This window comes from Lissotriton helveticus, chromosome 6, assembly GCF_964261635.1.
Source record: "Lissotriton helveticus chromosome 6, aLisHel1.1, whole genome shotgun sequence".
NCBI classification, from domain to species: Eukaryota; Metazoa; Chordata; class Amphibia; order Caudata; family Salamandridae; genus Lissotriton; species Lissotriton helveticus.
The window spans coordinates 755,494,501-755,782,858 of record NC_136067.1 but is presented as its reverse complement, the minus strand read 5'-3'; positions in this window follow the sequence as shown (position 1 = coordinate 755,782,858).

Here is a 288,358-nt window from a genome sequence, read left to right as displayed (position 1 = left end):
CGTTGTAGTGGTGTGCGTTGTAGTGTCATGCGTTGTAATGGTTGCGTTGTAAAAACATGCATTTTAATGGATGTTGCGTTGTAAAAGTTTCGTTGTAATGGTAGTGCGTTGTAAAAGTTGCGTTGTAAAGGTTGTTCCCCTCCATTTATTTGCCATATTTTTGCCTATGCTTGTGAGAGCCTATCATGTGTGATCCTAAAAACCTATACCTGTCTCCTCTCAGTTCTCTAACTAGTATCACTGAATCAAGTATTTTGCAACAACCTGTGAATGTTGAAAATGATTAGTGTAAATTGGAACAAAAGGACTGTAAAACAGCAAACATGGTCACTTATACATTCATAATTTTGGCATCTTGTACCACACAGACAATTGTTAACCATATACACTGTATCTCCTCCCTATATTTTGCCAATTTAATTATTTTTCAGTATATAATGTATTCATTTGTTTTTCTGAGAGTATACTTTCGACATTTTTCATAGTGGAGACGGATTGGAGAAGAATTTGCTAATGCCGACAGTCGAAGTTTGTGAGTATGCACAAAATCAGAGAGCAGTCCAGCCCTGTAACACCCACTTGTTGCTACTTGTAGTAGAAATTCTTATTGCAAGTAATTCATTTTCAAATAAATCAGCTTCTGTGGATCCCAAAAGTGGATTTTCTGTTGAGTGTAAAATGGCTATTTAAGCGTGTAACAAATGATGGGGCACATTTTTCATAGGTTTTTCGTCTCCCTGACCAACACTAGGCAATTCAGGGGGGAGCAAAACCTACTGTGAGATTTATCAAGCTATGTAAGGCCACCCTGCGTGGCTTGGTAAATCAAATGTAACGCAAGGCAGTGCAAGTCACTGTTTTGCGTTACACTGCATAGCGAGGGCATTACATGGGTGGAGCCTGGGTGTTCCCATGTAGCCATCCATGTATTCTGACAAATTTCCAGATTTATCAAGAGTGGTAGACCTGGGAATGCATCAGAATTGTATGCCTACCCACCAGAAGAGCAACAAGGAGAAATATCTTAAGTTCTCCTTGTTGTTTCCTCTTTCTAACTGTACTGCATTCTGCATCACACATAGAAATAGGAACATGCCCCTCAGGTTTCTTTTTGTGCAGAAATGAGCCTCTTCCTATACAAAAATAATCCTGCCTACTGCACAGGCATCCTTGCACTTCGATGCCTGTGTTGGTACTAAGTGATTTGATCAGATTTGATTTATAATTTTATAGAGCGCGCGAATGCCCGTGGGCGTCTTGGCGCTGGGTCAGAATCAGGAGACTCGGGATCCAACCGGAATAGAACTAGCTGGCCGTAAACAACCAAGTCTTCACTTCCTTCCTGAAAGAAAGCAGAGAAGGACTGTTTTTGATGGAGATTGGGAGAAGGTTCCAGGCCTTGGCTGTTTGCAGTATGAAGCTTCTTCCTCCCCATCTTGCCAATCTGTGTTTAGGCACCTGAAGTAGTTTTGCTTGCCTGGATCTAAGCGTCCTGGTGGGCTCGTAAACTTCGTAAAGTAACACATTGTGCAACACCACCGGGATATGACAGGAATTAGCCTTACAATGTTAAGTACAGCGCATTCCTGTCCTTTCCCTATCACACAGCACAGCAAGGTGACTTGCTGTACTGCGTGATTTGTTAATAAATAACTCCCTGTATGTGTCAAATAAATAACTCCCTGTATGTGTCAAATAAATAACTCCCTGTATGTGTCAAATGGCTTTGTAAATCAAGGCATCCTATGTATTGTTTCTTGACATTAGTTCATGAATAATAATCATAATACATTTTATTCTTTCAAAACACATTCATAGCTGTATAATTCACCCAATGAGCCTGCCGAAGCATATACTGTGGATCACTGTACTTGCTAAATTATACATTAGACACTTTCTGTTTGAAATTACCTACCAAAAAATCTAATAGGATACGGATTGTCCTTCCTTCTTTCTAAACATTGGAGGTAATCCACTTCTTTAGCAAAGTCTAACTATGTCAGAATCCCCCTTCAAGCAGAGCTGGGAGTTTCAGTGTGGTTGCACTTAAATTGCATAAAGATTCTGTCACTCAGGTGCAAGCATGGGATAACTAAAATGTAACTCTATCCCAGATACCAATTATAGAATCGTTGCCATGCCAACTGGTTGCCAGGGGGTGGGTCTCATTGTGTGCGCTAGAGCAGTACCAGTCCATGTCACCCATTTTAGGTATCAAAGCTACCAACTTAAAAAAATGAACTTTTGTTCCATTCATAATAATTCAATTGCATGTTAGGCAAAAGGCTCTCTCAGTAATCAACAAAAGCGTATATAATATTTGCTCTGTAAAGACACAACCTTAAGCTTTAAAATATGAGGGACAAATACAATGACAATGTTCAATGCAGTGCAAGCAATATACATACAAATGAACACATTGTCGTCGAAGCCATTTACATAAAAATACAGCAATTTATTCGTTCTCTAACGTAATACATCCACATGTAACCTCAGAGAAATAATTTTAACTTTTACGACTTGTATTGTTTGGATATTGTGGGACGTCAAGTCTCTGTCTCACATTGCTGAAAGTTTTATATACCAGTGCATAGAAACAAATTGAGAGTTGATGAAGGGGAGGTGGATACAGAGAGAAAGGATGAAGAGGACAGGGAAAAAACTTGATGGGTAAGGAACATGAATGGCTACACCAGGGGGAGTGAGGATGGAGGGATCTAAAGGAATGAGAAGTGAATGAGAGAGCTGGAGAAAGATAGAGAGAATGAGAGAGAGAGACAGAGTCAGAGAGGAAGAGAGAAAGTGGAAGGAAGTGAGATTCCCTAAGGAAAGATTATGGAAATTATGTTGTGTTAAGCTAGATATCAATAGATCCTCCAGTCCAGAAATTTCCTATACGTTCTAGTTTTCTTATTGAGGAGGAGAATAAAATGAAGAACAAAGAGGGATCAAGGCACTAGCTAGTTGGGGGCAAGGAATGAAGAAAAGAAGAAAAACGAGAGGTAAAATTAAGGAGAGTAAAAGTGGAAGGGTCAGGTTCAGTGAGGAACTGGAGAGGGACAGATGGAGAGAAATAGTGAGAAAGACAAATGGCAAAGCAGGAAAGTGGCGGAGAGATAAATATGGAGGGGTGGAAATATAGGCTAAAGCAATAGTATGTGTGAGAGAGGTGGGAATAATGGAGTGTTATTCCATGTTTTCCTAGAGAAGGAAGCAACTTAGATTTTAATGCTGTATCCATATAGCATAGAGGGACAGGACAGTAAAGGCACAGTCAGGTAGACAGACAGTAAGATTCCACATCTGGCCAAATATCCTTATGCTTCTGTTCACTGAGCTAATTTTGAAAAGACATTGATAAAGTGAATTAAACCATCAGCAACATGACATCCTTAAAAACCAGCTTCTCTCGCGCTCACTGCTGATCCCCTTACGCATCAGGGATCTCATTACCAACCCAGTATGCTGCGAGTGGGTCAATGGATTCGTGGGTGGATTAGGAATCGTCAGCAGCTCCATAATGCCAACTCTCCCTTGTTAGGAACTGCAAATACTCCGGCATCCTCACACATGTCCTACCCCTGCTCATATGCGATTCTACAGCAGCATAAAGGTCAGCTTTTGCACACATTATTCAGTAGCATTGTACTTGATGAGATGTCAATGTGGTATTTGGGAACAAGGTGAGTATATTTATTAATAAAAATGGCCAGATGCATATTTTTTTGAGGTGCAAGACTAACAGGTTGATATACTAAAAAGGAAAAGCTGGCAAGTACAGATCACGCTACAGAATTTTCAGAAAATGTTATGCTTATGTCAGTAAGAAAAATATTCTATTTACTAACAAATGTGTAGTTAGTATTATAGGACAAAATTGTATTCATGTTTTTTGTGGAAAATTACAATCAGCTGTTTGGTGAAAAATCGGCTAATTTACCGAAACGAATAAAGTGATGTTAGAAGGAAAAAATACATTTATTTTTAGAAAATAACAAACCAATGTTTAACATACCAATGCATGTATCCCCTAAAAACAGTAGGTTTTTCTGAGGTAAAGATGGCATATTTCAGAAAAGAAAAAGGCAGAGGTTTGAAAACAAAAAAAACAATCTGGGGAATTACTTCTTGTCGCACAGCATAATTATTTTGGTACCAGGCAATATTTGTTTCCATAGAAGCTATTTCATGAATTGTGAAGTCATTTTATGATCAATTTATGACATCATTATCACTATATTTCTGTAGTCTGAGGGCAGTTCCCATAAGGGCAGGGTTGCCTAACTGATCTGTATGCTATATGTATTTTAAGGTCTATGCAATTGGAGCTGTCAGACAGCTCTGCACGCCTTTAAGGTCTGATGGGCCTTATGGATATTAAGAATTGAAGGAAGATGTATTATGTATTTTGAAAAAGTATATGAGGCTTTGCCACACTGAATATGCAGATAATTGGAACAGATTTGAAGTACAATCCTTCATTTGTCCTATTTCTTTCAAAGCTTTACGTGGAATATCTCCATAAACTCCCCAGCAGAGGAGTGGGTTTACTAGGCAGATTATGAAGCTGCACAACACATAGATTTTTAGCCAATGTATTTTAAAATTATGCCTCAAGCTGCAGTATTTGACTCATTTTTTAAAACCTATTCTTAGTGAACGTTCTCCTCAAACTGGCTTATGGGATAGTGTAGACTTGCTATGATCATTAACATTACTTAGGGAAACGATGTATGCACCTCTTATTTAGGATTAATTTGGTTAATTTGTTTTTAATACACAAACACCTGCCTACATCTCTAGGCGGGCAGGGAAGACTCGAAAAGAGGATCATGGATAAGCGTGATAACCATATCACATTGTTCACGACAGCCATGCATTATGAGATAGAATTGATTAAGACAAAGCATCACTGTAAGACATTGGGTTGTTGGTTGACTGGGGTGTGAGCCCTGGTCAAGCAACAGCCACAATCCTTTGCAGGGTGAACCACAAAAAGTCACTAAATTAACCTGTGCTTAACCCCGAGTAGCTTGGCACAAAACGCTGTCAGGATTAACTTAGAGGCAATGTGTAAAGCATTTGTGCAGTACTCAAACAGTAATAACGTGAAAATGCAACACAAGAAAAATCCTAAACCAATTTAGAAAAATAGAGTACATTTAATATTTGGGACCAATCTGACCACAATTGAATTAGTGGAACCGGAGTTATGAATTTTTAAAGTTTTAGGTTCAAAATAGCGCCTAAAAGAACAGTCCGGGAAAAAGTCAAAAGTTATGGTCAACCGCGATAGAGTGTGGTTTGGATACAAGAAGAATATTGGGCCAGGTCAACGCTTACCTTCGACCTCGGAAAAATTTCAGAAGAAAAATGTCTGAGAAGGTATAGTTCAGTGGGACAAGGCTGCAGGAAGAGTTTGATGATGGATCGTCCTCGTTGGATGGCCTTGGGTCGAGGCCGCAGTGAAGATTTCTACTGTTGGACTTCATCACCAAAATGGAAGTTGAAAAACCTCATCAGGAAGAGGCAGAGGGCTGTAGCCAAAGATAATTCTACGAGGTCGGATACCTTTTTGGCGAAGGACACTGACATTGATTTGCTGGTGCAGAGAAGGATGAAGCGGAGAAGTTGCAAAGTCAATCTGACTGGTGATGCACTTCGGGCAGATAGATGAGCAAGTTAGTCCTGATCTCCCCCTGGTTCTCAGAACACTTTTTGGCCAAATTCTGTCTAAGTCCTCAGTTTTGGAAATTGGCCATCTGGGCACATTTACCACCACAAATAAGGGTCCAAAACTGGTGAAACACCCCTTGGCTCAACAGCTAGGTTGGCCTCTGAGGGTTCAAGACACGGTCCAGGCAGCAAAGCAGTCCTTTCTTGTACAGCAGCAGTCTGGGAGAGTTAACATCAGGACACCGCAGCAGGCAGTCCTCTGAGAATCCTTCCACAGGTCCAGTAGTGAACATAAGAGTGGGTCTGAAGATCCTATTTTTATACTCTGGTAACCTTATTCTGGAAGGCGGGAGAAGCTTCTGGATATGTTCTTTGAAGTGCACGGGCTTCACTGCCTCCCCTGTCCTGACTTGGAGCTGGATGCAGTGATAAGACAGGGCCTATGGGCCCTTTCTGTGAATGCAAAGCACATGCGATTAAGCTGTCAATGGGGCTATGCTGAGCAAACCTAATCCCTCTGTCTATTGTGTCTGTCAGGGAGAAATTCACAATGTCTAGCTGTCAGCTACACCCAGTCATGTGACCCAAGACAGGTTGCAGGCACAAAGAGCTAAGGGCAGGAAAATGGCAATTTTCTAAAAGTGACATTTTTAAAATTGTAATGAAAAATCTAACTTTGCTACTGAAGAGAGTTTATCGTTACAATTTCATAGGTATCAAACATGAAATATCTACCTCCTCTCAACTTGGAATTATAGCTTATTAAATGTAATACCAATTGTTGTCCTAAAGGAGGGGTAGGCTTCACAGTAGTGAAAACTGAATTTGAGAGTTTTTGACTACCAGGTTATGTAAAACTTGAAAGTACATGTCCAACCTTATAATTACATAGCACCCTACTTTATGGGCTACTTAGGGCCTACCTTAGGGGTGGTATATGTAATAAAAGGGCAGTGTAGGGCTTGGCAAGGGAGTTTAAATACAGAGCCGACATGGCAGTGGGGCATTGTATTCAGGTTGCTATGGCAGGTCTAGGACATGTTTTGGAGGGCTACTTAAGTGGGTGGGACAATACGTGCTGCAGACCCACTACTAGCATTTAATCTACGGGCCCAGGGTATATGGTATACCATTCTACAAGGGACCTATAAGTAAATTAAATATGCCAATTAGGTATATGCCATTCAAACCATGTTGAGGGGAGTGAACACATGTACCTTAGCACTGTGTGGTATCCTTATACTCAAGTTAGTTGTAATATTTAATGCAGAAGGTTTATATGTAAGTATTCTGAGAATGTAAAATGGAGATGTGGAATGAAAAGGAATGGGTTGTTGGAAGCTGGCTGGTGTGGTGGCTGGGGCAGTTCATGTTTCCAACTGAAATACAATAAAAGCACTTGCGCCACATCAGTTTTGTCTGCAGTTTCACTTCATCATATTGGTGACAAGGACGGGATGAGGAAAATTAGTTCAACTAAGTCATCAGGGACAACCTGGAATGTCAAAAACTAAAGAAAGATTTAGGCTACAATTCTGGTGGCCTTGAAATTCATACTCAAGTGCAGAGAGTAATTAGGGACTGTCTTGAGTGCAGGTCCAGTGATAAAGTCTGTAAAACAAGAATATAACCCATAGGAGTGAGGGGTACACCAGATAGAGTATGGCAAGAGGTAGCTTTGGATCTTTTGGGATCTGTTACTGGCAGGACAGGATGATTTTATGTGATCGTTCTGTTGGACATGTTCTTACATTGGCCAGAGATACACATCACACAGAATATAGAGACAGGCAATGTAACTGCAATCCTCAAATACATTTTTGGCAGAGAGAGATTTCCTGATTGTATAGGTACAGACAATGGGGTACAATTAGTCTCCAAGTAAATGGAGGAATTTTTGTCCCGGTGAGGAATCAAACACAATGAATGTTCTCTTTACCATCCTGAAACCAACGGCATGGTGGAGAGATAATAATAAATACAGATGGCTAAAACCCAAAGTAAAGATTAGAAAAAAGAGGTCCTGGAGAATGTAGAAATCTATCACCTGACACCTCATTCCATCATGGGTAAAGTGCCCTTTGATGTATTTAGAGCAGAAAACCTAATGCATTGATGTGCCCATCATGGATGCATTTGTAAGAATGTGAGTAATTCATTGTAAGAGGATAGGTGGAGGAACAAACAGCAAGAAAATATTTTGAGAAGGAAATAAAGTTTTGACAAAAGGCATTCAACTTGTTACACTAAAGTAAATGTAGGTGATATGGTGAGAGTAAAGTATTCTCAAACACATGGTGAGATATTGAAATTCTCCTCACCATTCAGAGTTGTTAAATTGCTTCACAACTTTGTAAAACTGGATGACAACCGTATAATGGAATTTGAATAGAGTTGTGGTAGCGGGGCATAATTCGGTTGGTTGTGAAAGTTACAGATACGCAAACTTGGGTGATAAAGAGGAGCCCAGAAGGAGGAGGAGGGCTGTGATTCCACGGAAGTTCATGAAAGACTGTGGAATTTGTTGAATAACATTATAGTAAGGTTATATATGTTATATATGTAAAACATATGTTATATATGTCATAGGTCTACTGTAGAACACATTTTTTGTAACTTATCAATTTGCTTCACATGTATGTGTATAGACTTATTCCATGGGGGATAAAAAGGGAAATATGTGTGGTATCCTTATTTTCAAGCTAGTTGTAATTTAGAATGCAGAATGTTTATATGTAAAGATTCTGAGAATGTACAATGGAGTTGTGGAATGAACAGGAATGGGAGGTTGAAAGCTGGCTGTTGTGGTGGCTGGGATGTTTCATGTTTTCTACTGAACTACAATAAAAATACTTGTGCTTCATTAGTTTTGTGTGTGGCTTAACTTCAGGCTCGTGGGCAGTGGTAAAGTGCACAGAATCCTAAACCCAACAAAAGCAAAACTCCAGCATAAAATGGAGATAAGTAGGCAAAATGTTTGGTGAAAGCCCTCCCTAAGGCTGATAGGTCTCAAAATCACAAGAACTGTAAAACAACTCCACTCATTCCCAACTAGCACGGCAAAGGACCCTGTCTACTAAACTGAACACACAGATTCAGGCACCAATGAACCAAGCACCCTAATACATTTATATCAATTTAATGTACATACATTCCCAATTATTTATTGAGCTTGGGCACACATTAGATATGTGTTTCAACCCATGATGTTATCTCTGTTCGAAATTTTCATTTTATCAAGACAATCACAAATATTTTTGGGGGCTCTTGAACCAAAGAAGTTAACTGTAAAATGTGTTCTGTTATAAGAAACACTGAACTGGAAGAACAGAAAAATCCTCTATTTTGGAAAGTTCCGCAACTCTACTTAAACATGTTTTTTCCAAATGTTTCAAATTTTACTGAATACATTTCACTACTATTCTTCCCCATCTTTCAAAACACCTATATTTCTGATATAATTTGTCATTATTACCTCTAGAATATTTTTTAGGTGAAGTTGAATTCCTTCACTGCTCTTTCTGCTAAAACATATAACATTGCTCTGATTTCCCACACACCTTTCTTCTAGCGCCTCGGTTTGGCTAATAAATCTAGTAGAGATACAGTATATGTTTTTTTAGATATTAGCATAAGGCTCTGAAAGCAGCATATTGCATGACATTTTTAAGATCAAATAGATATTAATGCAATATTGTCCTGCGCCAAATATAGGCTTCTGTCAACAGCAAAGAAGAGCTAATATTGCTTCTTATCACATTCATAAAGAAGTGCGAACCTTCTCAGATAATATATAGCCGTGCTTTCAAAGAAAAACGTGAAATGAGCAATACAAATATTACAGAAAAAAATCACCATAGGTGACTTTATTGAGCACAGTGGCACACTCTTTTCGCATACGAAAGAAAACAAAATGCTGACATGATATTTTGACCCCATGGAAAAAACACAGAGGCATTATGAAAGAACTGTGATAGACTGAATACCTGTATGGTGTAAACATTACACAAAACCCCAGATATTGTGCTTTACCATTATTCGTGTTTAAAAAACAGAAAGTGGAACCTGCAACTCTGCCCTTCCTCTTTGCCTACAACTTTGCAAGCTTATTGTTGTGTGCTCTAGCCATTTTAGGTCTGCTTGATAAGAAGCTATGACAGAATGGCAGAAGTTACAAAAAACACATTTATGGACTTCTTGTGAATCTCTTGAATGTGGCATTGTTGAACTAAAATGTAATACATTTCTTGGTTTTGTAAACATTAAATAATGCTTTCGAACTTTGACTGAAATTTTGATAACTTGTCAGAGTTTTCCTAAACAAAGCATTTGCCTGGTTTGTCAAATTATAGGTCACCTTTAACACAAAGAAAGTTGGAAATGATGGAGTGGAAATTATATTTCAATTGTAGGGGGGAATCATAGTCATGTGTAGAACGCATCCTCATATAATCTTGCACATTATGTTAACATGAGGTTTTAGAATTGTGAAACGTATTAATGCAATTACATGACATGTCTTAGGGTATGGACAAGGGCCATGGAGAATTAATGTAGGAAATAAATGTAACTAGTAGAAACGTTAACATGTAAAACTCATACTGTGAAGTTGACATTATCCATATACTAAATGTGTTTAACAATGATATTTTTATTAGTAGGTAGATGTATTAGTTGAAATGCTATAATGATTATGCGAATTGTATTGCTGAAAGTGACACATTCTTATGTTAGCTAAAGTCAGCCTGAAATGCAAGTCTCTGAAATCTCTTGCTTTAGTATTAATAGTCAAATTTTATATGCACTGTAGAATCTGTTCTTTCTCATGTTTGCATTGCAGATGGAGAAGCAGTCTCTTAGGAAAAGTAATCTATTTGTTTTAGTAGCTAGGCAAGGAGAGAAGAAGTTACAGTTACACCATGTTTGGAGGTGATAAAGACGGAGACAGATTCACACGGGAGAAGGCATGGGAACCAAGGACGAATTGTTATGAGAGATGTACATGGAGAACATTGTGGAAAGGTACTCGCATAACGGTGCTCACTGTGAACTGTGTGCATGCTATGCATTATGGGAAAGCCTACCTGTGGATAACTGATTGTTGGAATTCGGGAAACTGCCCCACTTCTTTCTTGCCTCCAGATAGAGAGCATCCCAGTACAAGCTCTTTCTTTTCTTTGATCTACTATCTAATTTGGCCGATGCATTTTTTACTTAATCTGAAATAATTTTTTGCCTCATATTTAGGCTTTTATCTTTCCTTATATTGAAAGGTACTGACTATTTAGTATGTACCTACTAGTTAAATAAAATTGTCTGGTATCCTTTGCAATAAATATATGTTGCTATCCTATGACATATAAGAGCAGAGTACTCTACTAGGAGATATGGTCTAGTTTTAAATATTGCATGTCACTATATATATGAAGAATTGAGTGGTATCCCCTTAACAGACAGAATAGATAGTTGTCCATAGATTATTAACTGTATAATATTTTGTCTATTTTGTAGCTATTAACATTGTATAGTCTACTACAAACTTGTAACAATAATTTTCTATTGTAGGTTATGTTGTAGTAATTTCCTGAAGAAGGCGTCCACTACGCCGAAACGCGCGTCGAATGATTACTACTTGATTGATTTTTGATTGTATAAATTGTATTGTTTTTTCGATTAGACTATTATTGTCCGATTTAGTATTGAGTGTATAATTTTATTTTTTACTGACTGTATTTTTTACCTGATTTTATGAACTAAGATTTTGAGTCATAATTAGAATGTATTATGATTATTGTTTTTAACTAGTGTTGCATTAAAAAAAGGTACTTACATTCATGGACATTGTTATTTGTCATTGGTTTTTTGTAATACCCTCCGCCTATATATCTGTATCTACTATGATTGCCTAGGAATTGTTTTTTCACATATGTTTTATTCCCTGTCCTAGGAATCGCACGATCAAAGTTCAGGGGGCCTTTGTTTATTCCCTTTACACCTTTAAGCCAGCGCATTGTGTTAAGGCTCCAGCGGAAGAGACTAACCAAAGCTCTCAAGTTACCACAATTGAAGCCCATATTTCCTTACATTAGGTGACTTGCAGTTTTTATTGTCATTACAATTACAAGACTAGGGGGCAGATGTAGGTAAATATCATTTCCCGATTCTAAAATACCGAATTTTAATGATTCGGTATTTTAGAATCGGTAAATGCTATGTAGCAAAAAATTTGGTAAGTATTACTGAATCGGTATTTACGGATTCGGTAATTCCCATTCATTCCTATGGGCAAGGAGGCCCATAGGAATGAATGTGAATTACCGAATCGGTAAATACCGATTCGGTAAAATAGGGAAACATTCAAGGGTGGCAGGGTGTCACATTGACACCTTGTTGCACCCCTGAATAGTGCTTGTGTGCACATGTGGCACACATACATGCCCTAAAGGCATGTATGTCTGCCACATGGCACTGTTGAAAATGCACAGATTTGCATTTTCAAAGGTATTCGGTATTTACCACCAACTGATAGTTCGTGGTAAATAACGAATCCTTACAGCACATAAGCACTCTTAAAAGTGCTTCCTACATGCCATTTACCGATTCAGTAAATACCGAATCGGTAAATAATGATTCGGTAAATACCGAATCGGTAAATACCAATTCGGTATTTACCAAATCATACCGAATCTGTAAATAATGATTCGGTAAATACTGAATCGGTAAATACGACTCTGTATTTACCGAATCATCCCCTACATCAGAAATGGCTCAATACCGGTCGGTAAGCCTGAAATTTACCAAATTTCAGGTTTACCGACTGGTAATATGCCACCTACATCGGGCCCTGAGTGTCAGAATGCGATGAGAAATAACATTGCTGGGTGACAAGGGACATAAAGAAAGCTCTGGTATAATTTGAAGTCATGTGTTCAATTCCCTGTACATAGCAGAGGAGTGCAAGTAAGGAATCATTTGCCAAATCCAGGTACCAACCATTGTAAAGTAGCTGGTGGGTTAACGCACCAGTTGCACATACTCGTGTGAAATTAAGAGGTCAAAGGTGTCAGTCTCATTACAATACATCAGTGATGTTAATGGAGTATTTGACTACTGAATAGTGATGTAAGCAGCTGTTAGAAGTGTAAAGAGACTCTTTGGGCTGTCCTCCAAAACCTCAAAACTGTTACCTTTAGATTAAAACAAGCCCCCCTCCCCCCCCCACCACACTCCCCGGGGGCTTGTCACAGTGGCCATAAGAAGAAATATTTAATTTTGACTTCTGAAAATAAAGAGCTAGATTCCTTACATCTAGTTCAATTTCTTTCCACGTGCAACGGTTTATTTATAAACCATAAGACACTGGTGCTGGTTGCTATCGATAGCTCTAGGTATGTTTCTTTCACTAAAACTTTCAGACCTGTTCACCTGCCATAAACTTCACAACCAGGCCTTGATAAACTTTCTTCAAACTTCAATGGCGTGCAGTTCACTAGCACTGAGAATGTGGCACTGTATAGATGCTAAATAATGCAACATAATCTTCCTCTTTGGCATTGCACCATTTTTTGAAAGGATCGTATTACATACATCAGTGAGTAAGAGGCGGCAAGCAGACCTGACTTCTTCTGCTTCAAATCTAATTCGGATGCCAGAGTGTAACGAAATGAATTGGTAACTTACCGGTGATCTACATTAGTCCGAGTCATAAGCTTCCTCGCCGCAGTTCTTTCTAAATGAGTTACTCCGTGGCTCGCGCACAGTATTCACCCCCCCCCCCCCCCAAAAAAGTGCACATATACCTCCACCAAGATGGCTGCACAGGAAGTGGATATGACTATATAGACAGGGCATTAACCATTATACTTCCTGTTTTTCATCTTTGTCTCTAACTGATCCACTCATATTAAGATAGGTGTTCTCTTCATTACCATTATATATTTATTTAATGATTTTTTTGGTGCTATTTTCCATGGTATGTTGTGAGGCAGAGCTATTAAAGCCACATTCTCCACTAGATTTTCCATCCATCGCTGGATGTGGTATTACCGCATAAGTGATGTGAAATAGTAGAATCTCATCAACAAGCAACGTATACAGCACTTCATCTTTGAAAAGTGACTCCTTCCAAACGATGACTAAGAGTGCTTCCTCGGAGAATATAGATCCATGCCTCCTAAAGAGAGGAGCCTGCATACAGTTCCCTTTTTAAATCCACAAAAGCTGTTTCAAAAAGCAAACTGTACCTTTGCAACGCAGGTAGTCTGTCAGCGCCACTTAAGGTAATGTCCATCGACGGACTCCCTCCGCACTCACCAGTATGTGGAAGTCAGAGCTCAAGCCGATGACATCAGCTGCCAATCAATACTGATGCTGCGGGGGAGCGCAGAGGTGAGCCCCCCGACTGAGCTTGTCCAGATTAGCTCAATAAACATTTAGGAATGTAAGCGAGGAACTCAATAAGAAGCAGCTGTGGCTTTACACATGGTCAGTGAGAAATCTAGTCCTGGTATTGTGCCTAATGTCAATAACAAAAGCTGCTGTGAGACACATTAGTACATTTAGGTAAGATCGGGGCATATTATCAGGGGCCTTATCTCTGCTTTTTTGGCTTTAAAAGCCAAAAAAGCGGAGATAATGTTTTCGCCCTATTAACAAGGCAGTGCTAACATGCATTAGCACATGTTTTCAGCCTTGTTACCGACGCTTCGTGTTATATCTCTATGAGATGCAAAGTGGGCGCCACTGGGCAGTGCAACCTTGCAAATATCGCTGATGTGCACATCGCGATATTTACAAGGCTGCCTCAGCATTTAAGCAGACGTTAGTTTTTGGTGAAAAACGCTGCTTTTGCCAAAAACTAACGCCTGCTAAAATGCAGACTTACCTATCCCTAACATTGGGGTGTATTATCGCTATTTTGCAGGGAACACCGCTGGAAAACGAGCGTTGTTCCCTGCAAAACAGCGATTTTCCCTCTATCGCTGGAATTTGTATTGCCCTGGAGAAATGCATTGTTAATAACGTGCTACCAGGGCGATTAATACCAGCAATGGACAGCGATAAATAAAATAGCGCCAATCGCGCTTTGCGTTATTTATCGCCGTTCCTCGATAATATGCCCCAAAGTTCTTTAAGCTATGAAGAACCAGGCAGTGCTTGTCTCATGTATGGTCATCAAAGTGCCTTCTACATTGTAAGAGATGGACACAGGCACAAATCAAGAAAACATGCTTTATTCAGTAATTGCTCCTATTCAGTATGATTTTGTTAATGCACATTTACATTGTATTTTGTCATCCCTGTGCTTACACGTGGATGGCACTGCTTCGAACGTTCACTAGATGTGCCACAAGATCCAGGACAGGCCCGTGGAAATTACATTTTTGATACCAGTAAATTCGGAAAATTCCACACGATTTGCATGTGGTAAAATTCGCATTATTTAGGGAAACTGGTTTTAGAAGAAAATGTCAAAAGGCATTTTCTCCTAAAACCAATCTCATGTCCTATGTCGTGTTTCTAATTAACAAAAATTCTGCTCTTTTGTTCAATTTTCATACAAGTTTGTGATTTAGCCTCTCCCGCATAAGGTGGTCTTTTCCACACACAACAGTTAGTTGGTAGATGTGATCGGTGCCAGAAGATAATATGCTGTCTGTTTTTAAGCGCGAAATACAGTTATTTAATTACAATTTATTGGTTGTTTTTCAGTTTTATTCATCGGTGGCGAAGAGTCTCATTTTAACATTTGCATAATTACCTAAACTCTAATAGGAAGTGTGCATCTCAAATGTTTCAAAGTGAAGCAAAGTCAGGCCTAGTGGTTTTGGAAATCAACTGAATATAGGGGCATATTGATGGGAAAGGTGGGCAGCGCAGCAAGTCACCTTACTGCTCAACCCTGCATCACATGGAAAGGGCAGGAATACACCGCATTTATCCAATGCGATGCATTCCTGTCCTTTCCCGCTCACTGGCGCTGTTTTGGCAACCTAGCATCAACGTAGGCCCTTTGCACCTTGATGCAAGGGTGCCTGGGTCCATAGAGGCGTTTTCCTCTTTCTATCTGTGCTGTTGCACTCATAACTAGAAAGAGGAAAAAACAAGGAGTAGTAAACATGTTTCTCCCCGTGTAAGATTTTTATGCATTTTCAGGTGTAAATCTGGGGATGCATAAAAAACCATGGGATTTACGTGGGAACACCCACCGCAATGCCCATGGAACGCCTCCCTAGCGGAGAGTAAGGAATCCTTTTAAAGCCACGCAATGTGGCTTTACGTGGTGTTAGACATGGCTATTTCAGCAGGTTCACCCCCAGACTTTTTGCTTTTGGCCGCACCTTTTTTGTTAGTTTTAGAATTCTGCGCACTTTACAACTGCTATTCTGCTATTCTGTGCTAAAGTGCATATGATCTACATGTAAACTGTGTTTATTGATTGGTGTTTCCATAATTGGCTTATTTGATTTACTACTAAGTCCATAGTATAATGCACTGTTCGTGGCCAGGGCCTGTAAATCAAATGCTGCTAGTGGGTCTGCAGAACTGATTGTGCCACCCACACAGGCAGCCTTTCAAAGGTGTTTCAGACATGCCACTGCACACAGTGATTACTACCATGTCGACCTGGCAAGTGTGTAGTGTAGTTCCTATTATCCCAATAGGCTCTGCGCATTGGAATAATACCTTCAATAGTATAGGCCTAGACCAGACGTTAACTAGGTCTTCTACTGTCGATATTAGACTTAAAGTTTTGGGTTTGCCAGCTAGCTCAGAGTTCACTAGAAACTTTCTCGAATAGGCAAGGAGGAGTTGAACCTCCCTGGATAGACAAGAAGGGATTTAGTTTCTGACAACCATAGAACATGACAACTTTGCTCTCCCCTAATCAAGAGTGTATCTCTAGAGTCGTGTGAAAACAAAAGACAACTTATTTTACTCAGTCAGTACGTGCATTCTTAGTTTCACCAGATTGTAGAGAAAAGGAAGAGACGGGCGTGTTCAATAAAAGATGTTATTTATTGATCAGTCTCTTTTCTCATACAAGAGAAATGGATCGATATTATTGCAATACTTATGGTTAAGTAAAGTGCATACAATAAAAGCAGAAGTATAAAATAATACTGTAAAAACATTTATATGGTTTCTAAGCCATAAGGTGGTTTAAAATGGATAAAATAGATACATACACATATACATTTGACTAATCGTACTCAACTGGTGTTTCTAACTACGCCTACCCCGGTGTACCTGACCTAAGCCTAATACGTGGGCGGGAATAGAAAGTAGCAGTTTAAGTTAAGTTTGTTTTGCCAAGTGACTGACTCAAGAATTCTCTGCAAGGGGTTATTCAGTTCTGTACCTGGAATCTAGGATGAATGAGGGATGGTATCTCTCGTCTCTGGTCTCGATATTCCAGGCTGCCTGCGAGGGCTACCCGGAAGCTGGATTTCTCGGCAGGAGAAAGCAGCGTCTCGTTCTCAGCGCGTCAGGAAGGCGGGGCTGCGCCAGCGGGGTCTGCTCTGCTCTGGGCTTCGGCAAGTCTGGCTGCTCCAATCTCGTCACCACCGCGTGTGTTTGCTTAAGGCAATACCGGTAATATTTATACCTGTAAGGTGCCGAGATTGACGTAAGGATGGACATAGATACGTCAATAAGGATGTCATACGACTTGGTCGTTAGCACATTCTTTTGCTGAAGTTCTCGATGAAATCAAAAAAATGGCCGCAGGGTTTTTCCCAGGTTGTCATAGGTTTGATTTGCTTTGAGAACTCCGTATGCCTTATCAGGGGCTGGAGAAATATCGCTTGTCTAATTAGATGGCAAGCGTTATGACCTAATCAGATAACACGTTCCTGTGCTGTAGTGTGGCTTAATCAGATAACGGTTTCTGCATCATGGGATGGCTGCTAGTTAACTTGTTAACCAGAATAGGGTCAGGAATAGGGGGATCGATACAGAACCTATAGGAATACATCACAAGTGCACCCACTGGCCAGGTCCTAACCTTCCCTTTTCTTTCTTGTGAGTCACCCCTAAGTTAGGCCCAAGGTACCCCCATAGGCAGGGTGCAGTGTATGTGAAAGGTAGGACATGTACTGGGTGGTGACATGTCCTGATAGTGAAATATTGTGTATTTCACTTTTCACTATTGAGAGGCTATCTCTACCATAAGATAGCACAGGAGATACTTTGTAACATCTTACAAGTATAACTTCCCATGGTGACAATATTGAAAGATGGAGTTTAGATTATCTGAAGGGCAGACAGCCACTGGTTGGGTTGAGGTGTGTCCTGCCTTTCATGGCTGACTCAGAGCTGGGCTGAATAGACCTGGGTTGCATTTAGAGTAGTGGGAGGAGTTTTCTTTGCACCTGAATAGGCCCTGTCTCTTGTGCACAATGCTGCCTCCACCCCAGTCAAGAAGCTGGACCAGAGAGGACAAAACTGGTTTGGACTGAGCTGAGAGATTTTCTATCACAAGAGAACAAAGGAAAATGTGGTATAAATATTGGGGCCCAGACCCAGAACTTTAGAATACTTGTGGACTCAAGAGGGACCTCTGCAAATGAGAAGAGCTGGAGAAGCTGGAAGGAGGAGTACTGCTCCATTGCTGTGTGAATGCTTTGCTGAGTTGGCCTGTAGTGGCTGCTTCTGCCAAGGAGAGGACAAATACTGTACTGTGCTGTGTATCCTGCTTAATAAGGATCACCAAGTGGTTGGTTTAGAGCTTGCCTCCTGTTCTGAAGTCTCAGGGACACAAAGACTTAACTTAATGTGTACTCCTGCACCTGGAACTGCTGTTTCAGCTGCCACAGAGGGAAAAACCCTGACGCCAGCACGCAAAGCCCCGACCTGCTATGAAGCCAAGGGCTCCATTCGTGAAGTGCGCCACGCACCGCCCCGACTTGGATTGCAGCCCAACACCTTCCGACACTGCATCGTATCGACTCTGACTACATCACCGACGCCGCTGCTTGCACTGCACTGCTCGTGACACTCAAGACTCACCTCCCCGACTCGAACTGCAGCCCCGACCTCATTGACCCTGGTGCCTCATCATCATGGAGCCGATACCTAACCTCGGTGACCTCCCGAATCCAAAGACCCGACCCGTCGGAAGGAGCCAACACCTCGCCGGCAACGCAATGTCTCCTCCCCGGCAACAGTAAGGAACCGATGCCTCACCTTCCCAGCAACAGTAAGGAACCAACGCCTCACCTCCTCTGCCTCGGAATAAAGAAGTGACGCCTCTCCTACCCTGTGTTCATAAGGAACTGATGCCTCACCTCGCCTATGGTCGCAAGGCCAATGCTGCCTGGCGCCAATGACACATCACCTCCCAGAGACTGTGCATCATCTTTGTTTTTATTGTTTGGCAAGGTACTGTTCTTTGGGGTCCGTCCGACTCCATGACTGGCCTGTGCACCACACGGTCAGTGCTGTAATAGCCCCAGGTGGAGATATTTGTTGCTACAAGCTTTATTTTTGTGAAGAACCTATTTTTTATATTTTTTTGTAGAGTTTAGTGTAGCGCGAACTAGACCTGAAGATATCGTGTATCAGAGGGCTTTATATGAGCACCAGTTTCGTTACACAAGGACATATTCATTTTTGTTAGGAATACGGAGATTAAGTAATTTGCCCAGAATCACAGGATGTTGAGTGTTGTTGCTGAGACACAAACTCGGTTCCCCAGCTTCGAGGTAGACCGCTCTAGCTGTAAGGCTATTGTAAAGATGCAGATGAGACAAGTTGAAAAGACAACTTCTTTATTCAAGATTCACAGAAGGGACCTCCAGCTCCATCCTCCATTAGCTTCACAGCTCAGTTTGCAATCTTTCAACAATAACATTCCAGCCTACCTAGCAACATGTGAACATTCCAATTAAGAAAACTCTACACATCTCCCTCTTTATACACTTCTTATCCTAAAATATTAAATACGAAATACAGAAAATCATATGACATTAAACTCATGCAATGTGCAATAAATATAGATAATAATATCATAGTATACAGTTTCACGGTAATCAATCACTCAACAATGGTTGAGGAGCACAACATTTAGAAATATTACCATAACTCCAAATTGATCCATCACACAAAGTAACAACACTTTTCCTCACACTCTTCACCTGAATAGGTTTGGAAAACTTACTGTCACCTTTTGCAACAACGCCACCGCGTCTTACTACTACTCAGTCACCAGACTTAATACTGGTAAGTTTGACACTTTTCACTAGATTGTAACGACTAGCAAAAACGGATTGCTGATTGGTGACTTCTCTTCCAATTCTCTCACGATCTACCCACACACAGTCTTTGTCCCTCAACCACCCAGGTACCTCTTTCAATCCTGGTTCTCTACCTTTAAGGGACACAAAAGGTGATATACCAGTCACAGATGTGGTGTCACTCTGTAGGACTACATTAACTTCTTAAGTTCATCAGACCACGACAACCCATTACATAATGAAAGTTGTATGTTATCCATAATTAAGCGGTTAATCCTTTCCACCAGACCATTGGCTTAAGGCCTGAACATGGCAACACTTTCATGTTTCACACATTTACCACACAGAAATTCTTGTATTCTTCTTGAAACTAGTTGTGGTCCATTATCTGATACAAGTTTCTTTGGAATTCCTTCATTCATAAAAACTTTTTCTAGGAATTTGATTACTTTCTCTGTCACATTGCTGTCAGCCGTTTCCACAACAAACCATTTAGAGTGGTAATCAACCAAGACCATTAAAAATGTACAATTCAAACCTAGTTTAGAGATTGGACCAGAAAAATCTATTGCTACTCTTTCCCAAGGGCGCACTGGAAACTTTACACAAGCAAGAGGAGGTCGACGCACAATCTTGGTCTTATCACTACACGCACAAGCATAAAAATCTTTGACAGCTTCCTCAACATCCTTATCTAATCCCGTCCACCAGAATGACTGACGTACTCGACGTTTGGTCATATTCCTCCCTAAATGACCCTCGTGAGCAATACTAACGATCTTAGCTCTAAGTGCCTCTGGTGGTACTAATTTATCTCTCCTCCATAACTTCTCTTCTCTTACACTTAGTTCTGTTTCAATATTATTATATCCTTTGAAGCGCATGTCATGAATTAAGTCACCACTCCAACCATCAGCAACACAGCATCACCGAACATCGCAGTGTCCCATTCCTCCTTGAGAAAAGCTTGTTGTTCACTGTACTTGATTGCATCAACTTCAATTTCAGACTCTTCCTCACTCACCACAATAGGCATTCTGGACAATCAATCTACCAATATGTTTTTGAGTCCCCTCATATACTCAACTTCAAAGTTATACTCAAGCACAGATAAAATCCACCGCGAAATTCTCGGAGTTACACTTCCTTCCAGACCCTTGCCTCCCTTAAATAAATGCACAAGAGGTTTCTGATTGGGACGAAGTTTGAATGGTAAACCCCAAACAAAATACTTAAAATGCCTAATCCCCCAGCAACATGCTAGGGCCTCTTTCTCTATCACAGAATATGATGTCTCAGCACTATGTAATCTCCTGGAGGCAAACCCAATGACTTTCTCATCTTCACCACTCACTTGTATCAAAACAGCACCTATTCGAACAGCACTGGCGTCTGTCGTAATGAAAATCTTAGCTTTAGCATCAAAATGTCCAAGACTAGGTGTGGATAAGATGCCTTTCTTAACTTTTTCAAATGCTTTCTCGCAGCTATCACACCATACAAAGCTTACCCCAGTTTTCATCAACACTCGCAAAGGCTCCACAATGTCAGTAAACCCTTTCACAAATTTGGAGCAATACTCTGCCAATCCCAAGAAACTTTTAAGCTGATCTTTATTCCAAGGAATAGGAGCATCCCTGATCGCAGATACAATGCTTTTCTTAGGCTTGAGTCCCTCTCTAGAGATTTCATGCCCTAGATAGTTCACAATATTTTTTCTCAATTGACTTTTCTCTCTCTTAATAGTCAATCCATGCTCCCTCATTCGACATAAAATATCCTCCATCAGTTTATAATGATGATTATGATCTCTCCCTACAAGCAGCACATCATCCTGAAAACAAAGAACATCCTTTATTCCTTGTAGAACTTTTTCCATAACTCTTTGAAACACCGCTGAGGCAGATGCCAACCCAAACGGCATTCTACGGTAACGGAATGCCCCCAAACGACGTTAGATGTCTTGATTCCTCATTAAGATCAATCTGATGGTAGGCTGAAGACATGTCAATTACGCTGAACACACTACCACCACCCATAGCAGTCAACATCTCTGAAATATTAGGTAGAGGTTGGCGATCAACCCATATATTCCTATTCAAATCTCGCAAGTCGATGCACAAACAAATCTTCTTTCCACCATCCTTAGGTGCAACGACAATGGGCACCAACCACTCAGAAGCCTCAATCGGTTCAATTATCCCCAATTTCAACAATTTATCAAGTTCCTCTTGTAGAGGACCTCTCATTAAATGGGGTACAGACCTCACCTTATGCACAAGAGGCATTGCATTCTTTTTCAGTATAATTTTGTGGGAAAAATCCTTGAGTTTTCCTAACTCATCACAAAAAACATCAGAGTATTTTCCATTATCATAGAATCATAATTATCAATATTGTACACATCTATGGACATCACTGGTTCACTGGCATTTGGATTGAGCATAATACCCAAATCTTTCTGATGCCGCCATCCAAATAAATTCGATCCTTGTTTGGTTAAATACACACAACCGTGAACTTTCTTGTTCTCAAACTCAATCACCATCCACTTCAAACCCAATATGTCAAATGTTTTTTCCGCCATACCCTACAGCCTTAATGTCAGGAGCCTCCCAATTTTCTTCATTAGCCAAGGTACCCCAAGTTTTGAAATACATTTCCCTAGACAGCAACTGAAACAAACTCCCTGAATCAATCAACATTCTTACTCCTTTGGAATCTAGATTGATTACGTAATGCTGCTATTCTAGTTTATCAGTGCTTTCTACAAAAATGTTGCAAACACCTGTTATCATTTGACAAAACATTGCAAGAAACCTCTTGGGAAGCTATAACATCATCCACACAAGAAATGAATTCATGAAGATCCTCACAGGAATCATCAATTTCATGAACGAAAGGTATTTTTGTTCTGCAAGCTTTAGCAAGATGACCCTTCTTACCACACGTTCTACAGATTGCATTCCTCCCCATACATTTAATGCTGGAAGCAATATGACCTGGTGCACCACATCGATAGCATTTGATAGGACGTGTCCCAAAACTAGCAAAAGTTTTGCTAGTCTGAGAAAACTCACCACCCTTGTCAGGATTCTTAACAAAAGGTTTCGGTTGCAGCTTGGCAACTGGTTTAATTACTTTTGTTTCATCAATACTAGCATGTATTTTCTGAATCTTTAGACAATGTAGTTTTAGATCCAGAGTCCTTAGTAATAATTGAGTTTGTACACTTATCCATTTCTTTAATCCAAATATCAGTGTGTTCTAATCCTTTAGATATCTGTATAGCTTCCTCTAAAGTGGAATCTCATAAGTAATTTCTCAACTACTCTTTTGTTATTCATGCATCTTACTATCTAATCACGTATGAGGCAATCTGCTAACTTTTCAAATTGTCAGGTTAGAGATAAACCTCTTAAAGCAGCAACATAAGACGCAATGTCTTCATCTATTTTCTGTACTCAACAGAAAAATTTGTGCCTCTCAAGAACCACATTCACTTTAGTAGTGAATCTCGAATCTAGCATCTGCATACTCATGTCATACACATGTGTAGGTTGACCATCACCTATCCCAAGTGAAACGTCTGGAAGATTTTCATATAGTCGTAGCTCCTCCACACCTAAGTTGTGTAATAATATAGCTTGCTTTCACACTGGGCCATATTTATCTGCACCCGTGGCTAGAACATTTGTTAAAAATAACTTCTTCGACTCCTTCCATGGAATGGCTGGTTCACCAGGAGTTTGAAGGAAAGAAGGAGGTGCAGAAAAGCCTTGATCAGCCATTGAAAGTGATTACAATACGACCACAAATTCTAACAATTCTACTCAATAATGCACAGTGTAACCAAACACATACTAGCATAAGCACATTCTCATACTGTGTGTTGTACAAGTTCACCTGTTAAATAAATGTTAGTTCTAAAAAATAAACTAATATAACAAGCTAAAATAAAAACCTTTGTAGGAAATGCAGCTCCAGATCGTGGGCACCGTCGAGTCCTTCGTGTTCAACGTGGGCACCGTCGAGTCCTTCGTGTTCAAAAATGCTTATTTAATTCTCTCAAATAGCTACAAAGATGCCGAAGACGCTTCTCTCAAACAGCAACGGAAACACTTGTTAAGTTCCTCACGTAATAAATGTTATGAATCGAAGACCTTCACAAACTAACAAAATGGCTGCCACGTTGCGTTGTTTACACAGGATTTTCAAGGAAAGTAGAGCACAGTGCGATGCGATGATGTATAATAGACGTGTTGTCTGAGGAACAGGAACGTTGAAATGGAATATCAAGGAGAATGCATTATCCAAACACCAGTAAGCTCAATGTTTATTTTCAATATAGCCGTTTGCTGGTAGTAAGTTAACGATCTGAATGAATTAGTTGCAAACGATGATAGATACGATGTTTTAGATGGTCAAGTATATAATTACAGTGTGAATTTCAACTCCGTGGTTTAACGTTAACAACTTAAATGACTCTTTCACTTCTACGCACTCGCATCCTCTTCAAATTGAAGCAATACTGAAGTGACAATCTCACACATTGTTAACCGCATTACTAATTCAAGTCAATACAGCAACACTTCAAATTCACCAGAAGTAAAAGCTTCATCCGTTAATTCTCATTTACTTGCTTACACAGCACACTACTCGTTGAGGTTCATTATAGCGCCAACATGTAAAGGTGAATTCTGTAATGCAATCGACAGTATCTGAATATTCACGCTGACATAACTTCCAAGTCATTTAATACAAATTGAACTTTGAATATAATTTTCCTTCAATCAGAGTTGCACTGCATCAAAGTCTTTCTCAATATATAATACATTAATCGAATTTAATCTCTTCTCTCCTGAAGTAAAAAAAACGTATTTTCAATCAGTGTGAATAATCCACTGCTCCAAAAACGTATTTTCAATCAGTGTGAATAATCCACTGCTTCAGATATATCTAAAAAAATTAACCGAATTGAATTGTTTACTCACGATGTGGAGGACAGGATAATTTTTTTTTTTAAATAGTCCAAGGGTGGAGGCACCAGGATCTGCCCCTGGCGCAGAAAATGTTGGGTTTCCCTCGTCGCCAATGTAAAGATGCAGAAGAGACAAGTTGAAAAGATAACTTCTTTATTCAAGATTCACAGAAGGGACCTCCAGCTCCATCCTCCACCAGCTTCACATCTCAGTTTGCAATCTTTCAATAATAACATTCCAGCCTACCTAGCAACATGTGAACATTCCAATTAAGAAAACTCTACAGCTTTATCCTCTCCCCTTGACATTTGTATGGTAACATCTTGTCATTTTGATCCTGTTTGGTTTAGATAATTATGTCCTATTTTTCTAAACTTGTGTGGTTTACATTTGTAGTGTTTCCACTGTGTTACTGTATGTGTGCACAAATGCTTCACACACTGCCTCTGAGATAGGCCTGACTGCTTGTGCCAGGCTACCAAAGTAGTGAGCAGGGGTTGTCTAAGGTTGTAACTCCCTTACCCTGACTAGAAGCAAGGGTCGCTACTTGGATAACGGTGTGAACCATTGCCAGCTAGAGACCCCCATTTCTAACACTTGGATTAATAAATGTGGTTTAGAGGATTGCTTCACCCATATACCACTTTCTGTCCCTCTGTGCCAAACTGAAGGTCCTCATGCCTCATTTTGGGTTGGGGAAGCGTCATTATGTCGATGGCAGAGACTACTCTCTCTCCTTTGCGACATAAAGCTCTGGCGACCTGATGGAGTAAGGGCTGTCCGAGGCCCAGTTTTTACTGTCTGTCACTGCCAGGTGAAACCTGGTGGCAAGGGACAGTGAAAACTTCAAAATGACCCCCCCGCCTTGAGAGAAAACTCCGATGGCTAGGGAGGTTTTTTTTTTTTAAACTAATTACCACTTTGGTTTAACATTGTAAGTTTGCCCTGGGGCTCTGTCATGTTGACAAATCCTTCAGTCAAACTTACAATGCATTGTTTGGAATCGCTGTGATGGCAGTTCCTGCTAATTCTCGAGATGTCCACTGGGCTGGTGGATATGTCATAATTTGGCAGGTGGGACTACGTCGCCCTGATGGAGTAAAACCACATCCGGCAAACTCTAAATTGACTCAAAGTCAGATCATAAAATCTTTGACTGGGAAGAACCCACTTGGTGTATCTGCCCCACACTCTACGCTGAAATTACACTGAGGTCCTTCATTAGTGCTTACTACTTTTCGGGTCTGTTTTCACTTAAATCATTCAATCATCATTTTGTTCATTGAAATGTACTCTATTTTTCTCATTTGTTTTGAGAATTTTATTGTTTTTAGTCTGGACTTTATTACTGTTTTTGTACTGCATAAATAGCTTACACACTGCCCTAAGTTAAAACTGTTTTCTCTATCCTATAACTATTAGGGTGTTGAGTTCATGTTAATTTAGTTACATTAGGGTTCAACCTCACATGTTATTGTTATTATTCCTTGAGGTGGCTGACTTTTCACTGGATTGGACCTGCTTTTAGTGACCTGCTCGGAGCCCTGAAAATCTCATGTGCACACAGAACAAAGAAGTGAACTCTAAGGGTTAGTTGGCTGACCTTTTGTGTGGCTTCAGGGACACAACAAGCTGCAAGAGGCCTTAATATTGAAGTGACCAGTTGAACAGTACCAGCTGGACATAGACAGGAGCTTGCTGATGGCCTAGGCTGAGGTGAGTCCTGGCCCCTGAGTACTGCCCCTGAGTTCTCTGAGCCTTACAAGTGACCCAGAGGAGCTGCTCCCGAAATCCTAAATGGGGATGTAGAACAATTTTGGACTTACAAGACCGTTGAAACTGTCACTTGGACCTTTCCTGCAAATGTGTCAGATTTCAATGTGCCTTCTTTGGATGCAGCTTCGGGTTTGCCTAGCAGGATGATTTTGAGCATCATAAAAAGACTGAGGGCCTATCTAGAGTTTGGTGGATGGTTTTTCCAGGGATTTAAGTGGTATGAAAAAACTGGAGGGTCTCTCAAAGGGGCATGGTCAATATAATAAAGGGCATGGCTTAAAAACATGTAAGCTAAAAATCTGTGCTTAGCATAATGTACCGCCCGACTTGAATTTTGCTGTTTCTGTCATTGCATTCAGATATATGATTCAACAAGTAACATCATACCTACAAGTAAGGACTATTAGTTGCTGTCACTGCAGTCCGGAAAAAAATGGACTGCCTGTGCCAGGGCACAAAACAGAGCCTGATAGAGACCCATTTTGAGGCCCCCTTTAATAAACTGCAGGTGCTCAGCACCATTGAGACCCGGCCTACTTAAAGCCCTGGCTTTATCCCATCACAAATGTGGCTTCCATCTTATTGCAACTACCATAGGATATAGTGCACTTGTAATAAGGCCTTCTTGGGGCATCCAACCCACGCTCCATTACCATCAGCCTGAAATGGCACACCTGTCCCATTCTGCTACTTTTATAGACTATCATTGGTGCTTAGTTCACTTTGGTGCTGTTTTTACTTACACATTCAAAAAATTCATATCTCTGGCTCTTCTTACTGGATTTTTGATATTTTGGTGTCATGTTGTTTAACAAAATGTACTCTTTTTTCTAATTCAGTTTGTGGAAACTTCTATATTCCTTCTAGATCATAGCGGATGTCTTCAGCTAATGCTAAAACGGTCATCTGTGGAAACTAGCTGAAATGGATGTTAGCATCAGCTGAAGCCATTTTGTTTTTGGCAGCCATTTTAGTTAAGTAAAAAAAGGGTTTTCCTTTTGGGAATGGTTATGTCACACTCAGCTCATTTACTCATCACTCACAATAACCAACCCTTTACAGGGTTCAAACTCTCACCATTATCGCGTGAAACACCTACAAGAACAAACTTTATGAAAAAACAGATTATTTATTTGCATCATGAATTAAAAAACACCAAAGGTATTGTCATAATGTACTCAGTACACAATCTTCATTACAATTGAATATACAAAGTTAAAAAACAATATCTACAATTAAAACAATATATGGCACAGGAAAGAGAACAGTGGGGGAAGACAGTAAACTTTGTCTTATGGTTGTTAATTTGAACCCAATCTTGGCAACACACAGTAGGGCTTATCTTCCCTATAACCAAACGTTAGTTGACCATTCCAAATTTAACAAAAGTAAAGTGCGTCGACGCGTTTCGGAAGCTTTCGCTGGTTTTTAGCCTCCTTCTTCAGGACCGATTTTTTTTATGTTTCTCCACTTCCAGTGAGCCACCTAGTGCAGAGATAAAGCATTTCTTTTACCATCAAGTAAAATAATCTCTGCTTTCTAATCCTGTCTGTTTTACTAAATAGGTTAAAAATATACTTCATGATTTTTCTATGCAAAAAGGCCACCTGTCATTCTAACAACAATACTAACCGAAAATCATTTACATTCTTTAAACAAAAAGTCTGTTTTACACTTTCTTTTAATATTTTGAACATTGTAAGTGTTTCACTATCATTCACGCTTCCAACCTATCATAGATGAGGTTCCTCATTCAAACCATGCACTTCCATTAGACACAATCATGCCAATGGGCACCTTTTGTATAAATCATAAAGGGGACTCACCTGTGCAATCTATTTTTAGGAGTTGAAAAATAATTACTAACCCCTAAAATGGGATTGGTACTTGGCCAAACTCTTTTTTGTAGTCGTAAACCCTGAATCAGAGTTTTTGTGAATGGAATTCATATAGCTGATCCTAAGTAACGTGCATCATGTGCATTCATGTACGATTATCAAGCTTCAAGTGGAGTTACATTCAAAGCCAACTGGTTTTGAAACAGGATGTCAGTTTTTTTGGTAGAAAACTTCAAGTGGAAAGCATAACGGTGCAATCCTGTTTTTGGAAGATCAAATTCTCAGGTTTCAAAACTGTGGAGCACTAGGCAAATAATTTTATCTGGAGTAATCTGAATCTCAGCTCCTTATTCGTTATTGGGTGGGCCTGGGGTAAAGCTTTGTTGTTTATGACCCCTCCCATACACCCATATTCCCTCCCTCAAAACCTTTATACACAGTGCTTTACATTTGGAGAAGGGCTGTCAGAAGGGTGGGGCAGATGGGCTATTATACCAAATGCCCTGCACTTTTTTTATTGATGATTAAGCGAACAGGGCTAATTCATTTAGATTGTATCTGATGATGCAGCTTCACAGCCTTCTCTTTCTGTGCAGGACATGTATTTGTAAACATGGAAACAGGTGGTCATACTATTGGGGGCGCCCTTGAAGATATTGACCTGGGCCTCGTAAAAACACCTGACATGCTTGTATTGGCTACTTAACAGAGATAGACAATTGCCATACTTCCTTGAAAAAATGTGGTGGTATGACTATTTGCTTGAAAGCTATAATGCCCTGAAAGAAATTAGAAAATCTCTAAATTCCTGTTGCGTGTTGAAAATTTGAGAACAAATATCAAAAATTGGTGTCACATACATTAATGCAAGAAACAGGTTCCCCGGAGAAGAAAGCCAACATTTCAAAGTGGAAAGTAATACTATAGTGGCATTCCTGATCTCTGAATTCCTGATAAAGTGGAGATTTTTACTTCTGGAGTGTGAGAATACAACAGTAGTCTGTCTTGTGCCTAAATGGCCCCCAAATAAAGGGGAAAGAAGAAGGGAATTAGACTTCATGCACCAAATTCCAGTACAAATTTTCTAATGCTCTCTTGTTTGCCACCTAGAAATGTCACCATCTTTTAACTGTTCATAGGCAAATGATCCCAGGAATGTGGCATTCCCACATTCCTTGTTCCCAACTGAAATGGGATTTACCCACAACTTAGAATAATGGCCTACATGTGGAGATACCTCTGCACCATCAATGAGTGAAGTATAAACCAATATGGGTCCTTTAGAGTCTGCTCTCAGAAGGATAAGCAGCATTTGTCATCCATCTGTCTAGAAACGTAATCAGAGAAATGTGATTCATCCAGTGAGAAGGACACCTTTGGTTGCTTTCGGCCAGACCTGTAAATCCTAAATGTAACTTATTACTTTAGCATTTTAATCTAAAAGTCACAGTTATTTCAATTTTTATTGCATACCTTTTAGAGTTGATGCAGTGGAAATCAGATCTGGAAGCACAAAATCAGAGACAGAGGACTTATCAATATGCTGTGAAGGACATCCAGTGAGGAGGACATCTGTGGTTGCTTTCAACTTTATCTATAAATGCTTCTTTCAAAATTTCAATTAAAATGTTGTCATTGTGGAACACTTGTACTACATACCTTTCAGAGGTTTTAAATCACCAAAAATATTTGATTTACAGACTTGATGGTAACTTCAGATACTCCGTTTAAAGCATTTGTAAAACAGACATTGTGCATTTTGAAGGTTTCTACATTTTCTAGTTTTGTTTTGTTAATTGTAATTTTCTTTTTATTAGATTTTAATCGTACTTTTTAAGTTAATTGTGGAGCTGTGTCCATTGTTTCTTTATTGTGTTCAACTTGTGAACTTACCTATTGTTTCCATAAGCTTCACAATTATGCCCTTTGAACTTGACCTATTACCAAATTGATAACAATAGGTTTTACGGGTCAACATATTTACTTGTTTGTGCATGTCTTTTTGTTACAAATTTGTCTGGCCTAGTGCATGTTGAACCTAAATAATATATTTAACTAGAACCTTACATATCTTTATCTTATAATAGAAGGATCTCTTTAGGAACACCATTAACTATTACATTGTCTTCCCACTTTTGGTTGGGGAGAGGCAGTGAGGAAAGCTCACCCATGCAAGTTAGGATAGAGGCCTCCATGGCACCTTTCCTATGAAACCTGTACTTTCATACCGTGGTCATGGGCTTGTATGTCCTTGTATGAAATTGGGTTATTGGTTGAGGGGGTGGAAGTCCCCCTCAGACAGCAACCACAATCCTCGTCAGGGTGAATCACAAAAGTCATTAAATTAACTTGTTCTTAACCTCTGGTAGCTTGGCAAAAGCAGTCAGGCTTAACTTAGAGACAATGTGTAAAGCAGTTATGCAGAACACAAACAGTAATACAATAAAAAACAACACAGGAAAAATCCCAAACCAATTTAGAAATAGTTAGTACATTTTAATTAATAAAATGATACCAAACAATAATAATCCAATCAGTAGAACAAGAGATATTCAATGTTAAAGTTTTTAGGTAAAGTATCACCTAAAAACACAAAGCTCTATCAAGGTCATCTGGTTGTGCATGAAGAGTTCCTTTGGCATTGGAAGAGGCTGCGAGGAGCATGTTAGGCATCGTGGATGGTTGAGCATCACAGAAAGTGATCATTGTAGCACAAAGAGCTGGTCAGACATCACGGAGAGTTGTTGCTGAAGCTTCACATTGGCAGTCATTGTGTGCTGTCATTGCTGTAGCATGAAGTGCAGCTCTCGTGTTGCATGCCATTGCTGGCGGTAACTGTTGACATGGAATGCAGGTCTCACTGGAGCTTCACATTGGTGGTCGTCACATATAGCAGAGTATTGATGCCAACTGCCTTGTTCATGGTCACAAGGAGACCAAACATTAGGATTTTACCTTTTTCTTCTCAGAGGAAGTCTCACTGATGCCAACCAAGGGTCCAGCACCTGGGGAGGCATCTCTTGGGGATCCAGACTCACCACAGCAGTGGCCAGTAACAGGACTCAGGCTGGGCCAGGTTGATCCAGATGCAACAGGTCAGCTGGGCTGTTGTTGCAGGGACATCTCTAAACGCTTGTTGTATCCCTTTAGTTCACACAGAAGGTCAGCAAACTGATCCCTGGAGTCTCTCTGGTTAGCCTGGGATGCAGGAAAGCAGGTCCAGTCTTCCTTCTCAGATGCCAGGACAGTCTTTGAAGCAGCAGCCATTCCTCTAGCAGCAGAGCATCCCTTCTGTAACTTCTACAGAAACAGGAGTGTTCTGATGAGTTGTCCTGGAGGTTCAGTATTTATACCTGGTGCCAGCCTTTATGAGGGAGGATTGCCTGTCCTAGCACCACAACTGGTCTGGAAAGTTCTTCCCTTTCTGCTGCCTGCCAAGGCTCCAAACTATCTGTCTGGGCAGGCTTGGTGTCAGGTTCCTTTGTGTGTGCAGGGGTAAGCCCTTTGAAGTGTAAGTGGTACTGGGTCAGCCCCTCCCCAGTCATACTATCTGGAAGGCCCATCCTGTCCATACCTCTGCCCCCTTTGTGTTACTGTCTGGCAGCAAAACACACACTCAAACAGCAGAGTAATATATGGTCATGTGACCTAGAGCACTGGCAGAAAGTCACATTTGGCAGAGACAAGAAAATGCCACATTTCTGAAAGAGGCATTTTCAGAAGTGGCACTTAAAATCTGAATTTACCATTAAAGAGGATTCTCCCCTTCAGCCGCCTGCAGGTTCGATCCCTAAGCTACAGATAGAGCTATTGAAATTCATATGGCAACGATGGAGAGCCCATAGGAAGAAAGCTATTAGCTTTCTTCCCCCCAGTGAAGCTGGTCTCGGGAACCCCGACCTCCAACTATAGTTCCGGGCAGCGCAACTGCGCTACTTGGTGGAATGGAACCGTGCTGAATCGGAGAAACATTGGTTATTCCAGGATAGAGCAGTGGCTGGAACATCCCTATCAAAGATCCCCTTCCTGAAGCGACTGCACAGACCACTGAATCTTTACCTATCTCTTATTACACGGGCAACAATGGTGGTATGGGACCAGACTAGCACCAGGTATGGCCTAACCACATTCCACTCCCCCTGACTCTGTTACTGGACAACCCGAATTTCGCCCGCGGATGTGGGAGACATGAGGTTTGCAAAGTGGCGGGCCTCAGAGTGCTACTCAACTGACCACTTGTTTAATGAAGAGGGGATCCTCTTATCCCACTGTACACTACATCCACAAAATAAGCCCAACACACAGCGACACCTCACTCAACATGAAAAATGGCTTCTCAGCAAAACCTTGGACAATTAACTGATTTCGAAAATATACTCACTTTTGAACACACAGAACAAACGCACACACAATGACGCCGGGACAGGTGGGAGAAAGATCTAGTAAGGGTACTGGGTAGCAAAGGTTGGTAGGGAATATATCACAGAGCCAGGCACACTGCCAGTAACGTACACTTACCAAAACACTCACGAAACTTGCCACGTACTGGTATTAAACCCCAGACTGGAAACACAAAGCTTTCCCAAAACAGAGTGCAGACTGCTGGCAGGCTTGCGGATCTCTGGGAACATTAGTACATATTTTATGGGACTGCCTGCGGCTACAGCAATACTGGTTGCAAATGCTCGTTGAAAGAGACACCAACTTAGACACCCGGATACCTCGACTCCCTGCATACATAATCTTTTGCCTAACATACCCCCTGAAATCAAGAAGAGGACGACAAATTGGGTTAGCATTAGAAGCTGCCATGCAGAATATTTTCACACATTGGGGCACTCCACAGACGCCTTCCCACACTGGCTGGCTCCATAGGCTATAGCACATACTAGGCATGGAAAAGATAATGCTATCTTTGGTGGGTCAGGGATCGGCCTTCAGAGACTTATAGGTGCCTTTCTTGTCCCTACTCTCACAGGAGTTCTGTGAACTTACTTGCCCTAGATATCTCCGCCTTCTATTCTTGCCCGAGACAGCCTCACAGCTCTCTTCTGAGTAGCACTAATCCTCTGTGCAGTCACCGCAGACTTTACTCTCTAACTTTGAAGTGAGTGGAAGGGGTATGGGGGAGGAAAGGGATTGAGTTTGTTTGCCATATCGACACCCACATTGCTGTGTTTACATTTCTAGGGGCTTGCAGAACCCAAGAAAGCGCAAGGTTTGATGTTGGCACAGTTTTCTTGATATTTTGAAAAATTCTAATAAAAAGAACCGAACCATAAAATTATTCCTTGAAACAGTTTTCTAGCTCCTTCCAAACGGAATTTAGCACTACTTAAATAAGTGTTAACCAAATGGAGGGCCAGCCTTGCCACAGTGAGAAACGATTCTGGGAGATTTTCCCTGCCATTACATGTATAACATTAAATATAAATGTCCTGCTTTTAAAAACAGTACATCCTATCGTATGGGCTTTTAAGACCTACCGTAGATATTTTGCCAGGTTGAACCTGCTGTTTAAAATAGCAGACCCAGGCTGCAGTGGCAAGCCTGTAGATATGTTTTGCAGTGCTACTGTAGTGGATGGCACAATGAATGCTGCAGTGCAAAGGTAGCATTTAATTTACAGGCCCTGGGTGCGTGTGGTACCATATACTAGTGACATATAAGTAAATTAAATGTCCAAATCAGGTTTATACCAGTTGTACCTTGTTTGTAAAGGAGAGCACAAACACTTTACCCCTAGTTAGCAATGGTAAAGTGCACAGAGTTAAACAGCCAACAAAAATAGCATTCATTAAAAAGGCAAAGAAATGTATGATGGCCCTGCAGGAAGGGAAAATGTACAACAGTGGGTCTTCTCCTACTGAATTTACTCAACCAATGTAATGCATTACCTCAATGTTTTCCTATTTATGTGGCCACAGCATCTGACAAGTCGATTGTTCCTCTATAGGGCTTAATGTGCTTTGCTTTGGCAACAGATATTCCTCTAGTGCAAAAAAAAGCTACCACTTCCATCCCCTTTTAGGAACCTGAACATGACGCTCTGTCTTTAGTAGGTTGCCAGATGAAATAAATCTAGATGTTCCTACTTTAAATTTCAGTTTGTTTACATGTAGGAAAAAAGTCACACTGCATCATTCACGAGTTTTGCTGGGGCAGCTGAATTTCTTTGATACACATCATACCAACAAGCCATTTCCTAAATCTGCACCATGTCCATGGCAGGTCTAAAACAAAAGCATCGTCACACTACACTCAGTGCAGAGGTCAATAAGAACTTGATAATTTGACACAAAATCTTCCTCCAATTTAAGAGTTTTGTGGTGTGTCTGGTGCCTCCTGACTTTAATGGAGAAATTGGTATATTCCAATTTCTTCACATTTGCTTCAATGAATGTTGCCATCGGGGTAATATAGGGCCCCTTGTGGTGCAGGAGACTGTGGCCTAATGAATGGTATGAATCCAGATTGGTGACGAATTTGGTCTTCATTGAAACGTTTCACACTGTTTTTACCGTTTCCATTTAAGCAATTCCAAAATAAAAGTGTGGCCTTTTTATATGATAAGATGGTGGAAGTAGTAGAATAAACAGGCTAGGAGCATCCTGCAAATATGTTCGAAGGTAACTGAAGTGACTGGTCCTAATGGTTCTCAGCCATGATGTCATGTTTTGGCCAAGGAATGTGACTGGCATTATGAATAATGCTGCCAATGCTATTCCTCATTTTAATATGCAGGCCATTAGAAGATATCACCCATAAGTTCACAATTGCATGACTGAATTCCAAAAAGAAGTATGGAAGCATGGTACCCCACTTAGCTAGAGTTGATTACTGCTTCATTGGTCCATAAATGCACAGCACATATGAAACGGCTTTCTTTGCTTGCAAGGTCTTCTTTCAAGAGAGTTGGAATGATGATATCTCCTCTTTGAATCAGTAATTCTGTTAATCAAATACCAAAGGGACAGGTGAATAACTGCACTATTCTCATATAGCAGCTATAGCTTTAATTTTTTGACAACTCTTCCCATTTCATCAAAAAGAGAGCCTTAGCTGAGCTGACAAGGCTGATGGGAAAGAAGAATGATTCCAGATGTCTATTAGATAGCCACAAGTTCCATAGCATACTTGCACAATTACCCAATATCTGCTGCTCGCGTTATGAGGAGAAAAAGTTTGAGGCAGAATGTATGCTTTCCTCTAAGGGACCTTCCACATGGGCGAACTGGTTGGGAGGTCTATCCTTGATCAAAAAGGAGGTTTCCAGTTTTGTAAAAGTATGTATATACAGTTTGCAGATTATCGTCAAACGTACTCTTTCCAAAACAGGCCGGTTGGGTGAGCGGGCAATCATCCACCTCCTTGAGGTTCCCAGTGCAGTGGGCTGCCCGTTGGCATGCCTAAAACAGTATTTGGATATGTGTCTACCACATCTGTGTACTGCTGCACTGATTTACAAGCAATGGACGGGTGTTAACACATTATGATTTGTCAGCTGTGTTTGTGTCAGGTTTAGCAATGACAAGGATTTTACTGGATAATTTCTCTCCTACCCATTGTAGCAGATGCAGGTTTTGGCCCGGGCCAGCTAATGGAGCTGTGGCATTGGTCTTTGAACTGTTACAGATACTAAGTACTCTCCAAATTGTTTTAATTGACTAGTAGTGTTTCACTCACATCTTCTTATTTCAATTCTAGTAGGGCACCACAATGTCCAAAAGTGTACAGGTAGTTGGCCGCTTATTCATTTGTCCAAAAGGTTGCTTCCAGTTTACAGCAAAGTAAGAAAGAATATTCAAAGAAGCTATCTGTGGTGTGCTTTTTTGCCAGGAGTATGGATCTAACACAGCTATAGAAGACAGTGTTGAAAGCAGGGTGGTATGGGGAGCTCACAGCTATAGTAGACAGTGATGAATGCAGGATGGTATGGGGAGCTCACAGCTATAGTAGACAGTGTTGAATGCAGGATGGTATGGGGAGCTCACAGCTATAGTAGACAGTGTTGAATGCAGGATGGTATGGGGAGCTCACAGCTATAGTAGACAGTGTTGCATGCAGGATGGTATGTGGAGCTCACAGCTATAGTAGACAGTGTTGAAAGCAAGATGGTATGGGGAGCTCGCAGCTATAGTAGACAGTGTTGAAAGCAGGATGGTAGGGGGAGCTCACAGCTATAGTTGACAGTGTTTAAAGCAGGATGGTGTGGGGAGCTCACAGTTACAGTCGACAGTGTTGAAAGCAGGATGGTATGGGCAGCTCTAGCCTCTGGACCTCTTCTTCCTTCACCTGGGCGGTAATTACCTGGTGGCATCAGGCCAAAAGTAATTTTCCTGCATCAGAAAGCTATTCCCCAGAGCCATAAATGCATGGCTTCATATGCTTAAAAGAAATTAGGAAGCAGACATACAATCAAGTGCCATAAAAGTTTTGTTTAGGCATCTTAATACAGAGTTGGTGAATGCAGGTCGAGGCACTTGGGACAAATCCTGCACTAATCAATCAGGAATCTAAAAATGTTCCATCTGATGAAATTCAATGGTTAGAGCCAAACTCGGACATTTTAAAAAGTACATTGTGGGTCTTTGTAGTATTTTTTCTGGGGATGGTGAAGAACCTGATTGGCATGGCTGCTCATGTGGCAGAGAAAGAACACTATACAATATAATTGTCCCAAAAAAACTTGTGAAAATTAGTGATAACCATCACTTGATAAAACGGAGGACTTTATCCTGCATTTTTAGTCTCTGTGATTTTCACCAGGGGTGCAGTCGAAGGGTCCCGGGAGTGTAGGGGTATAGGCTTTAGCTTCTAGGCCCACTGGAGGATTTAGGCACCTGAAATATTACTAGAGAGTCGGGGCGGAGGGAGACTCCTGTCCAGTGGGAGGTCACCCATGATCACTAGCCAGTAGTTGACATGTTAGTTATTTCAGCTCTGTGTGGATGGTTAGAATGGAAATGCAGTATTAAAGACTAAGTGCTGTGAAATATATCTTCGTGATCTGATCTACTGTGATTATACATTTGTTGTATTTTAAGTTTTGAAATAAGTGTGCTCAATTTATTTTAACACTATATGGGAGTACTGTATCATTGTCTTGTTTGAGTGGTAGGGTGAAAAACCTAACTGCATACACCGCAGACTACAGGTCCACTACACAGACATTCCCTAACTCCTGAAGGAGTATGCTCGTAATTCAGTGAGTTTAAAATGTTCCTGAAGATGCACCTACCTAAAGCAATCTGAAAAGAATTGCAAATCCCATTTATGTACTGATATTATCTAGACGTAATCTGTAATTTTGTCTACACTGTTATTATATTTTGCTGTCTCTTGACCGCTGTATAGCTCCTTCAAACAATATGGCTATGATACATTCTGGTTTATGAGACTGGTCATATATAAATCACATGCTACGTACCGCTGTGGCAGTCATACAGCATTCCCTTTAGAAGTACTTACCTCGTTGAAACAAATAAATCCAATTTATTTATTCAAGAGTTGATCAAACATATTCTAATTGGAACACCAGAATTCTCTGCATATCATGTTACAAAAGGTAAATCTACTTAAACTTGTTAAATGGTGATAGATATTGAATTGCAGTATCCAAACTCCAAAATGTTGGTACCCAGGTCTCATCAGGTCTCGTCTTGTGTTCTTTTTCTGGCTTTTGTTGCTGGTTAGATATTATTAACTTTTATTCCCATGATCTTCGTGGTACACACTAACCAAGCTGCCCTTTATTTACTATACAAAAGATTGGCAGTAGGGAACAATGCGCTAAATAGTGTAAGCCAATACTTTCTTTCCATATATGTATAGCTAGCATATGCTCTAAGGTGGAGATACAACCCCTGCCCAAGGTTATAACAACAGGTAGATAGAAATCTACCATCGATCATCAACACAATTTCCCAACCTGAGCAACTCTAGAGATTATAAATGTCCATATCAATAAAAGCCTTTTCAAACTGATATGATATTCTGTGTCTTCTTTTATTTGTTCCAAAGTAAATTCTTTATTTCAGTCCAATCACTGGGTATAGGTCATCAAATGGTTCTTCAATAATACGGATAGCCAACAGATCTTTCCAACACGTGTTTCGTCTAGGCTTTCCAGCCAAAAGACTTCGTCAGGGCTAAAGACAAGCAAAATGTTGTACTTAGTTAATATATATGAACCAAATAAATAGTATAGCTCGAACAAAAATATCCTCAAAAGATGTGGAGAAAGGGGGAGGGAAAAGAAGAAAGGAACCTACAAAGAAGAATATATAGTGACCCAACGGTCGTGCTCTGAAGGGTATTTGGTCCCAGATTGTGAACATGATAGAAATATACCATCCATAAAAAAGAATATAAATAGGATGTATATAAAGGATAAGAGGGGAATTATAGATAAGTACCTACACCTATTGTGTCTATAGTTTCAAAATCGTGATTAAAATAGAGAAAGGGAAATAAGGAAACGTGTAGCTCCTACACCAAATAGTGAAAGTGCCATCTGGTCTGTACTTGATATAAATACTACAAAAACTGTATAAAGCTTACCACTAGTATATATATAATTTCAGATTCAAAAATTGAGCGAAGTTGAGATCCAAATAAAACCAGAAGGAATTATATAATTATTATTATACCTGTCTACAGTAAATTTAGCCTCCACAGAGCAATCAGAGATTGCCTATGGCTAAAAGACATACAGGTATAGTCAGATGCAAACCATACTTTGACAATTATATTGATTTAAAATACTCGAAAACGAGAATTAATATGTTTCAAGAATTAGATACCATAAGTATCATCTTATCATATTGGCCGCATCCAGTGTAATTTTTATCGAGTATTAGTGACCGGTATTGCATTATTAAATTACCCATGAAGATAAATACTTAGCTCCAAGATCTCAGCATGACAGAATCTTCCTTTCACTATTATCTGTCGTTCGACAGCTAAGAGGCTCTATTTATGACATAGATTACAAAGGGGACCGAGGTTTACCGATTAGTGAAAATCAGCGAGAATCTTGTCTGCAAGACTTCAATTCTGGTAGTTAATCTCGAACATATTGACCAGAATCTAAATTTAATATTGGAACGAAAATTCAGTTAAAAAAGAGACAACATATCGCATGAATCCTATCCCGAAATTATATTGTGGACATTACCTCAGCTAGAAGGAAATTCTCCTCTAGTTGATAAATATATGTTCCTCTTGATCCTCTTGGTCTCGTTATTTAAAACCTAAAAGGAGACCATAGTATCACATTTAAATATTAATCCTGTTTAGTTGGCCCCATTTAAATGCTACCTCTAGTACTAAGACTCCCCGTATCGAAACACGATGTCTATCTTACCAATAATGAAGTAACCTGGTATCTTCGATTTGCATTCTTCGATTGGCGTCTAGCATTAGCGCCATCTTGGATTGGGCGTTATATACCCTTATCGTATTAAGATATCGAAAGCGGACTTACATGTACTCGATACTGGTAACTCTACAGAATTAATAATGATTCTTCCAAAGTTGCAATCATCCCTCTCTTACGAGGAATATATCTTAAAATTCATATATAAATAACAGGACTAATACAAATATGTATTATTATTCAGTTTTCTCACTCACAATTAAACATCTAAATATAAAATCTAAACTGATGAATCCAATAATATTATTCAGAGAATTCATTAAATTCAACTAGATTGTGGTAAGATAACCTATTAACTCCGTCCCGAAGATTTAACCAACTATTCTAAACTTCCGGCTTTAGACGGAAAACAGACAATTATTTCCACATGCCGCGCCATCTTAAGATGGTAAACCGGCTTAATATAGAAGGACCGGTTCTTCTTGGATTTTATATATATGGGATTGCAAGTATGTAGTAATAGGCGAGTTAGGAATAATGTTAATCCATATCCCTAGTATAACCAAAGAAGCATAGACTCACATAAATTAAATTGCAATATGGTCTCAAGGTCTAAGATAGGAGATCCTCAGTTAAAAGTACTTGCCCTCTCCATGGCTAATACTACATGTGAAAAAGGTAAAGGTTCAGGAGTTCAAAGGAAGGGAATAAGTAGGAGAGTATACGTGAAGAAAGTACAGAAAATACCCTAATCTGATTATAATTATTTCAATAATCATCAACTAGGTTATTTTAATATACAATGAATATAATATTTAATCCACAATATAGCTTCTAAATGAAATACATTTCATATGTCCTATACCGTATTATCCTATGTGTCAATTTCTAAATCAATAATAGATTTTCTATATCACAATTATGTTATACAATCTTATCTCAATCTCTAAATCAACAATATATTCTCTTTATCATAACTATATTATACAGTATCTCTATTTCACAAACACATTTCTATCCATTATGTATTTGATCTTCATTACATTTATGATATCAACTTATAAACTTGCGGTAATCTCCTTATAGGGTGTATAGCTGCAGATGGAAACATATTACTACACCCTAAAGAGTAACCTCCAACATCTATTTACATTATATTCATTCTATTGACCCAAAAAAATATTGCATTTCACTGTCAATATTAATGCCCATCTCAACCGCATGAAGTCTAATTATCCAACGGACCTCTGCTTGCCTAAGCATGAGTTCCCTATTGCCACCTCTCAAATTAATCGGGATACTCTCTAGTCCATGAAAGGAGAAGGCAAGCTGTTTAGTTTTATAAGGGCAAACTGCGGCATGTACACCTATAGGGTATCTAGGGTCCATATTCTTAAATGCTCGGAAGTGTTCAGATATGCGATCTTTCATACTTCTGATTGTACTTCCCACATAGATTTTTGAACAGTTACATACAATAATATAAACTACATATTTAGTTGTACAATCTATATGTTGTCTAATTATGCATGTCTTTGATCCATTGTATTGAAAATCCCTCTTTTCTTTAATTGCAAATCAACACATGTTGCAATTCGTACATTTAAAAGAGCCCAGATTATGTCTGTGTAACCATGTGGGATTTAATCCATCATGTTTAGAATAGCTAGGACTAATCATCCCACCGATTGTTTGACCTTTTCTATATGTTACACTGGGGTATTTTGAAACGTATTTTTGTAATTGTACATCCGCAGTTAATAGATGCCAATGGCATTTCAGGATACCAAATATCTTGTGTGACCAAGGATGAAAATTGGTCACTAATCTAACTGGTGATGTTTTGGCTTCTTTCAGTTCTCGTGGCTTGAGGGTATTTATCCTGTTTAATGCATATGCCCGTTTTTTTGCCTTTAGTACAACTTTTTTTATCATATCCCCTGGCAAGGAATCTTCTTTCCATATCTGAGGTAACATTTTTAAAATCTTCATCTTCTGAACAATTCCTGCGGGCCCTATAGAATTCTCCGTAAGGGATGGAGTTTATCTGGGTTTTTGGATGGGCACTATCTGCATGAATCAGCGAATTACACGATGTCTCTTTCCTGTGCATCCTACTTTTAATTTTCCCATTTTCCACAAATAATTCAACATCAAGGAAAACAATGGATTCTGCACTATAGTTCATGGTAAACTTCATATTAAAACTGTTGTCATTGAGAAATTCAAAAAATTCTTGTAGTTTGAGTACACCTCCTGTCCAAATTAATAGACAGTCGTCTATGTATCTCCCAAAATACATTACATAATCTTTATTTAGCATGTACTTTGTTTGTGCACACTTACCAGGCCCTTCTAACCCAACGCTTTAGTAGAAGCCATCCTATTTTCCTAATTACCCTCCCAGGACAAAGATTCAATACTAGGGGTAGATACTTAATCCATTTTATAGGGGTTTCATAGTGAGGGTATATGGCTATTTTCTAAGCAGTAAAAACATAGTAGAGGGATTAGGTTACTACACTGAGTGTCACAGTCAAGTTCCTGCACTCTGTACTGCATGAAGCACTGGATGCATGATAGTTAACCGTGTCATCATCCAAAAGCTGTGCTCCACTTTCTTACAAAAGTGAACCTTTTTTTGCATTGTTTACTTTGCATTTTATTTCATAGCTTTAAAGATAATGGTTTTGCACACTTAGGATCTAGTTTAGACATATTAGAATGGTATTTGAACTTGCAAATGAGGAACCCCACACTTTCCCCCAAAGAAGATAGAATGTTGTGAACAATACCATTTTCAGGTTAATTGAAATTTTGACGACTTGATCCAAATCATGTAGTAAGTCGAAAGCTTTATTTTTTCCCACCCAGCATTATGTGGGAAAGCAATATACAATAGTTTTCACTTCAAAGGTACTTACATTTTAATAATTCGCAGTGGCTGGCAACCTTATAAAATGGTGAGGCACAATGCCCAAAACTCTCACCATATATGCGAGCCGCAGTTCTCCATCCTGGTGCTCTCCTGCTGGTGCTCTCCTTCACTGCTCTGCCTCAGGCATAAAGGGAGGGATTACTGACCTTGTACAACCCGAAACCAACCAATCCTTGGTTGGAGCAGGTTCACACAGCACTCATTTTGAGGCTAAGGGGCATGTGGCTGCAATCCCTTGGCTGTTTTTCAGCTTTTGGGTTGCAGGCTTTGAAGTACGCATGTGAGATTGGCCAGCTGTTGACAGCCGTCCAATCTCACATGTGCACTGGCAGGAGGCTGCATTAATAGTGCAATTGCACTAATCAGCCCTGCCCCCTACCTTCGCGCTGTAACAGCACGAGCCTGTGACTCACTAATAACATGGTACTTATCATTTTATTAATGTGTGTGTCTGCTGTGCTCACAGCAAGCAGGTGGTGCTCCTCCGTCATAATGAAGGAGCCACCACTGTTACTATTTAGCCAGAGGTTCCTGATTTGCGCACTGAGTGAGGGACCGTAGCTCAAGTTAGTCATATAAAGAATACCCTCAGACAATGCACTGTTGATACCAGTTGGTAAGAGGACCTTCAGTGTCTCAAAGTTAAGAGATCAGTTATCCCCTTCTTAGCTGTGCAGGAGTGCATGGATTTCTTGCGGTATATCTACACGTAATTCCGGATAAGCCTTTACAGAACTAAATTCTGCAGTTGAGGATGGGAATTGACCCAGGTTGTGGAATATCGGGGTTAAAAACCAAAGTAGGTGAGTGTCATAGCCAACGTCTCTGTAAACGGGGTATGAAATATTCAGTGCACCACCTTTTGATGGATTGTGTACTCTTCTTTGAGGAAAAGAAAAAGATTATCTGACCTGTATTCAAAAAGTATGGGATACAATTGAGAGAAATGGGCTTACAATTGCTATGTAACCTGAGATACCAAGATGTAGCCATAGACACCAGTCAATACCTATGAAAAATCATAACATCTCAGGTTAGGCTTTCTGCCTCTTAGTGTTTTGAGATAAAGGTCGGCTTGCCCTTAAGCTGGCAGAGTGGTGCTTTGACTGGGTAAGTAATGTGCCTCAAGCTGCTGGTTATATTCTACTATCTTTCTTTTAAAATGTTTTTAATATGTGCGGGACTGTTTTGAAGACCTAACTTAGGGGCACATTACAATCGCGGACGGGCTTCCGTCCGTCCGCGAGCCGTGAGTAGGAGGGAACGTCCGCATGTGCTGCGGCTTTCCCTCCTGTGCAATTAGGATGTGACCACCACCCTGGCGATCACATCCTCTATTTTTAACATTGCGGCAGGTGCGGCTTCAAGCTGCACCCGCGGCAATGTTAAAAACGCATGCATTGCATTTATATGCACAAAGCGGCAGGCACCGCGTGGTGCCTGCCGCTTTCTGCATGTAAATGCAGGTGTGCACCCCCACCTCCCTTCACCCAGGGGGCCCGCAACGGGCCCCCGACGTTAAGATCCGTATGCTTTTGCACGGCGGAGAACCCGCCGCGGAAAAGCATGTCTGGGAAGCCATCCTAATATGTCTGGCGGTGTCTGAGAGACACCGCCACCATATTAGAGCTTTTCCGCCGCGGTTGTAAGCCGACCGTGGCGGAAAAGCGGCGGACTGAAACCAAGACCCACCAGCCATCCTAATTTGGCGGTGGGTCTTTGGTGGGTCCGCAGCGTATTTTCTGTATCCTCCGGGCCGGCGGTGCTTTCCGCCGGCCCGGAGGATGCGGAAAATCCACGATCCTAATCGACCCCTATGTCCTGTTGGTATCAAGAGGATGATCTGTCAAGGCCTAGCGTAAGAAGGGGAATTCGACCTGTTAACAAGATTGTTTAAGAGAATCTATATGATTGTGATAAGCTACAATGCACACTGCACTTTACAATGTTGTGCCTGAGCAAAACGAGCTGCAAGTTAATTGTTAATTTGGCACCTTTTGTCTTTTTAATGGGTTCTTAATATGGGACTTTGGGTTGTCGACCATGTGCTGTCTTTTGGCTTTGGACATTTCAAGTTTTTATAGGGGTTAGCCAAAGTCATGTGTTGGTGCCATTGATTTAATGTGAGCTACACAAAATCATGTTTATGACATTTGGTATCGTTTATATATTTATTGGATAATGGCAATATTCCTGTAAGAATGTATTTCTTGGAAATAAAGTATTTTTGATTTGATTTATTAATTGTTTTGTTTAAATAGAAGTAGCAAAATAGCTCACTTAATTTGAACCTTTTTGAATGTTACTAAATATATACATTGTTTTCTTTCAAAAAGAAATTACCTTGAGGAAAGTCCCACATTGTTCAGAAAGTTTAGGTTGGTTTAGTGACAACTTAACAACAAATCCTGTAACAAAGGAGGTCAACCTTCATCAGTTTCTGGCGGCTGGATTCAGGGCACTAGGTGCGGTTTTCCTTCTCGGGTGCAGTGCTCTTGAGCAAAAGCGGGTATCTCAGACCTGCCCAAATCCAGAAGACTTTACGATATTACACATCTTGAAGGCTTGATCAATCTTTGAGCCAATCCACAAGAAGGATCCCTGAGCAAATACATCATTAGAAATTATTCCAAATAGATCATGTAGTGTTGGGCATGTAACCAAATCTAAAGACTATGGGGCCGATTAGGATGGCGGACGGACTTGCGTCCGTCCGCCACCCCTGAGTAGGAGGGACCGTCCGCATGGGCAGCGGCGGTCCCTCCATGGCAATTAGGATGTGACCGCCAGGGTGGCGGTCACATCCTCTATTATTAACATTGCGGCGGGTGCAGCTTCAAGCTGCACCCGCCGCAATGTTAAAAATGCATGTGTTGCATTTACATGCACAAAGCGGCAGGCACCGCACGGTGCCTGCTGCTTTGTGTACGCAAATGCTGGGGGGTACCATAGGTACCCCCCATGTGCACCCCCCACCCCCCATTCACCCAGGGGGCCCGCAACGGGCCCCCAAAGTGAATGTCCGTATGCTTTTCCATGGCGGGAAAGCCGCCGTGGAAAAGCATATTTACACAAACATCATAATATGGCGGACGGTGTCTCATAGACACCGCCTGCCATGTTATAGCTTTTCCGCCGCGGTCGGAAGCCGACCGCGGCGGAAAAGCGGCGGACGGAATTCCAGACCCACCAGCCATCCTAATTTGGCGGTGGGTCTTTGGAGTCTCCGCCGCGGTTTTTCCGCATCCTCCAGGCCGGCGGACACTTCCGCCGGCCCGGAGGATGCGGAAAAACCGCCATCCTAATCGGCCCCTAAATTTAGATCTCCTTGCAAGCAATGCATTGTTACAAAGGGGGGCAGTGTTTCTTCAGGGTTTGGCCTTTAGCTGACAATACCTTCCAGGGGAGCATTTCAAGAACATTATACCTTGAAGGATACAGTTGTTGCTTGGTCTAGAGTGATGTTTAGGATGCGTTTTGTTGTCTACAAATGATACCAGAATCAGATAAGTGAAACCTGCATGTAAGAAATGTTCGTGTTTAATTATAGGGTGGGGAGGTCACAGTTCTGTTGTGAGAAGTCACTGAGCTCCCACAAAGCCTGAAAGCCAGATCTAAAGGTAAAATGATGTATTTGTGGAATCCTTGGTGTGCCTCAAACAACAATATTTTTCTTGTAGAAACACGTGTTTTTTTAGCAACAGCTAACCAAAACAAAGCCACATTCAAGTAAATAAAAGGATAAAAAAGATTAAAATCAAAGTTATTAAAAAACATATTAATTTAGTAAGTATACACTACAAAAAATAAGGAAATCTGGAGAGTTGAGCTTGTCGGGCTTCCAGTTTGATTCTCGAGGAGCACTCACAGCTCCAACTGTGAGCTTGGTTCAGTGTGAGTAAGTAGAGGAGGACTCTCCACATGCCCCTGGGGTAGACAGAGCTGGAGTAATCAGTTAGGTACTGAATAGAATGGGTCTGAATGTTTGGAAAATTGAGGGCAGCGCAGCATCATTGCACACTTCAAGATTGCACATCTGGTCAGCATGAATGGCTGAAAAGGAACCTCTACGCTGTAGAACTGGGGAATACAGAGCTTCACCAAGCAGACTAGAGAGAGAGCATGATCAGGCCTCCACCCTAAACAGAAGAGATCCTGTTGAACCAGCTCTTGGGTCAGCAGTCATGGATTGAGGGGCTCAGGGTGGCATCATGAAGAGACCAAAGAGCGACGGGACGAGGTGGAGCTGTGATGAGTGCAGGCCAGGATATCTAGGATGCACTGCCCTCGTGCATTAAAGCTACCAATATGGCTAGGGTCTCAAGTGGGGTGGCCCCTCTGGGTGTCCAGCAGTATTCATAAATCGACTTTGAAACGGGTCCCTAACAGGCTCTGTAATTATGTTCTTAACTTTACCGGTAAAAACACTTATAGATTTAAGAACAATGACTTTAAAAACTGTTAAAATAATCTATTTCAGAAAAGTAGTTCCTGTTTACATTTCACATGTTTTACTTAAACTTACATTCAATAAGAGTATTTGCTTTTTCCACAATGGTGTGTTTCTGCAGTTATTATGGTGCAGCAATGAAAGAAAATGCAGTGCTTACAGATGAATTGGTGTGTTATTGTAAAGGGGGCCCGTGAAGTGAAGGAGAGGCGATGCAAGGAAGTACGTGCAGCAGAGAGTGAAATGAAGGTGCTGAAGAGGAAAGGGATAAGGTGTGAAATATGCAGAGGAAGTATTCAGGAAATATATGGGGAGGAAAAGGGCATCAGTGGCAAACAGACAGCACAGAGGAAAGTGATGTAAAGGGAAGAATAGGAGTGCTCGAGACACTCCAACGACTACTACCCCAGCCACAGACCATATGGTTAATTCATGCTCTTATTTTCAAAACTGAAACATTTTTCAATTCTAATTATTCACACCAAAATCACTGTTGGTACACATTTAGCTGATTCTGTATCAAGCACTGGCAATGCCAATAGGTTTGGCTTACTTTAGGTATTTGTCAGTTACTGTGTGATATGTCTTGACGAAAGTTCACAGAGGCACCAAAATACTTGTCTGGGGTTACACTATGGGAATCACAGGATTTTAGTTAACATGTTCTAAGCCACTCCCTTAATTATAGAGGCCATACATCTTGGAAAGAATTCCTATTTACTATTCTTGGACCATGCCTCATTTTTAAACCCTCCACTTTTTTCAAGCTCTGAGCATGTTGCTTGGGAACGTGTGGATGGATAAGTGGGAGCACTGACAGACAAGCCCCTTCAGCAGCCTTGTGGTGCAGGAGGATGATGGAAACAAAGAAGATTCCACAGCATGCCACCCAAGGTACATAAAGATTAGCCTATTATGCAACCGAAAGACTTTTTTTTAACCCAACAGGTGGCCAGTTCTTCTTATGAGGTAAAAATGCAGGACACACGAGTTGTCAACCTAACACAAGATTAGGCTACAATACATGATTTGCTTATGATATGAGAGAGACGTTTGGCAATACTGATCACAAAGGCACTGCTACTGAAGGGGACCTCAAAGTAAGACTGAGGCATCAGGAAGGAAGGATTGGAGGCCTGGAGCCATACATATTGAAGGTGGAAGAGCAGGTATGCAAAGACGCAGAGGCATTGAATGGTTACGAGGACTTTAAGATTTGCACGATCACAACCATGGTTCAATTTGAACAAGTAATAAAAGTGCTTGACAACGCAGTGAGGAGGACAAGGTTGAGGAACCAGGGTTTCTCCCAAATTGACAAATCAGCAGACTTAAATTAAGTGTTTAGAAGCGCCTTTGAAATGAAATTTCAGGAAAGAAGCAATGACTGAGAAATCGGATGCCTGCCAATTCCAGGTCCCACTGGAAAGAATTCAGAGGCTGGAACTGTACTGGTTGAGTTGGAACCCCCACAACAATGAGAAGTAATTTCTCACATAACCTCCAAAACTTGAGGGTTGAGCTACAGAAAAACAAACTACTGGTGTTTCCCAATGTTAGTAGGACAGCGCAAAATATGAGGATTACATTTCAGTCAGTGAAGAAGGAGCGGCTGGTGGCAGGTTTGAGTTCTCTGGTTTCCAGCAAAACTCTGAGCATAAAGTCAGAGAAAGACATACATCTTTACTGACTCTAATCAGCAAGAAACTTTCTGGAGAACTGAAAGATGAGTCCCTAAACTGGTGAAGTCAAAGAGAATTTGGGAGTGACTTGACCAGGGTGGCTGTAAAGGGCTTGGAAAATTCAACTCTATACCCAAGGGTGGAAAAACGTTTGAGAACATTTTCAGTGAGAACCTTGCTTTTTTCCAGTTCTCCTCCCCTTCTTTCCCCCCATCTACCTGCTTATACCTTTGAGTATAGTTTTCTTTTTTCTGCAAAAGTGTGGGATCTCTTTTGTATATGCATGCTCGGAGAGACTGGGGTATGACATACACTCTTATCAAGCTTCAGACTAGTAAGTGGGTAATATTTGTGTGTAATAGCCCATTGAAAAAATGGTGTAGTGCGAATCTGATTTAGGAATCAAATGTAATAGCAACATCAATTCGGATACAATTTGATCTTGTCAGCTTTAGTGACCATTTGTTCGATCATGGCAAAACAATTACCATTCTGGTGAATAATAGACAAAAATCCAGTGTTCTCAAACTAGTAAACCATTATTCTGTCGGTTTTAGAGATGTTTTACAATACAAGTTCACGGTTTTCCAGGAAGTTACATTTTTAAAGTTGAATCTAACCGAGAAGTTCAGGTAGGGGGTGAGCTAAGTAGGAGACACACATGCATAGTAATGGCGAACAAGGCTTTGAATTAATAGCATTTAACTCAACCGTCCCAAAAAGGTTAGAGAGTAGCCAAACAGGTGTGAATAGGGCAGAGGTGTGACCTAAAACGACATTCTATAATATAGGAATGGTTGGGTTAAAATGTCTGTCATAAATGTTATCCTACAAGTGCCGGACGATCAAAGTAGTGCAAAAATAATTAAATGATTAGGGTGGTAGGTAGCAGATAAACAGGATAACCAGGATCCTACATATAACCAAGACTATCTACCTGTATTGTCCTTTTATAACTCGTTATTTCGCTGGAGCCTTTTTATTCAATGCTGTCAAATCCTGAAATAGTAATCTAAGAATATCATACGTTTTATTCAAGGAAGGGCTGACTTTCCAATTCATCCTTCTGAGGTTGAAAAGGATTGAGTTGAATGGGTAATGAATGATAAAACATATTGGATAATACCCGTGCCTTTAAAAATGTTACAGAAGACCAAAGATGCAGAAATGTAAGAAAATGTTTACTGCCCAGTCACATGCGCTTAAACCTAAATTTTTCTTTTTTCTGACTGATGTTTCCTTTCTTGACAGTGTTCTCCCTAGCTTTCAGGACCCTGACACACCCAGCCACCAGGGTTGTAAACTATACCATATGGGTTATTTTATCTTGAATGCACAAAGTGATTGTTTGCGTAGTTATTCCACTGGTTCACAATCCCAAAACTTCAAGTATCCAATTTCCTGCTTCTAATAATAAAAACCCTCTATTAGCCCTAGCTAATCATCGACTTGAATGTTTCTGTCGCCATAAATAAACATAGAAACAATGTTTTTTACCTAAGCACCTGCAGACTAATCATGGGTTAATTACCTAATTAGTGTGATTGTTATTAGACAAAAATAAATAGCAAAACTAAATTGGTGCAATGGCTGCTTGAGGCAGGGCCCGATCAAACAGGCCTAATTATGACCTCCCTGTCATGGCACTGCCTGTCAGACATTCAATTATCGCTGACAGGACACTGCTCCCACCAGCCCGTCAGACGACAAAACACCAGCAACAAACAGCAAGGAAGTCAGAGTTTGAGTCGCTAATCCCTGCTGGATTGTGCGCGAGCCCCCGCGCGCCTACTGTTCTGCATCTATTTCTACGCCTCTGCGAAGCCGAGGCATGGCGTCTGCTTATCAGCAGCTTTAGATAATGAAAGGTTTTCGGCGTGTCACCTCACAGTGCGGGCTGTTATCAGAGGAAGGAGAAGTTGGGGGGAATCTGATCCACTGAGCTGCTAATCCCCCGGAGATTACTTCATCTCCAAACACCTTCTCTGCTTGATGTTCTCGTGTTTATTTACGTGCTGCTCCGGGAAACCCCCGCCTTGAGTGATGGCTACGGAAGGCAATTGTCTGGCTCCTGGAAAAATCGATTAATTGTAGGAGGCTGATTAAATTTAATCGATTGCAGCAGCCAGATGTTTTCTCGCTCCCACGCCCCTTTAAGTGCATTTTTTTCTATCAATAGGAGCTCTTGTGGTGTGCACAGTTTACAAAAGGCGCCAAATACTTTCAAATGTTGGGCAAATCCAGTGTTTTTTCTCCCCGAAACCTCGGTCACTCATTCATAGCACAATAAGATTTCTTAACAGAGATTTTGCGTTTCCCAGTTTCAAGGGGAGGGGGTGGGGTGGGGGGGGGGGGGGAGGGTGGATTCTAGTCGACGTTTTTTTTCTTTAAAATCTGCTACTTGTGGCAGATTACAGGTACCTCAGTGAAAATACAAATACAGACATGGACTGTAACACTCCCTCATAGATGGCATTGAGAAACTAGAGCATTCTCTAATTGAATTATATTACAGCATGTAATCGGGGTAAAAATATTCCATGTAAACTTCCTTCTCCAAATCATTGTGATCTGATTACTTAATTGGCCCAATTGAGGTGAACCAGCACTACAATTCCTAGATTACAATGGGTTGAAAAATGAATTGTTTGTTCTGGAACATGGGGCATGTTTACAAAGAAATGTCGTAGCGCGGAGCTGCGCCAAAATTAGCAGCTCCGACATTTCCAAAACACAGGGATGTGGCATATTTACAACAATACGGCGCACCCCTGTATTTTTCCTAGTGCTGGCGCTAAAATTAGCTGCCACAGTACAAGGGGAACTTCGTTGCAGGGAATGATTGTTTATATGCGGGAAGGTCTTCCTTCCTGCACATAAACAATCTATAATGGCGACTTGTTACTTCACAGTCATTCATGGTGTTTTGCTGTTTCTATGTGTGCAGCAGAATGTAGCACACATAGAAAAAGCAAAAACGAGGAGAAATAAAAGTATTTCTCCTAGTTTCGCCATTCTAACATCTTGCTCTTGCATGGCGTTAGTTTTTGGCGCTGCCTCAGATTAACAGATCCTTGTAAATCTGGGGCAATGTCAAAAAACAATGGGGCAGATTTATAAGGACTGGCGCATCCCTGCATATTAGCAGGGATGCACCAGTACCGATGCGACATGCATTTCTACCCTTGCGCCACCAGGGATGTGCCGCATTTACAATGCGGCGCACCGTGGCGCAGGGATAGACAGATGCTTGTTGCATCTGAGGGCGTATGGGTGGCGCATTGATGGAGTCATGTCGCAAGCGCAACGCAACTCCAGCAATGTTCAGGGACCGCCCATACCTAACCTGCTGCGCCACTCCTTACGCCTACTTCATGCAGGCGTAAGGTTTCGTCGCAGCGGCCTCTGAAAAGTGACTCAGTGAAATCTTTTAGATTTCACTGTTTCATTTTTACGAGGCCTTTTCCGACAGAAGGCCCACCTTGCATACATTAAACAAAGGTTAAATGTGGCGCAGGGCTTTACAACGTGACGCATCTCCCTAGATGCGTCACGTTGTAAATACGTCGCAATGTGGCACATGGTTTACGCCGCTGCGGCGTCACAGAAGTGGCGCAGCGGCAGCGTAAATGTGTCGCAAGGGGCTTGTAAATCTGCCTCAATGGGTGTTGCGGTGGAACGCACGCAGCAAAACACCCATCACACAACCCTTTCACGCAGTTGCATGCCCCTTTCACTCAGATACCTGCATGAAAGAGTACCATATTTACAAAGCGGCTTTAAGCCAAAAAAAGAAGCTTAACACCACTTGTCAATATGTGCCGTGGTCACTCTCTGAACATGAGGTAAATTAATATGGTAACCTTATATGTTAGATGTGTCTGGCGATTAACGATGTACATGTGAGAACGTAGGGCCATATTATCAAGAAAGGGTGATACATTATCGCTGCTTTTATCAGCAGGAAACTGCCGCTAAGGCGGCGATAATGGGCTTGATAATATGCCCTTGTGAATTCCCATAGAAGCCCAGGTTCTGGTGTTAACCTGGGCTTCCATGGGAATTCACAAGGGCATATTATCAAGCCCATTATCGACCCTTTAGCTGCAGTTTCCTGCCGATAAAAGCGGAGATAATGTATCGCCCTTGCTTGATAATATGGCCCCCAGTGCAGGTACTTGAGACAACTGGACTGTGAAACATAGCTGGAACGGCACCACATGTCGCTGTAAGTATTTCAAAGTCACCCATAAACTCATATTAATCGATATTGATGTACTTTAAATATTAATGTATTAAGGAGCAACTGTCTTCAAATTATGGAAACGGATGTATGAAAATGGCTTTATTATGTTTTAATGGAAATCATTTTAATCAATGTTCAATACATTTGACTTTGACAATGTAAACCACTTTGATCCTGAACCTTTAAATGGGAACACTTTCTTACTTTACCTTTTGATAACTTCTTACGTTTCTTCATGGCTTCATAGCCTTAACGGAGTGTACAATATAAAAGCAAACGCTTTCGCCAAATGCAGCTTTTTGAGGTTTCCTCATAATGGCGGCCGAGGTCACGCGCTGACATGATTGATCACCAATTAGCCAGGGCGTCTCGTGGAGGGCCCCGCCATGGAGATACCATCAGCGATAAGGAAAGTCCAGGAATTAACTCGACCTTGAGGTTTCATTACGCTTAATGTTGCCTAACATCTGCAGATGGCTTAAAAGCTTGTTAGAGGCGCCCTCTGAAACCCAACTTTAATTGGCTGGAATGGCGGAGAAGAGCCAATTGACTTGTAGCCTCAGCTCTGTGGTCGTCTGTTAGAGAGCCCATTCGGTTGTGCGGTGCTGTTGACAATCTGCCCGCTCATATTGCCATGCCGAGCGAGGGAACGTTAGCTGTTTATTTTAGTAAGTGTATGGAATAATCCATACCCAGAACGTGTTCAGTTCACGTTTCGTGGGGCCATTTTATTGCTTTATTTTATTTAGCACGAAACATTTAATATAGCATTGCTTACCTGTGGTTGAGCAATAAAACCGGAGACCCCCATTGCAGAGGGAACAGGTGTGAAAATATAGCCTCCCTACCCCATTCGCATTGTGTGGTCTTGCAACTGCTTCTCAGCTTTACTTCATTACAATCCCCTTTCTGCAATATATTTACATTCCTGTATTTCGTGGTTTTTCACAATCCAAAACAGACTGCTTCCCTTAGGGCTCTAAAGTCATGTAGTCAGGCAGCTAACCTGTGCAATATGTTACCAAGGTCTATTTGATCATGTAAGGTCGTTAATGTGTCTTTTTGAAAATTAAATTGCATGCATTGTTGATTTATACACTGTTGTGTTTTTTTCAGTTATTAAATAGGATAAGCAATATTTCCCAGCAGAAAAATGCAGGTCTTTCAGATGTGTGATTGGGCCCGCTGCATCGGCTAGGAGGCAAACAAACACATAAGGCTGATTTAAAAAAAAAAAAAAAGATAATTGGAAACAATTCATTTATAAAGACTGATTGAAATTATTGCATAGCTTTGATGTTTTTGAGAATGATGGGAGACGAGCAACACAAAGTCAGCACACCTGATTTGTTATATCAATCCACCGCCAAGTGACAATATTAGGGTTTGTTTATTGTTAGGATAGATGACAACAGCTTCGGTATCACCTTAATTCTGTAACATCTCAACAAGTTTGGAAACGGTAAGCCTTGTTATGTGAGTTACTTCTGTCAGGTTTGAGAGAATAGTTTTGGGCTACAGACTGCCCTTATTCTTAAAACACACCCCCTAAGTCGGCATGTCTTTGCAATGTCAACCTTTGACATATGTTACTAGTGGTGCAGGAGCCGCCTTTTGTTGATGTGTGTCTGACTTATTTCACATTCACTGTTTCAATCAACCAATCAGGGGTTTGTATAGCGCACTACTCACCAGTGAGGGTCTCAAGGCGCACGGGTGCTCCGGATCAGTCGAAGCGCCAGGTTTTGAGGTCCTTCCTGAATATGTGCAGGGTTGGGGAGAGTCTGATGTTCACGGGGAGCTCGTTCCAGGTCTTGGCTGCGATGTGGGAGAAGGCTCTCCTGCCTGTTCTGTTTCTGTGGATGCGGGGGACCTCTGTCGGGGCGAGGTCGGCGGAGCAGAGGTTCTTCTTGTTTCGGCACACCAGTCAAAATCAAAGGGCATGATTCATGCTAAAACCTTAAAAGTAAGGAGTGTGGGGGTGATTCATTCCTTTTCCCATCCTGGAAGGAGAGTTAATCAGCAGGAGTAACTTATCTGGCTATTTCCACAGTGTGATGGGGTGAAATTGAAGTTAGTGATTGTTCGTGTTCATGTACAAAGAAGATAAGGCAAATAATGTATTGTAACTCCTACTTTCCCACCCTTGCATTGAATTTACTACTATAGATTTTACGGATGCTGCCCCCTCCAGATGGGAGCAATATTTTGATTGTTTTCCCTGCCCTCATCAGTGCGAGCAGGAAAACAGATCAAAAATCTATTCCTAGCTGATAGTAGCATTTTCAAAGCGCTCGCGAGCTGAGAGCAGATTTTGTGTTTGCTTCCACTTGATAGGAGATTAAAAAATGCTCCAGCCCATGCTGGTGCAGACAGGGAAAAAGCTATGTCCAGGAGTGGGCTCCCCGGGACATAGCTAGTGAGACAGCCTGGGGTACCCTGGGTTATTAATAGCTCAGCCAGGGGGGCTGCAATGCCCCCTTCCCTTTTAATTGATTGCTTTAGCGGTCTGGGGAATGGGGTCCCCATGGCTTTTAGACGCTCAAGGAGGAGGGCCACGCTGCCCACCCCCCCATTTGTAGTTATTTCAGCTCAGTGGGTGTGCTCCCTGGGGCCTTTAGAGGCTGAGGGAGGGGGGCCTCCCCATTTTGAAAAATATGGAGGACCTCCTGGAGGTGGGCTCCCTTGGGCCTGTCATGGCTCGGCGAGGGGGCCCAGCAGCCCCTCCTTTATTATTGAAATCAACCTCAGGTGATAGGGTCCCAGGGGCCTCTGGAATGCGCCCAGCTGCCATTTTTCTTTTTTTTATCCTGTGAGATTGCAGCTATTTCTGCAGACCCAACAATCTAGATATACAATTATTTTATCAACCTTAAATTCTCAAAAACTACTGAAATGGTTTACACCCAATCACAAAAGCACAATCTGTAAACCAATATCTAGCTTCCTGCCAAATTTGATGCAATTCCTTTCAGGAGTTATTGCGCTAGCCGTTCCTAAAAAAGACTACAGAACATGCATGGAGATTTTGCACTTTAGCCCCCCCCCCTTTTTATCTCGGCTCCCGCTTGATGGATGGCCCCAAAACTTTCCATGCACAAATTATACAAACAAGAGTAGTCTTTTGGAAATTTAAATGAAGATTTGGAATATGGTGCCAAAGTAATTAACATCACAAAAAATGTCTTTCCTGTGGAAACTCTGACATAACTATAACTACACAGCGGTTACTGCCCCTGGCTGATATTATATATTTTTGTTCATTTATTTGTTCCTCCAGTAGGTATAAAAAACATATTTAGATACATGCCAACATTTTAATATATAGTTAGACACCTTAACACTGATACTTTATGTACTATTGAATCAATCAATCAATCACTGCATTTATAAAGCACGCCACATACCAGTGAGGGTCTCAAGGCGCTGGGGGAGAGGGGGGCCGCTACTGATCAAAGAGCCAGGTCTTGAGAAGTCTTCTGAAGGCCAGCAGGTCCTGAGTCTGTCGTAGGCTGGTAGGGAGAGCGTTCCAGGTCTTGGTGGCGAGGTAGGAGAAGGATCTGCCGCCGGCGGTGGTTTTCCAGATACGAGGAACTGTGGCGAGGGCGAGATTGGCTGAGCGGAGGTTTCGGGAGGGGGTGTGGAAGTTGAGTCGGTTGTTGAGGTATGTAGGTCTGGTGTTGTGTAGGGCTTTGTGTGCGTGGATGAGGAGTTTGAAGGTGATCCTCTTGTTGATGGGGAGCCAGTGCAGGCCTCCCAGATGTGGTGTGATGTGGCTTTGTGGGGGGACGTTGAGGATCAGTCGTGCCGAGGCGTTCTGGATTCTTTGTAGTCGTCTCAGGAACTTGGTTGTTGTTCCTGAGTAGTGGGCGTTCCCGTAGTCAAGTCTACTGGTGATGAGGGCCTGGGTGACGGGTTTTCTTGTGTCGGGAGGGATCCATTTGAAGATCCTGCGGAGCATGCGGAGGGTGTTGAAGCAGGACGCAGAGATGGCGTTGACTTGTCTGGTCATGGAGAGGGTGGAGTCGAGGATGACCCCCAGGTTGCGTGCGTGGTCTGTGGGCTCCGGGCTGCGCCTTGCGATGTGGGCCACCAAGAGTCGTCCCAGGCTGATGGGGTGGGTCCGAGAATGAGGACCTCCGTCTTGTCTGAGTTCAGCTTCAGTCTGCTGTCCTTCATCTAGTCGGCTAGGGCCTTCATTCCTCTGTGGAGGTTGGCTTTGGCGGTGTGGGGGTCTTCGGTGAGGGATATGTTCAGCTGGGTGTCGTCGGCATAGGAGATGATGTCGAGGTTATGTTGTCGTCGACGTGGGCGAGCAGTGCCATGTAGATATTGAACAGCGTTGGGCTGTGGGACGCCGCAGATGATCTCGGTGGATTTCGAGCGGAAGGGTGGGAGGCGGACGCTCTGGGTTCTGCCGGAGAGAAAGGATGTGGTCCAAGCCAGGGCCTTCTCTTGAATTCCGGCGTCATGGAGGCGTGTTGTTAGGGTGCGGTGGCAGACTGTGTCAAAGGCTGCTGATAGGTCCAGGAGGATGAGGGCGGCTGTTTCTCCTTTGTCCATCAGAATCCTGATGTTGTCAGTGGCGGCGATGAGGGCGGTCTCAGTGCTGTGGTTGCTGCGAAAACTGGATTGGGAGGGGTCCAGGATGTTGTTTTCTTCGAGGTAGCGGGTTAGCTGTTTGTTGATAATCTTCTCTGTCACTTTAGCTGGGAACGGGAGCAGGGAGATGGGTCGGAAGTTTTTGAGGTCCTTGGGGTCCGCCTTGGGCTTCTTTAGCAGGGCGTTGATCTCGGCGTGCTTCCAGCTTTCCGGGAAGGTTGCTGTCTCGAAGGAACTGTTGATTGTTTTTCGGCGGTAGGGCGCGATGGTTGTGCTGGCTTTGTTGAAGACGTGGTGAGGGCAGGGGTTGGATGGGGATCCGGAGTGGATGGAGTTCATGGTTTTGATGGTGTCTTCGTCGCTGACGTTGGATCAGGTGGTCAGGCGGCTGGTGCGGGTGGTGGTCGCAGGGGTGGTGGACTCGGTGGTGGGTGCTGGGGTGTCGGAGTTGAAGCTGTCGTGGATGTCGGTGATCTTGCGGTGAAAGAAGGTGGCCAGGGAGTCGCACAGGTCTTGTGATGGTGGGATGTCGTTGGTGTTGGAGCTGGGGTTGGAGAGTTCTTTCACGATGCTGAAGAGCTCTTTGGTGTTGTGTGCGTTGTTGTCTAAGCAGTCCTTGAAAGCGGTTCTAAGCGGTCCTTGAAGGCGGTATACATTAGTTATACCGCCTTCATAGTTATACATTATGAATACCCATATGTACATGCATGTATTGTTATTTACCAGCTGAGGCAGTCATATTTTAGATGAATTTAAAAAAAAAGTTTACATGTAGATAAATAGTTAAGAACTTACATATGTTCTTTATAGAATGTATTGTCATTTGAAAAATAATCTGTAAGCATAAACTCATCTACGTTTAAGTTATGTATATATTGACCTGCATGTATATGATAAAGAAAATATTTAATTACAGTGATATATGTGTATATATATATATATATATATATATATATTTATATACATATTCGCTCTCTGCTCCAAAGGCGCGGCACTGCTAGTGGGCGGGTGCGGTCCAAGCGCGTCGGAGCCTCGCGCTTTACAAATCAAAGCTCAATCTCTCCCCGATCCCGGGAAGAAATAAGGACTGCACACTCGGGATCAATTTTCCAGATAGCAACTTTACTTAGCACAGACGCGTTTCGGAAGCTGCGCTTCCTTCTTCAATGTAGTTACAACGTCCCGCGCTTGCAAGCGCCATTTTATTACCCATGAGTACACAATTGAGATTAAGGGTCACAAAGAAAGGACTAACGTGCGAACGCCATATTGGTAGTACCAGTGAATATTTACAAAGAGTACTGTTATATTAAGCACGATTAAAAACCCAAATGGCAAGTCTTATAATAGACCATGCGATTTAAGAAAACAGAGAAAATAATCAATCTCAAATTACGCCGTGAATCGGCACATTGTCCTTCCACAATTTGAATGATGGGTCAGAAACGAAACATATTGCCGTGGATCGGCTTATGGCAACCTTGTTGGGTTGCCAAATATTAAAGTTTCCGTGCCCATTATGCAAAAAATATATATATACATCCCCCTCACAAGTACTCAATATTTCATCATTGGGATTCTCTACAGTGTTACCAAAAACTTTCTGTTATCTTAATAAAAATCCTTCCATCTACGTACATTTCAGATATATGTCCAATTCATAGCAAGAAAAAATCACAGAAAACATAAGCGTAAATCGTTCATTATACATTACTACAGTGTTTAAGAGTCATAGACCAATTTGCTGATTTACTCAAATTCATGTGGATTAACTACCCAGATGCACCGCCAATTCCTCCCCACAATTTAATCCATCCGGATATTTTGTTTGATTGTCAATTATGTGTCGGGACTCCAGTCTTCGTAGCTTTTGTAATTTATCACCCCCCCTGATGTTCTCGGGTATGGCATCTATGCAAAAATACTGTAGGAGATTCCGATCACCATTGTGTTTGATGGAGAAATGTCTGGCAACTGGATATGAGAAGTCCCTGTTGACTATGGCCCTCATATGTTCCAGAATGCGCAGCTTTACTGGGTTAATAGTGCTCCCTATGTATTTTAGCCCACAGGGGCATTTTAAACAGTAAACCGCGAATGGCGTGCTACATGTTAGAAACTTGTTAATCTTCTTTTGTTTATGCTTTGTGATGGTATACGAATAGACCCTTTTACTATTGGCACATGCTTTGCACCGTCCACACGGAAAGAAGCCTTTAGCATCTTTCAGCTGACCGGATTTTGGTGGAACTGGTGAAAGATGGCTATGTACCAACGTATCTCTTAGAGAGCGCGCCCTTTTAAAGGTAATGAGTGGATTCTCAGGTATGTCCCCTCCTATGATATTATCTAATCTTAGGATATGCCAATGTTTCTTCAGAATTATTCTGAGTTTATGACTATCCTGCGAGTAGGGAGTGATCATCCTGAATTTTTCTTTGTCGCTCTTGGGTTTATTTCTTTTACAAAACAGCGTATTCCTTGGAGGTATCCTAACCCTATCCAGGGTTTTATTAAGGAGTGTTTTGTTATACCCCCTTGCCTGGAATCTCTCAATGCTCTCAGCAGCGGCTAGCTCGAAATCTTCATTTGTGGAGCAATTACGTTTCAACCGCAAGAGCTCACCATAGGGTATTGACTGAATGAGTTTGCGGGGATGGTTACTGGACGCGTGAAGCGTACTGTTTCCCGCTGTCGGCTTCCTATATAGGGAAGTTTTGACTTGGTTATTTGTTACTTCAATTCTCAGATCAAGATATATCGCTGCACTAGTGCTGACCTGGCCCGTGAAGATCAAGTTGTGAGTATTGTCATTCAGTATCCCTATATACTGCTGTGCTGATTCCACTGAACCATTCCATATAATACACAAATCGTCTATATAACGATACCATGTGACGATATTTTGGGACCATTCTGAATTTTTAAGTGACCACGCCTCCTGCTCCTCCCACCAGCCCACGAATAAATTCGCGTAGCTGGGGGCGAAGCAGGAGCCCATGGCTGTCCCCGAGAGCTGTCTGAATAGTGCATCCTGAAACAAAAAGATGTTATTATTTAAACAAAATGCAATTAGCTCCATCAACATGTCGTTATGTAGGGCATATTTCAAGGATTTTTTGCCCAAAAAATAGGCAATTGCCTTCAGTCCTTGCACATGTTCAATGCTCGTATAGAGACTTGTGATGTCAAGTGTTATTATGCAATAGCTCAGATGCCAGTCAATGGATTCAATCTTCTCAATAAAATCTGTGGTGTCACGTATATATGATTTCAGATCTAACACCATTTCAAAGAGAAAGTGATCCAGGAATTTTGAAAGATTTTCCGTAAGGCTGCCCATGGATGAAATAATAGGGCGGCCCGGTGGCTTCTCCATCCTCTTATGTACTTTGGGCAAGTAATAAAAGGTGGGTATGATTGGATGTAATGTTTTTAAAAAGAAATATTCATCAGTTTCCAACATTTGTTTATCATGCCATTTCTTTAACAGGTCATATAGCTCATTAACACTGGATTGATATCTTTGTCTGGTGGTTGGTTCGTAGCAGGTTTTTTCTGTCAGTTGGCGCATGGCTTCTTCCACATAATCCTTGCGATCCAGTATTACAACATTCCCACCCTTATCCGAAGGTTTCAGGATAATGGCGGAATCTGCAGCTAAAGTTTGTAATGCCGCGTGTTGTTCTACACTTAGGTTTCTGTGCCTTATATTGCTGTTGTTTTTCATGCGCAGTTGCCTCAGATCCTTGATCACTAACTCCGAGAATGTGTCGATCGTGTCCGTTTGTGTTGGCGGCACGAATTTGGATTTTAATTTCAAACCACTATTCGGAGCCTCTTGTTCCACGTCTACCACCCTGAGTCTTTGCGATAAGGTTTCCATTGGGACTGGTATTGAGATGGCTGCCCCCTCATGTCTTAACTCCTCCAAAAGTTCCAAAGATGTTAAGTCATTGACTTTCAGGAGGTCCGTGTCTTTGAAGCGTGATCGGATTAGTTTTGCCTCCTCCGAGGTAGGTTTGATTTTAAAGTATTTATGTAGACGAAGTCTACGAACAAACTGAAACAGGTCGATCCTGGTTTGGGTGTATTCTAAGCCGTTGTCCGGGCAAAAAGTCAATCCTAATTTTAGGACAGATTCTTCCTCAGGCGTAAGATGTCTGGCAGATAAGTTGATAATAGTAAGGGAATCAGAGATTTCAGCTGACTCTACCATTTCGCTCCTCTTCTGCCCCTTGTCTTGCGAGCCGGGGCATCTGCTGTAGCCATTTTGCCCCTTCCTCTTCCTCGTCCGACCACCCCTCCTTGGTTTCCGACGTCTTCTGGGGGCTTGTTCTTCCCCCCGCGTAACCAATTCATTCTGATTACTTGGAATTCCTGTTGAAAAGGGTTATCATTGGTCTTCTTAGGGTTCTCTCTTGCGTCCTCATCAGATTGTTCATCCCCAGTTACTTCTGACTCAGAAGTTTCAACCTGTACTGGTGCAGCGGCACCAACCACTTTGTTCTTACTGATCAAATCCTTCCGTGTTTGGTCATATTTTTTCGAGAACGTCAGGACACGCCCCATGGCGTAGTCCCTTTCGTCCCTATCAAATTTTTCTTGCTTTCTAGTACGTATTTTAACCTCATATTTCTCCAAGCGTTTTTTCATCTGAGCCCTTAGTTGGTCCTGTTGTTCTTTATCCTCATTGGTAGCTAATTCGGTTTCCATCATCTCAATTTCCTTGAGCACCTTGTCCCTGTCGCTCCAAGCAAATTGGACCAGAATTTCTAGCATACCCTCACAGGATTTGGCAATGTGAGCAGCCCATGTATCCAGTAATAGAGGATCCGGATTCTCATAGGCAGGAATAGTGAATATCCGCAATCCTCTTGGTACTCGGTTGACCTCTATGTACCCTTGGAGTGATGTACCTTCCCACCATTTCCGTAGCTCACGTTCATATAATTTCTCTAATTTGCCATATTGTGTGGCTAAGGGACTCGAGACAGCTGCAGCCGCAGGTTTCTTTACCGCTGGAGTGGTGACATCAGGATTTTTATTTTTAAACATCCCCGTTGCCAAGTCACGACGTTGTGAAATGTTAAACATAACTTCGTTTTAAGTTTGGTGGACCCCCCGCTTATGAGATGTCCTTCAAAGCTGCTATTTTAACAGGAACAATTTTCTTTTCCCTCGTCCAAACCAACCGCCCGTGTAGGTGGGAGCCCAATTGCAGGTTCAGTCCGTGTAGGTATGTAACGGATTAGTAGCGACTTACCCGGCTTTGATCAGGGGCGCCACACGTTTCTTCCGTCCAAAACCGATTACTGGAACCTCAGGCTATGCATGTCTCCCCGAACTTTTTCACACGGGTGGCGGCGGTGCTCAGCGGCAATTTGAATATTCGCTCTCTGCTCCAAAGGCGCGGCACTGCTAGTGGGCGGGTGCGGTCCAAGCGCGTCGGAGCCTCGCGCTTTACAAATCAAAGCTCAATCTCTCCCCGATCCCGGGAAGAAATAAGGACTGCACACTCGGGATCAATTTTCCAGATAGCAACTTTACTTAGCACAGACGCGTTTCGGAAGCTGCGCTTCCTTCTTCAATGTAGTTACAACGTCCCGCGCTTGCAAGCGCCATTTTATTACCCATGAGTACACAATTGAGATTAAGGGTCACAAAGAAAGGACTAACGTGCGAACGCCATATTGGTAGTACCAGTGAATATTTACAAAGAGTACTGTTATATTAAGCACGATTAAAAACCCAAATGGCAAGTCTTATAATAGACCATGCGATTTAAGAAAACAGAGAAAATAATCAATCAATGTTTCGTTTCTGACCCATCATTCAAATTGTGGAAGGACAATGTGCCGATTCACGGCGTAATTTGAGATTGATTATTTTCTCTGTTTTCTTAAATCGCATGGTCTATTATAAGACTTGCCATTTGGGTTTTTAATCGTGCTTAATATAACAGTACTCTTTGTAAATATTCACTGGTACTACCAATATGGCGTTCGCACGTTAGTCCTTTCTTTGTGACCCTTAATCTCAATTGTGTACTCATGGGTAATAAAATGGCGCTTGCAAGCGCGGGACGTTGTAACTACATTGAAGAAGGAAGCGCAGCTTCCGAAACGCGTCTGTGCTAAGTAAAGTTGCTATCTGGAAAATTGATCCCGAGTGTGCAGTCCTTATTTCTTCCCGGGATCGGGGAGAGATTGAGCTTTGATTTGTAAAGCGCGAGGCTCCGACGCGCTTGGACCGCACCCGCCCACTAGCAGTGCCGCGCCTTTGGAGCAGAGAGCGAATATTCAAATTGCCGCTGAGCACCGCCGCCACCCGTGTGAAAAAGTTCGGGGAGACATGCATAGCCTGAGGTTCCAGTAATCGGTTTTGGACGGAAGAAACGTGTGGCGCCCCTGATCAAAGCCGGGTAAGTCGCTACTAATCCGTTACATACCTACACGGACTGAACCTGCAATTGGGCTCCCACCTACACGGGCGGTTGGTTTGGACGAGGGAAAAGAAAATTGTTCCTGTTAAAATAGCAGCTTTGAAGGACATCTCATAAGCGGGGGGTCCACCAAACTTAAAACGAAGTTATGTTTAACATTTCACAACGTCGTGACTTGGCAACGGGGATGTTTAAAAATAAAAATCCTGATGTCACCACTCCAGCGGTAAAGAAACCTGCGGCTGCAGCTGTCTCGAGTCCCTTAGCCACACAATATGGCAAATTAGAGAAATTATATGAACGTGAGCTACGGAAATGGTGGGAAGGTACATCACTCCAAGGGTACATAGAGGTCAACCGAGTACCAAGAGGATTGCGGATATTCACTATTCCTGCCTATGAGAATCCGGATCCTCTATTACTGGATACATGGGCTGCTCACATTGCCAAATCCTGTGAGGGTATGCTAGAAATTCTGGTCCAATTTGCTTGGAGCGACAGGGACAAGGTGCTCAAGGAAATTGAGATGATGGAAACCGAATTAGCTACCAATGAGGATAAAGAACAACAGGACCAACTAAGGGCTCAGATGAAAAAACGCTTGGAGAAATATGAGGTTAAAATACGTACTAGAAAGCAAGAAAAATTTGATAGGGACGAAAGGGACTACGCCATGGGGCGTGTCCTGACGTTCTCGAAAAAATATGACCAAACACGGAAGGATTTGATCAGTAAGAACAAAGTGGTTGGTGCCGCTGCACCAGTACAGGTTGAAACTTCTGAGTCAGAAGTAACTGGGGATGAACAATCTGATGAGGACGCAAGAGAGAACCCTAAGAAGACCAATGATAACCCTTTTCAACAGGAATTCCAAGTAATCAGAATGAATTGGTTACGCGGGGGGAAGAACAAGCCCCCAGAAGACGTCGGAAACCAAGGAGGGGTGGTCGGACGAGGAAGAGGAAGGGGCAAAATGGCTACAGCAGATGCCCCGGCTCGCAAGACAAGGGGCAGAAGAGGAGCGAAATGGTAGAGTCAGCTGAAATCTCTGATTCCCTTACTATTATCAACTTATCTGCCAGACATCTTACGCCTGAGGAAGAATCTGTCCTAAAATTAGGATTGACTTTTTGCCCGGACAACGGCTTAGAATACACCCAAACCAGGATCGACCTGTTTCAGTTTGTTCGTAGACTTCGTCTACATAAATACTTTAAAATCAAACCTACCTCGGAGGAGGCAAAACTAATCCGATCACGCTTCAAAGACACGGACCTCCTGAAAGTCAATGACTTAACATCTTTGGAACTTTTGGAGGAGTTAAGACATGAGGGGGCAGCCATCTCAATACCAGTCCCAATGGAAACCTTATCGCAAAGACTCAGGGTGGTAGACGTGGAACAAGAGGCTCCGAATAGTGGTTTGAAATTAAAATCCAAATTCGTGCCGCCAACACAAACGGACACGATCGACACATTCTCGGAGTTAGTGATCAAGGATCTGAGGCAACTGCGCATGAAAAACAACAGCAATATAAGGCACAGAAACCTAAGTGTAGAACAACACGCGGCATTACAAACTTTAGCTGCAGATTCCGCCATTATCCTGAAACCTTCGGATAAGGGTGGGAATGTTGTAATACTGGATCGCAAGGATTATGTGGAAGAAGCCATGCGCCAACTGACAGAAAAAACCTGCTACGAACCAACCACCAGACAAAGATATCAATCCAGTGTTAATGAGCTATATGACCTGTTAAAGAAATGGCATGATAAACAAATGTTGGAAACTGATGAATATTTCTTTTTAAAAACATTACATCCAATCATACCCACCTTTTATTACTTGCCCAAAGTACATAAGAGGATGGAGAAGCCACCGGGCCGCCCTATTATTTCATCCATGGGCAGCCTTACGGAAAATCTTTCAAAATTCCTGGATCACTTTCTCTTTGAAATGGTGTTAGATCTGAAATCATATATACGTGACACCACAGATTTTATTGAGAAGATTGAATCCATTGACTGGCATCTGAGCTATTGCATAATAACACTTGACATCACAAGTCTCTATACGAGCATTGAACATGTGCAAGGACTGAAGGCAATTGCCTATTTTTTGGGCAAAAAATCCTTGAAATATGCCCTACATAACGACATGTTGATGGAGCTAATTGCATTTTGTTTAAATAATAACATCTTTTTGTTTCAGGATGCACTATTCAGACAGCTCTCGGGGACAGCCATGGGCTCCTGCTTCGCCCCCAGCTACGCGAATTTATTCGTGGGCTGGTGGGAGGAGCAGGAGGCGTGGTCACTTAAAAATTCAGAATGGTCCCAAAATATCGTCACATGGTATCGTTATATAGACGATTTGTGTATTATATGGAATGGTTCAGTGGAATCAGCACAGCAGTATATAGGGATACTGAATGACAATACTCACAACTTGATCTTCACGGGCCAGGTCAGCACTAGTGCAGCGATATATCTTGATCTGAGAATTGAAGTAACAAATAACCAAGTCAAAACTTCCCTATATAGGAAGCCGACAGCGGGAAACAGTACGCTTCACGCGTCCAGTAACCATCCCCGCAAACTCATTCAGTCAATACCCTATGGTGAGCTCTTGCGGTTGAAACGTAATTGCTCCACAAATGAAGATTTCGAGCTAGCCGCTGCTGAGAGCATTGAGAGATTCCAGGCAAGGGGGTATAACAAAACACTCCTTAATAAAACCCTGGATAGGGTTAGGATACCTCCAAGGAATACGCTGTTTTGTAAAAGAAATAAACCCAAGAGCGACAAAGAAAAATTCAGGATGATCACTCCCTACTCGCAGGATAGTCATAAACTCAGAATAATTCTGAAGAAACATTGGCATATCCTAAGATTAGATAATATCATAGGAGGGGACATACCTGAGAATCCACTCATTACCTTTAAAAGGGCGCGCTCTCTAAGAGATACGTTGGTACATAGCCATCTTTCACCAGTTCCACCAAAATCCGGTCAGCTGAAAGATGCTAAAGGCTTCTTTCCGTGTGGACGGTGCAAAGCATGTGCCAATAGTAAAAGGGTCTATTCGTATACCATCACAAAGCATAAACAAAAGAAGATTAACAAGTTTCTAACATGTAGCACGCCATTCGCGGTTTACTGTTTAAAATGCCCCTGTGGGCTAAAATACATAGGGAGCACTATTAACCCAGTAAAGCTGCGCATTCTGGAACATATGAGGGCCATAGTCAACAGGGACTTCTCATATCCAGTTGCCAGACATTTCTCCATCAAACACAATGGTGATCGGAATCTCCTACAGTATTTTTGCATAGATGCCATACCCGAGAACATCAGGGGGGGTGATAAATTACAAAAGCTACGAAGACTGGAGTCCCGACACATAATTGACAATCAAACAAAATATCCGGATGGATTAAATTGTGGGGAGGAATTGGCGGTGCATCTGGGTAGTTAATCCACATGAATTTGAGTAAATCAGCAAATTGGTCTATGACTCTTAAACACTGTAGTAATGTATAATGAACGATTTACGCTTATGTTTTCTGTGATTTTTTCTTGCTATGAATTGGACATATATCTGAAATGTACGTAGATGGAAGGATTTTTATTAAGATAACAGAAAGTTTTTGGTAACACTGTAGAGAATCCCAATGATGAAATATTGAGTACTTGTGAGGGGGATGTATATATATATTTTTTGCATAATGGGCACGGAAACTTTAATATTTGGCAACCCAACAAGGTTGCCATAAGCCGATCCACGGCAATATGTTTCGTTTCTGACCCATCATTCAAATTGTGGAAGGACAATGTGCCGATTCACGGCGTAATTTGAGATTGATTATTTTCTCTGTTTTCTTAAATCGCATGGTCTATTATAAGACTTGCCATTTGGGTTTTTAATCGTGCTTAATATAACAGTACTCTTTGTAAATATTCACTGGTACTACCAATATGGCGTTCGCACGTTAGTCCTTTCTTTGTGACCCTTAATCTCAATTGTGTACTCATGGGTAATAAAATGGCGCTTGCAAGCGCGGGACGTTGTAACTACATTGAAGAAGGAAGCGCAGCTTCCGAAACGCGTCTGTGCTAAGTAAAGTTGCTATCTGGAAAATTGATCCCGAGTGTGCAGTCCTTATTTCTTCCCGGGATCGGGGAGAGATTGAGCTTTGATATTTATATACATATACACATATAAATACTAATGCATGCATATTTATATACACAATTATGCACATAAACATACACACACTCATGCCCACACACATAAATAAAAACATTATTATTCTTTTTTATGTATACATTTATTAATTCGTGTTATTTATTTTTATTATTTATATGATTTATTTAGCTAGGATATTTTTTAATTAATAGGTATAGTGAATATTTTTAAACCTGGAGCGAAAAGCACCCCAAATCCGGACACACAGCTTATTCACACTGCATAACAAAGATGCCAAATGTATCCACGTTTCACAAAAGTTTTTATTCCATGTTTTCCATTCCTTCTGATTATTAATTTCTTTTTATCTTGTCACATGCGAGACGTTTACATGTTCACTGTATTCTAAATGCAGCAGAAATGCCAATCCAGGCCTTATTCTGAAGCACGAAGTGTACATGTTTCAGGCCTTTCCTGGCCCTTCATCAGGGGTTCTCTACAAGTTCAAAACATTAAGTTAGACTTTGTCTTTAAACCGTTTGTACATGTTAACATTGCATGTAAGGTAAAAAATCCAAGCCTTATATTCCAACTCTGCCCATAATCCATGCTTTCCCGCAAAATACTACCACTGTAAGAATACCAAGACCAACTTCTCTCAAATACTTTAGCCTTCCCTGATTTTAGTTTTAGAGCCCTTCGTGATCTCCTCCCATAAACTATTGATGAAAACCTCTACCAATCTAATTCTTACCCATCACCAGGACATCAGTACTAAACCGTACATTCAATAACTGTTGGTGTGATCGCCGACTCGACATGTTCTCAACCGTCCAGGTATTCCACTCTCTTATCACTTTTCCTTTTAAAATCCTGTGCAAATCACTGATTATTGCCAGTAATTACTTCATGTCGATGTTGAAAAGCATAGATGTGATGATAGAGCCTTGAGGGACTCCAGTTTTTATGATGTAGGAATCAGATGAGAAATGAGGTGTATGGATGGCATTTGTTCTATTTTGTAGGTAGGATGGGATCCAATCAAGATTATAGTGTCATGATCAACAGTGCATAAGCTAGCTGAAAGGTCCAAGAGAAACAGTGGGGCAAACCCATTGTAGTCTACTTTGTTTTTAAGATCATCCAAGATAGCAATTAGGGTTGATTTAGTGCCTCTTCCTCCTGGACAGAATCCTATTTGGCAGTTGGAAAGTATGGAAATATGGAGTTCTCTCCAATGAACTGTGGCTCTGTGTGAAGGCTGCTATTTCTATCAGTTAGCCCAGGAATGGTCTATTTGCAATAGGTCTGTAGTTGTTAGGGTTTTGAGGTCCCACATTTCTTTTCTTTAATAATGGGTGTATGTATGCATTTGTTTTGTCTTCTCGAAAAACCCATGTTGTTAAGGAGTTATTGATGAGTGTTCAGACTGGGGTGGCAGCAGAGGTTGTTAAAAGAATGTTCTTGAATATTTGTGATGGACAGGGGTCAGTGGGGCAGCCGCCTGGCCTGCTTATTTTGACACAATATATAAATTCAGTTTCTGATATTTGTTTGAAGGAATGCAGAGGTTGTGTTAACCTACACTTGGAGGGAATTGTTGGAAATGGTTTGGTTCTGGTGGTTTTATTTTTGGTGAAATAGGAATATAACATGTCTATGAATTTTTTTTCCAGTTTGTCATAAAATTCTTGAAAATGGGATGGGCTCCTGTGTATTTTAGGTTTACTAAATTTGGTAAGAATTTTATAAAAATTTTCTATTTGCACATTTTGAATTGTGAATTATGTTTGACTAGTAGTTTTTGTTTGCATTTTTGATAGATGACTTGTACATTATGTAATGTGTGTGTAGGGAAAGTTTGTCTTGAGTGTTTTGAGCAAGGTGCGCTGAAGTTATGCAGTTTGTTGTTTTAGCTTGTTTTAGTTCTGCATTCATCCTAGGGGCTTGTGTTCTTTTGTCATGTTTTGTTGATTTTAGTGGTATTAGGATAACAAAAGCTTCCTGGAGTCTACCCATAGAGTTTCTGAGATGAATTTATTATGTCTGAATCTGTTTTCGATGTTAGTTGTATTTCTAGGTTCCCAAAATCCAGTTTCTTTCAAGGTCAATATGTAGTTGCTGGTAGGGTGGGCTTAGGTGTGGTGAGTTGTGGTGTCTTGTGTTGGAAAACTACTAGGTGTTGGTCTGACCGCATCACTGGGGTAAGCCTTTGGAAGGTAACTAGTTCTGGATTTGCAAAAATGACCTCTAGGATTTGTCTAGCGAAATGTGTGGGTTTGGAGACGATCTGTTGTAGGTTCAGTGTGTCTAGGCCAGTCATGATAGCTTTGGGATGTTGCATATTAGGTTTATCAAACCATATGTTTAGGTCACCAAAGATGCATAGGCTTAATATAGTGTAAGAAGATTTGCAACTGTGTCTAGGAATGTGTCTGGAAATGGTCCTTTGCTAGGTGGTGGTCTGTAAAGAAGGAGGAATTTACAGGAGATAGTTGGTGTAGTGTTGCAAATGGCACTGAGGCATTCACACACATTTATGGAAACATCCTCATCTTTGGTGAGATGTGTTGCTTCCTTAAATATAACAGCTAGTCACTCCTATGTTGCTTTGTGTTTTTCTGTGACAGTTTGATATCCTAGAGAAACAGCTTCAAGCAAAGCTAAAGCAATGCTATTGCCCAACCATGATTCAGTTATAAAGAGTATGTTGGTTTGTGTGTCTGTGAGTAGGTTGAAGATGTGGTATTTTTTTTAGAGAGGAATTAATCATTTATTAGTAGGCTTTGTTAGAAATGGGGACTCTAATTGGCAGTGGTTTGCACCCTGTCCAAGTAGGGGCCCTCACTCTAGTCATGGTAAGGAGTCACACAGCTCAGATAACCCCTGCTCAGCCCCTTGGTAGCTTGGCACAGAGCAGTCAGGCTTATTTCAGAGGCAATTTGTAAAGTATTTGTACACACACACACACTCTCAGTAACACAGTGAAAACACTACAATTAGAGTCCACACCATTTGGAAACATAGCCAATATTTATTTGAATCAAACAAGACGAAAACAACATAGATCCAACATACACAAGTCAAAATATCACTTTTAAAAGGTTCAGCAAGTTTGGTTCATAGAAATCTGGTTTAGAACAAAGTACATTAGATGCGTCAAAAATCAAAGATGATGAGAGGCGCAGGGGAGGTGAAGTGTTGAAAAAGCAAGTGATGCGTCAGTTCTGTACTGCTATTGGGGAGGTGATGCATCGGTTGCTTACTGCTAGGGAGGAGAGGTGTTGTGTCGGTTCCTTACAGTTGCTTGGGAGGTGATGCATTGTTTGCGGGAACAATGCATCAGTTCCTTACTGCTGTGTGATGTCGATGAAGAAATCGGCGCCTAGGGCCGATGCATTGATGGTGCGTCAAAATTGAAGTGGTACTGCATTGATTACACAGCGTTGAAGCAGGCACTGTATTGGAGTTGAGGGGATGTGTCATGGGCTTCAGTGGTGTGGTGCTTGAGGCTCACGGAGCACAAGTACTTCGGAGGTGCTGCGACACAAATCAAAGGCCTGCATTGTAAGACACTGTTGTTGTGTTCTGCAGGACCCATCGTCTAGTGCAGGCAGCAGCGATAAGTAAAGTTTACACAGTGCTGCCCTGATTCCGAACAACGCTTGGAGTCAATTCATGGATCTTCTCCTTGAAATCACCAGAATTCACTTACACGGGCCCAGGAGCTGGATTTAGCACCACTTTGCAAGGCAGGACTCTTAGCAGATGAGCCCAGGTACTAGCAGGTGAAGTTTTTGATGGCCCTGAGACTTCTTAACAGAAGGGGAAGAACTGTAATCTTCATTCTCAGGGAATACTTACTAATAAAAAAGAACTTGGCACAGAAGCTGAAAATATGAAAAGACATCTTTATTAAATTTTATAAGTGAGGCCACGTCACACAGAAGCCGTAGCAACTGAATGAGGTAGTCTGAAGAGTACAGAGAACAGAGGCCTTTTATATGCTCTCAGGGTTACAAACTTCAGCATACAAGTAAGGGGCAGTCCTAGCTTTTGCAAGCATGCAAAATTCCTAACATTCCTTCTTACACAAGCCGGACAAACCCATAATAAAAGGACCACAACCCATATCATAAACAGACCATAAAAGAAGGAACAGAAACAGATAATAAACAGGCTAAGGGGTGTGTGTGTGCATACCAAACTCTACAATGTCCTGTGCTTTGATCCTCAATCTTGATCAGCTAAAGGGCAGGAACTGGTTTAACAAGGTCAGCTTCAGGCAACAGGGTCAGTTCACTCAGGTCAAACAGGAGTCAGCATGAACTCAAGCTATGGTCTACATGTCCTTAAAAGACTAGTTTCAGCCACAATCATGGCCTATATGAGGGCAACCACAAAATGGCTGCCATACACAAAATAGAACCCATGGGTTCAGAATTCACAGAACCTCAGAGGCAAGATTAACTCAAGCCCTTGGAGAACGTTTGAAGCAGGATACAGTTATTTCACTCCCAAGACACTAGCAGGAAGCAGCAGGCTAACACATCAAAGCAAACAGCACAGTGGCAGTCCCTCCTGACAGCTTAGCCAGCTCTTCTTCCAGGCCTCCATTCCTCAGTCCAGAAGTGTTCTAAAGATATCAGGTCACAGGTCCAGTACTTATACCCATTTTAGTCTTTAATGTAAGCAAACTTCAAAGAACAGTCTTTGTAGTAAACACAACCCTGCCTTTCCCTGCCCTGTCTCAAGAAACACTACAGGGAGATGGAAACAGCTTTGTGTGAGGACAGGCGCAGCCCTATTCAGGTGTCAGTGTCAACTTCTCCCACTACTCCAACTCAGGAAGACCCATCAGCCTAGCGATGGACCACCAGGATATGCAGGGCATACCTCAGCTCCCTTTGCATGACTGTCTAGAGTGAATGCAAAAAAGCCCAGCAATCATCCTAGCTCAGAAATATATTCAGGAGACAGGCAGAGGCACAACACGGTTAAAATAAGAAAATGGCAACTTTCAAATGGTGGTATTTTCAGACCTGCAATTTAAAAACCAACTTTACAGAGACCCCAAATACCACATTTCTATCAGCTCCCACCTGGAAGATACATTTGTAAGGTGTTACAAGCAACTCCAATGCTTACCTATGGGAGAGATAGGCCTTGCTGTAGTGAAAAACAGAATTGGCAGTATTTCACTACCAGGATATGTAAAAACACAGCAGTACATGTCCTACCTTTTAAATACACGGCACCCTGCCCGTGGGGCTACCTTGGGCCTACCTTAGGGGAGCCTTACATGTACTAAAAGGGAAGGGCTGGGCTTGGCATGTGGGAGCACTTGCCAGATCAAAATGGCAGTTTAAAACTGCACACACAGACACTGCAGTGTCAGGCCTGAGACATGTTTATAAGACTTCTCTTGTGGGTGGCACAAACAGTGCTGCAGGCTCACTAGTAGCATTTGATTTACATGCCCTGGGCACCCACAGTGAACAGTATTAGGGACTTACTAGTAAATCGTATTTGCCAACAATGGAGAATCCAATTATCCTTACATTTTACACAGGGAGTTCTTGCACTTTCGCAGTGGTCAGCAGTGGTAAAGTGCCCAGAGTCCTAAAATTAGCAAAAATGATATCCAGCACACAGTCAAAAACAGGAGGTCAGAAGCAAAAACGACAGGGCAAATCACGTCAAAAGATGCCACATCTAACAGCAGTTTAAAGATTGCGTTTTAGAGATGGTAAACATTTGTTTTCTGGAAAAATGAGTAGTGTCCTTTGAACTTGTAGTAGCTGTACTATTGGTGATGGTCTTTACAGTAACAGGTGAATGTGGAGGTTAGAGAACTAGCCTCAAGACTTGGCGCCAAATTTGCAACGAAAAACAACGTTTTCTTATTGGTTTACTTCAGTTTATTTGATTGATTTATGTTCATTTTGAAACGAATTTTCTGGTGAAATAATCCATGATGTTTATAACAGACATAATAACCTTCTTATGTCATGCATACAATCAATGTATAATCCATTTTTCAATACACCCAATGCATTTCGGGTCAAACCAACAAACGTGACCCTTCGTCAGGGGTCTGTGAAGGAAAATCAGACAGGACCAGATTAGTCACTCTCTATCATGTAAAACAACACAATATTCTCTGTTAGTCAACATCACATTGCTATGCCTCATATCGACTTTAAACGTGATCTGTGGATTGTGTTACAATCTGCTCGATAACTCATGGTAATCAGGACTGAATAAGCATGTAAACAGGATAGTCAATCGCATTGAACTCCTAAACTCAATCTTCATGGCATATTTCATCGTTACATTGAGTTCGAGGACTTACGTGAAATGGGACGCGGAGCGCGTCTCGGAAGGATTCTGAATGAAATGTTTTACATGGATCCAATAAAACAACGACTGAGAGCTGAATACTATTGGATAAAAAGCTTTGTTTCCGTGATCCGCTTTGTTTTGAAGCCAGTCTACTCATTTCACGTGTCCCGCTGGCCGCATCACGATTGGATGCGACCGCGGGCACGTGACCGAGCTTTCTGCCTATCAGGACTGTTGATCCTTCGCGGTCAATTTCATTCAGAATCCTTCCGAGACGCGCTCCGCGTCCCATTTCACGTAAGTCCTCGAACTCAATGTAACGATGAAATATGCCATGAAGATTGAGTTTAGGAGTTCAATGCGATTGACTATCCTGTTTACATGCTTATTCAGTCCTGATTACCATGAGTTATCGAGCAGATTGTAACACAATCCACAGATCACGTTTAAAGTCGATATGAGGCATAGCAATGTGATGTTGACTAACAGAGAATATTGTGTTGTTTTACATGATAGAGAGTGACTAATCTGGTCCTGTCTGATTTTCCTTCACAGACCCCTGACGAAGGGTCACGTTTGTTGGTTTGACCCGAAATGCATTGGGTGTATTGAAAAATGGATTATACATTGATTGTATGCATGACATAAGAAGGTTATTATGTCTGTTATAAACATCATGGATTATTTCACCAGAAAATTCGTTTCAAAATGAACATAAATCAATCAAATAAACTGAAGTAAACCAATAAGAAAACGTTGTTTTTCGTTGCAAATTTGGCGCCAAGTCTTGAGGCTAGTTCTCTAACCTCCACATTCACTTGTTATACTAGGCACGTTCTTTGACTACGTGCGACGACTGAGGCACCAACCTCCAGAATCATAAAAACGAATAAACTCCACAGAAAACAGAGTGCTTAGGATAACAGTCCTTCTTTACAGTAACAGGACATCAATGGTGTTGTTTGCTATATTATTATCCTCGTCCAAAAGGATTATGACAAATTTTTTGAGGTCTGTGTGTGCAGGCGATAAAGATACCACTTGAGAGAGCAGTTCTTTTCGTAGTATAGTCTTGTTGAGTAAAAGACAAGGAGATGCGGAGTTATGAAGAGTGCTGTGTTGTTTTTGTCCTTTGCGTATGGTGAGGGTTGAAGGTGTATGGGTTAGGATGATGCTGGAGCATGTGGGCCATGTTTTAAGGCTCTAAGTTGGGCAATGGATGAAATGTAGATGACTGTGTGTTGTTGTGTATTAGTATATTAGTGACTGTATGTTGTCTGTGGTTGGTGTTTGTATTGAGTGAGAAATGTGGGGTAAAGTTGGTTTTGAATGTGTATTATGTATGTAGGCAAGATGTTCAGAATGTTTTTTTTTGTATATTTTGTGACTGAATGTAGTAGTGAATTATGTGTGAGTTAGATTTTGATGTGCTTGTTTTAAAGTAGTGCAAAGTGATTTTGGTATAGTGAGTTTGTGTGTAAGATTCAAATGTAAAGTACAGGTGGGGTTTGGATGTTGAAGGGGAAGAGGGTGGCGATGTGTGTTGCAGGAGAGTGTATGTGGCATGTGAGAGGATACCCCCAGGTGTTATTAGTATATGTAGCCGTTTTGGTAGGAGGAAGAGGTAGCCTTTGTGGTGAAAGGGAGTGTAGGGAGTGTTTAGTGGTGTATTTAGGGTACAAGAAGGGAGATTTGTGGTAAGATGATATAAAAGAGGGTTGAGTAACAGGATGATGGAGCTGGAATGGGCTATGTTAGGAGTAAGTAGAGGGTAGAACTGTGTTTGCATGAAACATGAGGGTGTATTTGAGGGTGTTAACGTTATGTGCAATGTGGGTTTGTGGTGTACTGGGGATGTGTGAGTTTAATAGTAGTTTAGAGCAGAGTAGTGGTTTGTGTGGTAGTGTAGGTGTTAGTGTTTGGAAGTAGAAGGGCATGTCTTTGTATTTTGGATTTGTGTAGTGTTTGGTGAGTGAAAGAAGTGAGTATTGAGTTTGTTAGTTGTAAATGATTAGTGTGCGTTTGTTGGAAGAGTGTGTATGTTTGTGGCTTCAATGGGATATAGTGGTGGTTAATTTGAAAAAAGGGCAACATTTCTGTCCGTAGGATTGACCTGAACGGACCAAAACAGTCAATTGCCTTGGTCCTCTATACCCTTACCCTCAACTCCTGGGTAGAGACACCCTGGAGAAAGCTTGTAAAGACTGGTGGTGAAGTCAGCTGACTCTTTCTCTCTCTCACAGTCTCTTTGGCTCCCCAGCAGGCCCAACTAAGTGGTCGCCCAGCAACAGGCAAATGAGTGTACCTGGAGGAGCCGTTTGTTCAAGTTTATAATCCACAAACTATTTCTGGTGAGCAGGTAAGAATAGGGCTGACTGTCAGACTGATGGAGTTAGCTGAGCCCAATGAGTGGAGAGTCAAAGGGACTAGAGAGAGTAAATGGGAAAACAGAGGAAGACAGAAGCTGCATAGAGGAAAAGCAGATTAAACAAAGGGGAACAGAACTCATAAAATGGACGGGTGGGGGGCAGAGCGGTATCAAAAAGGAAAAATGGATGTGGAGGATAAAAAGAGGAAGAGAGTGGCTGCAAAGTGGGAAGGGAGAACAAAAAATGTAAGCAGAACCCCTAAAATGGAGGCGGTGAGAGTGTAATCAGAGAGGAAAAAGGGGTGCAGAGTGGAGGATAAAGAGAGGAAGACAGGGCCTCTAAAGAGTGAAAGAAATGGGATTTTGCAGACGTAACATACAAAACCTTTTTTCATTATAAGACAATGCAAAGCTAACAGGTTCAGAGTTCAAATGGACCACTAAGTGTTCTACAAATCACAGCATAACAGGTATTATGCTATGTTATATTTGCAAACAGTTAGATCTGGGATAAAGTCAGATTAAGAGAAGAATTAAAGTTGCTCCTCTTATCTGCAGGTGTGTCTGTCTCTTATCCTCTCCTGTTTGTAAGGACAATATCCAACAATTCTTAAAAAGTGGTCTTTTGCCAAGCTGTCTGAGTTACAAGTGCAGAGAATCCTTTCTAATCTAGATCATAAGGATCAAGCGAACACGGTAATGGATTTGGCCCCAGGGAAATGTGCAGGATCCAGCATCCTTCCCGCAGAATTATATAAGGTACTGTCCCAAGTTATTGCTCCATTATTTTAGAAAGGTCTAAGATAAATATTGGCCACATGAATTCTACCACTAAATGGAGAACAGCCACAATTTCGACTTTCCTTAAAAATGATAAAGAATTACATAACTGTCAACCAAATCGACCAATTCTGTTGTTGAAGGCAGATCGGAAAAGGTATTCCAAAATATTTGTAACTTGTCTAACTAAGGAAATCACCACCCTTGTTTCATCTTTTCAATATGGCGATAACCCAGTCAGAGACAATGCCTCTCACATGAATCAAGCCATGCATTGATCGAGAGGTCAAATGTGCTAAAGGAACAAGAGTGCTTGGTGTGTCCTCTAACAGGGACTGCTGCTTATTAACCAATCATTAATAATACCTTTCTGCTCAATGAAATGCCAGTTGTATTATTAAATGGTCATGCACAAGCACTTTGTCGGTAATTAGTTAATGGAAAAATATCCTTAAATCAGGACTTGTTCCACACTATGCCAGAATGCACTCCCTACCCAGCAAATTCTCTTGTTGCAAGAAATGGACTTGCCAAAGCTCCCTGATGGTGACTGCAACAGGACTCCTTTGCCAGTTCATCCGAAAATACATGCACTTGTCAATTTTTTAATTCTATTATGGTTCAATTTTTTTAGTCCTTGCACGGACATTCAACCAGAAATGCGATTTGTAAATCACATTTTGTAATATATATATATATATATATATATATATATATATATATATATATATATATATATATATATATATATATATGTCATTGTAATGGTTTTAATCAGCCGAACAATAAAGATATATTAATCCTAAAGGAACCAATGGCTGTAATTCTGCTTGACACGGAAAGGCACCAATTGCAAAGATGCGCATTACTGCCCCTTTATCGTAACAGTTGACATTTAACAACGAATAGTATAGGGTGTCCTTTTTTCATCCCTGTTGTATACTTAAATATCTGAAGCCATTTATTAGAAGGGTTAATACTTTCATAGCTCTAATTATAGGGGACTATTGTGGAGTTAACATAATTGCCCATGCAGAGGATGCTGTAGTATATACCACAGAAGGCTACGCCTCGGAATTTGGTCAGGCTAAGTCACATATATTAGTGCCAAGAGACCTGAAATCTATTGACTCAAGGGTGGTTCAATGGGCAATATGTTTGGGATGGCATTAGTGAGTAATTTCAAAGAGGAAGTTAAATCAAATTACTAAAAGTTTTTTCAGTAGTTTGTATCAATTATTCATAAGTGGAACACTTACTGATAACCTTGCAGGAAGAATGAATATTCTTCTTTCTATATATAGGGACCTCCCTATTTATGTCCCATTGCCGTTTATGACGGCTGCTTTAATTTCTAGTTTCATTTGGCAGAATAAAAAACCTAGAAGGGCTTTAAGATTACTTCCTCTTCTGCACATAAAGGAGGGGGTGTCCCTCTGGGACTGGTGGCCGTATTATTGGGGGGCCATGAGTAAAAGATTGTGTCAACTCGCTCAGAATTACAGCTCTTCCCACAAATCTTTTGACAACTACCTCCAGGCAGACCTTGAGCGGAGTTTACATTTGGAAACCCGTGCTTCTCTAAACATGTACGATTTAAGTAACTTCGGATCTTATATCTAATCTGGACAGGGATGAAAAGGTTTGGAAAAATACCCACATCACAAAATACTAGTTCTTTTTTTGGGAGAATTCGGAGACACGGGTGCTTTTTAATGTGCCCTTCAATAATAAATGGCACGACTCAGCCATCGCTACAGTTTAAGATCTTTTTAACGGAGGTATATTCAAAGCGTTTGACAAACTAAAAGCCACATTTCTGTTGTGCAGCAACGCTTTTTATAAATAGTTGCAGATTAGAGACTACTGGAGTAAGTTAACAGTGAATTATGAGCAGGCTATGATGATGGAATGTGAGATACTCAATTGTTTTTCTCGCCGTTACCATTAAATATACCTACATTCTATGATTAGTTATGCAGTATAATAGACCTCTTCCATAAATGTTCTGAGAAATGGACTATTTGGACTGGAATGTGCCTAGTTGTGGGAATCATATATGGAGAACTAAGGGGCTGATTAGGATCCGCCCGCCATCCTAAGGGAAACGGGACTGGCCACCAGACATGAGGGGGTCCCACAGCCCTGGCGGTCGCATTCCGCAATTAATATTGCGGCGGTTGCTGATCACAGCAGCACCCGCCGCAATATTCAAAAGACATGACCTTCATTCCCATGCACAACGTGGCAGGCACCGCGGTGCCTGTCCCCTTGTGCGTGGCAATGAAGGGGGGTACCATAGGGACCCCCCAAATACAGCCCCCCCAAGCCCACCGGGGGCCTGCAATGGGCCCCCAAAGCAATTTCCGCCAGCCTTTCCATGGCAGCATCACCGCCATGGAAAGGCCTTAACAGTAATACATCCTAATATGGATGGCGGTGCCAATTCCAACCGTCCGGCAATCGGAGCGATTCCTGACCGGCGGAAAAGCTGGGATGCTCTGTAGTGTAGCTCCTATTTTCCCAATAGGCTCTGCGCATTGGAATAGTACCTACAGCAGTAAAGGCCTAGGCCAGACGTTAACTAGGTCTACTACTGTCGATACTAGACTTAAGTTTTGGGTTTGCCAGCGTAGCTCAGAGTTCGCTAGAAACTTTCTCGAATGTTCAAGGAGGAATTAACTTCCCTGATTAGACAAGAAGGGATTTAGTTTCTGACAACCATAGAACATGACAACTTTGCTCTCCCCTAATCAAGAGTCAATCTCAAGAGTCGTGTGAGCACAAGGCAATTATTTTGCTCAGTCAGTACGTGCATTCTTAGTCTCATCAGATTGTAGAGAAAAGGAAGAGACGGGCGTGTTCAATAAAAAGGTGTTATTTATTGATCAGTCTCTTTTCTCGTACAAGAGAGATGGATCGATATTATTGCAATACTTATAGTTAAGTAAAGTGCATACATTAAAAGCAATAGTATAAAATAATACTGTAAAAACATTGATATGGTTTCTGAGCCATATGATGTTTAAAATGATTAAAATATATTTACATACACATATACATTTGACTAAACGTACTCAACTGGTGTTTCTAAATACGCCTACCCCGTGTACCTGACCTAAGTCTAATGCGTGGGCGGGAATAGAAAGTTTACAGTTTAAGTTAAGTTTGTTTTTGCCAAGTGAATAACTAAAGAATTCTCTGTGAGGGGTTATTCAGTTCTGTACCTGGAATTTAGGATGAATGAGGAATAGTATCTCTTTCTCTGCTCTCGATATTCCAGGCTGCCTGCGAGGGCTGCCCAGAAGCGCCGGTGCTGGGTCTCTCGGCTTGAGATAGCAGCGCGTCTCTCAGCGCGTCAGGAAGGCGGGGCTGCTGCCAGCGGGGTCTGCTTCTGCTCTCGGGCTTCGGCAATTATGGCTGCTCCGTCTTGTCACCACGCGTGTGTTTGCATAGGGCAAGATCGGCAATATTTATACCTTAAAGGTGCCGAGATTGACGTAAGGATGGACATAGATACGTCAATAAAGATGTCATACGACTTGCTCGTTAGCACATTCTTTTACTGAAGTTCTCTGTGAAATCAAAACAATGGCCGCACGGATTTTCCAGGTTGTCATAGGTTTGATTTGTTATGAGAACATCGTATGCCTTATCAGGGGCTGGAGGAATGTCGCTTGTCTAATTAGATCTCAAGCGTTATGACCTAATCAGATAACACGTTCCTGTGCCGTAGTGTGACTGCGTCAGATAACGGTATCTGCATCATGGGGGCTTTTCTTGCCTCATGGGCTGACTGTTAGTTAACTTGATAGTTAGTTTAACCAGAATAGGGTCAGGAATAGGGGGATCGATTCAGAACCTATAGGAATACATGACACCCACTCCACGCTAACTATGGTCATATTTACTAATCTATGCATAGTATAACATAGTACAACATACTATAGAGTATAGTGTATACCTCACCACCCCAAAATACATAAATGCATTTTGAAATTTTCAAATATACTGAAAAATTGCAGTCATATATATTGTATGCACTTAAGCTATGAATTAAACGCTAAAGTAAACACGCATTTGTAGACATTATTGCTTATTTGGTATATGAGAAATACACATGAAATGGCTCTTAATATGGCTATACAGAAAGAAAGTTCGAGACCATCTCATCACATAATAAAATATTTGTGAACATACCAGCGGGCAACTAAAGTTTATAAAGTATCTAAAAATAGAAATCTTAGTTCTCTAGGAATAGTTTCTTACTTTAAGCACAAGATAAGTGTCCCGAAAATTTTGTGAAAAATAATTTGGGGCTGCTAAAAAATTGTTGTCCGTGAACTGGTGGGAAGAATTGTTCATGTGACTTTATTTTTAAAGTTGAAGGCCGAATTCAGGGAACGCCGTGTGCGAGCTTGCTCCAAAGTCTCTATTTCTGTTCTGGAGAGAACATCATATCATTAAGGCTTTCGAAAAAACTGTCAACAGCTTCATGGGAAAGTTCCACTAAGTCGGAAATAGGCGTAACCATGCATTCGTGCGCATGATTGTCTGCATTGACATTCTGATTCGCATTGCTGACAGAAGGTCGTACCTGTTCAATGCTGCTTTCATCTTGAACTTCACTACTCTTCAATCGTAGTGGTGAAGATTCCAGGAATGCCGTCATCAGGATTGGTAGCCTTTGAGGGCAGCACAAAGCGTGAACCTTGGTAGGAACCAACAATGTATCTGCATCCACTGGCGCATCCGATTGTAGCGTCAGACAGGTGTCTAACACGCATTCTTCTCCGCATAGCAGACATCTCAATACAGGTAAAACACATCTTTGCCACATTGGTCGAAATGATAGAAACCAAGTCATGTTCAGGTCTCTAAGCCGGGATAGTCCCAGGATGTTTGATATCCGGTCCCGGTATCCAATGGCTAGGATTGTATCTTCCATTGTCGCGAGAGTTTGATCTGTGACATGGGTTGCCATAACGAAAAATAAGGACTAAGAATAGGATTCCTGCAATTAGTCCCAGGATCAGGGGAAGTCCGCCAAAAATCGAATGGACGAAATCTGGAAAAATACCCAGTATGGCTTTGAATGGTGTTAATGCCATCGAAAATACTGTCTTAAATACCTTTGAGACCCCAGTGGTATCAGAAATATTTAAGATTTCGCTCAGGATTTCCGCGAAATGTACGGGGGAATTAGTTGATAATAATGTATGTATCTCTGCAGTCGTCCTTGCGACTTGTAGATCATAAGTTTCTTTTGATGACGTGAGCCTTGTAGGCGTCTGAAGAAGCACTGTTGTCATTCTGCTTAAAGTATCTATTCGAATAGAAGTAATTTTCAAATTGGGCCATGCCCTTGCCTCCCTGTCTGGAAAGGAGCTGGGGAATAAAGAACGTCCACAGCACTTGACCTTCGCCGTCGTAGTGACTAGATAAGGAGTCCCTGGCATAAGACTACAACATCTGCGGTCTACAATAAGAATGTAACTCCCATTATAGAGTCTTTGAAAGAATGGTTCTATTTCAGTTGCAGGTGCGCCTTGCTGGTGACATGAAAGGTTGTATGAATTCCCTTCACAGGCTCCATGCAAACTAATTCCGTTACACAAAAGCGTGCCGCTTAGTGACATAGCACAATTGTTGCCACTAAGAAACACTTTCTGTCCTTTATTACTGACACATGCATGCGAATAGGGCAGGTTCCAAGTTGTTTTAAGGTACCCCTTTCCCAATTTCTCGTACATGCCAGCCTGTATATATTTTTGGCAGTATTGAAACCTGAAGGTTGAGATTGGAATATTTATGATTCCGTGGATTATCCATTCACTGACAGGTCGTTCTGACATTGTCATTGGTAATCTTTCTAGTTTTTCAATGCTCAAGATTGTATAATCAGCACCCTTTTGCGCCATACCGATTTGTCTATCAGTAAGGTTAAAGATTTGGAATAGTGACGTTGTGTTGATTAAACGCCAAGGCACATAGCCTGAACGCAGATTTTGTAACGTCCAGCCAAGCTGTACAATAGAACGCAATTGTGACTGACCATGTTGTAATAACAGTAAGTCTTGCGATAATATATCGATTGCTGAAGACACAATGCTGTCCAATGAAAAAATTCTGGAGGACAGAGTCATTAACCCATTGTCCACTACAGAAAGTGATTTTTCCAAATTAATACGGTCAATTTCCCGTATTCTCTCTGCTGTTTCAATTTGAGTAACCTTCCAGGCCTCATTGTATGCTGCATATACAGAGGCTGCTATGAAACGCTTTTGACGCTGTTTGCGTGGTCCCATTATGAAATCACGCAAGTCAGCACCATCAGTAAGTAAAGTTAGGTGTTGCTTAATTTCAGGCAGTGTAGAAGTTTGTAGCCATTGAAGGCATAATTTGCCCACACTGTAGGTTGTGATTATCCCTGGGTGATGTCTTTGGGGATATCTAGGGTCTGGCCTGGTCATTTTGAAACCCTGTGTTTTATTCAGGAATCTATCTTGACAGTTATTTGTATCTGTGGGCCAGATCAACCATTGTTTCCAATCAGGATGTGTTCTGTTTTGGTTTAATATATGGTTTACGTCTATCTCTTCATCTGTATCAGAGTTATTGCTAAACATTATTGGCTTTGGAATAGACGGTTTATTAAAATCTTTGATTTTGGCTAAGCCAAGACAGGTGGTTTGTTGAACAGTGTCATTTTAAAATATCATTTGTTCTGGGATCATGCAGGCTCTAAACAAAGCTTCTAAACCCTGTACTTGCCAATCTTTTGTACCCCAAACACTTTTCAAATCAACAATTTTGTCCCAATAATCCAATCCAAATGTATTCATTTTTTCGAAGAATGAATCTGAATATATCAATTTTGTGTTGGTTATCATGGTTTTCATCCCTGTCTTGTTTGACATTTTAAAATAAAATGTTTCAGCATTACTTGTGTTAAAACCTGAAAAATATGAATATTTGTCATAAACGGTTCTTGAGCTCCCTTTTGGAGGTGTTGCACAATGTTCCCATTGATTATAATTTAAAACATTTCTAGGTTGTGCAGATTTATGCAAAAAATGATTACCATAGTGGTTATAGCAATACATACTATCATAATTTGTAGAACCTTGCAAATAATCATGTTTTGTAAATTTAGCAGACATTACTAGATCAGACATCATGTTGCTAATGCTTTTGAAGTCCCAATCATCAGCAAATGAGTTTGGTTTTGCAAAGTCACTCAAGGAGATCTTGATTTGGTGTGGATATTTCAGGATCTCGACCGGACCATAAATTTCATAGTCAGTGTTGTCCCAGGCTACCCCACCAGGTATCGGATTGGCTGTGAAATTGGCTGAAGAAAGTTCTCTTTTCTCGACGTGTGAAGATGTGTGTGGTTTGAGGATCAAGTTGATGTTCTGACTTGCTGTGTCCATTTTAGCATATTTTCCCTCAATGAAGCGTCCCAAAGTAAATACCATGATGAGCCAAAGTATGAGGATAAATGCACCAAAACCCACCCAAAATTCAATCCATGGAGAAATCAGATATGTTTCTTTCAGTTGTTTCAAAAGTTCCTTAGCTTTGTCTTTAAAGGATTTTGATGATGGCTGTGTCTTTGATTCACTGAAGCCTTCAGGGGAATCATCGAAGTTGATGAAGTACCCGGATGCAGTTCTGTCAATTGTTCCAATTGCTTCAGGATTTTTGTTTCTTGCATTGTCACTTGGTACTTCATTGTAGATTGGTGTGTCTCTGCTAAATGTTTTTATTTGGGTTTTCAGAGGTCTGAGTTCTATTGCCTTGTTGCATAGTCCTTGTTGTTCTTCTGTAGGCGTTTCGCATGTGATGAGCCTCTTTGTTAGGACCTCTGTACTGGTAGCAAACCTTGGTGTTCTGCTACTTATTGGGAGTCCACTTGGCCTACTGTTTGTTATCGGCCACATGTTGTGGTTTTACCAGGTCGATGGATACAACTCGGTTCTCCTTTTTACCAGCAAGTGGCGGTAGTACTACTGATCTTGTCCCGTTGACAGACAAGACAGGAACTGCTTTTCTGTAAGAAGGCCCAAATTCCTTCTTTACCGCGATCTTCTCCCTGACTAGATCCCCGACTTTTGGAATCCAGACAGGTCTTGCTGGGACAGGTGGTGATTCTTCAGTGGTTGTTGGCTGTTGTTTCAACTGTATGTTGCTCAGGTCTTTTCTTGTTTTGTTTAAGTCCTGCAAAATAGCCAAACGGTCTTTGACATCAAAGCTTTTTTCTTTAACCACTGAAGTCTGACTATCAAGGTCAGAGATTATCATTCTAGTTCCAAATAATAATTCGTACGGACTGAATCCCTTCAGAGAATTTCTTGGCAAGTTATTTAGACTACGTTGGACACTTATTAGATGTTTGACCCACCCAGCTCCCGAACCTAATATCTTTTCCATTATAGATTGCTTTCTGCCTTGGTTTTTTCTTTACACCATCCAGTACCCTCAGGAAGGAAGTGAGAAGATTCCCGCTGGGCTGTGCTCATTAGGCCATGTTTCCCCCCCGGCCGGAGGGCTTGAGTGAAAACAATGGTCGAACGTAGCATGCTCTTAGCGTATATGCCATTTAGACTCGCAAATCTTTGTATAACAGTCCGGACGTCAGCCGAGTGCTGGTGATCTACATTATAAGTGGAAACTAGCCTGTATATGTTAATCACAAGCCCTGCTTTTTACTGGTGATATTATCTGCCTTGATATGACGAGGTATTAAACTGTTTCTCTCCCCACTGCGATCTCTGTTGCAGTTTGGGCAGTTTTTTACAAACATGGTGTAATGCAGGCTCATGCCTGGCCACCAGTACCGTGATTGTAATTCTTCCAGAGAATCTTTCAGTTTGAGGTGTCTGAGACCCTCGCCCATGTGTGCGTCTGCGATTAACAAGTTTCTCCTGTCCATGTTTGGAATCACTCTATCCCCCACTCCAGGGATTCGAGCAAAAGGGACGGAGTTTGCATCGATTATGTATGTATAATTGAGTGGATAGTTGATCGGTAACGCTGAGCAGTCGCCTTTTGATGATGTTTTCACCGCCAGCATTGTTTCACCGTCAATGTATTTTAATGTACGCTTTTTTCGATCTACGGGAGCCGGTTTAGTGGCTGCCGCTGCGGCTGCTTCAGCCAATGAATTCCCTACAACGTGAACGCCATCACGCTGATGACTCAGTGAGTGTGTCACGTGAGTCTTTGGTAGTTCTTTTTGTAAAAGAGCTATTTGTTCCCAGAGCAATTTCTGCTTTATTGGTGCATCTGTGTCATCTTTGTAACCGTTCTGAATCCATGTCTGCAAATCCTTGTTATATGCTTTGACGCAGTAATATGAATCTGACACTATAAGTGTCGGGAATTCGCGATCCGCATTATCTAGCGCCATTTTCAAAGCTATTATTTCAGTTTGTAGTTCTGAATTAGTTTCTACTGAGTGTGATTTTGTTAATAGAGGTCTTAGTTTACCTCCCCGCCACACTTCTTTTGTAATCTCACATGTGGGGTTGTATGCATGTTCTCCCCAAACGGAGGGTTGAGCATGTCCGTCTGTATAGATTACACAGGCGTAATGTCGTAGAGGCAGAATGTCGATTGGCAGAGGATACGTCTTTTCGTATTTTAGATTTTTTAATTCTTCTAGTTCTGGATCAAAGTAGTAGTATACTTTGTCCGTTGTGATTGAATTCACCCATTGTATCCATTCCGGATTCAATGTTGTTGTTGGTAAATTACAAGGTGTTGTTAGTGCCTAAAAGGCTGATTCTGCTGTTCTGACTGTGATATGTCTACCGTCAGCTATGTCTTTTTCTCTAGCTATTGCGGTTTGAACTGCACAAATGATTTTTTCTGTATTACTGAATTTCTGTTCAGCTTCTGTATACAAGTGTGATTTGAATGCAATTGGTACCTTTTCTCCCTCATTAGAGGTCAGGTATGTGAATCCGCATCTCCCTGGGATGACTCGAATCACAAGATTGCGTGTGTTATCACGTGTTTCTAATTTTGTTTTAATTAGCATGTCTGTTTGTAAGGATCTCAAAATTTCTGTGTGTGTTTGAGTCCAATTGGATTTTTTAAAGTCTGGTTTAATTAGATCATAAAGGGGTTTGACCCTTTCTGCGTAATTTGCAATGTATGTTCTTCCGAAATTTAGGAAGCCTAGAATTGACTGTAGGTTTTTTAGTGTTTTAGGAGCTTGGATTACGGCACATTTCTCTAGGAAATTGTCTGCCAGGCTTTTACCTTCACTTGATAACTCATATCCTAAGAACAGGACTGTCAGATGGGCAATTCTGGATTTTTTAAAGTTGAATTTGTAACCCTCTGCAGCGAACCCAAGTATTATTGTGTTCACTCTTTTCAAGTGAGTCTCCAAGTCATCATCTGTTAAGTAAATGTCATCGACATAAGATAATGCTTCATCATCATATAGTTGTAGTAATTCTGTTACTCTCGCTGAGAATACTCCCGGGCTATTCTTGTACCCCTGGGCTAATCGACAGAATTGCTTTTGAGTGCCATTTATTGAGAATGCAGTTAAATATCTGCTCTCTGGTGCTATGTTTTGACAAAAGAATCCATTGGAGATGTCCAAGGTTGTTTTGTATTTTTTGCGCACTATGTTATTCATTAGTGCAGCACTGTGTGAGTTTTGCACTGCAAAGGTTTTGCAACATGTGTTAAGGTGTCGGTAATCCAAAACTAGACGATATGAATTGTCTGGTTTGGAGACCGGAAACAAAGGATTGTTCATTTGTGAGGTGCAAGTTTCAATCACCCCCTGGTATTCTAGCTGATATAGTATTTCATTTACCTGTTTTTTAGCTTCTTGCTTAATTGGGTACTGCCTTTGTGCAGTAGGTTGCGATTTTAACTGGATTTTGTGAGGAGGGGAGTCCTCATCCCATCCTACATGATTTTTATATAAAGCAGGTGCTAAGGCCACTGCCCACTTTCTAGCAAGTGTATATTTTTTATGAATCGGGATTTGATTCGAGAAGGCAGGCATAATTACTTCTTCGCCATGAGGGCACTCCCTGACAAACTCTGGTGGCCAGTCTTTTTCAGCTAGAAGGATGTCATAACCCTTGGAGAGGTTATCCCAAAATAGTCCCCTTATTTTCCTAGTCTTATCTCCCTCTATACGTAATGTTATCTCGTATATCTTGTGGGGCTTGCTAACTCTGGTGTCTGCAGTTTCCACTTGAAGGTATTCATTCGTGTCCACTGTCTCCAGATGATTCATAAGGACTTTGCGAGCTATGCTCACTTCTGCTGCGCTGTCTAGCATTGTCTGAGCCCACTCTCCGTTTTTCAGTTGTGTCCTCAGTATTCTCGGCATTGTTAACTACCTTGATACTGGCTACCTTCTTTTTTGGAAATTGTAATTTCTTTTTTAGCTGAGCAGGTTCCTTGTCTTTGGACTTGGCGTGCTCTTCTCTTTGTTCTGATCGTCCTCTTCTTTCCGATTTCTGCGAGGAAGTCTGAAAAGATTGAGAGGGACGTGTATCAATGTCTTGATATCTATCAGGTTTTTTAATATTATCCCTATTTCTAAGGTTATATCTTTTCCCAGAGGGGTCACTCTGGGGTGACCTGTGTCTCTGGTTCGGAGATTTCTCCCTTCGCCTAGGAGACCTTCCTCGGGACTGGAATTTCTTTTCTTTTGGATTGGATTGTTTGTTTCCATCCCAGTTCTTTTTTGGTGAATTATTATTAAAAAATATTTTTTCTGGACTCTCAGTCAGTTGTGGTTTTACTGGTATTCCACCTAAACTGTCTCTACCTAGTTCTTCATAGGATTTTTCTATGATTCTGGCAATTTCAGCTGGTTGGTCTGCTATATCTGTCTCTTTTAACCTCTGGCGGATCGCCACGTTTGCTGCTTCACCTTTTATATTGGCTAATAATATAGCCGAGACCTGCTTGAAGTCTTTCAGTAATTGCATACCAAGAGTTAAAGCTGGTTCTGGACCGTATTCATCTTGAATTTGTTTTAGCACATCTGGTATCACCGAAATGGAAGGAACACCGTGCGTTTTTGTGTAGATTGAAGCAAAGACTGTACCCCAAGTGTCACAGTCCTCTATGTGTGGTGCGATTCCCATTGGGAGACATATAGTCAGAATCCTGTGTTTTTCTATCGGGGTGGTGTCAGGAAACACCGCCTCTATTTGGGTGATTTTTTGTGCCAACCAGAATGGTATCTGTTCCCGTTTAGCCGGAACTTTACCTAGGCAGGATTGGATGTTCTGTGGTGTGATTTTATTTGTGTTCCCCTGGTGAGGGGTCAGCTGTGGTAGTTTAATCGCTGGCTGAATTGTTGAAGTCCGCATTACATACTGAACTAATTGTCTATGAATTTTTAGTAATTGTTTTAGCTGTATTAACAGCTCTCCTGTAGACATTCCTTCGATGTCTGGGTGTGGTGTGTATCCGGCTAAGACCGGCCACGTTGCTCCTGGTCTACCTAAAGGACCGAGCCTGGTGATGTGATTATTATGTATTAGGGCGCCATCAAATAAGAGCAAATGCTCTTGGAATTTGAGTGGTACTTCCACCTCCTCGAAAGGAGTGTAAATGTCGGGTGGAACCTCTATTTTGTAATAGTGGAAGTACTTTGTTACAGCATTTGCTGCTGGAAAATGTATCCATGAATAGTATACCTCTGTCTGCCGATATTCGTGTGCCTCAATTACGAATATGACTGTGCCACCTCTAGGTGTCAGTCCATTTTCTATAAGTTTTAAGGTTATAGATTTCCTTTTGCTGACCGGAATGAGTATTATATCCGCGTCTGCATCCTTTAGTGCAGTATCTGCTGCTGCTATTTCAGCTGCTAATCTAACTGCCTCTCTTTCTTCATCACTTTCTGACATTTTACTGTCAGGATGGTTATTTTGTTTATTTGCAGATCAGGTTTCTTATGGAACAAAGATTAGATGCACAATATTTTGGAACAGTGTATCCTTCAACGTTGACTATACCAAGAACCATACATAGGAGTTCCCTCCTGTGCGGTTTTGGAGGATATTACCTTTCACCCACTCCAGACGTCTTTGGAGTATTTGGGAAAAGGGGTCTGAGTGAGAAACCACGACTGAGTTACTCTAAATGTCTTACGTTAGTTTTATCGCCCTTTCCAAACGCGTTGGGCGCCATGTAGTGTAGCTCCTATTTTCCCAATAGGCTCTGCGCATTGGAATAGTACCTACAGCAGTAAAGGCCTAGGCCAGACGTTAACTAGGTCTACTACTGTCGATACTAGACTTAAGTTTTGGGTTTGCCAGCGTAGCTCAGAGTTCGCTAGAAACTTTCTCGAATGTTCAAGGAGGAATTAACTTCCCTGATTAGACAAGAAGGGATTTAGTTTCTGACAACCATAGAACATGACAACTTTGCTCTCCCCTAATCAAGAGTCAATCTCAAGAGTCGTGTGAGCACAAGGCAATTATTTTACTCAGTCAGTACGTGCATTCTTAGTCTCATCAGATTGTAGAGAAAAGGAAGAGACGGGCGTGTTCAATAAAAAGGTGTTATTTATTGATCAGTCTCTTTTCTCGTACAAGAGAGATGGATCGATATTATTGCAATACTTATAGTTAAGTAAAGTGCATACATTAAAAGCAATAGTATAAAATAATACTGTAAAAACATTGATATGGTTTCTGAGCCATATGATGTTTAAAATGATTAAAATATATTTACATACACATATACATTTGACTAAACGTACTCAACTGGTGTTTCTAAATACGCCTACCCCGTGTACCTGACCTAAGTCTAATGCGTGGGCGGGAATAGAAAGTTTACAGTTTAAGTTAAGTTTGTTTTTGCCAAGTGAATAACTAAAGAATTCTCTGTGAGGGGTTATTCAGTTCTGTACCTGGAATTTAGGATGAATGAGGAATAGTATCTCTTTCTCTGCTCTCGATATTCCAGGCTGCCTGCGAGGGCTGCCCAGAAGCGCCGGTGCTGGGTCTCTCGGCTTGAGATAGCAGCGCGTCTCTCAGCGCGTCAGGAAGGCGGGGCTGCTGCCAGCGGGGTCTGCTTCTGCTCTCGGGCTTCGGCAAGTATGGCTGCTCCGTCTTGTCACCACGCGTGTGTTTGCATAGGGCAAGATCGGCAATATTTATACCTTAAAGGTGCCGAGATTGACGTAAGGATGGACATAGATACGTCAATAAAGATGTCATACGACTTGCTCGTTAGCACATTCTTTTACTGAAGTTCTCTGTGAAATCAAAACAATGGCCGCACGGATTTTCCAGGTTGTCATAGGTTTGATTTGTTATGAGAACGTTGTATGCCTTATCAGGGGCTGGAGGAATGTCGCTTGTCTAATTAGATCTAAAGCGTTATGACCTAATCAGATAACACATTCCTGTGCCGTAGTGTGACTGCGTCAGATAACGGTATCTGCATCATGGGAGCTTTTCTTGCCTCATGGGCTGACTGTTAGTTAACTTGATAGTTAGTTTAACCAGAATAGGGTCAGGAATAGGGGGATCGATTCAGAACCTATAGGAATACATGACAGCACTTTGCGTACACCACAAAAACCCCCACCGTTTTAATATGGCAAGGGGTTTCACTCGTTACGATGTTGTGACGGTCGCCACTACCGGCTCGCCGGTGGCCAAAGTCACAACATCATAATGAGGCCATTAGTTAGGCAAAACAGCTACATATACTCCAATACAGAAATTCTTTTTTCCGGCACCAGCATTCACCCAGACTCTCACAACTATTGTCCATCGGAACTGGGACCCCTCCTCTACCCTCTTCATGGGTAAGAAACCTTGGCTTCAAATTTGATTCTAATCTGTCCTTTGAACCACTGGTTAAGGCTGGTTCGGGCGGTTGCTTTTTTACTCGGTAATCTCTTAGGAAAATGCTTCATATAGTCCTGGAAACTAATGAGAAGACCAAAGCTCATGCCTTGATGACATCCAAACTGGATTATGTGAACTGCCTATACCTAGGCTTGCCTTCTTAACTGCTGCATTGCGTACAGATCATTCAAAATGATGCTGCACATCTAATTCTGAAGGTGCCAGCGCATTCCTTCGCCAATTGCAATGGCTGCCTATCAGTTGCATCAAATTTAAAGCACTAATTTATGCATGTAGAGCCTTTCACTTGAAAAACCTATGTATCTGAGGAGAACACTGAAAGTGCACTCTCAGAGTAGAAACTTGTGTTCCAATGCTGTTGTTCTATTACAAGTTCCAAGGCGAGAAGGGGAGGAAAATCTTTTGGTTTTTTTTACTTCTAAGCTCTAGAACACTCCTCCTACTGCACTCCAGGCAGTTCCCTCTGGATTATTCTTTCGTAAACTGCTAAAGACGTTCCTCTTTGCAGCTCGGCTGTAGGATTGTGATCTTCGAGAGGTTGGATTTCTCTGGTTTTCTGCTGCTTGCGCCGGGACGCTTCCTTGGAAGCAGCTTCACGCTTTAAACATGTATTGAATTGTATTGTAATACGGCTACCAGTTTTGTAGTACATATCCACCTTTGTTTTTATTATGTGACTCCTAATATATTAGCAGGGTGGAAAATCGGGGACCGAGGCTTAATCCTAGATGTGCAGAGTCAAGGGCTGATAGACCACTTTTTATGAGAAATGATTGGTGCTTCAGAAATTTTGGTGTGCTATATTTCAAGCAATTAACTCCATGTCAAGAAAATAATTCTACCCTGAAGCTGCCTTATTAATTTCCTGAGATTAGGAAACACTCCTGGCTCTTTACACAATTGGCAAGAATTTATTTGTAAATGGCTGTAAGGAAAAGGAATTGCCTTCCTTTGCGGAATGGTGAAAGGAAGTGAGGGAAGCTCAGGCTTTTGATTATTAGGTATCAGTAGCAGTAGCAACAGGTTGCAGTAGGAGATATAAATGGGTGTGGGGAGCACTTACTCTCAATATTGTAGAAATCATTGATTAAAATATGTTTTAATGATGGCAATATACTTTCTTTTTGTTTTTTAGGCCCCACGTGCAACTGTACATGCAATAGTGCATGCACGTTTTTCTGTAAGGGGCTTGGTGCCCGCCCAATGCTTACCATTCGTGGACTCCATTGTCAATCTCATTTGCTGCCTCCTGATTGGGCAGCATGTCCTGACTTTACTTCCTCTTCTTTTGTGTGGAGCATGGACCAAGTGCTGCTGCTGCTGTGATTGATGTGCTAATTTTCTTTCTCAATTGCGCAGTCATCCTTGTTGCTTCTTCCTTTCCCTCCCACACCTCTTGCCCATGTTTCTTTTTACTTCTCACCCTTTGTCTGTGTTGCTTCGTCCCTTCCACCCCACCCTCCCATCATCGGTGTTTCTTATTTCCTTCCAACTCTCACCTTTCCATTGTCTGTGTTGCCTTTTCCCTCAAGCCTTCCACCATCCCGTTGTCTGAGCTGTCCTCTATCGCCAACCGCCACTAGAAGAAAAGAGCTTTGACGTGGCCTGCACTGACTGTATCATAGCATTTGTTGTGGGTTTTGCTGCTTGACTCCCAATAGGGTTTCAGGCAGTATACATTACTGAGTCTGCCTCTGCTTAAGGGGTTGGAGTTTATACAGGAAAATCTGTAACATAACTCATCTGTTATGGTGATTTTACTTGAGTTGTCCTCAGCGTTCAATAATGATTCCCATTCCACTTTGCTTGACGGATTCAAAGGGATTGATATCACAGATCAGGCTTTGCTATGGCAAAAATCTTTCCTTGAAGACCATTCTCAAGCGATTTCTCTTCCTACGTTCACCTCCTCTTCCAAACCACTTGCAGGTGGCGTACTTCAGGGGTTGGTGCTCAGTCCCACCCTCTATAATATCTATCTGGAGCCACTAGAGAAATTGGTTGAGGCATGGGGTGTGTGGGTGGCTTTTCAAGAAAACATACCAGTAACTATTTTGCTTGAAGGCAGTGGTTGAATGGATAGCTGTTTAAAGCTTAATTCAGAAAAAGCTTTTTGGGAATTAAGACCTCTCCTGATTCCAGAAACTGGCAGCCAACAGAATAGTGTGGTCCCCCTCTTCCGTCACCTATAGTGATAAACCTAGTTGTGAAATCTGCTTTTAAACTGTCATTCAAGCCCCAAATTAATGCCATCTCTGCCATTTGTTTTGCCACACTCAGGTCACAAAAAAGAATGCTCCACTTTATCCTGGAAGACTTTCGCAAGATGATTGTCCATGCCATGGTTACCTCCAAATTGGACTATGCCAATAGCTTGTATTTGTGTTTGCCAGCATACCTAATTCAATGCTTACAAACGATTCAGAGCTCTGCTGCTTGTGTATTCTTGAAGATACCTCCATTAGTTCTGCTCTCATGCCACCTACGCCATCTTCACTGGCTCCCAGTTATCAAGAGGATCCATTTAAAGGATCTAATTTTTGCCTTTCAGTCCTTTTTGCAAAAAGGTCCCCTCTATCTACGGAGGAGATTTAAGCCCTATTAACAAGTCAGATATCTGAGATGTAATAGCCTCAAACTTCTTCAACTGCCTCACATTCGTATGGCCAGAAGAGGCAGAAGATCTTTTACCGTTCTCGCTTCCAAACTGTGGAAAACTCTTCTTCTCAGTTTGCGGTGCAGCCCCTCTGAATTTGTCTTCAGAAAGGATCTTAAAACTCTGCTTTTTGACTCCAGTCTAGAGGGCATCTAAGCCCAGTGCTATCAGTCTTTCTCTTTTCTGACCTCTAATGCTAGCGCTGGTACACCTCTTTGGAGGCTGCTGTGTGCTCTATATGTCGCTTGTACTTTATTGTACTTTAGCTTCCTATTCCTTTGTCGGATCCATGGATGCAGGTAGCAGTTGGTAAGTTTCCTAAATACTTTGGATCCTTGGTTGCATGCAGCTGGGTCTTTCTATAAACATTTGGGATCCATGGTTACACACACTAGTCGGTGTATTTAAATAAACACCTGGAATGCATGGCTTTATGCAGGTCTGTGCTATCATAATTGCCTGAACCACCATCTGCAGGCAGAATCTTTTTTGTTACAAATCTAGGACAAAGGATTGCAAATATGTTTTTTCTATCCTCATATGGTACATGGAGCATGCAACATTAGGCATTATTCTATACATGCCAGAGCTCTCTGGTTGCATGAAGAATCATTTAATTTGCATAAGTACCTGGGGCCATATTGCGCATTTTCATCGTTTGCGCTGGGTGCACCTTTTGAAAGCTGCACCGGGCGCAAACACTGAAAATGCATCCTATTACGATGGGGCATCACCTGAAAACACTGCAAGCAGCCACTCTGTGTTTTTACTGTGCAGGCGGCAACCCGCCTGCACTTTTGAAGGAGATTAGAGATCCCTTTGCAGGCGGGTGAACTTAGTGACTGCACCACCTGCAAGGGGATGTCTGGGGATCAATAGGACCCTCTTTCCTACCTCCAGAGAGCTGCTCTCAGGGGTGCACTCCCAGTGCACTGTGAGTACGCGCCCTGAGAGCTTCTTTGCCTCTGCGCCCACGTCTGTAATATAGCGGTACAAAAGGGGGTGGTGATGGACGGAGCATCTGAACCAATCAAACACTCACACCCAATCAACAGATCTGGGTTTAATCCATCACCATTCTTTAGCCCACTCTGCCACCCCAGTTCAGACAGACAGTGCCAGAAACCGGTCCTAGGAAGATTGTTTCCGGTCCAGGTAAGGCATGGCTTGGCAGTTCGGACTGGACTGTTCCCATGAGGAACAGGGTCAGACTGATTTGCATATGGCCATGTCTGAACTGGGGTGGCAGAGTGGGCTAAAGAACGGTGATGGATTAAACCCAGATCTGTTGACTGGGTGTGAGTGTTTGATTGGTTCAGATGCTCCGTCCATCACCACCCCCTTTTGTACCGCTTTGTTCACGATAAGTTGGCAGGGTATGCTCAGACGTGAGTCCCTTGCTCACTTTGCCACTGGATTCTAGCAAGCCTAGTTGAAGACGGCTGAAATGCCAGAAACCGGTCCTAGCAAGCTTGTTTTCGGTCCAGGGAAGGCATGGCTTGGCAGTTCGGGCTGGTCTGTTCCCATGTGGCACAGGGTCAGACTGATTTGCCTATGGCCATGTCTGAACTGGGGTGGCAGAGTGGGCTAAAGAACGGTGATGGATTAAACCCAGATCAGTTGACTGGGTGTGAGTGTGTGATTGGTTCAGATGCTCCGTCCATCACCACCCACTTTTGTACCTCTTTGTTCGCCATAAGTTGGCAGGGTATGCTCAGACGTGAGTCCCTTGCTCACTTAGCCACTGGATTCAAGCAAGCCTGGCTGAAGACGGCTGAAATGCCAGAAACCGGTACTAGGAAGCTTGTTTCCGGTCCAGGGAAGGCATGGCTTGGCAGTTCGGGCTGGACTGTTCCCATGAGGCACAGGGTCAGACTGATTTGCATATGGCCATGTCTGAACTGGGGTGGCAGAGTGGACTAAAGAACAGTGATGGATAAAGCCCAGATCTGTTGACTGGGTGTGAGTGTTTGATTGGTTCAGATGCTCCGTCCATCACCACCCCCTTTTGTACCGCTTTGTTCACGATAAGTTGGCAGGGTATGCTCAGACGTGAGTCCCTTGCTCAATTTGCCACTGGATTCAAGCAAGCCTGGTTGAAGACGGCTGAAATGCCAGAAACCGGTCCTAGCAAGCTTGTTTTCGGTCCAGGGAAGGCATGGCTTGGCAGTTCGGGCTGGTCTGTTCCCATGTGGCACAGGGTCAGACTGATTTGCCTATGGCCATGTCTGAACTGGGGTGGCAGAGTGGGCTAAAGAACGGTGATGGATTAAACCCAGATCAGTTGACTGGGTGTGAGTGTGTGATTGGTTCAGATGCTCCGTCCATCACCACCCACTTTTGTACCTCTTTGTTCGCCATAAGTTGGCAGGGTATGCTCAGACGTGAGTCCCTTGCTCACTTAGCCACTGGATTCAAGCAAGCCTGGCTGAAGACGGCTGAAATGCCAGAAACCGGTACTAGGAAGCTTGTTTCCGGTCCAGGGAAGGCATGGCTTGGCAGTTCGGGCTGGACTGTTCCCATGAGGCACAGGGTCAGACTAATTTGCATATGGCCATGTCTGAACTGGGGTGGCAGAGTGGGCTAAAGAACAGTGATGGATAAAGCCCAGATCTGTTGACTGGGTGTGAGTGTTTGATTGGTTCAGATGCTCCGTCCATCACCACTCCCTTTTGTACAGATTTGTTCACCATAAGTTGGCAGGGTATGCTCAGACGTGAGTCCCTTGCTCACTCTGCCACTGGATTCAAGTAAGCCTGGCTGAAGATGGCTGAAATGCCAAAAACCGCTTCTAGGAAGCTTGTTTCCGGTCCAGGGAAGCCATGGCTTGGCAGTTCGGGCTGGACTGTTCCCATGAGGCACAGGGTCAGACTGATTTGCATATGGCCATGCCTGAACTGGGGTGGCAGAGTGGGCTAAAGAACGGTGATGGATTAAACCCAAATCTGTTGACTGGGTGTGAGTGTTTGATTGGTTCAGATGCTCCGTCCATCACCACCCCCTTTTGTACCACGTCTGTAATATGGCGCAGACGCAGAGGCAAAGGAATTTCCTCATTTGCATAGGGCTCAAGGCAAATGAGGGAACTCCCCCTGAAGGAAGCACTGGTGCTTTATGTGCGCCAGCGCTATTGGCATTACTGAAGGCGATGCACAAGTATCTGCACCCCCTTCTGTAATACCAAAGTTGGCCGGGGGCAAAGCAGGTGCAAATGCCCTTTGTATACCCGGGGCACTTACTGTAATACAGCCCCTGGAATCTGTAGTAGCTTGCTGCATTTGACATGGTGTATATAGATGCAAGCCCCTGTCATGTCTTACCATAAACACATAGAATTTATGGTTGAACGCAAGTATTTCCATAAACATGTGGGTTACAATTCTGTGCGCAGGGGTGGGAGTGTTTCAATGAACCCCAAGAATAATATATAGTACGCTACTGTATGTTAACTAATCACACACATACATTCATGTATGCAGTGGTGGATGTGTTTAAATAAACACTATGAATTCATGGTTGCATGCATGTTTCAGGAAACATGGGATCTACAACTGCATGAATAGGGTGAGTTTAGTTCATACACACCTGTGAAGCTTGTCTGCATGTAGCAGTGGTTATGGTACCATAAAAACCGGGGAAACATACTTCTAGGAGCGATGTGTTTCCATAAGCTCTTGGGGCCTCATTTATGAGAAATGACGCATCGCTGCATGAAAGCAGCGATGCGTAACTTCTCAGTGCGCACTCCTTGCAACATACCTGATGCGTCATATTTACTGTATGACGCATGATGTCGCAAGGAGTTACAGATACGTCAGTATTTCTGACGTATCTGTATGGCACAAAAGTAACGCATTGCTGGAGTGTGTCACAAAAGTGACGCAACCCCAGCAATCTGTCCTTTCACATGGGGCAAGCCCCATGTGAAAGGGCTTGCGTCAGTCTTACACCTGCTGTGAGGCAGGCGTAAGATTTTGACGCATTTGAGTCCTAGAAGTGGCGCAGTGAAATCTGGTAGATTTCACTGCGTCACTTCTATGACCCTTTCTTGCGTGGGAACACCCTCCCTGCATACATTATACCTGGTGCAGGTATAATGTAGCGCAGGGGTTTACAAAGTGACGCATCTACCTAGATGCGTCACTTTGTAAATGCGGCGCAACAAGGCGCATTTTTTACACTGCTGGTGCGTCACAAAAAGTGACGCATTGGTGGTGCAAAAGTGACGCAAGGGCTCATAAATGAGCCCCTTGGGATTTGTGGCTGCATACTGTGCCATATTCCTATAAACACCTTGGACCTACGATTTCAGGGAGTGATACTCCGTGGACTTACCCCACACTCCTGCTGTCCGTGTTCATGTTGCCTCTTCTCGCCCACCCTCACCCTTCTGTTGTCTATGTTTCTCCCCCAACCGCCACAAGAAAAAAAAAGCATTATGACACGGCCAGCGCTAACCTTTTCATCGCATTTTCTTTTTAGCTTTCCGTTAGTGCACCATAACGGGTTTTGTTTTGCTTGCCATTCCCATGTCATAATGTTTTTTTTATAGCTTTAAACTATACTGCATAGCAGCCATGCTTTTCTACAACGTAGCTAAAAGACAATAGCAAAGCCAAAAGCTCCCACATAGGCGAGACCTAGTGGCTTTGCCAATGCATGTTTGATTATGTCAGTATATAATAACACTACTAAGTGTTATAAAGTGAAAAGTCATGTCAATGTAAAAACAGTTTAGAATCCAAACATGATGCATATATTCAATGTATAATAAAAACTTTAATAAGTTGACATTTTCAATAAACCTTTTCAAATGTCTGAAAAAAATGGATGCTCTGAAACCGGCTTATCCAAGACAGAAATACTATTCATTGTCTCAGGTATTACACGCTGATTCCATTTTCAGTCACATTCTATTACGGGTCCTTCACCATCCTCTTTCAAAACTAGTTATTTAAGATGCTAACATGTAATTAATCCTTCCTGTAAACAACGTATCGAATATGTATTCTGCAAGGAATGTATTGGCTGAACAATACTCATTTTTTTACTTCTGACCCTACTAACAGTGATCTCTAAAATAAACTACTCTAACTAGATATATCCAGTGCTCCCTATCTGAACCTACGCCCAACCTTTGGAGAGTCCTGACTCAGCCTGTGTTGATGGAAAGTAACACTCCAATTTATAAAGTCTGCTCTGCACTTTAAGGAACAAGGGCTCCATTGGTCTCAAAGGAGGGGCGGGGGGCAATCCTGTAGTCACACATTTGTCAAGGCAGAATTCCTTCAGATCACCTGTTGTAATCCTCTGTGGACTGTGCGGCCTATCAAGGAAGAGAATTTTATAAATTGGACTAATAAGGTAAGACAAATTCTTACCTTCAAATCAGATTGCACCAGGACTATGACACAGCAGAGATCCTGTTAACCCTGACAAAGGCCCAGGAGTAGACCATGTTGGGCTGTAAAATTGGCCAATACATGTTGGTTCGAAGGACGAGGGAGACAGAATACCCCATCTCATCCCCCAATTGTTTTTAATCCTGCCTGGTGTACCCAATAATAAAGAGATAACTTTAGGGTTTCCACAATGTTAGATTTATTATCCAATCTCTAGCCTTCACTTATCCAGAACAAAAAATTCTGTAAGATCTCTCTCTTCTGAAGGTTGAGACCACTTTGGCAGAACTATCCAACCAAGGGAGGGTAGAATTCTCTATGATGATGCATGCCACCAGAAGTTGGGTGAGGCTTTTCAGTCCATTTCTGTGAAGCTCTCGCTAGGACACTGTGAAACTGATTGCACTGATGTTGTGCACAGGTTCACCACCATGCCTTTTTTGTGCAAAGATCACCTCATTGGCCTAATGATTCTTTAAGGTCAAGCCTATGTTGCCAATGTTTAGGTTTGGTCGCAGTTGACCATTCAATTATGATAATAATAATAATAAAAAGTAAATTTCCATCTGATCAATCATCATATTATCATCTTGATGAATTACTACTTCCTAGGTGTTGTCTAACCACAAACATCGAAGGGGGTGCCAAACAATTTCTAAAATGTGCATGCATTTATGGGGACTGTCACCCTATGTTGAGGAAAAGCCCAACAATTTCTTAAGTCAATCCATTTTCTGTAATGCATATTTTTACACAACAGGGAAAAATGTTTTTTTTAACTTGTGCAATTCTGTTATAATATTTTTTTTGTCTGGAATGTGTTTTTATGTGGAAGTGAGAGAAGCAGCCGTTTCTGACTCATTGATAACTCTCATTAATTGCAAACAAAAGAATACCTATCTGTCCGCCGAAGATGATAGGCACCTAAAACGTTGGTGGGTGAAGCTCTAGTCCAAAACTAAATGAATATGATTAACGTATCGAGATGTAGGAAACACAAAAAATACCGAATGGCGGCTTTCTACAGAATGACAAGGCGGCTACGGATACAGGCAGCAGGAGAGAGGGTCTGGCTAAGGGAGGAGCAGGTGTATAGGCAGAGGATCACCCTCTTCCAAATGACTGAAGCTGAGATCCTGCAAAGATACAGACTACACCCCAGAACCATCCTGGACTTGATCAGGGACCTCCACCCATATCTCGAACACCCAACCCCAAGAGCACACGCCATCTCACCCCATGTGCAGGTGCTGTGCTGCCTACACCTTCTTGCTTCTGGGAGCTACCAGAATGTGATAGCTGTGGTAGGTGGGGTGTCCCAGAGCTGCCTTTCACATTTTTTCCGTAAATTCCTGGACGTCATGATGCAGAGGATGGGACACTACATTGAGTTCCCTGACACACCTGCTAAACTAGCAAAGACCAAAACCGATTTCTACCAACTCGCACACTTCCCGCACATCATAGGCTGTATCGATGGTACGCACATCCCACTATGCCCACCTGCAGCAACAGAACACATATATAGAAACTGGAAGTCTACGCATTCAATCAATGTGCAGGTGATCTGCAACGCTGCCAACATAATTACGGACATTGTTGCCAAATTTCCAGGGAGTACCCATGACTCCTACATCTTCCAGAATAGTGGGATATACAGACGCCTTGTTGCTGGTGATTTTGGGGATGGATACCTGCTAGGTAAATAACTGTGAGACACCCTGATAGTCAATGCAGAAGGTACAATCATGAGTATGTGACTAATCATTATTTCATTTTCCACCCAGGTGACAGTGCATATGCCCTGCGTTCATTTGTCCTCACCCCCTACCTGAATCCATCCACCAGGAGTGAAAGGCGTTACAACGTGGCACACAGAAGAACACGTAGCTCGGTGGAACGCCCTTTTTGGACTGCTTAAAAGCAGATTTAGGGAGCCTCTATAAGAGTGGAGGTGCACGGCAGTACACGCCAATTACCAGTTGCAAGATAATTGCGACCTGCACCATGCTGCACAATCGTGCCACCAAGGAGGGCACAGAGGTAGAAATCACATATCATGAGGACATAGATGATGGGACAGAACAAGCCAATCACAATGCAGCAGGAGCAGCGCCAGCAACAGATGGGAGACTGAGACGCGCAGAAATCTCCACCAGATATTTATAATAGAGTGAAGAGACACAGGCATCTTTAGTTCTTGAAGCACTCAGTTTAATTAGCACTAATGGACTTCACATATACTAGAACACATGAACCAAATAAAATCCACTTTTCACACTGGGTGGCCAGAGTTGACATCACTGCGACCTATCCTGTGTTCAGGATTCTTTGTTAATGTTTGCGCTTACGCAATGTGTTGTGGGAGCTACGGGGCAGGGGGTCAACTTGCGCAGTGGTGCCAGGGTCATCTGCATGGAGCCTGCTGCTCCGACGAATGTCCTGTACAGGCGTGCTGGATCCACTCCTGCTTGTGGACTCCTCTGTGTTCCCGACACACGTGTTACCAGAAGTGGCTGTCTGCTGTGTCAGCAGTACCTCCATAGCAGAGGTCACTCTCCCCATGCCCCTGGACAAGTCACTGCAGCAGTGCACAATGTCAGTCTCCATGGTGATGCTCTGCTGGGCTCAGTGCGCCTGTTCCTCTGTCTCCCCTCCAGCTCTCTCAACAGTTCTGATGCTCTGCACCTGCATGGGTGTGGCCACCTCCAGGTACTGGGGTGTGGTACTTGCCTCTGATTGGTTGATTCCACAGTTGCTTTGTTGTGGGGTGTGGTGGGTGTCCCTGATTGGTTCACTGGCTCACATGTCATCTATTCGAATTTTCGAGATCGGATTTTACCGATTCGGTAAATAACGAATCGGTCAATACCAATTCGTAATCTCCGAGTCGGTATCGCCCATTCATTCCTATGGGCCTGGAAGCCCATAGGTTTGAATGGGTGATACCGAATCGGAGATTACTGAATTGGTATTTACCGATTCGGTATTTACCGAGTGTGGATTCCGAATGTTACCGAATCAGTATTTTTTACCGATTTTTTTTCCTACATTTGGTTTTCCGATTCATAAATACCGATTCGGTACGAATCGGTATTTAAGAACCGGTAAAAATAAATTACCTACATCGGGCACTAAGTGATTTGCCCAAACTCACATAATGTTGAGCGTCATTGCCGAGACTCGAAATGGTTCCCCAGATTTGAGATTGACTGCCCTAGCACGTTCACTGACCGGCAGCATAGCAGGGTGGTTGCAGTTGCCAGACGGTTGATGAACTTATACAGCTGCATGAGTTTGTGCCTATTCCTGTGCCTTTCTGTCTTGTCACGCTTCAGCATGTCACATAGGGAACCCATGCGCACACCCATTTGCCTCACCCCCTCTGCCATGGACTCCATTCCTTTTCCCATGGACTTCATTCCTAGGGACATGGAGCATATCCCCGATCAATGTTTGACATCCTGCTGTTCAGGATGCGCACCTGTCTGTGCACAGCCATGATCCCTTTGGCCTGCATGCGCTGAATCTTCACCATGGTGGTTTCCAAACCAGCAAAAAAAACCTGCATATTCTGCCCCTCGTTGCGCTCACGTGCCCTACAACCACGGACACTTGCACGCACAGATCCTGATGACCCCTGTTGCCCTGCGTTGCCAGCCAGTGGTGGAGTGCTAGGTGTGTCACCCACCACCTCTTCTTCATCAGAGCTTGCAAGGATCCTGAGTGGTGGAACTTCCTGCCTCCTTGGCCTCACATGCACAGGGGACCCTGAGGTTGGTGTTTCCGGAGGCTGTGTCCCAAACAGGAGGGGTGACAGTGGCTGTGCTGTGGTGTTTTCCTCCAATGCTGTGGGTGCCTGCGCTGGGGAAGTGTCCTCAGGGACAGTGCTGGGTCCTGACGTGTCAGTAGGCCTCTCCCTCGCAGCCGTTGCTGGTGCACTCACCTCCCCTCCCTGCGCTGCACTGCGCGATGACTCTCCTGTGGGCAGACATGGACAAGGGTCACCTGTGTGTCTTCATTACACTCATTCCTATCACTCTATTTGCTAAGCCTCAACTGCTTGTGTATGGGGAGTGTGGCATGGCATGCTGAATTCTGTGTTGGCTGCTTTGATGTATGTTCCTATGACTACGACTACCATGATGCATTGCAGGTGAGTACTAACATGTGTACTGGATTGTGATTCAGTCACCCACATTGGGGAAGAGGCTAGGGAATGGGTAGGGATTCATGTCCATGCATCTTACCTTTCTTTCTTGCAGCTCTGGCTGAGCTGTCAGCATCCCCAATCCCGTGTATTCATTCCGGCTCCATGGTGGATTCCACCAGCTGCTCCAGTTCAGTGAGGCTTGGTGCACGGCTCTTCCCTCCACCTGTGACTGAGGATTCTTTCCTCTGGGCTGAAATCTTCTTTTTGGTGATGATCCTCAGATCATACCACCTTTTTTTGATGTCTTCAATTTCACGATGTGTGACCCCTAGGGCATTTACTTTGCTCTGGATTGCCAGCCAGGTGTTTCTCTTGACAGACTCTGCTACTTGCAGGAACTGTCTCCCAAAAAGCTGGCTGTAATGCTGCACTACCTCCTCCACCAGCACCTGGAGCTCAGTTGTGCTGAATTTCAGCTTCCTTTTTCTGTCACCTCCATCCTTCTGGCCTTCCTGGGACTCCATGGTGATGCTCTGCTGGGCTCAGTGCAGCCTGCTCCTCTGTCTTCCCTCCAGCTCTCTCAACAGTTCTGATGCTCTGCACCTGCATGGGTGTGGCCACCTCCAGGTACTGGGGTGTGGTACTTGCATCGGATTGGTTGATTCCTCAGTTGCTTTGTTGTGAGGTGTGGTGGGTGTCCCTGATTGGTTCACTGGCTCACATGTCATCTATTCGAATTTTCGAGATCGGATTTTACCGATTCGGTAAATACCGAATCGGTAAATACCGATTCGGTAATCTCCGAGTCGGTGTCTCCCATTCATTCCTATGGGCCTGGAAGCCCATAGGGTTGAATGGGTGATACCGAATCGGAGATTACTGAATCGGTATTTACCGATTCGGTATTTACCGAGTGTGGATTCCGAATGTTTCCGAATCGGTATTTTTTACCGATTTTTTTTCCTACATTTGGTTTTCCGATTCATAAATACCGATTCGGTATGAATCGGTATTTAAGAACCGGTAAAAATAAATTACCTACATCGGGCACTAAGTGATTTGCCCAAACTCACATAATGTTGAGCGTCATTGCCGAGACTCGAAACTGGTTCCCCAGATTTGAGATTGACTGCCCTAGCACGTTAGGCTACATCCTCTCCCCATCCTGCTATAATGGCTCAGACCTATTAGAATGTTTGATTCTTCCTATTTTAAACAATTTGAATGATTGCAACTAGTATTGCCTTGTATATTGATTTTTTTCTTTCTCCATGGTCATTTTTAGGTCTCGCCTGTCGATGCGCATGCGCATCGAGCAAGCGAGAGTATTGCGACTTATCCACTCTTTATCCACACTGCAAGGAATCGTGGCGATTCCTTGCAGTGCCCGTGACTTTTAAGGTCAATGCGCATGCGCATTGAGCTTATGCGCATGCGCATTGACCTTAAAAGCGCATGCACGTCCGTCTTTGTTTACCCGCTCCGCCCCCTCCCCTTCCCGCCGTGTCGCATTTCTCCTCCCCCTCCCCTCTCTTCCCTCCGTCTTGTTTTAGCACTTGTGCCCTGGGTGTAATTTCAAGACTTTATGTTATAAATACATAAATTCCCACTGTCTAAACATTAAACTCGGTCACCACTGACGCGAGAACAGAATGGCTGTGGCTACCACACGCATGTAAGTTTCTTTTTCTTTTTTCGAGTGTTGCGCAGTGTGTGTGTTCTTGCGAAAGGGCTGACCGTGTGCAGAAAAGAACGTAAACTTCTGCAAACCCTTTTAAAGTTGCATCTGACGCATTGGCTGTGTTTTGCTGCTCCTCGTGCAGTGTTTGGTGGCGGGTCCACTCTGAACGACTTCTTCTCATCCCTGGTATGCCTGTGTTTAGCGACCATTTGTTCTGCCACTTACCCGTATTGACACGGTTACATTTCCTTTAATCACAGAGTGTAACTTTGCCCTGTTTTCACGAAGAATGTCGTTGTTTTGTGTTGTTACCCGTTCATGTGCCTGTCATCAACGGGTATTTTGCCATAGCCAAATATAGTGAGCGGACAACAGACTGATATAGATTGTAGCATGCTCAATAGTCATTTTGTTGTTCTGAAATATCAGTGGGTGTTTTTTTTCGGTCAGTCTTTTGCTTAAACCTCAGACTAGTAAATTTGGCAAATGTTGAGCAGCCCGTTCTAAAGATAGAAGCTGTTTGCAAACAGTTTCAATGTGCGGCTGAAAAGAAAATTGCCGTGAATTGTGTAGACAGGATAATGGGCAGTCGGCAGGGTTTTTCTTGTAACCCAGTTCCCACCTCCTAGGCTCCCTGCCGCCAGCAAGCAGAAGCACACCAATTAGAGGGCACGCTTCATAAACTGCCTTTGTGTTCTTCTGTATAATCAAAACCGTGCAGCTCAGCCACATAGATTTTCATCGAGTAGACGTTTTTTCAAAAATATGAAATACTTTCAGAAGAAATATCCGAACTTAATATACATGAATATGTAAAGATTGCTTACTTAAAACTTCTCAAAATTATAATGAACAAGGAAGAGATTAAGGACCCAACCATACGGTGAGCATCTCAGCCATTGTATCATTAGCCCTGAGAGCACAAGAAAAATGTGACAATGCTCTAGGAGACCTCCATTGAATAACAAGGAGTGACGTACCACGCCACGCAGTATAACATAACATAACACAACCTTCTCAAACTAACCTATCATTCTCTGTTTCGACGATCCAGTAGAATGCTCGAGTAGAAGCTAACACTATTTTACTCACCGCCCACTCTCTCTAAATGGAGAACTAATCCCGTTAATTTAGATTGCACCGTTTTGTCAGTATTTGGTTGTAGCTTTTTTCATCCTTCTATTGTCATTTAATATTAAAAGTGCATATACATTGTGCAGCTCTACAAGTCCACGTAAAACTGCCCACACATAGTAAAATACACATTTTAACATTCACCATGTAAGGAGTTACATCAAGACCATGCTGTCAGAGCTTACATAAGACTCTGCGACCTATGGGCATACTGTGTCTTTTAGTGTATATTCAGGACTAAGGCAGGAGTGGGTAACCCTCTTACTTGCAGAAACATCTTTGTGAATCAAGCTTTAAATAGCACCTTGTGCAGAATAAAGATGAAGAAGTGGATGTCTTGGCAGTAATATCTTTGATGCCACCAATGTCAACATCGCCGATGTCCTATACAGGCGGTACCGCCACAGAAGGATTCACTGAATTTGTCTCTTTTGATAAAGCTTAACCAATTGTAATCTCTGGTTTCTTGGTTAATCTGCCTGTAATGCTGTAAAAACTTTGACAAAGAGAGATAGATCCTAAAAATCTGGATATCTCAGGGACGCAGCATGCAGGCATACTTTGGCAGAATCCAGACCATTTAATTTACTAACAAGTTGTTTTTGCATAATTGTGAAAGTACTCCTAGGTATCAACCCCGAGTGCCCATAGCAGCGTTTTAAGTGTACCCTCACCCTCACCCACCCTCACTCACCCTCACTCTCACTCACCCTCAACCCCTCACCCTCACTCACCCTCAACCCCTCACCCTCACCCACCCTCAACCCCTCACCCACCCTCAACCCCTCACCCTAACTCACACTCACCCTCACTCACCCTCACTCTCACTCACTCACCCTCACTCTCACTCACCCTCACTCACCCTCACTCTCACTCACCCTCACCCTCACCCACCCTCCCTCACCCTCACTCTCACTCACCCTCACTCTCACTCACCCTCTCTCACCCTCAACCCCTCACCCTCACACAGTGCAATAGGTCTCGGAGCATTTGAGTTAGAGCTTTTAGAATTGTTTATGGCTTTTTTTATTTGTAATTCTTTAGCATTGGCTACAGGAAACAAAAATGCTAAAGATTTACAAAAAAAACCCATAAACAATTCTAAAAGCACTAACTCTAATGCTGCGAGACCTATTGCATTTCCAATGCTTGTTATTCTTTCTATTCTGTGTCTGTTTGCAGAATTTATTTTAACCGTAATCTATAGCAAAAGCTTAGGTGTTAGTGTTAGAGGAATCCACCAAATAAATCCACTGCTTCAGATTTGGTAATGCCTTGTGCACAAAGGTGGCGTCTTCACAACTCATTTAAAATAAATGTTCTCGCAAATAACCCTAGGTCCTGGTTATTCTAGGGGGTTCATTGACAATCTTTGAGATGTCTTGCAAATGGGCAGAGTTAACATTTATTACGGATTTTGAAAACTGTCATCATTGAAGGCTAAAGGAATCAAGTTTACCGAAAAAGAGATTCACAGTATACTGCTTTGGATCTGCAAGGGGACATAACACTATATCTATTGAGACCAGCATCATCCCCAGAACTGGACTGACTCGAATCAAATTGATTTCCATGATAGGTTTCCACATCGTACCTCAGTATTCCCTGGAGGAATTTTAGTCTTTGCTAACTGACATCATCTGATGCAAGGCACTGATGTTGAGTCGAAATAAATTACAAAAACACCAGACGAATACATTGAGTATCACTTGGAGAGATCAAGAGCACATGGGTTCATAATAGCACTCTGGGCGCACAATGGTACAGGGCACTGCAAACTCCAGTGATCCTGTTTTGGGCCCAAATCCCAAAACCTTCACTACTGTTGCACAGGGAGTCATGCTGGTAGCCACTAGCTCTTAATTCTCATGCAGAAGCTACCCTGGGATATTTATTCTTTTCCCAGCATGTGCTCTTAGTCCTCGATATCATGCAATAGCATCACCCCTTTCAAAATACAACTAATATCTTCTGATTGTAAATTTGCAGAAAGGTTACCCACACTAAGGTGTACATCTACAAAATTGATACTCTGTGAAGCACAGCAAGCCACCTTGCGGCAATGCATTACAAGGAAAGGGCAGTAATGTACCATATTTAGAAGCATTACTGCCTTTGTCCCAGTGCTGGCACCTTTTGGCAGCCTAGCGCCGACACGAGCACCCTTGCAACATGGTGAAAGGGTGCCTCCATTGCATGCAGGATTGTTTTTTGTGCGGGAAACAAACTGAGAGGCACATTCCTCTATCTTTGTGTGCTGCTGAATGCAGCACATATAGAAAGAGGAAGTAACAAAGAGAAATAAAGATATTTCTCCTTGTTAACCCTCTCTTGGAAAGGTCTATCTTTTTGGTGCAGTCCCAGGTTTACCAATTCTGGTAAATCTGGGAAGGCATTAAAATCCTTAGGAGTTGCATGTGAACAGCTACGCAATGCCCAAATAATGCCTTCCTAGGGCAGAGTAAGGTAAAGCAGAGATTTGTGCTGCATTGCTTTACTCCAGCTATATGGAGTCACTCAGGGCCACGCAAAGCAGCCTTGCGTGGCTTCACAAATCTCACTTAAGGTTTGCATCGTGCATGTACCACGTTGAGTTGTGCAAACATGATGCAAACCAGGTCATAACTATGGCCCTCAGTCTTCAGCAGCTAAGCCCAAGTTTCTTAAATACAGCTCCTTAGAAAATGCTAAGGGCATCGGCATTCAGTAATCCACATTTGTAGGTGTAATGCATGAATCTTCTTGTTTATGCATGAATTCCAGCATCTGTTCGAATAATCTATTTGTAGACGTCCCGCAGGAGGAACTTTCCCCATCAGTCACAAAATAGGGGCTACTGCTTTCTTGCTTATCTGTCCAAAAGATCGATAAACATTACTTACTTTCTGGGAGTTGCATTACATTTTGGTCATAATGTGCCCATTTACAGTTATTCAGGGTAGGAATAGACAAAAGCAGTTCTACCAGCCAGAGATCTTTGTCTCGATGCTGAAGCCCTATATATAAATCAAGGGGCGACATTATCAAGAAAGGGCGATACATTATCGCCGCTTTTATCGGCAGGAAACTGCCGCTAAAGCGACGATAATGGGCTTGATAATATGCCCTTGTGAATTCCCATAGAAGCTCAGTTTCTGGCGATCTCGGCGGTCAGAGGGGTAGGACACAAGCCTACCGCGCGGATTTACATAGCCTCCTATGACAGAGGCATTTTCACGCGCTGTACAACCCGCCGAGTTTTGATGAGGCGGTTAATTCTTGACCTTTAGGCAAGGACAAATCACCAGCGAGGTAATACTTCTACCCATACGCTGATTAATAAGTAAACACTATTGATTTAGGTAATTCCTATGGTAGACAACAAATAATAGGTCCTGATGAATCGCAGTCACTGTACATAGCGAGAAACATGTCGACCAACCTCTCCAACCTCTAGCCTAGTCTAGAATAAAGAAACATCATTTTTCTAGCTATTCTAGTCTAGATCCACGTTTTTAACTGTAACGAGGGACCACCCGAATAAAATAGTCTCAGGTACCCTACGCTACATTTTAACCACACATTTCTGTCTACTAAACCTACTGGCCCCATACCCACACTTCACCAATAGGCAGTTGGACCCAAAAGATCTCCGATAAAGAGCCCCTCTATGAGGTGAGCCCGTTGGGAATTGCACCGCCTACCCGACGAGGAGCAACCGCCGATGATGAAGCATGACACCTGCAAGGGTGTGTGAGGCCAACATGTCCAACATAATGGATACCCAGTGGGAGGTCAATACCTTTTTACCACCACTGTTTCCTTGACCAGGACACCTGTACGACCCACCCCATCCCCCACTTCCTTGCCCCCTTGAGGCACAGCCTCGTCAACTTTGTTTGCATAACTTTGAACGAGGGCCTTGACTCAGGCTGGACCTTCTACTCCATGTGAGTGGTAATCACGCCCTCCTTGATCGATTTGGATCACCTCCTCCCTTCGTTTGTAAACATATTATCAAGCCCATTATCGCCGCTTTAGCGGCAGTTTCCTGCCGATAAAAGCGGCGATAATGTATCACCCTTTCTTGACAATATGGCCCAAAGTTTTTAGTAGTTTGTATATGCACAGTCACAATTATAGTAGACGGATGCCTTAAATCATTGGTTGGTACAATTAATAGGTTTTGTTCTAAATGGTTGTAGAGCATACACTGCCTTCTTGGGGAAAAACATAGCATAGACAGTCAAAATATATATACTTGTCAATTTGCACAGTGAAGAATGCCTCTGGGTATCACTTTAGAGTGATTGGTCTAGGTATGTAAAGTTACAATTTTATAACACTGGCCTTCCACAGTGAGCTAAAACACACTTGAGATGCATTAACACATTTTCTGTCTCTGAACGAAAAGGTTACATTTTAAATGACAAAAATATGTCTTTTGACACTACTTTGAACCTCTGCTTGCAACCTTTAAATCTAATCTCTCTCAGCGAACTTTTGTGCATCTTGTCTTTCTTTTTGAGACTTTATTCTCTTAAAGGGAAATGCAAACCCATGACTAGTGGCTAGATGACCCTAGGGGATTTTGCGTATTTAAGGCGCATTAAAATTGATTTTTTAGGTTTTTCTTGTCAACATAAAATCTAGTAATTGGTTTTCACATCACTTTGAGCTGATTACTCTAGACGAAGCATTGGCAAACCCAATAGCTCTGATGTATAATTGAAAATGCAAGTCAGACCCACTGGCTTTGCCAAAACTGATTAAAGTTATTTCAGCCAAGTACTCTAGCAAGTTCTGTGAACCATGACTGTACAATTCAAGTATTGTCATGGCACTAGCTGCCATACCTACCCACAATTGGACCATGTCGTGTTTTAAAGCTGCAGCATACTTAAAGTTGCAGTAGTCAATAAGTGAATTTCACATCAATGGGCTCCAGGATTCTCAAACACCTTGCAGATAGATGGCGTGCATTCACTGTCTCAAACCGAGACATGCTGTATCTACTGTTGTGTTCTTCAGCCCTCCCATAGGCTTGCCATTTGTTGGGTCCCAGATTGCTTCATTATTCCTTCACCCCATTGGTCAATGTCATGCATGCTTCATGCCTCTTTTCCGTGTTTAGCCCTCCCGAGAGCAGGGACCAATTACCCCAAACATACTCAGGAGCCATTTTAGCCCATTGTTTCGGGACTACTTTATCTTTTTCTTTCAGAGTGCTACTTGCACCGTTCTCAGTGGCAACAGTTACCTTATGTTTTCCGTTTGCAACGTATTGTAAGCTGTGCTCTGCCTGCCACGTCTGGATGGTAAACTGCGGGTGAATGAATGTCTGAGGGGATTGCTTACCCAACCAAAACACAGTAGAGCGGTTTGCACAGCTCATTGTTTTTCGGTAACAGGAGTGAGACTTGCAGGAGCTTGGCATCCTTGAAAGGCAAGACTCACCTTTGCAGCTACATTTCTGCCACAAATGGCAACAGGAACAACAAAACGTGTGTTAACAGCTGCAGGGAAAGGGTTCCCCGTCCTGGGGGACCATTCCTTTCAGTGCAGCTTCCTGTATCTCAGACCCATGGAGACAGATACTAAAGCATAATATAACATAATACATGTATTTGTAAGGCACACTTATCACCCGTGGGGCTCAATGCGCTGAATAACAGATCTTTATTGTTACCCAACTCAATGGTACTCATTTTATCAACCTCAAGTGGATTAAAGGCTGAGTGGACCCTCCAGGATTTGAACCTGTGTCCATGAGGTCGAACACAGGTTCCTGCAGTGAATGCATTAGTCCACTGAGCCATCAGACCCGGCGCAGAATGGGCAAAACTAAAATCACGCGGCTACTGCTGCCATCTTGACAATGTAGATATCTAGAAGCATCGGGGATAGTTTAAGGGCGTACTTTAGATTTATTGGTATAGCGCACTACAATCACATTCACTCAGTTGGCATAAATGGTATTCATGACGTTTGCGCTGTGACCAAAAAGTCCCCGCTCGCAAGCACTGCAACTCTGTCATATCCATTAACCTCTTTTGAGGCAGAACCCTTCTAATAAAACAAACACCAGCTCGTGCCCGGCAGCACATAAGTAAAGAAGCCACGTCAGGATTCCTGCCACAGCCCACCTCTCTTGACCACCACAATATACAGGCATGACTCATATCATTCCTCCCAACACTTATGAATGAACAAACATGGTGTACTCTGAAGATTGACTATAATTACATTTTGTTGCTAATGGTTAGCTGCAGCTGGTGTTCCCCGGTTTGTTGGAAAAGGTTTAATAACTTTTATAAATGATTTACCATGCATGTGCAAGGTCAGGTTTCAAGCACATGGAAACATCAAGAAAATTCATGAGAATAAGCATCAAGCAAACATCATAGGTGACCTCAATGTGAACTTTCCGGAAGACAACCCACATCACATTAATCCCCTGCATCTGTTCCGTGCCATAAGCAATTAGAATGCGACATTTGTGAACATTCTAAAACACCTTCTAGAAGACAGCCTCATCAAATGAATCCCCTGCACCTGCTCCTTGCTATAAGCAATTAGAAAGCCACCATTGTGAACATTCTAAAACATCTTCTAGCAGACAGCCTAAACAAATTTATCATCTGCACCTGTTCCTTACTTTAAGCAATTGTAACGCCTCCTTATTGAACATTCTAAAGCTCCTTCTAGAAGGCAGCGCCATCATTTTGAATATCTGAACCTGTTCCTTGTTATAAACAATTAGAATGTGACCTTTATGAACGTTCTAAAGCATTCTTATTTAAAGACCGTCCATACTCCTCCCCTTCGCTTAGCCTCTTAGCCTGCCAATTACCTGTTTCCCAGCTTCTAAGACTCTGTCTTGCCAGCTCCCTTATTTCTTCCACTTCGGATTCACCACGGAGGACCTCCCACATCAGTCTCGCACTTGGATGGAAAAAAAAGAAGAAAACAAGAGATGCATTAAGAGACTTGATTTCGCTATACGCTGAGCTCAGTCGCAAAATTGTGTTTGCAGGCAAGGTAGCCAGTGTTTTTGTTCAACTTGTTCTTTCTATTGGCAGGGTTCTGCGAGAAAGGACTTGGGTGAAGCTAACCCAGTCCAAATTAGCTTGAGGGTTTGATGCTGGAATCATACTACAGTTTCAAAACTTTGATGAAGGAACCTATATGGACTATCTAAAAACATCTGACAACAAATCTAAAGGTTGGTTGAGATATAAAAAGTGTTAGTGAGGTGATACCTCAAAAGATATATCTAATACTAAACTAAAACCTTATTATTTGTTTGTTGATAGATAACATATCTGCCGGTACCCTTCATCAGACTGGTGTGAATGCCTACAGCAGTGTTGTGGTTGAGTAGACGATTCACAGCATCTTTTGACTCCACACACTCTCTCAATCCCAACCCCCCTCCCCCTGGAATTGCCACCAGAGCAGTGCCTCCTTCTGTACACCGAAGGCAAGTCTCAAGGGGATTCGGGAACTAGCTTCGCCACCCCACTGAAATCAGCTGGGATCCATGTAGGTGGCTTGACAAGCCATGTTTGAAGTGTTAGGTTTTCTGCCCATATTCAAGAGTAAATTAATCTGTTTTAGAAATGACAGCATTAAGAGTATATATTTTAACTGCTATGGGGAATTCCTGTCAATAAATCCTTAGTATAAATAACTTTACATTTTGTTTAACAATATTAAAACATATGCAGGCAGTGAACTGAGGCTGGGAAGAGCAGGTTGGTGGTTCAGTGCTGAGAACAAGTGGTGTTATCAGTGAGCTCCTGTTTATTCTAGCCTGAGGTAACGCCCTTATTTGGTCTATTTCTCACTTTGACAATACACTGTTACGAAATTCATGCTATTTCTTATTGTGACATTTATATTTCTCTCACAAGTGCCATTCTGATCAAGCTTATTTTTTTATTGCGAACTCAGGGCTGCTTGTGTGCAGTGAGCAGTGAGAGTACAAGTGCCAGGACTCTAAGATGGACTCTCTCTCCTGGATAAACACTCCAGCCTTGTTATCGGTGTTGCTGGGCAGAGCCGTTCGCCTGCTGGTGCTACAGCTCTGGAGGCTATGGTATCCCTAACACCAACGACCCCAGAGCCTGTCCTGCTGTTGTTCCCGGGAAACAGATCAGGCCGTGGTGATCCGTTGAAGGTCTTTGCTGAGGCAAGTGATCACAAATGCACTTTAAGTGAATCAGGTAGACCAGTGGGTTAGTGTGCCAGCTGCAGAAATCTTTGCACAACCTGCAGGACATATGTTGTAAGGGAAACAACCTTTACAACGCAGTCATTACATCGCACTACCTTTACATAGCAGTCATTACAGCGCAACATCCTTTACATCGCATGTCATTACAACCCAGCCATTACATCGCAAGTCATTACAACCCATAACATTACAAGTCATAGTACCCTCATACTATCCGACACTTACCCTACTGTTGCACTCACTGGAGTGAGAATAGTAATTTGTACCCCTACACTATCCAACACTTACCCTACTGTTGCAGTCACTGGAGTTAGAATGGTAATTTTTACCCCTACACTATCTAACACTTACCCTACTGTTGCACTCACTGGAGTTAGAATAGTAATTATTATCCCTATACTATCCAACACTTACCTTAAATGTGATGTAATGGTATGGATTGTAATGGTATGTGTTGTAAAGGTATAATGCAATGTAATGGAATGTGTTGCAAAGGTAGTTTCTGAAAATGCGATGTAATGGCAGGCAATGTAAAAGAATGCGTTGTAAAGGATGTTGCAATGTAAAACTGCGTTGTAAAGGCATGCATTGTAAATGTATGCGCTGTGACATCATACATTCATGCTGTAATCCTGGTGGGGCCAACTCAGCATGTCATTGTCAAATATTACTAAAATTTGTATTATTGGGTAAAAGTAATGCTAGTTATTTAGAGCGCTGCAAAGCACTATCGTTATTGCGAGCCTACCTGAGAATGCAAATGTCATTTTGGACTTACAAAGAACATAGACGGGCTTGCCCATTGCTTATTATTGATTGTTTTTATTGTCACTCTCTTTTGCCGTCTTCTTACTCAATGGCTAGCCTTGTCCATCTTGTGTCTGTCGCTTCCATGGAGCATGGCAAATTTGCTTGTGTCCTTTCACTGCTCAAATTCAGGGAACTACTTTTTTATGTCTCGATTAGACAGCGCATGAGCTGTCTCAGAGAGACATGTTGTTTTTAATTCAGTGAGCTTCAGCCCGCCAATAGACTTACCATTTGTTCGCTCCATCATCGCTCATGTATCATTCATTCCCATTAGTCCATAGCATGAATGAGTCATGCCTCTTCCTGTGTTTGGCTCTCTCCAAGAGCATGGAACAAGTGTCCTTCTACTGCTCTCATTTTAGGATCTATTTTTTATTTGTCTTTCAGCACTCCACACAAGCACTCATGTTTTCACTTGCTCTGTCTCCTCCCACCTGCCCCAACCCCTTTATTTCTTTTCCTTCGCCAATCAATTTTAATATTTATCTCCTCACCTGCCCTTGCGCCATTTCTATTCCGTTTTGTAACTTGCTTATGGTCTTGTAATTAGTAAAAAAAAACGCTGAAATAGAAATGGACATACCGAAATGTAGCTAGGCTATTAAAATGATGTTTCACGAGGCATGTTGTTTCTCAAGTCATGGCCTCTTTTTTTATTTAACTTTCATTTAATTTACACTTTCCCAGTTCACCCACCGCGCCCCTCTTATTTAAACATGATTGTCAGTTTCTGGAAAATGAGTCGCAATGGAGCAAACTACAGCTCAAGCAGACAAAAATAGGTCTGTTGTTGAGAAATGAGCACGCAACCGGGAAATGGCCAGGCCAAGGAGCAGCTGTGGGAGCTGGCCTCAGGCAGTTTCTTCTCAGGCACTTTGTATCAGTTTCTTTAAGAGCTGTCCCTTGTCATCCTACCCAAATATTTTAGTTCACCATACCTTTTTCTTCATTATCACGAATGAAAACGCTTTCAAATATGTGAGTTCATAATACAGTGCAGTGTGCTCATGCCCAAATATTTTATTTCACCAAAAACTTTTTATACATTAGCGAGCACAAAACAAATTTCAAATATGTGAGTTCAGAATGCAGCGCAGGCTGGGTCATAGTTCTTTTATAAAAGACTTTCAACCAGGCGGAACTGAAGTCGTGCAGCTATTCAACATGGCCAAAAGACATTGACTGTGACAATAGCCCTCGGATTGCTGAGACACTATTGGCTTTTCCCATGCTTGTTTTCACATATTTCCACTCCAGATCCTGTGAGGCATCTTGGGGGGCCTGTTGACAGGTCACACTGACATACAGCTCTGCTAGCTTACAACCATTCTCCAGAGGAATTTAGCAGTATTTCATGAAGTTGCTCATGCAAATACAAATTATCGTCAGTAGTACATTCTGGATCAGGTAATTCACTTAACTGATCAGTGGGGAGTGGGGGATGAATTGCAAATAACACACACTCACTAGAAGGATATTTTATTCATTATTTCTCTTGCATTGTTTAATTCCTCTTGGAATAAGTGCTATCTGTTTCCCTAACCTTAGAGGGACTCATTGCTTCCCAGTCTTATATACTTGAAAGTAGTCGTTTCTTAAGGGGGTAGATAGGCAGTTCTTTGCATCCACTCCTGAGGGTACATCTGTGCCCGGCCTTCAGAACTGAACACACTGACAGACAACTTACCTGGGCTCAGAAAACCAACAGAAGTTTTCCTAGAGCTTATGGGCTCTCATCCAAAGCAGGCCAAACTGCATGTAAAAAACCCTTAAACAAGCGTATCTCCACAATACAGCAGTGAAAGGTTAAACAAGCATTGGAAATGCAATAGGTCTCGCAGCATTAGAGTTAGTGCTTTTAGAATTGTTTATGGGTTTTTTTGTAAATCTTTAGCATTTTTGTTTCCTGTAGCCAATGCTAAAGAATTAAAAAAAAAAAACCATAAACATTTCTAAAAGCTCTAACTCAAATGCTCCGAGACCTATTCCACTGTGTGAGGGTGAGGGGTTGAGGGTGAGTGAGGGTGAGTGAGGGTGGGTGAGGGTGAGTGAGGGTGAGGGGTTGAGGGTGAGTGAGAGTGAGGGTGAGGGTGAGTGAGGGTGAGTAAGGGTGAGGGTGAGGGTGAGTGAGGGTGAGTGTGAGTGAGGGTGAGTGAGGGTGAGTGAGGGTGAGGGTGAGTGAGGGTGAGGGGTTGATGTTGAGTGTGAGGGGTTGAGGGTGAGTGAGGGTGAGTGAGGGGTTGAGGGTGAGTGAGGGTGAGGGTGAGTGAGGGTGAGGGGTTGAGGGTGAGTGAGGGGTTGAGGGTGAGTGAGGGTGAGGGGTTGAGGGTGAGTGAGGGTGAGGGGTTGAGGGTGCATTCTCCATCTAAATAGTACAGGCCATAAACACATCACCATACCCTCCCGCAGCATGTTCATTTGGCTAAGTACATCATTACTCCCTTCTTCAGGATGGTATTGGGGGTTAAAAACATGACGTAAACGGCAGGATTGTACAGGGGTAAAGAAGATCACTGTGCCCCCTGTGAATTTTGCAAGGGGTTACATTAGTTCAATACATTTTGAAACGTTCCACAGAACAGTGCTATGGTGCAAGTTAAGCACATCACCTTCATCTGCAGGAATGTACACAGATGGCCATGCGGCTGCAGCGCAGAGTATACTGCCACTTATGTAGCCTACATATCCTGTGCATGGGCTGAAGAGAAGCTGGTGCAAGATCACAGGGCCACCGTGAGGTGTGGGGGGGGGTCTGCACTGAAACATGAGTTTTATCTAAGCACATACTGAAGTGCTTTTCGTGTGCTATACATGTGACATACCATGATAATAATTGTGAGCCAATTAAATGTTACTAATGACATCTGCTAATAACTATATGTACAAGGGTAGTAGTGCAATTGTGAATTGAATGGTGTGAGCACGACACATTCTAACTAACCATCTTGTAAGAGGCCCATGTAATGAGATATTTCATTTCACTCATGCGATTTAACCTCGTGCTTAGAATCACCCTGGCAGGAACCCGACGTGCACTTCCGCAAAGAAGAATACGCTATTTAAACGGCTTTGAGGGACAGACATGGCATCCCCGGAAACTCCCCGTGTCCCTCGCTGCACTCAGTAACGATAATAAACAGCACTGCGCACTCTGGGCATCTGCATACATCACATGCGTGTATATTAGTGAGTATGTAGTGTTTGTGTACACACAGATTTCTTTTAAATAAATACAGTGGTGGCAGACTAGCAAATAGTTGCCAGAATCAAGGCTGAGCACACAGTATTTGTAAGGATGACGGTAAATACGGTTGATAAAGTCTCTGGGGCGCCCACCTCAAGCAGAGGAAGCTACAGCGACGTGACTTAGTTCAGGGTTTCTTATGTGCAGATATGCGCGGGGGCCTCCCGGACTCCCTGCTCGCCGCGGCCCTCAGGTATGTGCCCCCCTCTTCCCGGGAGAGGAGGCGTGGGGGTAGTGAGAGTAGGGGACAGTCAAGAGTTTCACTCGCACCACTCGACCGAGGCAGTAACCTCTTCCCCATGTATATAGAGATAACCGTCTATTGAGTGAGTAACCACGCCTTACCTTAAGGATCTAAAGATGAAAACAAGACGGAGGGAAGAGAGGGGAGGGGGGAGGAGAAATGCGACACGGCGGGAAGGGGAGGGGGCGGAGCGGGTACAATAAACAAGACGGAGGGAAGAGAGGGGAGGGGGGAGGAGAAGTGCGACAGGGGAAATGCGAGACGGCGGGAAGGGGAGGGGGCGGAGCGGGTACAATAAACAAGACGGAGGGAAGAGAGGGGAGTGGGGAGGAGAAGTGCGACAGGGGAAATGCGAGACGGCGGGGAGGGGGCGGAGCGGGTAAACAAAGACGGACGTGCACGCGCTTTTAAGCTCAATGCGCATGCGCATTGAGCTTAAAAGTCACGGGCACTGCAAGGAATCGCCACGATTCCTTGCAGTGTGGATAAAGAGCGGATAAGTCCCAATACTCTCGCCTTGCTCGATGCGCATGCGCATCGACAGGCGAGACCTAAAAGGTAAGCTTTTAAAACAAAGCAAACGCAAGGAGCTGATGGACGGAGCGCTGAAACTTTTCAGACACTCACCCCCAGTCACAGATCTGGGCTGAATCCATCAGACAAAAGCTATATGCAAATCAGTCTTGACCTGTTGCCTCATGGGAACAGTCCAGCCCGAACTGCCAAGCTATGTCTTCCCTGGACCGGAAACAAGCATCCTGGGACCGGTTTCGGGCTAACAGCCTTCATCAGTCAGGCTAGCGTGATACCAGTGGCAAAGTGAGCAAGGGACCCACGGCTGGGCATACCCTACCAACTTAGGGCAAACAAAGCAAACACAAGGAGATCATGGACGGAGCACTAAAATGTTTCAGACAGTCACCCCTAGTCACAGATCTGGGTTGAATCCATCATCGTTCTTTAGCTCACTTTGCCACCCCAGTTCAGACACAGCAATATGCAAGTCTTGATCCTGTGCCTCATGGGAACAGTCCAGCCCGAACTGCCAAGCCATTTCTTCCCTGGACCAGAAACAAGCATCCAGGGACTGGTTTCAGGCTATCAGCCCTCATCAGCCAGGCTAGGTTTAATCCAGTGGTAAAGTGAGCAAGGGAGGGGTACTGGTGGTTACTGACTCTGACTAACCAGCACCGGAGCCAGTGCTATGCTAAAAGACACTTAGAATACAGTGAAAACACCTACATACACTAGGGAACACTATGCATAGGGGTACCCCTGTGATTAGCATGACCTCCTCTGTATTTGCCATGAGTTAGTGCCTGGGTCATTGCATGAGTACATGGGTACTGAGTGGATGATTAGAGTATTGCAAGGAGAGTGCATGGTGAATTTATAGGTGCTTGGGTTTTGGCGGACTGATTGCATAAGTACTCACATGTCACATCAGGCCCGCCCCCTCCCTTCACCACTGTGCAAACTGAACGGATTTACACCATTTAAAAAAAAGGTCGCATTCTGAGCCAAGCTCTACCTTTCTGCCAAATTTGGGGTAATTCCGTTCAGCAGTTCGGGCTGTAGCTCGTCGCAAAATTTCCTACGGAAATTAACATTGGGAAAACGTGTTTTGGAACACCCTTTTTTTCTCAGCCCCTGCTTGATAAATCACCCCCAAACTTGCAAGATAGGAGATGATCTACAAAGTGCAACCTTTTGGAAAATTTCATAACGATTCATTAAACAACACCAAAGTTATAAGCAAATCAAAAAATGCTTTTCCTATGGAAACTAGGTTGTAACTATACCTACCTACTGGCAACCGCCAGTAGGTATTATATGTGAGAAGTTGGCCTGGTATATGATGTTCACTATTCTATGAGCACCTTGCACCAGTCCAAACAACCCTTATGGTGATGGTTGTAAAGTCAACCTTATAGACCAGCTATCCTAGTGGTAGCATGGACAAAAGCAGTCTTAGGCTAAACTCAAGAGGGTATGTGAAGCCAGCTGTTTTACCATATGCAATCCCTTTAATACCAAATGAAAGGACACCACACAGGTTATATATTCAAAATATATATGTATTTATTTCTACAACAATCCTCTAAACTCTTTATGAGGGCAGAGGCACAAGCGCATAACAAGTAACTTAATATAACATACAATAAGTTGCACAAATATGGATAGGCCATGGTGGCCTGCTAAACCATATACTAAAATAGTGGTATAAGAACCACGTCACGAACAATGGTAAGGCCTAGGGCCTTGGGAATCGCTGGGGCTACACTGGACTAACAGTAGTTAGGAAGCAGGAGGCCCACGGGATGCGGGTGCAGAGTCTAAATGCACACACGTGTACACATAGAAGTCAATGGGTGCGTAAAGTTAGAAAGTTAAAGGTTTAGGAGTCTTCTGACTGGTCTAGAAGCTAACCACTTGAAACTAGGACACTAGGAGAGTTATTCTTCACAGGAGCACCGCAGTACTTGCATTACCTCACCCACAGGAAGCGGGTGCATAGGTCCCAAAGTGTGTCGGGTTTCGTCGTGGAGTTCTATGGAGCCTTGGAGAAAAGATGCTGCAGGCGACCAAGAGAGAAGAGTCCGGTTGGATCCAAGGGCGGATCGAGGATGAAGAGTACCTGAAAGCAGAGGGGACAGAGTCTGGGTCACTAGCCAGTGACCAGGAAGGAACCAGGAAGGAACCAGGCGATGTCGGGAAGCAATCAGGTGCTGTCGTGAAGCTTGTCTCCGCTGCCACGTGGACCAGGAGGTGTCGATGACAACCAAGAGCTGGGCACGGACTGTCTGACAAAGGCTCTCGCTGTTGGAGTTGTAGGTTCTCGATTCGGAATCAACAGTCCTTGGCAAATGCAACCCACGCAGGAATCAAAGATGGCTTCTGGGTCAGACCAGCAAGGTCTGATGGGCTGCTCCTTTTCTGAGGAGCAAGGGCCAGTCTGGAGCAACCAGACCAGGATTGGAAATTCAAGGTTTCGTCGTCACAGAGGCCACTAGCCAATGGGCAAGTGACCAGACAGACACGTTGTGAGAAGTTGGCCTGATATATAGTGTTCACTATTCTAGTGATCACTTTGTATCATACCAAACAACCCTTATTGATGATTGGTTGTAAGTCAACCTTTCAGACCAGATATCCTAGTAGCATGGACACGAGCAGTCTTCAGGCTAAACTCTAGAGGGCGTGTTAAGCCAGCTGTTTTACCATCACATATACCCCTTGAACACCAAGTGAAAGGACACCACACAAGTTGTTATAAAAATATAGGATATTTATTAATAACAGTTCTACCCTGAACTCTTTATGAGTCAGGGAGCTAAGCACAATACAAAACTCTTACGAAAATACTTTAAGTTGCACAATTTACACAAATGCCCGAGGGGCACGAAAAACCATATACTACAAAAGTGGAATGCGAAATACTAGCAGGTAAGTAACAAGATCCAGATGCTTCAGGATCGCTAGGACTACACTACTGAACCCTAAGGTTAGGAGCAGGAGGCCTAGGGAGATCGGGTGCAGAGTGTGCACTCTCACGCGGGATGCGGGACAAAGTCTATGGATGCTAGATTTCGTAAAGTTAGTGTTATCGGACGAATCCGACTAGTTAGGCTGAAAACGAAAAAGGATCTGGACACTTAGATAGTGCACCTACGTTGGAGCACCGAAATGCTCGAGTTACCTAGCCCAGGGGCTGCAGCTGCATAGGGTTCAAAAGACGTCGGGAATCCTCGTTACAGTCTATGGAGCCTGAAAGAAGAAGTTGCTGGCAGGCGACCAGTGATGAAGTTCGATGGGATCCAAGCCTGGATCGGAGTTGAAGATGACCTGAAAGCAGAGGGGACTCAGTTCTTGATCACTAGCCAGTGATCAGATGGGCACCAAGATGGCACCGGACGAAGTCACCTCGACCAGGTGAGTGGGCGATGCTGGGCTCTGCAGTCTCTCGGACCAGGAGGCGTTGTCGGCGACCAGGATGGAGGGGCGAGCTGTCCCACGAAGGTGTCTGCTGTCGGCGCTGCTGAAACCAGGATTGGAGCAACAAGCCGTGGCAAAGGCAAGCCCACGCGGTGGACTCAAGATGGCGTCTGGAGTGGACCAGGAGGGTCCGGGGTGTTCCTCTGTTGGAGGGGAGCTAGGGCCAGTCTGGAACAACCAGACCAGCGGTGAAATCGTCGTGGTACGTAGTCAAGAGGGTCACAAGCCAACGGGCAAGTGACCGGACAACGTGGCAAGCAGCAAAGAAGCAGAAGGGCCCCACGCAGGTCTCGTGGATGCTGGGAGGCTGGACTTCGGTGCTGGAGCTGCTTAGGGTTAGGGCTTCTCAAACCCCAGTGCACTTACTCGAGGGTCTCTCGGGGGTCGTGCTGGTGAAGCGTCGTGCAGGTCTTGAAGATGGCCGGTCCCACGGGTCTCGTCACACCCACGAATCTCAGCTGGGCTGGATGATGTAGGTAGAGGTCAGAGATGGCAGGGAATCCGGGTCTCGTCGAGCTGGGCAGTCTTGATCCGGAGGATGGACTTACAGCAAACCGCAAGAGCTTCGATGGTGCCTGCTGGTGCAGGGTGGCTACTCCTTAGCCACAAGGGAGAGTCTTCAGAAGAGTCAAGAGTTCCTTTCGTGGAAAGTAGTTTCAAGATCCAAGATTATCTAATTTTGGAAGGGGGCCTGCTCCTACCTTTATCCTAAGAAAAGGGGCTGGCACGCGACTAAGTCCTGCCCTATGGGTGGGACTAGGAGGGGGGTGGTTACACCCCTCTCCTTTGTCCGGTCTCTCCCCAGCTCAGGGGCTGGTGTGCCCCAGGAACTGGTTTGAGCCGGCATATGCACAGTGAGCACCGGGGTGCCACTTGCAGTCACCTTCCTTTCAGCCCTGCCTACCTGGAATACACAAAATCCTGTCTGGGATGGTGCTGGCACCGCCCCTGACAGGAAACCCTTTGTCCATGCCTCCGTTGCTGGAAGGACTCCCAGCAGCAGGAGGGCAGACTTGTGTCTCGGTGGCAGCATCCATTTTGTGGAGCTGAGGCTATGTCTGACTTTAACCGGGGTTCACAGTTACATACATGTCGTGTCCCTCTAGAAGGGTGGAATGCTAACCCCGTCGCCAGAATTGGCGAGGGGTTAGTATTCCAATTCGTATGACACCGTACTCGACATGTTTTGATAATGCTACACCAAAGTTAGCATTTAACCGCGAGGATTATAATGCACTTAAGAGTATATGGTATAGCGTTATCATGGAACAGCTATTTGGACTTGGTTCCGCAAGCTGCAAACGGGCTCAGCTCATGCCAGAGCACCATCTCACATAATTCCAAGCACTCTGCCTTCAGGATTGATAAGGCCTGCCATAGGAGTGACTGATAGGAATATATGTGTCCATTTTAGGGTTAGATATAGGACTACTATATCTAAAGCAAAGGGTGTTTACACCACCTTGCCCCAGCTGTCGTGCAGCCAGTTGTGTCTGTTTGGGTGGCCAGCCAGGGGTGGCATAATACATGCTTCAGCCCCTGGTAGGCCCTGGGTACACCTATGCCCTGGATACCTAAGGTATGCTGTACAGGGACAGATAAGGTGGCCCAGTACCAATTGGTAAAATGCACCTAAGATACATGGTTGTAATTTAGAGAGAGAACAGCTAGGCTGTGGGTCTGATTAGCAGGCCCACAGGCAGGGAAAGTCGTAAATCAGTGAAGCAAAAAGCAAAAATCTGGGGTGGCCATGGGATTGCAGACCCCACTCTCCTACACACGTCAAGCAGGAAAATGCAAAATGGCCCCATGCAGCACTCGGTGAGTGTGGATGGGTGATCTTCGGTGCAGTTGGTGCTCGGCGCTGGGGCTTCTCAATCTCTAATGCACAACTTCGAGGGTGCCTCAAAAGTTGCACGGAAAGCAATTCGCTGGCTTTCCAAGATGGCCGGTCCCATGTCTCTCGTCGCCTCCACGGGTCTCAGCTTTGCTGTGGCTGTGGATCGGGCTGTCGGATGTCTGAAAGTCTGGGTCTTGTCAGGCTCTGTGTTCGAGCTCCGGCGGGAGCAATGACAAAGTAAACCGTTGAGCACTTGATGGTGCTTGCTTGCACATGGTGGTCACTCCTTGACCACAAGGAAGATTCTTCAGTCTTCTATGTCGAGTAGGATGTCGGAGGTCCAGAGTTTCAGTTAGGATATATCGAAAGTCTTGGGACTGAGCTACTACCTATATACCAAATCTAGGGGCTGGATTACCTGCTAGGGTCCTCCTATGGGTGGGACCCAGGAAGGGGGTGGTTACACCCCTTTCCCGTTGTCCAGTTTCACGCCAGAACTGGGGCTGGAGTGCCCCAGCACCAGTTTGAACTGGACTATGCATGGGACACCTTGTGTGCCCCAGGCAGTGTCTCATTTCATTCAGCCCTCCCTGCCCCAATACACTATAGCCTGTCTGGGGTGGTGCTAGCACCTCCCTGTGACAGGAAACCTATTGTCCAAGCCTTCCTCGCTGGAAGGACTCACAGCAGCAGGAGGTCAGACTTGTGTCTGTGGCAGCAGCATCCATTTTGTGATGCTGAGGCTCTGGTTAACTTTAACTGGAATTAATGGAAGTAACATGTCTTCTCCCTCTAGAAGGGTGGAATGCTACCCCGTCGCCAGAACTGGCGAGGGGGTAGTATTCCAAAGCGTATGACACCTTACACGACATGTTTTGATAAAGCAAAACCAGAGTTAGCATTTAACCGCGAGGTTCATAATGCACTTAAGAGTATATGGTATGGCAGTATCCTAGAACAGCTATAAGGCCATGGTCCTGAAAGCTGCAGACAGGCTCAGCTCATGCTAGAGCACCATCTCACATAAAACCAAGCACTCTGCCTCCAGGATTGTTAAGGCCTGCTACAGGAGTGACTTAGAGGTGTATATGTGTCTAGATATAAGGTTAGATATATGAATACTATACCCAAGCAAGGGGTGATTACATGACCTTGCCCCAGCTGAGTGATCAGCCAGTTGTGTCACTTTGGATGGCCAGCCAGGGGTGGCAAACGATATGCTGCAGCCCCTGGTAGGCCTTGGGTGCACCTATGCCCTGGGTACCTATGGTACACTGTACAGGGACTCATAAGAGTGACCCAATATCCAATTACGTATGTACCTAAGGTACATGGAGTCCATTTTATAGAGAGAGCCGACAGCCTGGGGCCCTGATTAGCAGGATCCCAGGCCAACTAAGTCGAAAACCAGATAAACACCAGGCAAACCAATCTGGGGTAACCATAGTCAGGTATCCACCTTCCTACAATATATTACCTACTGGCGGTCGCCAGTAGGTATATATAGTTAGGATTTTTTCTCTATGGGTTTTTTGAAAATTCTATGTCTAATAACTTTGGCGTTTGTGGACGGAATTGGCTGAAATTTTCAGGAAAATGGCACATTTTGTTTCTGAGCAGCCCTTGAAAATTTGGGGGGGTTCGTCCAGTGGGGGCCGAGAAAAAAGGGGGGTCCCAAAACGTGTTTTTAACATTGAGTTTTCCATAGGGCGGTTGGCCTCACTTTTAGCCCGAACGGCTGAATGGATTTGCACGAAACTTGGCAAAATTGTAGGGACTGGTAGCCCGATGTGCCTTTTGTAGGTCTCAATATATGTGCTCCAGTGGATTTTGAGAAATTAACGTTTAAAAAAAGATATATATCTGTAACAGCGGACCGGGCAGCGGCCCAGGACGCGTACTTTTCGCGCAACGGAGCTTTGTGAAGCGAAGCTGATTGGTTCTCTGGCGTCTGTCAACATTCCAAACAGTCCGTAGCGGCCGCCATCTTGTCTCTCGGTAGGATCGAGAGACAAGAGGAGGCCAAAGCGAAGGGGCAAATGACCATAAGGGGGAATAGTAGATCCTCGCTGACCCCCTAGGTTTGATGTGGAGGTTTTAAAAGGGCCCCGCGGGGCAAAAAAAAAAAATAATAATAATAATCGAACGGCTGAATGGATTTGCACGAAACTTGGCAAAATTGTAGGGACTGGTAGCCCGATGTGCCTTTGCTAGGTCTCAATATATGTGCTCCAGTGGATTTTGAGAAATTAACGTTCAAAAAAAGATATATATCTGTAACAGCGCTCCGCTTCGCGTAACGGAGGTTTGCGAAGCTGATTGGTCATTCTGTCACTGGGCTATAGTTGGGCTACATCTGGCTGATATTTGGGCTACATTTGTTTTTTTGTGTGTCTGGCGGCCATCTTTGGGCTACATTGGGCTACATTGGGCTTCATTGGGCTACATTCGGCTAATTAGCAAATAGCTCATCGCAAACTAGGAATGGTAAAGAATCGCTATTTATTCCTTAAAGTTCGCTATTTAGGAAATGCAAAAAACTTTGATGATATATATGGCGGTTCATCTCTAACAAGATAAGAAGCATAGGGATACATTTATGATGACTGGCGCATCACCAGGGATGTGTTAGTCATTCTGTGCCGCTGTTCCGTCACTTATGGTGTGCTGCATTTACAATGCGGCGCATCATGGGGCAAAAACAGCACAGATGCGTGATGTATCTGTGCCGTAAAGGTGGCGCATTGCTGGAGTTGTATCGCAAGTGTGATGAAGCTCCAGCAAGGGTCGGGGGTGCCCCTGTCGCAGGGTTTCTGTTCACACACAGAACTGTGGACAGAGGATTGGAACCTCGGCGAATGCATTGCTGGAGTTGTATCGCAAGTGTGATGAAGCTCCAGCAAGGGTCGGGGGTGCCCCTGTCGCAGGGTTTCTGTTCTCACACAGAACTGTGGACAGAGGATTGGAACCTCGGCGAATTAGGGTGTCCCAAAACTCACGTTAGTAATCAAAAACTCCTTAGCAAGCTAGGTACAGTGTCACATTGGATATAACAAACTCTCAATGTTTAGACAATCCAGAATATGAACTTATAGTACCTCAGGATACGTGGAACTCATGAACAGTCGGTCGTTATAGATTTCTTAGAAACCAGAAAATGGAGTTAAGAAGAACAGATGTGTATTTGAAATGTTTATTTAGTAATGCCGTCTTCTCAGGCGTAGTACCTTAGATAATAAAAGTACACATATTATCAGTAGCAAAATTACCAGCATAGTTACTAGTACATAAAAAGTGAATGGTGATAGTATGTTAACATGCTGTAAATGAATAAGAGTTAGCAACACTTATAAGCAGCCGCGGGCCGTGGAGGGAGTTACGGTGAGGCAGGGAGGCGGGGAGGGGGAGAAGCAGGGTGGAGAATACAAGTACACATATTATCAGTAGCAAAATTACCAGCATAGTTACTAGTACATAAAAAGCGAATGGTGACAGTATGTTAACATGCTGTAAATGAATAAGAGTTAGCAACACTTATAAGCAGCCGCGGGCCGTGGAGGGAGTTACGGTGGGGCAGGGAGGCGGGGAGGGGGAGGGGCAAGGTAGAGAGGGCTCCACCCTGCTTCTCCCCCTCCCCGCCTCCCTGCCTCACCGTAACTCCCTCCACGGCCCGCGGCTGCTTATATCTCACCCTCCCTAATACACATATTATATTATTTGCTAAGAAGGTCTCTTTGTGTTGGTTTAGGGCGTGCCCATACTTTAGTGTCTTAGATTTGAAGGAATCACATCAGCATACACCAGCTCTCTCTTCATGTGAACCGCATCAACTGTTGTGTATGTGTGTTCGGCAAAGCAATATAAAACCCGCCTCATGCCCAGAATTGGCAGAAGTTGCACTTATGTTATGAGTATGAAGTCGTGGAGATCAGACCTCATAACAATTCTGTATCGTGTTGTTCTTGAAACTTTAGCACTCGCTGTACAGATATAGTTTAACAAGTAAAGCAGATAGTAGACCAATAACATATTATTCTCATGTAAACCACGATGAACTACTAGGTGGAAAGCTAAAGCAACAACTAAGTGTCGTGTGCAGAAGTTGCAAAAAAGGAAAAATGGCGTTTAAACCGGTAATGAGCCCATGCTAACTTAACACGGTGTAAAGATATCCAGGACCTAGATGACACCTCCTCATGATCCGGAAACGAACTGAATAAGATAATAGAAGTGCCATCTCATGAGAGCAGATTGCAAGTTTATATGTGGACGGTCCGCAAGGTAAAGCATTAAAAACTAGGAAAATGTAATGCTAAAGAAAAATAAAACAGCCAAGTACTTTATCGAGTCTTAAGCCAATAGGCAAGGTAAATAATAAAAACTTGACAAATAAGTTAATGAATTGTCAATGAAATGCTAGTACTCAGCATATCAAACATGAAAAAGGTCTATGACATAACTGTGTATGCAAAATAAGCTGCAACAGCCTCCAATAGGAAGTCACCGTCTTCATCCGAAAACAGTTCAGCCATCCAATTTAAAAGCGGAAAAGAACATACGTGCTCTCCCAGCACCGGATCCTCTATCACCATCAGAGGACAGCTCGGTGGGTTTTCAAGAAAGCTCTGTTCCAAGAAAGACTGTGCTGCCGCCAGTAAATTCCAGGGACCAAGTAGTCCATGCATCAATGCCACAGCCATAATCCTTTCGCCAGGACAAACCAACTCGTGAGTAATGATAGGAGTCATCAGCTGATTAAAGTCGACGTCAGGAGAAACCGGTCCGCAGAGACACAAATCAATGGCCCAATCGAAATCACAGGTCAGGCAGTGAAATACAGGCTGGATACAGGTGAAGTAGGAGAACCGAAAAGATAATCCATATGCCGTGCTTAATATCGCCAACGGCATTGTGCCATAATATTCTAGCATGCGATTGCGGAACAGTGTCAGCAGCTGCAGGGTCGGAGGTTGCATAGGAGGGACATCCATATTTAAAAATGTAAAAAAGCACAAGAGCGTCCGCTGGTAATGCAAGTAAAAATGCCAATCCACGAACCAGAGTGCAGAAAATACAATGAAAGGAAGCAGGGATGACTCCAAAGATTTTCTCAAATGAAGTCACGAGGCCACTGGTAACAACTTTAAAAAAGTGTGTCAGGGACTTTGTGGAGGATGCGTTAAAGATAGTCGGAAACATGTTGCTGAAATTGAAAGGCAAATCTTAATTGAAAAGGGTGTGCACCTCTGTACGGGTGTTCGCTATGTGAAGTACGAAAGTTTCACAGGCCGAACTCAAGGCCACCTCTCTCTGAGACAAAAGAGCTCTTATTCTTGCCATGCCGTTGAAACGTGTCCCAAGGTTGGTATTTGTGGCCAGATTGAAAACTCCCTATGTTCATGTGTGGGAGGAAATAGAACATTTCTGCAGCAAATAACCCGTTCACTTACTGTTACGATAAAAGGAATACTTTTAATTAACTCAGAACAATCTTCATTATTGAGCATCAAATAACTACCATTTTCCAACAACTTGAACGTGGGGATGATAGCAGGAACTGGCGTGCCTTGCAACACGCAAGCCATATTTGGTCGGTGTTTGTTGCATGAACCGTGTAACTGTATGTGCCTACACATTAGTGAATGATCTGGCGTCTCAGTGCATTCCTCTCCATTCAGATAAACTTCTTGATCATCTTTGAAACATCTGTATGTGTATGGAAGCGACCAGACCTCATGAAGAAAAGCACTACCTAAAGGTTCATAACGACCTATTGGTATATATTTCATACAATTTGAAAACTTATATAAAGCAAAAGGCAGCGTTATTAAACCGTGGATAAGGCATGTTGTCAAAAAACCCGCAATCCTCTGCTGATGATGTCACTGAGCATGTCATGAATGATGTAATATGTGACATCATCAGCAGTGGATTACGGGTAATAGTATCTCTAGTTTACTCCCCTATAGCTGTCTTTATTTTAACATAAGTGTGTGTTTCCCTCCCTTATACTTACTGTTTTTGGTTCGCTTCCAGTTCGCGTACCGGCGAGCGAACTAGGAAGCGAACTAAGAGAAATAGAGGTTGGCACAGTTCCAAATATTGTACCAATTTTTTAATAACGGGGAGGTAGTTCTGAAAAGAACTTTTTTTTTTTTTTCTGAACATTTTTTTACTGTTTTTGAATTTTTCGGAACAGTTTTATATTTTTTTGGGTTTTTCTTGGAGGGGGCAATGAAAACGATTCATTGTAAAGGGCTCAACAGGAGCAACAAAACAAAAAAAAGAAGTATTTATTATTTTGGGCGTTTCGGACAAACTTGCATATGATAGTCAATAGCTCTGTTGATCAGAGTGATGCTTCTTTCTCCGTAGGAAATGAATCCATCGCAAAATACGCAGGTGTGTTTTACTTCACCAAATCTCATTTGTATATTTGGCACCATCTCCCTGCCCTCTGGTCCCGTTACTTCCGGTACAACAGATCTTCTGGCCATAATAGGGAGATTATCTAGGTCGTTCCGAAACTGTGCAGCACTGTAGTTGTTAGGATGCCACCTAGTCATATGGCGATGCATTGTGTAGTTTCCGAAACTGTATTTTTTGTCGGTCCCTCTGGACAGTCTATCTTGACATATAAGGCAAGTTACGTATCTTGCATTTACTTTTTTCTGACCTTTGGGAATTTTAAAAAATTGCCAAATGAAGTTTTCTTTCCGGTGAGACGTCCTGGGCTGCTCAGGCAAAAACTGCCTCTCTTCGTGCTCGTCCTCCTGTTCCTCTTCTTCTTCTTCTTGTTGAATTATAACTTGAGCAGGTGGTCCACTCTTCCTTGGATGTGGTGGAGGTGGTGGGGAAGCACCAGCTGAAGCTACTAAAGAAGCCATTGCTCAGTGATCACAAAGGGTCTTTCTCTCACAATGATGAAAGTCAGAGTGAGGAAAGAAGGAGGGATTTTCATCATTTGGGAAAAACAAGAGTTCTCAACCAATCAAAAGTGTTCATTTTAGATTATATGACCTAGTCTTACATCATTAGGAAACCAAAAGTGAAATGAACCAATGAAAAGTGTTATTACCAAGTCACATGACTTGCTGTGTTTACGTTAAGCGCTTTGCAGGGCCTCCCGGTTTGCTTCCAGAAACCTGCGCTTTGCGACTCGCTTCGCGTACCAGTTCGCTAACGTAGTACGTCATATGACGTATCACGCGACAACGTGAAACGTCATGCGGACGGGAGGCGTCACGATGTTGTTTTGTAACGCGGCACTTGCGGTAAAGAAACGTTTACCGGCTCGCGGTCTATTTCGCGGCATCAAGGTCAGCTAACGGGAAGCTTCCCGATTTGCGAAGCGGGAACGAAGAAAAAAAAATATTTAAAAAAAAAATTATTCATAAACATATAAAATATATTTTTGGATTTAAAGAAGAATACATTTTACAGCTACAGATATTAGCTGTTAAAAAACCAATGACATTCACAGAAAAAACCATAGGTTATGGACCATATATAGTTAGGAATTAGCATTTACAAAACCTTGAAAATTCACTGAAAAAACCATAGGTTATAGACCATATATAGTTAGGAATTAGCATTTACAAAACCTTGAAAATTCACTGAAAAAACCATAGGTTATAGACCATATATAGTTAGGAATTAGCATTTAAAAAACCTTATTTTACTCACACAAAACCATTGAAATTCCATATATAGTTAGTTGCACTAACTATATATCGTGCACCCGCAATCCACTGCTGATCATGTCACATATTACATCATTCATGACATGGTCAGTGACATCACTGATGACATCACTGATGACATCTCAAATGACATCACTGATGACATCACTGATGACATCTCATTTGACATCATTCTTGTGCTAATACGATAAACCTCTTCAGACTCTAATATAACCTTAGATACACTCAGTGTATACAGACACTCACACACTGCCACTCATCCATGGAGTTACTCACACACCCAGTCAGTCATGCAAAGAAACAATCTCACCTCCATTTCTTCAACTATACAGTTAAACACACCTTACTTATTGAAACATATACTAACACATATTTACTCTCTTATACAATCCCTGATACAAGTTCACAATGATCGATACAACCACTCACTCATTCAGTGGCTCTCATGCACAGTTATTTATATATGCCAACTCTCACATGTACTGTGTTTTACATATGTACTTACTATGACATGTAGCATTGAGATATCCATTCACTCATCAATACACTCATGCACACAGTCAACTGCCCATGTAGCTGTTTCCACATGCACTCTTGAACTCATACACCTAGTGAATAAACTGCTCACACATCTATGCATAGAGTCTCACACCTTCCAGCCACCCCCACACAAACTCAATCTCCCATAGAAATACTTGGGCAACCAATTAATAACACATATAGCCTCTCGTATAGCTAATGATCAACACATGCAGCAGTTTACAGAACAACAGACATAATGATGCACAAATTAAGACAGTTTAGTCACTAACCCATGCATTCAGTGAGACACATTTAATCACTCACTCATACAGTCAGTCATGCACCTACTAAATCCTTCATCCAGACACTTATACATCCACTCAAGACATATTTTAACTTTACAGAAAAATACAGTCACTGGATGTTGTCATCAGTGATGTCATTTGAGATGTCATCAGTGATGTCATCAGTGATGTCACTGACCATGTCATGAATGATGTAATATGTGACATGATCAGCAGTGGATTGCGGGTGCACGATATATAGTTAGTGCAACTAACTATATATGGAATTTCAATGGTTTTGTGTGAGTAAAATAAGGTTTTTTAAATGCTAATTCCTAACTATATATGGTCTATAACCTATGGTTTTTTCAGTGAATTTTCAAGGTTTTGTAAATGCTAATTCCTAACTATATATGGTCTATAACCTATGGTTTTTTCAGTGAATATTAGCTAAGGACTAATCGGATCAAGAATTGGCACACAGGAGAAACAGGAGACGTCTAGCGACGATGAACTGAAAGTGAGGACCTAAAACGAGCATTGCACAGACGAGCAAAGCGCTCAGCGCGGGATCGCGCAAATGGAAAAAAGCAGATAAAATACAGATAAAACTCCTACAAGCCGAGACGTGCAGCACCCCGCGCATGAGAGCGCAGAGTTGAGAGCAGCCATTGAACACACCGTGGAAGAGGTTAAAAAGTGATAAGGGTGCTTACACGAGGATTTTTATCCGTGAAGATAAAGAAACAGACGATGTAGCAACTGAAATATAAAGACAGAGCCCTGATGAGAACCCATAAAGCAATGAACTGGGTTTGAAACGCGTCGGCATTAAAATAAGAATGCATCAAAGGCATTAAAACAAGAATGCATCAAATTGCAGTATATTAAAACGATATTTGAAATTAGAACTGCTATATACTGAACAATAAGTACCTAAATGTCTACTTTGTCCTTTGGTTTTAATTAAAATTAGAGACGATTGTGTGAATACGAATGTACTGTTGATAAAATTTGATACGTAATACCCAATGTATATATATGTAATGTGGAATCCAATTGTCGGCAATGTTTAAAGTGTTAAATGTGTCTATGTGTTCTTTTCAAACAACAAATATCTAAAAATATTGAAATAAAAAGTATAAAGTTATCAAGTAGATATACCAAACAGATCACAGAGTAATTGCGGTTTGTTTTCCTCAATTGTGAGGATAAAAGAAATGTGGGGTTGGCAATCTCTTTTTTCGACAAGTATTGATGGTCCAGCCAACTTCACGCCCCAGGACCTAACTCCTTTTTGTAAGAAAATTGGTAGAACCGAGGCACAAGAAAACAGAAAAAGAAACGCGAAAAACGCAAAAAGGGGGCAGGGTAGAAACACCCTGACCCCCTAGGCCTGCTTAGGGGGTCCCACAAGGAACCCCAAGGCCCCAAATGTTTTTTTTTTTTTTTAAATCATGGGGTACCTTGCCGATCCCCCTAAAAAAATTAAGGCACCACTCTGCAAACGCGCCCCCTGGCGCATTTGCAGAGGGGGAAATAATTCCCCTTGAATACTGGGGGTCCCTGGGTGCCAAGTAGCCCACCAGGAACCTCCATTATGTGCCAGGGGACATGTAAAGAGGCCACGCCCCTTTTTACACCTCTCTGCAACGCAGCCCCCTGGCGCGTTTGCAGAGGGGGAACTAATTCCCCTTGCATACTGGTGGTCCCTGGGGGGCAACTAGCCCACCAGTAACCTCCAGTATGCGCCAGGGGGCTGCGTTGCAGAGTACAGTAGTTACAGTTGTTGTAATGGGCAACACAATTTCAAACACAGAGCAACATTGGCCTCAATGTGTTTTTCTAGTTAAATGCAATTAGTTGCTTTATGGATTACTTTTCTAACCACAGGACTGGATCGTAGATTCAGTCCTCGGACACCTCCTGTAAACGGTTGAGTAAAACTGTTTTAGTTACAGTAGTGATTTTTAAGGAATATTATTGTATTTTAAAAGTTGACAGAATTTTTTTCACATAGAATCCCCAATGTTATCCTATGGGAAGAAATTCACTTAGCAGGTAAGTATTCCGCCGGCCCAGAGGATGCGGATTCACCGCCATCCTAATCGGCCCCTATATCGGAGGAATTTCAATGGTTTTGTACAAGTGAAATGTCCAGCTAACTATAACACCCCTAAAACCTACAGTTTATTCAGTGAATTTCTAAGGTTTTTTTAAATGCTAATTCCTAACTATATCAGGCCTGAAACCTATGGTTTTTTCAGTGAATTTCAAACGTTTTTTAAATGCAAATTTCTAACTATGTCAGGCCTGAAACCTATGTTTTTTTCAGTGAATTTCAAACGTTTTTTAAATGCTAATTCCAAACTATATCAGGCCTGAAACCTTTGTTTTTTTCAGTGAATATATATATATATATATATATATATATATATATATATATATATATATATATATATATATATATATATATATATATATATATATATATATATATATATATATATATATATATAAATATATATATATATATATATATATATATACTAGCAGCCCGTCCCGACGTTGTCCGGGAGCAATTAGGCTTCAGGGCCCCCGCCCGCCCCAACGTTGTCCGTGGGTCCCCCGGAGCCTTCCTCCATATATTGCAGTATTATACCTCTATGTTTACTTTGTACGCTTTTGGAACCTGCACACGTAACTTTTTCCTCCTGTAATGCACTGTTTGGCTCACTTTTTTAATGCTCCGTTTGCTTCCTCTTGCTACCTGCACACGTTACTTTTTCCTCCTATACCTCTATGTTTACTTTCTACGCTTTTGTAACCTGCACACGTAACTTTTTCCTCCTGTAATGCACCGTTTGGCTCACTTTTGTAATGCTCCGTTTGCTTCCTCTTGCTCACAATGTACGCTTTTGTAACCTGCACACGTAACTTTTTCCTCCAGTAATGCACCGTTTGGCTCACTTTTGTAATGCTCCGTTTGTTTCCTCTTGCTCACGATTTTAATTTTTGCTTCATTTTCCCGCCGCTCACCGCTCCTAAATAAATAACCTACTTCATCCACCGCGCACTGCTCCTCCCCGCCTGTCCACCGCTCCTCACCGCCTGTCCGCCGCTCCTCCCCGCGCCATGTCCGCCGGTCCTCCTCATGCTCCTGGACGCCGCTCCTCCCCGCGCTCCTCACGTCGGGCACGCACGTCGCGGCCGGCGCTTCTTCCAAGGGACTACTTTTTTTTCGGTAAATTTTTTAAATAACGTATATTTATTACGTTTATATAGCCTATGTCCATCTGCACACCCTGACGATTACAACGATGTATCGGGTGTGTGGATTGGCGCTGTGGTTCCCGAGTTTACCCGCCTCAAAGGTTCAAAGTTCTTCCTTTATAATAGTAGTATAGATATATATATCGTTAGGAATTAGTGATGTCATCAGTGATGTCATTTGAGATGTCATCAGTGATGTCATCAGTGATGTCACTGACCATGTCATGAATGATGTAATATGTGACATCATCAGCAGTGGATTGCGGGTGCACGAATTATAGTTAGCACAACTAACTATATCAGAGGAATTTCAATGGTTTTGTATGAGAGAAATGTCCAGCTAACTACAACACCCCTAAAACCTATGGTTTTTTTCAGTGAATTTCAAAGGTTTTTTAAATGCTAATTCCTAACTATAACACCCCAAAAACCTATGTTTTTTACAGTGAATTTCAAAGGTTTTCTAAATGCTAATTTCTAACTATAACACCCCTAAAACCTATTGTTTTCATGGAATTTCAAAGGTTTTTAAAATGCTAATTCCTAACTATATCAGGCCTCAAAGCTATGGTTTTTCAGTGAATTTCGAAGGTTTTTTAAATGCTAATTCTTAACTCAGGCATGTTTGAAACCTATGTTTTTTTCAGTGAATTTCAAAGGTTTTGTAAATGACAAATTTAAATGTATTAATTGTTATATTTATTTTTGTGATACTGATTTACTAAATTTTTGTACACTATTTTTAGATATTTGATTTTTTAAATTACATTATAATTACATTATACGTTACATTACAAAATATATCTTCTCAGAATGAATTACTTTAGTTTAAATACTTTGGAAATAGGCAATAGACTTTTAAGTACAGTACTTACAGTTGTTGCAATGGGCAACACAATTTCAAACACAATGCAACATTGAGCTCAATGTGCATTTCTAGTTAAATGCAATTAGTTACTTTATGGATTACTTTTCTAACCACAGGACTGGATCCTAGATTCAGTCCTTGGACATCTCCTTTAAACAGTTGAGTAAAAGCATTTTGGTTACAGTAGTGATTTTTAAGGAATATTATTGTATTTTAAAAGTTGGCACTACGAAACGTATTCACATAGAATTACCAATGTTATCCTATGGGAGGAAATTCACTTAGCAGGCAAGTAGTGTTATCATTACTTTTTCTTACTCAGTGGTGGATCCTGGATCCACCACTGATGCATCTCCTGTAAATAGTTGAAAGAATGCGTTTAAGTCATACAGGCGATTTTGTAAGTAATATTTGTAGTTTGTGAAAATCAACACTCCGAAACTTTTCTGGTGAAAACCAGACAATGGATTCCTATGGAAGGAAATAAGAGTTACTAGTAAGTACAGTTAGAATTACTTTTCAGGGTCAGTGCTGGGCTAAAAGATGCAGCACTGGGTTATCTCCTGATAACAGGTGAGTAAATCGGAATTCGTTATTCATATGATTTTAGGTGAATATTTTAAAGTTCCAAAACTCCACACTTAGAAGAAGTTTCAAGTGAAACCAGTCAATGTTAACCTATGGAAGGAAATTCAAGTTACTGGTAAGTATGGTTAGAATTACTTTTCAGGATTAGTACTGGGCTCAAAGATGCAGCACTGAGGTCTCTCCTGATAACAGGTGAGTACATCGGAATTCGTAGTTCTGCTGATTTTATAGGAATATTTGAAAGTTCCAAAACACCACACAGAATTTCCAAGTGAAACCAGTCAATGGTACCCTATGGGAAAAAATTCACTTAGCAGGTAAGTAGTGTTATCGTTACTTTTTCTTACTCAGTGGTGGATCCTGAATCCAGCACTGGTGCATCTCCTGTGAACAGTTGAAAGAATTTGTTTAAATCATACAGGCGATTTTTAAGGAATATTTGTAGTTTGTGAAAATCAACACTTAGAAAGTAATCTGGTGAACACCAGACAATGGATTCCTATGGAAGGAAATACAAGTTACTGGTAAGTACGATTAGAATTACTTTTCAGGGTCAGTGCTTGCCTAAAAGATGCATAACTGGGTTCTCTCCTGATAACAGGTGACTAATCAGAATTTGTTGTTCGGATGATTTTAGGTGAATATTTTAAAGTTCCAAAACTCCACACTTAGAAGAATTTCCAAGTGAAACAAGTCAATGTTAGCCTATGGTAGGAAATTCAAGTTACTGGTAAGTACGGTTAGAAATACTTTTCAGGATCAGTACTGCGCTCAAATATGCAGCACTGAGGTCTCTCCTGATAACAGTTGAGTAAATCGGAATTCATAGTACATCCAGTGAGCACCACAGAGCTGCGTAGCAGAGAGATGTAAAAAGGGGCACGGCCTGCACCACCTCTCTGCAACGCAGCACAGTGGCGATTCCTGGAAGCACCTGGTGGGCTACTTGGCACCCACGCTCCCTCAGGTTTGAAGTGGAAATTTTTCCCCAACTTTAAAACGCGCTACATGGCATGTTTGCACACATCACGTCAGGCCCCGTCCCCTCCCTTTACCATTGTGCAAACACACCCTGTCACCGTTTTAAGTTGATAGATTAAGTCCCCTTCAATCCTAAGGGTTCCTATGGTCAAACTGTAAAAAGGGGCACGGCCTCTGAACACCTGTCTGCTATGCAGCTCCCTGGCAGATACTGGAGATACATGTTGGGCATTTTGGCCCTCAGGGACCCTCAGTATTGAAAGATAATTAATTCCCCAACTTAAAACGCACAACATGGCGCGTTTGCACAGTGGTAAAGGAAGGGGGCGTGGCCTGGGATGATATGTCTGCAAACATGCCCTGTGGCGCGTTTTAAGTTAGAGAATTAATTCCTCCTCAATCCTGTGGGTCCCTGGGGGCCAACTAGCCCACCAATATGCGCCAGGAGGCTGCGTTGCAGAGAGGTGTTCAGAGGCCACACCCCTTTTACAACACTCTGCAACGCAGCTCTGTGGCGCTTACTGGAGGTACCTGGTGGGCTAGTTGGCCCCCAGGGACCCTCAGGATTCACAAGGAATTAATTCCCCAACTTTAACCGTGCCACAGGGTGTGTTTGCACACATGTGAACTCAGGCCCCACCCTCTCCCTTCACCACTGTGCAAACGCATTCCGTGGCGCGTTTTAAGTTGGAGGATTAACTCCCCTTGAATACTGAAGGTCCCTGGGGTGCAACTAGCCCAGCAGCTACCTCCAGTAAGCGCCACAGAGCTGCGTTGTAGAGAGGGGTAAGAAGGGGTGTGGACTCAGAACACCTCTCTGCAATGCAGCCCCCTGGCGCATACTGGAGGATCCTGGTGTGCTAGTTGGCCCCCAGGGGCCCCCAGTATTCAAGGGGAATTTGTTCCCCTCTGCAAACACGCCAGGGTGTGCGTTTGCAGTGGTGCAATGAGGGGGTGTGGCCTCTGGCCGCGATCCCGTTTAAAAAATATATATATTTACGAAGGGAGGCTTTGTAGCCCCCCTTCTTTTTCTAATTTTTTGGCCCTGGGGACCCCATCCTCCAGGGCCTGCCCCCAATTTTAATTTTGTAATAAAAAATTCGGGAAGGGGGCCGCGTGGCCCCCCTCCAGAAGCCATAATCGCATGGGCCTTTTTTATAAATATATATTTTTTTGAGGTGGGCTTCTTTGGCCCCCTCCTGTGGCCAATTATGGCCCCGGGGACCCCATAACCCGGGGCTGGCCTTTTTTTTTATGATTTATCAATTTATTTATTTACATTTTGGGGAGGAGGGCCACTTGGCCCCCCTCCCGGGCCACTAATAGCCCCGGGGACCTCATCCTCCGAGGCTGGCCCTCTTCCTTGGGTACCGTGGGGGGTCCCCAATCCCCCCACGGCCCCACGGCTCCCCGGTCCTGCAGGAGCCGGCATAGCTTTCCCACATGGGGAGCAGCTAACATGCTGCTCCCCCTGTGGAAAAAAATCTGCTTTGCTATTTGTAAGAGAGACTCTCTCTTACAAATAGCAAATCAGTTTGCTATGACAGGGTGTGAGCCGCGAGGCTCCCACCCTGCCATAGCAAACTACAGTGTCCCCGGGGTGGGCAGCTCGGGACACTGCAGGAGCCGGCTCTGTGGGGTGGCGGTCTCCAGGGCCATCACAAGGCTCGAGGAGGCCCTCCCACCACCTGCAAAGCCCCGGGGGTGGCAGTCCTATGGGGGGCGCCGGTCCCCAGGGCTGCAGGGGGGCCTTGTGCCCCCAGCATATATTATGTTAAAGCACCGGGGGTGGCGGTCCCTGGAGCAGTGTGGGGGGAGATTGGCCCCCCACACTTTTTTCCTCATGCCCCTGGGATTTGTCCGCCCCAGGGGCTAATTAGACTTGAAGCGCGGGAGCCGGCGCTTCCTTTTTTTTGGATCGGCAGGATCCGCACATCCTGCGCGGATTTTGCTGATTTTTTGGGGGGGCCTTGGGGGTTCTTGTGGGACCCACTGAACAGGCCTAGGAGGTTAAGGTGTTTCTACCCTGCCCCCTTTTCGCGTTTTACGTGTTTTTTATAGGTTTCCTGTGCCTCATTTCTACTGAGGCACAAGATGGCTGCCAACACTTCCTGGTTTGAAGTGTTGACAGCCAATTAGCATGCAGCTCGTGCACGGCAGGGTCCGCGGATCCTCTGCGGATCCTCCGAGGCCATAGATATAAATGTACTTTTAAATGTCATTTTCTCAGGAACTACTGAACGGATTTACACCATTTAAGCAAAAGGCATGAGTCTTAACTAAGGACTACAACTTTGCCAAATTTGGTGTAATTCCGTTCAGCCGTTCGGGCTGTAGCCGCGATGAACGATACCTATGGAAAATTGCGTGGGGAAAAAACATTTTGGGAACCCTTTTTTCTCGGCCCCTGCTTCACAAATCACCCCGAGACTTTCAGGATAGGAGCGGACCGGAGCACCCCACCAGTTTTGTCAATTTCACGAAGATTCGTCAGCCGGCGCCAAAGTTATTCCAAATAGAATGTTGCAGATTCCCTATGGAAAATAGGTCCTAACTATATCTACCTACTGGCGACTGCCAGTATATAAAAATAAAAATAATATCTATAAATATATATATATATTTGTGCTCGGACTTACGGTTGATGGGGTCTTGGGGACTCAAGGCGGGACCTTTTGTTTCATTTTGCAGGAAGAACGCTGTGCAGAGCACCTCTCCTACAGCTATTTTATTGGATTTCACCAATACCGTCCCTCAGCATTACTCACCTGAGAGCCACTGCTGCATCCTGGGTAATGGAGTCCGAAGACTCAATCAGGACCCTACGCATCATTACCTTCACCTGAGGATCCTTTTGCTGAGGGGCGGAGCTTATTTATTCGCTACTAACTCCAGCGCGAGTAGGTGCATTTCAACTGCAGAGCGTCAGGACTTCCGTTCACACCACCGCAGGCGCTGACGAGGCCACACCGGCCGAAATACATTCGCCATCAACTTGTCATTAAAGGCTCTGCCATTGAATTCCCCGCTGAGGCTCCTGCTTCTTTCTTTGAGAGGAGGCGATTATTTCATATAACTGCGCGCTTTCCAGAGGCGCGTTTCAGGAACCCCCCCATCTCAAGTGGCCTGGAGGTTCTGGAGTCTGCTTCGGCACTGCGTGTTTCTTCATTTACTGAATCTCTCCAGACCCGCCGGCAGTCCGAGGATTTGCAGCGTCATAGCGAGACATTGTTCTCAGCCAGGGCGGGTTGTATGCACCTCCTGCTCACGCTATTATTTGTGCTCGGACTTACGGTTGATGGGGTCCAACAATTCTCGTTTTGCCACGTAAGAAGAAAACGAAGTCCAGGCCACAATTCCTAAGGTTCAGCGTGCTTTGAACCTGAGGAATTGTGGCCTGGACTTCGTTTTCTTCTTACGTGGCAAAACGAGAATTGTTGGATTGTTGGGTGTTGCGAGCCCGTCCTGCCCCGCCGCTCCGAGTGGCTGAGGCAACATCACTGAAATCAAGTTGGAATATATATATATATATATATATCGAACCCTGGGCGGCCTCCTCACCTTGGGCAACCTTTTTGACTTATGTTTAGCGGCCTGGCTCGGTCGCGAGGGGGTCCGCTGCAGACTCGTAGATCCTGGCACCGAGACTCAAGGCGTCAAAGGAGCAGAGTTCTTCGCAAACGAGGGGTTGCTGAACCCGGCGGATTAAACTTACTTGGTCCATTGCACCCACTGGGGATTTTAATGTCGAGACTTTGAACTATGGCACTAATGACAAACCCACGGAGGTAATACAATTCATTTGGACTGCATGTACCAGAAGGCAATGCGATGTCGTTGCAGTGAGTGACTATAAGCCACGCCCATGGGGGCGGACTCTTGTGCAATAAAGCAGGTGTTCCAAATCAACACAGTTGTCTTGTTTCTACATTTCCAAAAGCTCGTGAACAAGGGCGCTTGGCCTGAAACGCGTTGAGCAGTGCAGTGGATGTTTTTAAGCAGACTCGGCTGGGGCCCTCGTGGTTATGAGTATGGATTTCTGGGCGGCCTCCTCACCTTGGGCAACCTTTTTGACATATATATATATATATATATATATATATATATATATATATATATATATATATATATAGAGAGAGAGAGAGATAGATAGATAGATAGATAGATAGATAGATAGATAGATAGATAGATAGATAGATAGATAGATAGATAGATAGATAGATAGATAGATAGATAGATAGATAGATAGATAGATAGATAGATAGATAGATAGATAAATATGAGTCTCCAGGGGCTTGCACTGGTTAGTATCTGAGTTGCCCCCTGACTAATATGTCTGTAACTTATATACCCAACGTTGTTCTTTGGTCAATAGTTTCTTCGTTGGGGCCCTAGTGTTGTCCATTCTTTCTATTATCGTCTACTTCACATCCATGTCAGAATGTCCCTTCTTCAGGAAGTGTTTCGTTAATTTCGTGGATGTTCTCTTTCACGGTGTGGTGCTCCTTTGCTCATTGATTCTGATTTTGTCTCTTTCGACCATGACTACCTGGAAATGTGCTTTGGCCTAATGATATAATGAGGCCACTTGGCCTAAAATTGGGTGGTTTTTTGATTTACGATTGATGTGCAAATTTAAGGAGAAATGAATCCAGATGATGGCCACTTGGCCGGCAAGTTTAATTAATTTAATTAATATAATTAAGTTGGGTAATTAATATTTTCACCAGATTTAAATTTAATGAACTATTGTACTAACAATAGAAATTATGTAAATATATATATGTAATACAAATTTCTTTCCCTTCTAAAGACAGTATCATGAGATAACTACATCAATGAGTCTTTCCTCTTTATTTCTTGTAGTCCACACAGACTTTGTAGTTCGAACTTTGGGATGTGGTCCTATGTCTCTGTTCACTGATTTCCTGGTGCACTTTAAAATGGTGATTGTTTTGTTTGTTTGGTTGGCTATCGAAGAAGACTGCTAGGTCGAAATGCGTCGCCAATAAACGACTTCTACACGCACCCTGGAGTGCGAGTCTTTTGTGTTTCCTAAACTACGTGTGGGGACCCTTTCTGACATATATATATATATATAGAGAGAGATAGATAGATAGATAGATAGATAGATAGATAGATAGATAGATAGATAGATAGATAGATAGATAGATGGACAGATAGATAGATAGATAGATAGTTAGATGAATATGAGTCTCCAGGGGCTTGCACTGGTTAGTATCTGAGTTTCCCCCTGACTAATATGTCTGTAACTTATATACCCAACGTTGTTCTTTGGTCAATAGTTTCTTCGTTGGGGCCCTAGTGTTGTCCATTCTTTCTATTATCGTCTACTTCACATCCATGTCAAAATGTCCTTTCTTCAGGGAGTGTTTCGTTAATTTCGTGGATGTTCTCTTTCGCGGTATGGTGCTCCTTTGCTCATTGATTCTGATTTTGATTTTTCGTGTCATCATCCCTATGTACTGAAGGTTGCAAAGGCACTGCATCGTGTTGCAATTCGTAAGTTGCCTTTGTTCCAATGTGTAAGGGAGTCCCATGTCAACGTATTTAGATTGTTTGGTAAGTGCACACACTGTGCATGAGCCACAAGGGTAATGACCCATGACACTGGGTTTGTTCCATAGAGTCAGTTGCTGTTCAGGTTGGAGTTTCCTCATGTCGCTATGAACCAGCATGTCCCTGTTGCTCTTATTCTTTCTAAAGGAGAAGAGCGGGGAGTTCTAGGAGAGTTTGTTTGAAGTAATAATTCTCCAATTTTATTTTAAGGATTTTCTTCACTGCATTGGAACAAGAGTTGTATGTAGTGTGAGAAGTTGGCCTGGTATATGATGTCCACTAATTAAAGTGGACACCTCGCACCAGTCCAAACAGCCCATATGGGGATTTAAGAGGTCAAAGATAACCTTAGAAAGCGATCCAAGTGGTAGCTGTGGAAAGCAGCCCTCAGGCTTAGACTTGAAGGAGCAAATTCTTTTACCAGAATGCCTCCCTATTGTACTGGTTAAATTATAGGAGAACAACACAGTAGTATAAAAATATGTATTTATTATTATAACACACCTTAAATACCTCACAGTATCTGCTACACGCAGATAAACACAAAACACACAATACTGTAGCACAGAAACAATTGTAAGTAGCACTAATACACGGTGGGCTCCAGGGGGAGACTAAACCATATACTAAAATAGTGGTATAGGAACTACGACTTGAGTCAAGAAAGTGTCTAGAGGTTGTAGAATTGCTGGGACCCCAAGGAACCACCCAAGGAGAGTAAGGAGGGACCCCAAGGAGGACAGGTGTAGTGTGAAAACACAACCACATGCTACGTGCAATTCAATGCGAGGGTTGCGGTTGCAGTTTTAAAGTTTAAGGATCCTTCCCAGTGGATTACAAAGAAACCCATTAGAACATAGAAGGGTGGAGAGCAACCCCACCCGTGGATACCAAAGTACCAGAGTTACCTATCCCAGGAAATCTGGGGGAATAGTGCTGAACTGGCGTCAGAACCCGTTGTTCATCTCAAGGGGATTCTTCAAACAAATTTCACTGCTGGAAAGAAGAAAAGTGTCCTGTGGAACCCACAGGTGGATGCTTGATGGAAGGAGCCTCAAAGCAGAGGGGACAGAGTGTGGGTCACTCAGGAGTGACCAGGTGCTCGGTAGACGAATGCCCACCGATGTCGGGTGCTTCAGGTGTGAAGAAGGAGACCTGGGTTCTGCAGCAATTGGGACCAGGAGATGTCCAGGATGACCAGGAACTGAATACGAGCTGTCCCATGAAGGATGTTGAGTGCTGAGGGTTCGGTGTCCGGCGGGAGCACCAACAAGCCTTAGCAGCGGCTCCCACGAAGACGGTTGAGTAAGGTTACAGTCTGGCCCAGCAAGGACCAGGGGACTCACCACAGCAAGGGGAGTCAGGGCAGGGCTGGACAAACAAGGGGAGCCAAAGAAAAACAGTGCTGTCCCTCAAATGGGCCCAGAGGCCGAAGGCATAGGAGTCACATGGGGTACTCTAGCAGTGTCACAAAGTGACAGCTTTCAGGGCACAGTGTGTGAGGAGGCCAAAGTCCTTTGTGCAAAATGTGCACAGAGGTTGGAGCTATTGATAGCCCAATGCACTTAGTTGGGGAATGCGAACAGCACATGCACGAGTACGCTGTGCACAGGAGTTCGAGTTATGCCGTCAACACGAGGGATACTTGCCACAGACTTGTTGAGAAGACAGCTCAACCTCAAAGAACATAGGAACCTACCTTCCGTGTTGCTGGAGCCTTCGGAATTCGCAGTAGCTCAGGATCAGCAGACTGGTCAGTTGTGTTACGGTGTCTGTGAATGCAGGGGAGTGACTCCTTCACCTCAAGGGGAGATAACTTCAGTTGTCCTTGATGCTCCACAGGTCCTGCACGGAACCTGTATAATGCACGGGCACAGACAATGCTTTGGATGGAGAGGGAGATTAAGTTGGGCCCAGTCGAAGTCCAGCGATGTCCCGATGGTCGAAGATCAGTGGTTTCTTGTTCAGAATCTTGTCTATGTCGAATCTAGGGTCCTACAGCCAAGCAAGCCCTTTTGTACCCACGGGAGAGGTTTGGACAGATTCAGGGGACCCTCCCAGGGGAGGGTCAGGACAGTGGGGAGAATACTCCCATGTCCTTTGTTCAGTTTCGCGCCAGAGCAGGAGCCAACAGCTCCCAGGACTGGTTTGAACTGGACTATGCACAGGGACTACAAGTGTGCCCCAGATGAAGACTTTCCGGCACACTGGAAGTGCACCAACCCAGCCCCAATACAATAAATCCTGTCTGGGAGGTGGGATGCCTATGGTTCTGCTTCCCCTGCTCGAGCTTGGCTCAGCAGCAGGAGGGTACAAATGTGTCTCTGGTTGGCAGCAACCATTTTGTGCTGCCCAAGTCGAGAAGGCTGGTACCGGGAAGACCAGGGATCCCACGAAGCTCACTTCAGAAGGGTGGAATCATACCTCCCACTTCAGTTACCAGTGTGGAGGTATGATTCCAAGGTGTTTGATACCAAACATGACATGTTTTGTCTCAGCCGTTTTCGAGATAGCATTTTACGTGAGCATATAATGCACCTCTACCTATATGTCTGGCTGCGTCACCGAAAACCCGGAAGAATGGTCTCCGAAGCCTGCAGGGGTGCTCTGCTCATATAGGGGCACCCTCTCACGTAAAACCCAACACTCTGCCTTCAGGATTGGCAAGGCCTTCTAGAGGGGTAACTGATAGGTTTAAAGTGTAGTGACCTATAGATATAGTAAACCTCCATCTATAGTATGTGGTGCATGCACCATCTTACACAGGCTACAATGGCAGGCCGGTAAATGCATTTTGCATGGCCTCTCATGGGTGGCATAATACATGCTTCAGCCCATGGGAGACCTCTGGAGTACTTCTGCCCTGGGTACATGTTTACCATATACTAGGGACTGACAAGGGTACCCCAGTAACCAATCTGGAGTGTACCTGCATAACATTTTAGGGAGAAAGCAGATAGAATGGTGTCCTGATCGGCAGGATCCCAGTCAGACTAGTCAAAAACAGTGTAACATCAAGCAAAAAGTGGGGGTAACCATAAGAAGCAGATCCTACTTTCCTACATGTAGTGACGCAGATCAGAGAGTCAGTCTCTGGTTTTACATTGGTGTCAAGTAATGCTGCCTGTGGTGTGTTCTGTGCTCTCTTCTGTACTTGTTTAATGATCTCCTCAGAGTATTCCATCTCTTTGAGTTTATTTGTGAGCTTTTCTGATTCATATTTGAAGTCTCATAGATCTGAACAGTTTCTCCTAATGTGGAGACTTTTTCCTATCAGGAGATTTTCTTTTAGTGGCAGTGGGTGGGCACTGTTAAAATGCAATAAGCTATTATGGTCAGTAGGCTTTGTGTATAGAGTGCTTGCCAGTTTTCCATCTTTTGCCATAATGTCACGTCTAGGAAGGAAACGTTCTTTTTGTTACTGGTCATAGTGAAGCACTGGTATGGGTTGAGTTGGTCTAGCCAACTTAACCCAACATGGTGTTGTTTGTACCATGCCAGATTATGAAGATGTCGTCGATATATCTGGGCCACAAACTGATCTGGTTGTGGTAAGGGTTGTTATTCAAATGTCCTCTTCTTCAAACTAGCTCATATAAATACAGGCTTTACTCGGGGCGAATGTGCTGACCATGGAAGTCCCATGCTGTTGTAAGTATAGTTGGTCTTTGAACTGGAACAAGATCTTTGTTAGGGCGATTTGAGCTAGTCCCATATTCCAACGGATAGGGGCTTTCCATGGCCAATCTTCATTTTGTGAGAGTCCCAGGATGAGACATAGGCTCTCTTCTTGAGGGATGCTAGTGTAGAGATCTTCTACATCTAGGCATTTCAAGGTCTCAGTGATGGGGTCATATTCCATCTCATTGAGGAGTGTCAGAAGGTGTTTAGAGTCTTTGATATATGACCCTATCTTGGTAACCAAAGGGCAAAGGAATCAATCGGTGTACTGTGATAATGGTTCCAGAAGTGAACCATTCCCAGACACGATGGGCCTGTCTGGAGGTGTTGTTGGTCCCTTATGAATTTTAGGCAGTGTGTAGAATTGATATATTTTTGGATCCTGAGTGCACAAGAATTTCTGTTCCTTTCTGTTGATCCAGCTGTTCTGTGGGGCTTCTTCTGTCAAGTCCTTAATTTTCTTTTGTAATCTTTTTGTTGAATCCATTTGTAGTGGTAAGTAATGTCTTGTGTCAGAAAGTAGTGTAAGGCACACTCCCTATAGTAGCTTTGGTCTTGGATGGCGATTGCTCTGGCTTTATCTGCTGGTTTGATCACCAGGCTTGTTTTCCTACTGATGGAATCCAATGCTTTCTTTTTGATAATGCTAAGGTTATAAAAACCATGATGCCTCATGTTCATATCCTCCACTTCTTTGATCACTGTGTCTTCAAAGGCAATTACCTCAAGAGGAATAGTAGTTATGGGGGGATTGAACACCAATTTGTTCTGCATTACGCTATACCCATCCATTTTTTCAGTCATCGGGATTTTTGGGGAAAAAAGTTGTGACCCACAATATGCAGATAAATAGCTATCACTGCTAATAGACAAGACCTCCAAATGCTATTTGTTATGAAAAATTTCATACAATCTGATTCCCTCGCTAGTCCCTTTCCCGGATCCCCGGGACATCCAACAACATTTCTTATCATTCAATGGGCGTTTTGTAGTCCTATGCCCCATAGAACGCTAGGCATGCCGCACACTGATCACGTAATGTGGAAAAAAACAGCAATTACCGATCAGCACTGAAACTGTAACTTAAATACCAATGCCTCCCGGCCCCATTTCACTGAAAACAGGAAGACACGGAGGGCTCTTCAGGCTATACCCTTGAGAAAGTAAGTAGCACGATCGGACTTCTACAGTCCGTTGGCGGGGGTCTCACGCAATCTAAGAGGTAAGATCACCTTTGACCCTCCTGCTCTAATATCTACCGCTCTGCTTCCTCCCACAACTTTTGCCCATAGTTTGTGATTATAGGGCACTGCACGCCCGTTCCCGAGGCACTTGATACCCAATAATTGTGGGTGAGTATCACTGTACACATTTTCCTGCTTTATCATTATTAGTATTTCTGTTATACAGAAAACCTAATCTAAATGCACGTTTTTAATATTTGATTGTGATCACTTTATTCTGGGAGTTTGGAACCTCATTACCTTACGAAATGTACATGAAAATGTTACACTGAAATGATATCGCTGGGGCGACGAGTACATTGATCCAAAATAGAAAACCCACATAATCTGTGTAGCTGTATGATAGAGTCATGAGCAGGACTACACGTTTATTGTCCCTAATAAGCATATGCACAAGAAATCTGAATGACCATCTCAGCTAGACATGTTTTAAACTCGCATTCAGTGGGATATGCATGCTTCCTTAATATCTACACCTATTATATGAATTTTCACCCTGTAAGCATGCCAAATGTATGCTTAACATAACACCCGCCTTGAATATTTTTCTCTTACAGGTGATCCTTCACAAAGACAACTGACAGGCAAGTATTAGCACTGCCCTGAATAAGTGTGTGGCATGATTCTGCCAGCTGTTATTTTGACCTATAAACCAGGGAGGTACTGATCTGATACCCTGATCAGACCCCCGGACCTCTTCAGGCCTTAGAGCAGGGCTGAAACATGTTGGTCTAAATATAGGGTCATAGGACCATAACAGTCCACATTACCCACAAGCTATTGTTTTTAGTCTCCCCACCATCTCCACGAATATAGGGATACCTAGGAGAAGGTAAGGGATTTTTATTCTCTAGTTAAGCCCCCTGGTCACCCTTCTTATAAGTGCTCCCTGAAATACAGTCAAGTTCACCTTGACCTTTAGGAGTCAGGGTGACCCGATGATAAAGCATGCACTTCTAGAGTGTGTGAGGGTTATAGTTAAAAAGGATTTTTTTCCTTCCCCACACAAGCCAATGCGGAGCAAGCATACCCACGTGGGGTGACTTACCCCTTTACACCATGTGCCTTGCATTTTATCTAACGACCCCCATGACCCTTGGCGGGATACTTTTTGGTTGATTAGAATTACCTTGGGAGGACGTATCCCTCCACCCCCTTCGCATTCGAAGGGCCCTCTGAACCCTCCAGATCCAGTATCTTTAATTTATCACCATGCCAGTGTCTGCATACCTTTCTATAATACCAAACTGCCTCAAAAACAGCACTAAAAGCTAATAGAGTTGATTTCTGGCACCCAGAACCCAATCACATCTTCAGTGCCCAGTGACAGTATTCTTGACAACCTGAAGAATCCTCAAGTATGTCTTGGGAGCACCATGATACAATGCATTGACATATTCAAATTTTGTGTTTTCAGCAGAATTGGGTGCCACTGCTCTCAAAGTGACCTGGGGCCAGATTTACTAAACTTTGACACAATGCAGCACAGCAAGGGAATTTGCTGTGAAGTGTTGCATCACAGGAAGGGAGCAGAAATGCCCCATATTTACTAAGATAGGGTGCAGTTCTGCTATTTTGCAGTTTTGGCACATTTCTGGCTGCCTACCACCAATGCATGTGTAAGAACAACAGGAGTAAACCCATGGACCGTGTTGGGATGGGTGAGTAATAAAGCAAGAAACAATTCCCAACAGGTATCAATAGAAGTCAGTTAAGCGATGTATGCAATCAGCATTACATGAAACAGGAAAACAAGGAGTCTCAAAGAAGTTTTGTAGAAGCTTATTATTCAGCAATTATAAAGGGTCTTTCACATGGCAATACAGTTAAACAGCACTGTGTAGAGCAAATCATGTGACATCCAGAGGGCACTTGGTGAGTAGTGATATCTACAATAAGTGAAAGTGCAAGTGCTAAGGTGAACAGCGTGAACGACGCATAGTGACAAAATATATATACAGTGATGGCTCCACAAGGTCAAGTTGCAGTCACTTTAGAGCACGATTCAATAAATTTTCAGGAGCACAAAACGTAAAATGCGCCAACAAATAATGCTGTGGTGTTGACGGCGTTTCGATCCCCGTAAGTCGGGATCGTCATCAGGACAAGGTTGTCGATGAGGGCAGTGCTGTAGGGAGAAAGGGCGAGTAAGCAAGAGACATGGAAGGGACCCGCGAGGTCAGCAGATGCTGGGTGGGAAGCCAAGAAGTGATGGGATGGCTACAGGAGGGTGATGGGGTGGGGTGATGGTGGGTGGGGTGGGAGGCATAAGGTGAATGAGGCATGAGTGAAACTCTAGCGCGTGGGTAGTCACTGGATAAAGTATCCAAGATGTACACGGGGTGTTTAGCGCGTGGACTACAGTGGCGGGTCAATCCTGACTGTGTCACCCGTGAGGACTAACTAATTGCTGGATGGGGATTCCAAAGTATACATCGGGTGTTTACCGCGTGAACTATGGTGCTGGTTCAATCACGTAGGTAGAGTTGGGGGAGTGAGGCGGGCGCGGTTAAATTAAAGCGCGGTAAAAAGGACCAGAGATAACAATGTCTGCACCTACTTGGACACGCACACAGCGGTTGCGTGAGGAATCTAAAGTCCGGGCTGGGTCATCGGAGGAGGCGGCTGTCAGGGGGAGGAGAGGGAGTGTTAAAAACGGAGACCGGCTTGATAGATAGGCAAGTGCCGAACAACAATTAATTTAAAAGAATTACCTGATCGTAGATTAGTTTGATCAGTGTGGAAGCGCCTGTGGGAAGGAAGGGGAGGTAAAAAAGCCTTTGTGGACGGGTTGAGGAATTAATGCCAAAATTTGCACAATGTTGTGCGAGTCTGAGTAGTGGACATACCTGATGAAAGCAGGGCTGAGGAGGGCGATTAGGGCTCTCTCGGATCGGCAATCTCGCACTGAATGCGGGAGCTACGAGGGGGCCAGGGACCTCAAATTGAATGATATGGGTTCGAGCGGCAGCGAGGAGGGAAGGGGGCGTGGCCGGGGGACGGGGGCATGGCCGGGGGAAGGGGGGCGAGGTTGAGGAATGTGTCACTACGTTGCCGTAGCAGCAGGAGTAAACAGGAAGTAACGATGTAGAAGAAGGCAATTCAGAAATGAACGCACAGGGGAGGCCTGACATGCGATAAAACAAAGTCCTGAATGAGTAACAGACAATTGCTGAATAATAAGCTTCTACAAAACTTCTTTGAGACTCCTTGTTTTCCTGTTTCATGTAATGCTGATTGCATACATCGCTTAACTGACTTCTATTGATACCTGTTGGGAATTGTTTCTTGCTTTACCACCAATGCAGGCACCATTCAGCCACAACACAAGAGTGCCTGTGTTGTGGTCAGAATAGATTTTTGCAGGAAGACATGCCTTCCTACACAAAAACTGTTTCTAAAGGCTTATTCCTCAGAATGTGTTCTACAGAATGCAGTACGCATGCAAAGAGGAAGTAACAAGAAGAAATAAAGATATTGCTCCTAGTTATGTCAGCCTCGGGTAGGTGCACCATTTTGGCTCAAACCCATGTTTCAGTTGTGGCTGGCATGACTCTTGGGTGAGGGGGTCACGCGGGGAGGGGGTCGCGCAAGGCGGTGTAATTAAAAAAATAATTAAAATGTACCTTTTCCTTCCTGGTCCGGTCCTGCGTTGCGTCATCTCTGCTCCGAGTCCCAGGAAGCAGGCAGCCTCCCTCCCCTCGAGTAAGCCAGTCACAGTGCTGCAATGGCAGCGTTGTGATTGGCTGGGACGCTGACTACACAGGCATCTATGGGGAGGCCATTTTCTCCATGTATGCAGCCTACATGGAGAAATAGAGAGTGCGTATGACAGTCAACGCCCACAACAGTGGGCCAGTCACTCCTCCCCTGCCCTGGAGCAGGACTGCCCACCCGCCTGCCCCCAACCAAACCCCTCTGTTTATTTATAATACCATTTTATGTTTCTGCTTCTCACACTGCGAGAATGCAGTGGGGTGATGCTCCTCCTCCCACATGGAGGAGCTGCCCCTGCCATTCAAATGGACTAGTTGTTACAGAGTAGGGTTTAACTCGAAAGTTGTGATTATTCTCAAACTCCTTTTTGACCCATTCAAATACTGGAAATAGTTAGAGAGCTATTCCTGCAAAGTATAACGGGTAAAAATAATTACAGATGTAAAAATGCCCTTACTTAGTTGCTACCTTTCCACAGATTTTTTCCAGATGTACACATCAACACCTTCAACATTCACAATATCTATGTGCACATCTGCCAACTTTTATGAATTTCTGAAAATCTGCACCTATGTGAAGTAGGAAATCATCGGTTGCTGATGTGTCACCTTCTTGGTGAACTAGAATCATCTGATCAGCGATCGAGTAGCTAGCCAAGCCATTTTACTGGCTATATACATACATATAGCACTGAAACAGCCGCGCCACGTTGTGAATGTAAAATTCATACTAGAAGGTGCTTGTTATATTTAGCAATTCAAAGCAGGTTCCAGAATGCCTCATCCTTTAGAAAACAGATGTTGCATATCAGTACAAAGCCAAAGATACATTCTGAAAATCTTACAAATTGCCTTGTTAGTCCAATAAAGAGATCTCTTACAAGATGTTTACTGATCTCATATTCACAGTCATACAGTGGCCGCGTTTGTTTGCTAAATACCAGAAGGCAAGCATAATCTGTCATAATCTGCATCTTAATTCACACAAAGATCAAATCAATCAGCGACTCTGTGAAGAAAAGGACACTTAAACAATTAAAAATAATGCATGCAGTTCTCCCTGTTGGTGACACCGTTTTACAATGCTAATCTGAGCAGGAAGACAAGTTGAATTTCTGCTCAGGGCTAAGCACTCTGCGGGGCGCAGCGAATGTTCTAGGCTGTGCATTTCAGTTGTATTTTTAGCACTCCCTAGTACTGGCATGTTGCAAAATAATATTTTTCTAAAAATATTTTTCTGTAACATTCAAAATGCAACATAGGTATTGTAAAATAGATACGTAGCATTAAATACCATTTCCAAATGTACATTCTAGTGCTGTGTGCTTGCGTGCTTTTTTGCTCCCAGTTACATTAATTTCTTGCCTGGTGCTGGATCTGATTTTGAGTGTTTTCATAGTTTTCTTGATAAGTTGCATCACCCTTGCCGTCAGAGTTTTTTTATTGCATATGTGTAGTAGTTTTTGATTTTGTAAATTATAACCAGCCCAGACCACTCTCTGGTAGCTTTCTCCATACATTGCCTAAAAACTACCAAATCCAGCCAGGCACCCCCTAATTATCTCAGGAGGAAGTGGGCTACTTTCTCGGTGGCTGATTTTAATCAAGCCTTAAGTAGGGAGGGCCAGCCTGCTTGCGAAGACATAGAAACGGCGGTCTCGAACCTTAATCAGCGCATCACGGAAGCGCTTGATCAGACAGCTCCACTCTGCCGCACCTCCGCATGTGCCCGGAAAGAACGCTCAGCCCCATGGTTTAGTGGCGAGCTAAGGAAAACAAAGGCGGAGTGTAGGCGAGCTGAAAAAGCCTGGAGGGTGTCTTATGACAATCAGGCTAGGGAATTGTTCTTGGGAAAAAGGCGCCTTCATCACCGGCTGATTAAAAAGTCTAAGGCAGCCTACTACGCAGGACAAATCTCGGGGGCGGAAAATTCGGCCAAAGAACTCTTCGGCATCTACAAGTCACTAACTACGGTAAATTCATCTACTGATCCGGAGAGCTGCTCTACGGAGTCGTGTGACCGCATTGCCGAATATTTCTCTACTAAAGTCGAGAAGATCTACTCGACTTTCCCGAATCCGCCGACAGGGGTTGACTCTGAGGTAGCATGGGTGGACACAGAGATGGCAGGGCACCTTACGAACTTTCGCACCCCGTCTTCTGAGGAACTAGTAGGGGTGTGTCGCTCTGTTAAATCAGGGTCCCCGTGGGACCCGGTGTCACCCAAACGTTTGGCGGACAGCCTGGAAGTACTGGAGCCTTATATAAGGCATGTCCTGGACACCTCTTTTGGATCGGGAAAGTTGCCTGAGGGGTGGAAACAGGCGGTGGTGCTCCCGCTCCGGAAGAAACCCCACATAGGTTTCGAGGTATTAGAAAATCTGAGGCCCATCTCCCTCCTGCCTTTTCTGTCCAAAGTGGCGGAAAAGGTGGTTAATACCCAAATTATGAAGCATGTGGAAGAGACGGGTTTGCTCCACGCGACGCAGTTTGGCTTCAGGCCACGCCACTCCACCGAGTCCGCCCTCCTTATGGCTACGGAACATCTGAGAGAGGGTGTGGATGCAGGCAAAACTATGGCCCTGATCCTGCTGGATCTCAGCGTGGCGTTCGACACTGTAGCACATAACATCTTGCTACAGTGTCTGAACAGAGGCGGCATTTCGGGCACCGCGCTGAGATGGATCCGGGACTTCCTCAAGGGGAGAAGTTTCCGAGTAAGGCAAGGAGACTGCTATTCTAGGGGGGTTCCTTTGGGCCAAGGCGTGCCTCAGGGCTCGTCATTGAGCCCGACCCTCTTTAATATGTATGTCGCGCCTGTTGCTTCGATTGTGGAGAGCCATGGTCTTCAGCTGGTTTCGTACGCCGACGATACGCAGCTGGTGATCTCCCTATCCCACGCGCCCTGTCTTGCTGCCGATGGCTTCCGGTCGTGCATGAAAGAGCTTGCCGATTGGATGGCTATCAACTGCTTGAAGCTTAATGGCGGCAAGACAGAGGTGCTGGTGGTGGGGAGAGCCCAGTCTGCGTGGTCGTCGGCGTGGTGGCCACCCTGTCTAGGACCAACTCCAACCCCTTGCCTTGAAGCACGCAATCTGGGGGTATGGTTTGACGCGGGCCTTACGTTTGGCCCACAGATCAACCGGGTGGTGGGAGTTTGTTTCGGGATTTTGAAGAAACTCAGAAAGGTCTTGGACCTACTCCCGATCGGTGTCCGTCAAACCCTGGTTCATGCTCTGGTGACAGCTAGGTCAGACTATGGAAACCTGCTGTACCTAGGGGCTCCAGAAAAAAGCATGGATCGCCTGCAAGTGCTGCAGAATGCAGCAGCACGTTTGATTCTTAGGCTGCCCAGAAGGGCGCCTTCGAAGGCGGCCCTCCAGAAGTTACACTGGCTCCCTGTGAGGAGAAGAGTGGAATACAAAGCCCTCTGCACCTGTCACCGAATTTTGAATGGTAGGGCTCCCGACCCGCTGAACAAACTTATTGAAGTGTACCAACCTGCACGTGCACTCAGATCTGCAGGGGTTGGTTTTTTGAGGATCCCCAGAGTTAAGAGAGCCCGCATGGGAGGTAGGTCCTTTAGATGCCTAGCAGCAAATAATTGGAACAAACTACCAGCGGACCTGCACCTGAAACCGGAGGAAACGAGGTTCCGAGCAAAATTAAAAACATTTCTGTATACCATATAACTGTCTGCCCAGTCTTTTGTGCTCCTTGCACGCTGCCTCTCTCACTGTTTTTAGCGCGTGGACACGCCGGTGTGCGTAACGCAGCGCTTTACAAATGTCCCTAATAATAAAAAAAAAATAACTATACTGTGACACTGCTTTGGCCTAGTCCGCTTTACAAAATACCTTACATAAATATTTATAGAAACAAATGACCACATTTCAATATCTACCTGGTTTTTACGAACAATGCATTGATTTAAAATCACATTTCTACTATTTTCTTTGTGATTTATGTGCCATACTCATAAAATCTCTGGTGAAATGCTGAAGACGGGGGAGTGTGAGCCAATATGAGGAAGTCCAGGTGCCTATAAACATTGTTATGGGGCAAAAACTGCACAACTATGATGTACTAAAGCAGATTTAGAAAGGTAACCCCGAAAACGCTTTAATGTACATTGCACCTCAACGTGGTATAGAAATATACACCTCTGTATGTACTGCATATCCTTTATAAATAATGAATACAATTATGCCTCTCATTCAGCTGCTACACTCAGTAAAGAGGCCAGGGTGCACCCTCTCTGGTAAGCAGAGTTGATGCATGGGTGAGGCCGACCCAGAGGGTGAAGTGTGGTGGAGCAGGGTGGAGAAGAGCTCAGCTGCTGGGCCATTGCAGTTTTGGGACACGCCTCTGAGTGTCTTTTGCCACAGTGATGTTAAAGGGAGGCAGGAGGACCCAACAACCTGAGCCGGGCAGTGGGCATTTTGATCCACAATGAGAAAGATGAGAGGACACTAACTACAATGGTAAAGGTCTGAAGGGTCTCATTAGCTCACACAGCCATTTGATCTGGGTCTTGTGTGGCTAATTGATGACACTTGTGGTGTTTGCTCGATTTTGGTAGTTGCCCTGCGGGCATGTGTGAGATGCTGCTGCATGGCCCCCTTCATCTGACAACTGAGTTGGGATATTGGCCTTATCAAACTTTGACTAGTGGAGGGGTGCAGACGGCGAATAAGGGGGTACAGTGGATGCTGGGACCCTCTGTGGAGAGTGGCTCTGCAGGGACCACCTGATAGCCGGGGACCTCTCTGCACCAACTGCACACTATGGCACACGGAGGACTGTCAATAAGTGATCTGCAGCCACACAGAATGAGGAAATACCTCAGGGGACTGTTTTTGTGCAGGAAGGTGCCACTTCCTACACAAACACAATTCTCCTTACAATGCATACACCCGGTCCTGCTTTGGCTCTATCCAGCCAAAACGGTGCCAGTGCAGGGACAGGGCATGGCTTGGCAGTTCGGGCTGGACTGTTCCCATGAGGCACAGGGTCAGACTGATTTGAGTATGGCCATGTCTGAACTGGAGTGGCAGAGTGGGCTAAAGAACGGTGATGGATTAAACCCAGATCTTTTGACTGGGTGTGAGTGTTTGATTGGTTCAGATGCTCCTTCCATCACCACCCCCTTTTGTACCGCTTTGTTCGCCATAAGTTGGCAGAATATGCTCAGACGTGAGTCCTTTGCTCACTTTGCCACTGGATTCAAGCAAGCCTGGCTGAAGACGGCTGAAATGCCAGAAACCGGTCCTAGGAAGCTTGTTTCTGGTCCAGGGAAGGCATGGCTTGGCAGTTCGGGCTGGACTGTTCCCATGAGGCACAGGGTCAGGATGATTTGCATATGGCCATGTCTGAACTGGGGTGGCAGAGTGGGCTAAAGAACGGTGATGGATTAAACCCAGATCTTTTGACTGGGTGTGAGTGTTTGATTGGTTCAGATGCTCTGTCCATCACCACCCCCTTTTGTACCACTTTTAGAAAGTGGGCATATCTATGTCAGTATGGCTCTTTGTACTTTGCAGTCTAACTCTAATTTACGTCTAGGGCAGAGTAACTGCTAGTCAGTCAAAGTCAAAGTCAAAGTTTTTATTTGCATAATTGGTTAAAATTATTACAAAATTCGCATAATAAAATGACAATACAAAATTGATTAAAAATACTAGAGTTATAAACTCTCTGCGTCTATTAAAATTAGGGTCAAAACGTGAAAGATCATCGTGTTAAAAAGTTCCTGATAGCCCACCAACCTGGTGATCCCCCCTTTCAATTTGTCCAAGGCGATTTCTTACTTCTGCCAAAAATTTAACTCCGCGGCATGCCAGGATTATGGAGGAACCTCCAAGCCAGCTTGTAACGGCATGTCTACAAGAGCGTATGTTTAGCGCGTTAAAAATAGGTTTCAATAACAGTCGTCTTTGTCCTATCAGCGCAGGACAAACACAAAGAAAGTGGGCAAGGGTTTCAGTTTTATACCCACAGAGGCGACATTGCTCCTTCTGGTCGGAGGGTTTCCAGGACGGCAATAAGTCTTTTGAAACGTGCATCCCCATCCGATAATCGACGAAAGCCTTTTTTAAATAGCCACTAAAGTGAGATGATAGGTAAGCGAGTGGTTTTGAGTTTGTATAAGAGTTCATGATAGTCCAGCCATGCCGACGTTTTGCCAATGTCTCTTTATCCTCCAGAAAGGATTTCCTTTTTACTGCCGCATTGGCTAATTTGCTTAGGCTTGCTTTATCTGTCCCTAATTTCCAGACTGATTCCAACTCCAGCTTTTCCACACATAGTTTCAGGTACTTTCCCCAAGGGTTCGGGTGTGCGGTGTTTGCCCGTTTTTTGATTTCCTCCCAGCTCAGCCAGTCCAATGTGTCTGGGTCTGCAGATCGGAGTTTATAACAGAGTTTCACGAAGCCGCTCATGCTCCGGAACTTCTGGTTTTGCAGTCCAAATTCAAGCCTGACTTGTGACACTGAGGTGGATTTTGGCAGATTGAAGACCATTTTATAAATTTTCGTCTGTAATTCATTTAAAAGATCGGCCTCCTTGCCACACCACGTCGCTAGGCCATAAGATAGGGTAGGCATGATCTGCGCTGCCATTACTTTTAGTAGATGGTTATAGTCAGGGCAATCCATTTTTACTTTTAAAGAACGATACGCAAAGATTAAAGATTGTGCTTTTGCTTGTAGGGCTGTTCTATGGTCCTTGTGGATAACACCTTTTGATATTATTATGCCCAGATACTTATGAATCCTTTCTTCTTTCACCGTTGCCCCTTGAGTCATCCATTTGTACCGTAGCTTGTGCGCATCTACTAGATGGACCACTTTAGTTTTTTCTTTATTTAATTCTAGGCTTTCCCGTCCTAAGTACGATGTTAATTTATTCATAGCTCTTTGTAAGCCGATTGGTGTTTTGCTCAGTAATAAAATATCATCAGCATATTGTAGGTAGTATATTGGGTTGTTAGCTAGAGATGGTGGATGGCTATCTGCCGATTCCAGTGCGCTTGAGAGGTCGGACAGAAGAAGGTTGAAGAGGGTGGGGGCTAGTACACAGCCCTGTTTTAGGCCTTGATGTGTTGGGATGCTCCTGGTTGTATTACCCCCGTTTCCCAGTTTCACTCTTGCCCAAGTATGGTGATGTAGGGCTTTGATGGCTATTAAGAGTTGATGTGGCAACCCCCAGCTTTTTAATTTCATCCACAAGCGCTCTCTATTTACCCGATCAAAAGCCGACTTGATGTCTATAAAACAGGCATACAAGCGGCATCCCTTTGCAACCGCTTGATCCATTAGGATAGACAGGCAAGTTAAATTTGTTATTGTTCCCATACCTTGCCTGAAACCCGTTTGAAATTTGGGCATTATCTTTGTTTCTGCTATCCAAGCTTGTAGTTCTCGTAGAATGCAGGAAGCATAGAGCTTAGCCTCTACATCTATTAACGATATCAGTCTGAAATTTCTGGGGTTACGATGGTCACCATGCTTAAATATGGGATGGATGATACTGCCTTTCCAGGATGCGGGTAACTCTGCTTGTTTATATATTTGGTTGAACAGAGGCGTTAGAATCTCAGACCACAGGTCCGGGTCATGCTTAAAGATCGCGTTTGGCAGCCCATTTGGAGCTGCGGCTCCTTCTGACTTTAATCTTGATATTATCGTCCTTAGTCCATCTTTGGTGGTTAAGTCGTCAAGCTCTGTTGGCCCCTTCTGAACTTTTTCCAGCTCGAAAGCACTTTTTTCTATGTACTCGGCTCCTTTTGATTCCTCCGCATTTTCCTGTGATGCCCCGGAACCATTAACGGGGCCAGAATCTGTGTTACAGTATAGAGTTTGCACGTGTCTGGTCCAAGTTTCTGCTCCAACCCCTGCTTCCTGTTGGAGTTTTGACCCTTGATTTAAATCGTTTATGATACCCCAGAAGTCCCGGCTGTTTGATTGTTTGCCCGCAGTTAGCAGTTTGTTCCAGATGGTTTCTTTATGCGAGTACTTTGCGGCCCTCAGTGCCTTCCTGTAGGTGCTCCTGGCTCCATTCAAATTAAATTTATTTGTCACGGCCCCCAACACTTTTTGCCTTGCGAGTGCTCGGACTTCCTTGGCGACTTTTCTTTTTTTTGTTCTTAGGTCCATATTGAACCAAGGCTCCTTCTTGATCTTGTGAAAACCCTGGTTCCCTGACCTTGCTGGGAACTTTTGCTGGAGGACCTGAATCGTATGCTCCCAGTTAGAGACTAGCTCCTCCTCTTTTTGGGTCCCAAGGTTGGCCATTTGGGCTTTAGCTGTGTTCGTGATTTTACCCAAACCGTCACCACGCCATTTAAATTTTGTTAAGTTGAACTTTGATGACACGGCGTGCTTGGCCAGCTCTCCGGGCAGCAGAAGGCGGACTGCGGTCTGGATCTCCCGGGAGGTGATGGTGCGTCGCGAGTTGTAGTGAGCCAGTTTGGAAGCCTCTGCAGCGATGCGCTCAAAGATGTTGTTCACGAACGAGATCATGATGCCCATGGCCTTGGAGGAGATGCCGGTATCCGGGTGCACCTGCTTCATCACTTTGTAAATGTAGATGGCATAGCTTTCCTTCCTGCTCCTCTTGCGCTTCTTCCCGTCCTTCTTGGGCGGCTTGGAGAGCGCTTTCTTGGAGCCCTTCTTGGGTGCCGGCGCCGACTTGGCTGGTTCAGGCATGGTCGACGATCTTTCACTGCTTGCTGTGGGGTCGAGAGTAACTGCTAGTCTTTGTGCACACTTTCCAGACAGCCATCACACAGGGAGGTTGGGGTGTAACAAGGTTGCATCTGCATTCATCTGCATACTGAATGGTCGTCCTGGACTGTGTGAGAGGGAGGCGGGCACTCTTGCATTTGTATAGACTGTATCCCAACCTCACACAATGGGCTCATTTACCCCCTATTGTATGTCTGGAGCCAGAGCTGGGTTGAAAGGGGGTGTCATGCACTTCTAAGTTGCTTTTGAAGTTACCTCTACATCAAAGAATTGCTCCGAACCCATAATTTTAGACACTGCATGGGACTTGTAACCAGACGCTGATGGCTCTACATGGTGCACATTTCCATGGATTGTTGTGCTGCCAGGTGGAACCACCATTGGGACTGCTTGCTTTGTTGGGCTAACCTGCCCACTGATAGGCTGCTGGAATAGACTGCCACTTTGCAAATTACCTTTGTATGCTGGCCTGCTGCCTGCCCTGTGCACCCCCAGTGTTCTCCAGGGACTGGACCATTTGTTCCTCTTTTCTTGCTATCCTCAAATTACTTTCAGTGTGTGGAGTAGTCTCCTGTTAGGAGGACTAGCGTAAGTTGGTTTATTTTCCCGGCACCACTGCAGGGTCAGCGCCTGCTGTTTTGGCTGATCAACATTTATAGCTTCTGCGAGCTGCACAAGCCATATTCCCCAATGCGTGTGTCCTGCAGCGCTGTTGCGCTGAAAGAAGCCAGAATGTATCACCACCATGTTGCCTGGGTGACCCTGCAGTGTAGGCAGCCAGCCTATGTCACGTGACACTGCTCCTGAGGGCGCTGCGACTTTGGCTAAGCATTCTCCCCTGCTGGAGTACAATCAATAGGAGAGACTGGCTCAGTGAAGGGGCATGTTGTGCTCAGGATCCGCGTATCCCTGCTCAGCGATATGCCACTGTTCTTCTTGACATGCTGTCTGGCAACAGGGAAGTTCCTGAAGCTGCTGCATCAGCTGCTCAGCGTGCATCCCTGGGGGGGAGGGGTGGAGTTACCATCGGCACTATCAACAAATGCTCCGAGAAGGGGCTGCATCAAAGCCAGGGTTGCTGCCACTCCGCCTTCCAGTGGAAGAGCCTCAGAGAGACAGGCTCCCACTACAGTGAAAAGGGACGGCTCTGGCAGCATTGTGGACGAAGCAGCTGCACCGGATGATTGCGGGCAGATTGTTTTAGTTCCTTCAGCACATGGGGGGACCCAGCAAGGTCTCCCTACTTTTATCTTCTGTGTGTGGGCCCACTCCCCCATGTATCTCATACCTTGAGGGCCCTCATAAATTCAATAAGGTAGCAAGATGAGGTGACAAACCTCGATGGAGGTCCTGATTTTGCTTATTCTGCTTTGTATTTCTGTATTCAACATATGTTACTATGTTACTGGATACTTATAAAGCGCACAGCTACTCACTGGAGTGCCCCGGCGCTAGGAGAAAAGAACCAGTGACAGAGCCAAACAGGCAGCCCCCGGGCCGCTGACCTATTGTGAAAAAAGCCACGTTTTTAATCCGTGTCTAAAGCTAAGGAGGTCCTGAGCCTGACGTAAGGCTGGCGGCAGATTATTCCAGAGCCGTGAAGCTACCACCTGGAAGGAACGCCCACCCAAACGAGAATGGGAGAACCTTGGGATCTGTGAGAGGAGCTGATTTGAGGACCTCAAACTACTGGAAGGAACATAGTGCTAGCATCGGTTTCTCAGATATAGGGCCCCAATATTGTGAAAGGCCTTATAAGCCAGCACCAAGGCTTTAAAATGTGTCCTCTTATGTACTGAAAGCCAGTGCAAGGACCTCAGGTGAGGAGTCATGTGTGTCCTGAGGTCCACCATAAATATGGCTCTAGCCGCAGAGTTTTGCACCACCTGTAGACGGCCAAGAAGATAATGAGGAAGGCCTAAATAAAGAACATTCACATAATCTAGGTGGGACAAAATCAGTGCCTGTACTCCTGTTTTCCTGTGGGAAACCGGGAGCAGTGGGAGGAAGTTTCTCAACATTTTCAGTAGGCCAAAACATGTACCTGCCACAGCCTGGACCTGAGATTTCATGGACATGTCCGCGTCCATTTTCACCGCAAGATTCTTAACAGTTGTGGCTAAGGTAGCAATTCAATTCAAAAAGTGCTTTATTCGAGTATTACTCATAAAAGCAGACATACAAACATGTAATAAAAAACAATTAAATTACAAAAGTCATATTTGACATAAGCACATATCACTGTAAAAACAATTATATATCGGCAAAATTTACAAAATCACAGGTGTAAAGTTCATTATTGTTAAAAATCCAGTTAAAAAACACAGGTGCAATATCAATGTTAAAAATCAATAGGATTCCTGTCCGGGATGACACGTGAAAGGTACCATACAGAGAATAGATAATCTAGCAGTCTCTGATCAACTAGGCAAAGAGTAGTTACCCAACTAGCAATCTCTGCCTAATTACCCACGCCCACCCCAAGTACTTTGCAGTCGCAATTATAATCCAAGTCAAAGAGGTAGATCTAATAATACGTAAAGCGACCATACTGCTTTTAGTACCCAAGTTCCTACACATGGGTGCCAACCACACTCGCCTTGGAACAGAATATACATGGCAGGAGAACAGAAAGTGACCAAATGTTTCATTGCCTTCCCCACAAACTGGGCAAGTAGCTGGTCCTCCATCTCTCCACTTAGATGTTAGGTTGCGAAGAGGTAGAGAGCCAGCCCTTAATTGAAAGAACAGTTTCCTGTCCATGGGTTTCGTTATGTAATCCCAATACATTTCATATATAGGGAACAGCTTAACCTCAAGAAAAGTGGTAGTCATGGACCCATTGTTAATATTGAACAGACTCCTGTTTGCAACTCGTTCCCAGAATATGTTTTTTAGTATTGTCTTAGAGGGAAATGATGACCCAACCGGATCAGACCATAATGCATTTAGTCCTAGTTCAGATAGTGCAAGTTTTAACGATTTAAACCATTTAATTTTGTTGAAATGATCCGCTTTGATGACATCCATAAACCCATCCGCATAGTGGGAGAGCTCAGGCGTGGTCCAAAGCCTACGCCAATATAAAATTGGACGTAATTTACCCATTTCCGAGATTTCTCTCCTGCCAAGCTCGTATCTCAGAGGCAAGAGCGGGCTGCTCTGTGGGGTGCCTGTGAGTTTCCTTAAGAATTTATTCTCAGATGTTTGGAGCTCCTGCAGGTTTTCTTGTCCCCACAACTCGGCCCCATACAATGCGGACCCAATTGCTTTTGCCTCATATATGATCAAAGGTGGTTTGATCGGTTTGGTCAACGATTTACTGTGCTCCTTTATAATGGTGCCAGCTAATTGCTTATGTCTTAATAATGCAATGTTTATATGTTGGTTCCATCTGTTATCATTGGAGATAAGGATCCCCAGATATGTAAAGGATTTTACGACTTCAAGGGTGCGTCCGCTCATGGTGATTTTGGATTTAAAATTTTTATAAGGATTAAAAACCATGAGTTTGGTCTTAGATGCGTTCACCTCCAAACCATGTTCGCCACAAAACTTATCAAAAATTGCCAATGATTTCTGCAGACCGCTTGGGGTTTTAGATAAAATTAACGTGTCATCGGCAAACATTAAAATAGGAACTTTTACACCTGCGAGAGAGGGAGCGTCCACTGCCTCTGATTGCATACGGGGAACAATGCCATTAATAAAAAGGGTAAACAGGGTTGGAGCCATTGAGCATCCTTGCCGAACCCCGCGCTCCACAGGAAATTCGGCAGTGTTATTACCATACCCGCCCCATTGAATTTTGGCATAAGTACCTTCATGTAATCTCATGATCAGGGTCAGCAAGACCCCTGGGACCCCCATGGCCGCAAGCACTTCCCACAGTTTTGCCCGTGGTACCAGGTCGAAAGCAGCCCGCAGGTCAACAAATGCTGCGTATAGACTGCCTCCACCCAGCACCACGGTCCTCCACTGGATCAGTTGGAAGCGGAAGACCTGATCCACAGTGCTGGTTGCCCTGCGGAACCCAGCCTGAAAAGGAGATAAAATGTTGTGGTCCTCCGCCCAATCGAGCAAGCTATTGACAATCACTCGCCCCACGATTTTCTGAACAGTGTCAATTAAACTGATTGGGCGGTAATTGCAAGGTTGGGCACGATCACCCTTTTTGTATACAGGGATGATTACAGCACCCCGCCATGATACCGGGATTTCTGCACCCTTGGGAATGTGGTTTATTAGTAGGTGAATATATTTACTCCACCTTCCAGTGTCATTTAAAAAAACGTCCGCTGGGACCCCATCAATGCCAGGAGCTCGGCCACTATGTGCAGTTTTTAACGCGGACAGTACTTCACTCTGAGTGAAGACATTGTCTTCTGCAAACAAGTAAATTGGGCAAGTGCTATTCACAAACTGATCCCTAGTAGAGTACTGGTCGCTGAAGAATTTAACCCATGCGTCCTGTGGGACATTGTTGTTACAAGCTTCTTCAGACCTTTCTTTGCCCCATTTGACAATGTGCCAGAATAATCTAGAATGTTTACGATCACTTGCACATTTCAACTTGTTCCAATGGGCTTCGTCCCAATCTCTTTTCGCTTTAGCAATACTATTTTTGTAATGCTTCCTAGCAGATCGAATCAGCCCCAAATTTTTACTCTTAATTGCAACTCCCAAGTTAGTTCGTGCCGCCTTGCAATTTTGATTATACCATTTAGCAACTCTGATAGCACATATCCTCTTTCTATTCACGGGTTTTAAGAAATGACATTTAATTTCATTGAAAAGAGTCACATGTGCTCTGGTATTATCATCATGGCCCAGAGAGTTCCCTGCCACACTCTCCAAGGCCGCGATAGCCATGTCAGTCGCTGCTCCTATTTCTTCTAGGACCTGCTGGTCCGACCTAACACCTGACCACCTCAGCCTGCGCATATCATTTGTTGGTACAATAAGCGGCGGTAGAAGTCCGTCGCGGGGGATAAATACAGTCTCATCAGACACCCACAATTTATGAGAGACACATAAAGGGTTGTGGTCGCTCTCGAGCCTTTCCGTCACCACCATATCTACAACAAGTGACCATATAGACATACTACAGATGACGTAATCAATACGGCTTTTGTTTCTCCCATTATTGAAAGTCATGGCAGGAACTCTGTCAGACTTAGTTCGACCATTCAGAGCTCTTAGCCCATGTTCGAGGCACATTGCATTTATACCTAATATATCCACAGTCCATCGAGTTATTGGAGTAGTTTCTAAAGTGGGGATATCCCAATGCTTATCTTCCTCTTCACCCAGTGAAGCCTTATCAGTGACCAGAGGTTCAAACGTACGATTTAAATCGCCTGCAATTATTATATTCTCCCCTGTCGAATATGTCTCTAGGAGATTATACAGGCTCGAGAGAACCTCAGAATTTCCTGCATTTCCTCCTCTAGCATATATATTATAAATGTCGATGGAGATAGATGAATCACTCATGAGTCTACTAAGCTGGATATCTTTTTGACCAAGCGCCACACTTTGTACTACAACCTTTAGGGACTGCCTAACCCATATAGTGAGGCCCCCCATCGGGCGCCCTTTTGGCCCCTTGATGGCTGGAACATAGAAATTTAAGTACCCCAAAGCAAAAACGGGGTCACAGGCCCATGTCTCTTGAAAAATGCAAATATCATACTTGCTTACAAATCCAAACCAGTCTGCACAGTCCAACTTGGAACATAGCCCAGCCACATTCCAAGACAATAAATTCCCCGTTACAGTTTCCATGGCAGAATTGGGACTAGAAACAAACCCATTCAGCACCGTATCAACATTGCCGTTGCAGGCTACATTTTCGTTAGATGGTCCTACAGCAACCCCAGGAGTGACCCTCTTAGAGCGAGCTTCCACTAAATAACCGGTCTCCCCAGAAGTACATGCATCACCAGTAATTTGCAACATAGGATTATGGTAAAATGGTTGTCAGTCGCAGGCATCCAGGTTTGAAAGGGCAGAGAATCTGTTTTCCAATCCCAATCCCCACTCAGTGGAACCAACGTCCATCCTGCCTCTTTTAGTTACAACGTTCCATTTTGTTCTTAAAATACTAGAGTTCGGTCCTCTTCCCTTCTGAGGATAGAAGAAGTCCAAAGTCAGTGGAACAATTGAAGTTGATCTTCGCTGTGGAGGTAAGATGTTGGGCAAGATGTTAGGCAGAACCCCAGGTTCTGAAAAGTGGAGGACAACACAATCCCCCCCAAACTTTTTGACCCTTTTACCAATCCACTCAACCCTTCTGGCATTTACAAGTTCTTCGGATAATTGCTGCCTCCCCCAGGGAGAAATTACCATGTTATTAGTTAGCCACGATAAGGATTTATTTATTAAGGATGGTGTTGATTCATTTTCTCCTGGAGCTAATGGGGGGACATTAGCAAGGACAAGAACCAATGGAGAGGCTTCGACTACAAGCTCAGAAGACCCTTTCCCAGTATTAGAATCCCCAGTAATGGAAATGGGGGGTACAGCATCAGAGGCTCCACCAGAAGAAATAAAAAGTGAAGCCATTGGTGGATTTGGCGCTGGGATAGGGATAAATCCACTTTTTTCAGCAGAGGTAGTTTTACTCACTAATGGCTCTAGCCGGGACAGAATAACTTCCGGGAGATTCCCTACCTCCACCAGAGATTTATCTAATAAACCTTCCAGTCTACTGACCTCGGCGGTTAGCTTGTCAATTTTACTGACCAGAGGTTTAACTATGCCTTTAAGTTTTGTATCCATCATAAGCAATAGTTTATTGAATTGAGCATTAGAGAGGGTGACATAGGCTTCACTAGTAAAATCATCTTCTTCATCCTCTAGATGTTTCCTTAATGGAGTTGCAACTTTATTTTTAGCTGACCTTAAACCCTCCCGTTTAGACGTGACCTTTGTTTTATCCCCTGTGATCCTTGGAGCTGGGACGGGGGCTGTACTGGGGATTAAGGGCTCATTATTAGTGGATACCACGGTCACAACTTCACCGTCACTACTGTCTTCAGTGCTGGCAACTAAGCCACTTGGCTGGATAATAATCGTGTCGTGGATAGAATCCTGTACTTCACCAGAAGGATTACTGTTTTGTAGTGCAAAAGGATCCTCCATCTCTATATCGTCAAAAGGAGATTGGTTAGATAAATCTAATCCCAATGAGGATCTCCTGTCGCTATTTATTTTAGCCACGACTTGAACAAGATAATTATCTATGGTATTATTTGCAGGGGCGTGCTTTTTCGCAGGCATCATTCAATAGAACAGTGCACTCAGAGCGAGATAGATTCTCACAAAACTCAACAATTATGATAAATACCCAGGGCAATGACGTCCAAGATGGGCAGTGAACTGCAGCTGGACAAAGGTAATTTTGGACAGGGTCTCCGGCCCAACCCAACCTGGTCCGACATCGGACGGCCTTAGACGGCCCGCCCTTTGTCCGGGCTTTGTCTGGGCGCTCCCGCGACGCGGGGGTGACGCCTCTTTTCTGCGCCGCCTGGCACGCTCTGGGCCTGGGATTCCCGCCGCTAGGGCAGGCGGGAAATGTAGTTTCCTTTCAATGCCCCCCCTCTGCTCGGCGGCCGCGAGGTTGGCAAAAGCGGCTGCGAGAGGGGGACAAACAGCAGACCCAGCCACGGAGGGAAAGGTGGCCAACAGCGTCCTCGCAGGTAAGAGCCCCCAGAAGGTTTCCACAAGCTTCCTCAGCGTCACCCGCTCCACCGGGGTGACGCCTCTTTTCTGCGCCGCCTGGCGCGCTCTGGGGCCGGGATTCCCGCCGCTCGGGCAGGCGGGAAATGTAGTTTCCTTTCAATGCCCCCCACTGCTCGGCGGCCGCGAGGTTGGCAAAAGCGGCTGTGAGAGGGGGACAAACAGCAGACCTAGCCACGGAGGGAAAGGTGGCCAACAGCGTCCTCGCAGGTAAGAGCCCCCAGAAGGTTTCCACAAGCTTCCTCAGCGTAGGAGGAGGGGACATATTCTGTGGCCACCATTCACGCCACTCCTCACCCGGATTGTGACCAAAAAAGATAATTTCTTAGAAGGTGTGCAGGTGTTTCTGAAACCTACAGTTGGTGCTCACATTACAGCCTATCATATAATAGTGGTGCAAGTACACTGTTTCTATGTGTATATGATGGTATTTTGTAACTCAGATATTACTGATGATATGTGATGACTGTAGTTGGTGATTTATGTACTACAGGGATGATTGATGATTCATGTGTTTTCTCTCCCTATCCAAACTATTGCATTTCGTGCTCTGATTCTATGATATGTCTCTTTCTTACCTTGCATTGTCAGGTTAACAAGTATTATTTCAGGATTTGCCTTGTATGCGCAGTGGGTGTGTTTTTCATGATGTGTGCAACATATAAGTCTTTATCTTATTGCACTAACTGTGATGCTTTTGATAATTGCCTAGTTGAGAAAGTGATTATTGGTTTATATGGTTTTGGTCTATGTTTAAATGGAATACAAAAACTTATTTTTATATCACATTGTGTGGAGTCTCTTTTGTGGTGTGTTTATTTAGTTGTGAGTGTAGTGGGATGATTAAAAGTATGAGTGATGCATAGGTATCGTCATCTTTCCTGCATCTAGTAGGTCAACAAGTTTCAGACAAATGGCCCCAAACAGGGACCAAGGCTTTCTTCAGGATCAGGGATTCCTATTCCCTAGATTCTTTGATCACACATCTTACACTTAAATCATGCATGCATGCACACCATACCAATTGGGATAAGTCTTTTCTCATGCTAAATAGAATTATGCTTAGTCAGTGTTTATTTGAAGAGGTCCTCCAAGACATGTAGACACAAGGAAAATTAAATTAAAATCAGACATCAAAATTAAATTGTAGAAAAATAGGCAAGGAACAGGAGAATCTTCTACTGGCAAGATGCTGAATTCAGCTGATCGTGAGAAGTTCATGACACATGTGGATGAGGTCTAATGCACTCCACTATAAATTCGGGAAACACTCTGTAAGGAAAATAAGTTAGGATTCCTTAATGCACTTCCAAACGGTGTTTGAAACACATAAATAATGTTTGCAAAACATGTAGCTTGCCAGTCCGGCAGAGGCCGGGCACTCAAGTCAGAGCCAAAACTCAGTCATACAATGCAACATTACCACCTTGTCAATCTTCCGCACAACAGTTATGACTAGATAAGCAAATGCTCTTGTGGACAGAAACCTACAAAGCACCAATAAATCATGCATACCAGTTTCCTACCCCTCCACAATTTTGAAGCCTCATTTCACAGTTTGAATCTGTAACACTCTTGGGTTAGGAGAGATTGGAAATCGTGATTGTGGCGAGGAAGACCTGGACTCAGAGTAATAAAGATTACTAGTAAGTAAGCTGGGCATTACCTCCTCATTCATCTTCCTCGCCACAGTCATGACTCGATGAGATGAGACCAAAGCAACATTGGCTTCATGACGAACAAATGAAATACATTAAATCATTAAATGCAAAAAAGCATGTACAATTATTTTAAGACATTATATAAATTTCACACTCCTCTATAAATATGCTTTAGTATTATTATTAGTTTATTGTATTATGCACATTGATTGCAATAGGCGTAGAACACTTTAAAACAATTGGTCTTGAGAATTAAAAACAATATTGAAAGAGAAAACATAATTATGTTTTTATATTGTTACAAAATTGTAAAACTAATCGGACCCCTTATTTAGCAGCAGGGTGCTGGTTAAATCTAGAATTTTCATTAGTTTACTGATAGAGTTGAGATTGTATGTGGTTAAACAATAGATAATTGCCTCTTTGATTGATTTAACATTCTCCCCTTTGAAGGAGGATCATAAATAGCATTTCCTTACAGTTAACAATTTTAGGCAGAGGAAGATAATGTGACTGAAAGTTTCTACTTTATAGCCACACAAACAACAGAGGTTCTTGCCTTTGAACCTCAGATTCTATACTCCTTCAAACTCGAACAGCAGTATATAAAATAGCCAGAATCTCAGATATTTCCTTGTTAGTATGCCTTTTAGGTTTGACTCAGAACATAAGCTTGTTTTGATAAAGAGTTGGATTTATAAATCAGACCCATGTGTTTGTATTCCAACAAAGATAAGAGATCTTTCTCTCGATTAATTCTGGCTGAGTTTTTCCTTAATAACCGCTTCTGTGTTATGTGTAACATAGTGGTCAGTGTTTCAGCAATGGTGAATTATACTCCTTGATTGTCTTATTGATGAGTATTAAATTGAATTTAGTTTTTATGAGATTGCATTTTTAATTCTTTATAGATTATATATATCAATGTTTTCGGATTTGCCATTGCACAGTGGCAGATACAGTTTATTGTTGCAGCAATATGATGTCGAAACAATAATTTGACATTCAATTCCAGCCTTTCTTTACATAGTGGAGTAGATGTCAAGAGGTTTGGAGTTTTAATAATTGTTTAACCTTCTTCATATAAAGTTTGGTCTAGTTCAATCATGCTTCTTTTTTAGATAAATACTTGGGGACCCTAAGTAGCAGAACTGTTAACTTCATGCCTAATACTCTCAATGGTGGACTGATTGTTCTTCCTCTGTGGAGTCTGGCGAATCTCTTGACCAATTTTGTTTTTCTCTGGGATTTCCTTTGAATATGTTACTTCACACATAAATTGTTTGAAACTGTTTCAAGAACTCAGAACTGAAACAGCAAGCGAGGTAGACACATTCATTCACCCTCAGCTAGAGTCTATAAAGTTTCATAAATGTGTGAGGTAAAGTCCAGGTCACCACATCACAAATTCCTTCAAATTAGAAGATGCCCAGAAGGCAGGCATTCCTCTCATATACCTGCTACTTTGATCTACCAGAGTACTCTGAGGGTCACATGCTTTCAAAATTGTCTGCTTAATCCACCTGCTCAGAGTAGAAAACGGTTTTAAAAACCACATCCAACGGTGAATGACCCCCAACCTGACCACCAAGCTGAATGCTGTGTGTGCCCTCCCATCAAAATAGAGGAAAAGTCTCTTACCCTCATATGGTTGAGTTGAAAATAGGGACTATCAGAATATGCTGGATAGATGAGAAGTGTAGCTGACGCCGACTCTCTTACTGCCCAGTTATTGAACCTCAGTGTGGCTGGAGAACTACAGACCCCATAGTCTCTCTCAGTCTCTGGCTCCTGGTCCGTGGAAGGTCTAGGGGTCGGTCACATGACTCGGAGACATTCAACAGTGGGTGATCCCCTGATAACAGCTTCACCCGCTCTCACCTATGAAATGATTGCTAACATCCGGATTTCTTTTGGGCTTAAGTGTGCATTCATGAGTGTTATTGTTGTATGTTTATGGCCTGTTGCAATAATTAGACTACCATTTATGTATTTATTTGTTTGTGTGTATAGTGCTAGAATCGACCCCCAAAGGGGTATCTCTGCGCTTCAGCGAGATATGGGTGGCGGAATAACTCCAATGAGTTAGTAAGTGAGGAAAAGGACGTCCTTCAACTGCTTTTGGAATTGTAGATGGTCCAAACACTGCCTCAAGGGCAGCAGCAGTTTGTTTAAGTAAGGAGGGCCAAGATGGGATAGGGCCTTTCTTCCCAATCTTGCTCTTCTTACTCGTGGCACCACAAGCAGAGATTTCGTACTTCAGCGAAGTGATCTTGAAGGGGCATTCAACATAACTTTCTCAGAGAGATATAAAGGTCCTGAGTGAAACAATGCCTTATGAATGGTACAGCAGATTTTAAACTTGACTCTTTGATGGATAGGGAGCCAGTGCAATTTTAACAGAAGAGGGCGGGAGGAAGTCCTAGGGGGGACATTAAGGACTAATCGTGCTGTAGTGTAGTTCCTATCTTCCCAATAGGCTCTGCGCATTGGAATAATACCTACAGCAGTAAAGGCCTAGGCCAGACGTTAACTAGGTCTACTACTGTCGATACTAGACTTAAAGTTTTGGGTTTGCCAGCGTAGCTCAGAGTTCACTAGAAACTTTCTCGAATGTTCAGGAAGGAATTAACTTCCCTGATTAGACAAGAAGGGATTTAGTTTCTGACAACCATAGAACATGACAACTTTGCTCTCCCCTAATCAAGAGTCAATCTCGCGAGTCGTGTGAACAAAAGGCAAATTATTTTACTCAGTCAGTACGTGCATTCTTAGTCTCATCAGAATGTAGAGAAAAGGAAGAGACGGGCGTGTTCAATAAAAAGGTGTTATTTATTGATCAGTCTCTTTTCTCATACAAGAGAAATGGATCGATATTATTGCAATACTTATAGCTAAGTAAAGTGCATACATTAAAAGCAATAGTATAAAATAATACTGTAAAAACATTGATATGGTTTCTAAGCCATAAGATGTTTTAAAATGAATAAAATATATTATATACACATATACATTTGACTAAATGTACTCAACTGGTGTTTCTAGATACGCCTACCCCGTGTACCTGACCTAAGTCTAATACGTGGGCGGGAATAGATAGTTACAGTTTAAGTTAAGTTTGTTTTTGCCAAGTGAATAACTAAAGAATTCTCTGTGAGGGGTTATTCAGTTCTGTACCTGGAATTTAGGATGAATGAGGAATGGTATCTCTCTCTCTGGTCTCGATATTCCAGGCTGCCTGCGAGGGCTACCCGGAAACGCCGGTGCTGGATTCTCGGCAGGAGAAAGCAGCGCGTCTCTCAGCGCGTCAGAAAGGCGGGGCTGCGCCAGCGGGGTCTGCTCTGCTCTTCGCTTCGGCAAGTATGGCTGCTCCGTCTCGTCACCATGCGTGTGTTTGCATATGGCAAGATCGGTAATATTTATACCTTTAAGGTGCCGAGATTGACGTAAGGATGGACATAGATACGTCAATAAAGATGTCATACGACTTGCTCGTTAGCACATTCTTTTACTAAAGTTCTCGGTGAAATCAAAACAATGGCCGCAGGGTTTTGCCCAGGTTGTCATAGGTTTGATTTGTTATGAGAACTCCGTATGCCTTATCAGGGGCTGGAGGAATATCGCTTGTCTAATTAGATCGCAAGTGTTATGACCTAATCAGATAACACGTTCCTGTGCCGTAGTGTGACTGCGTCAGATAACGGTATCTGCATCATGGGGGTTTTCTGCCTCATGGGCTGACTGCTAGTTAACTTGTTGGTTTGTTTAACTAGAATAGGGTCAGGAATAGGGGGATCGATTCAGGACCTATAGGAATACATGACACCCACTCCACGCTAACTATGGACATATTTTCTAATCTAGGCATAGTATAACATAGTACAACATACTATAGAGTAGTGTGTATACCTTACCACCCCAAAATACATAAATGCATTTTGAAATTTTCAAATATACTGAAAAAAAATTGCAGACATATATATATGGTATGCACTCAAGCTGTAGAGAAATGCCAAAGTAATCGCATTTGTATACATTATTGCTTATTTGGTATATGAGAATTACACATGAAATGGTTTCTGACAGAAAAAAGTTTCGAGACCATTCCATCACAGAATAAAATATCTTTATGAACAAGCCAGCGGGCAGCTAATGTCTATAAGCTATCTAAAATTTAGAAACCTTAGTTCTCTAAGAATAGTTCTTACTTTAAGCAGAAGATAGTGTCCCGAAAAATATGCAAAAATATTTGGGGCTGCTGGAAAAACTGCTGTCCGTGAACTGGAGCGAAAATGTTCATGTGACTTTATTTTTAAAGTTGAAGGCCGAATTCAGGGAACGCCGTGTGCGAGCTTGCTCAAAAGTCTCTATTTCTGTTCGGGTGAGAACATCATATCATTTAGGCTTTCGAAAAAACTGTCAACAGCTTCCTGGGAAAGTTCCACTAACTCGGAAATAGGTGTAATCATGCATTCTTGCGCATGATTGTCTCCATTGACATTCTGATTTGCATTACTGGCAGAAGGTCGTACCTGTTCGATGCTGCTTTCATCTTGAACTTCACTACCCATCAATCGTAGTGGTGAAGCTTCCACGAATGCCGTCATCAGGATTGGTAGCCTTTGAGGGCAGCACAAAGCATGAACCTTGATCGGGCTCAACAATGTTTCTGCATCCATCGGCGCATCCGATTGTAGCGTCAGACAGGTGTCTAACACGCATTCTTCTCCGCATAGCAGACACCTCAATACAGGTAAAACACATCTTTGCCACATTGGTCGAAATGATAGAAACCAAGTCATGTTCAGGTCTCTAAGCCGGGAGAGTCCCAGGATTTTTGATATCCGGTCCCGGTATCCAATGGCTAGGATTGTTTCTTCCCTTGTCGCAAGAGTTTTGTGTGTGACATGGGTTGCCATAACGAAAAATAAGGACTAAGAATAGGATTCCTGCAATTAGTCCCAGGATCAGGGGAAGTCCGCCAAAAATTGAATGGACGAAATCTGGAAAAATACCCAGTATGGCTTTGAATGGTGTTAATGCCATCGAAAATACTGTCTTAAATACCTTTGAAACCCCATTGGTATCAGAAATATTTAAGATTTCATTCAGGATTTCCGCGAAATGTACGGGGGAATTAGTTGATAATAATGTATGTATCTCTGCAGTCGTCCTTGCGACTTGTAGATCATACATTTCTTTTGATGACGAGAGCCTGGTAGGCGTCTGAAGAAGGACTGTTTTCATTCTGCTTAAAGTATCTATTCGAATAGAAGTAATTTTCAAATCGGGCCATGCCCTTGCCTCCCTGTCTGGGAAGGAGCTGGGGAACAATGTGCGTCCACAGCACTTGACCTTCGCAGTAGTAGTTACTAGATAAGGAGTCCCGGGCATAAGACTACAACATCTGCGGTCTACAATAAGAATGTAACTCCCATTATAGAGTCTTTGAAAGAATGGTTCTATTTCTGTTGCAGGTGCGCCTTGCTGGTGACATGAAAGGTTGTATGAATTCCCTTCACAGGCTCCATGCAAACTAATTCCGTTACACAGAAGTGTGCCACTCAGTGACATCGCACAATTGTTGCCACTAAGAAACACTTTCTGTCCTTTATTACTGACACATGCATGTGAATAGGGCAGGTTCCATGTTGTTTTAAGGTACCCCTTTCCCAATTTCTCGTACATGCCAGCCTGTATATATTTTTGGCAGTATTGAAACCTGAAGGTTGAGATTGGAATATTTATTATCCCATGTATTATCCATTCATTGACAGGTAGTTCTGACATTGTCATTGGTAATCTTTCTAGTTTTTCAATGCTCAAGATTGTATAATCAGCACCCTTTTGCGCCATACTGATTTGTCTATCAGTAAGGTTAAAGATTTGGAATAGTGACGTTGTGTTGATTAAACGCCAAGGCACATAGCCTGAACGCAGATTTTGTAACGTCCAGCCAAGCTGTACAATAGAACGCAATTGTGACTGACCGTGTTGTAATAGCAGTAAGTCTTGCTCATTAGGAGGTTCCTCTATTTTGTAATAGTGGAAGTACTTTGTTACAGCATTTGCTGCTGGAAAATGTATCCATGAATAATATACCTCTGTCTGCCGATATTCGTGTGCCTCAATTACGAATATGACTGTGCCACCTCTAGGTGTCAGTCCATTTTCTATAAGTTTCAAGGTTATAGATTTTCTTTTAATGACCGGGATGAGTATTATATCCGGGTCTGCATTTTGTAGTGCAGTATCAGCTTCTGCTATATCAGCTGCTAATCTAACTGCCTCTCTTTCTTCATCACTGTCTGTCATTTTACTGACCGGATGGTTATTTTGTTTGTTTGCAGATCAGGTTTCTTATGGAAACAAAGATTAGATGCACAATATTTTGGAACTGTTTATCCTTCAACGTTGACTATACCAAGAACCATACATAGGAGTTCCCTCCTGCGAGGTCTGGCGGATATAACCTTTCACCCACTCCAGACGTCTTTGGAGTATTTGGGAAAAGGGGTCTGAGTGAGAAAGCACGACTGAGTTACTCTAAATGTCTTACGTTAGTTTTATCGCCCTTTCCAAACGCGTTGGGCGCCATGTAGTGTAGTTCCTATCTTCCCAATAGGCTCTGCGCATTGGAATAATACCTACAGCAGTAAAGGCCTAGGCCAGACGTTAACTAGGTCTACTACTGTCGATACTAGACTTAAAGTTTTGGGTTTGCCAGCGTAGCTCAGAGTTCACTAGAAACTTTCTCGAATGTTCAGGAAGGAATTAACTTCCCTGATTAGACAAGAAGGGATTTAGTTTCTGACAACCATAGAACATGACAACTTTGCTCTCCCCTAATCAAGAGTCAATCTCGAGAGTCGTGTGAACAAAAGGCAAATTATTTTACTCAGTCAGTACGTGCATTCTTAGTCTCATCAGAATGTAGAGAAAAGGAAGAGACGGGCGTGTTCAATAAAAAGGTGTTATTTATTGATCAGTCTCTTTTCTCATACAAGAGAAATGGATCGATATTATTGCAATACTTATAGCTAAGTAAAGTGCATACATTAAAAGCAATAGTATAAAATAATACTGTAAAAACATTGATATGGTTTCTAAGCCATAAGATGTTTTAAAATGAATAAAATATATTATATACACATATACATTTGACTAAACGTACTCAACTGGTGTTTCTAGATACGCCTACCCCGTGTACCTGACCTAAGTCTAATACGTGGGCGGGAATAGATAGTTACAGTTTAAGTTAAGTTTGTTTTTGCCAAGTGAATAACTAAAGAATTCTCTGTGAGGGGTTATTCAGTTCTGTACCTGGAATTTAGGATGAATGAGGAATGGTATCTCTCTCTCTGGTCTCGATATTCCAGGCTGCCTGCGAGGGCTACCCGGAAACGCCGGTGCTGGATTCTCGGCAGGAGAAAGCAGCGCGTCTCTCAGCGCGTCAGAAAGGCGGGGCTGCGCCAGCGGGGTCTGCTCTGCTCTTCGCTTCGGCAAGTAAGGCTGCTCCGTCTCATCACCACGCGTGTGTTTGCATATGGCAAGATCGGTAATATTTATACCTTTAAGGTGCCGAGATTGACGTAAGGATGGACATAGATACGTCAATAAAGATGTCATACGACTTGCTCGTTAGCACATTCTTTTACTAAAGTTCTCGGTGAAATCAAAACAATGGCCGCAGGGTTTTGCCCAGGTTGTCATAGGTTTGATTTGTTATGAGAACTTTGTATGCCTTATCAGGGGCTGGAGGAATATCGCTTGTCTAATTAGATCGCAAGTGTTATGACCTAATCAGATAACACGTTCCTGTGCCGTAGTGTGACTGCGTCAGATAACGGTATCTGCATCATGGGGTTTTCTGCCTCATGGGCTGACTGCTAGTTAACTTGTTGGTTTGTTTAACTAGAATAGGGTCAGGAATAGGGGGATCGATTCAGGACCTATAGGAATACATGACAGTGCTGCAGTATTCTGAACCACCTGTAGTCTTGCCAATGAAGCATCATTGGAAGAGACTAACAGGCTGTTGCAGTAGTCCAGGCGACTTAATACAAGTGCCTGGACAAGTGTATTTCGAGAAGAGTCCAGTAGTAGGGGAAAAACTCGACGGAGTAGGCCTATTGTGTGGAAACAAACCCCGGCTGTTTGAGGGGCATGCTCTTTCAGCGTAAGTGCCTGGACCATGTCGTCCTCCTACCACTGACCCCGAAAATGTCACTGTGTGCTGCATGTCCTGAATGGCAAAGGTTCTTGAATGGCCTATGCTAGGTTTTTTCCTTAGAGATGGGGCAAACTCATGGCCATAGAGAGAAAACAGTCTGCCCCCCTAACTGATGCTATCTGTTCCCATTTAGTACTCTTTCTATCTTTGTCTACCTCCTCTGCTCCTATCCCCTCTCACCTGAGTCTCTCCCCTTGCCTGCTATACCGCCTAGCCCCCTGTCCTTTTGTGCCCATTGACTAAGCACTCCTTCTCCCCTTGTTGGGGAAAGATCCAATTCTTATACTCTGGAGTCTCAGCGAACCGGCTGGGAGAGTCCACAGCGCCAAGGGAGCCACTCACAATAGTGGTATGGTATGGCACCCCTTGCCAAAGCACTTCCTCTCCCCTTTTTGGGGAAGGATCCAGTATGTAGGCCTTGGTGTCTCAGAGAACCCTCTGAGAGAGTCCACTGCGTAAAGGGAGCCTCTCGCAACAGAGATGGGGAAATGATACCACTTCCCCTGGGATCACAGTTTACTGGACTTTGGATGCAGCTTTGACTCGTCTATCGGATTGTGTCCTCGTCACCCTCCCCCTCCTCTTTCCATGCTGTGTCTCTCACCCTCCCCTCCTCTTTCCCTCCTCCATTCTCTTTCTTTTTCCCCTGCTCCCACCCCCTCCCCTGAATCTCTCCCTTTGACTGCCTTTTCCCTTATGTATATGTTCTTTTTTTGTCTCGACCTTACATGTAACTATGTTTGCCAAGCTCTAATAACTGTGTAACCTTTGTAATGATGTAACCTGCAACTATGGTCTGATACCTCCGGGTCTAGCCAGCGCTATATAAAACCTTTAAAAAAAAACAACAACAAAAAACGAAGGCCTCAATCAGACGCTCGATGTTGTTGAAATGTTCAAACAACAAAATAAAACAAAAAGGAATGTTCTATGTTTTCTTGAATAATGTGTGAATAAAGTTGTGATGCTGTCAACATTTGATACTGTTATGAAATGTATCTTATCACTTACCAGTTGTGCTGCTTCAGTAATACTAACTGAGACACTGTATGTTGTGAAAGAACAAATACACTTATTTTGGACAGAGAAAGAGGTGATGCACTGTCAGTTTGGCCCAGCATGACATTAAATGGAGAAACGGCTTACATTTGTGAATCTTCTGAATTCTAAGTGCACCACTGTGAATCCCCCAAGCTAATCTACACCCACATTTACTACAAAGATATCTCCCCACAGGGTGAGACATTTTTCCCAGGCTATTTCCTCTGATGCAGAACACTTTGAAAAAGAGACCTGAACTCAATATGCATGTATTGTAACGTTCTGACAGACTTTTGCTTATCTCGGTTGAACGGTCCTGAGAGCTTTTATAACGGTAGATTGAAATTGCAGCAAGTGATCGATGCACAATGATTGTGGGGAGTGAGCTATTTATAGGCACCCCTAGGCCTGTGGCTATTTCTATATAAAATGGTAAAAGCATTCATTTGTGTATAGAATACGTTGTGTTTTTGAGAAAAACCTGGCAGTGTGAAATGCACGTTGGCATTGATTGTGACTGTTCGCAAGGAAACTACAGTAAGAAACGATTTAATTACAAAAGTACCTCTTTGATAAGGTTCCATTCTATAATGGATATTAAAGGGTATTTCATAGGGAAAACCTTCCACTCGTAAACTAACAAGCGGCAAATGACTGCATTACCAGTGGGTCTGAATATTGTTTGCTAAAGGGTGAAGCAGGCCGCACGGCTCTACACTGTTTGCATTAGAAGGCTAATGCATTAGGTATTTGTTTCTCATTGTATTGGTTCATCACTGTTTCACACGAGTTATGTATTCTGTGCTCTTAGGTCTTTGGGCTACATAATGATCATTAATCTCAAATATATTTCAACTTAGAACATATGTGTAATTGAAAAAAATGAGTCTTACATTATAACCATGAAAATGTCATAAGTCAAAATAAACGTGACTTGGGGGAGTTTGCTGAAATGAAAATACGAATATTCTCCACCTTCGCGGAGTTGCCTCAGCATTTAGGAAGTAATTGGAGAGGTTGTTAAGGAAAGCTGACCTAAGCATGAATGGGATAATCAGAGGTTGGATTTTAATATTAAAGTCATCTGCCATGTCCAAAGCCAATCAAAAAAGAGACCTAAGGGGCAGTACTGACATAACATTTCTCGATAGGGAAGACAAAGCACAGCAGGGTGGCACAACGTGCATTTGCGCTGGACACGCTGCTGCTAGAGTTAAAGCAATTGCCAAATGATAAAGGGGGATATTTACAAGGAAGTGGAGGAGAGAGGCGTTAGCCTTCTTGGCTTAACGCCTTTTTCCGCCACTTTGGAAAAGCAAGGCTGCACCATATTCACAAGCCTTGCTTTTCCCCCTGCGATGGCACTACGTTTCACAACTTAGAGCCAATGCAGGAACCCTTGCACCAGAGTGTGAGGGTGTCGGCAAGCATGGAGGTTTGTTAATGTATATTATAGGAAGGTGTCCCTTCCTGCACATAAACAAACCTAAAATGCCAGTTTGTAACTTACATGTGTGCTGCTTCATGCAGCACACATGTAAGTTACAAAACAGCATTTAAAAAAAAAAAAAAAGGTTTGGTTATGTACAGGAAGAGACAAAGCATTTCTCCACGTATCGACAACGTAAGACCAGAGTTTTACTGGTCTTAAATTTGACGTTAGCACCTATTTACCCTGCCCTTGTGAATAGGGGGCAGCGTATCAATGGGTGTTCCACCCCAACACCCACTTACCGCACCACAACACCCACTGCACGCATCTTTCATGCTAAACACAGCGTGAAAGGGGCCTATTCACAAGGGGGCATTAAGCCACGTTAAGTGGCTTAACGCTGCCTTGTGAATAAGGCGAGGCCCCTATCGCCTGAAAGTGACATTGTGGTGGCGATATGGGCTTGGAAATATGCCCCATAGTTTTCTTATATTGACTGTCCATCAATGTTTGATTTATGTATTGGTGTTATGCAGTTGATTTAGGACTCTATTATGAGCGCCATGTTACTGTGCAACACTGTGCCAACTCCTGTTTGCATGAGTGTCCCTATTTCGAGTGGGTAAGACTATTCCGCACATCTTCATAATTTCTCCAGGTGAACACCTGCAGGTCAAGTCTACCTAAATTTACCAGGAGAAAGTGCTTGGTAAATAATGTCAGATAAGGATTTTGGTTGAGAAAGTACCAACATCTGTATTCTATTCCCCATTTCTATTAAGAACATTGTAAATGTACCATTTGTTACACCTGTTAAATGGTGAACACCAGGGTTTCGGTATTTAATGGGTGAGTTATACACTACACTAATACTGTGACACTCGCAATTGAGGTCTTAGAGTAAGAGTTGATTGGATTTGTATTGTTTTACTAAAGAAGATACATTGTATAACCATTGTATAACCAACATTTTATAGTAAGGCATAAGTATGTGCTACGGTTAACCATTTAGGGTTCATCTCCGGTCTACCACAGTGCTCTTTTATCCCTCTCTATGTAACTTCCTGCTTCATTGCCTCAGTGTTTAGGAGAGGCTCTTTCAGCGTGGTCTGCTCTTTATAGAATAAATATTAATTAGCCTCATGTGTACAAGAGGATGTACACCAAGGCTTCAGAAAAACTCTGTAGGTTGTGCAGCGTTGGTAGCAGAAAGTATTGGCTGTAGATTGTTAGAGTTCCCATTCCCTTAGTCACCAATACACATATCACTTTAAGAGTTTTATAGATTGCCCAACATGAGCCCTGTAGTTATGTTCCAATAAATACTGTGGAAACACATAGATGTGGATTACGAGCGCACTCACTTATAATTTTGTTTGTAATATTTTCCTTAATTTTTTGGGTGCCAGGGGGTATCACCTCCTGATCATGAGGTGAGGAAAATATAATGCTTGAAGGCGTTCTCCAACAAGAAAAAAACAGACCCTTCCGGTACTCCTGAATTGCGTTAAAAATAATAAGGGGGATATTCACAATGACTCAACTCTGAATTATCCCCACCGTAATGCTACAAATGTGGAGCTAGATTTAACACCCCATTCACAAGCTGGTGCACACTGCATACATCGCCAGTATTCCCACGATAACTCCCCCAAAATGTATCTCCACGGTGGACACCACCAAATAACCCTAATGAGATGAAGAGTAGGCGTTCCCGTGCAAAAACACATGAAAAAACCACAACACCACTTTCACAACGAACTGCCAGATCCGCGATGCTCAACAAAAACAAGCGATGAGCTGCGGTAGCAGAGGGAATTAACACCAGCTCATTGCTGTTGTAAAGCAGGACGACTACCTGCAGCATGAAAGGGAGCCCAGCCAAGAGCCACACCGGAAGACCCACAGATGCCATGGAGGCAATGATCATGCAACGCGGATGCCCATGAGGGCCACAACACCCACCACGACCACCCCAGGCCCCCCACCACCCACAGGACCCGTCTCGACCCCCTCCCGGAACAACACAGAGGCAGCGTACACAAAGACAGCAGACCCACCTGAAACACACCTGCCACCCACAGTCAGGCAACTGACGACGCTGCCAATGGGCACGCAGCACAACTACATCCAACATGACACACAACATGCCGACTGACCGGACATGACAACACAACTCCATAGTGAATCCGCCCTTGCCGTGACCACAACCCAGCCACGGCATGGCACCACAGATACACAATAGCAGGATATGAGGGGCATGGTGCAGGCATGTGCGAGAGCAGCAAGTGACTAAGGATTGTGAACCTACCCAATGCCAGGTGTGGTGCGGAGGTGCCGGACAGACCACAGAGTGCAAACCATGGAAATGGCCATGTGGAGATCAACTGCTGGTGCATGGAGTGCAGTGGCCAGTGGACGCTACTATGTCCCCACAGGCTGTGGGGTAGAACGCGGAAATGTTGCACATTTACGTCCCCCCTGCATGCGCGTGCGCAGTGGGTCAGACCTGCATATGCCAGGCCTGCATAGGGGTGTGAACAAAAAGCCTGTTGCACTGGACTTGGTTATCATTCGGAATGGAGCACGCGTCAGCAAGGGCGGCATCTCTCAACCCGCCACGAGTCCTGCGCCAAGATTTGGCATGGCCTGCATCCCTGAGTGCCTTCCCTCGCGCACCAAAGAGGCTCTGCTCACCTGCCTACACCGGCGTGTGGCAAACAGGGCCCACCACGTGCCGGTGCAAGCTCCAAGCACCAGTCCCACGACCCCTGCTTCGACCCAGTAGGTCCCACATGTAGAACTGTGTCCTGAGTGCTGAATGGCAGTGACCCCAAGTCAGTGGCAGCGGCCACAGCAACAGACCCCCTTCGATCAGTGAGGCATAATTCCATATGGCAGGCCGGCCAAACGAGGTGCCACTAACCCTGTTCAACGCCAGCCGGCCACACGTGGATGAGGGCCCAGGCCTACCCTGTGGACCAGTCGGTCCCACATTCAGCACTAGTCGCGACTCATGCATGGCAGAGTCCCCACCAGTGAATGCACGGAGAGGAGTAAGAGGAAGATGCGACTCAGTCTGGACGAAATCTGGATCTGAGTCATGGTGTGTTCGAACACTTACAACGACTGACCTGGTGCCATCAGCCCTGTTCACTGCAAGGCGGTATGTCTGTTCCGGACGCAGTGTATCTGGGGCCACTGACTCTGGTCACGTCCGGGACCCTTCTACTGATATAGTTGATGACCTCTGTGACGGTGGTCTCGGGCTCATCAACGCCAAGTGTCTGTGGCCCTGCGCTGACCGCTGCCTCAGGCCTACACTTCAGTCCAGTAGGTCACACATGTGGAGCTGTGTCCTTGGTAAGATATGGAGGTAACACCCCTGATGAAGAGCAAAGCCCGAAATGCATTCGGGACTCTGTAAATCATGTGAAGTTTGATGATTATAGGCAAAAGATAATGTGAAATCAACATTTAAAATAGAAATAATGCAAATCGAATAAAAGAAATGAGATATCAACCATCAAAGTAAAGCTAACTGGAATCAAGAATTTGTTGAAAGACTTATTATGTTTAACGCAATTCAGGAGTGCTGGAATGGTTCGTTTTTTCCCTGTTGGAGAAAGCCTTCAAGCTAATAAATACTTTCCCATACAGCCTACATTGCTGGCAGTGATCACAATAGTCGTAAAAGTAGAGGTTTAAAACCATTTAATACCCTTAGAAGAAAATGAAAGATTTAAGATCTGTGTTAAACTGTTTAGCTTGATTGATACTTGTGTACCTGGCTTTGTGCATCAGTCTGTATATATCTGTGGGGAAAAGAGTGTGGTCTTCTGTCTTGGGGTCAGCACAACTAATCAACACGTTTGTGCAAAGCCACATCTCTCCTAGTCAACTGCTTCTTTAACTGCAGATATCTAACTTATGGTGCTGACATAAGGGGCCACAAGAGGAAGATTGATTGCAGGTAAATGCCTCAAAAAAGGCCTTCAGCCTTATTCATCAACGGGCCGTTTTGCGAGCCCCTAATAGCGATTCATAGCGAATCGCTATTAAGGACTCGCAAAACGGTATTCATGTAGGAATTGCTAAATAAATAGCGATTCCTACACATTCCTTATTTGCAAGTAGCAAATTGCTAATCGCAAATAAGGAATAACTCCCCATTCATTCCTATGGGCCAAAAGGCCCATAGGAATGAATGGGGAGTATTCCTTATTTGCGATTAGCAATTTGCTACTCGCAAATAAGATAGCGATTTAAAGGGTGCCAGGGGTGTCCAAAGGACACCCTGTAGCACCCCTTAAATGCAAATTGAAACAGGTGTTGCGCACACACATGTCCAAAGGACATGTGTGTGTGCAACATGCAACTTAGAAAAATGCTTTTAAAAGCATTTTTCTAAGTTTTTGCTATTTACCGAGAGGTCTGACCTCTCGGTAAATAGCGGCCCAAAATTGCATTTTCGCAATTTTAAAATGCTTCATGAATTGCATTTAAGGAATCTCAAATAGAGATTCCTTAAATTCAATTCTTCGCAAATATGCGCATTCTTAAATAGCGAATTTTGCATTTGGGATGATGAATCCCAAATGCAAAAATTGCACTCGCAAAAGGCAAGATTCTGAGAATCTTGCCCTTTGCGAGTGCAATTTAGCTTGATGAATCAGGCGGCTTGTTGCTAGGGAAAAATGAGTGCCCAAACAGAAAAATATAAATGTGCTTGAGGCGCCAAAGTTTCTTGCAACAGACCAGCTGCCTGATCAAATGAGAGATAGTAGGCCAGAAAGCAAAGAAAACCAATTCCAGTTGCGAGTTTTCAGAGTATTAAGCCAAATCATCATATCATGCATTGGTCCAAAAGCTTCCAGATGGTGGGTCGTCTTTCCTATTGCAGTCAAACATTGCAAGGTTAACTCCTTGAGAGTAGGGCTCCTTGAGATCTGAGTTCCCTTTAGGGTTAATCGAAAATAGAAGAATGAGCAGGAGAAACGTGTTGGGTTTGATTTCTGATAAGTACAATGTTACCCTAGACAGTACATTATATGTACCATTTGCTTTATTTGCTAAAACACATATTAACCAGCTTTGGCCCTCGTTACATTGGATGTTCCATTTTGCTCTGTCATTACTTTGCATTGTTTGGTGCTGCTTTGCATCGGCTCAAGCAGCAGTCCCCATATAGACCCCAGTATATATCAAATGTTTGAATCTCTGCAATGATAATTAACAATTTTTTCCTTTTCAGATCATAAACCAAGTAATATCCACTTGGGTATTACTAACAACTATAATTTGCAGCATTTTATACAGTAAAATCTGTGATATTAAACTAGTATATGAAGGTATTGCTTTTGTCAAACAAAAACATCTTACTCCAATGCAGATCATCCGCATGCTTTTAATTTTACAAACAAATCGTTTCCAAGTCACTTTTGTTATTTTGTTGCCTTATCTAATTGAAACACATTATTCTTGGATTTGCAAACGAAGGAACCTAGCAGGAAGTGGTAACCATTTTTCATCAGACCACATTCATGTTATAGCTATATACATTTTGAACTCCTCCCTAATTAAACGAAATGCATCTGTTTTTGTGTTTCTGTTTACAGGCCCAAGTCACATTGACATATTTCCACGACACATAATGCATGTTTTTGTCTCAGTAATGGTCAGGGACCAGATGGTAGCTTCATTAGAGCTTCTCAAGTTTTACTTCCACAGTATGAGCTTCCAACATTTATTTATCAGATGCCAAATTAATGTACAATTAAAGAAAGAAAATTAGACTTTAAATGTTGAATTCAGCTCATGGACACTACACCCACACCAATAACAATTCTGGCCAGCTTTCATCCTGTCATTTTTTTCAACCTCAATTTTCTGTTATTAACCACCATTACATGCATGTAATATTTTTGTTTTAAAAGTGGAAAAATAACCTCGCTTTTGATGTAACTGAATAATGTCTTCCGAAATTTACAGTTTACTTCAAACTGCCAATTCTGCATTTCCAAACCAGATTCCCTTTTCAATGCAGATGGAGAATTTTAGCGACGAACAGCCTTCTCTAATCAATTGCAATTAAATGAATAGACAATAATCTCTCTGTTACTTCTACTCTTTGCAGTAGTTGGATGTTGCTGTGACTGTTTCATTTAAATGTATTCCCCCTAATAATCTAATATTGGAATGAGATATAAATGCAATGACAATACAATACGGTACAATGAGATACGCCTTCATAGTTTGATCATTGATAATTGGAATCTCAGTCACTTTTTGCCTATAATAAAACTCTATTGTGTGTGTAGGTTTATATTTGTTGGTATTTATATAGCGAAACACTAACTGGAGAGTGATGGAGTGCTTACATGAACAAAGCACTGGAGAGTAAGTGCAACATTGGAATTGAAAATAATGGGGTGAACTACTAAGTAAGGGGCAATGTTGCTTGAAGAGATGTGTCTTAAGTTTTTTTATGACCTAATGGCAGGTAGGCACCATTCTGAAGTTAATGTGGATATTGTACCAGATCATGAGTGGGTGGACAGAGAAGGCCCGTCTTCAAGATTTTTCTTTCCCACATTGTTTAGTATCTGATGTCTTGGCTTCTGATCTTGTCTGTCCTCCGAGTTGGTCAGATTGTTAGAAAATTAAGTCAGGTCTTGTTTCAAGGACCTTATATGTGTTGCCATGTTTTTTAAGATGATAAAGAGCTAGGGGTTGAGACAGTGTAGTTCTCTTAGAGTAGTAGTAATGTGTTCACATTTCTTCGGACACTGCAAAAAGGATGCCTTGCAGGGGTGCTTGCATGGTCTTTGGGAGACCTTTGAACAGATCATTTCCAGGAGGGAATGTACCAGGGATTGTTCTAAAGTCCTTTTCCAGAAGGAAAGGTTTCACTTTTTTCAGCAGGGGGATTTGGTAACATTTTGAATTGATCTTCCTGTTGATGTCTTCTTTGAATGAAAGGTCAGTGTCTAGTGTGAGTCTGAGTGTTTTTGTCTGGATAATTAACTGGCTAGGTGAAATCTTCTGGGGACATTCTGCTAGCCATGGTTGGATCTGCACCTTTTTTGCTGTTGTTGAACAGGAAAAATTCAGTTTTGGTTGGGTTGAGTATTCATCTAGCTAGCTAAATTACAGGCCTGGGTTAGTTTGTGGCGCGATTTGAGTCAGTAGTTGTCTTCGGTTGTGGTGATTTTCAGGTATATATGGGTGTCATGGGAATATTGGTGGATTTTGACATTTCAGCTCTCATGAATTGAGTCAAGGGAGATTGATAAAGAGGTTGACAATGATTGGAAAGAAGATAGTGCCCTCAAGGACTCCACAGGCATCTAGGAGAATGTGGAATCTTGTCTTCCTATCTACTTGAGATGATGACGGTTGACATAGTAAGAAATAAATCATAGCCTCATAGAGGAGCCTCCTAATATCTCCAAGATATGTATCACAGCTGTATGGACAACCGTGGCAGCAGGGGCGGGAGACCTGGGTAATTGCTGTCATTGAGAAGGAGGACATCATCATCTACTTGAATTGGGCCTGACTCACTGCTGAAACACAATATGAAGCCTGATTGGTTGTCTTGTAACATGCTATTCTTGTGGATGTACTCCTCTAACCGAATGGTGACTGCTTTTTCAACTATTTTACCTAAAAATGGAAGGCAGGTAAGACGTTGGAGAGACTGTTTGGGTCTAAGTAGTTTTGCTAAGCAGTGCAAGGATCTGTCCTGTTGAGGACATTTGGGAATGTACCTTGCCTCAGTAACGCACAGGAGGGTTGTGAAAGCATTCTCTTGGAGAGATTTGATGATGGATGCAGCAAGTATGTTGTCATCATAGAGAAAACCCTTGGGGAGTGAGACTTGATCAAACATGAACAAAGAGGCTGGGAAAATATGGGTGATGATTGGAGACAGTGTGGAGTGTTGGATGCTTACATAAGTTGTTGGTTCTAATGTTGTTGATCATCTCACTGAAGAAGAGGTTGATTATGATCCAGCGTTTTCTAGGCAAACTTGTCTATCTTTTGGCCCTCTCATGGATCTTGCTTGTCACACTGAGGTGAAAGACAGTTAGTCTTATCTATGTCCTTGGCAATCAAAATACATTTAAAAGTGCAACCCGCTGGCTACACAATGAGAACCAGGAATAAGTAGCTAAGTTCAAAACCGTTTATTACAAATTAATAATCAGTTTCAAGTAGATCACTCTCAAGAACATACTATAAAAAAGCAGGATAAAAACAAGGAGTCCTAGCCTCCTAAAGAAATTGAAGCGCACAAGTATCAAACAAACCAGTAATTCAGCAGCTGTGATGCAAAACAATAACATCAGGATATGACGTTAAGAAAATATTCTTAATTTATCTTTTCTTTACATTTGAAATCCAACTCTTCCAAGCGCAATCCAAAACTAGGGATGGTTTGTTTATCTGAAGAGTCTCAAAAATCAAAGAGTTCCAGGTAAGAAATAGGGGCAAGACACAAAACCTTAAGTAAAACAAGCATTAGCATCTCAGAAGCTCGGTCAAGAGTCATCAGTAGGTTAAGAAGCGTACGGTGCATTTAGGGCAGGATTTAAAGTATTCAAATGGAACATAGAGATCTAACCCTCTCAAAGTCCATTCTAGGGGCAGTTGGGAATCATAGAAGGGATTGGGGAAGGCGTCCAAGGAAAATTCTGCATAGAGTCCGCAAATATGGGGTTTAGCAAAAACGTTCAAGGGAAAGACCAGGGGCCATTCTGTAGTTCTCTCAATTTCTGAAGTTAGCCAGGATGAACACTATATTATAATCCAAAAAAATCATAGGTGACTTCGCTTTGGTTACATCTTCATAAAAAGTCCATTGTCTTTGTTTCATTTTCCATATTACAGACTGCAACATCCATGTAAACTCCCACACTAGACATAGGAATTACATTTCTTTCTCACACTCAAGTCTGTAAAGAATAGTCCTTTCATTTGCTTGCAAGTTTTCCATGTACTTGTCGCAAAGGTCTGTTTCTCAGGCTATGTATCTATCTCTAATACAGAAATATATCTAATCTAAAATAGCAATGTAACTGAATACCTGCAAGAAAGCCACGTTAGCAGAACTGGAATATAATATTTTTTAAAATATAGCATAGTGAAATACATGCAAGACTATAATGTCAAGTTACTCATTAAATGTTATGGTGCACATTTAATATGCATGTGCACAACTTAATATAAACAAAACTCTACAATTGTGGTTTAGTTCATATTGCAACAAACATACTGTAAATCATCACATTATTCAAAGGTGAGTATGACTACACGTAACATTAATACATACATTACATATTAATTATTGTTTCACTTGCCCTAATATCCAACACATGTCAGTATGATTATTAACACCTTTTTAAGTGATTACATGTTATACAGTCAATGTAGCACACGTTTAGGTTTCTTCATCAGGAAATTAGTAATTGAATGAGAATGGTTCCTGCATTAATCAAACTTAATTAAACATCTTAACCAACATAGTTAAACATATTCTAATGCGTACATTCTCTAATTCTACAATAAATGCACTCTTTATTATTATTGAGTGTAATTTTTCTTATCAATCATTAAATGTAAGTAAGAAACGTGTGCAAGGTGCATGTTCATGTCACACCTCTGTAGACACTTTGGAGCAGATTTACCATTTATTCATGCAGGTCAGTGCAGCAACCGAAGATGCTGTGCTCCACTGCATGAGAAAAAGGGAGCAGGAGAGCACCAAATTTACTAAAATATGGCACTCTCCTCCTCTTTCCCTAGCGCTGTAGCTGAAATCAGCTGGTGTGCGCCACAGAGACACCTTTGTGCATGCTGCAAGGCTGTCTCTGTGGGTCTAGCATCGGTTTTTTGCAGAAAGGGTAAAATAAAATAATTTTTAGACTAACTTTAGCCCTTTTCCCTTTTTGTATTTGTGCTGCAAAAGTGCAGCACACGTACAAAGTCAGTCATTCAAAAGGGCGCATTTTCCTCATGCTAAACCCTGTCTATTGTATTCAGTAAATTGGGCTTAGCACCAGAAACCTTGGGTAGTTGCATGTGAGCCCATGATGCACCCATGGTACGGCCCCCTTGACGCTAAGTAATGCAAAGCTATTGAGAAGTGCCAAGCCGAGGGGGAAGAGGGTGCTAGTGTCAAATACTGCTGCTGGTTTTGTTACATGGGGCCGATATTGCAGCAAAGCTGTTAAATCAGTCCCCTTTAAAAAAAAAAAAACGGCTCCTGTGGGTCAGAAACTGGCCCCCACCATTCTAGCCAACCGGGAAAATGCCCGGTGCCCACTATGGCCAGTACGGCCCTCATTACTCCTACTGATGTATCAAAGCACCAAAAATGTCTCCTTCAATTTCACTAACACTAGCACCTCTTTTAGTTCTCACATGTTTATCCCTTGTTGAATCTTCAATTTGTACCACAAGATACATTTTGGGAAATACTACTCCTAGGTAGCATGTTCCATACCATCTCGTGGGTAATCTGTAAAATGCATGTTTTCCATAAATGTAATAAACTTCAGGGAACACAGGATCTCCTCCATCTGAGTATAAACTACAATTTCTTTGGACTTCAAATGTAGAGACATGTGTAGACATCTACTCCTGCTGCCACTATGGTATGTTACACCTCAAGGGAGCTTCGGTCATTGCAAAAGGTCTCGTGCTCTTGCTATAAAGTTTTTCCTGGTCGATATAGGGGCAAGAGGCGGTGTCCTGGCTGTGGGTGGTTGCCAGGCAATGCCCCGGTTACTATATCGAATAGGGAGGTGGACAGCGTGAAGCATCTTTGCCTGCTCTTAAATACCAGATCAGTGAGCAGACATGCTCAGGATATCTCCGATCTCCTGGCCGCGGAAAAGCCGCTATGTCTGATACTGACAGAGACGTGGTTAGGTGAGTCGTCCAATCCCAACATCGCCACAGCAATCCCCCCAGAGTATAATATCTTTAGGCAGGATAGATTGAAGGGAAGGGGTGGGGGTGTGGCACTCGTGGTGAATAAATTCGCCGCATGCTCTATTATTCCTATGGATGCTATCACAGGATCTGAATCCCTAGCTTTTTCTATAGCTTTAGCACCTCATCAATCCTTCAAAGGGCTTTTAGTCTATAGGCCCCTTGGACCGGTAGGCTCCTTCTTTGAGGAGCTCCAGTCGGCAGTTTCTGCTTTGGTGCTGAGGTCTGAGCACTGTGTATTGGCCGGGGACTTTAATGTCCATTTGGATGAGGGATCGGACCCTGACACGATTAAAATGATGGATGTTACGGCTCCTTTAGGCCTCTCCCCTTATCTCTCTGGACCGACGCATGAAAAAGGCCATACCCTGGATCAGGTCTTCTCCACGACTCCTTTAGAGGTGCTGGCACTTTTGCCGGTGCTCTGGTCGAATCACAGGCTGGCCAAATTTTATGTGGTGGGTACAAAGAAACCGTCGAGTGCTGCTCGCTGACAGCAGGGTCAAGCACCTAGGGCGTATCACCGGGTGACTCCAGAAATGCTGACTCAGGCATGCCTGGACCATCCGTGTTCTTTGACAGGGGACCTGGAAAGGGATTTAGAGTCTCTGCAGACGTGGCTGATGGACAGGCTGTACGACCTAGCCCCTGTGATGGCCCCCCGAAAAACAGCTAAACGGGTTTCTGCCCCTTGGTTTACTGAAGCACTGGCGGCATCTCGGCGACAGTGCAAGGTGGCTGAGAGGGCTTGGCGCTCACAGTATGATTCCACGGCCAGGTTTGCTTACAGGACGGCTGTGAAAGCTTACCATCGTGATATTCTCCTTGAAAAAAAGGGTTATTTTGCACAGAGAATTGAGGCTGCCTCTAACTCGTGCAAAGAGATTTTTACTATTGTCAGGGAATTTACGGCCCGACTATCTAATTCGACCCAGCATGTTCGTTCTGAGCCGTGGGTAAATGCCCTTGCCAATTTTTTCACCACCAAGATAAAACTGATCCAGGACTCTTTTCCTTTGAGGGTGGCTGAAGTACTTCCCAACACTGATGATGGGTCAGTTCTAACGGCCTCTTCAGATTCAGTCTTGGCAGACTTTCCGCCAGTCTCAGTTTCTTCGTCGTTGGCACTTATGACCAACCTCAAATCTGGGTCGCCTCTTGACCCTTGCCCGGCCAAATTTCTGGCGAAAATGGCGGAAGTCGTAAATCCATTGGTGAACCCAATTCTGAATCTTTCCTTGAGTGGGGGGGGGGTCCCGCAGGCTTGGAAACAGGCGATGGTCATTCCCCTTCTCAAGAAGCCTGGTTTAGATCCTGAGGCTTTGGCCAATTATAGGCCCATTTCTCTCCTCCCTGCTCTTGCTAAGGTCTTGGAGAAGCATGTTCATATTGTGCTCTCCAATTTTTTGGAATCTCACAATCTGCTGCACTCCACCCAATCTGGCTTCCGCCCCAACCTAAGCACTGAGACAGCGCTTTTGGAGGTGTCAGAAGCTATTAAAGAGGCTCTGGATTCAGGAGGCAAAGCTATGCTTGTGATGCTTGATTTGTCGGCGGCTCTTGACACCGTCCCCCATGAGGGTCTCCTCGTCAGACTTCATGAGATCGGTCTGAGGGGGACGGTGCTCAGCTGGTTTAGATCGTTTTTGGCTGGCCGCCGACAAACGGTCTGGGCTTCCCCTAGCTCTGCCGTGATGCCGCCTTTGGGAGTCGGAGTCCGAGTCCCGCCGCGCTCAGTGTTGAGCCCGACTCTTTTTAACATCTTTCTGACCCCTCTGGCGGCATTGGCGCAGTCCTTCGGGGCCCAGATCGTATCTTATGCCGATGATACCCAGCTCCTCTTTACGTGCGGGAAAGGAGCAGTTTTTGATGGAGAGAGTATCCACGAGTGCCTTGGGGCTGTTTTTAAATGGTTCCAGCTTAACAGCCTCAAGTGTAACTCAGACAAATCGGAGGTACTCTTCTTCGGTTGCCGATCTGACCCAGACTGGCAGGAATCGTGGCCTGTCAATATGTTTCCTCCAGCGAGCTCTTCCCAGCTAGCCAAGAATCTGGGGATTAAGATCGATAATGGCCTGACGTTGAGATCACAGATCCTGGGTCTAACGGGAACATGCTTTGGCCTCCTCAGGATGCTCCGTAAGTTTCTTCCTCTGCTCTCAGAAGATCATAGGAAGACTACGGTGCAGGCCTTAATTGGTTCGAGATTGGACTATTCCAATGTCCTGTATCTCGGCCTGCCGGAGTACCTCCTGCAACGGTTGCAGGTGGTCCAGAACTCGGCTGCACGGGCCATTTTTGGCCTTTACAGGCGAGCTAGAACTTCCGGCCTCCTGCAGTCGCTTCATTGGCTGCCTATCCGGAAGCGGATAGTTTTTAAGGCCTTGACCATGGCCCACAAGGCCCTCCATACGTCTGGAGAAAAATATCTCCAAAGGAGGCTAGCCTTCTACCATCCTGCCCGATCTCTGAGATCAGAGTCGTTGTTCCTTGCCGCGGTCCCTCGAGTAAAAAGGGCCCGCATTGGAGGCCGGTCTTTCAGGCTGTTGGGCCACAGCTTTGGAATTCTCTGCCCTTGGCACTGCGTAGCACTTCTAATCTGCTGACTTTTAGGAAGGGTCTTAAAACTTGGCTTTTGCTCTTTAGTGCGCTTTTTTTCTGCTGTCAGGGTCTCTTATTCTCCGTGTTGTGTTATCTGCTACAGGTTTACAATAAAAGCGCCGGGACACTCCATGGAGTAGCCGTGCGCTATAAAAGACACATTTAACATAACATAACATAACATGTATGGTCACCTTCACTAGTCCCTATAACATTTTTGTCAGTTGTGAATTTTCTAATAAGAATGCATAATCTCCATTTATGTTGCCAATCAAAAGTGAGTCAGAAATTTAAGCATTAGGGGCCAGATGTAGGTGGCCATTTACCGGCCGGTAATGGCCGATTTTGGCGGTTACCGACCGGTAAATGGGTTTTCGGGATGTAGGGGGCCAATTTTACCGATTCGGTAAACTTACCGAATCTGTAAATTTACCGAATCGGTAAAAAAAACGATTCGGTATTTTTACCGATTCGGTAACTTCTAGATGTAGGTGGGACTCTTCTGAGTCCCAAAGGCCTTTCAGATTTGGTATTTTACCACCCAATCCAATTGGGTGGTAAAATACTGAATCCTGGTGTGCTTGCACATTTGTGCATGCACACCTATGCCATGTGACAGACAGACATGCCCTTAGGGCATGTCTGTGTGCCACATGGCACACATGCCTGTATTTGGGGTGCTAGAGGGTGTCAAAGTGACACCCCCTGCACCCTTGCTGGAATCGGTATTTACCGATTCTGTAAATACCGATTCGGTAATGCCCATTGATTCCTATGGGCTTCAATGCCCATAGGAATCAATGGGCATTACCGAATCGGTATTTACAGAATCGGTAAATACCGAATCTTAATGATTCGGTATTTACCGAATCTGTAATACCTACATCCCCCCCCTCTATTTTACCACTTCTTAAATACCGAATCGGTAATTTCGGTATTTAAGAAGTGGTAAAATAAAATTACCTACTTCTAGGCCTAGGTTGTCTATTCAGGTGCTTCAGCACAGGACCTCTGAAAAGGCCAAGTCATGATTCGAGTAATAATATTGGAAGTGACCTTTACCATAAAATAAGCTCAGCGGTAAGCTACAGGAAACTCCATATTTCAAGGGGAGGTGATGATACATTAACCCCTCAGCAACTAATGAAGATAATTGCTTAGAGACGTAGCAATCTCTTGCATCCATAGTGTTAACATATTCATGAACCAATTTAGAAAAAACATTCAGTGAGTAATCTCCTCTAGGAGCATTACATGCAAGTCTTTCTCATCTATTGCAGATAAGCTATTGTCAGTAGGAGAAGGTGTTTGCGGGGCATGCATAACTTGTTAGGTTCCACTTGCACAAATAGCAAAGGGAAGTCCAAATGTCTTTTTCCACCAAAATATATTGATTTTTGTGAGACTTCCTTAGCCCTACTCTGTGGTCTTCTAAGGGCCTTTAGGATCCTTCACCAACTCAAGCATTGGTACTCTTCTTGATAGTTTAGGCAAAGCTAATAAAGGCAGTCTCTAATAAATGTGCAGTTTACTCACTAATGGTCACTTCCAGAATAAATTGATTCAATCTATTTAGTGACAATGCAATTTCAAAACTCAGTTTAACCACACAGCTCAATTAAAGGAAGTTCAGGTGGATGCAAATTGTTGTAGCAAGAAGTGTAGAACGCTCTCTCCTAACCATTGGCTGCCAAGTGAGTCCATTCAGATGAGGGATTCCTATGACAGGGTATTCTTGCTCTCTTTGATCTCCTCACTGCAGACCCTTCTTCATCACCATCACTTAGGCCAGATCCGTCTGCATCCTCTGTAATAATGCATGGTACATATACATCAGTCAAGAGGCATCTCCCTCTCTCTTGTCTTCTGGGCAATCAGTCTCCATGTACAATTTGCTATACTAGAGTACTTGGCACTTAGCCAGGGAATTATTCTCGTGCAGTCAACTCTACCTCGGTGTCAGTGTAACCGCTCACACATCGGGAACAGGTGCTGTTATTTCGTCACGGGGACACAGGACTCTGCTAGTATGGGCAGCATGTACCCAGTTAGGGAGACCCCATACACTTTATTGCAGTTGTGGTGACCAGTATTACCTGGTATGGCTCACGCCACAGAGGCTCCAAGCATGACTTCCACATGTGCTTCTTCACCATAACCCACTCACCAGGATTGAGGTAATGGCTCTGCTCCTGTTGAAGCAGGGCTGCAGCCTCTCCAACCTGAAGAGGCTACCGGCCTGGTGCCATGCCAGCCAGAACTTTGCACTAATCAAGAATAATGTTATCTGCACATTCACAGGCACAGCTGGCAGTCTTATGGCCCTTCCCATGATGATTTCATGGGGCAGCAATCCTGTCCTCTTATGTGGAGTACTGCGCAGACTTATCAACACAAGAGGGAACACATCAGGCCGCTTCATAGATGTTGAAGCACACACTTTCGCCAATCTGGATTTTAACATGCCATTGGCTGGCTCCACAATGTCGGAAGCCTCAGAACGGTAACTGCAATGTAGTCTCTGTTCAGTTTGTAGTGCTGCACACAACATCTGCAGGACCTCATTTTTAACATGAGTTCCTCGGTCTGACTCCATAGAAGTCAGGAAGCCAACACACGGTATTAACTCCTTCAACAACTCTTTAGGTACTGAAAGGCTGACATTTCTCATAGTCGGGTAAGCTTCAACCCACCATGAGAACATGCACACAATCACCAGGACATATCTCAACCCATTACAAATGGACATCACTATCAATCAGAGCACTTGTAAATCGTGCTACTTACCCGTGAGGGTCTCAAGGTGCTGGGGGGGGGCTTCTATTGTTCGAAGAGCCAGGTCTTGAGGAGTCATCTGAATGCGAGTAGGTCTTGGGTCTGTCGTATGTGGGTAGGGAGGGTGTTCCAGGTCTATGCGCCGAGGTAGGAGAAGGATCTGCCTCCGGAGGTAGTGCGATGGATGCGGGGGATGGCGGCGAGGGCAAGGCTGGAGGATCGGAGCTGGCGGTGGGGATGTGGAAGCTGAGTCTGCTGTTCAAGTAGGCTGGTCCGGCGTTGTGGAGAGCTTTGTGTGGGTGTGTGAGGAGCTTGAAGGTGATCCTCTTCTTGACGGGGAGCCAGTGTAGGTTTCTCAGGTGGGGATGATGTGGCTGCGGCGGGGGACATTGATGATCAGTCGGGCGAAGGCGTTTGGATGCGTTGTAGTCGGCGTAGATGTTTGGATGGGATTCCTGCGTAGAGTGCGTTGCCGTAGTCCAGTCTGCTGCTGACGAGGGCATGTGTAACCGTTCTTCTTGTTTCGGCCGGGATCCACTTGTAGATCCTGCGGAGCATGCGGAGGGTGTTGTAGCAGGAGGAGGAGACGACATTGACCTGTTTCGACATGGAGAGGGAGGAGTCGAGGATGACGCCTAGGTTGCGTGCATGGTCGGTGGGTGTTGGTGCTGTTCCCATTGTGGTCAGCCACCAGGAGTCGTCCCAGGCTGAGGGGGTGGGTCTGAGGATGAGGACCTCCATCTTGTCCGAGTTCAGCTTCAGGCGGCTGTTACTCATCCAGTTGACGAAGGCCTTCATTTCGTTGTGGAGGTTAGTTTTGGCGGTGAATGGGCCCTTGGTGAGGGAGAGGATGAGTAGGGTATCGTCGGTGTAGGAGATGATGTTGAGGTTGTGATAGCGGGCCACTTGTGCGAGGGTGGCCATGTAGATGTTGAACAGCGTCAGTGTTAGAAATGGCGATTTCCGGTTGTCTAAGGCTTGCACCAAAGCCAGGCAGAAACCACCACTCTAGTCAGGGCAAGGTAGTTACACGCCAAAGATAACCCCTGCTCACCCTCTAGGTAACGTAACACGAGCAGTAAGGCTAATCCCGGAGGCAATGTAGGTTAAGTATTTGCGCACGCACCCAGCAACAACACCCAAGGCCCACCACAAAGGAAACACCACACAAGGTTATATATAAAAATGGCCTTTGTATTATACCAAACACATTAGATAATAAACTCACACTTTACAATGTGCCATAGGCACGGGTAGAATTTACAGGGGATTATGTACATGTGGGGCACTGTCAGGAATAAGCACTTTTAGAACTAGCACTTGGTAGAAATAGCACTTTGTAGGAATAACACTTAGCACATATAATAACTGTAGCACCAAATAACAAATGTAGCACACAACCAGTAACCACTGGCAAAAGGTAAGTACCACATACACAACCCTAAACACCTTAGGCCAATATCACGCAGGGAATCATAAACTCACTAGCATAACCTATACTAGGAAATACAACCTCCTAAGCATGAAAACACATTCAGAGGTATAGGCCAGAAGCTTTACATACGATGCATGAAAACACATTCAGAGGTATAGGCAAGAAGGTTTACATATGATGCATGAAAACAGATTCGGAGGTATAGGCAAGAATCTTTTCACATGATGCATAAAGACACATTCAGAGGTATAGGCAAGAAGCTTTTCACATGATGCATAAAAACACATTCAGAGGTATAGGCAAGAAGCTTTACACTTGATGCATGAAGACACATTCAGAGGTATAGGCCAGAAGTTTTACACATGATGCATAAATCACATTACACAGGTAATCACAATCGCGCCAAAAAGTACCCCGAACTGACCACAGGCCAACCTGGCCTTTCAGGGGCTGAAACGCCCTGTGTCCAGAAAAGTCAGGGCAGGCTGCGCAGGCAGCCAAAAAAGAAATGCGCAAAAGATCAGGCCTAAACGAAGCAGTTGCCCACTAAGTTCTGGGCAACTGGAGAACTGAGCCTGGGGCTCTGAAATGAACAATAGCGCCAAAAACGATGTGGGAGCCTTGCAGGCTCTAATACAACTGTGACCCAACATGTGGGAGCCTCGTGGGTTCGAGATACAATGATGCCGCCAGTAACGTTGGAGCCACGGGGCTCTGAATGCCAAATGCGCCCCCTGAGGTTGAGAGCAAAGGGGGAGCGGCCCGCTGCTTCCCGGGGCCGTTTTCGCACCAAAGAAAATGCCCCCCAACGTCGGAGTCTTGCTCTGGGACTCCCGCCAGCACTGTGTGGCCCAACGTGACAACAACACCCGCTGGAGGGGAGGGGCGGGAACCGGCAAGGTGCCCCACTGCTCTCCTTTTCTACAATGAACACCGGGCCCCACGGGGCTCTCTTACCCACCTGGTCCTGCTCCTGGGCTGCGGGTGTCCTCACTGGCGGCGGGCGGGGCTCTCCGCACTTTGGTACCTCGCTGGCAGCGGGCGGGGAGCACTGCTGGTCTCCCTCTCCACACGGGGGACCAGCGATGTGCGGCACGGCTCCCCAGGCACACGCAGGAGCATGGGGTAGGCTCACGCTTGCTTCCTGCTTCCGCAGCACTTCCGGGTCGGGCCCGCCCGGAGTCAGGCGAGCTCTGCCTGGCTTCTGGGTCGGGTTTCACAATCGGGCTGCAGCGGTGAGTTTTCCCCAGCGTAGAATGTGGGGTAGGCTCCCTCAGGAATGGCGATATCCAGCGGGGTAGGCACCCGCTATTTCAATTATGCCAACGAGCGGCACAAATGCGAGGTGACTCTCGCTTGATTAATAGGCCAGAATCCGGGCAAAGTCGCGGGGTTGACACCCGTGCAAGGATAATATTGAGGAAAGACACAAGAGGGGTAGGCTCCCTCCTAGGATGAAAAGTAAAGCGCTCCCCAGCATTAGTAGGACCAAAGCGCTTCCCAGGCGCTTAGTAGGCCACAGCAGTCCCAAAAGTCCATGGACGAAGTATAACCAGGAATGAAGGCGGGGGGGACAAAGGCTGGGCCCAGGGGCCAGCTCACAGGGCCCTCCAGGCAGAGAGGAAGTCCCCAGTGGCGGTCCTCCTGGCGCCCAGCAGCAGCAGGCCCCCTCCAAGTTAGGATCAGGAACAGAACACAGTCCCTTTTTATCCACACACATCCTTTTTCTGTGTCTGCAGGGTGGGGGGAAAACCAGTCGCAGCTGGTTTTTGAGCACTCTGAAGTGCTCAGCCCCTCTTCCCATTCATTTGCCAGGCTAGGGTCATCAGTCGCACCACAGGGGGGAGCCAGCATTGTGTGGGGAAAGCCCAGCCCTATTCAGTTCCCAGGTGCACTCCTCCCTCACATCAATCATGCAGATCTCTTCTCTCACCACCGGGGCTGACCCATCCTGACTCCTGGAGCGAGGCTCACCAGCCAGCTCCATCCAATCACAAGCCAGACAGCCAATTCACATAAATTACACAGACATGCCAACTTCTAGTAGTGGCACTTCCACACTAGACACAATAATGCCGCACACATCATCGCGCAGCATTCACTCTCACGAGTTCGCACATACCAAACTCGCCCCTCCCCACACATCAGGAACTACCAGGGACACATACATTCCCCATGCATTCCTATGGGAGGGCAGGCCAACCTTACCACACGCACACACTTTACCCTGGGACACAGTGGTAAAGTGCGCAGAAACCAAAAATCACTAACACCAATTCACAATTAAAAGCAAAAAGTTTAAGGGTGAACCTGCCAGAAGAGCCAAATCCAACAGTCGGGCTGAGGGATGAGCCCTGGTAGACGCCGCAGATGATGTTGGTGGCTTCGGAACGGAAGGGTGGGAGGCGGACTCTCTGGGTTCTGCCGGTGAGGAAGGACGTGGTCCATTTCAGGGCTTTCTCTTGGAATCCGGCTTCTAGGAGGCGTGTTCTTAGAGTGCTATGGCAGACCGTGTCGAAGGCGGCCGGCAAGTCCAGGAGGATAAGGACTGATGTTTTGCCGTTGTCTAGTTGCCGTCTGATGTCGTCTGTGACGGCGATGAGGGCTGTCTCGGTGCTGTGGTTGCGTCTGAATCCGGATTGGGATGGGTCTAGGATGTAATTGTCTTCCAGGTGGCGGGTCAGTTGCATGTTTACGATTTTCACTACGACCTTTGCCGGGAACGGGAGCAAGGAGATGGGCCGGAAGTTCTTGAGGTCATTGGGGTCCACTTTGGGCTTCTTGAGGAGGGCGTTGATTTTGGTGAGCTTCCAGCTTTCCGGGAATTTCGCTGTTTCGAAGGAGATTTTGATGACCTTCCATAGTTGGGGTGCCATGCCTGCGTCTGCTTTGTTGAATACGTGGTGTGGGCAAGGGTCTGACGGGGATCCTGAGTGGATGGAGTTCATGACCTTGCATATCTCGTTGTCATTGACATTGGCCCAGGAGGTCAGGCGGTTGGCGCTGGTGGTGTTCGCAGGGGAGGTGGTGACTGGCGTGGTGGGGGTGGTCGTGGTGTTGAAGCTTTCATGGATGTCAGGGATCTTGCGGTGGAAGAAGATGGCTAGTGAGTCGCACAGTTCTTGTGAGGGTGGGATGTCGTTGGTGTTGGTACTGGGGTTGGAGAGTTCCTTTACGATGCTGAAGAGTTATTTGCCGTCATGTGCGTTGAGTGGGTGGCGTCCTTGCGGGCTGCGTAGTTGTCTGGTTTGCGATCGTGGAGCCAGGACTTCTCCAGTTTCCGGCATGCACGTTTGGAGGTCTGGAGCTTGTCGGTGAACCAGGTGGCTCTTTTGCTGGTGTGGTTGTTGGGTGGTTTCTTGAGCGGGTCAAGGGTGTTGGCGCTGTCTTTGATCCACTGTCTGAGGTTGCGGGCTGCAGCGTCTGCATTGGTAGGGTTGGTGGAAGGGTTCTGGGCGAGGGTGGTGTTCAGCTGGTCGTCGGTGACTTTACTCCAGCAGCAGTGAGGTGGCTTTTGAGTGCGGTGATGTGTGGTCGGTTTCTTGGAGGTGAAATGAATGCAGCGGTGGTCGGTCCAGTGGAGTTCAGTGGTGTGGTCGAAGGTGACGTGGGAACCTGTGGAGAAGACAGGGTCCAGCGTGTGGCCGGCGGCATGGGTGGGTGCGGTGATGAGTTGTCTGAGGCCGAGGTTGGCTAGGTTGTCGATGAGGGTTGAGGAGTTTGCGTTGTTGTTGTTCTCAAGGTGGAAGTTGAGGTCCTCGAGGAGGATGAAGTCCGTTGAGTCGAGTGCGTGGGTACTGGTGAGGTTGGTGATGGTGTCGCTGAACTGGGCCCATGGTCCGGGGGGTCTGCAGATGAGTGTTCCTCTGAGGGTGGTGTTGGGGTCAGTTTGGATCCAGAAGTGCAGGTGTTTGGCGGCGTTGAGGGTGTCATCTGCGTGAGTGGATTTTTGGCCGATGGCTATTCCTCCTCTGATTCCATTAGCGCGGTCCCGGCGGGTGATCTTGTAGCCATCCGGGATGGCTATGGCGACGTCGGGCGCCGAGGAGTCGTTCCACCAGGTCTCGGTCAGGAAGGGCACGTCTGGGGCGGAGGTGTCGAGCAGATCCCAGAGCTCGACGGCGTGTTTGTGTGCGGAGCAGGTGTTGAGGAGTATGCAGCAGAGGTGTTTGGGTCCAGTCCTGGGAGGTTTTGTGGTTCTGTCGCAGATGAAGCTGCAGGTGCGGCAGGAGAAGGGTCCGTGGGTCCGTTTCGGGGCAGCCTGGAAGCAGGTGGGATTTTGGCCGGCATTGAGTTCGTGGAGGCTGCTGGCATCAGAGTGCATTCTGGTGTCCTGGCGTTCGCGGGGTCCAGGCGTCCTGGCGCTGGGCGCGGTCCAGGCGCGGACGGTCGCAGACAGGTTTGCCTTTGGCGTGGCCGCGCAGCGGTCGCCATTTAAGTCCGGGAGGGAGGAGCAGCTGGGAGGCGGGAGCGGGGCGGCAAGGGGGTGGGGCGCAGGGGGCAGCGGCGGGAAATCAGGGGGTGCAGGAGCACGAGGGGGTGGGGGAGACAACAGAAGGTCTAGGGCCGAAATCTGGGAAAAAAACTACAAACACAGGGAGGAAGACACCAAGGGCCAGATGTAGGTCGCCAATTACCGGTCGGCAACGGCCGATTTCGGCCGTTACCGACTGGTAATTGGTTTTCGAGATGTAGGGGCAAATATTTTACAGATTCGGTAAATTTACCAAAACGGTAAATTTACCGAATCTGTAAAATACAGAATCGGTAATTTTACCGATTCGGTAAAACCCAGATGTAGGTAGCCCTGTTGACAGTGCTACAGGCCTTCAGAATTCGGTATTTTACCACCCAATCCAATTGGGTGGTAAAATACCGAATACAGGTGTGCATGCACATCTGTGCATGCACACCTGTGCCATGTGGCACACAGACATGCCCTAAGGGCATGTCTGTGTGTCACATGGGCATGTCTGTGTGTCACATGGCACACATGCATGTATTTGGGGTGCTAGAGGGTGTCAAAGTGACACCCCCCGCACCCTTGCTGTAATCGGTATTTACCGAATCTGTAAATACCGATTCGGTAATGCCCATTGATTCCTATGGGCTTCAATGCCCATAGGAATCAATGGGCATTACCGATTCAGTAATTACAGAATCGGTAAATACCGAATCTTAACGATTCGGTATTTACCGATTCAGAAATACCTACATCTCCCCCCCTCTATTTTACCACTTCTTAAATACCGAATCGGTATGATTCGGTATTTAAGAAGTGGTGAAATAAAATTACCTCCATCTTGTCCCAAAGGAATAGGACACAAGGCGCAGCGGTGGTCAGGGCAGTACGGGCACAGAAGGCTCGAACTCGCGCTCCGAGCGGTGTGGAGCAGTCGAGCAGGCAGACAGCTGGAGCTGTTGGCAGTAGGGGGGCACACCTGGCCTGCAAGCAGGGCAGACTCTATAAAGTCCATTTGCATCATGTTGAAGGGATCTCCTGATGACCCTATGTGACTCATCGTGACTGTTGTTCTCCTGTCTGCCTTCTGCTGTTGGCACACAGCACATCTGTGACACAAATTTTCAGTCATCAATCTGAATCACGGAATAAACCATGGTTGCCTAAAGAGGCGCACCACTACATTTATAGCTACATGTGCGGGCAATGGTATTGTCTTGCCATGGGTGGGAATAAGCTGTCTGGCAACACAGGTCTTCTGTCTGCAGAAACCCAAAAGTCATTCTCATTTGACACAACATGCTCTGACCCAACCATATTGTTCTGCTTCTGGCACATCTTCCTGTAATCCCTTAACTTCCTCTGAGGTATTAACAGCAGACAACCACAGATTGCAATTTGTGACAGCCAAACTTACATTGATGTATTCCCCATTAAAGGTGCAAGAATTTAGCACACAATAACGAGCTGTCTCATTGGCATATCTGTTGCCCACTGTCACGTAATTGGTGCCATGCCAATGTGCGGCACACTTCTCTATTGCAATTTAGGCTGATAATTGTAGTGACTGTAGCAGGTTCTCCACACTCTCTCCTTTGTGGATTGGTGACCCCAAAACGGTCATAAATCCACATTGGGATCACAATTGCCCAAAGTCATGAATGTCAACAAAGCTGTACTGACTGTCAGTGACAGTGGTCATGCTCAGCTGGTCTGAAACACAGCATGCTCTAGTAAGACCAGTCATTTTTGCCACATGTGCTGAAAAGACTCATTGAAGCCAGGGGGCCTAGACCAAGACAGAGACAGTACAGACTGCATAGCCCATAGGCAGCTTTTAAATTTCCATCTTGGTCACGTAAACAGGAGCCGTCAACAAACAGCACGTGATCCAATTTGGGTAGTGGCACATCTTGCATATCATTTCTTGTCTTTGTGCATAGTTCAGTAACCTCAAGGAAGTCATGTTCATCTCCAGCATCTGCCACTCATTCCTAGGAAGTAAAGTTGCAGGACTGAGTACAGTACAATGTTTCAGGGTCAAATGTTTGGTACCAAGTATGACTTGTTTGTACATGGTAAGCTGACTATTGGTAAGGAGCTGCATCCTAGTATGGGTCGGCAACACCTCTACTGAATGGGGTACAAAAACAGTTAAACGGTGCCCCATAACAAAGCTCTCAAATGGCTTTATGGTAACACTAGCTGAGGCAACAGCTTTAAAACATCCAGCAGGGCAGTGGCTACAGGGTCAAGTGCTGCAGAAAAATAGGCCACTGGCATTCCTGTGTATCTGGGTAAGCACTGAAAGAGCACAGCCCTCTCTTTCACTGCAAAACAAAGCAGAACATTTGTTATAATCAGGCATTTCCAGGACTGGGGTGCAGCAGAGACATCCTTGCAGCTCTGAGAAGGCACACATGCAGCTGTCATCCCATAGTACCAGATCTGACACGTTTGTGTGTCAGCCTCTGACAAGGCTTGGCCAGCAGGGAAACGTTGGGAATCCACTGTTGACAGCAGCCCACCATTCCAGGAATGTTCAGACTTCTTTCTGGATTCATTTTCAGAATTACTGAAATTCTCTCTAGCTCAGCTAAGTGGTTCAGCAAAGCAAGAGTGTCACATTTGCAACCCTCCTGTGTGTTCGACGCCACCAGTAGGTTGTTGATATACTGAACTAGAACTGAGTGATGGGGTATTACTAAAGACTCTAGGGGCCAAATGTACGACCGTTTTATCAATCAATCAAACATTTGTAAAGCACGCTACTCACCCGTGAGGGTCTCAAGGGACTGAGGTGGGGGGCAGCTACTGATCGAACAGCCAGGTCTTGGGAAGTCTCCGGAAGGTCAGCAGGTCCTGGGTCTGTTGTAGGTGGGTGGGGAGGGTGTTCCATGTCTTGGCGGCGAGGTGGAAGAATGATCTACCACCGGCGGTCGTTCTGCAGATGCGTGGACGGTGGCGAGGTTGGTGTAGCGGAGCTGGCGGTTCAGGGTGTAGAAGGCGAGTCAGTTGTTGAGGTATGCTGGTCCGGTGTTGAGGAGTGCCTTGTGAGCATGGGTGAGGAGCTTGAAGGTGATCCTCTTGTTGATGTGGAGCCAGTGCAGGACCCTCAGGTGGGCGGTGATGTGGCTATGGCGGAGATGTCGAGGATGAGGCGTGCGGAGGTACTCTGTATTATTTTGAAGTCTCTTCGGAGTCTGGCCGTGGTTCCTGCATAGAGGGCATTGCCATAGTCCAGCTTGCTGGTGACGAGGTCCTGGGTGACCGTTCTTCTGGTTCCGGTGGGGATCCATCTGTAGATCTTGCAAAGCATGCGGAGGGTGTTGAAGCAGGAGGAAGAGACGGCGTTGACTTGTTGGGTAATTGACAGAGAAGAGTCCAGGATGAATCCCAGGTTGCGTGCGTGGTCGGTGGGAGTTGGCGCAATTCCCAGCGAGACCTGCCACCAATGAGTCGTCCCAGGCGGAGGGGGTGGAGCTGAGGATGATGGCCTCCATTTTGTCCGGTAGCAAATGGGAAATTGGCTTGTCCGCAACCACAAAATAGGCCTGCCCTATTTACAAACCCTAATAGTGTTTGTGGCTCACTATTAGGAAGGGCGTGCCAAGTTTTTTGCGAACTTAATTACAGACGCAAAAAACTCACAGTATACCACCCATTTCAAATGGGAGGTAAGACACTCGCAAGTGGGAAGTGTTCCCCATGGGACCACTTTCCCTTTGTGACTGGCAGTGAAAATATTTTTTAAAGCTGGCAGTGCTTCGACAGACCACTGCCTACTCCTAAAAAATTAAACAATAACTTTTCGTTTTTCTTCTTTAAATGCATCTGGTTTTCCTTTAAGGAAAATGGAGTGCATTTAAAAAAAAATGCTTTATTTAAAAAAGCAGTCACAGACATGGTGGTCTGCTGACCCCAGCAGGCCACCATCCCTGTCTGAGACACTGTTGCAAATTTCAGTTTTCGAGTCACAAAATAACACAATTTTGCGACTCGCAAATTGGAAGGGTCATACATCTGGCCCTAGATTCTTCTGGAGGATCTCATTAAAAATCAATAGGCTCCCTTTTAGGAGTCAGCACCATGCCAAGACATGACTGCCAAAATGGAAAGCGAAGAGAAACTGGCTATCCTCATGCAATCGTATAGAAAAGAAATCTTGGCACAAATCAATGACAGAGGACCACTCTGCCTCACATGGAATCTGTAACAATATTACAGCTGGATTCGGTACCACAGGACAGCAAGGAACCACTGTTGAGTTGCCTTTTCTCGGGTCTTAGACAATGCAATAATTTCTGTTGGGTTTCTGTAAACCCATGATGGGTGAGTTACATGGAGTCCCCAGAATCTCCGTCAAGAGACCATGCTCAATATTTGAGTCAATCACAGGAGTAATCCCAGCAAAGGTTTCAGGGGTCAAATTGGATTCTTGGAAACTGAGCATGTGGCTTTACAGGGGCAGATGCATCAAGCTATTTTGCAATCGCAAACAGTGTGAATCGCAAAAAATGAGTGTTTGAGATAGCAAAATAGCACCAAGCAGTGCATCAACCCAAAAATAAGAGAAATATAAGGAATCACAAAATTTAGCGATTACCAAAATAGAGGCATCAAAAATAGCATTTTGCAAAATTGCGAATAAAAAATATCGCAAATCTCTATTTGCGAATTGAATTTTCGAAGTCGCAATCGAATGCATGAAGTGTTGCAATTTGCAAAAAAATAGCAATTCGCTATTTTGCATTCGCAAATTACCACCAAATTAATCAAGATGGTAACCAGTGAAAACACTCAGAACAGGTGGGGAACATCAGGAAAGTATTTAAACAGGCCCAGAAGGCCTCAGAACGCTTCAGAATGGCAGTGCTCTACGTCATGGCAAGGAGGATGAGGCTAAGAGCAGAAGCACAGAAGAGTCGTAGGTTACAGGAGCACATTTACAGAGTGCGCATTACTCTGTTGGGGCAAACAGATGAGGAAATCTATGATAAGTATAGATTGAATGCAGCAATGATACATTACCTAATTGCTGATTTAGACCCACTACTGCAGCCACAAACTCGCAGGACACATGCTATCCTCACCCATGTGCAAGTACTGTGTTCCATCCACCTCCTAGCTTCTGGTAGCTTCCAGGGGGTAATAGCTACAGCTGGCAGAGTGTCACAAAGTTAACTTTCGCGTTTCTTCAACGTATTCCTGAACGCAATGTTGCTGCCTATGCACCAACACATTAGGTTCCCAACCACCCCACAGGAATTGTTTCAAACAAAAATGGACTTTTATCAGATAGCCAACATCCCCCATGTGATAGGTTGCATAAATGGGACACATGTAGTCATATGTCCTCCCTCTGCCAATGAGTATATATTCAGGAATTGTAAGTCTTTTCACTCACTAAACATCCAGGTGATATGCAATGCAATGAACATTATCACGGACATTGTGGCCAGATACCCAGGGGGTACGCATGATTCCTACATCTTTCCGCACAGCGGAATTCATACACGTCTAGTGTGATGTATTCCTATAGGTACTGTATCGATTCCCTTATTCCTGACCCTGGTCTGGTTAATAATTAACTAGCAGCCATCTAACGGTGCAAAAACCGTTATTTGATTAAGCCACACCGCGGCACAGAAGCGCGTTATCTGATTAGGTCATAACGCATGCCATCTAATTAGACAAGCGATATTCCTCCAGCCCCTGATAAGGCATACGGAGTTCTCAAAACAAATCAAACCTACAGCGACCTTGGGAAATTCCCATAACCATTGTTTTGATTTCACCGAGAACTTCAGCAAAAGAATGTGCGAACGAGCCCGTTCATATGACATCCTTATTGACGTATATATGTCCATCCTTACGTCAATCTCGGCACCTTTCAGGTATAAATATTACCGACATTGCCTTAAGCAAATACATGCGGTGGTGACGAGATCGGAGCAGCGAGACGTGCTGAGGAGCCCAGCAGAGAGCGAAGCCCACAGGCACTGCCCCGCCTTCCTGACGCGCTGAGAACGAGACGCTGCCTTTCTCCTGCTGAGAAATCCAGCTCCGGCGCTTCCAAGCAGCCCTCGCAGGCAGCTGGAATATCAAGACCCGGGATAAGAGATACCAGCCCTCCATCATTCTAGATCTCAGGTACAGAAATGAATAACCCCTTGCAGAGAATTCTCGAATCAGTCCCTTGGCAAACAAACTTAACTTAAACTGCTACTTATCTACTCCCGCCCACGTATTAGGCTTAGGTCAGGTACACTGGGGTAGGCGTGGTTAGAAGCACCAGTTGAGTACGATTAGTCAAATGTATATATGTATGTATCTATTTTATCCATTTTAAAGTATCATATGGCTCAGAAACCATATCAATGCTTTTACAGTATTATTTTATAATTCTGTCTTTACTGTATGCACTTTACTTAACTACAAGTATTGCAATATTAGCGATTCATTTCTCTTGTATGAGAAAAGAGACTGATCAATAAATAACATCTTTTATTAAACACGCCCGTCTCTTCCTTTTCTCTACAATCTGGTAAAACTAAGAATGCACTGAACTGACTGAGTAAAATAAGTTGTCTTTTGTTTTCACACGACTCTAGAGATACACTCTTGATTAGGGGAGAGCAAAGTTGTCATGTTCTATGGTTGTCAGAAACTAAATCCCTTCTTGTCTATCCAGGGAGGTTAAAATCCTCCTTGCCTATTCCAGAAAGTTTCTAGTGAACTCTGAGCTAGCTGGCACAAACACAAAACTTTAGGTCTAATATCGTCGGTAGAAGACCTAGTTAACCTCTGCCCTAGGTCTATACTATTGAAGATATTATTCCAATGCGCAGAGCCTATTGGGATAATAGGAACTACACTACATGGCGCCCAAATGTTTGGATAGGCGATAAAACTAACGCAAGACATTAGAGTAACTCAGTCGTGCTTTTTCACACAGAACCCCTTTTTTCCCATAATACTCCAAAGACGTCTGGAGTGGGTGAAAGGTCATATCCGCCAAACCTCGCAGGAGGAGACTCCTATGTATGGTTCTTGGTTAATTCAACGTTGAAGGATACACTGTTCCAAAATATTGTGCATCTAATCTTTGTTTCCATAGAAACCTGATCAGCAAACAAACAGAATAACCTTCCTGTCAGTAAAATGACAGAAAGTGAAGAAGAAAGGGAGACAGTTAGACTAGCAGCTGAACTCCTAGTAGCAGACAATACTCTGCTGGAAAATGACCCAGATGCAATACACATCCCTGTCAACATAAGGAAATCTATAACCCTAAAACTTATAGAAAATGGACTGACACCAAGAGGTGGTACAGTCATATTCGTAATTGAGGCACACGAATATCGGCAGACAGAGGTATTCTATTCATGGATAAACTTTCCAGCAGCAAACGCTGTAACAAAGGACTTCCACTACTACAAAATAGAGGAACCTCCTAGTGAGTACACTCCTTTCAAGGAAGTGGAAATACCACTCAAATTCCAAGAGCACCTGCTCTTGTTTCATGGCGCCCTAAAACATAATAATCACATCACCAGGCTCGGTCCACTAGGTAGACCAGGAGCAACGTGGCCGGTCCTAGCCGGATATACACCACATCCAGACATTGAAGAAATGCCTGCACCAGAGCTTTTAGCACAGCTAAAACAATTAATAAAAATACATAGACAATTAGTCCAATATGTAATGCGGACTTCAACAATCCAACCAGCTATTAAAATTCCACAGCTGACCAATCATCAGGGGAACACAAATAAAATTACACCTCAGAACATACAGTCCTGTCTAGGTAAAGTACCCGCAAAACGGGAACAAATTCCTTTCTGGCTAGCACAAAAAATCACTCAAATAGAGGCGGTGTTTCCAGATACCACCCCTGTTGAGAAACATAGGATTCTTACTATCTGTCTCCCAATGGGAATCGCACCACATGTGGAGGACTGTGACACTTGGGGAACAGTCTTTGCCTCCATTTACACAAAAACACATGGTGTACCATCCATGTCAGTAATACCAGATGTTCTAAAACAGATTCAAGATGAATACGGTCCAGAACCCGCTTTAACTCTCGGTATGAAACTACTGAAAGATTTCAAGCAGGTCTCTGCAATATTATTAGCCAACATAAAGGGAGAAGCAGCAAATGTGGCGATTCGCCAGAGGTTAAAAGAGACAAATATAGCAGACCAACCATCTGAAATTGCCAGAATCATAGAAAAATCCTATGAAGAACTAGGAAGAGATAGTTTGGGTGGAATACCAGTGAAACCCCAACTAGTTGAAAGTCCTGAAAAGGTATTTATAAAAAATAATTTAAACAATCAAAAAAAAGAGCTGGGATGGAAATAAACAATCCAATCCTAAAGAAAAAAGATTCCAGTCCAGAGGAAGGTCTCCTCGGCGGAGAGAAAGATCTCCTGATCAAGGATGCAAGTCTCCCCAAAGGGAGCCCTCTGTGAAAAAATACAACCTTAGAAATAGGGAAAATATAAAAAAACCTGATAGATATCAAGATATTGATACACGTCCCTCTCAATCTTTTCAGACTTCCTCGCAGAAATCGGAAAGAAGAGGACGATCAGAACACAGGGAAGAGCACGTCAAGTCCAAAGACAAAGAACCTGCTCATCTGAATAAAAAATTACAATTTCCAAAAAAGAAGGTAGCCAGTATTAAAGTAATCAACAATGCCGAAAATACTGAGGACACAGCTGAAAAACGGAGAATGGGCTCAGACAATGCTAGACAGCGCAGCAGAAGTGAGCATAGCTCGCAAAGTCCTTATGAATCATCTGGAGACAGTGGACACGAATGAATACATTCAGGTGGAAACTGCAGATACCAGAGTTAGCAAACCTCATAAAATATATGAAATAACATTGCGTATAGAAGGGGATAAGACTAGAAAAACAAGGGGTCTATTTTGGGATAATCTCTCCAAGGGCTATGACATCCTTCTAGCTGAACGAGACTGGCCTCCAGAGTTTGTCAGGGAGTGCCCACATGGCGAAGAAATAATTATGCCTGCCTTCTCAAACCATATTCCAATTCATAAAAAATATACACTTGCAAGAAAGTGGGCAGTAGCTCAAGCCCCTGCCTTATATAAAAACCATGTGGGATGGGATGAGGACTCTCCTCCTCACAAAATCCAGTTAAAATCACAACCTACTGCTCAGAGGCAGTACCCGATTAAGCAAGAAGCTAAAAAACAGGCAAAAGAGATCCTAGATCAACTTGAATACCAGGGGGTGATTGAAACTTGCACCTCACAAATGAACAACCCTTTGTTTCCTGTCTCCAAGCCAGACAATTCATATCGTCTTGTTTTGGACTACAGACACCTTAACTCATGTTGCAAAACATTTGCGGTACAAAACTCGCATAGTGCTGCACTAATGAATAACATAGTGCGCAAAAAATACAAAACAACCTTAGACATTTCTAATGGATTCTTTTGTCATAATATAGCACCAGAGAGCAGATATTTGACGGCGTTCTCAATAAATGGCACGCAAAAAAAATTCTGTCGTTTGCCCCAGGGGTTCAAAAACAGCCCAGGATTATTCTCAGCGAGAGTAACAGAATTACTACAAACATATAATGACGAGGCATTATCTTATGTCGACGACATCTATCTAACAGACGATGACTTGGATACTCACTTGAAGAGAGTGAACACCATAATACTTGGGTTCGCAGCAGAGGGTTACAAATTCAACTTTAAAAAGTCAAGAATTGCCCATCTAACAGTCCTGTTTTTAGGATATGAACTATCAAGTGAAGGCAAACGCCTGGCTGACAATTTCCTAGAGAAATGTGCTGTAATCCAAGCACCTAGAACACTGAAAAACTTACAATCAATTCTAGGCTTCCTAAACTTCGGAAGAACTTACATTATAAATTATGCAGAGAGAATTAAACCTCTCTATGATCTAATAAAACCAGATTTTAAAAGAATCAATTGGACTCAAAAACACACAGAAATGTTGAGATCTTTACAAACAGATATGTTAGTTAAAACAAAACTACAAACACGTGACAACACACGCAACCTTGTGATTAGAGTCATCCCAGGAAGATGCGGATTCACATACCTGACCTCTAATGAGGGAGAGAAGGTACCAACAGCATACAAATCACATTTGTACACAAAAGCTGAAATGAAATTTAGCCCAACGGAAAAAATTCTGACCGCGGTACAGACTGCTGTAGCAAAGGAACGGGCCCTAGCACAGGGTAAACGAATAATCATCGTGACACCTATACCAGCTCTAGAGGCGGTAACCAAGGCAAGCATTCCGAATGCTAAAGCACTCCATCCAAGATGGATACAGTGGGCTAACTCTCTTGCTGCAACAGACGTGGTATACGAATTTGATCCCAATTTAAAAACACAAGAATTTCTCCAATATGAATTCGAATGTCCTCCGCCGACCGAAATTCTGCCTCTAGAACACTACGGCTGTATAATATATACAGACGGATCAGCACAACCTGCAGTGGGGGGTAAGCAAGCCTACAGTGCTGCGTGCGCGATTTTTAAAGGTCGCTGGCACGAAGGAAAATTTAAACCTGTGGTCACTAAAACGCAATCTCTAGGAGACTGTACAGCTCAAAGAGCAGAACTACTAGCATTCAAGATGGTGCTTGAAAATACCGATCGAGAATTCCCCACACTTATTGTGTGCGATTCGTATTACTGCATCCAATCTTACAATGAGTACTTGCAGATCTGGTTCAGAATGGTTTTAAAGATGCAAAAGGTGGCACAATCAAACATAAAATGCTTTGGGAACAAGTAGTTCTTTTGCAAAAGGAACTACAAAGGACTCACGTGATACATACACTGAGTCATCAACGTGATGGCGTTCACGTTGCAGGGAATTCATTGGCTGACGAAGCAGCGAAGGCAGCAGTGCAAACGGCTTCCGTAGCTGCTATCACCCGGTCAAAAACAAAAATAGACAGCAAAATATTACAGGCTGTCAGCGCTACAGTAAAAGATGCGATAGAAACACTCCCGAAAGGCTTTCCAGTTAAGTACTCATACATAACTGATGCAAATAATGTTCAGTTTGCTCGAATCCCTGGAGTGGGGGATAGGGCAATTCCAAACATGGAACATAGGTTAGGACTCATCATAGCGGCACACGAAGGGCTTGCTTCTGTACATGCTGGTATTTCAGCCACAGTATCATTATTAAAACAGAGATACTGGTGGCCACAAATGAGAAGACAAACAAGGAACTATGTTCTAGAATGTGAAACATGTCAAAGAATGAAAGTATCAACGGTGAAACGACCAGCACAGACGCCCCTTCTAATCTCAGATAAACCATTAGCCTGTGTTTACCTGGACCACTGTGGTCCCTTACAAAGGGATGGTAACTATAAATATATCTTGGTCGCAGTGGATTCATGCACGAGATTCATATGGATGTGGCCCCAGCGATCGGCTGACGCCCGAACTGTTATAAAAGATTTGCGAGTCTTTATCGGCACATACGCAATTGGCATGCTACATTCTGACCAGGGTCCTGCTTTTAGCTCCCGGGCTTATAAGGAGGCCATGACCAGCATTGGCATTGCATTGCGGTACTCTTGTCCATTTCATCCCGAGGGAAACGGAATCGTAGAAAGAAAAAACCGTGACATAAAGCAATCTATAACAGCAAAGGTATTAGGTTCGGGTGCTGGGTGGGTCAAACATTTAATAAGTGTCCAACGTAGTCTAAATAACCTGCCAAGGAATTCTCTGAAAGGGTTCAGTCCGTACGAACTATTGTTCGGGACTAGAATGATGATCCAAGATCTTGATAGTCAGACTTCAGTGGTTAAAGACAAAAGCTTTGATATCAAAGATCGTTTGGCTATTTTACAGGACTTAAATGAAACAAGAAAAGACCTGAGCAACATAAAGTTGAAACAACAGCCAACAACCACTGAAGGAAAACCACCTGTCCCAGCAAGGCCTGTCTGAATTCCAAAAGTCGGGGATCTGGTCAGAGAGAAGATCGCGGTAAAGAAGGAATTTGGGCCTTCTTACAGAAAAGCAGTTCCTGTCTTGTCTGTCAACGGGACAAGATCAGTAGTACTACCGGCCCTTGCTGGTAAAAAGGAGAACCGAGTTGTATCGATCGACCTGGTTAAACCACAATCATGTGGCCGATAAAAAACAGTAGGCCAAGTGGACTCCCAAGAAGTAGCAGAACACCAATGTTTGCTACGAATACAGAGGCTCAAACTGGAAGACTGATCACATTTGGAAAAACTACAGTAAATCAACAAGGACTATGCAACAAAGCAATGGAACTTGAACCTCTTAAAACCCAAATTAAAACTTTTCATCAAGAAACAACAACCTATGATGATGTAACTGCAGACTTTGCTAATGAAACAAAGCAAAATCCAAAAACAATTGGAACAATTGACAGAACAGCATCCGCTACTTCATCAACTTCGATGATTCATCTGAAGACCTGAGGGAAGCAAAGAAACAGCCATCAACAAAAACTTTTAAAGACAAAGCTAAGGAACTTTTTCAACAGCTGAAAGAAACCTATCTGATTTCTCCATGGATTGAGTTTTGGGTAGCCTTCGGTGCATTTATCCTCATTCTTTGACTCATCATGGTACTATGCTTGGGACATTTCATTGAAGGAAAATATGCTAAAATGGACACAGCAAGCCAGAAAATCAACTTGGTCCTTAAACCACACACATCTTCACACATCGAGAAAAGAGAACTTTCTTCAGTGAACTTCACAGCCAATCCTATACCAGGCGGTGTAGCATGGGACAAAACTGATTATGAAATCTATGGTCCGGTTGAAATCCTGAAGTATCCACACCAATTCAAGATCTCATTGAGTGACTTTGTAAAACCGAGCTCAATTGCTGATGATTGGGACTTTGAAAGTATTAATGATATGATGTCTGATCTTGTGATGTCTGCTAAATTTACAGAACATGATTATTTGCAGGGTTCGTCTAATTATGATCAGATGTTCTGCTATAACCACTATGGTAACCATTATCTACATAAATCTGCTCAACCTAGAAATGTTTTAAATTATAACCAATGGGAACATTGTGCTACTCCTCCAAAAGACAGCTCAAAAACATTTTATGATAAATATTCATACTTTTCAGGGTTTAACACAAGTAATCCAGAAACATTTTATTTCAAATTGACAAATAAGACAGGTATGAAGACCATGCTTACAAACACAAAATTGATATATTCCGACTCATTCTTTGAACAAATGAATACATTTGGGTTTGATTTCTGGAACAATAATATTGAAGCAAAAACTGTTTGGGGTACAAGAGATTGGCAAGTACAAGGTATAGAATCATTGTTTAGAGCCTGCATGATCCCAGAACAAATTATATTCTTGAATGACACTATTCAACAAACTACCTGTCTTGGCTTAGCAAAAATCAAAGATTTGAACAAACCGTCTATTCCAAAGCCAACAGTGAACAGTAATAGCTCTATAGATGATGAGATAGACGTAAACCATATATTAAACCAAAACAGAACACATCCTGAATGGAAAAAATGGTTGATCTGGCCCACAGATACAAATAACTGTCAAGACAGATTCCTGAACAAAAAACAGGGGTTCACATTGAGTAGGCCAGACCCTAGATATTCTCAAAGACAACATCCAGGGATAGTAACCACCTACAGCGTGGGCAAGCTCTGCCTTCAATGGCTACAAACGTCCACACTGGCTGAAATTAAGCAACACCTAACTTTACTTACAGAAGGTGCTGACTTGCGTGATTTCATATTGGGACCACGCAAACAGCGTCAAAAACGTTTCATAGCGGCCTCTATATATGCAGCTTATAACGAAGTTTGGAAAGTAACTCAAATTGAGACAGCAGAAAAAATACGGGAAATTGACCGTATTAATTTGGAAAAATCACTTTCTGTGGTGGACAATGGGTTAATGACTCTGTCCTCCAGAATATATTCTCTGGACAGCATTGTGTCTTCAGCAATCGATATAATATCGCAAGACTTACTGATGTTACAACACGGTCAGTCCCAATTGCGTTCTATTGTACAGCTTGGCTGGACGTTACAAAATCTGCGTTCTGGCTATGTGCCTTGGCGTTTAATCAACACAACGTCATTATTTTATATCTTTAACCTTACTGATAAACAAATCAGTTTGGCACAGAAGGGTGCTGACTATACAATTCTGAGCATTGAAAAACTTGAGAGATTACCATTGACAATGTCAGAACGACCTGTCATTGAATGGATAATACATGGAATAATAAATATTCCGATAACTACTTTCCAGTTTAAATTCTGCCAAAAATATATACAGGCAGGCCAGTATGAAAGGTTGGGTAAAGGATACATTAAGTCAATATGGAACTTGCCCTATACACACGAATGTGTCAGTAATAAAGGCCAGAAAGTGTTTCTCAGTGGCAATAATTGTGCAAGATCACTAAGTGGTACACTTCTGTGTCAGGGTATTAGCTTGCATGGAGCCTGTGAAGGGACTTCAAATAACCTTTCATGTTATCAGCTAGGCACACCTGCAACACGAATAGAACCATTCTTTAGGAGACTCTCGAACGGGAGTTACATTCCAATAGTAGATCGCAGATGTTGTAGTTTGCTGCCCGGAAAATCTTATCTCATAACCGTGACTATGAAGGTCATGTGCTGTGAACGAGTTTTGTTCCCGAACGATTCTCCAGACAGGGAGGCAAGGTTATGGCCCGATTTGAAAATTGCTTCTATTCTAATAGATACTTTAAGCAGAATGAAGACTGTGCTCCAACAGACGCCGACCAGGCTCACGTCATCAAAAGAAACGTATGATCTACAAGTTGCAAGGACAACAGAAGAGATTCATTCATTATTATCAACTAATTCCCCCATACATTTCGCAGAAATACTGAACGAAATCTTAAATATTTCTGATACCACTGGTGTCTCCAGTGTGTTTAAAGCAGTGTTTTCGGGTGCTTTAACTCCATTCAAAGCCATCCTGGGTATTTTTCCAGACTTTGTCCATTCCATTTTTGGCGGACTTCCACTCCTTTTGGGACTAGTAGCGGGTATTCTATTTTTGATCCTGTTATTTCGCTATGGCAAACCATGTCACAGACAAAACACCTGCGACAAGGGAAGAAATGATCCTAGCCATTGGCTACCGGGACCGGGTAACTAAAATCCTTGGACTATCCCGGCTTAGAGACCTGAACATGACTTGGTCTCTTTCATTTAGACCAATGTGGCAAAGTTGTGTTATGCCTGTATTAAGGTGCTTGCTATGCGGCGAAGAATGCGTGTTGGACACCTGTCTGGCACTACAATCGGATGTGCCAATGGACGCAGATACCTTGTTGGGTCCGGTAACGGCTCATGCATTGTGCTGTCCCCAGCGGCTACCAATCCTGATGACGGCATTCGTGGAGACTTCATCACTACGATTGAGGGGTAGTGAAGTACAAGATGAAAGCAGCATCGATCAGGTACGACCTTCAGTCAGCTATGCTGATCAAAACATCAATGGAGGCAATCATGCTCAGGCTCGTGAATGCATGGTAACAACCTTTTCCGAATTAGTGGAACTTACGCAAGAAGCTGTTGACAGTTTTTTCAACAGTCTAAATGATATGATGTTTTCACCAGAGCAGCAGGAATAACTTTGAGCAAACTAGAACTCGGAGTTCCCTACATCCTGAATTTGGCCTTCAACATTTAAAAAGCGATATGAAAAATTTTTCCCATCAGTTTTTCAGACTGCAAGAACCTTTTTTCCCAATTCAAAAATATTTACGATTTTTGGGACACTTATCTTCTGCTTAAAGTAGACATTATTCTTAGAGAACTAAATTTCTATTTTAGGTAGTCACGAGACATTCGCTATCCTCTAGCACTATTATACATAACTTTATGATTGTGATGAAATGGTCTCGCACTTTTTTTCTGTATTAAGAGCCATTTCATGTGTGGTTTTCGCATTTATTCATGCTGAATTTAGAAATATGCGTTATATGTTTAGCATTATTAGACTGCTTGTGCATATAGTACACGTGATAGTACATGTGATTATGTTTCAAAATTTTCAGGATACATATGAATGTATTTTGGGGTGGTACGATATACACAAACGCTACTGGTTTCACTATGCCTAGATTTGTAAATATGGACATAGTCTACGTGGAGTGGGTGTGATGTATTCCATTAGGTACTGTATCGATTCCCCTATTCCTGACCCTGGTCTGGTTAATAATTAACTAGCAGCCATCTAACGGTGCAAAAACCGTTATCTGATTAAGCCACACCACGGCACAGAAGCGCGTTATCTGATTAGGTCATAACGCATGCCATCTAATTAGACAAGCGATATTCCTCCAGCCCCTGATAAGGCATACGGAGTTCTCAAAACAAATCAAACCTACAGCGACCTGGGAAATTCCCATAACCATTGTTTTGATTTCACCGAGAACTTCAGCAAAAGAATGTGCGAACGAGCCCGTTCATATGACATCCTTATTGACGTATATATGTCCATCCTTACGTCAATCTCGGCACCTTTCAGGTATAAATATTACCGACATTGCCTTAAGCAAACACATGCGATGGTGACGAGATCGGAGCAGCGAGACGTGCTGAGGAGCCCAGCAGAGAGCGAAGCCCACAGGCGCTGCCCCGCCTTCCTGACGCGCTGAGAACGAGACGCTGCCTTTCTCCTGCTGAGAAATCCAGCTCCGGCGCTTCCAAGCAGCCCTCGCAGGCAGCTGGAATATCAAGACCCGGGATAAGAGATACCAGCCCTCCATCATTCTACATCTCAGGTACAGAAATGAATAACCCCTTGCAGAGAATTCTCGAATCAGTCCCTTGGCAAACAAACTTAACTTAAACTGCTACTTATCTACTCCCGCCCACGTATTAGGCTTAGGTCAGGTACACTGGGGTAGGCATGGTTAGAAGCACCAGTTGAGTACGATTAGTCAAATGTATATATGTATGTATCTATTTTATCCATTTTAAAGTATCATATGGCTCAGAAACCATATCAATGCTTTTACAGTATTATTTTATAATTCTGTCTTTACTGTATGCACTTTACTTAACTACAAGTATTGCAATAATAGCGATTCATTTCTCTTGTATGAGAAAAGAGACTGATCAATAAATAACATCTTTTATTGAACACACCCGTCTCTTCCTTTTCTCTACAATCTGGTGAAACTAAGAATGCATAAAACACATACAGTTATGGGGGACCCTAGGACCAGTTTAATGACCAAGCTCTAGATACACGTCCTTCCAAACCTTTATATCAACAAAAAGTATCAGAGGGTCACGGAGAAATAACAAGGATTATCTGAATATCGACTGGGAATTAGTACCACAGGCCAGATTTCAAAACTTTCAGAAACTGATGAGAATAAGCCAAACATGTGTATGGTCTTGAACACCCATCAGTCACCACTCGGAACCGCCCTTCATCATTTTGGGTTCCAGAGACCCACACAGCAAACAACTGCCTGATGACACACAGAAAAGGGCCTAGTGGATGAAAAAAGGGGTCCCTCCTGTGGGCAGTGTGGGGTCACTTACTTGTCAGAAGTGTTTAGTTGTATATAAATGAGTGGTGTGGCTCATGGGGTAACTATCTAAGGTGCAGTGCAAAGAAGCTGTGATAGCAACAAAAAGAGGGAGTGTAATTAAAATTGGTTTAGGAAGCAGAAAACTATTTTAATCAGATATAGCTTCCAATGCCAATGTTTAAAAAATAGCAAAGACAGAGGAAATTTATGAACTGTCTAGGAGTGGAACGTGGTCAACATGTTTCAGCAAATGACGGCCATGTGGTCTTGCTTTCTTCAGGACCTTGTCAAGAATGACTACTGCTACTGCACAAACAAGTGAATCAACTAAAAAGAAACAGTGTTCTAAAAAGTGATACAAATCAGATACTGGTATACAAGTCACCTGGACCTCCTAGGTGGACTCTCCCGTATCTTCTTACAAATTCGGTTGTATGCTAAAAGAGTCAAAAATAAAGCATGAATACATCATACACAATCTACCTCCAAACATCCTCATCTATATTGTAATGCATGCCATGCATCGTCAATAAGGCCTCTAAACTCCTAAGGCCAATTTCACTGTGTATACTAGTGAATCATTATTTGTACAGCACTTGAAGATTTTCAAATTACACATAATCCATCTTACCCGATGTGTAAGATGTGCTGACCTCACCCCACCTGGCTGCGGCTCAGGACAGAAATGAAGCACCGCTCTGTTAGGGTGAATAAATAAAAAGAATCATTCACAACAAACGTATTAGCGCACAGCATGGACAAAACTCACTCTCAAAAACTCAGACTAGAAGGTGGTGAATGTCACCACCTTTTGTTCATTACTTATAGCGTGACACTCCCAGAGGGTTCTAACGCTACATTGTGTGAACAAAAAACTGCCACGATAGAATCAGCAGTTTCCCTATAACTGCGGTCTATTCCTTGTGATCGTGTAAACCTCAGCGTTTGTCAATGCTCAAAATCGTAAGGCAGGATGGTAAAGTGCCGCCCTACGCCTGGCGGTCACCCACTCTCAAAGATAGGTAGCCCTAAAACGTAACAACGAAGCATCGATATCAATGTGCTTAAAACATTCTTACATCAATATCGTTAGTATATCTAAATCGATGTCATAGAAATGATGCCTGGAATATTCTCACAGTGCCTAAAATACTCTCACGCTCAGGAGTGGTATGCTCTGAACGCCAGAGACAAACAAAGTAAACCAAGTGAAGCCCTACCTCTCCGTCGGTACTTCAAACCGGCATCTTTGCCGTCTGGGGAATCTATCACGTGGGTCACTTGGCCTATCGTAGAAGCTCTAATATAAACACTCTCCCGAAGAGCGAGCGCCACCTCCCCAGACGTTGTTACGTTTTAGGGCTCCCTATCTTTGAGAGTGGGTGACCGCCAGGCGTAGGGCGGCACTTTACCATCCTGCCTTACGATTTTGAGCATTGACAAACGCTGAGGTTTACATGATCACAAGGAATAGACCGCAGTTATAGGGAAACTGCTGATTCTATCGTGGCAGTTTTTTGTTCACACAATGTAGCGTTAGAACCCTCTGGGAGTGTCACGCTATAAGTAATGAACAAAAGGTGGTGACATTCACCACCTTCTAGTCGGAGTTTTTGAGAGTGAGTTTTGTCCATGCTGTGCGCTAATACGTTTGTTGTGAATGATTCTTTTTATTTATTCACCCTAACAGAGCGGTGCTTCATTTCTGTCCTGAGCCGCAGCCAGATGGGGTGAGGTCAGCACATCTTACACATCGGGTAAGATGGATTATGTGTAATTTGAAAATCTTCAAGTGCTGTACAAATAATGATTCACTAGTATACACAGTGCAATTGGCCTTAGGAGTTTAGAGGCCTTATTGATGATGCATGGCATGCATTACAATATAGATGAGGATGTTTGGAGGTAGATTGTGTATGATGTATTCATGCTTTATTTTTGACTCTTTTAGCATACAACCGAATTTGTAAGAAGATACGGGAGAGTCCACCTAGGAGGTCCAGGTGACTTGTATACCAGTATCTGATTTGTATCACTTTTTAGAACACTGTTTCTTTTTAGTTGATTCACTTGTTTGTGCAGTAGCAGTAGTCATTCTTGACAAGGTCCTGAAGAAAGCAAGGCCACATGGCCGTCATTTGCTGAAACATGTTGACCACGTTCCACTCCTAGACAGTTCATAAATTTCCTCTGTCTTTGCTATTTTTTAAACATCGGCATTGGAAGCTATATCTGATTAAAATAGTTTTCTGCTTCCTAAACCAATTTTAATTACACTCCCTCTTTTTGTTGCTATCACAGCTTCTTTGCACTGCACCTTAGATAGTTACCCCATGAGCCACACCACTCATTTATATACAACTAAACACTTCTGACAAGTAAGTGACCCCACACTGCCCACAGGAGGGACCCCTTTTTTCATCCACTAGGCCCTTTTCTGTGTGTCATCAGGCAGTTGTTTGCTGTGTGGGTCTCTGGAACCCAAAATGATGAAGGGCGGTTCCGAGTGGTGACTGATGGGTGTTCAAGACCATACACATGTTTGGCTTATTCTCATCAGTTTCTGAAAGTTTTGAAATCTGGCCTGTGGTACTAATTCCCAGTCGATATTCAGATAATCCTTGTTATTTCTCCGTGACCCTCTGATACTTTTTGTTGATATGAAACTAAGAATGCACTGAACTGACTGAGTAAAATAAGTTGTCTTTTGTTTTCACACGACTCTAGAGATACACTCTTGATTAGGGGAGAGCAAAGTTGTCATGTTCTATGGTTGTCAGAAACTAAATCCCTTCTTGTCTATCCAGGGAGGTTAAAATCCTCCTTGCCTATTCGAGAAAGTTTCTAGTGAACTCTGAGCTAGCTGGCACAAACATAAAACTTTAAGTCTAATATCGTCGGTAGAAGACCTAGTTAACCTCTGCCCTAGGTCTATACTATTGAAGATATTATTCCAATGCGCAGAGCCTATTGGGATAATAGGAACTACACTACACTAGTTGGGGGTGGTATATTTGGAGAGGGATTCCTGCTCAGTAAACACATTCCACTGTCTCATCCATATCTACATTTTATGGCAAAATATCAAAGTGACTAATACATATGCTTTTTCTCCACAGGTGACAGCGCATATGCAATGAGGCCCTTTGTCCTGACACCATATCCCCACTCAAGCACACCTAGCAAACACAGCTTAAATGCAGCACACAGGACAGCACACAATGTGGTAGAGAGGACTTTTGGGCTGCTTAAAAGTCAATTTAGGTGCATCCATAAAACCCATGGTGGCCTTGCAATACAGGCAGGACATCTGTTGCAAGATCATCGCCACATGTGCCATGTTGCACAATATAGCAACTGCTAGAGGCATCCCTATTGAGAGATCTGATAGTGAGCGACACGCAAATTACGATTCGGTAAAAATCCCAATTTGCCAGTCGCAAAAGTATAGTTAGATGCATATGCCCCATAGTGATCTGGACTGATTCAACACCATTGATAAGTCTGATGTCTTTACCTGAGAAATACCAGACTTCAGGTAACACTGGGTCTCTCAATTCTAAAAGCAAATCATCTTTAGTCATTAAGGGGTACATTTTGATGTCTAACCTCTGTCAGTCAAGTCCAAAGACAATGGCCCACACAAAAGATCACAAGGAGACACCACCCAAAAGGGAAACGTACCACTCCTTAATTCCCTCTGTGAAAAATCTTTGGTGGACATACTTTTTGTGAGAAAAAGTCTAAAGACAACAGCTTCATCATGCGTATGAAACTCAATGTCATTGGGGGTGCACTATATGGAACAATGCAGCTTAACTAAAAGGTCTAATATAAGTAGATTGACAAGACTAGAATCACACACCACAAATCGGTGTTGATCCTCAAAAGACCCTATTTTGACAGGTACCACTTCCAATACTGGGCTAGTCATTTGTTTATTTGCAACATCCTACAACTTGGATTCTTTGTTCCAAGAGGGGTAGGTTGGGAACCTCTGCTGTAATCACAGTACAGCTGGTAGCACCAGTGTTGACAAGTAATGAGACATGATTCTCATTCACCTCACCATCCGTGCATGGACCACTGTGGCCTACCTCTAATGTTGCACCAAGTATGTAATCCTCCTCCTCTCCCCCATCATTGCAACAGGTTTGAGCTGAAATAATCTGTTTGCCTCATGAGGTATTGCTGAGACATATTTGTATTTACATTGGAGACAGCATTCGCTTTGTATCTTGTACACCAGCGGCATTGGCATTTTGTTGTGGCATTGGGGTTGTAGAACTTGCATCACCTGGGCTTGGGGCACATTGGGAGTCTAGACTCTCTGCCCCGGGACTTGTTGTGTCTGAACCATGTTATTCCCTTAGGACAGTACAAATCCACAATTCTCAACCTCATTTCCATAGGCCATATTACCAGCATTAAATCGACATTTGCGTGGCAGGGAGTCCCCACTGATACATAGGAACAGTTTTCTCAATAAATGGCCGATTCTGACATCTCTGTGCAGCTTTCATCTGTGCAATAGTTAGTTTTTCCTTTAGCTTTTTATGTTTCATTTCCAGTTCATTTCTACATTATTTGGCATAGCATAAAAGCTCATGGTTGGGCTTACTTACTCTGTCAGCAAATCAAATGCTGCTGAATCATTGAACTAACCTTAGTTTTCAATCCATACACAAATGTGTAAACAAAATGTCCCATATCCTTTTCCACAATAATCTCTGTCCCTCTAAACTGTTGAAATGCCTGCAATAATCTCTCATAATAAGCATGAATAGACCCTTTGGAATATTGGGTCATTCTGCCAATCTTGAACCAATTGATCTCTTTAGGCCAGATTTTCAATTTCAAACGTGTAATCACCTGATTGTATTTCTTCATGACCAATGTGGATGGTGCATGTTATTCAGGATGCCACATCGGTTCTACTTCAGGCCTATCCTCAAAAACTTTGCATTCAACCCACAGATCACCTGGAACTACAATTTCAAATATAGAATCAAAATCCTTCCAGAAAACCTTTGATATTTTCACGAATCAATCAACCTGTCTGTACCATTCTACTGGATTCTCTCGAATTTTCGGGAAATCAGTTCTGAAACATGTGAGATCAGATCCTGCCTTTCTTTGGCTCCTTTTTCTTTGACCATCCACCTTCCCATTTATCCAGGAATTGCTTTTTTCAGACATAAGAAATTCATTCTCTAAACTGTAGTTTCATTTCAGGTGGGCACATGTTTGCAAGATCTCGATCACTGAAACTCAAGCTGTAACTTCTCTATAGTACTTTGGACCTCTGAATATCAATCCCATGATTCTGAGCTAATTATGTTTCTGATAGTCTGTTGTGAGCCTGTCCTGCACGTCTAGTAATATCTGTGCACAAGAATGACTGTTTATCATCCTGATAAGTGTCCAATCGACACAAACCAAGGGTCCCAATTATCATTCCTTCTAATTCTACTTTCAACTTGCCACATAACTCTATCTCTTTCTGGGACTTGAGCAGTTGTCCCACATATTCGAGGATTTGCATGATGCCCCTAAACCAATCATCAAATTATTTTGATGTCAGACCTGGCTGTTCAGCTGGGGTATGAAGAATTAATTATCCACTGTAGGTACCAGTAGTTGGCCCAGACAGTGAATGCAAAAGAGACATGCCAGAAGTTGGCATTACCAAAGGCACCTCTGTCCTAGGGATACTGTAATTCCCATTTAGAGGTGTATTCGAGTTGGGCAGAAAAAAGGTTACGACCTTTGAGAAAATGTCCTGGACCAATCAATCCCAGTCTGATTATTTGTAGGGTTTGCACTTGGAACCCCTGGGGTATTCCCTTGCATTACAGTCATAGAAGTCTGAGGGATCTGTCTCATCATTGAACCTATTAAATTGTCCGGTACGGCATTTATCCCAGTAGGAACAGCCAAGGTATGTGTAGTATTTCCTGTGACTCCATGCTTATACAAAAGTACTACAGGACCAATTATGACCAGAACAGTCAGTGCATCTGAGGCATTCAGAGCGTGTGAATTGGAAGAGGCTGTCATTGCCGAATTCTCCCTAACAGAACTGGGATTCATATTTATTGGTGCAAAAGATACATTAAAAGACCCACTCATAGGTTCATTACTCTCTCCCCCAGTCTGTGTTTCATTATATGGAGGTGGACAGTTTAGTGATAACCCACAAAATCCTCATCTGGTTAACTGTCATTTTCCTCAACTATATTCTATGTGTCTTCTGTTTCTTTATTCTTTTTCTTTTCCTTGCATTTTGCTTTTGCTTCTCCTTCACTTGTTAATGCAGGATATAATCTAGCTCCCTTCATGATGTCAGTTCTCCATGCTATCTGTTCTGCATCCCAGTTGGCATTCGGACAAGTGTGTATAGCCACGAACATTACAAAACACAACAATCTAAAGATAAGCGATTGCAATTAACAACCTTATTATTACGCACACTCCTTTGCTGCTACAAGTCGTTTCCGCATCAGTGCGACTCCATCAATCATTGGGGGTTGGCCTGGCTTGGTCAGTTTATAGATTAGACAACCTAACTCTCTCACTTCAGTGGACAAACCATCAGACGTGTTACCAGATTTGATTCGGCATTTTCTGAACCCACTTGTTTATCTCTTTGTCCTCGATGGACCTTGCCTGTTGCACTGAGGGGAAATAGAGTTAGTCTTATCTATGACCTTGCCAATCATGCATTTAACAGTGCAACCCATTGACTGCACAATGAGGACCAGGAGCCGTTAGCCAAGTTCAAAAACATTTATTACAAATTAGTAATCAGGTTTAAAAAAATCACTCTTACGACCATACTATAAATATAAAGTATGACAACAGAGAGTCCTAGCCTCCTGAAGAAATTGGGATAGGCAAGTGTCAAACAACCAAGTAATTGACTTGCTTTGATGCAAAACAATAACATCAGGTTCTGATGTTCAGAAAACAATCTTAAGTTATCTTCTCCATTTATTAGTAGTCTAGATCTTCCTAGCATAGTCCAAAGCTAGGGATGGTTTGTCTAAAGAGTCTCAGAAATCAAAGAGTTCCAGGTAAGAAATTGGGGAAAGGCACAAAAGCTTAAGTAAAACAAGCATTAGCATCTCAGAAGTTCAGCCACAAAGCTTCCGTAGGTCAGGAATAAGTGTTAGCCTATGCCACACTTAGGACAGGATTCAAAGGGAACATAACTAAACCTCTCAAAGTCCATTCAAGGGGCAGTTGGGAATCATATAAGGGATTGGGGAAGGAGTCCAAGGAATGTTCTGCATACAGTCTGCAGGTAGGGATTCAGCAAAAAAAGTCCAGGGGCCATTCTGCAGTTCCCACAAGTCATCCAGGATGAACACTATATTATAATCCAAAAAGTTTGTAGTGGACACCCCTATGGTCACATCATCATCAAATGTCCATTGACTTTTTTCATTTTCTGGTTTGCAGACTCGAGCACCAATGCAAAATCCGACACTAGGAGTGGGAACAACATCTCTTTCTCACACTCAAGCCCATAAAAAAAGTCCTTTCATTCGACTGCAGGGTTCCCATGTACTTGTCATCAAGCTCTGTTTCTAAGGCTTTGTGTCTATCTCTAGTACAGAAATGTATCTATTGTAAACTAGCAATGCATCTGAATACCTGCAAGAAAGCCACATTAGCAGAACTGGAATATAATATTTTATAAAAGGCAGCATAGTGAAATACAGGCCTAAACTATAATATCAAGTTAAACATTAAATGTTATGGTGCACATTTAATATGTTTGTGCACAATTTACCATAAATTTCACAAGTACATACATTACAAATTATCATTTCACTTGCATAGTATCCTACACGTGTAAGGATGATTATTAATAATGTTTTAAAGGATTACATGTTATACAGTCAATGTAGTACACATTAAGGTTTGTTCATCAGGAAAAGTAAATTAGTTATTAAACGAGAATGGTTCCTACATTAGTCAAACTTCATTAAAACATATTAATTGACTTGATTAAACATATTCTAATGAGTAAATTCTCTTATTCTACAATAAATGCACTCTTTAATAATGTTGAGTGTAACTTTTTTCATTAATCATTAAATGTAACAAAAATGTGTGTAAGGTGCACGTTCATGTGACAACTCTGTGAACACTTTCCGTCATATTTTCTGTCGTGCACAGAATGGACAGCTTTGTGCTGCACCGATTACATTTGTCAGCTGATGGGGGATTGCGGATTCTGGGTGAGTATTTCTGCAATGGCTTTAAGGAATGCTTTTCTAAAGCATCTAGGGTGGGTACCTTTTTGTATTTTGATTATATGGAGAATAGTGTTTCTTAAAATGGTCAGCTGTGTGTGTTTTCTGAATTATAGTAGGGTTGTAGAAATCCTAATGTCACTTGGGATGCTACTCCATATCCCAGTAGCACAGATGATCAAAGCCTGCCTTCTGAGTTGTTTTCTTTCTTTGCACATTTTATATCCAATTTTGTGATGATGTGGCTTTTGGTGTGGTGTTGTCAGCTTGAGATGGCTAGTTTCTTAGTTAGGTATGTTAGGGATTGTTTCTGATGGCCTATGTTTAAGATATCAGGCAACCGATGTTTGCACTACTATTGTTCATTACTGTTTGAGTCGTAAAGGCCAATCTCACTGTGAGGTTGTTGTAAATAAGCAGTAGTCCAACAGACATTCAAAATATACAATAAGCATTTCTATTGGCTTTTGCCAATTTCTTTTAGCCATGTTGTACAGCGGCATGGCTGTGCACCATGGCTAAAAGTAATGTTTAAGAAAAAGCGCCATGACGTGACCAGTGCTGGCTGCGTGATAGTGTTTTTTTTCTTATGGCTGGTTGGGTCTGGCAACATGGACAATTGGAGTGAGGGTGGGAATGTGTAACACGGACAATGGGAGGGAGAGTGGAAACGGCAATTAGATGGTAAAAAAGCACAATGATGCAGCCAGGGCTGGCGACATCAGTGGCTTTTTTTTTCTTATGGTAGGTTGGGGGGACAACAAAGACTCCGGGAGGGTGGGAGGTGGGGCTGAAGAAGATCCATGGACAATGGGAGGGTGGGGGTCAGGCGTGGGAGGAAAGAAGCAACACGGACAAGGTAGTAGGTGGGAGGGTGTGAACCAACATGGACAAGGGTGGTGGTGGTAGGGTAATAAGCATATTGGACAAGGGTAGGAGGGGAAGAAGCAACATGAACAATGGTTGAGGGTCAGAGAGGAAAAAGCAATGGGGGTTCTAGAGGAAGAATCAACACAGATAGGAAGAAGAAATAAAATATTTCTTGAATCACAACAAGCAGAGTATGGACAGTGGAAGGACACTAATCAAACTAAGTCAATCAGTACTAGGTCCATACTCCGAACGAACAGGATGTGACATCTACAAGGGCTGCCTAATTAGAAGGCAGAAAATAAGAGGGACAAGGAAGCCCATTAATGATAAGCAACGGGCGTGCTCCAAGCCCCTTATATTAAACAGTGCGCCTCACAGTGACAGTGAATGCGCTGTCGGTAGACAAGACCTAAAAAGGGAGGGAAAGAATATCACTATGCCAGATTTATCAATACTCTGTGTTATTGCAAAATCACCAAATATGCTAGAAAACCGATGCAAAGAGTTACTTTGTTATTTACTTTACAGCAAGAAAACGTGTTTTGCACCAAACACTTGCATGAAAGAAATGCAAAGCATTAATTTGTGCCACTTTGCATTACCATGCATTATGGGAGTGCCCCCTGCCTGGTACAAAGGTGTTCCCATGATATCAGCCACGGGTTTTGATGTAAAGCCCTATTTACTAACATTTGTAGAAATGGTTTGCACCAAACAATTATGCTTCCTCAAGGCAGACACAAAGAAGAAGAAAAGTATTTTTTTCACCAAACTGTTCTAACTGTGCATGCATGTAGTACTGTGAAGCACATGTACAAGGTGGGAAACTTTAAACGTGTGAGCATACTACTACTACTGGAAGTATAGGCTTCAAGTACAAAACTTATTCTAGATTCACGCATACAGACACATTTGCCCTAAAATGAAAAGGTGTGTGTATGGTGCTAGACAGCCTATAAATGTACCTGTGCCTGGAAAGACATGGTTCTGTCCTGCATTTTCCCTTTCACGCATTCCCCGCACCGCAACATTGGTGTCTGTGCTATGTTGCAAGAAAATATAGCATATATGCAGAGAACCTCCTTTTTCAATTATTGAAATTACCAATATAACTGCAGGCTGAATATGGTAGATCTGCAATATATATGTGTCTCTTTGAACACGTGTTAAAAGGAGAATATGACTAGTGATTTTGATGGTATAAGTTCATTTAAAAAGGATATGATTCCCTCATCTTCTTGGCTGACATGCTTCATCATCCGGCTTTTTCCTGACACCAGTCTTACCTTGCCGACTGAAGTGAGCTCCAACTAAAGAGATATTTGACATCTCTGATGCCAACTGGGGGGTTCCAATATTGGGGGTAAGTGGTTTCAAGGTTTGCCTGTTAGGCCGTTTCTTTGGAAACACTATCTCAATGCTTTAAAAAACATTCACAGAGAGATGCGAAGTGATACATGTACCTTTTAGGTCTATCATAATCAACCTGTAGCTGTAGCCTTGCTTGTGAATTCAGTACAACAGACATAAACATTGCCTTAATTGTGGTCCCCTGAGGCATCTCAAGAGAAATGTTGATACTAAACTCGATTCACAAAGATAATGAGAATTGTGCATAATAGAATTCTACGTTTGGAGAACATAGCCAACTTTCTTCACATTGAGAAAGAATTTGAGGAGTACTTCTGGGAACCTAAGACCTTTGCAGAGATCCAGGAATACTTGCATCAGTATACAACTTACCCCTTTAGAGCCCTCTTCTCTGACACTCCCTACCAGTTTTGTTGGTTTTCGCTTCTCACCCAGCAAAAAGGGTTTTCTTCTGCTCTTGAGGGATTAAATCACTGATTAAATCTCTAACGGTTTTCGAGGTAGACAACCAAGTTTTGTGACTACCCACAAACTTGTGAGTCAATGGATGCTTACAAATGTAATGCCGGTGTCCCCCATCCTGATATGTCCACTATCTGACTGATTACATTTACTCATACTTAAAATGACAACCTGACTTGAGTTATTTCACATATGACTAAATCCTGTTGCGAGTAAAAATTCACCTTTTAAGAATAACAAAGTTAGTTTTGCGCTCCTAAATTATATTATATCTAGGTGTTAGTGTTCATATGTTCCATCTAGTTTTTATGCACACCCTTCCCTATGTCGTATGAAGAGGATTACATATGGGTAATAGTTTATAAGACAAGTTCTGTAAATCGCTCTTTTATCGAACAATGGAAGCAAGGTGAAAGTGCAAAATCCTCTGTATCATCCACTAGGCAAATAGGGGCAAAAGATCTATACACCTTCACTGACGTGCAACACATTACAATCCAAACAGAAACTCTCAGAGAGCAAACGTCACCGCTCCACAACCATGCAAAATGACAAATTATGGTGGGAGATAACTGGGAGATCCTGGAAAGCAATCCAAGTTTAAAGGCAAAGTCAAACTCCATGCAATTATGAAAAGGCCTTAAAACTGAACTGTTCCATAATTCATTTACCTGAATCCCTGACAAGCAGGAGAAGTAGCCAAATATATCATACTGAATGCCTTGACACCTGTTACACTCCAACACCATAGCATAGTGTACAAACTCTTGCTCACATGCACAGGTATGAAATATATGAGAGGTGATAATAAGAATTTAATACAACTAAACAAAAATTAATAAATACATCGAAATTAGATATGTTTTCTCTTTTGATATGATACTAACAACTAAAGAAAGAACAAAAACCCTCCATTGTGCTGAGGCCTTATGCTTACAAGTCTCCATGATTTATTTCCACTGGATTGAAGAAACAATTTATTACCATCAATCACTTATCTCAGACCTTATGATCGTAGGAGACTTTAAAATCGAAGTGGAATGGCAAGAAACTTTGCTAGCATTAAAAATCCATGGTAACTTAGAACTCCAATTAATCAACGAGTTTACTCACAAAGCAGATCATATGCTTGAATTATTCTGACAAACTCAGACAGAATTAACGTAGAACACATGTAAGAAATACCATGGGCAGACCATTTCCGAATCATCTTTCAAATCATGGACGTAGAAAAAGTCCACACCATACATAAAACACAATCTAACAGTTGCGAATGAAAATGGATAGCACCATCTGTGTTTAAAAAACACTTAGCGGAAACTCATGCTAACAACAACTCACTAAACCCTTCCAAGAATGTTGATGCTTTATAAGAATGCAATATGTCTTTAGCTACAACTTTAGATCTCATGATACCAGTAGAAGTTAAATTAATAAAAAACTATAGTTCTTAGCTGAACTTAGTTTTCAGTCACCCTATAGAAGGAAACAGAGAAGTTAAGACAATTGGAAAGTCCCTTGTGCAAACATTATAGTAGCTAAGACAAAAATGAATACTCCAAAAAAATGAGAATATACCATCAGTTCATAAGAAAAGCAAAAACTCCAACTGTTCTCAAAAGATTTTGCATTCCAAAATTTCTATGCAAGAACTCTTCAAAACCTTGGGTAAATTACAAAGTTTCACAGTCTCCCCCTTCCCAAGAGTCGGGGGACTCACTATCCTGTTTCTCCACAAAAATGCAATGGAGATTATGACGGACCTTACATCAAGTGCACCTATTGTTAAAATACGTTATTGCCCCGCACATCATCTTAGCCACCTTTTCCACCTTATCTCATATCTGAGAAGAAAAATGCCTCAAATTACTTAATGCTATTAAACCCTGTGGTTTCCCATTAGTCACTTGTCCAGCCTCCATCTTGAAAAATGGTAGTGATACCATTGCACCAGCAGTTGCATAAATTAGCCATGCGGAGGTGAGGTTCCATCAGCTTTTAAAAGGGAGATAATTAAGCCAGGTGACTCAGTTAATGATCAGCAAGGATCGCAATTGCAAGTTTTGGCAAAAATCTTTGGGAAGGTGGTCACTATCCAATTAAAACTTTTGTGGACTAAAATAAAATCCTAGACAATTTACAGGCAGGGTACAGACCAAGTTTTGGTACAGTGCCGGAACTATATCCATCCTAAGAGAGATTATTGACAGGGGAAAGCAGGAGAAGTCATACTCTTAGAGCTGTCTGCAGCTTTCAATCTCACTGGCCACATGAGTTTGGTACAACAATTGGAAAATCTGAATATCAATGAAACACCACTTCGATGGTTAACATCCCACCTGTCTAGTAGGTCACAGAAAGTCCAATTAGGCCTGTTCTCCCCACCTTCTAACTACTTCGAATTGAGGGGTTCTCTGTGGTGTAACCCTCTCCCCACTACTGTTTGATCTATGCATTATTCCTTTTTCCATCCTACTAGTACTAATGCAAGTCTATGTGATCTTTATGACTATCCGGATCTGCTAGAAACTATCTTAGGCTGAACAGGTCTGAGATTGTACCCATATCTAGTAAAGTCAATCTTTGGGAACCTTTAGTGTGGCATGGTAGCATGGCTGAATCCTGCTCTGCACCCACCCACACACCAATCGTCTTGGAAAGGAATCTTGCCATGATCCTTCTCCATTAAATATGCAAATGTGAATAGCAGCTGTCACCAAGGTAAGTTTTTTCATATCTGCATGCTTAGAGATGTATTTTCTATTTGCTATCTTTACTCACAGGATCATGCTATGCCATGCTTTTGTGCAGTTACACATTCATTAGGGAAAACTCAGTCTATCTTGTACTGCCCTAGAATGCCATCACTCGTTTGCAAAAACTGTCCTAGTCGAGCTGTCTGTAATATGAAAAAATGTGATCCTCTTTCATAACATTTAAAACGCTGGCATTGGCTGCCAATGGGCAAAAATATTATGTTGAAATGAGCCTGTATGATGCACCGAATATGAATAACGACAAAACACCTAAATGTATTAATAAGTTTAAAAAGTAAAGACTATTGCGCGATCTCAGGTCTACAAATAAAGCAAAGTTTTAAATCTCTCCTGCAAGACATACAAAATTGGGCCTTCCGTGTACAAGTGCCCCTTGCCGAACCTCGGTAAAAGCACCCCAATCAAAATATGCCTTGTTTCACCTCTAATAACGTAACAAAAGGACTTAAAAACTCTCTTTTCTCCGTTTAATTCAGTAAATTCAGCACTTCCCTCAGTCATCATCTGCATCTTTAACTCCAAGAGACTCCATTCCATACACTTTATCAAATATCCTATAATAAATAACTAAATAATGTTGTCAAATGTCAATACCAATTTTTGTGACTATCTGCTCTTGTGTAAGTGAACTACAAGTGATTTATTTCTCCCATCAAACTGATGTCTACCCTTTTGCCTGCATTGTCATACAAATGAAGTGTGCTCATCTATCTCTTCTGATTCTTTTGCACATTTAGTGGCAGCTACCAGTCAAAAATGAGTTTAATTTATTTTTAACTCCTATGGCTACCTATGGGATTACCTGCTGGTACACAAAATCTTTATTCTTTAAACATAGCTGTTGATTGCAATTAATTAGCTGCACTAATTGCGTTTAGAAAATAAATCCATCATTCATTGACAAAATCTTATCCGGTTGTTTGTCATTTCCATTGGATTTGGCAGGCTATTGATTTTTTGGTACTGGCTCAAAGGCAAAATAGTGCATTACCCAAGAGAGCTGGGCATTCAGCCCCTGTGGCTATATAGGATCAAAGATTCTGAGCACAGTCCGATTGCATTGTCAACATGTTCTGAGCACTTAGGGGTTGATCTTTCTCAAGATGGTACAATTCATAACAGCAGTATAATCAATGCTTTAAATTGCCCTGCCATACACATTGACTGCTTACAAACTGAATCTGAAAAACAAAAACGGTGTCTCTCTCTATTGTAGGTCATACTATGTAAATAATCGGAAACGTCCTTTAGGATGAAGCCCCCAGTCACGCTGTGCCTTCACAGCGATGGCAACAGAATGAACACATCTATAGCATGCATTCGTTCTCCACAAAAGTCGTTAGAACGACTTACTTTAGGGTGGTGCTTTGGTGGAATGGTGTTGGGATTTAAATGCAACACCTTCCCTGCTTTTGCGCAGACTGGAGTTGGAATAGTAAATTATACTATTCCAAAATCCAACACTCACCTAAGGCAAGTCATTATAACTACTTGCGTGCATGATGAATGAGTGCTAAAGACGTGTTCGTTCCAATGACAAAGTTGCAGATTTACAAGCCCCTTGCGCCTCTTTTAGACTGCCGTTGCGTGACGGAGCGGCGGCGCAAATGATGCACCATGCTGCGGGGTATTTTCAATGTGACGCATCTGGGAGATGCGTCAGGTTGTAAAGCCCTGCACCAGAAGTAGGCTTTCCTGCGCAGGGGGGGCGTTCCAGCACAGGAACGCCTTCCAAAAGAGCTGAGTGAAATCTACAAGATTTCACTCAGTCACTTTGGAGACCATGCTGCGTCAAAACCCTGCGCCTGCTTGAAGCAGGCGTAAGGATTGACGCAGCATTGTAAAGATAGGGCCCCCCCAGAGCATTGCTGGAGCTGTGTCGCGCTTGTGACACATTTCCAGCAATGCGCCGCCTTTACGACACAGATGCCTCATGCATCTGTGCCGTTTTTGCCCTATGGTGCGCCGCATTGTAAATGTGGCGCTTCCATGGTGGCGGAGCCGTGGTGCACAATAACTGGCGCATCCCTGTTGATATGCAGGGATGCGCCAGTTATTGTAAATCTGCCCCTAAGTTCCCTAGGCATGCGTAATAAACACCTGCGGAATACGTCATACATTCTAAATTATCAGCATCTGCCGTTTAAGAATTCAATCACCATTTCTTAAGATTTGTTTGTTTAAATCAACAAAAAGGTGAAGAGAAATATAGAGGTGGGTATATTTGCACAGGCAGCATTAACAGAATTGTTCCTTATCTAAGATTTCATTATGCAGCCTGGGGAGTCTTTCTTGAACCTGAAGACTCTTATTTACCTTTGTTGGAACAAGATGGGTGGGTTAATTATTTGGTGGTATATTATTTTTTTTCAAAAATCCGTAATGCTTATGCTAAGCCCACAAAAGAGCATCCAATTTTCCAAGCTCTTCCTATTTCTATATTCGACTCCAACTCTCCTCTATGAAATCGAAGATCTTTGATCATAACATTATGGTCGTTGCAAGATTTTGGAAAGTATGATTTGGAGAACAGCGACAACTTTATTCTATGGAAATCATTGCCTAAAGATATATGGTTAATAAAAAAAATTCTGAGCTTCAGAAAATGGCTTTATTCTCTTGGAAAATGTAAAGAGGTGCACAAAGGTACCCACACAGAAAGCAATGAGCCATCCCAATGGGAGCCACCCAGAGAAAAGGCAGAGGCTTCTGTGGTACATAGAGGGGTCGATTCCGATCCGGTAAAAAGCGCTCCAATTAGCTGTACGGAGTGCTTTTCCCGTACGATTCGTACACAAACAATGTCCCCGTACGAACTAGCAAGTACGATCCCAACCGAAAGCGCCACTCCGTACGACTCGTACCAAACACCGTACAAATACAAACTACTTATGGATTCACTCCGTTCGACGCTGTACACCACGTCCGTACGTAAATCGGCAGCCATTTCTGAACCAGGAAGTACGATCCGTGTTGACGACACTCCGTACGGCCCTTTTCCTACGGGAGCTGTAAACTGTCGTAAATCCAGAGTCCGCCACGAACTGCACCCCGGTACGCGACATACACGACATGAACCCCATCGACCGTGTCATCCGAGCCCTGTACGCCTACGACCTCGTACATAGAAACGGACGACGGCGCAGACGGTGAGTACAACCCACCGCAACAACGGAAGTATACCTGTGCGTGCGCCACACGCCAGCGCATATCACCATCCCAATAGGGATACGTGGCGCACACACGTCATTAATCTCGGGGTACAGTGCGTCACACGCCAGAGCATATCACCATTGCAATAGTGATACGCGGCGCACACACGTCATTCATCTCGGGGTACGGTGCGTCACACGCCAGCGCATATCACCATTGCAATAGTGATACGGGGCGCACACACCTCAGAAAGCTCGGGGTACGGTGCGTCACTTGCCAGCGCATATCACCATTGCAATAGTGATACGCGGCGCACACACCTCAGAAAGCTCGGGGTACGGTGCGTCAAACGCCAGCGCATATCACCATTGCAATAGTGATACGCGGCGCACACATGTCATTCATCTCGGGGTACGGTGCGTCACACGCCAGCGCATATCACCATTGCAATAGTGATACGCGGCGCACACACCTCAGAAAGCTCGGGGTACGGTGCGTCACACGCCAGCGCATATCAACATTGCAATAGTGATACGCGGCGCACACACGTCAGTCATCTCGGGGTACGGTGCGTCACACGCCAGCGCATATCACCATTGCAATAGTGATACGCGGCGCACACACCTCAGAAAGCTCGGGGTACGGTGCATCACATCTGAGTGTTGGTTGGAAAAGACCCCCAGCAGTGCCCAACAGTAGAGGGTGTGGGTGCACAGGACCCCCAGCAGTGCCCAACAGTAAAGGGGGTGGGTGCAGAGGACCCCCAGCAGTGCCCAACACTGCCCAATAGTAGAGGGGGTGGGTGCACAGGACCCCCAGCAGTGCCCAACAGTGCCCAACAGTAGAGGGGGTGGGTGCACAGGACCCCCAGCAGTGCCCAACAGTGCCCAACATTAGAGGAGGTGGGTGCACAGGACCCCCAGCAGTGCCCAACAGTGCTCAACAGTAGAGGGGGTGGGTGCAGAGGACCCCCAGCAGTGCTCAACAGTGCCCAACAGTAGAGGGGGTGGGTGCACAGGACCCCCAGCAGTGCCCAACAGTAGAGGGGGTGAGTGCAGGGGACCCGAAGCAGTGCCCAACAGTGCCCAACAGTAGAGGGGGTGGGTGCAGAGGACCACCAGCAGTGCCCAACAGTAGAGGGGGTGGGTGCACAGGACCCCCAGCAGTGCCCAACAGTGCCCAACAGTAGAGGGGGTGCGTGCACAGGACCCCCAGCAGTGCCCAACAGTGCCCAACAGTAGAGGGGGTGGGTGCACAGCACCCCCAGCAGTGCCCAACAGTAGAAGGGGTGGGTGCACAGGACCCCCAGCAGTGCCCAACAGTAGAGGGGGTGGGTGCACAGGACCCCCAGCAGTGTCCAACAGTAGAGGGGGTGGGTGCACAGGACCACCAGCAGTGCCCAACAGTGCCCAACAGTAGAGGGGGTGGGTGCACAGGACCCCCAACAGTGCCCAACAGTAGAGGGGGTGGGTGCAGAGGACCCCCAGCAGTGCCCAACAGTAGAGGGGGTGGGTGCAGAGGACCCCAGCAGTGCCCAACAGTGCCCAACAGTAGAGGGGGTGGGTGCACAGGACCCCCAGCAGTGCCCAACAGTAGAGGGGGTGGGTGCAGAGGACCCCTAGCAGTGCCCAACAGTGCCCAACAGTAGAGGGTGTGGGTGCACAGGACCCCCAGCAGTGCCCAACAGTAGAGGGGGTGGGTGCACAGGACCCCCAGCAGTGCCCAACAGTGCCCAACAGTAGAGGGGGTGGGTGCACAGGACCCCCAGCAGTGCCCAACAGTAGAGGGGTGGGTGCACAGGACCCCCAGCAGTGCCCAACAGTAGAGGGGGTGGGTGCACAGGAACCCCAGCAGTGCCCAACAGTGCCCAACAGTAGAGGGGGTGGGTGCACAGGACCCCCAGCAGTGCCCAACAGTGCCCAACAGTAGAGGGGGTGGGTGCAGAGGACCCCCAGCAGTGCCCAACACTGCCCAACGGTAGAGGGGTGGGTGCACAGGACCCCCAGCAGTGCCCAACAATAGAGGGGGTGGGTGCACAGGACCCCCAGCAGTGCCCAACAGTAGAGGGGGTGGGTGCACAGGACCCCCAGCAGTGCCCAACAGTGCCCAACAGTAGAGGGGGTGGGTGCAGAGGACCCCCAGCAGTGCCCAACAGTAGAGGGTGTGTGTGCAGAGGACCCCCAGCAGTGCCCAACAGTAGAGGGGGTGGGTGCAGAGGACCCCCAGCAGTGCCCAACAGTAGAGGGGGTGGGTGTAGAGGACCCCCAGCATTGTCCAACAGTGCCCAACAGTAGAGGGGGTGGGTGCACAGGACCCCCAGCAGTGTCCAACAGTAGTGGGGGTGGGTGCACAGGACCCCCAGCAGTGCCCAACAGTAGAGGGGGTGGGGGCAGAGGACACCCAGCAGTGCCCTCTCACAGCCACATGCAGCCTTAATTCTGTGCACACACACAAATATAGATAATTATCTGAAACATTGGGATACCACAGAGATACCATGGCCAATCAATCAATCAATCAATCAATCAATCATAACACTTGTATAGCGCACTACTTACCCGGAAGGGTCCACCTCATTCCCATCAGAATAATAGACCTCTATCACAATACTAAAACATTAACATCACACAAACTTGTAGGCACACAGCACCTAAAGAAATTCCCTGAAATGCAATAGTTCAGACAGAAAAATAAAATGCTTTATTCAGCGCCAATCTATAGAAAAGAAAATTAAATTAGTCAAGGAACACTGAAGGCCAATGGCCAGTCCAAAACCAAGTCCATTACAGTGGTGACTTTGTGGAGGCTGTCACCCCAAAACTTGCCTGCACATGTTGGACTAAGAGGTCCGTGGACCCATGGGGGGCATCATCTGAGTCTGGGTCTGGCACCGCGGGGACAGGAGAGGGAAGGGTATGTGTAGTGGGCGCAGGTGGGGAGGATTCCTCCACAGTGGCAGGGTCAGCGCAAAAGGTAGCGACATATTCAGCGATGCACACTGCTGCCAGTTCAGACAGGCTACCACCTGAACCGGGGGACACAATGGGAGTGGAGGTAGAGGGCTGTGAGTCGGGTGTATGGTGGCTGTGGGTGGGTGGGTGATGTGTGTCCCCTGTCCCTGTGAGTGTGCGTACATCCCCCTGAGATTGGGTGAATGGAGGTCTGCGCTTGGATTTACGTGTCGGTGTGCTGGGTGACTCTGTTGGGGTGTGTGATCTTGTGCATCTGCATGTATGGTGGACAGGGATGGGAGAGGGGGATGTGGATGGGTCAGAAGGAGTGGGGGGGATTGACGCTGCAGGATGGCAAGTGCTGCCATCAGTGTTGAGTCCATGGACGCCAAACTCCGACATTGATCAGACATGTCAGCTGACATGCCCTCCATGAATGACAACAACTGTGTCATTATTTGTCTTTGGCCATGGAGGACAGTCAGCATTGATGCCTGACCAACTTGAATCAGCCGGAGTAGGTCAACAGACTCATCACTGAGGGCAGCAGGGGAAACAGGAGCAGGGGCCGCGGTGCCGGCGACAAAGGAGACACGGGGGTAGAACGGACTCTAGGGCCCCTAACAACTGGGAGGGTGGAGATGGGTCTTGAGGAGGAGGGGACAGACATAGTTGCAGTCGATGCCATTGCTGCATATTCCCCCTCCTCCTGGGAGTCAGATTCCGAGCCGTCTGCATGGTAGGAGGTGTCGTGCTCATGAGGTCTGGCCGGCTGACTCCCCTCACCCTCTGTGCCACTGCCTCCCTCCGACTCCTCGAAGCTGGTGGCAGTGTTGCTGGGTCCCTCGGTCCGTTCTGTGTCTGTGTCTCCTCCAGGTTGTGGTGATGATGCTGTTGGCAACGAGTAAAATAACAATATATCAGTCACCTCTCCACATTATACATATCAGCATGAAAAAATGTTGCGCCATTTCTAATCATGGCATGCATCATGAGTCACATGCAACATAACTCTGCACATATCTAAGTCTCCTAATGCACAATTGTAAGAGACACAAAGCTCATTGTATCCACAGAGCAAAGTCACAAACCAGGCCACAACTTGGAATACAGTCACAATGATGAGCCACTGCCTGTCAACAGGAGAGGTGTTAAGCAATCATCTCTGGGAGCCAATAACATTTCCTGTAAATCCTACAATGACTATCTTCTCCAGCAGCACAGCCTAAGTGCATAGTGACAGGTCATAAAAGATAAAGGAGGCCCCCTAATCTGTCAACTTTGGGACAGGGGAGATATATTGTAAACCAGTTATTGTCCCACAGGTTTTGCCATTAGGTTATTTTTTTAAAGAGCGAAATCAAAGTACCAAGTTGCAAGATGTCTAGCAATACCAATCACACAAATTGTATATAATGCAGGAGGCTACGTTACAGAGCATAGGTCAAATGATATAGTCAATAATCCACCAGAGATTTACAATGTTAAACCATTATAGCACATATATTTCAAATCAAGATAAAAAGGAAAGCCAGAAAAGTAATTGTATGGAAAAATATATATACTTTATGCATTTATTCAAATAATAACATTTTGTACACAGTGATAATAAATCATTAAAAAATATACGTAAAGTACATTGAGCATAGCATTAAAAAACATTGAGAATCACATGAAGAAAACATCAGTTAAAAAGTTCAAAACGAACAAGGGTCGACGCGGCGTTTCGGTTACAGGCTAATAATAGACAACCTTCTTCAGGACCAAGTTCTGTGTTATTAAAAAATGGATTCCAGATGAGTCTTGGAATACCGGGTGCCGGTTATAGAATCCGGTCAGGAGATGTTGTCAGTTCACTCAATTGTGACAATCGCTGTATCGATATCTTATATATCGCTAGCGATACTTATTCTCAGAACAATATAAGATATCGATACAGCGATTGTCACAATTGAGTGAACTGACAACATCTCCTGACCGGATTCTATAACCGGCACCCGGTATTCCAAGACTCATCTGGAATCCTTTTTTTAATAACACAGAACTTGGTCCTGAAGAAGGTTGTCTATTATTAGCCTGTAACCGAAACGCCGCGTCGACCCTTGTTCGTTTTGAACTTTTTAACTGATGTTTTCTTCATGTGATTCTCAATGTTTTTTAATGCTATGCTCAATGTACTTTACGTATATTTTTTAATGATTTATTATCACTGTGTACAAAATGTTATTATTTGAATAAATGCATAAAGTATATATATTTTTCCATACAATTACTTTTCTGGCTTTCCTTTTTATCTTGATTTGAAATATATGTGCTATAATGGTTTAACATTGTAAATCTCTGGTGGATTATTGACTATATCATTTGACCTATGCTCTGTAACGTAGCCTCCTGCATTATATACAATTTGTGTGATTGGTATTGCTAGACATCTTGCAACTTGGTACTTTGATTTCGCTCTTTAAAAAAATAACCTAATGGCAAAACCTGTGGGACAATAACTGGTTTACAACATAGTGACAGGTCCACATCAGATATTACATCCCCAGCACACCACTGACAAGGCTAAACAGTTGGTCCAATCACACCTCCCATGCACAACAGCCCAAGAGCTCCGTCAATGTGAGTAATACAGCCCAAGTATTAGAAAATATGAATCTGGCTCTCAATAACTGGAAACCTATATAAAGAAATCAAAGGTCACATTGTTTTGCTGCACAATCAATATGTGTCCCAAAGAACCTGCTACATTTCTTGTGAATATGCACACACGCACTGCCCAGGGTGAGTATGCACAAAGCAAAATTAGGATACATGGACAGTGTGCACATGTACCTAACACATGAGAAATACAAAGCATACCAAGGACAAAGGCCACTGAAGCAGACCCGTGTAGTACTCCTTTTGAGACTCATGATCAGTGCCAAGATATGATGAAGGGCAAGCACAGTGCACAGGCTGTTGAACAGTTAAGGTACCAACAAGTGTCATAGACCCCCTCCAAAATGATGATGTGCTAAGCAATATGCATAATAATACCTTTCTTCCCTAGGAGGACATGCACAAATATGAAATATAGAAAGCAGGGGCCAAATGTGGAGGAGGGTAAGGGATGTAAAAGAGCATTTTCTTAATAAGGGGCATTGAAATCACAAAGCATTAAGTGCCTGTCTGACCACACCACCTACACTGTGGGAATGTCACCAGGCTCACAAACACTGCAGGTAGCATGTAACATACATGAAAGCAAACAGACATGTAACTACCCCCTCCTTGCTGCTGTCCCTCCTGCATCTGCATATGGAGGTCCGGGAAAACGACGGCCAGGACCCGGAGCAGGTTGGGGGTGAGGTGACGGCTGCCTTCATGCCGGCGTGGAACCTCCAGCTTAAGCTGCACCCGGGCGATACGGCGGGTCCAGCACCGGATGTCCTGCCACCTCTTGCGTATGTTCCGGAGCCTGCGGTAGGGTCCCCCCTCAGACTTCACATCCCTGACGGCCCTGGCAATGTCCAGCCAGATGTCCCCCTTCTCATGGGCAGATACCTGTCGGGAATAAAAAGTGACTTGATTCAGCATAGCGCCATGGAACTGTTTCGGTGAACGCGCGCTTTATAAATAATTTAAAACTCAAACTTTCAACTCAAAACTCAAAGTACATCAGTACACCTGCTCCATGTCCCAAAGACCCACACTTGCCCCACATTGATGATAACAACAGACCAGAGGATGCAGACAGGACTAGTATCATTGTTCATGTGAATGTGGCCTGTGAGCAAACACAATTGCACTACATGCCTGTGAAAGGCAACTGAAGCCCTAGGGCTTTCAAACCACTCACTGAGCATGGCTAACACTGAACAAGCTATGCTTTTTCATGGTGGTGTCCAGCACGTGACATGCTGGCACTTATCCCACGACACCTAAGAACTCTAAGCAGACCACACACTCTCAAGTGAATGTACTTAGCACAATGGCTGTAACCAGTACACAAGATTTAGATACATCATTCACTGCATGGAAGATATTTCAATGTAAACACCAGACACTCACTCTGAAGTACATTGCATCTCTCTCTGTCCCATAAATACACAATGGCTGTAGTCACACTCACACATTAAGCACTCACCTGATCCCCTGGTTTCCCATACAGCTTGCTGTAGTTGGGTAGGAGGGCATCCAGCAGTGTCTGGTTCTCCTCCTCACTGAATATAGGTGCCCTCTCCATGTCCAGCAAAATCAGGGTCCAGGGAATGCAGAGACAGCAGCATTGTTGTCCACTCAAATATTGTGCAGGCAAGTGCCCTCTCACAGCCACATGCAGCCTTAAATCTGTGCTGCTGAGGGGCTGCCATTCTCAGGAAGACATTGTGATAGGGCACATCACTTTGCATCCTATGTTTCATCCAATCCCATTACACATAAGGCCCCGACACACATTTGCATGGTTTGAAATTTTAGCTCTAGCTACATAACAAACATAGCAACATTGTATACTTTTGGCCAACTGAATTTTGCAGGACACCTGTAGCAGAGTCAAATCTCAGTTTACTTGACAACCAGCCTGCATTCAGTGCATCCAACTCGTCCCCTAGGTGTTTCCATATGTATTTTCAGGCATCTACACACAAGTACGGTGCGTGAATCGTTGCAAACGCCATGTTTCGATAGTGAGACGACCCGTACACCCGCACGCACCAGTGGGGTACGCTCCTGACTTGTATTGCGTATATGCATAATGCATTGGTGAGGCGATCCGTACACCCGCACGCACCAGTGGGGTACGCGCCTGACTTGTATCGCGTATATGCACAATGCATTGGTGAGATGACCCGTACACCCGCACGCACCAGTGGGGTACGCGCCTGACTTGCATCGCGTATATGCACAATGCATTTGTGAGACGACCCGTACACCTGCACGCACCAGTGGGGTACGCGCCTGACTTGTATCGCGTATATGCACAATGCATTGGTGAGACGACCCGTACACCCGCACGCACCAGTGGGGTACGCTACACACGCGTATGGACACAATGCATTGGTGAGACGACCCGTACACCCGCACGCACCAGTGCGGTACTCTCCTGACTTGTATCGCGTATATGCACAATGCATTGGTCAGATGACCCGTACACCCGCACGCACCAGTGGGGTACGCTACACACGCGTATGGACGCAATGCATTGGTGAGACGACCCGTACACCCGCACACACCAGTGGGGTATGCTCCTGACTTGTATCGTGTATATGCACAATGCATTGGTGAGACGGCCCGTACACCCGCACGCACCAGTGGGGTAGTGTGCGTATCACAGGCTCCAGTCAATGCATGTGTACAGTGCGTTCCACAGGCTCACGCATGGCACCATTACTATAGTGACAACAGGAAAACACATGGCAGGGATGTGGGTGTGAGTTCATCATGAGGATGTCCATGTATGTATTCACATGGCTGACCTACATTAGCAGGCCCCCGGTGTGGCACACAGTCAAATAGCAGAGGGCATTTTAACTAGTGGCACGGTTGATGTGTGATGGGCTGTGGAGACATGACATTTGTGACGTGCCACTATGTGGTTTACATTACCTTCACACTTGTCACATGAGAAACATAATGGACATGTAGTCATTCACATGAAAACTGTGATGGCACACTCTTCATTACAGACATCTGTCACATGATGCCAGGGACAGGGGCACTGTCTCACTGTACAAATTTAGGCTATGCATGACCCTGTGTGACAATGTAATGTGTGTGCCATGTAATCCATTGGACATGCTGTTTGTATTGGGTAAACATCATCCTCTATCGGTGCATCTATGATGGGTCTGTGTCGTGATAGCAAGTGTCACACATGTACGCACACCATGCCACAGGGGCATTTATACAGCTAATGTGTGTGATGGCATCATAGAGCATTTGGCCACAGACATACAGATCTGCATTCAGAGGATGTCTGTGGTGTAGTATTGTAAAATGCAAAACTCATGCACAATATCACTGAAATGCAAAATATAGAGCACATGTGACGTGGGTGTGTTCCGTGCAGTCAGCTGTCTGGATGTGTTGAACACCTTCTCATGCAGGTCACGTGACGTGTGTTACTGACGCTATACATTAGTCTGCCAACTCTGACATGCCCAGAATATCTTTTGTGTGCATGTCATGTACATTTCACAGACAACAGGGGAATCAGTTTTGTGTTAAGAGAGCCAAGTAGCTTGCATAACTATCCATGATGTATAGCCCATGGCAGGTTCATAAGTGATTTCATGTGTGTAATCAGTGCTGATTGTGATATGTACATGGTAAAATGTTTTGGCTGATAGTGGTACACTTTTTTCCCCACACATGTCGTGCAGGGCACCCCCTCTGCCAAGGCCGTTGCCTGACTTGGATGCAATGAGGGAACGGGATTGCATCCGCCGATACAGATTCCCACAGAAATTGATTGAGGATTTGACTGACAGGCTGGAATCACACCTACAACCGCGACACATGTATCCAACTGCGCTGACACCCAAGGTAAAGGTGATGGCAGCCCTACATTTCTTTGCCACAGGTACGTTCTGTTGGACCTGGCCCTTTTGGCAGGTTCACCCCGAGACTTTTTTTTTTGCTTTTTCATAGCCTGTTTTTGGAACCTGGGTTGGTGATTTTAGGCCTCTGCGCACTTTTTCACTGTGGTACAGTGTAAAGTGCGTGTGCTCTCTGTGTATGTGTGGTGAGTGACCTGCCCTCCCATAGGAATGAATGGGGAATATGTATGCCCATGGTAGTTCCTGATGTGTGGGGAGTGCAGGGTCGAGTTTGATATGTGCGAACTCGGGAGAATGAATGCTGCAGAATGGTGTATGCGGCATGGTTGTGTCTAGTCTAGAAGTGCCACTTTTAGAAGTGGGCATATTTGTGCAGTGAGACTGCTGGCACGTGATTGGCTGGTGAGCCTGGCCCAGGAGTGCCTGGGCCTGCTTGTGAATTGACTGTCTGGTCTGAGTGTGACAGGGGCTGCAGAGCCCCCAGATGGTTGTCTGAGTCAGCCCGTGGATGAAAGGCAGCATCTGCTGCCAGGGAAGTGGGAGGAGATTAGCACCTGATAGTGAAGGGCTGTGCCTGCCTGCCACAATGCTGGCTCCACCCCCCCGCTGGGTGACTGTCACCTCTGTCCCTGATACTGAAGGGACTTCCCTCTAAACTAGTCTAGCTGGTTCTCACACTGAGACTTCAAAGACTTCAAAGACTTTTCTGTGTATAAGAAGGGGCTGTGTCCCCTTCCAAAATGTTCTTGTTTCTGACTTGAATCTACCAGGGGCGGGCGCTGCCCTGCCCCTGGATGCTGGAGGATTTTCCTGCTGGGGGCTATGCTGCTCCCTCTTTTATTCCTGGACTTCTGGGAACTTTCTCTTGCTTTTGCTGTGGACCCTTCTTGCTATGGGGGTCATTTCTAGGGGCCTGTGGGTGCTGTCAGTGCCCCCAGCACGATGAAAGCACTTTATTTTGCCTCCTAGCGTTTGAGAGCGCTTTATTTTGCACCCGTAGCGAGCGTGTCGCTATCACGCATTTTGCGTGAGGTTTTGCAGGTGCCACCCTGCGTTATGCCCGAGTAGCGCTATTTTTAAACTAAAGGGTGCCACCCCTTGTTTTGGTGCCCTGAGCGAGTGCCCACCTCGCTGCTATGTTTATTTGGGATTTCGAGGGTGCCCACCCCTCATTATGGCCGTGAAATCACCGCCGCGGCCCTCGCGCCGCGTCCAGGAAGTCAGGCACCGGAGTGCCTGATGTGGGGCGGGACTTCCGGTTCCCGGAGGAAGTCCCGCCCGCTGCCGCGCACTGATTGGCCAGTCCGGCGAGGGAGAAGTGAAGCATGGCGGCCGGTGACCAGGGCTCCCGTGTGCCGAGGGAGCCCTGCAGCGAGAGAGGAGGAAGCTGCCTGCCGTGTCCATCCAGGGGCTCCTGAGTGAAGGGGGAGCCCCGGGGAGGGAAAGAAGTCCCGCGCCGCCTGCCAAGGGAAGCGCCGCCGAGGTCTGGTGAGTCTGGGCCAGGCCGGGTGAGGCGGGGGCAGTTCTGTTGCTGCTCCGTGAGGGAGCAGATGGACTTTTGTGGTGCCGGTGGAGGCACTGTGTTAAGAGCGGCCCCGTGTGGCAGTGGGCCGCTCCAACGAGGAGGCTGGTTACACGGGCCTGGAGGGGCCCACGTTTTGTCCTTTAGGGGAGGGTGGTGTCGGGGCACGTTGTCGGTGCCCGCCCCTCCCCCTGCGCCCATATTCAGAGCGTCCCCGATGGCAGAGGGCCACTCCAACGTGGGGGCAGAATTGTTTAGAGAGCCAGTGTGGTTCAGAGGGCCATTTTTGTGTTTAGAGCCACAGGAGGCTCTAGGGGACATACATGATTTGCGAGCCCAGCAAGGCTCGAGGGCCATATTAGATAGAGGGGGCGTCGGGGCACAGTGCCGGTGCCCGCCCCCCTCCTGCCTGCGAGGGATCTGTTCAGAGCCTCGAGGGCTCCAGGGGCCTATAATTGTTTAAGAGCCTGCGTGGCTCCAAGTGCGCAGTTTAGAGCCTGTGTGGCTCCAGCAGTGGCGCAGTTTGCACCTAAGGGTCAGTGAGGGCCCTGGCGCAGTTTTGAAATTCCCCAGCTGCCCAGCAATTAGTGGGCAGCTGCACTGTTTAGGTTTTGGGATGTTCCCAGGTGCCCAGCAAGTAGTGGGCACCTGCTACATTTAGGCTTGTGCTTGGACTGGCGCTGCATGGCAACGCGCCCTGACATTGAGACTCAGGGCGTTCTAGCCCCAACAAGGCCAGTGGGCCTAGGGACTGCCACAGGTGGTGGCTCATGTAAGGTTTTGCGCAATTGTATGGTTTTTATTCCTGCACCTCTGAATGTTTTTAGACATCATGTGACTTTTGCGCTATTGTATTGTTATGGTACCGATGAATGTATTTTTATTGCATCATGTGCTTTATTCTTAACACCGCTGAATGTGTAGGTTTATACATTATGTGTTTCTCTTTACTACTCCTCTGAATGTATATTTATGCATCATGGGTAATGTGTTCTTTCCTAGACCCCTAAACGCTGTGTGATACGCTGTGTGATACTTAGGTGGTTTTCCTTTACTACTCCTCTGAATGTATATTTATGCATCATGGGTAATGTGTTCTTTCCTAGACCCCTAAACGCTGTGTGATACTTAGGTGGTTTTCCTTTACTACTCCTCTGAATGTGTTTTATGCATCATGGGTAATGTGTTCTTTCTTAGACCCCTAAATGCTGTGTGATACTTAGGTGGTTGTTCTTTTTAGTACAGGTGGTCCTAGTGAGGTCCTGGTCCCCTGCGTGACATTCTCCTAAGGTGTTTAGGGTTGCTTAGGTGGTACTCACCTGTCCCCAGTAGTTACTGGATGTGATCTATAACTGTTACTTTGTGTTACAGTGATTTTATATACTTTTATTCTAATTTCTGACAAGTATTTCTATTTCTAAAAGTGTTGATTCTGACAGTGGCTCATGTGGCCCTGTCTTGTACATAATCCCTTATGAATGTTGCCTGTGCCAGTTGGCACAATGTACATGTGTGATGTTTATCTGATGTGTGTTTACAATACAAAAGTTCTTTTAATATAACCTTGTGTGGAGTTCCTTTTGTGGTGTGCCTAGTATGTTGTTGCTGTTGTGCGCTGGCGCAAATGCTTTACACATCGCCTCCGAGTTTAGCCTCACTGCTTGTGCCAAGCTACAAAGGGGGTGAGCAGGGGTTATCTTGGCGTGTGACTCCCTCGCCCTGACTAGAATGGTGGTTTCTGCCTGGCTTTGGCGTCAGCCTTAGCCTACCAGAAATAGCCAGTTCTAACACGTTCCAATTCACCATAGGTGATGTGGGGGGGATGTCCCAGACCATGTTTAGTCGTGTCCTCCGTGATGTCTTAGCTGCTATGCTGCAGCACATTGATGATTTCATCAAGTTCCCCTCTCCACAAGAGTTGAACAATGTCAAGGGTGCATTCTATGCCCAGGGACGCATGCCACATGTAATTGGGTCCATTGATGGGACACATGTTGGACTGGTGCCACCACAGGCTCAGGAGCAGGCCTTCCGCAACCGGAAACATTACCACTCCATTAATGCCCTGGTGGTGTGTCTCGCTAACATGATGATTTCACATGTTTGTGCACGTTTTCCAGGATCATGCCACAATGCATTCATCATGAGGCGGAGCAGGGTACCACAGATGATGCTGCAGCTGCGCAACCATCGGGCATGTCTAGTTGGTGGGTATACACTGTTACTCATGTATGTCTCAATGTCAATCATCTCTCTCATGGCTACTCACTGCACACTCATTGACATGATGTATTGTTGTAGGAGATGCCGGATATCCGAACATGCCGTGGCTCATGACTCCACTACGCAACCCCCGAACTGCCGCAGACCAGCGTTACAATAATGCACATGGCCAGACACGGCGTGTGATAGAGCGTACGTTTGGACTCCTGAAGAGCCGGTTCAGGTATCTCAACAAGACAGGCGGATCACTACCATACTCCCCACTCAAGGTGTGTGACATCTTCACCGTGTGCTGCATGCTGCACAACATGGCAGTGGAGGTGGAGGTGCCACTCATCCTGGATCCTGATGAAGAGGACCATCCGCCCGTTGAGGACGAAGGCCTTGGCCAGGATGCTAGCGATGAGGAGGATGGTGATATCCGGAGTCAACTCATACGCAACTTCTTCTCATAACAGTGAGTACCTGTATGATACTGTGCAATCTTCCACCATAGAGTGACATGTGTAGCATAATGTGTGTCCAGCAGACTGTACACAATATCACTTTGATGTTGGTGGAGCTGTGTCACACAAGTAAAGATGTCATGACACACACATGAGCACACTGATTGCAGTTAGAATGTACAAGTGTACTACGTTGTCAGTGTATTGTGCGTGACCATGTCTAAATGAATCTATACAGTACGTGACCCCTTGTGTGCCTGTCCTTTCCAGGTTGCCCAGGCTGTTGTCCGTTTGTGTCATCTTGGTACTCCTGCAATTCCTCTTGATGATTGCAATGTTGGGTGAATCAGCGTACCATGCACAGCCATGTCGAAATGTCATTTTGGGTAAGGATTCCAAACCAGCAGGTCATTGTTGTAATGGTTTGGTTTTGGGTAGAAACTGTTCCTGCGCATGTTGTAGGCCCATACATAGATGTCACATTGCCATGCATCAAATTGCATGTAGCGCCACTCCCTTGACAAGACAGTCACCTAACCGGACAGTCATCTGTAGTTGAGTTTATAATTTGGTGAATGCATCAATGTGTGTTTACATTGACCTTGACACATTGCGGATGCCACGGGTTTCCATTGTGTGTGACGTTACAAACACAGGCACTGTGGAGAATTGCTGCCTCACTGTGTGCAGCAGGATGTGTCAAAATCATCCACTCAACCTTGTGGGCCAGTACAGTTTGATTTCCTGTGAACCATGTTGTGCCAGTGGGGGCCAGTGTATGTCCCACATTTTCTGTCAATTGTCCTGTGAGTCATTTTGCATGGATGCATTGCCCTTTGTGGCAGTATGTCATGTCACTGTCACATCGTTACCTCAGTGCCGGTGGACAACACTGCTACGCTAGCCTTCTCAGTAAGTTGATGTTAACTTTCCTTTCCCATGATGCCAGGTATGTTGCGCTGATTACATTACCACGTTGGCCTGGAGCTAATGTTCACACTTACGTGGCAATAATCCATTGAGGTAAATGTCTGAAATCTCTTTCCAGACTGCATGCATTCAATATGTCATTCTTTACAGTGAGTGATCATATGTGGTTATGTGTACACTCACAACAAGCATGCTGTTCTTAATGGCTAATGGACCATATTGTGCATGATGAACATGGTTGCATATGTGTTCTGTTGCTTGATACACACAACGTGCAGGCTACTGCTGCTGATGCAGTGTGTTGTGTGCCCTGATTGGCATTATGGTGACTGGTCCTGTGGCCGTGATGTTTATTCAATGTTCACACATTTGCTGGGACTGACCCATGGGTAACCAGCCACTCCAGGCTCAAATACACATGTCAATTTTTGCCTAGCAAGAATCCTTGGGTTGTGTGGCTGTTTGGCATGTTCAATCGCCCCTTCTGCCCTCATGTGTTCACTCCTCCCGGCTGCAGCATCCACAGCCACAATGCTGCACCACATGCCCCAATCAAGCCACACACACCTATGAGACACTCATCCATACATCCATCAATCCATCATTGGAGCATGCCACATCTTGTCTGTGCCACTGTTGCACAACCGCCATGACAAAGGCCGGTCCGTCAGCACCTGCAACATGCACACTGCTAGACACTCAGCTCATTTCATGACACATGTGACAGCATCAGTAGGAAGTTGGTTAGCTAGCAAGTCCCTCCCCTTTTCAATAGTGGTGGTCGATTGTCCTTGGCTCTCATAGGGGTACCAGGTGCAGACACACATGAATTTCACCATAATTAGCATGAGGGGACATACTGGTGATTATTTTATCACCATATTATTATTAGTTAGCGAATCACTGTTTGTATTTGCCTCTTTGTTCCTTACTCAGACGAAGACAGAGTGGCCGATGATGAGAAGTGGGTTAACTGGCAATATTCTGTCAGGAACCCCCTCGGGGGTTGCTACCGTGAGGCACTCTCTCTTATCTCTCTTCATTTTTACTCTAGTGAGTGGGATCAGACCTTGGTGTCAATGTTGTGTAAACGTAAAACACGACTTGACCCTATGGATTAGTGTAAAGGTACACCTCTGAGGCAGTATTTTATATTGGCCATGTAACTCTGACATTGGTTGTAAGGAATTTCTTGAGAGTTGGGTTTGGCGTTTTTGTTGTTGAACAGTGTCTGAATGGGGTGCGGCATTTGCCCATGGTATCCACTTAGACTCCTTTGTATTTAATTACAGATGTGATACAACAGACTCATGCCCCAGACAACCTCCACGCAGTGAACAGCTGACAATAATCCACCTGGTAACACGCTACCACGAACACACACATGACATGCTCTCAGGCTGTGTGTGCAACTCATACTGACAACTCACCGCAGACACACTTAAGAGTGCGTGTACGTACAACCAGGTCATGTGCCTCGTACTGCACACACACTACTTCCAGCAGCACCACATTGTGGTGTATTACCTTGTTGACACAACACCACCACATATCGCCTCAAATGCTGTAACGTGGTAGTACGCAACCTTTTAACACCACTCATGCCGGGAGATCACAGACGGACTTTCAAAAACCCACAGGGATCACACACCCGATCCAAGGCCTACACCCTCTGAGTCAAATCCAACACCATGGACACACTCTGCATTGTCAAACATCTGCACAGCCTGTTTCACACTGCATCCTGACCAGCATAATTGTAACTATCATCTACAGCTCTCCTACACTACACACAGATTTTGCATAAGCCATGTACTATCAGTTGATTCGTTAGTTTGACGCACTACCTACCCGTGACGGTCTCAATTAAGCGTGGGCGTAAAATCCGCTCCGCTCGCGGATTTTTCGTATTTTCGGTAATTCCGCAATCCGCGAACTCTCGCGGATGTAGCGAAAATACGCAGATCCGCGCGCTGCGGATTTTTTGCTTGTGTTCGCACTGCTCGCGGTCCGCGGCGTGGGCAGCAACAATCTCGCACTCGCGAAATTACAAAAATTACAATTGGGGAGGGGTGAAGGAAGTGACCCAGTCTCCAACTTCCTGTTCCTGTCCAGCAAGCTCCTCCCATTGCTTAGTCCATTTCCTGGCCACTTTGAATTCGATCTTGACTGGGAAGGATTACTTTTTGTGGATGCTGCTGGAGATTTGGCTTTGAGGCCTTTTGGATTACTTTTGGATTCGAAATTTGATTTCACAAGTAAGTTGATAAGTTGATGTTGTTTGTTTGTGGTGATTTTTGTGTGTGTTTTTCGACTTTTTGGGGTGGGGTTGGGGGCTGGCTATGTTGGTGGGAGGCCATTTTGAGGCATGGTCCTGCAGGTCCTGGCCATGTGGATGCTTTGTGCCCTAGGCCCACCCAGTCTGCTCTGATTTCTTTGATTTTGCCCAGGGGGCCTAGAACTCCCGCGGATTACCCGAAAATCGGAATTTAAAAAAAAATGTTGCCTGTGTTCGCACTGCTCGCGTCCCGCGCAGCAACAATCTCGCACTCGCGAAATAGTAAAAATTACAATTCTGCACATGAGTTGAAAACTACCAGGCTTAGTTATGGGTGCATGCATGATACAACTGTTTTGTTGAATTTTAACATGATTCTGGCCAGGGCATGGATGGCATTGGATTGTGGTGATGTTTGTGTGTTTTACGACTTTTTGGGGTGGTGTTGGGGGCTTGCTATGTGGGTGGGGGCCATTTTATTGCCTGGTCCCGTGTGGGTGGGGGTCTAGGGGCCATTTTTAAGCCTGTTTGTGTGCTTTGTGCCATAGGCCTGCACCCAGTGTGCTGTGATTTTATCATGCCGAGGGGGCCCAGAATCGGTCTGTTCGCGGATTTTGCTGGTTTTTCGCCACGTTCGCATCGTGAAGCAACAATCTCGCACTCGCGAAATTGCAAAAATTGCAATTCTGCACCAGAAAACCACCAGCAGGCAGCATAAACCTTCTGAAACTTGATGGATGGCATTGGATTGTGGTGATTTGATTGGTGTTGTGTTTTTTGACTTTTTGGATTAGGGGTTGGGTAGGGGTTGGGGGCTGGCTATGTTGGTGGGGGCCATTTTGAGGCATGGTCCTGGCCATGTGGATGGGGATCAAGCGGCCATTTTGAAGGCAGGCAGTGAGCTTTGTGCCATAGGCTGATGGAGCGAGATAGAAAACAAAATTTTGTTTAAACTCGCAAAGTCACATTTCCATAACATGAATAAAATTATTAATGATTTGTGATATGTCGTGCTAATACAACCTAGATTAAACTTTACACGTGGGGGGACTAACATGTGTGCTCATAAACGTGCATAAATGTTGCATCTTTTTGTTCGTGCAAAATAATAAAATAATTTATTGTTTTCGTTTTTGTCATTACTAACTGCTGCATATTTAAAATAAGCATGTGCTTGTTTTGCTTTTTCTTGTCTGTGTGACGTCATTTCTACTATTCTAGGTGCATATGGGTCTCATAGAAAAACGGAGACTGGTAAATATAAACGCTGCTTTATTTGTTTGCAATGGCTAGGTAACATTTTGATTAATCGGGTGGGCTAATTATTTAGTAAACCATGGGGTGGATACAGAATATACTTTATTTCTTACATTAATACTTTTCTTGTGTTTGTTTTATACTAGAAATCATAAGTTGCCTGCTTTTGAGGCCTAGCTATTTGAGCCGCAAAATAAAAGCTGATCTATAATTCTGCAGAAAGTCACGAGACGCCCATTCTGAATTAAAACGTTTATTGAAGCTGCATTCACAAAGCAAAAACTGATGAGCTGACATCATTCTGTCGGACATGGCCAAGGTCGAAAGTGAACTTTTTGTCAGTCCTTAACTTGGCATCCGCGGAAGTTGCTCTGAAAAGCTATGGAAGCTGCGAGGATGATCTGTTACAAAGTTGCAATAGCAGGAAGCCTCTGGCTTCACGTGGAAGAGACAATGGTCTTTGTAAGACATGATTTTGTGGAACTTTTTAAGAATCGGGTGACATGTCACTTGTCACTTTCAGCCAATGGGACGTCGAGTATTTCTGAAAACTTTCCTTTGCTAGTTTAGTTAGCGTAGAAAGGTATAAAAAGTCATGCCCTTAGGGTTGGGCTGGCTGCTGCTTTCTGACTTTCGATGAGGGTGATGTGCTGCTGGACTTTGCGTGGAGCACGTAAGAATCCTCAAAGAACTTTACTTTAATTTCTGTCTATTTAGCTCAGTTAGGGAAATAGGTTTTAGAAATGCTAAACTTTATATATTTCTTTAAATTTGATTAAATTGCTTAGATTGTATTTTTCCATATTTCTTACCATCATGCTTGCTTTATTGCAAATAAATTTCATTTATAAAACTTACAACTTATATACCATAATCTAGAAAATAAAATCTTACTTTTGACAAACAAGCTGGTCTTGGTTATTTAGAAGTATAGGTTACCCTTAGCTAGATCACGTCGCCTATGGTGGTCGTTTAAATGGTTGGGTTTTATTCTAATGACAATATTCTTTCTGCAAATGTATAAAATGTTTATAGTTTGTAAATAATGTGTATATAGATTTATTTGACCACCTGATTCAGTAGGCCCAAAAATATATCAGGTTCATAAATGGGTCCATGTATAGTTTAGAATTTTGTTTATAGGTTATGAAATTGGGTAGCGTAGTTTATGATATATTTTCTATAGCCCGCTGGATCAATTATCTGGTAGCAGAAATTGATGGTTGCTAAGGGGTAACCAAGGTAACATGTTGGTTGCTAAGGATTACGTCATGGTATGCAAATAGGATTAATGTTTTAACACTTGTTAAGTTCGTTTTTCGTGCCTATCTGTAAGCTATACCGGTATAGATTGTGTGGCGAGAAATTAGTCACGCAAGCCATCTGTTCGTTTGTAGTGATATCGCCGAGTATCACAAGAGGTATCGCCGTGTACCATAGTGTTGTCGCCGAGCAGCACAGTTTTAGGGCTAGGTCTGAATCTTGTATAGTGAGGATTTTCTAAGAAATCAAAGCAGCATGAGAATAGGGACAAAGCGCCTTCCATAAAACTCACTGTGATGAGAGTATTAGTTATATCCGAGCTTGAGTGAAGGGTAAAATTTAACGTCGGTGCATGATTATCTATAAACAGGTTAGAGTCCTGTACGGGTACATGTTTCATATCTATAAACAGGTGAGAGCCCTGTACGGATAACGTCGTTATTTTGCTAACGGTGCATGATTTCTATAAACAGGTGAGAGTCCTGTACGGATTTCGTGTGTGTTTGAAATTAGGGAATTTTCCGTGTAAAAGTGCGAGTTTGAATTGTATTTTATGTTCAAGTGTTACTCTTAGAACTTTCACTTCGCGGTGGGTTCAGAGCAAAGCGAGTTCATAATTATACGTGTTAGAAGGGTGGGGTAAGGTTACTCTACTGACAATAGAATATTATCCTTAGTGTGAATAGCGCCGTCTATTCCGAAGTGTGGATACTTGAATGTATGTAAACTATCCTAATTAGTGAAACGAACAGATGTTGTCTTTATAAGTCATTGTTAAGAATTAATTTACACTGAAAAGTGTTCTTAAAATGGCGCTGTGAAAAGATTTTGTGAAGGAGGGGTAAGCGCCAGGAGTGAGAAGCGAGAAACCGCAGCTGCTGTGTACGTCACAGAGCCGCGCTGGGATTGGGTGACCTACGTCACAAGCTGTATTCTGATTGGCTCCTGAGTCTCTGACGGCCAGTGAGCTGATTGGTAGTTTAGAAAAACTCTAAATTTATTGGTCGAGCTGAAAAGTGACTCAGCTCAACCGCCATTGGCTTGTTGGTGTGTTTCGCGCACGGATTGGTTGTTTTGCGGAACATCCCGGAAATATTTTACGAACGATTTTGTGAATTAAATTTAACTTTTAAAAATGAGTTATCATTTTAAACATGTTGAGAAAAAGACAACATTATTTCAGAAATTTAAGAATTTATTTTCACCTGACAAGAAAATCGAAACGCGAGGTGGTAAACTACTTCATAAGTATAAAACACCTGCAGCATACATGGAAGGTGAATACGGATATCATACTGTCTTATGGTTCGACAGTTGGAAACGTTATACTAAAAACGATGGTGTTTTGGCTTGGCCTGATGATGGTTCATTTAATGTAAGAGTTTTAAGAAACTTACGAGAGAAAATGAATGCTCTTGTTCCAAAACCGAGACCAACTCAATTTGAAGCTTTAGTTGAGTGGGAAGATGAGATGTATCAGTTACAAAGAGAAGCTAGTGGAATTAAAAGACCTTCTAAAAATCCATCATGGAAAAGAGAAACTCATGAAGATAGATTACGAATGTGGAGACAGGGAAACATGAGTGAAGGATTGTATTTAATTCATGAAATGGTAATGGGTTCTCCTACAGGGAAATCTATGGAAAGTGAATCTGAGGATGCAATTATGGAAGAAATATATACAACTGCTAGAAATAAACAGCCGAATCAGCCTTTGAGACCTCCTAGATCATGGTCTACTCCGGTGGTTTCTACTGAAACTTCACCAAGTGCACCTCCAATTAGTGAAGCTCCTAAACTTTATCCAAATAATTGTGAAATCACTGAAACTCCTAGAAGACCAGAATTTGAGAATGCTCGAAATGAGGGTAGACATTTTTCAATGACTCCAAGAGCAAGGGAACCTCCAAAAGATTATACAAGAGAGACAAGAAATGTTGAGGATGATGATTATAATGAATACTTAAGGTCTAAAGAAGAATTAATCAAAAGAATGACAAAAGGCATGGAAGCTGTTACAGTTCCAGTAACAATAGGTCCTGTTCAGCCTGTATTTGATCAAAGAAATACAAACAAAACTGGATTAACTATTCCTTTAAATACAGAAATTCAAAAGCCTGCTGAAAAATTTTATTCAGATTTGACAGAATTAAACACTTCTAGATCGAGAATGCCTGATTTAACTTTCAATGAGGATTTATCTCCAAAAACACCAATGGGTGCTATGTCAGATGTAGGAAGTCCTGAAGTCAGGGTAACTACACCAAAGCTTGATGTGGCCAAATTAAAAGCAAATATAGAAGAATTAATAATTGGAACAATTGGCCCAGATAGTTTAAATTACTATCGGGATGATGAACTATTATTCATTTGCAAAAGTATTCAATGGAAAACGAAAAATAAATATGATCAATTAGAGGATCTAGCTGCAGAACTTGAAATCGATGTGAGTAAACAAAAGAATTTTGCAAAACATTATAGATTAGATTTCTCAGAAAGCGACATTGAGAGTTTGAACTCAATGGGAAGAATAGTTCACATTAAAGATTTAATTGTCTATATCAAAAAGCTAGGAGAACTGAACAAATGGAGAGTGAAATGGACCAAAAGGAAGGAAGATGAAAGATTAGAAAGAATGTCAAAACAATTTCCAATGAGAGAAGTTGCAGGTGGAGGATATGTTCATGTCCCATGGTCGAGACAGGACATTCTGTTATTCACAAATGACTTTCCAAAATTAAGAGAGAAACCTGTTGAGTGGTACAGGCAAGTCGATAGATTTATCAAAGTGTCAAAAGTTCTGTGGATTGATTTGGATGGATTTTTTGACATTGTTGTTCCATCTGATCTTTGGACAGAATGTAAAATATCTATTAGTTGGCCAAAAACAGAACCTGAGCGAATTAAAGAAACAGGTGCCCCAAATCCACTCGTAATGGATTTTTATGAGAAAGTAATTGTTTGGATGAAAAACAAAATTCCACCCAAAGAAGTTGATTGGGTTAAAATAGAAAGAACAGAGCAGGAAACAAAAGAATCAGTTCATTCTTTTTATGAAAGACTACTGTTAATCTTTAAACAATACAGTGGTTATGAAAAATTAGATGAGAAAGACATGAGTCATTTTATCTATAGATTTGTTTATGGACTAAAGCCTGAAATTGGAGAAATGATCAGAACTAGTATTGTCGGATGGCAAGCACTATCTATAGATGATATTCTGAGAAAAGCAAAATATTGTAGCGATGAATTAGAAGTAAAACAGAAGAAGCTAAAGGAGAAAGCCATGTGGGCACAGGTAAAGGTAGCTGAACAACAGATTGCCAGCATGGGAAATAAGAACACTAATTTTGTTCAAACTGGAAATACGAACCAGATACAAGGAAAGTTTAAAGGTAATAATTTCCAAAAGAAATTTAGCCCAAAGATAGAAGAGCTGAAACAAAGATTACCTTGTTTTAATTGTGGCGAAATTGGACATTGGAGGGACGAGTGTCCTCATCCTCCTAGAAACTTAAAGAATCCCTTATTGAATCCACAGATGCAGAATGGTGTTAACGTGCAGCAACAGCTACAGATGCAACAGGGGTTAAATGAATTTAATATTCAGCGACAATTACAACAACAGCAACAACAACAGGTGAATAATCGTCAGGACCAGTTGCCACAACCACCTTTTCCGAATTGTGGGGGAGTTCAAAAATATAATCCAAACGTGGGATTTCAGGGATGTGAACAGGTAATAAAACCACAAAAACAGCAAAAACAGCAAAGGGTTCAAATGCAAAATGCTTCACAACAATTTTTATTAACAGAAAGCCAAGACAGTGATTCTGATGATTATTGCTGACGGTGCCCGAGAGAGGAGGAAGAGTGTGTTGTTGGAGCCACTCTTGAGGTTGACCAGTCTGGTCCTTATGTAAACGGGAAAGTTAATGATGTAGACATCACTTTTCTAGTGGACACTGGTGCTACCCGTTCTACTGTTAGATCAGTGGAAATTGAAAACCTACCTCTCTCTGGGGATACCATCCAAGTTGTCGGAGTAAGTAATCAGCAAATTAAAACAGACTTAACTGATCCAGTACCAGTTGAAATTGGAAATTACAGAGACAAACACAGATTTGTGGTTTGTAATAGTAGTCCAGTAAATCTATTAGGTAGGGACATCCTATGTAAAATGAATTGCAGAATATATTGTTCTCCTGAAGGAGTTGAATTACAAACAATGGAAGAAGATGGTTTGTACAGAATGACAATGATGATGATGGAAGCAGAAGAAACAAAATTGTTTCCTGCATTTGAAGAAAAAGATTTACCTGAAGAGCTAAAAGAAACAGTGAAATCTGAAATATGGGATTTTACTGGGAATGAGATGGGTCTGATGAAAAACGTAGATCCTGTTAAAATTGCATTGAAGCAGGGAATAGAATTTCCAAACACTCCACAATATAAAATGAAAACAGAGACAATTGAAGGTATTATACCTGTAATTGAAAAATTAATCAAGCAAGGTGTATTGAAAGAAATGAAGAGTAGCTCTTGTAATTCACCAATTATGGGAGTTAAAAAGGCTAACGGAACATTTAGGATCGTACAAGATTTGAGAAAGGTTAATCAAATTGTTATTCCATGTTGTCCTGTGGTTCCAAATCCAGCAGTAATTCTATTTCAGATTCCATATGATGCTGAATGGTACACAGTCATTGACCTTTGCAATGCATTCTTTACTGTTCCTCTACACCCAGACAGTTATGAAATCTTTGCTTTCAGATTCCAAGGTAAGACCCTTGGATGGACAAGAATCCCTCAGGGCTATACAGAAAGTCCTTCAATCTTTAACGAACTGTTAAAAAGATCATTAGAAGATTTAGACTTACCAGGTAGGTCTACGTTGGTGCAGTATATTGATGATTTGTTAATAGCTGCAAAGACAAGAGAAAATTGTGTAACAGACACAATAATTCTGTTAAATCGCCTTGCAGAAGAAGGACATAAAGTGTCCCCAGCAAAACTACAGTTTTGCAAACAGGAAGTAAAATATCTTGGTCACAGAATTGCAAAGGGAAAAAGACAAGTAACAATAGAGAGAATAAAAATGATTCAAGCAATGTTACCGCCAAGAACACAAAGACAGGTCAGAATGTTCCTGGGAATGGTAGGTTACTGTCGACAATGGATAAGTGGATTTTCAGTAATTGCGAAACCACTACAAAGACTGACAAAATCAGATGTAAAAGATCCAATTATTCTCAATGATGTTGAGATGGAATCTTTTGAAAACTTGAAAAAGAGCTTATGCCAAGCTCCTGCTTTGGGTATGCCAAATTATGAAAAAGATTTTGAACTGTATTGCAGTGAGAGAGAAGGATGTGCATTATCTGTGTTAATTCAGAGACATGGGAACCTAAAGAAACCTATTGCATATTTCTCTGCAGTTCTTGATCCAATTGCAAAAGCATTACCAGGTTGTTTAAAAGCAGTTGCAGCTACAAGTATCAGTCTTGAACAAAGTGAAGGAATCATTATGGGATTTCCTGTAAAAGTTTTTGTGCCTCATTCAGTTGAAATATTACTGACAAGAGGTAAGACTCAACATTTAACAAGTAGCAGATTGACAAAGTATGAGAAAATCATACTGGGAGCAGATAATGTTTCAATTTCAAGATGTTTGAATCTGAATCCTTCTACATTACTGCCTGATTCTGAAATTGTTGATGACATCGAGACAGAACATGAATGTTTAGATGTCATGGAATTCTGCACAAAACCAAGAAAAGACATCAAAGACAGACCTTTGCCTGAATCGGATTTTGTCTACTTTGTAGATGGCTCATGCTTAAGATCCGAAGGTGGTGTCTTGAAAGCTTCATACTCAGTTTGTACAGTCGAAGATGTTGAAGAGGCATCATGTCTTGAAGGAGTTCGTTCAGCACAAGTGGCTGAATTGATTGCTTTAATTCGTGCATGTGAAATATCAAAAGATATAAGAGTTACCATCATTACTGATAGTCAGTATGGATACGGAGTTGTACATGATTATGGACAACTCTGGTCACAGAGAGGATACATGACATCAACAGGGTCACCAATTAAAAATGCAGTTTTCATTAGAAGATTAATTGAAGCAATACAATTGCCAAAAGAAATTGCCATAGTCAAGTGTGCAGCACACACTAGAGGGACTGATTATATTTCCAAAGGAAATGCCTTCGCAGATGAAACAGCAAAGTACTGCGCAAGGAAAAATTATTCTTACAATCGGAATAGAAGTACAGAAACTGATTCAAATTCATTAATGCTAACAACTGTTGTAGAAACATGGAATGAGATTAGAGATTTACAAAACGAAGCAGATGATGAAGAAAAAGACCAGTGGTTAAGATCAGATTGTAGACAACGTGATGAAGATGGAGTGTGGGTTTACAAAGATGGGAGAGTAGTTTTACCAAATTGCATGATTTCTGACATGGCCAGATTATATCATGGTCCTGCACATTTGGGAAGAGATTCTATGGTTAGACTGTTTAAAGAAACATGGTTCAACACCAAATTTAGAACCATTGCAGAATCTTTTTGTCAAAGGTGTTTGTCATGCCAACAAATGAATCCAAACAGAAAATCAGTGGTGGGGACAGGAATAATTGGTCGAGAGGGTGGTCCCTTTACCAGGTTACAAATAGATTTCATTGAAATGCCCTTACACAACTGTTTGAAATATGTACTTGTAATTGTATGCTTGTTCTCAAGGTGGGTAGAGGCTTTTCCTACAAGACATTGTGATTCAATTACAGTAGCAAAATTAATGCTTAGAGAAATCATCCCAAGATACGGTTTTCCAGTTACTATTGAGAGTGATGGAGGAAGTCATTTTGATAACAAACTGTTGAAATTAATTTGCGAAGCTATGAGTATTGAGCAGAAAATACACTGTGCATACAGACCAGAGGCATCAGGTGTAGTTGAACAAATAAATGGAACTATCAAAAACAGAATTGGGAAAATGTGTCTAGAGACTGGAGTGAAGTGGACTGATGCTCTTCCACTTGTTTTGATGTCAATAAGAAGTACACCAGATAAAAAGACAGGTTTGAGTCCTCATGAAATTTTGATGGGAAGAGTTATGAGGCAAGCTTTTGTACCTGTAGGTAAACTGTTGAGCATAAATGACAGTGCAATTTTGGATTACTGTAAAAGGTTATCTGATATGGTAACTTCTGTATCTAATCAGGTGGGAACTGAAGCACAATCAAATGACAAAGTTTTGACACATGATCTGAGACCTGGAGACTGGGTCAGAACGAAAGTACATCGGAGGAGGAATTGTCTATCTCCTAGATGGCAGAAACCTAGGCAGGTAATCTTGATCACTACTAATGCTGTAAAGTGCAGAGGATTGAAGCGCTGGATTCATCCAAGTCATACTATTCCAATACCAACTCCTGAGAATTCTGATGTTGAAAGTGATACCACAGATGACTCTGATTCTGAAGCAGAAGACAGAACAGAAGGTGAAATAATTCCAGATTCTGAAGATCGACAAGAAAGTCGACATCTGGAAACTGTGCCAGTGAATGGAAATCTGACAAGAAAAGACTTAGAAATAATTGAAATAGATTCTGAAAGTGAAGAGAATCTGTTAAAAGGAAAGATAACTGAGGATTCGGTTGTCTATATTGAAGACAAAGAAGCTGAACCAAAAGAAGTTTCAGACCAGGAGAGTATCGAAAGGCAGAGAACGAGCTCTGAAGTAAGGAACAAAAATCCGAAATCTGGGAAGCTAGAGGTAATTGAGGAAGAGGAGGAGAACGAATTACCGAGTACCAGTGATGGAAGACAAAGTGAAGTTCCTGAAGGAGTGAAATTGCCGTATAGAGAAGTTCCTGAGTCAATTGAAATTTCAGACTACGAAACTGAGGAAAGTGACGTGGAAGGTGGAAGTGAAAACAGAAAGAAAAGGACTTGGAAATCAGAATCAAATAATTCTGAACCAAAGAAAAAGTACGTGAGAAAAGCAGACTTCTGGCCTGGTGGAAGGTTGAGAGTGAGATTAATCAAAAAGCCAATAGAACAAGTTGAAGAAATAAGTAGTCAAAAGAGTCCTGGAACAGAAGTTGGAGTTGGGAGGAAAATAGAAGTGATATCAAGAAAAGGGAAGAGAATAATTAGACCAAACCAGAAATACAAGTCTCCTGAGTGGACTTACTTAGTAATTCCACCTGTTATAGACATATATGATAGTAGTGAAGAAGAAAACGAAATCCAAGAAATTAGTGACAATGATTGAAGTACAAATTTATTAAATTGGCATAAGGCTGAAGAAATCCTGTTAGTTGACACAAGGTCGAAGAAAAACTGTCTAGTAGAAGAAAACTTATGTATGACATAAGGTCGAAGAAATCTTGTTTAGGGTTATAAAAGAAAAATATATTTTAAAAGGGGGGTGTATATAAATTTTAAAATTTATTTTTAATTTTATTTTTGAGGCTAAAACTAACCTAAAAATGCCTTACATTAAGGAGAGCACTTCAAAATGCTCTGTTTTTAAAAGATGCTGTAAGATGACTCTGGTGTGTCTGCTCATTTTAGTTCTGCTCTGGTTGATACTAGCTGTGATTATACCTTTAGAAATGAATAGAGAATTACACAAAGTTAACTTAACAAGCAAAGCTCTGGTTAGCCAAACTAAACATAGTGCATCTGCAAAAGTAATTGATCATCAGCCTAACATTCATCAAGATAAATCAATAGGTGATTTTTCAAGCAATACTTTCACAAAGCTTTTGAGTGAATATGTAAAGGTAATGGATGCAAAGGATTGTTATGTGTGCGTTAAGTTACCCGCTTCTGTTTCTGAGGGAGTAACATATAATATGCTTCCTCTCACTTATGCTGTTACATGTAGTGTATTAACTAGTTTATTTTATCAAACTGGTCGTTTAGAATATTACTATTCAAATTATGATGAGATTTTTGCTAATGTCAAGATTGATAATGCTTTAAATAAGCATAAGAAAGCTAAACAATTGAGAGAATATTTCCTTGTTACTAATGAACTCACTTATGAGTATGCTTACAAGAATAATCTAACATGTAAATTAAGTGCTGAAGGGAAGAAATTTCTGAATATGGTTGAGGAGAGAAGAGCAATTTATAAGAGAAATGAATTAGTCAAGCAGACTAAGTCATCATTCTGGCAAAAAGAGGATGAGAAACTAAATGGCAAAATGCTTGAAAATATTGCAATTCACATAGACAAACCTGTTAGTGGAAAGCTTTGCATTAGAAGAGATAACACACTTTTTGATAATTATTTTGTAGGTGCAAGCAACTGTGAAGATACTTATCAGATTATGGGAGGTTGGGGATTTAAAGGTGGAAAAGATCCTATCTTTCCTGGAATTTATTTTGTTTGTGGTGACAAAGCCTACTACAACCTTCCAGACCATTGGTATGGAACTTGTTATGTGGGAATTGTTTTTCCTAAAGTGTTTCATGTTGACAGAGATTCAGAAGGATTATTTAAAATCCATAATTATGTAAATAGAGCTAAAAGAGAAACTTTTACTGAAGTTCTGGGAGATATTTTTCAAGCTGTAATACCTTTTGTTGGTATAACCTTAAATGCAGGGAGAATCAGAAAATTGTCCACTATAGTTGATAGATTATCAACTGACACTGCTGATGGATTTCAATTAGTGAATGTTGAAGTTATTGCAATTAGATCTATGGTAATTCAAGATCGTCTTGCTTTAGACATACTCTTAGCAAAAGAGGGAGGAGTCTGTGGCATTTTACATGTCCAACATTGCTGTACATATATACCGGATGAAAGTAAAAATATTGAAATGTATATTAAGAATATTACACAAATGCATTCTGAAATAATTCCTTTAGAAGAAGAAGATTTTACTGGGAAACTTTCAAATAGGTTTCAAGCAATTAAAAACTGGTTTCATAATATCGGAAGTTCAATTCTTGGCAAGATTCTGGCACCTTTGATTATAATTATATTCATTTTTATTTTGACTAAAGTAGGTTGTTTGTTACATAAAAGAAAGAAGCATTTGAGAGAAAAGAAGAGAATTTATAAACTGAGAAAAGAAGAGGAAAGGGAAATTGAGTTGCAGGAGTTACATAGAGAGCGTCATGTTAATTGCAAGGATTATGCTGAAACAGACTTTTAGGTTTACTAATACAATGAATTTGAATCGATTTCTTATAAATTTAATTTTACCAAAATTTTGAGTGCTGGTGTGGTGATTTGTTAATCACCAGATGAGGGAGTTGATGGAGCGAGATAGAAAACAAAATTTTGTTTAAACTCGCAAAGTCACATTTCCATAACATGAATAAAATTATTAATGATTTGTGATATGTCGTGCTAATACAACCTAGATTAAACTTTACACGTGGGGGGACTAACATGTGTGCTCATAAACGTGCATAAATGTTGCATCTTTTTGTTCGTGCAAAATAATAAAATAATTTATTGTTTTCGTTTTTGTCATTACTAACTGCTGCATATTTAAAATAAGCATGTGCTTGTTTTGCTTTTTCTTGTCTGTGTGACGTCATTTCTACTATTCTAGGTGCATATGGGTCTCATAGAAAAACGGAGACTGGTAAATATAAACGCTGCTTTATTTGTTTGCAATGGCTAGGTAACATTTTGATTAATCGGGTGGGCTAATTATTTAGTAAACCATGGGGTGGATACAGAATATACTTTATTTCTTACATTAATACTTTTCTTGTGTTTGTTTTATACTAGAAATCATAAGTTGCCTGCTTTTGAGGCCTAGCTATTTGAGCCGCAAAATAAAAGCTGATCTATAATTCTGCAGAAAGTCACGAGACGCCCATTCTGAATTAAAACGTTTATTGAAGCTGCATTCACAAAGCAAAAACTGATGAGCTGACATCATTCTGTCGGACATGGCCAAGGTCGAAAGTGAACTTTTTGTCAGTCCTTAACTTGGCATCCGCGGAAGTTGCTCTGAAAAGCTATGGAAGCTGCGAGGATGATCTGTTACAAAGTTGCAATAGCAGGAAGCCTCTGGCTTCACGTGGAAGAGACAATGGTCTTTGTAAGACATGATTTTGTGGAACTTTTTAAGAATCGGGTGACATGTCACTTGTCACTTTCAGCCAATGGGACGTCGAGTATTTCTGAAAACTTTCCTTTGCTAGTTTAGTTAGCGTAGAAAGGTATAAAAAGTCATGCCCTTAGGGTTGGGCTGGCTGCTGCTTTCTGACTTTCGATGAGGGTGATGTGCTGCTGGACTTTGCGTGGAGCACGTAAGAATCCTCAAAGAACTTTACTTTAATTTCTGTCTATTTAGCTCAGTTAGGGAAATAGGTTTTAGAAATGCTAAACTTTATATAATTTCTTTAAATTTGATTAAATTGCTTAGATTGTATTTTTCCATATTTCTTACCATCATGCTTGCTTTATTGCAAATAAATTTCATTTATAAAACTTACAACTTATATACCATAATCTAGAAAATAAAATCTTACTTTTGACAAACAAGCTGGTCTTGGTTATTTAGAAGTATAGGTTACCCTTAGCTAGATCACGTCGCCTATGGTGGTCGTTTAAATGGTTGGGTTTTATTCTAATGACAATATTCTTTCTGCAAATGTATAAAATGTTTATAGTTTGTAAATAATGTGTATATAGATTTATTTGACCACCTGATTCAGTAGGCCCAAAAATATATCAGGTTCATAAATGGGTCCATGTGTAGTTTAGAATTTTGTTTATAGGTTATGAAATTGGGTAGCGTAGTTTATGATATATTTTCTATAGCCCGCTGGATCAAGGCCTGCACCCATTTTGCCTTGCTTTCACCCATCGTGCCCAGGGGGAGTCAGTGGTACATGAAACTATAACCCTCTCTGTGTGTGCTCTCTTGGATCAATGTTAAATTCCTGTTTCCCAAAAATTTTGCAATTTTTAATTTTGAAATTTCCATATTGTGTGGTGTGCACGTGTGTATTCATAAATGCCTACTTGCAAACTATTTATTGAAGCGCTACATATGCAACATATATTTACTGATGTTCCTCTGTCTTCGTTTGCTTTTAGGTGCACAAAGTCAATAACTCCGCATCATCGTTGAGCATCAGTGCCAGGAAGAAGTCCTGCTGCGGCCTGCTGTTCCGACATCTGAAGAAGATGGCTCCAAAAAGAGGTGCCCGTAGCTCCTCTTGCAAGAAAAATGTCTCTACTAAGGAGAAGAAGAAGCAAGTGGCACCACTTACCAAGGAGACTGGTGGCTCGACCACTAAATTTTTGTGGAAAAAACAAAGGCCCATCATGAGTGCTGCACAGGTAGCCTGTTTAGTGGTTCAATCACCAACGACCAGTGATGTTGGCTCATCGCAAGAAAGTAGCAGCACACCATCAACACAAGTTGTAACTCATCTCACAAGTACTATTCAACAACCAAAGCCGCAACAACAACTGCATGGGCTACTAGTACAAGCACAAGTACATGCGCAAGGAGCTGTCCGAGAAGGAGCTGTCCGAGAAGGAGCTGTCCGAGAAGGAGCTGTCCGAGAAGGAGCTGTCCGAGAAGGAGAAGGCCGAGAAGGAGAGGGCCGAGAAGGAGAGGTCCATGGAGAGTTGCAAGTAGAGGACAGTGAAGAGGCCCATGTAGTGGCGCATGGAGCGGTGCAAGTGCCCACAATGGTTGTTCTTCCAGAAGTAGGGGCAGAGGAGGAAATTGACTTTGGAGCCGGGGTATCATGTCAGGAAGACGAAGACACTCCTCCTGATGATTCATTTTCTCCCAGCTCCCCAGCAAGGAAAAGATCAAGGAGTGTGTGTAGAAGTTCCTCTTCAAGCCCCGCTCTATCAGATGATCTGGATCTAGATTGGCAGCCATCTCCGATGTCTGAGAGGGAGGCACACCATGAGCTGCGAAAGGTATCAAATGTTAAAAGGAAGGGCCCCGGAAAGCTCATACTTATGGATCCGAACGTCGGACTTGATGAAGTGGTGCATTCTGATGTTGTTGAACAGGATGACAGCAATGACCTAGTCATCACACACGTCATTCCAGCCACACCGGTCATGCAGCAGACAGACATTTATACCCTATCCCGACGTCATGCTGAGCATGACCCAGGCGACGTGGCACTGGTAGCACCACCAACGCAGTCAAGCAGTACAACAAGTTCAACAAAACCTACAGCTCCCATATTTTCTCCCCAGAGGGGGACTCCATCCAGCTCGACTCCCTCAAGTAGGGTTGCTGCAATAATTGCACAACCCAGTAGATGTCTGCAAGGCTCATCCACCACTGCTTCATCTGGCAATGGCAGTATCATCTCGTGCGGCAAAACCAGAAGTTTCCAGTCCCCAGTTTGGAACTTTTTTAGTGTCCATGCAAAGTATGATAACATAGCCGTTTGTTGCATTTGTAAGACTAGAGTTAGCCGTGGTAAGACTGGTACCAACTATGGAACCGGAGGCAAGATGGCCGCCGACAGTCCGTAGGGGACAGCAGCCTCATTCCACTCTCCCTATGCAGACCAGGACTGAATGGTAAAATAACGACTAATAACTGTCTAAGATCAGGAGAGGATGGAGAGTAGCTTGATCACGTATGCTACATAACAGCGAGTGCACGACGATGTTCGAGGACTTGTACATTTCAGTGTCTACTCACATGTGGCTGCATACAGAGGGGCACTTGCTGAGAAAACAGAGCAACCTTTGGGAGACAACAGCGACTATAATAAGGGAGGTAGTGGCACACCTCCTTGTGAGTTGGGAGGTGGTAAGACGGATCATGGCCCCGAAGGCGCAGAGGCCACTGAAAGAGCAAACTGAACATAGGCGGAGGGAAGAAGAGCCTGGGACACAGAGTGAGCCAGACACCCTTGCAGCGAACCTAAGGGCAAAGGCTCGTCATAGAGCTCAGGTGCGGAGAGAGGCTGCGAAAAAGCGTGAGCTAGAACGCTTTGCGGCAAACGAGAAAAGAAGAGAAGACCATCGCAGTGACTTACTTGTGAACCCTGCTGCGGAAGCTGTGAGGGAAGCGATACTCCGGCAGCCCTTGATATTTGAGTCGTTCTCACCCCGCTTGGAGCGAGCGATTCCAGTGCTGGCAGACAGATTTGAGGGTGTGACTGAGCAGGGAGCTGAGAAGCGTGAAGTCGAGATTCCAAACCCGATGGCACAGCTCATCCTGCAGGGTTATGGAGGGCTGTCTGCGGCAGGGGAAGCGGAGACTGCGGAGATCGCGCATGCTGCAGCGGATCCGGCTCTGGAGACTACGCTGCATGATCAAGCCAATGTGTTGACGGGAACTGCGGGAGCTGATACAGCGGAGTCAGATGGAGCCGAGACGTCAGTAGTAGAGACTGCGGAGCACTCTGAGCCTGCCGAAGTTACAGAACAGGTGATTGGACCTGTTTTTATGGGCGGAGATAGTGAAAACACTATTGAAGGATGGTCTAGTGATCTCGTTGTCAGCGCTAAGCCTAAGCTGAAGCCGACCGACCCGCAGCAACTTGTGGAGCTACAGTTTAATGCGCAGTGGATGGCGGAAGCGACTATACAATCGGTAAAGCAACCGAGTGATGCGCGTGATCGTAGCGACGCGCAGGAAGTGATAACTTGCTTGTTAAAGAAGGGGGGACAGATTTGCTTTCAAAGATGAAAAATCCTGATTCATCATTGCCACAATTGCCACAATTGCCACAATCACAACTTCAATCTATTTCTATTTCTGACTCTATGTCACCCGAACAAGGCTCGATGCGACAGACAAGCTCGGATACAGGGCTATCCGAAGTAACTCTGCATTCCGCACAATTAATTAAACAAACTGATTTGACAGACTTGGTAGGAGAGAGAAATGAATTACCCTCTAGACGACCAGAGGCAGAAGTAGAGTCCACATACGAAAGTAATAATGGAGTTGCTTATAATGCTCAGCAAGGACATATATCAACACAGCAAGGGGGGAGTACCTGCGCTTCAACAAGTACATTGTCCACATTGTCTGAGACAAACAAAGTTGATACGGCAGTGGCAAAATTTGTAATCAACCCAAGCAGTGGTGCTATCCCTAAAGCAATTATGAAACCAAAGCCTCATAGATTGGCTGGCCCTCCAAGATCTATCAGATCAAACGACCTCACATCACAAGATCGTAGAAAACTAGAAAAGGAGGGGGGCAGCAGTATTAGACGCCTCTCTGCTCATGGACAACATAGGGATGAGCGTACCTTACCATGTACCTTACCATGTAACAATGATAAAGAAGGGGAGGAAATTACTGAAACAGACTTGAGCTCTACCTCGTCTTGTGATTCATCAAGCAGTTCGCAGGAATCAGGCGACTATCCCTCGTTATCTGAGTTGGAGCAGAAAAGAGCTATTAAAAATCATAAACATAGGGGGGGTCACACTCAAGAGCTAGTAGACAATCGGCTGCGACACAGAGAGGTCGGCCTAAAAAGCTAAATTGGGATAAATTACCTCTATCACAAAAAGAGCAAGATGGAGTAAGACGAGATGACCCACAAGAAGTGAAGGTGATTAAGGAACAGGAGCGGGGGCAAGCGCAGGGTCATGATCAACAACAAGACTCTTCAGATCCAGATGCAGATATAGATAGATTTGACCTTTTATTCTCTACGCTTAAACAAATGCAAGAAGAAGCCCGATTCGAAAGTAAAAGAGCAAAACGAGCAAATAGGAGAATACAGAGATCTCTTCATAAAGTAAATGAACTGTACACTGAATTTTCTGGTAGACTGACGGAGGTGGAGCAGAGAACTGGCCAAGTAGAAGACGAGGTGGTAAAGTTTCAGGAATTCAGACAAGGGCAGGAGAAAACTGAGTCTGATATACTGTGGAAACTTGAAGACTTTGAAAATAGGCAGAGGCGAAACAACATAAGACTGCTTGGGGTGGAGGAAGGGAAAGAGGGTGGAGACGTAAGAGCATACGTGGTGGAGTTGTTGAAAGGAGCCTTTCCTGAGATGAATAACTGGGACTGGGATAAAGAGGTCCAATGAGCACACCAATTTCCCCTGTCACAGAAAAAGGGTAATGTGAGTCCAAGAGCAAGAGCTATTCTCGTCTATCTTGGGAACTATTTGCTAAGAGAGGAACTAATAACTAAGGCTAAACCGTACAAAAAGCGTACATATAAGGACATAACCTTTTTTGCTCTCCCAGACTTCTGTCACACAACAGTTGAGAGAAGATGGCGTATGAGGCAACTTATAGTACCTTTCCAAAACCTAGGGTGCGAGGTTTATTTGCTGTTTCCATCTCGTCTTAAAGTAGGTTGCAATGGTCAGTTTAGAGTATTCTTCTCTGAAATAGTTGCACAGGAGTATTTGTCCTATCTCCGAGAAGAGAGAACACATAGAGAACGGAATAACCATCCTAATCGGATTGAAGATACAAGACAAATAGTTTCCATAATAAAGAAATAAAATGTTATTGGGATTGCTTAGCTGTTCACTATTTGAATAATAGCTTTATAACAATGGAGTACGGGAGAGTGGATGAGGGAAAGCCCCCTGGGGGCTCGGCTGTCACATATAGGTCAGGATTGACCTATTTGCCGGTAAGGGAGGGGGGGGGGAAGGACTTGGGGGGGAGCTAGGGGGGAGACAGGACACGGCATGGCATATAAAAGAGAGAAGTACTTTAGTGAATGAAAAAATTGACTGAGAGAATGGTCAGGGAAACGAAAATATGGGGAAAAAAGAAAGAATAGAAATAACGATGATACAGTGTTTATAGGATGCTGGATAACTAAGGTGAATAGGAAATTAAAAAAAAAAAGGAAAGAAGGGAAAAATTTATTTGGTGAGGGGGACAATTGTGAGGAAATGGGAAATAAGGTAAAAGGAAACAAATAGTATAATATGTATAATGTGAATCTGTATGGTAACAAAAAAATGAATTATCTATGGGGACTAGATATGTAACGTGGAACGTGTGTGGGCTAAATGATACTCAGAAAAGGTTAAAAATGTCAATATTATTAAGACAGATGAATGTGGACTTTATTTTTTTACAAGAGACACATGTCATGACTTCACAAGAATTCTATTTAAAACAATTGGGCTATCAGGTATTAGTAAGTTCACAGCAGGGTGTCAAAAAAAGGGGAGTAGCTATACTATCTAGAAATTAAAACTTGCTCCTAAGAAAAAAAGCATTAGATCAATGGGGGAGGTGGGCAATGGTTGAATGTATGATAGATGGGGAATGGACTACGTTGGTAACTGTATATGGATCAACTGAAGATGACCCGGAGATTCTTCAATTTTTAGATGTAGAGTTAGCTACTTGGGCACCCAGAATTATTATGGCAGGGGACTTGAATATCAATGGTGCTGATGGTCTAGGCTTAGGCTCATTCGGTAAATACTCTGGGAGAAAGAGGCGCGTTTGCCAAGCCTTGCAGGGATTAGTGGCAAATAATACTCTATCTGATGTTTGGGGAAAAAAAAATGTTGGTAATAAGGGTTATACATATTATTCGGCCCCACATAAAATCTGTGTAAGATTGGATTATTTTTTTATATCAAATGTACTTATACCGGAATCAACAATAGATAGACTCCCACGGATCCTAAGTGATCACAATCCTCTAATCCTTACACTACCAAAACCGGCAAATATTCGAGAGCAAAGACAGTGGACTTTTGAAAGAGGATTATTGCAGGAAGAAAAATACGTGAATCACATGAAAGTATGGATCAAAGAGTTTTTTTAGATTAACAGAGATAGTTCTACTGTAGGGGTAGTATGGGATGCTTTTAATGCGGGGGTCCGGGGAGAAACCTTGAGCTTTAACTCTTATAAGAGAAAACAGGAGCAGATGAGAAATATTGAACTGGCAAAGGTAGTGCTAAAGGCTGAAGAGAAACTAGAGGAATGTATAGTAGGAGGTATCCCAGTAGATAATGTAATCTTGGAACTTTTAAAAGCGAAAGGGGATGCAGAGGGAGAAATCGCTAGAAAGGCTGCAAAATTATATACTGCAAAAAGAGAAAAATGTCACGAATGTAGTGAAACAGTGGGTAGAACCGTAGCTGTTCGAACAAGGCAGCAAGAAGCGTTAGGAACAGTAAGGGAGATTAGGGATACTTCTGGTAGGATCCATACAGAGCCTGGGGAAATAAGGGAAGTGTTTAGAAACTTTTATGAGAAGTTATATGAGGAATCAATAAGGGGAGATGCTACTAAAATTAGAGATTATTTACAGGAAATCCCGGTGACTAGATTCTCGGATGAAGAGGCAGATACTTGTGAGGAAGTTTTTCAGGGGGAAGAAATTAAAAACGCTATTTTGAATCTCCCCTCTGGAAAAGCTGCAGGCCCAGACCAGATTCCAATAGAGTTTTATAAAGTATTCTGGGACATCTTAGAAGCTGACATGGTTAGGACGTTGCAACAGGCACAAATTGGAGATTCAATACCTAGGTCATGGGGGGGGGGGCTGAAATAGTGATAATTCTAAAGAAAGGGAAGCCTCCGGAAGAACAGGGTTCATATAGGCCCATTACTTTGATGAACACGGACACTAAAAAATTTTCTAAAGTATTAGCAACAAGATATGCTAGAATAATAGATAGAGTAGTGAGTAATAACCAACATGGTTTTATACCCGGAAGAGGCACCACGCACCATACACGTAAGGTAATAACTTTATTCGATGCCACAGCAGTCTCAGGGGACCCAATGGCGATTATGTTACTAGATGCGGAAAAGGCATTTGACCGGGTCTCCTGGGACTATCTGTGGCATATTCTTGAAAGATCAGGAGTAAAAAAAAAGTATATTAAAGCAATTCAGGGGCTATACGTAGATCCTGTGGCCTCTGTGCGTGTGAATGCGGGGACTACAGCACAATTCCAGATTAGGAGAGGTACGAGACAAGGCTGCCCCTGCTCTCCATTGTTATTTGCAATGTATATGGACCCATTAATTCGGAGAATAGAGACTTGTGATATAATTAAAGCACTGCCCACTCGAACTGGTTATTGTAAAATATTAGCGTATGCTGACGACGTCGCAATAATTACACCAACACCAATGGAGGCTATTGCCCAAGTGGAAATAGAAGCTTTGAAGTTTGGTGAAATCTCGGGTTATAAACTTAACACTAACAAGACCCAGATAATTAAAAACCATAACACCACGTGTACAGATACCCGAGTTGTCCAGGCAGGCACATACCTGGGAGTGTCTATTTCAGCTGATTTAGACCATTTAGTGGAAAAGAATTTAACACCCCTAATTAATAAAGTACGGAGAGATCTAGACAGATTAGATAATTTACATTTATCAATAGTGGGACGAACAAATGTAGTAAAGATGTTGATCTTACCTAAGTTTCTTTATTTTTTTAGAGCAATACCTTTACTATTCGAAGTTAAATTGTTTAAGAAGATAGAAGATATGATTACCAGATTTATATGGGCAAAGGAGAAAACCAGGAGGGCACTTAGATTTATGACACTTCCACGGGAGAGGGGGGGGTGGGCATTGCCAGACCTAAAGTTCTACTATTGGGCAGCAGCCCTGCAAAATATGGGTGGTTTAGCGGGGGGTGGAGAATCTGATGGGTGGAATGAGTTGGGATCACTAGCAATTTATGGTTTACTGTTGGGTCCAGAAGCAGAAAATGTTTTTTTAAAATATACTGAAACCAGCTATTACAAAAGGACACGATTTAGAACGCTCCTAGCGGCTTATACTGTTTGGAAAGCCTTTACTAAAAGATTTGGGCTGGGGCGGTATAATTTTTACACTAGACTGAGAGGAAATCCAAACTTACCTGTGGAAGTAGTCTCTGATACTATATTTATAGAATGGGAAAGAAAAGGAATTAGAAGGATAGGTGACCTAATGGATCAGCAAGGTGTCTGCCAGTTTTCCGAACTACAAGCTAAGTATGCAATAGATAAAAGACAATTCTTTAAGTACTTACAAATAAGGAGTTCTTTGCACAACAAACAAGGCGGTGTGTCAGGATTTAGTAAAAATGCAATCATGGAAGTGATCGAAGCTGGCGAGGAATGCACTATGAAGAGATTCTATGCTGAGTTATTAAACTCAAAAGAGGATGATATCGAAAAATGGGCAAATAAATGGAAAGATAGTTTGGAAGTCAGGGAGGAAAGTTTTCATATGTCTCTGGAAATGGGGTATACACTTTTATGCTCAGCACCTCTCCAGGCGCAACATTACAAAACACTATACCACCTATACCAAACGCCTGCAAAGATAGCCCAATGGGGGGGGACAGCAGGAACTAACTGCTTTAGATGTGGAAATTCAGAGGCAGATCTAATACACGTATTTGCAACATGTCCTCACCTGCAGCCACTTATAAAGAACATACAGGGGTTCTTGAACCAAGAATTAGGAATAAATACTCTCCTTACCCCCCCAATAATTCTCCTGGGGATAAAGGAGGAGGAGAGACAGCATCAGGATAGATGGGAATCCTGTTTATTCTTAGCTATGGCAGTCATGAGACTTTGCATCGCATCTGCATGGCTGGATCCTTTACCACCATCATTTCACCAATGGCTGGCTAAATTACTATCAATATATAACTTGGAAATTGAGATATATGCAAGGAAAGGGAAAAAGGGAAGGAAAACTGGCAAACATATCTGGGATCCCATTACTCGCTGGAAAGAAGGGAGTATGGTTTGAAAGGTTTGAAATGCTTGAACAATATATACCTTGTTAAGATGTTCATTATTGTTTAAGATACATTTAGGTACGCGGATTTTGGCCCAACCTGGGGGGAAAAGTTTGTAATCTTGTTTGGACCTTATTTATCATTGTACTTACCTATTTATTTATCTCATATGATAGTAATCTCTCTTTTCTTCTTTCATTGCATTTTCTTATACTAACTATTACTTCTTTGCTTTACCCCTTATCTCTTCTAATATATGATATGTTATGTTTTATGCAAATATTGCCGTGCCCTGTATGTATGCAAAAAAGAGGGGAAAAAACATTTCAATAAAAATATTTTTAAAAAAAAAAAGGAACCGGAGGCCAGATAGGTCATCTTCAAGGAAGGCACGCTGTCGAATGGTTTGCGCACCTAGCAAACATCAAGGGAAAGCAATCCCAAAGGGCAAGTGGCCAAAATATACCCATACTAGGTGTTTCATCTGAAGATGACGGGGAGGTAGGAGAAGCGTCAGACATTTGTCCGGTTGCACCCAGTACCCCTGGCAGCACCACACCCTCCGGAACACATAGGAGGCTCACTGAGAGTCTGCGAGACACACCAATGCGGAAAATGTCAACACTGAGCAGAAGTGGGTCGAAGAAGGCATCAGCATCATCCAGTAAATTTGTCCAGCGCACCATTACAAACATGTTCTCCTCAGATGCGCAATTTCAACGCAACCACCCAATTGTACGCCTGTATAACACTAAGCTGGCTAAAATGCTAGCGGTGGACCTTCTCCCTTTTTCGTTTGTCGAAAATGTGGGTTTTCTTGAACTCGTGGCAACACTGGCCCCTAAATGGAAGGTTCCTAGCCGGTTCTATTTTGCCAGGGTTGCTGCTCCAGCACTACATAAAGAGGTGCTTGAGTTGGTTGGGGCAGCTTTGCAGAAGAGTGCTGTTCACACTATACACCTGACAACAGACATGTGGACCAGTTGCCAAGCCCTTGATTACATGTGCATCACTGCACACTGGGTCTCTTTTTCAGGGGTTGCAAAACAGATAAATGCAGGTGGTGACTTGGTCGAGATTTTTAAGGGTGCTCGTAAACATGCAACATTAGCCATGTTTGGCATGGAGAAAACTCATACTGCAGCCAACATTTTGGATGACTTTAACAAAAAGGTCTCGCAATGGCTGCCCCCAAGAAATTGCAAGGTTGGTTATGTTTCTACTGATAATGGCAGCAATGTAGTTAAGACCATGGAGAACGGTTACTATTTCAGAGTGCCGTGTTTGGCACACTGTATGAACCTTGTCGTGCAAAAGTTCTTGAAAAAAGAACTTGCAGTCGACAAAATACTGACCATCTGCAGAAGAATATGCACACATTTCAACCATTCTTTTAAGGCCCTGAAGGAGCTGAGGCGCCAGCAAAATGTACGTAGAATGCCATTGAAAGCACTTATCCAGGAGGTGGCAACACGTTGGAACTCAACCTTCTACATGCTTGACGGTCTGCATGAGCTGTTTCCAGTAGTCAATGAGTATTTCTACAATCTGGGTGGTGATACGACAGAAATGATGCTAGCGGTGGAGCAATGGCAGCTAGTTAAAAGCCTGACAGACATGCTTCGTCCTTTTGAGGTCTTCACGCGTGACGTCAGCAGGGAGGACTGTTCTTTGAGCAAAGCTATCTCATTGTTGCTGAAGCTCGAGCACCAAGTCAATGTGGTGTCTTCAAAATTAAAAGATGCTGGAAAGAATGAAGCATATGCGTTGGCGCAGAGATTATTACAACGCCTAGTTAGCAATAAACGGCTTGTAAATATCAAGAAACAACAGCACTACATTTGTGCTACTATTCTGGATCCACGTTACAAAAAGCCATTGTTTGGCAAAGTAATAATTCCTTTTGAAACATCAGATGTTACAGAGTACAAAGGTTGGCTAGCTCAGTCAGCCATTCGTTTTGAAAGAGAGCGGAAGGAAACTGTAGGAGAACTTGAAGACAGTACTACTAGTGAATCAGCAGGCCATCAGGCGTCCCAAAAAAACACTTCTGCATCTGTGCCTGTGACAGAAGTGAGTGACTTTTCCTCTGAGCCGTTAACCACACCAGCAACCGTATCATCTGCACCAGTCACAGGCGATATGTCTGAAGCGGATTGGCTAAGTGAGCTAGGGTTTCCTTGTCCCAGAAAGGACACAGAAGTGCAAAGTACAGGAATCCGGGAGAACATTGTTTCAATGGTGCAGGCCTATCTGGATGACTCAACAGCGGTCAATATTACTGAGGACCCATTGGCGTATTGGCATGGGAAAAGAAAGATATGGCGAGAGCTCACCAACCTGGCTATCAATTACTTGTCTTGCCCACTGGCAAGCGTGTCTTCAGAACGTGTTTTTAGTTCTGCTGGTGGCATTGTGACTTGCAAAAGGTCCCGCCTCTTGCCTGCAAATGTGGAGCGGCTCACCATGATAAAGATGAACCAGCACTTCATACCATCAGATTACAAAGTACGAGAATGCACGCAGGAAGAAGAGGACACCGACCTACCTGAGGGAAGTTTTCATCACTTACCAGAAGTACTACCGACTCAATTTGCAGAGTTTGAGGACGAGCTCTGCTTCCCTGACAGCGAGTTCTGAAAATGAGTCAATGATTCATTATTTCGTCCTTATTCACTTTTATTCCTGTGTGTCTGTCTTTCTTTGTTTAGCAAGTGCTTCATCACATTCACAACAAAACTGTAATCACCCAATCAAATAACAAGCCCATCAGCAGAACTGTCTTGATTTTGATGCCGCAGCATTCCTCAGGTTCACAACAGTTAGTTGACAACTCAGTCCTGGTCGTCTATCCTCCTCCTCCAGTCTCACCCTATCCATTTGTTTCCCGTAATGCTGATGCCTGGATTCTGCACAATGAAGAAACTTACGTTGACGAGTCCCCTAAAGAGGGACTGGAAGTAGTGAGTCATCATTTAAATACATTTTGCTAAGTGTGACTTTTTTTCCCAGATTTGCTTTTTGGCTGTTTGGGGGGTGTCAAACTTGTTTGCGCTTGGGTTTACGGGTCTTGGCTGGGCCATTGCTGGCAAGGTCTATTAAGGGATGAAATTGGTTAGGCATTTACTTTGGAAAACATTTGGTCATTTACACGTGAACGTTTAGGCGTTATTATTGCTCGCTTGCCTGTCTTAGGGGTGCTGTCTGTGGGGCTTGTAGGTTTTTGGGGTCTGTGAGCACCGCTGCCACATTTATAATGTTGATTGCTTTTGTTTTGCAGAAAATCCACGCCGGGAAACTCCAGTTGGGGCCCTGCTGCAGAACGCTTTAGGACAATGTGAATTCCAGGTGGAGCCAGCCCTCAAACACAAATTACAGGTAAGATAAGCATTTGGATGGGAGGTAGTATAATTGAGTATTAGGAGAGGCGAGAGAGTGACAGTGGTACTAGTAGTAAAGTCCTAGGACTCTTGAATTAACAAACTCTGTGAAAGGCATTTACTTTGGAAAACATTTGGCCAATTACACGTGAACCAACACGATGATAGTGTTCAGTAAAACGAACTTACTGCAAACCCACCACCCACCAGGCTCAAAAATAGTAAAAAACAAGTATGCTCAGATAAAGTTTGAAAAAGTGCATTTTTATATCCCTAACAAAATAAACTCCCGCAAGACCCTCCCTAACCCCAACAAATAAATAGTCCTTCAAAAGTCCCCAAAAACCCCAACTCCCAATTCCCACCCCCCAAAAGTCACTAAAAAAGGGGCAAGGGACACTCTAGGGATGCATGGTGTTGACTTTGGCCTCCAAGGCATCATGCCTTAGGGCCAGGGCATCATACTGCTCCCGGAGGGTGGCGTGATCTAAACGGAGGCCCTCCAACAAATTTTGGTACTCTTTCAATTTTCGGACCTCCGCCTCCAGGTCGCACACTCGGTGGATTGCACGGCGCAAGCGAGCCTTTACAGTACTATGAGGGGCAGCCTTTGCTGCTCGGCGGTGGCATCTGACAGCACGGCTCCGCTTCGCCGGAGCACTGCGATGACCGGCAGAACGTGGGGTCACGGAGGAGGATGCAGATGTCCCATTCGATGTACTAGACTGCGTGTCGTCCCCCTCCAGTTCCACCAGCCGCCGATATTGGGCAACAGTAGCATCCAGCCTCCGTTGCCGGGCCAGTACAGCCTGCATACTCCTTGTAGGTTTTGATGTTCTAGTATGCCCAACTATATGAAGAAAGAAAGACATAATCTGTAACCAATGCTCTTTAAGAATATGATTAACACAAAATGATTCAGCAGGAAGTTGTGTCACAGTACAACTAGCAACTAGCCAGCGCAGTACAAAACTATTCAGGCCAGTATCATGGGCGTCCGCAGGGAGGGGCATGAGTTTAACCTCATGGTCATAGTTTTTTTTGTTGCTCTAGATCCACCCCCCTCCCCCACTGACCCTGCCCCCTTCGGTGCGGCCCTTGGCCACAAACCACACTGTCAATTTGGCCCCGAGAGAAAGTTTGTGAGGACCCATGCTCTATAACCACATCCTCCTGATTTAGATTGAATTGTTTTTTTCTGGCAATTTTTTATTTTTCCCTCTGTTTTAATGTAGTTGCCAGGTCGTCTGCTGTGGTGCCGCACAAGATTTTTCTCTTCCCCCTATGGGGTTCTTTGTTTATTTAAGCTCTATGTCGTGTTAGATTTAAAAAAAATGTATTTAATACTTGTGCTCAATCATGTCAGGAGTAGGACTCAGGAGATGGTGATGATGTTGCACCCCCCCTGGAAACATTTCATAGTATGTTCGTAGTTCATCCAGTGACCGTCTACTCTCTGTAGATTCACATCATATGCTATCTAAGAGTCAGATAGTACCATGATCCAGCTTACCTGTACCCGCCACCACCACTGTCTGCTTCCTCACAGTCTGTTCTTGGTCCTCTTGCGCCGCCTCCTCCCCAGAGTGGTCCTCGGACTCAGAGTCGATCACCACCACCACATCCGAGCTGGCCCCGCCACCAGATGTTCCACCTACAAAGTAGATTTAAGAATGTTAGATTACACCACTCACTAGTATTTGGTCTAGGAATGAAGAATGTGAAAACAACAGAAAAAGTAATTGACTGTCTACTCTAGTCTAAAGTAAAAATGTCCCTCCTTCCAGGGAAGGCTGTTGTCTTGCTGCACTTTTTTGTCACAATTGATGAATGCTTGCTTAATTTTAACACACACCATTTTTCTCTGAACAGACAGAAACTGGACTTCTAAGGACAAGAGCAACATCAACTTCAAACCAGGTGAAAGCTCGGCTCGACCACAAGAAATGTGTCCCATTACTCATCAACTCAGCACCAAACACTTTTCCATTTCCAGCTAAATTTATTTTAATATATGTGTTTACTTTAACTTTTAATAAAGCTTTTAAACTTGAATAGACTCTGTGGTTTTTGGTCCTCCAGACTAGAGTGACTGAGCGAAAAGTTTTGCAATTTTTGCAAGGAGGAGTCCGTGCCGCTGACACTACCAGGTTTATACAGTGTGCCAAACACGCCACTCTGAAATATTATTACTCTGGTTTTTGGTGTCCATAGTTCGGTTTGTGGAGAATTGTCCCTGTAGTATTATGGATTTTGCTCCTATCTAAACACTATTTCGAAAAAATTTAATTAGGAACGCTTGGACAACAATAGGTCCTCTATATTTAAATGAAAACTTACTGGGGCCAGCAAAGGAGCACTCGCCGCCCTGGCCTGCATCCTCCTCCTTTGGAGCCACAGCATCCTCCTTTTCCGTCCGCTTGCCCCCTGGGCGGACCTGACGTACAACATGAAAGAAAGAACAGAAAACATTGATGATTGCTGTTTGTCGATGTCCTTGTCAACCAAATCAAACATTTAGAAAGAACAAGAACCAACTATTTCAGCCAAAAAGAGGGCTACAAAAGAAGGACTGCACCTGAGCCTCTACTCTAGGGGCAGATTTACAAGCCCCTTGCAGCTCTTTTGCTCCGTTCTTGCGTCACTTTTGTGACGCAGCGCCACAACAAGAGAGGCGCCATGGTGTGGCGTATATTAACAACGTGACGCATATGGGAGATGCATCCCATTCTAAAGCCCTGCACCATAAGGGAGCGTTCCAGCGCAAGGGAGGGCGTTCCTGCGCAGGAACGCATGCTAAAAGTGGCTATGGGGAATATATAAAATTTCAATCAGTCATTTAGGACAATGATGCGTCACTGAAACCCTGTGCCTGCATGAAGCAGACGTACGGCTTGACGCAGCATTGCTGGAGCTGCGCCATCGTTGCAATGCAACTCCATCAATGAGCCGTCTTTACGGCACCGATGCGTAACGCTTCGGTGACGTTTTGGGACCATGGTGTGCCGCATTGTAAATACGGCGCACCATGGGTGGTGCTGGCGTGCCGCACACTTTGCAGGGATGCGCAGGTAATTGCTAATCTGACACTTAGGGGCATACTTACGAGTTCTGGGCTGCACACCTCCAGAGGTGCACCAGAAGAAATGCTTAACGCAAAACTAACCTTGCGTCACGGCAGATGCGCTGCAATTACAATGCGGCAAACCCTGGCGCAAGGGTAGGCAGATGCGTGACGCATCTCGTGACAAAAGAGGGGCGCATCTCTAGAGTCGCGTCGCAGGCGCGATGCAACTCTAGCAATGCTCAGGGCTGCCCAATACTCAACATACCGCATCAGTCCTTACGCCTGCTTCAAGCAAGCAGGCATAAAGAATTGACGTAGCAGCGTCGCGGAAGTGCCTGCGTTAAATCTTGTAGATTTCACGCAGGCACTTTTGCGAGGCGCACAGCTGCCTGACCGCCACCCCCCACCCCCCCCTGCGTGGGAACGCATCCATTGTGGCGCAGGCCCAGGCCTTAACGTGGCGCATCTCCCTAGATGCATCACGTTGTACATGACTCGCAGGGATGCGCCACGTTTACGTCGCTGTGCGTCAGGTAAGGCAGCATAAACGTGGCGCAAGGGACTTGTAAATCTGCCCCTTTGTGTCTAGCATTACGCAGTTCTGTAAAGTACACTCATACATTACTCAGCCCAATTAAATGAACACAAAATAGAAAACAAATAAGCAGTGGCACCGCCACAGAGAAGGAGAGCAGTGCACCTGAAATGCACAGAAGATTTTGAAATATTATTTTACCTCTCCTATCAATGTAATCGGCAGCATTATTGCTCTTTGTAAAAAAGTTAAAGCAAACATTTGCAATATAACACACAGAGCAGGAGAAAAAACAGAGTAGTGAGTGATTAAAAAATTGTTACTACTACTCACCAAGCCCGGGGACCTCCACTCCCAGCACGTCGAGCAGGTCGCGCTCCCGGTCCAGGATATCGGTCCAGCGGTGGGTCACCTGATTGTAGGTGCGCTGGACCCCCGAGATGTCAAACAGGGCCCGGCACACCTGCTCCCACCACTTCCGTCGCTCCTGGCGGTTGGTGTAGCCACCAGCGATCCTGCCGCCTGCTGCGATGGTCTTGGGGAGGTGGCGCTGTACATAGAAAACAAGTGCGCCCACCTCCTCAGGGCTGAAAATCTCCCTGGGCACCACCATTTCCGCCCTCAAACGGCCACACGGGAGCCGGGCACGGGCTGCGGGGCCCGTCTTGGGCAGCTTCACAGCTGTCTTCACCATGGTCTGGGCAGGTGTTAGGAACAAGGAGACAAAATGAAAAAGAATAAGACTAGGGAAGAAGAAAATAAAAGTTTAAAAAAGTAGTTGAAAAGTAAACAAAAGTAGCCTAAAACACAAAATTTTAGACCTAGAAAACTAGAGGGATAGAAAAAAAGTTAAATAGATCAAAAAAAATATTAAAACAAGCAAAAGATGGCAGAGATATAGAGGATAGAAACACCATGCCCAGACACATAGGAATAAATGCAAAACAAGATGGCGGCCCGATCA